General features: G+C 30.9%; 2 protein-coding genes and 1 long non-coding RNA gene across 6 annotated transcripts; 1 reads left to right on the top strand and 2 right to left on the bottom strand.

The window, feature by feature from the left end:
• Positions 1-94833: 94833 nt before the first annotated feature.
• On the bottom strand, positions 94834-116106 carry LOC132752159 (trimethylguanosine synthase-like). The gene is made up of 13 exons (XM_060742450.1): positions 116034-116106; positions 111441-111584; positions 110614-110747; positions 106047-106243; positions 104526-105803; positions 104147-104315; positions 103757-103841; positions 103029-103130; positions 101581-102314; positions 99993-100124; positions 98350-98568; positions 96336-96412; positions 94834-95509 (listed from the first exon to the last, which is right to left on the bottom strand). The coding sequence occupies exons 2-13, from the start codon at positions 111539-111541 to the stop codon at positions 95141-95143; spliced, it is 3597 nt and encodes a 1198-aa protein (XP_060598433.1). The 5' UTR covers positions 111542-111584; positions 116034-116106; the 3' UTR covers positions 94834-95140.
• On the bottom strand, positions 112674-114808 carry LOC132752166 (uncharacterized). The gene is made up of 3 exons (XR_009628774.1): positions 114570-114808; positions 113417-113533; positions 112674-113194 (listed from the first exon to the last, which is right to left on the bottom strand). It is a non-coding gene; the product is annotated as an uncharacterized LOC132752166 (long non-coding RNA).
• Positions 116107-123559: 7453 nt separating the features above from the next.
• Positions 123560-210936, top strand: LOC132752164 (dystrobrevin beta-like). Of its 4 annotated transcripts, none has more exons than XM_060742458.1 (20): positions 123613-123712; positions 146348-146572; positions 150347-150442; positions 151169-151249; positions 153084-153297; positions 159189-159274; positions 160641-160792; positions 161905-162013; positions 165694-165860; positions 166201-166331; positions 168524-168562; positions 177890-177979; positions 178837-178939; positions 195909-195994; positions 197387-197594; positions 201148-201622; positions 202208-202246; positions 202780-203035; positions 204357-204496; positions 206146-206303. In XM_060742458.1, the coding sequence occupies exons 2-20, from the start codon at positions 146488-146490 to the stop codon at positions 206157-206159; spliced, it is 2571 nt and encodes an 856-aa protein (XP_060598441.1). In that variant the 5' UTR covers positions 123613-123712; positions 146348-146487; the 3' UTR covers positions 206160-206303. The 4 variants fall into 4 exon arrangements, with proteins under 4 accessions (XP_060598440.1, XP_060598441.1, XP_060598438.1 ...); XM_060742455.1 differs by having other exon boundaries at positions 123621-123712; positions 204357-204486; positions 206146-210936; XM_060742457.1 differs by lacking the exon at positions 146348-146572 and having other exon boundaries at positions 123560-123712; positions 204357-204486; positions 206146-210936.
• Positions 210937-288358: the final 77422 nt, after the last annotated feature.

Consider the following 288358-nt stretch of genomic DNA (forward strand, 5'->3'; position numbering starts at 1 on the left):
CAATGGAATAAGGTAAAACATGTAAGAAATAATAAAAATTAAAGAGGTTTGTCATTTCTAAGCATATTAAAATATTACATCTTTCATGTGGCTTGCAAATTTGTAAAGCGAAAGCCTTAATCATCAGAATTATGTTTCCTTCAGAATATATTACCATTAACGTTAAGAATGCATTTATAAAGAAATAAATTAATGTAAATTTGTTGCGAAGAGTTTTTCTACTTGAAAACGAAGACAATATTTTCTTGTGAGTGATTGTTTTAAATAATAAGAATGTTGAAGATAGATTAATTTCATGTCTGAAAAGAATATGCGTTCTAATTGATATACATTGTGACATTATGTCAGCAACATTTAAGAAAAAATATTTGGAATTATGCCAAATACTTAAATTGCTTAAATTAGAAAAAAAAGATTTTGAAATTAACAACATGTCTCATTTTTCATTTTTATAAGTTTTATAAGCTATAAGAATTAGCATTTAAAATTATTTGGAATTAGATGTTCCATTTGAAGCATTTGTAGTTGTTAACGTACGTACTCAGGAACTTATAATAGAGGTAAACTTGTTTTTATAATTAACAATGACCTTAATATCTGGGTATTGTTAAATGTAATGAAACATTATCCAAAAAACAAATTTTGAATCAAGTCATAAAACGTGACATAAGAGTTATCAATATATACATGTACTTTTGTATTTTTTATTATTGGAACTGTAAATTTGATTTTCAAGAATTATAAGATTGCATTATTTTTCTGCAATATAGACATACACGTTTCTCACGAAATACGAGGCCCAATTTGAGGTAATTGATATCTATTATCATATTGATTGTATCAACACAATCTGTTATCAAAATTAAATAATACAACTCTGATACGTTGTAATATACTGATGTAGAAAGAAAGAAACCTTGTACAACTATTTATATTGACGTAACTATGAATAAGTAAATACTCGTATATAGCATCTATTTATTTGTTCAAAGTCACGTCTTGTAAAAATGGCTTATAACACAGAAGCATATTGATCGTCTTTGATGGTGTTCAGTTTTTGTTCAGGAGTTTATACATTTATTTACTTATTAAATCACGAGTTAAATAATGAATGATGGAACTTTCATTTCATAAAAAATCATGATTTTAAACAAATAATCTCATCATGTCCTAAAACTAAAATGATTCTTGAACTATGTGATATGTTTGTTGCAAATGGTAATATTTTCAATCTCTGTTTATCTTACCAGTTTGACTTTTGAAAAATTATGTTTTTAATTAAAGAATCTGATAGTGAAAATATACTTTTCTAAATGCAGGCATTATAATTTGCTGGAAGAAGTTTGAAAATTAGTGTACCTAACTGTGTGACATTTTAAAACATTTTCTACACTTTACATTGTTGTATTCTTGTCAAATCTCGAATTATCTTTGCACCGGAAAAATCAATTGTTTAAAATAAAAACATTGTCCACATAAGACGAATTCATTTCTTTGCAATAACAAACGTTGTTTTTGTCGCTATTTTGTCTTTAAGACGTTCATTTTAGAATAAATCTTTTAGAATTTAATTTACAAAAAAAAAGAACTTTTGAAATATCAAGTAAAAATGAAATAATTTATTCACATAATAAAAGTCGTCTGTGCCGTTACATTATTTGAGTCAATTAGTCAATCATTAAAAGCTTTCGTGACTAAGCCAGAGATTTGTGGTTTGTAGTAAAATCAAATTTACAATGATACACATGTGTATCATTGGATGTTTTTATGTTTTTTGTTGTTGTTTTCTTCAAAAGATCAACCTTTATCATTATATTTAAAAGTTATCATTATAAAACATCACGAACGATCGACAAACCGGCCAGCCAACAAAAATATGCCTTCGCTGGATACAAACAAGTAACTTTGCTCTTAGTATTAAACCAGTGAGAGAATGATATTTGTTTTGTTTGGCAAAATGTTTAGTTTTTCTACATTTCACGGTCTTTGTCACGGATAATTGGGTATCAAGGAACTGTCAAAAATGCAAACAATACTGCAAAATTGGAAAAAAATACTATGTGAAGAAATAGCGTTTATAATGAAACATTTAATTGGTACATATTTCGATTTAAGTTTTTTTTTCAAACACAGCGTATGAAAAAATGAAATTTGTCACAAAGTAGGGAAAAGAATTAAAGTATTCCTTTAAAGTCCATATTTCAACAGAACGTATAATCAAATTGATTTGAATAGATTTAAAACATAAGATGGTTTTATCTTCTAAATCATGCGCTTTTGTTGTATTCATGAATGACTAAAACATAAATGATCACTAGGTTTTTCATTTTGTGCAACTATCTTGTACATTGTGGTGTTAAAGAGTAACGAATTGAAGGCGACATCTTTCCTTCGCTTTCTTCAAAGTTTACTTGTAATCAATGTCAGTCCTTTGCTTCATCACTTAAAAGACAAACACAGCTGAAATCCTTTTGGCACATTAAGTGATAAATTGTTTGTGAAAGCAGGCAGAGTCTGTTTGCATTGACGATTTCCAAAAAGCTAAATTTAGATAGATTGATAGAGAGATACCTTAGTAATACATATTGTATGTCTACCATTGTAAGTAGTTCATCCGAATGATTTTAACAAGGCCTTTATTGCACTTTTTATTAATTAAATGAATAATTCTTCTTTACTTCAAGTAGTTGACTTTGAGCCAAATATACGTTTGTGTGCTTATGAAGGTGATTCTTTGAAATAATTTTGATTTAATGTTCTAGCTTTGTTTTTTTGTAAAATATAACAATGCCAATCTAGCCAAAATGCAGAAGTAAATGAACAATAAGAGCTTGGGGCGAAAACAAAAGTTTATTTTGCCTAAATGAATGTCATGTCAAGTTTAAATAAATTAAGATCAACAACAAAGAAACAGAGCCAGCTTATTTGCGGATGTGTTCTTAAAATTACTTCTTTTAAAATGCCTTACAATAGAGAGTAGTGTAACAAGGTCAACATTTACTTAATAATTTGCACTTAAAATTACAATGTATAAAACAATCTGTTTGTTTTAACATTTGTATCAGCATAAATGAAAATTGTAAAATATATCAACCTAAAATCACGTTGGATTTCTGGATGACATTTGGTGTCACAATATATACCCATAACAAAACTGTCTTAAGCCGAGAAGTCCAAAGTGAACATTGAAAACCTACTGTTTTAATCATTGTTTTAATTGTTTTATTTTAAGCCTTTATTATTTGAATGTAAGGTTAACACGTTTTGTAAAATGAACATGAATAAAAGATCGACTATGCACCTTCAATAACCCTATGAAAATTATATCATTTTAAGCTTTTGAACCTACAAGGTTTATACATGATGGTAGGCGGTGTATACTAGGCATTCGTGGCTTTATAGAAAAATAGAAAACGTCCTACTTTCGTTCTTTATAAAATTTGAGTTTGATTTTATATTGCTGATTTCTTCTTGGCCTTGAAACTAATCTGTTGGTCCTTTACCATATTCCATGTAAATTTTCACATTTTTCTTCAATTCTTATAATTCATTCTGTTGAAAAAACATGTATATGTTTTATCTGGTATTAACTTGTTATTTTTGGAGTAATGAATGAAATTGTTTAGAAATATATAGTGTTTAGGGAAAATATACAGAACTTTATAAATGGATGTTTAAGTATATATATATACGTAATACATCCTACCTTTAAGCACTGTCAAAGTGGCTTTTTTCTGTTAATCAAAACTACTTTTCGGTTATTATTAGACATATAAAGTAAACAAAACGATTGTATACAGAATGAAGTAAAGAACATTTATAGATAATGTGACATTATACCCATTTTGTCATTGTCAAGTTGAGCTAAAATTGATATATATATATTGTAAAGGATTGACTGTTATAATGGTGATTGATATTGGAAATTTTTTAGGATACAATATAAATCTGTCTTTTAAAAGAAGGTTACAGGTAAATTCCGATGAATATTTACAGAAATGCCCTTAGGTCAAAATACCGCCACTCATGAAATATTTATTTTCATACATTTCAATGAAAACGGATCTTTTATTTATATAAAAAAAACCTAAATACCCTCTATCTAGTGATATTATGACGAATAAAAAGTTAAATACAAACAATAGCTGAAAAGCTAGGTCTCTTCAAGAATCCATCGAAAACAGATTCTGTGAGGGATTATCCTGTGTCTGCTTTGGTGATGCTAAACCGCTTTTATGGTTAAAGGATTATTTATCTAAGCAGATGCAAAAAACAGAAACCTACACGCTGTTTTATCTTAGGCATCCAACAATAATGCATTTATTGTTGTACCAGTTTTATAGACTTATCTTAAAAGACAACTGTAAATACAAATAAATCACTTTTCACGATGACAAAGATGTCGCCATCGGACTTTGTGTTTTAGTGTTATTATGTTGCCACAGATGCCCAGATTAAGGAAGTAAATGGAGACACTATGAAACCAAAAAGTAATAAAATCCCTTCAGTTTTGGTAAAACAACTAAAAACTTATCTCTCAAAATGCATGATTGTTTACTATTCCAACGAAAGTTACTTGAAGACTGGTGGAGTAAACATTTGCTTTAAGATCACAATGTTCGACCGTGTCAGGAAAGAAATTTTATTTCGCAGCAGTTGTGGGTATTAAGGCATGTTGTTTAAAGGTAGGTTCACCATTGCATATGTGTTCGTCAGTATGGAAATTCAATGCATAGAAGTTACAAACTCTTATATATCCAAAACGGCACATGTTTACCAAATATTCTTTCTAACTGGATTGTTACAATTTAGGTTATGACAACTTTACCAATCGCAATTTTAAATCAGTTGTTATATAAGGTTTCTTTTTTCGTATTCTTAAGTTTACTGTATATCATACTCTAATATAATTGTCCGGTATAAAGCCACACAAATGCAAGTACATAAAGAAATGTTATTACACATGATTGCAGTCTTATGTTGCTTGTTTTACAGGAATCGGGTCACGTTATATATTAAATTAACAAAATTTAATGTATGTAATCTTTATTTTATGTAATTTCTATGTCGGGTTTATGAATGAATAATTTCAGCACTTGCATTTAAAGCTACATTAAATAAATATGTAAAAATATTTTGCCGTCGGCCTAAAATCCAAGCAAACTACAGTTTCATTAACCTTTTTAACGGTATTGTTGAAAATCTCATCAAATACTGATCATAAATTAGGATTTTAAACGGGAAACCCCATGGTTACACTAAAGCTCGTATACGATTTTTAACATGCAAATGAAGACTACACTCAGCTTTTGTATGCGCTACGTCACAGGTTTATAGTTGCTATTCGGAACACAGCAAATATGATATTTTCTTGTACAAACACACTTTAACCGTTTAGCTTCACGGTGCACTAAGCCTGGGGTTCAGAAAAAAAAGCATCTCATCAAAAAGATTAAATTTGTATGAAAACATCCGTTACAATGCGGAAATATACTGTTAAATTAGGACTGCAACTTATAGTCAGGTTTGTTGATTTAATATTGATGTACGGTTGATCCGAGGGCGGAATTTCTCATGCAAACAGAAATAGTACCGACGATTTCGCCACAATGAGGTTGCCCATTTTTATGCTTATTTGGTTGACTGGACACCAAAATAAGATTGGGAGTCGATATGAAACCGAATTTATTAATGAAATGTCGCTATTTCTATTTTTATGAAATTTATTAAATGTAACTTTAATTATGATATTTTCACGTCGTTATTCTGATAAAGTGGATCGTAAAGTAACGCGAAACTGAAACGTTAAATGTTAAAATTACAGGAAACGCATATTTGCTGAAACATGTTTATTTATATATCAACAGTAAATGTCAAATTTTATCCAGAAGATGACAGCGCTTTTTTATCCTTCATCATTCTGTATTGTGATGATAAAAACATGTGCCTTTGCTTCTCAAATGTGCCATATAGTATAAGATTTGTAAACGTTTGAAATGCATGTTCCTGAAAAGCCATCAAGAAGTATAAACAATACAAAACAGATAGGGGTTGCATAGGACTACATTAGGCTAAGAGCAGATTTTAGACAACGGGAGTTGTAGATGTCCAATGAAGCAATACGGATCTTAGGAATCTTACTAGTATAGGTTAAGAGTATCTTCTCATAACACATTGAAACAGGTAAATGGACAAAACTAAGAAATGTACGTTTTGTGTAGTTAAACAATAAAAAGATTCAAACATGCCAAAGGATATTGAATTGTTAACTCTAAAATGTATGTCCACTACGGGTTTTTTTGTAAACTTTGGTAAAGAAAACGCTTTTCGAATAAGAATACTAGAATATCATACACCAGTGCTGTACTGTTTAGGCAATACTACATAATAGATAAGTTCATTATGTTTTTAGTATCATCAATTATGTACGATTACACCCTTTGCCATGTTTCAAATAACTGAACATTTTGTGCCATTCAATACATATGTTTACAAGTTCTTTAGGCAAGTTATTCAAATAGTCATATAGTAATATCTTACAGTTGAAGCATTCTCTTTTTCTTTATCAATTAACGCACTATTTATAGTTTAAACATATATTTATCATGAAAACTTTCTTTCATTGTAAACATTGATATTAATAAAACGATTTGATTTTGTCTTTCATTTGTTTATTTTACAAAAGCAAAATAGGTTTATCAGACAACAACAACAACAACAGGAACTTCAAACAGATTGTTGTAAAGATGGTAATATCTTACATTATAGTAAAGATTTTTGAAATATTATTTCATTTACTGCTTTGAAGTTATCCTTAAATAAGTTTTCGTATTCTTTCATTCTTAACAAGCGTCCTGTAGCGCGACCCTTCACTTTCAGCTTTTATCTTATCAATTCACAAAATATGATAACCAATACATAAGTATAAAAGTCGGTATTATTAAATGTAATTGTTTTGTAATAATATTTAGTTTCACGGATATAGTTTTGGTTTTTAAATGGATCATCAGCTAGCTTGGAACAATGAATGATGTAATCGAGCGCATTCATGTTAGAAATCATGATAGAGGGGGCATCTGGGAGTGCCTTAAATCAATCATTCAGCATCATTAAACACTTCTTTTCGGCTTTTTTAAACACTTATTACTAAGAATTAGTATAGAAAAACGTGTAAAGAATATATGAAAAGAAATTAAACAAAGGACACATATAGTAAGTTTTATTTTAAAATAGATATTTAAATATAAGTCTACTATTTCTCTTTAAGGACAGTATCAAAACATAGTTTCTTAATCTTCAAATAATGCTCATCATTAATGTTAACAAAAAACGTTGAATTAGATTCATGCTTAAATAAGATGATTTACAATCTAGTTTATATCGTGATATCCGAAAAACATCGGCACGCAACACATTTTGAAATACAGGAGAAAAACAGTAACTCATTTAAGATATATTCGAAGGCGTTTCTTGGTAAAACGCACATTCTTTTAACGTCAAATTTGATTAACAGATCTTAGATCTGACTACAAAATCTTTACAACACTATTTGGTGTCAACATAAGAAAAGCCGAAATCGTAAGGATTAAAATTAAAAGCTTTTTCTAATATTTACCAAAAGTATAACTTAAACACGTATCATCGATTCGTTGCTTACCATTTATTTCATAATACTTATTCTAAATACTGTTACGTTACCATAATCTAATTAATGAAAAGTCTTAAAAATGTGTTAAAATGAAGGACTTTAACAATTAATTCTACTCCTTTTGCTCCATTCTTGTATGCATAGATGACGTTGATAAAATGTTTTTTTTAGGGACATTCGTTTAACGTATGTGCATGCTTTGAACAACAGTAAAATATTATTTTGTTAGAAATTTCATTATTTATTGAGAAAAGTATGTAAGAAATAATGAAAATTAAAGAGGTTTGTCATTGTTAAGCATATTAAAATATATCATGTGTCTTCTTTCATAAGGGTTAAAAATTTAAATATGTAAAGCGAAAGCCTTCATCATCACAATTATTTTTCCTATAGAATATATCATCAGTAACATTAAGAATGCATCTTTAAAGAATGTAAAGTTGTCGTGATGAGTTTTTCTTACTTGAAAACTAAGAGAAATAAACATTTCATGCAAAGAAATATTTTCCGGTTAGTGATTGTTTAAAATAATAAGCATGTAAAAGATAAATTGCATGTCTGAAAAGAATATCAATTGATCATGCGTTCTTTTGTTGTATAATGCTTTTTCATACACCTTGTAACCATTATGTCAGCAACATCTAAGACAAATAATTGGAATCGTGCCAAATACTTAAATTCTGTAAATTAGAAAAATATTGTGAAATTGACATGTCTCATTTTCAATTGTAACTATGCTTTTTTAAAGAATGAGCATTTCAAATTTGGAATTTGTAAGATGTTTCATATTATAGCATTTGTAGTTGTTAATGCACTTACTCAGGAATTGACAATAGAGGTAAACTTGTGTCTATGATTAACAATGACCTTAATATCTGGGTATTGTGAAAATGTAATTAAACATTTTCCAAAAAACAAATTTTGAATTAAGTCATAAAATGTGACATAAGAGTTATTAATATATACCTTTGTATTTAATACGGGGAAGTCAAAGACCGGGCCCGCGAAGCGGGTTTCCGGGCTTTGGCTTGCCCGGCTAAAGACTACACGTGAATATTTAAAAGAAAATCAAATAAAAAACAATTAAAAAATATATAGAATTCTATACCTATCAATGAAATTTTCAGTGTCAGTTCTAGTCGGGCGCCGCCATTTACAATGTATGTCAATGATAATAGGCGGGGTATTCCGATAACGGAACAAATCTCAACTTTTCGGATTAGTAATAATCATCGAGTGTTCCGAGTGAAAACGGAAGCGGTGTATGTAATATCGAATGACACCTTTAAAACGGAAAGAATGAAAGGATTTTTTAACGACTTCCCCGTTCATAGGCTTTGCCTAATTTCATATTATTTAAAATTGTACGTTTGATTTTTAAGATTTATAAGATTGCACTATTTTTCTGCAATATAGACATACACACACGTTTCTCATGGAATACGAGTCACAGTTTGAGCAAATTGATATCAATTATCATATTAATACAACTATGATATATGATGCGTAATAACATACTGATGATGAAAGAAAGAAACCTTGTATAAACATTTGGTATTGACGTAACTATGAATAAGTAAATACTCGTCTATAGCATCTCTTTATTTATTCAAAGTCACGTCTTGTAAAAAAGGCTTATCACACAGACGCATATCTCTCATCTTTGATGGTGGTTTTTATTCTTGTGTTTATATATTTATTTACTTATTAAGTAAGGAGTCATACAATGAATGGAAGAACTTTAAATTAGAATAAACAACAGAGGAGAAACAAATCTAGCTTATTTGCGTGTGTACTTAAAATTACTTCTTTAACATGGCCGTATAATAGCGAGTAGTGTAATAAGGTCAACTTTAAACATTATCTAAGTTATTAAATTACACTAGGAATCATAAAACATTATATTTGTTTTAACATCTGTATGACATTTGGTGTCTCCCATAACAAAATCAAGAAACAAAGTGATCCCTCGGAGTATTAATCACAACAAAATTACATGAAAATTGCAGACCCGGTTTGATTGAGTCTGTACATGAGGGATAGTGAAAAAGTGCAACATCCCTCACGCCCACTAGCACCGGCTTGAGCGGTACTCAATTCTCAACACTTAATAATGGACGGTCTTATGTGGAGAAACCAAAAGTTAACCTTTTAAACTAGACTAGTTGTTTTAATTATTGTTTAATTCGTTTTATTTCAATCCTTTATCATTTTAATGTAAGCTAAACACGTTTTATTAAACGAACATGAATAAAAAGATCTAATTTAATTGTACACATCTATTATATACAAGTAAATAAAACCCTCATTGCTCCAAATTTTCTTCTTACAGGAATAAAATGAAAGCAAAAGCAAATTATTATGTATTTCACCGAGGCAATGCACCGTCAATGACCCTATGACAACTAATGTCAGTTTAAGCGTTTGAAACTACAAGGTATATACATGATGGTAGGTGGTGTATACTAGGCATTCATGACTTTAAAGAAAATAATCTTTCTACTGTCCACCTTTAAAAAGTTTCAAGTTTGATTTTATATTGCTTATTTCTTCTTGGCCTTGAAACTTATATTTTGGCCTTTTACCATTTTCCATGTATATTTTCACATTTTTCTTAAATTCTTATAATTTAAAATCATTTTGTTGAGAAAACATGTATGTGTTTTATCTGGTTTAAACTTGTTATTTTTTGAGTAATTGAATAACATATAGGGTTAAGTGAAAATATATAAACTTTATAAATGGATGTTAAAGTAGTATAGCCCTCAGGTCAAAATACCGCCACTCATGAAATAATTATTTTCAACCCACTCAATTAAAATATATCTTTATTTATAAAAAAAAAAAACCTTAATATCCTCTATATATCAAGTGATATTATGACAACAACACAAAAAAGTTATATGCAATAGCTGTTAAGCTAAATCAGATTCTGTGAGGGATTATCCTGTGTCTGGTTTGGTGATACTTAATCGCTTTAATGGTTAAAGAAGTAAATCTCAGAGATTATTTATCAAAGGTCTTTATCTAAGCAGATGCATAAAACAGAAACATGCACTATGTTTTATTTAGGCATCCAACAATAATGCATTTTATTGTTGTACCAGCTTTATAGATTTATCTTAAAAGACAATAGTAAATACAAATAAATTACTTTTCACGCTGGCAAAAATGTCTCCATCGGACTTTGTGTTTTTAGTGTTATTTTGTTGCCACAGAGGCCCAGATTAAGGAAGTAAATGAAGACACTATGAAACCAAGAAGTAATAAAATGCCCGCAGTTTTTGGTAACACAAAGAAAAACTAGATATCCAAATGCATGCTTGATGACTATTCCAATGAAAGTTAATGCTTGATATTTAACTTTTCATACAGATTGATGAAGTAAACATTTGCTTTAAGATCACAATGTTCTACCGTGACAGGAAAGTAGTTTTACTTCGCAGCAGTTATGGGCATTAATGCATGTTGTTTAAAGGTAGGTTCACCATTGCATATGTGTTCGTCAGTATGGAAATTCAATGCATAGAAGTTACAAACTCTTATATATCCAAAACGGCACATGTTTACCAAATATTCTTTCTAACTGGATTGTTACAATTTAGGTTATGACAACTTTACCAATCGCAATTTTAAATCAATTGTTATATAAGGTTTCTTTTTCGTATTTTAAAGTTTACTGTATATGATACTCTATTATAAAAAACAACACGAATGCATTCACAGAAAGAAATGTTATTACACATGGTTGCAGTCTTATGTTGCTTGTTTTACAGGAATCGGGTCACGTTATATATTCAATTAACAAAATTTAATGTATGTAATCTTTATTTTATGTAATTTCCATGTCGGTTTTATGATTGAATAATTTCAGCACTTGCATTTAATTAGGATATTTTCACTTCGTTTATCTGATAAAGAAGATCGTAAAGTAACGCGATACTGAATTGTTTAAGTTAAAATTACAGGAAACGCATATTTGCTGAAACATGTTTATTTATATATCAACAGTAAATGTCAAACTTTATCCAGAAGATGACAGCAGCGTTTTTATCCTTTATCATTCTGTTTTGTGATGATAAACATGTGCCTTAATTAATATGCGCTATTTATACTTCTCAAATGTGCCATATAGTATAAGTTTTGCAAACGTTTGAAATGTATGTTCCTGAAAGCCACCAAGAAGAATAAACGGTATAAGCCAGAAAGGGGTTGCATAGGCCTAAATTAGGCTAGGACCAGATATTAGACAACGTGGATTGAAGATGTCCAATGAAGCATTACAAAAAAGCTCATAATTTTAGAAAGAACTTTGAAAGATTATGCAATTTTCGATAAATATATGTTTATTAATTTTTTTATTCAGACAGTTCGCAATAAATTAAAACACAATGATAGTATTTCAAATTTGAATCAATACACAAATTTTAAACAGTCGACAACATAAAAATATTAATCACTTCTTAATTATGTATAATCTGCCTAGAAGAAACATATAAAGAAGACCCTTTTTTAATTTTTTAAAAAGTATAATTCTTTTACCGAAGTATGATTGATTATATCTATGCCTTAAATGGAGGAAAATAGTTTTAATGGCTGTCATTTAGTCATTGACCATAATCAATATACATTTGAACCATGAATATGAATTCAATATGAGTGACAATAACCAGGTGTATCTTGCAAACATATACTCTCATTCAAGAACGATTTAGTGCTTAAAAATAGCTTTGGAAGCTTACTTAGAAAATCTGTGCTATTCTATTAACAGTACATTTTTCCTCACATATATAAATTATGTAAAACTGTTACACTTGTTTCAAAAGTGCATAGAATTATTGAATTCTGGAAGCATTGTTATTCCAAAGGAGTAGTGTATTTTAATTGTACTTAAATGTGTAACTCAATAACTATTTTGAGAAAAATTATTATTTGCTATGCTACACGACATTTTCCTGATAAAACATTTATGACAAATTGAAAGTCAACTTTAAATACTGTCGTTTCATAGGTTGCTATTCTTTTTTATAGTAATATATAAAAGTAAATAAAATAAAAAAAGAAAATGTGATAATTTAATCCACATATTGCCCTTGTTACTTTACTCAAACGACAGTATTTACCTTATACCATGACAATTTCTGATAAAGTAAAAGTTAATGCAGAAATGCAGAGTACAGAAAAAACATCTTAACAGATTTTTGTAAAGAATGATCTCTTCCAGACCACTGACTTTTTTTTATATTTGCAGAAAGTAACAGAACGGAACTGATTAGTTATCCACATCATCAAATAAATACATACCCATGTCACGTGAAACAAAGGCAGAAGTGGCCTAGTGGTTAAGGTGCCTGTCTCTCAAGACAGGGATCATTGTGTTATATACGACTTCTGCAACTGTTTAAATTATGTTGTGCCAGCTTTCGAATATCTGAAACGGCAGTAAAAGTATTTAATAGCACATTGTAAGTCACCTCATTGTAATTGTTCATTTCGAATATAGTTTCAAAATAGAGAAAATAGGAATCTCTAAAGAAAGCCCAACACGGCAAAATCGAAAATGTTTCAGGCTCGGTTTGATTGAGCCTGTTCATGGACGGTACTGTCAAGTGCAAACTACCGTCCACGCCCACCATAATTATGTTTTATATGTTTTTTCTTTTAATTATGGTTATACAATGTACTAAATCAATATGATGTTCTATTACATAAAAGAGAACATACATTGAAGCTAATAAGGTGTTCGATGAATGAGTATATCGTATAATAACATTACACTAGCACGTACGAAAAATGATATACTATCTATTTCCCGCCGTGATCAATGTCTTTGCGTTGCATATGTCTGCCCTCTTTCCATTAATATTACCTGTAATTGCTAGCATCAATAATTTATAAGTACCAATAGGTTAATTTGCTTGTTTCTGAAGTATATACATGATTTTTTATAGAATAGGAGAAAATAACAGGTCATACAGAGCTTCTATGTATTACCCAAACACTTCCGACTTATCATACCTTCTTTCTGTGGTGTATTACTTGAATATACATATGGTAAAGCTCAAATGTCTGTACATGCGCGTCTTATAGTATCAAATGTGGAAAAGTTCATATATGAATATAGAAATAAGTCCACTAATAAATTAACTCTGTTTTGAAGAGATTTTAAACAGAAACTTTGGGATGTGGGTAAATCTCAATGGAGCTAAAAATTTTATATGTCTGTTTTGTTTTCTTTGAATATTTTTAATATATCTGTCAGGTTATATTTAGAAAGAAAAAGTGTTAAATTTCATTTTATTTTACTAAAAAGGTGTTTTATTACTAACATTTCTAAATTGAATAACAAATATGATAGTTAATAAAAAATATAATTAAAAAGATTATCCAATACTCATCATAGAAAATTTGGGCAAGCTTTGAAATAAGTTTTTTTTTTCATCTATTTGATATTTGTTATATATTAAATCGGGAATGCCCTATGCCAACAAATACTCAAACTTATGTTTGAAGAGGGCTGGGTAGGGTTACATTTTTATTCTTATTCCAAATAATTTAAATTGAAACAATGATTTAACATGATTGTATAGTTTGTTAAATCCATTCCTTTACATATCGTCTTTAAATGAATGCAGTTATCTGGTCCACATATTAGGGGAGAGAACTCGTCCGGTCTTGTTGTTTAAACCACGTGTACTGCGTGACGCCATTATTAATGTGATGTCATCATCGAGACCATGAGCGTTTTCAATCCTTTTCCGCGCGAAATTCAAGCAGGAAGGTCGATATTTTCCTCTTTTTGTCAATCCTTTTTCTCGAGAACAAGCAGCAAGTAAATGCCTCGGCCTTAGAGAAACTGTAAATCGACATGGAAGACGTGAGGGCAGGCAAAATCAGCAACAAGGTCTAGAGGGAGACGATAGCATCAGATTGAAGCCTCCATGCAACCCAATGTAGAGCAGCCGACTTTAGTTCAGTGCATGGCACATAAAAAATCAGGTAATCAAAATGTTTTCGGTAGTATCTGATATGGCTTTGCATGTTAACGCTTGTAAGAAAGAAAGAATATTGAGTGGAGAATTTGTTGATTTAACATGCCTATCCTCCTCTCAAAGTAAATTCTTTAAAGTTGTAAATGGCGTTCTAGTCTTGTCTGATAGTTCTAGATCTATCAAGAAGACATACATGTGTGTATTTTGATCGCTAAACAATTGTTGCATTATGTAAACACAATATGATCTGCATCAAAACTAAATACGATTGGCTGGAAAAATATAACAAATATTTCAGGAAAAAAATTTCACAATATCCAAATTCAAAATAGACAAATACTGATGCTGACGAACCTAAGCTCAAATCCACCAAACAAACAAAATCACTGCTATAAGTTCAACGGTAATGGGTTTTGTTCAAAACCGGGTTGTCAAAATATGATAAACAAGATCAACAAAGAAAGGCGGCGTTCAATGAACGCAACCCCCACATGACCCAGCAACAAGAACCATTGGCAAGGAGCCCAGGCGGACCCCAAAATACTTGCATAAATGTGAAAAATACACCGGGCCACATACTGCTTTGCTTCAGATATCACCTACACCAGTATTTGTAAATGCTTATAATGGCAATTTCAGACAAAATAATTTCAAACACCCCAGATTTGTACACTTCTTACAATTTGAAACTACTAGAGCACCTTTGGGACCTAGGCAACACCCCAATACATTCTTTGCGTCTAGAAAAGTGGCTCAAATGTTATAGTAGGGAGAATGCAAATTTTATTTTATGTACATAAGTCTTGGGTTTTAGCTGCAATACAATGGTCCCCATTGCTAATTTACGGCAAAAACATCTGCAGTTTGCGATTAGATACCCGGAGATTTTAGCAAAAAAGCTGGAAAAGGAAGTACAATTAGGACGATTTTTGGCGCCTTTACAATTAAACCATTTGCAAACTTACATATCGATCCAATCGGGTTAGTTTCCAAAAGTACAGGTGTAATGTGCCTTATAACCCATTTGTCGTTTGAATAAATATCTTAATGGACTATAACTTGGCAGCAATTTCTAGATCATTTTAATGGCGTGTCAATATTCAGGAATCAAAACTGGTCGTCAAATCATGACCTTTATTCAGATGCTGCTGGTACAAGGAATTTAGGCTGTGATGCTTACATATGCAGGGAACGGACATTTTTAATTACCAACGTTTTGGAGTAATGTGATATTTAGAGAAATTACTCTTGTAGTCCCTATTATATTTTCTATTAGCTTTTACTCACACATAGGGATCAAAGTTTTATTTCCTTGTTGATCTTGTTTATCATATTTTAAAGAAAAAAGATTATCATCCATTGTGACAACATGAGTCTTGAGCAGATTCTTAACAAAATATCATCGCGAAATCTGAAAGTCGTGATTCTGCTCCGAAAACCTGTTTTGATTAGGCTTTTTTACATTATACAAATAAACAAACATCGTTTCGATGAAAAATGATATATGTCACACAATAAGTAGATTAAAATTCCGTAGGGTGCAAGCTTGCTTGCCTTTAAATGCTAGCAAAATCCTTCTCTTTATTCCATTTGATTTTCAGAAACTTATCAACATGAAATCATTCGACTGGTAAACATGTTTAAAGTGAGAATACAAACATTTGTTACATGTCGGGATTGGAATCATTTAGAAAATTTATAAGTTCAATGCTAAATCCCAACGTTTGGCCATCCAGTCTAAATGAAAATCGTAGATTATATAGGATGCATGTCACATGGCGAATATGCATATAAAATGGTTAACTGTCGCATCGCTGCCAATAGCTATGTGAACAAAATAAATAATTTTCATGACAATATTAAATTTTTCATAGTAAGAAAAATGTTAGAAGGAATGAACAGATTACAAAAATGTCTAGATCATTTGGGACAACCTCTTAACATTTTACAATCACAGTCATTTAGAATGGGTGAAGGCACATGTATGTTAAAACAAAGGCCAATCGGTATATAAGCAGGCTGGACGATGGAAATCAAATGTATATCAGTCTAACATAAGGGTATAAACTTCATAAAAAAAACTTCATTGTTAAATTTTAGGTCCTCCCGATGTATGGGTTATAGGGTCTTCAATTATCCGAGACGCCTACTATTATGCAATTGAAAACAAGAGTCACAACCTTGGATTGGATCTCTATATAGTTTGGTATTTTATGTCTTAGGTAAGGTATGAAGGTTCACCATTTGGCAAACACCATTCAGCACTTAGCACTGAAATATCAGAAATACCCTGATATGCTTCTCATTCACTGTGGTGGGAATAATATTTGGTAGAGGCTTAAATGAGGCTGAGCTTCTAGCAATACATACATTGAATGCTGTACACCAGTTAGGTATTCAAAATATTTTTTATTTAAAAAACAGCCTGGTCGCATATTCTTCCATGTAAGTTTTACCGTGGTGAACGTAACCACTTTAAGTTGAACAAGGCACGAAGCGCTTCAATACACCAATTCAATCATTTTGTAAAACAATTGGAAGTGATCAGGACATAGTGGAAGCCCAGCCGCTTTTTCGGGATATGGTTCATTTGTCAGAATTATTTCGGTAATGAAATATTCCCCAATGATTTAAAAGAGGGTATTGTCGCTATTTTGCGACAATACAGAGATTGATACCCATAAAATAATAACTGATATCATGGATTATTAACAAGTGTGTATACACAGATGTGAGATAATTGCTGACCGAAATCCAGCACCATCTTTTAATTATGATTATTGTCGACATTGTTATAGACGCCGTTATTATAATAATGCTTGATATGAAGCTAATATGAATAATAATAATGATTATAATGAATGAATGTATTTATAAGACAAAAATCCAGAGCATAATCTGTTTTAACGTGCAGGCGTTTTTCTTGTTTGGAATGTATTTTATAATTCAGTTTAAGCGTTCAATTTAAATCAATTAAATTTTTTGTGATGGAAATCCGATCTAGTTACCGATATCCGGAACAAGTTAAAAGGAATATATATACAAATTGTTTTATAGGATGTGCCATTGATCGCGATACTGCTGGCCTTTTAAAATTATCGGCGTCCTAATTTCGGGGCCACCTCCGATATCCGGAGTACAAGACAAGTTTTATATTTAAAAAATGGGGGGGTGGTCTTTATGTACAATTTTGGCATAAGTGTCGTTGATAATGTGTTACCCCTTGGCAGGGCTTGTTCCTACGACGCAGTCTTGTCCCGGCGCTCTAGCGCACTTATCAAGTAACATATTCATGTGTTTAAAGAAACATTCGGCATTGCACTTGATTGGTACTTATATTACAAACCTTTCTTTTGTCATATTGAAAATCGCGATCATATATATTGAACATATTGATAGTGATTATACTGAACATATTTTGTATAATATATGTTAACTGAATTTATTATGCATGTGCAATGCGTTTTTGTTAACAGTCAGCCATGGCCATGCAACTGCCATCCTTTCAAAAATAGATTACTATTGCTATTATATAAATATTCATTTAAGGTTGTATGAATAAATCTTAATAGAATACCATATATAGATATGTATTTTGTTAGTTTTTTTTCTGAAAGGGTGAACGGATAACTGAATGTTACTATTCGTTTAAAACAATTTAAAACAATAATCAATAGGAAACAATTCATTAGTACGATTATTTAGAGTTTCGTTATTACTAAAGGAAACTCTTTTAGTATATATATGCTTTTATAAAGAAAATATATTTTCTCACATAGACATGAAAAGAGAACGTATATATAAATTTTGTAAGGTTTCCGTATATTTTTAATAAAGAAAACGTTTATTAAGTGTTTAGAACTTTTTACATGGGATCGTTATGATATACTCGTATGATAAATTAAAAGAGGTGCACCAATGTTCATTGAACGCCGTCCTTCCTTGTTGATCTTGTTTTTTTTATATTTTAGTAGCAAGATTCTTGTTGAACATATATTTGTATTATATTTCAAGGTATGTAAATAATTGTATTTATATGTACTCGTATATTTTGTTTACGTCCAAATGCCATGCATTTAACTCATTGCCATTGTCAAAAGAAATGAATTATTATTAGTATGCTATATCTGTATATGCAAATCCGTTTTTAAATATTACTTATTTCAAGTACATATTCCTCATTGAGAAGATTTCTCGAGGGTTTAATTCAATGTATTTAGATTTGAAATGTTGTGCTGGTTGGTAATCACACCAATGGGGGTTACAAACATTCATCAAAAGTTTTTATCTAAGCAGATGCAAAAAAAGAGCTTCACACTGTGTTATTATAGACTAACTGAAAGTTTTTGTACTATTTTTGAAGGATGCAACCTTGTCTTATGTAACTAGATAATTTAGTTTTCATGCTTGCAAAAATACTTACAAACGGGCGATTTGTCTAGTTTCAGATATCTTTTTATCTACATTTTTGACTTACAGTGCAGGCTTTTGTAGATAAATATTGGATTTGTAAAATATTAGAATGCTTATTTTATGTAAAAGATATATAAAGTTATTGGAAATGTATCATTTACTTAACAACTTCTACATCAGCCTACTTTATACGTTTCAAGAAATTTGATAAAATTTCATTTACTTATTTCAATGATCAAAATGCAATAAGATTAATCCGATGCAATATTGAACATATGACCTCTACTCGGCCTCTTCTGTCTTTTTATTCAATGGAACTTTGTCATCTGGTGACAGACAAACCCGTTTGTAATAGCATTTTCATTTGAGCGAATACAAACACAAAAAAAATCGAAGGATCACTGTTCTTATGAAATATTACATGGTTATTACACGTAAAACACCCTTCTCAAACTTACTGATTTTTGTTCAAAATATATCTTCAGTATACGCCTTACAAACCGCTATGTTTAATTGGTAAAGGGTTATTCCTTTGGATACAGAATTAAACTTTTAAACTATTCTACCGTTTACACATGTAAGAGCAAAGTATAGTGACAAAACGTTCACTTTTAAAACTTATACTGTATTAGTCAAGTAATGTATAATAACTAATACGCACTAATTATTTCTTTCAATATTTGAATAGATTGTGTTTTATTCATGTAATAAATCTGAAAAAGATATTATTCCATTAAATTTTCAAACCATACGAATAAAATCTATTTTCAAAGGACATTATTCATGATGAATTATTTTACATTATGTATTTATCCTTAGACATTGTATAAATGTACAAAATATTTCTTTTTAGCAGTATTCTATGATTTTAATATTCTAATTGACATATTTTAAGGTTTTATTTATATTTTGAAATAATTTAACAAGAACTATATTAATTTCAATATTTTATTACTTTAAATAAGTTGTATTTAAGCGATTACATAGTTTGTATTACTTATGCACAATTAAATACCTTTTATTCATTTTATAAAAAAAAATTAATGTATTCCGATAGAGATATATTCTTGTTGTTTTTTTTTCTTCTTTAATTTCTAAAGAAATTTAGTTTAATCATAGATTTTATGACAGGCAGTTATTCATACTTTATTCTATTTTAGTTTAATCATTTTCTTACACGAACGTCTTCCTAGTGTAGTGCTTCATGTAAAATTAATTGTTGTTAAATTTTAATGTTAAGATCAATAAGGGTAGTGCCTCATTCATGCAAAGCAGCCCATGATAAGCTACACACAGGACCACCGGAAGGTGGTCATCAGGGCACCTTAAAATACAGGGAAGGCAACAAAGGCGGAGCAAGGAGAGGTTGTATTGCTTTTAGTTATAAACAACTGAATTAGGAAAATCATAGAAAATAATATTGATACATTTGCAGCTTTATTACACATCTCTGTTAGTCAATTTAATAAAGAAGCTCGAAAAGTAATACACTGCGAAAACAATAATGACATTCTCATTTAACTTGTAGGTATATAACATAAACGAGATTTATCCTTACTTTGACAATTTATTTCTTGATAAATACGATATCTCATGTATGAGTAATGCCTGCTTTGCCACAAACGTCCGGTGGTTCTTTTAGATCTTCCAAGAAACACTCATTACAATATTATGTCTATGAAAATATAAGGTCTATGAGAATATTAAGATTATTTAAGGTCTGAGGGAATATTTCATTAAATTTTGTAGGAAAAGATAGCACAACTAACTCAAAAGATGTCCTCTATCCCATTCTTGTATGGCTATATGTTTCTGTTCTCTCGGAATCGTTATTTGCAATACATTCAGTATCAAAAATGGGTTTCTACTTATGCGGCGAAATTGACGTTAAACATATTACACTTCTATTGTCTCATGACTCATCAAATTCTATATTTTTATTTCAAAGTCGAAAAATATCTTAGATTTTTACGAATGTATTTAAATGAATTTAATACGTATCTTTTTTATCGAACATTTGAATCATTACGAAAAATATACATTTGTATGTAATAAAAATATTTGTTGATTTTCGGTGAATTAATTTAAAACACCTAACAGCAACTCGTATTTTACCTTCAACATTTATTTACGCATTTTCATATATGTATTTTTCCCTTATTTCGATTGGTTTGTTTTATGAATGTTTTAAATTCCGTAATGTGATCAAGAATAAGAAGCGAAGAAAATAAAGCAGAAGATTCAGAGATGGCGTGTGAAATGAAATATATATTTCAAATTTCACGAACATTTGATGATATAACTGTGAACTATACAATAACAACCACACGCTAATTTCTGTTAGCGGTACGGTCTATGTAATTAGCTGTGTACAAAAAACGGTTTCTATAAAATTCCAAAACACGATTTTGATTTACAGTTCGTGTTACTATGTCATTTCTATTGTCATGCAAAGACATTCGTATTTTCTATAAGCGAATCTTTATAAACACGATCTGCTTTACATGTTCATGTTATCACGAAAACGATAGATTTATTGTAATGTTATACATTAATTCCTTCAAGTGAATTACATTGATTTTTATCAACCTGCCAAAAAGGAAAGACATGGATAATTTCTTAAAATCATGAGTTTGCAATTACTTCTTTTGCATCCGATCAATCTAAATGAATAATGTGTAGCAATATTGTAGCTTTTTTCATTCTGCAGAGAAGCCAACGAACTTTCTCAGAAAAGTGCTATGAACATTTACCAAAAATATTTTCTCCGTTCCTTTCTCAATTGTTAACTAATTTCAGAGTCATTTTTATTTCTTTTAAAGGTAACTTAAATATTCAGTATGTATTTAATATGAAATAGTGAAATATAAAACTGAAACAGAACGATTAACTTATGGCTGAAGAGATCTAATACAGAAGCGGAATGCATTTATTGTAACAATTCAAATATCTTGGAATGCTATCTCATTTTTTAAAGATCGTGTGCATGATAAGGTTTGCTTTGTGTGGACGGTAGATTGTAGTTCAAATAGATGTTCATGACCAGGCTCTATCAACGACAGCTAGTAACAATATTAATTGTGTGGTATTTAATTACCTTTTAACTTTTCATTTTGACCATTTTGATTAATAAGACAAAGAGTTCTTAACCATACATGTTTATTAATACGAATCTGCAGGAAATTATTATCTGTATCCTGTTTCTTACTGGAGTTAAAAATGCCCTGATGATATCAGAGTCAAATATATAACAATAAACACACATTAAATGTCTAATGTTCAAGACGTTAACTGTGTGAGTTCTTACAGACATCTTTAATATCAGAGCAGTTGCAATATCTGCTGATTATTAAAAAGTATTTACATTTTTGTTCCAAAAATTAGTTCATCTGAAGTAAGGACGCTGCGTGGCGAATGGGAATACAATTTCAAGAAAATCACTAGCAGGGATGGTTTAGTGATACAATTCACTACAAAAATATACTTATCTTATTTACCTTATACATGCTTGACTGTTATCTATATATTTCATTGATCAAGCAGTTTCTTTCTGTCTTTTATTACAGGGAAAGTAACATTCCAGAAGAACCATGAACTTTCCTTGTAAGAAATAACCGAAAAGTATTTATCATAATGTAACATACAAATTATTATATTTTATCCACCCATTACAACCATTTTCAGGACAAAAAATCAACAAATTTTGCATTTTTTGAATGAAGTGATTATGTCAGTTTAAATATTTAAAACAAAACATCTTTTTTAAAAAAAAACGATATTCTATGTGTTAAAAAGATACGTATCGCATCGAATAGCGTTGTCGGCTGCAAAAAAAAAAATTTGTTCGTGAAGTCTGATCTTTTTTCAACCCCTTAGATATAAAACTTGAATAGATGCAGGGGTTTATGTGTCTGGAAATAGTAATTAAGTAGTTTTTAAACGAGTGCAAGGTTCTGTATATTATGGAATGACAAACATATAGAATTAGTTCTTGGGAGTGGATCATATTGGAAAGCATATAACAACATTTGTTCTTAAAGTTCTCCAATCGTACGATAGTGTTTATTCAGAACATGAAACTTGTATGTTAATGTTCTATTGTATTTATTTATAACGAAAATACATGTTGTGTAATGAATTAAATTTTCTGAATGATTGGTATAAATGCCAACCATTGGCCATGTATTTTCGGAATAAGTAATTATTGGATATAAGACAAAACAAAGAACAACTTCAATCTATAAAAATATGACACCAAAATTAACCTAGTTTATACAGATAAATTTGTGCATCTATTTAAATTTTAGCTCCAATAATTTTGATATACTATAAAATGTTTTCGCATCAACTTGTGATACATATCATATACACCTGGAAATAAGTTAAGCACACCCCGCTTAATTATAATTGGTTGTGATTGAAAGCACTGTCATGAGATGACGACTTAATTGAGCTAAGAAATAATAATGTGATAATTATCGATACCGATTTAGTAATCATAAACCAGTAAATTTATGAAGTAAGTTAATTCTTAACCAAGTTATTGAAGCATAAGCAAATACCAAACATGTGTTTAAAAGTATGGTGTTGGAGTGTTTACAAAACCTTTACTGTGGATATTTTTGGTAAATGTTGACGATTACGTAACCTAAAATGACATTATGTGACCAAATTTTTGATAACGTGTGTAACCGCCATGTGTCCGGATGATAGCCTCAACCTTTCTAATACTACAAATTAGGCGTGTAATGCGCTTGTGTGGTACATTTTGTCATTCTTAGAGCAGAGCTTGTTTAAGCTGTTGCAGGTTGACTGCATGTGGTTCATACCATTCCCCAAATAATATTCAAAATTTCAGTGTTGGTCATATCAAAATTGAGGCAAAATGCCAGGTGTTACTTTACGATAAAAGTCAATGTAGAAAAAATGAAATAAGAATGATTTTGTTCAGTTTCTTCGGGATCATAGATTCTAGCACTTCTAAGTGTTGAAAACTTAGTACCGCTCAAGCCGGTTGCACTTTTCATTATCCTTCATGTACAGAATCAATCAAACCGAGGCAGCAATTTTCATGTAATTTTGCTGTTTTTAATGCTTCCGAAGGATCACTTTTTCCAGTTATTTAATCAGGGGAATGATAAAGTAGGTTACAATAAACATAATTACTGATACAGCTGATAGTAATTTTGATTTCTTAGTGACGATCGTGGATAAATGTCAATTGATGTGTTTAACTGAGGTGCAACAAGTACAATAACAAACATTTGTGTTAAATTTAGATTTTGATTATTCTTTCTTTTTATGTGTGTACTATTTAAATTAAGACAGATAGTTTAAAATTGTTCAATATTATGATCATGCTTAGAAATGTCACAGTGTCTAAAAATGGTGTCCGATTTGAATTATTTATTATCAACACGTTTCCGGGAAGTAATTAATTTACTTAAAGACAGTACTTGGGGAAAAATCTACGCCGCACCTACTTATCTAAATGAAATTAAAGATCTCACATATTTTAACTTGTCGACTTCGGAGTCATTTGAGAAAGAATTCCGTTTCTAAAGACAATAAATAATTATTCCTCATGTGAATTCTTTATATTTACAGTGTAAGCATTTGTATCAACAAAACCCGACTTAGTCTTAGACGTTTGACCTTTACCTTTTATAATTTAGAGATACTGAAATAAATGTCGGTCAATGTATTCTAAGTTCAGATCTTCTCAGGAATTGTTTGATTGTCATATATAAAAAATGTAAAAAGGTCAACAATGTCTTATGTATGACCAAAGCAAAATATCCTAATACCCTTAACTTGGAAATATATTTTTATGCAAATGTTTTGCCGTTTGGCACAAAGTCAATAGGATTATGGTAGGGGAATGACATTTCTGTATGGTATGAAAATATAAAACCTTTATTTTCCAGAACTTGATGACATTATTAGAAATATATCCATGTATATGGTATAGCGAAAACATGAAAATGAAAGGAAAGTAATTGGAAAACAAGCAACCTTACAGATGCATGCTGGAATGTCAAAGTACATTGAATTTCATTTAGTGAACAATAAAATAATTAATAAATAATATAACTGACTTTGATCAAATATGGCGTATTATAAAAACTGTTAAAGTAATGAAGAGGATGATATTGAGTGGTTCTCTTGTTTGCAAATGCAAATAAAATAATAATTTTTTAATCCTGTTGTAGATCATTTATTGGTTGTTGCTGAAAAGAAAATAGTGTAAATACTTTCACATGGATACGTATTTGACAGTTTACTATCTATCATCACTAATAACTGTAAGGCAAGTTATATGTTTTGTACACGAAACGACCAGTATATTTCACTTAGCATCTCCATTCTCTAATATTATATATTAAAAAAGTGACAGAATAATAAAAGTTCTTTAAATCTTCCATTAAGGAAAATTATTACGCAGCCGTGATTGGTTTTATCGATGGAAATGATAAAAATATCTTTTAATTCTATTTTGACCATACTCATTTTAACGGCATCATTTTATATTTATGACAAAAGATCGTTATTGTGGGTGTTAGTTTAAATGAATATATTAGCAAAACAATGTTTTCATACATGTACTGGATGTCACTGACAGATACAGTGTAATAATCAATACTAACAATTAAAAGACAAATTTAACTGCCAATCAAATTAGTAGTTCCTGTCTTAGTTCATTACTTAACATTGCGTTGCCTGTGTGTTAATGTTGTAGACATTTTGTCACATTATTGAGCAAATCTACTTGCTGTCGAAAGTAGCTCGTTGATTTACAACAATAAATTAAACACTTCAAGTTATTGGTGAATTTGAATATATACATCAGAATAAATGACATGTTAAACCACTTCAACAAACTTAAATAATGACCATGCAAGATAATATAAAATAATGACAATGCAAGATAGTATATTTATAGATTTAAACTTGTACGAGTTGCTGAAAAGATAAGCCGGAATGATATAAATATGACCATAAAAACGTTGAAATTATTTCATTATGCCAATTCTATATATTAATATATTTTCATGATTATTAACAGAGAAAACAAATATTAACTGTTATGTTTTCTCGGATACGGTGTTATGTTTTCTCGGATACGGTGTTATGTTTTCTCGGATACGGATTATAGATTAACTAAATAAGCCGAGTGTTGTTCTGAAACATAACTTATCACACTTATTTTTAGTATCTATGATTTTTTTACAAAATCACTCTAATTAACCAACCCTTTGCTGCAAATAACCATGTTTTTATGTTTATTAATACCATTATTAATATAGTTATTATAATGTTTTCAAGACTGAACTTTAAAAATACTTTTATACATGATCAATTGGCGTAGACAAAATATGAGGCATAAGCTTATAAATATATAATATCATGTTTTTTCCATGTTTTCGATTATATAGCATTGTGCTATTCTACTTTACTTGCTACAAGCTGTATAATGCTGTTATTTTTGTTTTATGGAAATAAATTAATAATTAAAATAACTTTTTATACAAAATCATCTGAACAGTTACAGCTTTTTTGATTTTGTTTCATACATTAATATTCTATTTCATTTGTTAATAAGATAATCACCGTCTGAGTTTGGATCATGGAATAAAACTACAATAATTCTCCACAGTCTTCCTAATCTACAATATTATATTACTCTGGAGAAAACCAGCAGGATTAAATACGGCTTTTATAAAAGGAAGCTGTACTAAACAACCTTAAAGGAACGATTTTTATTAAACAAAGATAATTTCTTCAGGAGAGGAAGATGACAATTACCCACGTATTTTCGTAGAGGTAGACTTTTGTAGCTTAAACCAATTCCTGACCTTTTCATAGACAGCTATTAGCAAAAGGAAACAAGGAATGAATGTACTTTTAAACATTTGGAAAAATAGAAATTATTTTAGACATATTGTGCATACATATGGTACAGTATAAGTTACATTATTCCATCAAGAAACTTGCAAAGTTCTGGAATTGAAGGCACATGTAGGGAATGATGAACAAAAATTGTTAAACGTGAAAATTGTAGACTGAAAGAAGTAATGAAACAACTCTTTATTCCGAGTATGAATGGTTTTCGTACATTTCTTTTTTGTTTTCCTAGTTGTTTTTGGTCTGGCTTGCGTTTATATGACAACGACATTTTCTAGTTCTCATTTTCCTTTTTTTCATGCCATGCATTATTTCAGAGTCCACATATTGATATTAAGCCTACATACCAAAGTTCTAAGTTCTTAATATATTTTATTACTCGTACATGAGCCAAGGCAATATGTTCTCTAATGTTGTAAGCTATGTTATTTTAGAATAACTATTTTTTGTGAAGATAGTGTACTATTAGATCCTTACAAAACGACTTCAAGATAAATGCAAGATTAGCAAAAATCCAAATATGTTGTTCAATAACAGTTTTTGACTGTCGTCATATTTTATTACATATCTTTGTTTTTGTTTACAGTGCATATCGTAGAGCCTTATTGCTTCATTAAATTACGTTTTATTACTTCAGAATCCAAAATCTAAGAATATATTTCTTTGTTACAATTAAGTTTACAGTTTTACAGTTCCAACCAGTTTTTATCATTTATATATCTTCTGTTCAGTATTCATGTATTTGATTATTCTTTATATATTGCACGGATGTCTTTGAATGTAATGTGTTCACTTCTTTCAACTTATCGTATTATCCTGAACGATCAATGTTGTTTCATTCCTGAAATCGGATAAAGAATAAAGCTGTTCATTTATTGGGAAATTTTCATGTCGTTATTTTGATAAAAAGGATCGTAAAGTAACACGATACTAACGTTTAACAGTTAAAATTATTATCAAATGTATACATACCAAAGTATTGTGTTTAAACATTTGGCACACTTGTCAAACAAGATGACGGATTTATTTTATGCCTTCAATCTAACCATAATATGATGATCTCTGCAGTGTCTGATAAAAGTGTTCTTCACTAGTTGTTAAATGATGTCTTTCTTTCTGAAAACTTATTTTGTTTGTTTGTATTTTTACGGCACGTCAACACATATCTGGCCATATCGTGCCGAATGCTATAATAGGCTTAAAATGTTATGTAAAACTTTGTAAATGACAATAGAAATGAACCAATTAGATCCTAGAATACAAGTTTATCTCTTTCAAATAATCAATTATGTTTTTTGATGGAATTGTATTAAAAAGTTCTTTGAGTGAATTTACAGAATAAAATCTATTACGGGCCTGTGAAAAATCATGACATTCAAGAAGAAAATGCTTGACAGTAAAATTTTTATTACAACCTACACAGAAAGGGGCATTGTCATTTATAAGGAGATAAGAATGGGTAATTTTAGTGTGTCCAATTCGGCATCGAAGAAGAACTGTTTGATCATGGCGGTTTGACAAAGACAGAGATGGTGACACGTCAAGAGATGGGTTTATATCATGAAGTTTATTAAAGACGGCGTTGTCCCAATTTGCTTTCCATTCAGATTTTGTTTCATTGTTTATAACAGCTACGAACAAATACATGTCCAACATATTTTAATTGAAGCGGAATAAAATGTAGGAGACAATCGATGCACTCGCCTCTATTTAGCTAGAACAATTCAATACATTGTAATATCGATCATTTCCAATTGCCATGAAAAATCATAAAATATGAAAAACAAGATCAACAAGGAAAGGCGGCGTTCAATTAACGCAACCCCCATATAACCCAGCAACAAGAACCAATGGCAAGGAGCCCAGGTGGACCCAAAACATAAAAAGGACAGGGCAACGACACGTTAATCATTAAATGATAAATAATTTGTAACTGATTAGGAATTCAAAGAAAATAATAATAGGCCCACAAAGGGGAAGGGGACAGGAGACCGGGGGAAGGGGGGGGGGGGGTAATCAAAGAAATAAAAACTAGAGGCAATGGGGAAGATACTTACCGTAGACGAGAAAACAACAAGGGACACAAGCAAAAGTGTCACCAAAACAGTATGAAACAACATAGACATACATCTGAGGAATACAGTGGGGCGCCGCCTTGGAACGGTCAGCAGCATAATAATGACTGCTGGGGAGTTTAAACCGGTTAATGGTGCACCAAACCTCGCTCTTAGCCCCACCATGTTCCTATAAACGAGACAGTGTAAATAAAATGAATCCCCGCCAAGTGAAATTCTAACAGTTGTCATGGTTACAAAAGGTTAAATAAGTAAAACACTAAAATGATCATGTAGAAACATATAAAAGTAAACCCAATGACCATGACAAAAGTACTCAATGTCCTAAAGGAAGACAGAGCAACAAGAAAATCACCTACAAGGGCCCGACGAAGCAAGGCAGAAGACGAACATTAAGACAATTCAGTCCCAAAGGGCTTTACGAACTATCCATCATAGAGTCTCCCACTTGGTCCGTCAGATGCAATCAAAAGAGGAAAGCGTAGTGTCCAACTGTAAAAGGGTTGAACACTAAACATGCAGTATGTCTTAAAATAGTAGGGTCATAACCTCTTTTAATAAAACGTTTAATGATTTTAGTAAAAACAGCAGAAAAATTACCATGACCCAAAATCTTACGAAGTTTGTAAACCACATCGCCATAAAAACCAGGCTGGCTAATCCCTTGTCGCAGAAGAGTTTTTAAATCACTATTGAATTTAGAAATTAAATCAAAGTTACGATTGTAAAATTTAGTAAAATATTTCCGTAATTTGTTATAGCGGTAGCCCTGTTTTAGAAGCTTGCTGGTAATAAAAATATTCCGCTCGTTGAAATCCTTTACGTTGTTACAAGCTCTAGCAAATCTAATTAACTGAGAAACATAAACCCCGTAGGATGTTGCATGGGGTACGTCTCCATCCAAATATGGATAATTAACTATACAAAAGTCAAAGTCATCTCTTTTATCATAAATTTTCGTGTGAATAGAATTGTTATTGATAGTAATATGAAGATCCAAAAATGATGTACTAAAATTTCAAGAGTTCGTTTTATTAAGTTGTAGTTCATGCGGATAAATGTCAGACACCATTTGATCAAAATAAGGATTATCTAAATTAAAAATATCATCAAGGTATCTGGAAGTATTATTAAATGCGACTATAACATCTTGTTGTTTCTCTTCAGAGAGACTCAACATAAAGTCTCTTTCATAGCAGTACAAAAACAAATCGGCGACCAGGGGTGCACAATTAGTACCCATAGGAATTCCTATGATCTGTTTAAATAGGGTATTACCAAACCTGACATAAATGTTGTCTAAAAGAAAAGAGAGTGCTCTACAAACTTCGTCACAGGTCCACATAGTATAATGTTTAACAATACCGTTAGTAAAAAAAGCTTTGTTAGAATTACATGCTAGAAAGGTAACTTTTTCCGTGCAAAAGTTTTCTGAATTAGGGGAAATTAGTTTATCATTGATTAATTTATGTGGCAAAGTTTGTATAAAGTGTAGAAAAATCGTATGTACTGACAGTTGAAGCTTGAAAGTTATTATTTTGAATTTATCCAAGATTTCACCAGAATTTTTAATTGACCAAAAGAAGATGTTTGCCTTTGTTTTCATAGACTTTATCACAATATCTAATTACATGTGTTTTAATGGCAGTCAAACAAGACGTCAATAAAATAGAAAGTTTACTTGTAGTGCAAGATGTAGAGTTAGCAATAAATCTGGCTTTGTAAGGTTTTTTATGTAATTTAGGAATCCAATACATAATAGGAAGTTTGAGTTTTTTTTCATTAATTTGGACTTTAAGATTGGAAATATTAGTAATATGATTGTTTACAATGTCTTTTTCGGAGGCAGAGGTTTTAGAATACGCATTAGTGCTATTTAGTTCCTTATGCAAAACGTTAATGTAATGGATTCGTCAAACAATTATAATATTATTAGCCGCCTTGTCCGCTGGCACCAAAAACAAATTTTTGAATGAAAAGCTAGAATATCTTTTTTCAGATGTCTTAAAGTAAAGTCTTGGTTTAGGTGGCAAAAGATGTTCATTTCCACGATAAAAATTAATACGTGAATCAATAATTTTAAAGATGTTACGTTTCCATGTAACTAGAGCATTACTATCCGCATTTTCACGGCGACACCATTTGACCGAAAAATCCTCTATAGATTCAGCAATCTGACCATGACAAGCATTAAAATCAATCTCAGAAGGAATTCTGTATTTAGGTCCTTTCAAGAATAAGTTACGAATTCTTTTGTCTGCAATTATATCAAACATTACCAGTGATTATATGGCCAAAATCTGAATTACAGAATTTAGAAGTATTGCAGTCTCAAGTTGTTGGAGTATTAGACTGAATATCTAAGTCAGAAACCACTTTGTTGTAATAAAATATGAATATTTCTAACAGGTTTCTTATATTTATAGCAAATAATTGGTATCTCGGAGTTTTTGAAGTATAAAGGAACTGAATTAGTGACACGTTTATCACGAAAAATACTTGGTAAATCGATGAAATCGATACCTTTATTAAGAAAGGTTACTTTTAGGAAATGCCTGTTGTGGTCAGAAGTGTTGTCGATATGAGGTCTTAAGACGTGCTGAGTATAACTTTGAATAAGATAAGCTGCTGTATATAAAGGATCTGTTTGAATAACTATATTATCTGCCTCCGCGTCTAAGATTTTCAGAGATGATAATGAAAGGGAAGTAAGACGTGATAACATTGCATGTTTACCAGAGTTTTTTAAGATAACATTTAAGTCAGTGACAGACAGGGTAATTTTAGATTTACGTTTGATGTTGCCATTTCTACGTACTCCGTGAGATCGGGATTTACGTTTACGAATATTCAGAATAGAAAATATATCAATGTTTGGATCTTTAGAGATGTTACCTTGTTGAAAAATATTGTCATTTAGGCCAAGTGGGAAAGGCGTTTGTAAAGTTCTTGATCCATTTTAATTCTGCTAAGTGTCTAACTTTAACTTTAAAACTAGCAGAAGCATCAGAATCGTAAATTATTTGTTCACTGGTTGAATTGAAAACATTTTTAAAATGAATGACCATCTTTACGAAAATGTTGATATAGAAAAGTTGTAAATTTTGTGGCGATTTCTCATTTTTATAAAAATGTTTCACGGAATCGAATTTTAAGAAGAACGTCCTGTCTGACACATACTGTATGTCACACCCAGGGGTGTTTCAAGTTAAAACATAAAAAAAATGAGTTGCCTTTCAGTCAATATCTGTATTCAAAATAATATTAAAAGTTCTCCCATTTACATAAGAGGTTATTGTAGACCCGTGTGATAAAAAGTTACAACATCCGCACCTCTTAAAATTACACTTATTAATAGAGGATACACTCTAGCTCTATGAGGATAATTAGTATGTGTGATATTATATTTCTTAAGAATGGGTAATGTTTTATAGGAGAAAGCCTAATGCGTAAAGATTATTGAAAATATTAGAGTTAATGGATCGTGGAATATAAAATAAAAATTAACAGATGAAAAAGTTTAAAGGCGAAAGAACGACGGATGGTGTTCGTCTAGGTGTACTGTGATTTCCAATCTGTAAAGAAATTAGTAGACGTAGAAATGTACCCGAAGAGGTGAAAGAAAGTGTGTATTGTTTCTATTCAAGTAATTCATAATTATATATAGTAATAAAAATGATTCCGTGTCCAGTGGGGGGCACAATATTAAAGTAACGAGACTAGAGTATTAGTGGCCACAGTGTACACAGAACCTGCAAAAGGGTAAGATTAAGAAAATTTGGGGTATAAAAATATAATAAAGTGGAAATAAATATAAACCATTAGTCTATGAAGGCTGGACATGGAAGGGGGACCCGACCTGAACGCCGAACAATCCGCTTGAGGATGAAATATAAAACATTGATTGGCATGTACGGGGAGACTTTTTAACAGCCGCCACACGGCACAAACAACACGGTTGTGAGCATAAATATGAAAAACAAGATCAACAAGGAAAGGCGGCGTTCAATGAAACGCAACCCCCATATGACAGCAACAAGAACCAATGGCAAGGAGCCCAGGTGGACCCCAAACATAAAAAGGACAGGGCAACGACACGTTAATCATTAAATGATAAATAATTTGTAACTGATTAGGAATTCAAAGAAAATAATAATAGGCCCACAAAGGGGAAGGGGACACTTCTAAAACAGTATTTCAACCAATGAAAAAAAAAACACAACATTAGATTGTTCAAGTTGTGTAAGCGATTTGCATTAAGTAATGTCGTGACATGTTGGTCTTGTCTGTTTTGGAATTTCTACAAACATAATATGATTTTCAATTTAGTTGTATCACAGCTTTTATTTTATCATGCAAACTCTTCTATATAATGAAAGGAAATAATTCTCCACTATCATCACAAAATAGAATGTTAATAAGATGGAAATGCTAAATATCACGACAGTTTAAGATAAGCACTTGTTTATTATGCAAACCATGCAAAACAATTATGCATTAATAATAATATCGCAAATTACATTTCTTTGTTTGAAGTAAAAGTGTTTGTAAAATTCCATCCCAAAAATTTATTTTATTTGCATTGCGTTATGTTAAATGCAAGGTAATTAGAAAAAATGTTTATCTTAATTCGGATCAACAACAAAAAATTAACTTGTTTCCTCTTTAGAAATGTCTATATGTTTTGCTAAACTAAAGCCTGCTATAAACTAGTGATATAACAAGAGTATAAAATACGTGTTATTTATAATTAATCATGTGACAAAAATGTTTTATACTTTCTTATAAGTACTAATTAAATTGCTTTAGATATCTGATTGAAGAAAATATTAAGACATCATGGTGCTATCAGTTAAAATAGGAGAATATATAATCTTACAAACGAAATTCAAAATATGTAACCTTTGTATCGCACTACTTTAGAATGTCGCTGTGCAATCATAATTACATATATAACAATTAAAACACTGTAAATGTCTCATTTCAAGATGTCGACTGCTTGAGTGTTAACAGACATGCAGAATACCAGAAAGCCTTGTAAAAATCTAATGATATAATTGAAATATTTACATGGAAGACATCACAGTTTTATGTTCGTTTTACCATATGCTTCGTAAAAACATATTTATTACAAAACTGGTTTTATTTTAAACATGTACTAACAAAACTTGTTTATTTTCTATAAATCTATTTAGTTTACTTCCTACAGAACATGTTTGTTCATTTGTCGGATTGTTAACGGACTCAAAACCACTCAAATGTAAACATTTCAAATTTCATGTTTGAAAACTTTTGACTACAGTGGAGCTCCTTAAATTATTGTTGACCTACATTACAAAATATGCTTTATTACATACATGAAATTCAATACAACACATGCTATATATGCCTAACATATGTAAATTACTAGTTTGAATTAGCTTAAATAACGCTCTGTTACAAATTTATCGAATGTCTGATTTTGTGTGTGTTCCCTAAATAAACGAACAACTGTAGAATTGTAAAACTAAACATATGAAGTAGGCAAGTGCTAAACACACAAAGTCAATAATGGCTTTTTTCAACTTTTTTGTAATATCAAGCTGATGATTTACTTTGTTCCTAAATGAGCAATTAGTTGCAGATTTGTAAGCAATTTCTCCTGCATTGATCAATTTATTGTATACTTCCGACATTCCGCAAATAAACCAATTTTCTTAGCGTAAACGCCAATAATATAATGTATAAGTTACGATTTATATATATTGATATTAATAAAATCATGCTGTGCTATTCCTATATTTACTAAATAAGGCATAGATTGCCGAAAATGTCCTTTTTACATTTTTCTTTTATTTAAAAGTAATGGAGATATAATAGGTATACGCCTCCAGCTGAACACAAAAACTGTTCTCGAAATGCAAAAAAAAACCCAACAATATTACCCTGACAATCTCTATTTGTAGAAAATGTAAGTTTGTTCGTTTATCATCGTTTTTACGCTTTATGTTTATTATTTTGACTGAAGGACAATATGATAAGACTCTTTGACCGTTTATGCTCAAGTACTGACGTTTGAAATGTTTAAAGTAAAATGAAGAACAATGTCTAAATCATTTGAATATCAGTCCGGCGGTTATTTGTATTGTAATGGAATAAAGCAGATACATCTTAAACCTCAAATGTCGTTCAACACAGACAAATGTAATATAATTCTATTTCGATCAATTCGTAATAGCTCATGCAAGCTATGACCGCCTAAACCACAAAATAATACAACATTGCAGTCTTTCTAACATGTCAATTTAAATATCATATTGCTTGTAATGTTCATATTAACACATGAAATAAAAAATAACCCGAAAAACGTAGGTATTTAGATCGTACTAAGATTACTAAGTATACAGTTGTGTAGTTTGTGATATGAAATCGGAGCAAATGTCTTTCACTCATTAGTCTCTCGTTATTTTTCTAATTCTCAAGAATCTGGAAAAATATCACAGCATGGTTTAATATGGGACCTTATATAATACAGAATTTAAATGGGTTCAGGGGTTCAATTTGAATATACATTAATACAGATAATAGTATCTACATAGATTTGAATTATTCAAAACTGTTTTGACCAAAATAGATCCAAACAGGTTTTTCACTGTGTTTACCATTTTGATTCTTTTGTAATTTAAAGCTTTTCAAATATTAAAAAACTTAATTAAAGACTGAACTAAAGACTAAAACATGTAGGTCGCATTCTATAAATTTCACCCATATACTACATTACTGTAATAGAATATAAATCGACATAACAACTGTCGACCAAGCTTACATTTTGCTCTTTTTTATTATAAACAATATATTTGGACACATAATGATAGAAATAGGGACAACAATTACAAGCGAGATCGAAAATGAACTTGTAGGTGAATTACCGTTAACATGGTACATTCATGTACCTATAATTTGCATTAAGTTACATCACAATATCTTTTACGGCTATGAATTATTATTTAAATTATTCAATATAAGATGTGCTTTTGTATTGAATGACTTTAGATCTTGCATTTTGCATACAATAAAGTCAGATACATTATATTTGGATATTTGATTTGTCTTTGCAAATAGTCATCTTAAAGAAGAAATACATGCTGCATATCTTTTACCATAATCAATTCACTGTTTTATAAACAATTGTTCTAATTTTGAGGATAATTTCGAAAAAGAAAATCAGTCTCATAAAATTTGAGATATTGAAGAGATAGTGTTAGAATCCAGTCGAAAAGAACGAACTCTTAGCTTTCTTAAAAATCAGTTCGGTGCAGATTCTTCTTAGGCCGGTGCTAGTGGATCATATATAAAGACACTGGATACCATCGACAATTACAATATTAAAATCAATACCACCTATTTTCATTTAAAACACAATAGTTTTACAGATATGAAACTTAAATGAAATTTCATTTAGATACTCCAGTAATGAAAATGAAATGGACTTGATTCCGATAAAATAATGAACATTATTTCATCGTTAGCAAAGACTTACTGGATTTCTAAGTCAACAGAATTTTCAACAGTATTTTTCCGTAAAACGTCATGATGCACATAAGGACCACAAAGAAATTAATGGTTAGGAACAAGTGGACAAGAAATTTTTGATTCAGTCAAAAAGGCATTTCAAATAATCTAACATGAAACCTTTACCATTTTTGCACCATGATGGAAGACAACTTTCCAAACACAATTGATAAGCTACTCAACCATCCGGGAAACAATTAAGGTGGAAAACAAGCGACAGATGCTTTATTGAGTAAAAGGACAATTAATTTCAAACAAACCTACATTACCTTTTGACTACGATTATGATCGTCGAAAACAATTAAAAGATATGGAAACAATTATGACATACTCATTTTACTTGAGTACATAGATAGCATTCAACAAGCAATTAATGACTTGTCTACGATATCTCTCAAACAATTAAAGCGAATGCTGTAGTATTTCCACGTACATTTCCGAGTATTTCTATGAAACAACTTTAAAGAAATTGATAACTTTATATATTATTGAAATGTGGTTTTTCTGATTTACTACAATCACGCATGCATGAACACTGTTGTAAATGGGTATACGCAATTGGAAAAGACGGTTTATGAAGGCGATACGAGGAACAATCTTATAGACGTCCAGAGCCGTTGTTAGATAAACAAAAAAAGTTAACAAAAGTACTTGTCACCATGATTTTAGTTCCGTAAAAAATAAGGAAATGTAATTGATGGCGATAGAAAAACTAGATTGAATATACAAACAAACATATCACAAAAGATTGCCTCTACCAAACTTTAGCGTTGCCATATTTAACATGGATATAAACGTATATATTAGAACGTTTGAATTATTACGATACACTTATTTTTGTCTAATTTCCATGGTTATTTAAGGAATATTTGAAATTATCGATAAATATTTTAAAGAATATAAAAAGATTTCCTTTAGTGAAGCAATAGTGTGTTTAAAGCTACTATGCTTATATGTAAAACTATTTGTCTATCAGCTTAAAAAACAAGTATCCTACAGTTTCATTAACTTTTTTAACAGTATCTCATTAATTATTGGTTATTAAATATGATTTTAAAAAGAAAACCTCATGGTAACAATAATACGAATTTTAACATGCAGACGAAGACTATAATCAGCTCGTGTATGCGTTACGTGTTAAACTTAAAAATAATGAAAAGTTTCTATAATTATGTTTTGATAAACAGAAGTTTCTTCATGTTTATTTATAGTACTGTACAGTCCATTTTAAAACTATATAGGTAAATGAAATGTTGCATGTCCTGATTGATTGAACATTTGACTAATTATTATAAAAGTGAGTAAGGAATATCACAATAGTCCCATCGGTAGAGCACAAAGCTAAGAGCAAATCTTCTTCATGACGAAAGGTTTCTATCAACCTGCAAAAAACGGAAATAAACATGGATAATTTCTTAATATCATGAATTTGCAATTACTACCTTTGCATCAGATCAATTTAAATGAATAATGTGGTCTTTATCCAAAGTTGTAGCATTATTCATTCTGCTGAGAAGCCTTGTCTAAGTACGGAGAAATTTCTTTGGACAATGCTATTAACATTTACCAAAAATGTTTTCTCCGTTCCTTTCCCAATTATAAACTAATTTCAAAGTCATTTATATTTCTTTTAAAAGTTACTCAAGTATTCAGTATTTATTTAAAATGAAATAGTGAAATATAAAACTTAACAGAACGGTAAACGAATGGTTGAAGAGATCTAATACAGAAGCGAAAGGCATTTATTGTAGCAATTCAAATATCTTGGAATGCAATGATAATTTTTAAAGAAATCACCACCAATAAAAGACAGATCGTGAATATGATTAAATGATTAGTTATGCTTTGTGTGTAGTCTCCAGTTATAATAGGTGTTTATGACCAGGCTCTATCAACGACAGCTAGTAACAATATTAATTGTGTGGTATTTAATTACCTTTAAACATTTTATTTTGACCATTTTGATAAACAAGACAAAGAGTTCATACATGTTAATTTATACGAATCTGCCATAATGTATATGAAGGAAATTATTATCTGTGCACTGTTTATAACCGGAGTTCAAAATGCCCTGATGATATCAGAGTCAAATATATAACAATAAACACACATTAAATGTCTAATGTTCAAGACTTTAACTGTGTGAGTTCTTACAGACATCTTTATTATCAGAGCAGTTGCAATATCTGCTGATTATTAAGAAGTATTTACTTTTTTTTCGAAAAATTAGTTCATCTGAAGTAAGAACGCTGCGTGGCAGATGGGATTCATCTTCAAGAAAATCACGAGCAGGTAGGGTTGAGTGATAAAATTCACTACAAAAATATACTTATCTTATTTTCTTATACAATGTTTGACTGATATCTATATATGTATTGATCGGGCAGTTTCTTCGTGCATTTTATCACAGAGAAAAGTAACATTCAGAAGAACCATAAACTTTGCTTGTAAGAAATAACTGGAATGTATTTATTACAATGTAACATACAAATGATATATTTTGTCCACCCATTTCAACCATTTTCAGGACAAAAACTGAACAAATGTTGCATTATTTGAGAGAATATGTCAGGTTAAATTTTAAAACAATCATTTTAAAAACGATATTCACTATATTAAAGAGAAACGTATCGCATCCAATAGCGTTGTCGGCTGCAAATATTTTTTTTTGTCTTGAATTCTAATCTTTTTTATAACCCCTGGGATTTGAAACTTGAATAGATGCAGGGTTTATGTGTCTGGAAATAGTGATTAACTAGTAACGTGTCTAACCGCCATGTGCCCGGATGATAGCCTTAACCCTTCTCCTCATACTACCCGTAAGGCGTCTAATGCGATTTTGAGGTAAATCTTCACCATTCTCGTGCCATTCTTGGTGCAGAGCTTATACCAGTTGTTACAGGTTGACTACAGGTGGTTCGTACGATTCCTTAAATTAAATTTAAAATTTCAGTTGTGGTCATGTCAAAATTGAGGCAAAAAATGCCGGATGTGACTTACCGATTAAAGTCAATGTAGAAAAATGAATCAGAAAATGATTTTTTTCTAGTCCTTCGGGATCATTGATTCTAGCACTTTTAAGTGTTGAAAATTGAGTACCGCCCCGGTGCTAGGGGGCGTACGGACTGTTGCTCTTATTCATTACCCTTCATGTACAGACTCAATCAAACCGAGTCTGCAATTTTCATGTAATTTTGCGGTTTTTAATGCTTCCGAGGGATAACTTTTTTCCAGATATTTATTCAGGGAATGATAAAGTAGGTTACAATAAACATAATTACTGATACAGCTGAAAGTAATTTTGATTTCTTAGTGACGTGATACTTCATCGTGGATAAATGTCAATTGATGTGTTCAACTGAAGTGCAACATGTACAATAACAAACATTTTTGTTAAATTTAGATTTTGATTAACCTTTCTTTTTATTGCTGTACTATTGAAATTAAGACAGATTGTTTAAAATTGTTCATGCTCAGATATCTCACAATGTCTACGTGTCTAATTGTCTAAAAATGGTGTCCGATTTGAATTTTTTTTATCAACACTATTCCGGACAGTAATTACTTTACTTAAAGGCAACACTTGGGGGAAAAATCTACTCCGCTCCTTACTTATCTAAATGGAATTAAATATCTCTTTTGTTTTAACCTTGTCGACTTCGGAGTCATTTCAGAAACATTTCCGTCCCTAATGGCAATATATAATTATTTCTCGTGTGAATCCTTTATATGTACAATGTAAACAATTGTATAAACAAAACCCGACTCAGTCTTAGACGTTTGATCTTTTTATTTTGTATTTTAGAGATACTGTATAAATGTCAGTCAATGTATTCTAAGTTCAGATGTTCTCACTAAATTTCTGATTGTCATATACTAGAAATGTAAATAGGTCAACAGTGTCTTATGTATGACCAAAGCAAAATATCATAATACCCTTAACTTGGAAATATATTTTTATGCAAATGTCATGCCGTTTGGCACAAAGTCAATAGGATTATGGTAGGGGAATGACATTTCTGTATGGTATGAAAATATAAAACTTTTATTTTCCAGAACTTGATGACAATATTAGACAATATGTCCATTATATGGTATAGCTGAAACATGAAAGGAAAGTAATTTAAAAAAAAACTTACAGATGCTGGAATGTTAAACTACATTGAATTTCACTTAGTGAGCAAAAACATAAGTTATCTATAAATAATATCACTGACTTAAATCAAAGATGGCGTATAATAAAATTGTTAAAGTAATGAAGAGAGTTGTACTTTTGTTTACAAATACTTGTGTTGAAATACATAACAGTTGTGAATGACGAAACTTTTACGTGCGATTATCAAAGTAAATAATAATTGTCTAATCTTGGTGTAGATTATTTAACTGGCTGTTGCTGAAAGAAAATAGTGTAAAAACTTTCGAATAGATACGTTAATGACATTTTTCTTGCCTAACATCACTAATAACTGTAAAGCAAGTTATGTGTTTTGTACATATAACGACCAGTATATTTCACTTAGCATCGCCATTCTCTAACATTATATATCAAACAGAAAAAAGTGGCAGAATAATAAAAGTTCATCTAATAAGGAAAATAATTACGCAGCCGTGATTAGTTCTATCGATGAAAATGATAAAAATATCTTTTAATTCTGTTTTGAATAAAGAGTAATGATCATACATCTGCTCATTTTAACGGCATCATATTTTATTTATGACAAACAATCTTTATCGTGGATTCTAGTTTAAATAAATATAGATTCAAGATTTCAAGATTTCAAGATTTTATTTTCAAAACACCAGAAGGTCATAGACCCATGTGGCCAACATTTACATACTATATATGGCTACAGCAATTTAACATTTAATAATAATAATTACATATTCAAACATGCATACATACACACATTACACACACACACACATATATATATATATATACACACATATATAAATATATATATATATATATATATATATATAATATATATATATATATATATATATATATATATATATATATATATATATATATAATATATATATATATATATATATATATATATATATATACATAAGTACATGCACGCTCATAAATTTGCATATATACCATCTACACATATGTATACAAATATATATTCGCATATGTATAAGCACTGCTACATGCAACCTCGGTTTTTTTTTTATAACATTGATATGCTCCAACATTTTTTGTAACATAATAGACAGAATAAACATTTTTAATATTCAATACACTTGTATGTGCATATACAGCATAGTGCAGTAAAGTAAGTAGTAGTAAGAAAAATGATTCCATATCTAGTCACAACTTGCTCGAAAACGAAAGTGGAAAGTTGGTGACCAATGGATTTTATTTCAAAAAATTTAAAACATAAATGTAAAATATCAATCGGACATAAAATAAATACGAATTCTTATTCCATTTCCAGTCAAAACTTGCACAAAAGCGAAACTAGCAAGTTGATTGACATATGGATTTACTATAATTTTACATAATGAGATTACATTTTACAAAGCTAAGTGACAAACAATGAAGGCATATAAGAGTCATACTAACAAAATTCACATCATTACATATTGAAAAATCAGTTTAAGAATAGTTATCTCTGTAAAGTTCGTTTGTTCTTAATGTAAATGCTTTTTCTACATATGTACTTAAATTTCTTATGACACGCTTACATTCTGTAGTAATTAATTCAACAAATTTTTGCATATTTGGTCGTCTGTAATAATAGGCTGGTACAAATTGTCTTCTCAAAATCATTATATAAAACACATTCTAAAACAAAATGATATTCGTCTTCTAATTTATCGCAAAAAAGTACATTTCCGTTCATTTACTGGAGTGCTAACAGGTCTAGTCCATCGGCCACTTTCAATAAAAAGTCTATGTGATGATACGCGTAATCGTGATAAACAAACACGGAATTTTTTAACGTTTACCAAATCAAGAATATGGTTGAAATCTGTGGTTTAAAATGTATTTATAAAACAAAGCTCTACTTGAGTTATATATATATATATATAATATATATATATATATATATATATATATATATATATATATATATATATATATATATATAATATAATATATAATATATTAGCAGCAGGGACTGAAATAACACACATGTACTGGATGCCACTGACAGATAGAGTGTAATAATCAATACTAACAATTAAAAGACAAATTGCACTGCCAATCAAATTAGTAGTTCCTGTCTTAGTCCATTACTAAACATTGTGTTGCCTGTGTGATAAAGCTGCAGACATTTTGTCACATTACTGATTAAATCTACTCGCTTAAGAAAGTAGGTCGTTAATTTACAACAACAAAGTAAATACTTAAAGTTATTGATGAAATTGTATATATATATCAACATAAACGACATGTTGAAGTTAAACTATGGGTGTCTCTGTTAGTATTTAAACAGCGACGTGAATATCGTGTTAAACGTTTAACCGACCGTTCAAATTAAATCCTTAGATTTTTCAACATTTCTTTTTGACAAGCCATGCCATTTTGTTCGTATTATGTTGTACTCAAAATGATAACAATATATATCCGAATATGGAGAAAATATTTTCCGCTAGGGTCGTACTATATCCGATCAGATCGGAAAAATACATTAAGTACAACTAAAGTACAAACAATTGTCATTATATTGTTATAAGAAAACTAAGTTAATATTTGGAATAAATCTAATACTTTTTCGCCACTTTGTCACATACTAACATCAGTTACCGGTTATGGAATTTTCTAACCGTTTTTAGCTAAATACCTACCATACCCGTTTAAAAGGATAAACGTGACACCACTAAGTTAAACCACTTCAACAAACTAAAATAATGACTATGCAAGAAAATAGATTAACAAATATAATATTAGTGAAATATGCAGCCAAATATAGCCTGAATGGGATAAATATGAGCATAAAAGGAACTTTGAAAAACCACTTTACGCCAATTCTATATATCATAATCTTTTCATGATATTATAAACAGGCAAAATAAATATTTATTGTAAGTTATTTCGTGTACGAATTATGAATAAGCCAAGTGTTATTCTTAAACATAAGATATAACAATTATTTTTATAACCGACCCTTTGCTACAAATGGCCTGGTTTTATGTTTATAAGTACCATTTAAAAGTTGACAACATTATTGTAATGTTTTCAGGCTGAACTTTAAAAAACCACGCACATCTGAAAAGACAAAAGTTATTTATATACTTTAATACAAGTATGCTATGTTTATTTAGTTACTTGATCTACTATGTTATATTGTTATCAAAAAGAAGAAAGACAAAATTATTGCCAATGCAATTGGCGAAGACAATGCTGCGAAAATGGACTATGGTCTGTAAACTTTTCATGAGCATCAATTGGCGTATACAAAATACAAGGCAAAGGTTTAGAAGTAAATAATATCGTCACGTTTTTTACGAGAAACCATGATTTAGATGATTATGTTTTATTTTTCTGTTCAAAATAATAATTAATTAAATATACTTTAGACAAAATCATCAGAACAGTTACAATTTTGTTGATTTTGTTTTCTTACATTTATATTCCATTTTATTTGTTAATAAGATAATTACATGTTACATTCGAACTGTCTGACTTCAAAATGCAATATAACTACAATAAATTCTCCATAATCCTACCTAATCTACAATTTTATATTACCCTGGAGTAAATCAGCAGGATTAAATACGTCTTTCATATTTCCATAAAAGGAAGCTGTACTGAACAACCTTATAGGAACGAGTTTTATTAAACAAACGTAATTAGTCCTAACATTAATTACAGGAGAGGAAAACGACAGGAACTAACGTGTTTTCGTTAAGAAAGACATTCGTAGCTAAAACCAATTCCTAACATTTTCATATAAAGCTTCTAGCAAAAGAAAAACAAGGAATTTGATGTACATTTGGTGAAACATATTGAACATACATCTAAGTTAAATTCTTTCTGGAAGAACTTGGTTTAAACATATTTTATTTCGAACATTTTGTACAAACAAAATTATCATACAATATTAAATAACAAAATACAATGCTGAAAAAGGATCAGATCCGAAAGCATAAAATGCTTATATAGGCCTTTTCCTAACATAGAATTAATTACTAGAAATAAGACGGGTTTGAAAATGTTTGAAATATTGAATAAGAAGAGAAAAAATTATTAATACTAGTAGATTAAAGAAACGTGAAGAAGTAAAACAGATAAGATAACGACCTACGAAACAAAAACATATCTATATGTGTTTATACCTGAAAGGAGTAGAAACAGGGACTTGAGATAGAAAAGAAACATAACGTAATAAAAAGTGGAAAAGAGAAAGAGGAAAATCTATTCGTTAAGTTAACTGGAGGAGCAGTAGATGTAGCATAGACTATGGAAATCGTTTGCTATCTCGGACATATATTTGAACTGCCTGAAATATACTGATGTTGATGTCGGCACTTAAGTTTGTGTCGCCGTTAAGTAGTGTGTGGAGAGTTACATTACAGTAATCTGAAAGTGTTTGGAAAAGTCTGTCTCTGATAGAAATGTATTGTTTGCATCAAAGAAAAAATGATGGTTAGTTTCTGGAAGTCCACATTGGCATAAAGGTGTGTTTACAATATTTTTTTCTGAAAAGATGGTGGTTAAGAGAACTACACTCTGTTCGTAGACGTGCATGGTATATTTGCCATTTTCTGATACCTGTATAGAAATATTTTGGACACTTTTTAATGTTTCTATTCAATAGACACTTGAAAGAAGATAACGAAGGGGCATTTTGTATATCATCTGGAAGTTCATTCCGTTCTCTGAGAGCTGAGGGGGGAAACGTATTATAGTATAGAGAGGTTCTTGTATGTATCCCTTGTATATCGTTCGAATTTCGTAAATTATAACGCGAGGTTTCACCTACAGAGGGAGGGACAAGACTTAATAGGTAGTCAGGAGATAGTCCATTTTTCATTTTATAAACAAGAATTAATTTATGTTTCTTTCTTCTACTGTCTAAAGATTCCCAAGGGACCTCTCGTTGGAGCTGATGAATGGACACAAGTTTAGTAACACCAGAGACAATTCTTGAAGCTTCATGCTGGATTTTATCGAGTTCATCTTTTTCATATTGAGTACAATTGGTGTAAACAACATCGGCGTATTCTAGAATTGGCCTGATATAAGACAGGTAGATTATTTCTAAAGATTTACGATCAAGTTGAAATTTAAATTTGCGCATGATATGTATACGTTTCCAAGCCCTCTCTTTTACATGATTAATATGAATATGCCATGAACCATTGTCTGAAAAGTGTAAGCCTAGGTGTTTGTGAGATGTCATTGAAGATATTGTCTGGTTCTGCATTGACAGAGGTGGATGGAATAGTTTAGATGTTTTACGTGTGATTAGCATGGTTTCAGATTTGGAAGGATTAAACTTTACTAGCCATTTGTCAGCCCATCAGGAAATCTTGTTAATGTCAGATTGAAGAATATCAGCCGCAGTAACAGGATGGTCAACGATCAAATACAGACTGGTATCGTCGGCAAAAAGATTTACAAAGGACCTTAAGTCAACAACAATGTCATTTATATGGCTAAGAAAAGAAGCGGACCCAGAATCGAGCCTTGAGGTACTCCTGCGTTAATTACTGACCAATCAGATTTTGCGCCAGGAAGGACAATAGATTGGCGCCTATTTGACAGATAGTCCGAAAACCAGTCGAGAAGGGTCCTTGAATACCGGCTCTTTTTAATTTCACCAGGAGACCCTTGTGCCACACTTTATCGAAGGCCTTGCTGATGTCGAAAAGACAATCCTTATCTCAAGACCTTCATCAAGGGCTTTACAGAAGGAGTTGTAAAGAAAGGTTAATTGATTCACAGTTGAGTCGCCAGGTTTGAAACCAGATTGATGGGGAGATATAAAGTCATTATCATGAAGAAAATTATAAATATACATGAAAATAATTCATTCAAAGATTTTTTCCATGCAGCATAAAAGAGACATAGGACGATAGTTATTGGGTAACGATGGATCGCCTTTCTTAAAAATCGGGCAAATAATGGCATCTTTCCAAGTTTGAGGAATCTTACAAGAGCGGAGTGAATGATTAAAAAGTGAACAGAGTGGGTATTTGATTACGGACGACGTTTCATATAAGATCCTATTGCTTATTTCATCAGGCCCAGAAGCTTTATTGGTATTAAGAGTTTTGATTGCATCTTCGACATCTTGAGTTGTAATATATATTGAAGTGAGGGTGTTCTCAGGTTTCTCATAGAAATCGTTCGGAACTTCTTTATAAGAGCTTTCAAGAGAGGACTGATTGCATTTATATGACAACGATATTTTTAGTTCTTATATTATTTTTTTCCATGCATTATTCCAACGTTCAGATTAATATATAGCCTACTATCAAAGTTCTCAATATATTTTATCATTCTAATATGAGTCAAGGCTACATGTTTGTTATGTTTTTTTAGAATAATGATTTTATTGTGAAGACAGATCCCTACAAAACGTTTTCAAGATAAATAAAAGATAAGCAAACATCCAAATATGTTGTTGATTGACAGATTTATGTTAATCTATTTTATTATATCTTTGTTTTTTTTGTTTACAGTGCATATAGCAGAGCATGACTGCTTTATTGAATTACATTTTATTACTTCAGAAACCAAAAAACATTAAATGTATTTCTTTATTTTTATTGTTAGTCGTGTACCAACTAGCTTTTATCATTATATATCGTTAAGTATTTATGTATTTGATTCTATTTACATATTGCACGGATATGGATTTCTTTGTATGTAATGTCTTCATTTCATTCAACTTATCGTATTTTCCTGAACGATATTTTATATGTCGGTCCATTCCTGAAAGCGGATAAAGAAAACAACTTTTCATTTAATTGGGATATTTTCACGTCGTTATTTTGATAAAACGGATCGTAAGGTAACACGATACTAACGCATTGCAGTTAAATTTATTATCAAATGTATAGATTCCAACGTGTTCTGTTAAACATTTTGGCAGTAAATGTCAAGCAATATACTGAAAATGACATGAATATTTTCATGCCTTCAATCAAACAGTAATATAAAGATGAACTTTCTCTGTGGTGTCTGATAAACGTGTACTTCACTAGCCATTAAATGATGTCATACTTTCAGAATACTTATTTTGTTTGAATATTTATAAAAAACATATGAACTAATAGAATGTACATGATCAACATAGTTTAAATAGAAGCGAAATACAAAATTAGGAGACAATCGATGCACTCGCCTTTATTTAGCTAGAAGAATTCAATACATTATGATTTCGATCATTTCTAATTGCCTTACTCTCTTCTAAAACAATATTTCAACCCATAAAACATGTACAATGAAAGAAACAACGCATAAGAGTCAGATTGGCAAATTGTGTTTGCGGTTCGCATGACATGTTTGTCTTGACTGTTTTTGAATTTCTACAAACATAATATGATTTTCATATTGGTTTTATCACTGCATTTATTTTTAAATTATCATTCAAACTTTCCTATAGAACGGAAATGTTAAATATCACGATAGTTTAAGATTCGTTCTTGTTCATTATGCAAACCAGGCAAAACAATTATGCAATAATAATATCGCAAATCACACAAAATTGTGTTTTTACAAGTAAATTTCTTTGTTTGAAGCAAAAGTGTTTGTAAAACCCAATCCCAAAAAATTATTTTATTTGCATTGCATTATTTTAAATTCAAGGTTATTAGAAAAAAATGTTTCTCTTATTTCGGTTCAACAACAAAACTTTACTTACTAAATATTTCAAATGTTTATTTGTTTCCTCTTTAGAAATATCTATATGTTTTGCTAAACTAAAGCATGCTATAAACTAGTTATATAACAAGATTATAAAATACGTGTTCTTTATAATTAATCATGCGACAAAAATGTTTTATACTTTCTCATAAAGTACTAATTAAATTGCTTTAGATGTCTGATTGAAGATCTGTAGAAAATATTAAGACATCATGGCGCTATCAGTTAAAATAGGAGAATATATATTCTTACAAACGAAATTCAAAATATGTAACCTTTGTATCGCACAACTTTAGAATATCGCTGTGCAATCATAATTACATATATAACAATTAAAACATTGTAAATGTCTCATTTCAAGATGTCGACTGCTTGATTGTTTACAGACATGCAGAGTACCAGAAAGCCGTGTAAAAATCTATTGATATAATTGAAATATTTACTTTGAAGACATCACAGTTTTATGTTCTTCTTACCAAATGCTTCGTAAAAACATATTTAATACAAAATTGGTTTTATTTTAAACATGTACTGAAAAAACTTGTTTATTTTCTATAAATCTATTTAGTTTACTTCCTACAGAACATGTTTGTGCATTTGACGGATTGGTAACGGTCGCTTGTCACTCAAATTCACTAAAATGTAAAAATTTCAAATTTTATGTTTTATACAGTGGTAGAGCTCCTTAAATTATTGTTGACCTACATTAGAAAATATGCTTTATTACATACATGTAATTCAATATAACACATGCTATATATGCTTAACATATGTAATTACTAGTTTGAATTAGATTATATATCTTTATATCACTAATAAGCTGCATTGGGAAAGTCATGGAAAGAATTGTATTTAAGCATATATATAACCATTTGCATTGTAATAAATTGATATATCCGTTACAATCAGGGTTTCTTCCAGGCCATTCGACAGTTTATCAACTAATCGACATGTATCATCAAATTTGCGAATCATTTGACAAAATTTAATCTACTTGCATTGTATTTTGTGATATATCAAAAGCGTTCGATAGGGTGTGGCATTCGGGTTTACTTTTCAAACTGAAACAATATGGTATAAATAATGAACTTCTTACATGGATCGAAAATTATTTATCTAATCGTAAACAATCTGTTTTTGTTGGTCCTGAATGTTCGGAAGTGCTAAATATATCAGCGGGTGTCCCACAGGGCTCAGCCCTTGGTCCCCTTTCATTTCTTATATATGTGAACGATATTGCTGAAAATCTTCTAAGCGTTACAAGACTTTTTGCTGACGATAGCTCTTTATCCGTTTCCTCTAGCGATCTAAATTACATTGAAAGTACTCTTAACTCAGACCTTGAAAAAATAAATAAATGGTCTAAACAATGGTTGATTAATTTTAACCAAAATAAAACAGAAGTTATGTTCTTCTCTCAAAATCATAGAATCAAACCCTCGTTAGTTTTTGATAATATATCTCTAGATTTCGTGGATAATCACAAACATTTAGGATTAACTCTTTCTTGCGACTTGAAATGGCTCAAACATATTAATTATATTTCAGCTTCTGCGTCAAAAGTATTAGGCTCTATGCGTGCTTTAAAATTCCAACTTAAAAGATCTACTTTAAACCAGATTTATATATCTTATATGCGTCCGATACTTGAGTATGCATCAATTGTTTGGGATGGGTGTGCTGCATATGAAAAACAATCGCTTGAGCAATTACAATACGAAGCCGCTAGAATTATTACGGGTGCAACTCGGTCAGTATCGATAGATTGCTTGGTCAAAGAAGTCGGATGGGTCTCCATCTCTGATAGGCGAAAAATTCAAAAACTTGTAAATGTTTATAAAGCTAAAAACGGTTTACTACCGGACTATTTATCTTCTTTGTTTCCGCCTACTGTATCAGAAACAACTTCTTATCCTTTGCGAAATAATAACAACTATGTTACTATAGCTAGACGCACTCAATTATATAATGCATCGTTTTTACCATCCTCGTTAGAATTATGGAATAACCTCGACCCAAATATACGAAACTCTCAGACACTCAACATATTTAAATCTAGACTAAAAAATCTTTTTAAAGCACCAACGGTTCCGAAGCATTATTTTTTATGGCCAGAGATACTTATCAATATTGCATACACGTTTAAGAAATAATTGTAGTAATTTAAATAACGATTTATATAATAACCATTTGCGCGAAGACCCTTTTTGTCAATGTGATATTATGATTGAAAATGCCGAGCATTTCTTTTTCAAATGTAATCGTTACGTCGAACAACGAATAATACTATTTCGAGAAACCCGATCTTATCATCCATTAAACATTGATACACTATTGTTCGGTCGTGAAAATTTAGAATACGAAGATAACATTGTCATTTTCGAATCAGTTCAAATATTTATCAAGACGACTCATCGTTTTGACAATATTTGACTTTTCATTTTGTGTTTATTCTAAAATTCGTCATTTATATTAGCTTATTTGTTCTAATTTCACCGTTCTTAAATAACAAATATTCATTACCAATCTTACCCAAAAACCAAACTTCAACTATTTTAACAACTTCAGTGAGATCGGGATGGCAACCTGTGGACGAATCGCTCTTCAAAATCAAAATTGTACATTAAATTTTAATGAATAAATGAATTGTTAAAAAATTAAATACATATTTTAAAGTTTATATGCATGTTAAAAATAATCATTGTTGCCTCAAAGTATTTTCTTCTTTAATATTAATTTCTGGGAAGGGCTTAATCTAATGTTGTAAGAACTTGTTGCCCAACCCATTGGCATTTTTTTGCTGCAACTTATATAATGTTGTTATGTTTTATTTTTCTGTTCAAAATAATAATTAATTAGATATTTTAGACAAAACCATCAGAACAGTTATAGATTTGTTGATTTTGTTTTCTTATATTTATATTCCATTTTATTTGTTAATACGATAATTACTTGTTACATTCGGACTGTCTGACTGCAAAATGCAATATAACTACAATAAATTCTCTATAGTTTTACCAAATCTACAATATAATATTACCCTTGAGAAAAGCAGCAGGATTAAATACGTCTTTCATATTTCCATAATAAGAAGTTGTACTGAACAACCTTATAGGAACGATTTCTATGAAACAAACGTAATTACATTTATTACAGAAGAGAAGAGGAAGACGACAGTAACTAACGTGTTTTCGTAAAGAAATTCCTGACATTTTCATATAAAGCTTCTAGCAAAAGAAAACAAGAAATTAATGTACTTTTAAACATTTTGTGAAACAGAAATTATTTTCAGACATATTGAACATACAATGTACATCTAAGTTAAATTCTTTCTGAAAGAAACTTGAAAAGTTCTGGAATTTGCGGCACGACTTGAGAACGATGAACAAAAATTGTAAACACAAATGTCGGCTCTTTATTCCGATAATGAACGACACTCGTTTTCGTAAATTTTTGTTTCGGTACCTAGTTGTTTTTGGTTTTGTTGCTGTTTCCTGCTTGCGTTTCTATGACAACGATATTTTGTTATTTATGTAGTTCTAATTTATTATATCATTGTCTTTGTTTACAGTGCATATAGCAGAGCCTTACTGCTTTATTGAATTACATTTTATTACTTGAGAAGCCAAAAAACATTAAATAAATTTCTTTATTTTTAATGTTAGTCGATATTAAGTTTACTGTACCAACAAGCTTTCATCAGTATATATCGTTTAGTATTTATGTGTTTTATTATTATTTACATATTGCACGGATATGTATTTCTGTGTATGTAATGTCTTCATTTCATTCAACTTATCGTATTTTCCAGAACGATCTTTTCTGTCGATCTATTCCTGAAAGGGGATAAAGAAAACAACTTTTCATTTAATTGGGATATTTTCATGTCGTTATTTTGATAAAACGGATCGTGAAGTAACACGATAGTAACTCATTGCAGTTACATTTATTATCAAATGTATACATTCCAACGTATTCTGCAGTAAATGTCAAGCAATATACTGAAGATGACGTTAATATTTCCTGCCTACAATCAAACAGTAATATAATGATTAACTTTCTCTGTGGTGTCTGATAAACGTGTACTTCACTACCCGTTAAATGATGTCATACCTTCAGAATACTTATTTTGTTTGAATATTTATAAAAACATATGAACTAATAGAAACTACGTGCCCAACATAGTTTAAATAGAAGCGAAATAGAAAAGTAGGAGACAATCGATGCACTCGCCTTCATTTAGCAAGACGAATTCAATACATTATAATTTCGATCATTTCGAATTGCCTTACTCTCTTCTAAAACTAAATTTCAACCCATAAAACATGTACAATGAAAAAACAATCTATACATTAAAGTCAGATTGTTCAAGTTGTGTAAGCGGTTCGCATTAAGTATTTGTATTGACATATTGGTCTTGTCTGCTTTGGAATTTCTACAAACATAATATGATTTTCAATTTAGATTTATCACAGCATTTATTTTATCATACAAACTCTTCTATAAAATGAAAGGAAATAATTCTCCATTATCATGACAAAATAGAATGTTAATAAGATGGAAATGCTCAATATCACGATAGTTGTTCATTATGCAAACCATGCAAAACAATTATGTAATAATAATAATATCGCAAAGTACATTTCTTTGTTTGAAGGAAAAGTGTTTGTAAAAACCCATCCCAAAGATTTATTTCATTTGCATTGTGTTATGTTAAATGCAATGTAATTAGAAAAAATGTTTCTCTTAAATCGGATCAACAACAAAACAAATAACTTGTTTCCTCTTTAAAAATGTCTATATGTTTAGCTTAACTAAAGCCTGCTATAAACTAGTTATATAACAAGAGTATAAACTATGTGTGTTTTATAATTAATCATGTGACAAAAATGTTTTATACTTTCTCATAAGAACTAATTAAATTGTTTAAGATGTCTGATTGAAGATCTGTAGAAAATATTAAGACATCATGGCAATATCAGTTACAATAGGAGAATATATATTCTTACAAACGAAATTCAAAATATGTAACCTTTGTATCGCACTACCTGAGAATATTGCAGTGCAATCATAATTACATATATAACAATTAAAACACTGTAAATGTCTCATCTCAAGATGTCGACTATTTGAGTGTTTACAGAAGCCTTGTAAAATGAAATGATATACTGGCAGTTGAAATATTTACATGGAAGACATCACAGTTTGATGTTCCTTTGACTATGTGCTTTCTTAAAATTTTATATTTAAGTTTTAACGGACACGACCGTAAATACATTAGCATACGTTCTTGCACTAAAGAAATTTTAACAGAGTTACTAACTATTTTTGTTTACTTTCTATAAATTAATCAAGTTCTATAATGTAATTATTATTTCCCACACACCCTGCAAGGTTGTTTATTTTGTGATTTTCACAGTTTAAATTCTTTTTTTTTTCGTTAAACTGATAACAAAATATCATGTATTCAAGTCTTCATAATATATTGGTTTTATAATTTGTCATTAAAGATATGCATTTTGTTTCTGCATATACATTATCATCTCATTAGTTTAATTTCATAATTTGTTAATGAGTGTTTCAACTATGTATGAAAATGTTTCAAACTTTCAAAAATGACAGGAACAGTATCATTCAATGATTAAAGAAAATATTTTATGTGATTGAAAATTCATTATGACTTTACCAAGTAAGGTGAGCAATAAAATGACATGTTTTAATAGTAATTATATTTGATAGCATGTAATCCATCACTCTTCAGTCCCACCTTTCATAACAAGTAAAATGCAAAAACTGTATTTTCGTTCAATCTAATAATCCAGAAATATTGAATGTTTAGAGACGATTAATAAATGAACGACGAAGTGTGTTTAAAATTCGTATGTCAACGGTGCTTTATTGTCTAAAAACCACAAATATTTAAGCATGTGTTCAACAAAGGCCATGCTGCTTAGGAAAACCACCTAATATTGAAAGAAGTCATTGATAAAAGTACGTAAAAATAATTCGTATTGAGAACATCGATAAAAATTAACACTAAATATTTACGGGAAATAATACATAGACTTACTATTTAAGTCTATAATTATTAATGTTGACTTAGAAAGTGCTTTATTACATACGAGGATATAACTTGATGTGTGCTAAACAGTTGTAAATGGCTTGTTTAAAATATTTCTACATTGTTTTGTGAACAAGTAGCTCTGTAGTCTTATCGAATGTTTCATAAATGAACGACCGACTGTAGATTCGTAAAACTAAACATATGAAATAGATATATGCTAAACACATAAAGTAAAGATTGATTATTGACTATTTTTTACATTATTACATTGATTGGGATAAAAAAAAAACTCACTCTGTTATCAAATAAAACCTATGATATACTGCGTTTCTTAAATGAGCAATTAGTTGCTGAATTGTAAATGGATATGGAAACAATTTCTCCGGCCTTAATCAATTTATTGTATACTTCCGACATACCGCCATAAACCAATTTTCTTAGCGTAAAATGTTATAAGTACATGAGTTACGATATATGTAGTAATATATTCACGCTGTGATGTTCCTATTTATTATTAATCATAGGTTTCCTTCTATCTCATAAATGTCAATATATACAAATTTGAATATCTTCCTACTATTTGTTTTACATCAATACATAAAATGTCCTTTTTACGATTTGTTGTAACTTAAGAGCAATAATATTGTAATGTTATGATATATTCTTTTCCAACTGAACTGAACAACAGTTCTTGAAATGAAAAGATGATATAACCCCTAAAATCTATATTTGCAGGAAAATGTACGTTTATCGTCGATTTTGCACTTTGTGCATATTGATTTTGATAAAGGGACAACACAAATGCATCTTATATGAAACCTTAAAGGTCGTTCAACACAGACAAAGTTTATACAAATCTATTTGAATGAATTTGAAATCGAAGTTCATGTAAGCTATGTCCGTCTAAATTACTAGGGAAAAACAACATGGCCGACTGCTGAGCATGTCAACTCAAATATCACGTTGCTTCACATGCTGGTATCAACATAAAATCATTAAAATAACATCAAAAAACCTTTCGGAATTATAGATCGTACTAAGATTACCAAGTATCCAGTTGAGTGGTTTGAGATATGAAATCGGAGCGAATGTTGTTTTTTTCTCGTTTATTCTTATCTTTTTTTCAATTCACGTGGATCTTGGGGTACAATCATAGCATGATATTATGTTTGTAAAGTCTGGGAACTATGAATAAACATAATTCAAAAATGGTCTCTGAAGCGGAATTTCATTTCAATATATAAAGATAAAAGTATCTACATTTATTTCTATAATTTAAAATACAAAACTTTTATGACCAGTTTGCATCCAAATAGGATTTTCACTATATTTTATAGTGTGCGTTATTTGCCAAATTTAGCTTTTCATTTATTACAGACTTGATTAAAGACTAAAGTAGTTCAATAACTATCTATTCAATCTTGCGTTTTGATACATATTTTCTTATTTCTAAGTGAAACAGTTATAGTTATCTGTATTGTTAATGCATGTTGCATTCTATAAACCCGCCCGTCTGTTACATTAATTTATCAAATAGTAAATAAAGCGACATTGGAAATATCCAAACTGCTTAAATGCCGCTCCTTATTGGTGTAACAAACAATATATTTAGTCACTATGGTGGAAAAAGGAAAAGGAATACAAACACGATAGATAATGAACTCAAAGGTTAAAAAAGTATGCCTTTTATTTGCATTCAGTTATATAAATTAAGTTTTTACCTCTAGGAATAATATTGAAACTGTTCAATGCAATTTTGAACGATTTAGTTCTGGCATATGCACACGGTAAAGAATAAATCCATTTTGAATTTTTATAAGATTTATCGAGGCAAAAAAATCAACACTAAGAGGAATTATATGCTTTTTTTACCATAATGTGTTGGGGAATAATTTTCTTTTCATGAACAATTATTTTTATGTGGGGTATAATTCCATAAAGATTTCAATCTTATAAAATTTATTAAGATTTAAGAGAGATAGTGTCGATATCCTGTGTGGAAGGACGAACGGTTTTTCGCTAGCTCCAATCTAACTTTGTTATCGTATTAAATTAAAGAGCTGTGGGCGTGTTTCTGCGTCTATAAGTTTTAAACAAAGGGGTTTTGTTAACGAAAATAAAAATGAATGCAGGTTATAGTCAGATTAAGCAAGATTTGAAAATTTAGAGGTATGAACGGCTGGCTTAATTTCGTATTTTTTTTGTTTTCATTGCTTCCTTCAGGACTCCGTTTCCAGACTTTATACTCCACAACAGCAGGTGTCAAGATCCTTGTAGTAGCTTTAAAATATGCCCAGTATTTCACTCCAGTGTTGTAATGTTTTTCTGATCCTTCGGGATCATTGAAATTCTAGCACATTTTGTATTGAAAGTTGGAAAAGGCAGTGGGGCGTGGTAGACTTTTCCATCCTTTAGCCCTCATGGACAGACTCATTCAAACCGAGCCTGTAAAATTATTATTTTCATTGCTTCCAAAGTATCACCCCCTTTCCACATTTTAAGTTTGTTTCCAGCTTGGAAAGTAATAAATTTTACACCTTTTAACACAAACGTACGTGTATTTGAAAGGAAACTATTCACAAAGGACAGAAACGTCGGATTTGTATTTAATTATATTTCTTAATCAACGTTAATCAACTTTGACCGTCACTCAACCATAAACATAGGTAAACATCCTACCTGTATTTCACTTATTAACTTCAAAAAGACATACACTGTGAGATATTAATCAATCTTCCTAACGGAGAGACATACATTTAAATGCTAAAGCTTAGCACAGTATACTTTCAGTATGCATATCAGAAAAACATAATCATACGGTGCGATTCAATGTCTATGCCAGAAAGAAATACATTTCATAGAAAAATAAAGAAAATTGGTTTCCCAAGAGTTATCACTATGATAAATACAGGATCGCTTTATCATGTTATTGTAGATCAGAAAGTGTTTTACAGATTTGTTGTATCAAATTCATTTGTAAATATAGACCATGTATTGTAAGAATAAAATCATATACATTGGTGTTTTTGAAACTTTACTCGTGACATATTTGTTTGGAACAACACAGCGAAAAAGAACATGAATTTCTTGTGGATCATATTCAAAAGAATGATAAAAGGAAGAACATTGTAATAGTGGTTATTTTGACAAATCTAAAGTAGTATCTTTCACATTTTTGACCTATCATGCTTGAAACATACATTTACTCCATTATTCTTTAGTTTAACCTTTTACCCCATGAGCATATTGCGACAAAATGGCCGTTTTCATTGAAAAGCCTCCTGTAACAAGTTCAAACTGCTATGAAACTATGAAAAATGCCAAAATTGCCAAAAATTACTATTTTGCATTTTTTCCCATCAAAACTGATTTCAAGGTACTGCAACTTCTCAATGAATTGAGATAGAGTAAAAGGCTTTTCAGCGACGGTTACTAGTTATTCTAAGATCGACCTGAGACCATTTTTAGCCTGTCACATGTCCAAAATTGTCTTGGCGATAAGGGGGACTACCACCCCCTTCAACCCCCCTAAACACAAGGGGGCACATCCCCCCGTCTGGCAACCCCCTAATGTAACATTTGGATGTGGGGCGGCGCCGAAAAAGTGGTCATTTTTTTAAGAATATTTCTCAAACGTAAAACAGTGTTTGGGGCCTAAATAGGGCATTGTTTCACTGTTTGAGGCCTAAAAAAGGGGAACAAAAAGCCGTCAAAACACGTCTATATGAGTGAAAGGTTAAGAGGCATTTCTGTAGCTTTGTGACGACATTCAGTTTTTCCTCAATTTTGTCTTTTCGATTAGAAAAAAATATTGCATGTGATAGATAACACAGCATCTGTGACAAGATGAAATTAAGTATACTTAATCTGAGACTTTTTGATGAACAGAGGTAGAGTACATGTACTTTATACATTCACAATATTTATTATACTGGCACCTTTTTCCAACATGATATCGGATATTCATACGCAAAGTAAAGATAATACAATTAGTAAAATCAATTACATGACAATCAACAGTGAAGAAGTATCGGGGAATATAATTATAGTATGAGGAGGTCACATTGTATTCCCCATACGCCAAAATCTTTCTTGACTTCTTGACGATAACGACTTATAATGACAATTAGCTTTGTGAAAGTCAGTCACTAAGAAAAATGCCATGGCAACAAGTACATTAGACCTACAAACATTTTTTTTGGTTTTCAAAACAAAAAAATTGCTGATTTTTTTTTTTTTTAATTTATTCAGCACACTTCAAATATATGTGTATTTCGCAAAGAAAACTTGTTACCGGTTTGAAATATTTTACATAAAGTAAAACTCAATAAATTAGATTTCAAAATTGTGCTGAAATAACAGACAAATTGTTTTATTTGATATTAGAAATTGCAGGCTTAATGTACAATCGCATCTTCTTGCACTTAACGTCAAACTGTGTATAAAGACCTCGAACACAATAGTAAAAATAAACAAACTAATACGTTTTTCGGTTTGACCTAGGCTAGAAAACTAAACATGTAAAACAAATGTAGTAATTTAATGCTTGGAGTTGTTGACTCCGTTTTTTTTTCAATATACATGATTGTATCAAGTAAATGTAAAGTAAGTAAATTTACGGATATAAAAGTAAACAGTACATTACTTATATGCTTATTAAATATTATGGTTAAAAAAATCAAAAGTAGAAAATGTCTACCTGTTGTCATTTATTCGGATTTGGTTATAAATATTCATGGGCTAGCATTTTTTTTATTGATTATGATCGTCAGACATATTTTCAATGATATTTTTAGCGAAACAGACTTTATTTTTCTTTTGATGTCAAATATATACATTCGTGATACATTATCGAAGATTAAACTCTAAAGCAACTTCAATTCAAGTCCGAGATTATTATAAATAATTGCCAAGGAATACCAATTGGTTAAATGGATTTGTTGTATCAAATTGTTTAGTCAATGTATCAAATACGCAAAGTATAACAAATCTTGCGCTGGCACATTTAAACAAATAATGTTTTAAAAAATATCAAAACATATGTACATGTCGTAGCCAAAAAACATACAGTATTTAAGAAAAATGAAAAAGTATTAAGTATGAAATATATTTCTTTACTACCATTTATAAGTTAATGTTTTATGTCTGCAAAAGTAGAGGTTTAAACATTTTACTGGATTCTAATACTCTTGTCGGTGATACATTATTGTTTGAGCCGGTGCTGAAGTGTGTGAGATATTTTATACATTTTATTATTTTAAATGGAAACACAAATTTGTCCTAAAATTTTGACATTTTCATTTCTATTACTCAGGAGCGATTTTCCTCTGCAATTTTTATATAGATCTCCCTATGCATTTTTATATGAAGAAAACTCGCATATGTTGGGCAGACACGTCACTGACACATAGCAAAATATATGTCGTATTATGTACAACATTTGCAAATTTTCTCTTATTCTTTATATTCTTATAGTAATAATAATATTTTCAACTTAACATTAAAGCATTACTCCAAACGGTTATAGAAATACTTGTTCAACAATTAACTTACGTTTCCATATGTTTATTTTTCTTCGATTTTTTTAAACATGTTTAAAAGTTCGATAAGTTTAAACGTGCTAATTTGTGCATTTATCACTTACGTGTATTTATGCTATAGAGCTATAGGGGTTTCCTTTCTATACTTTATTACTAAGGTCGTTTCGATTAGGAAAACCAGAGTGCAAATTGCTAACTTTCTTGTACATGTGAAGATGCAAGTTTATAGTGAAAATGTTATGTATATTTAAAACAAAAATGCATATATAATTGTTACCATTTTACATACACTTTGAGATAGTGATTACGGAAAGAGTTTCTAAAAAAGTTTTTCAAGCTTCCTACTCAATCCGTACTATTTATTATTTGTCAATTATCATGTAAATGTAATGTTTATAAATAAAATATTGTTTAAACTAAATACTTGTTGTGTTTCACACATATATTTTACAGACCACATACAGTTAGAGCGTTTTTCTCATTTTCAGTAACATCGAATTATAAAATGATAGCTTTGACAACATCGATTCATTATCTAATTACCTATGTTTGTTGATACAATCGTATTAAATGCCCATTATGCCTCATAAATGCTTTTATTTTTATTTTTCAAAAGCTTTTTATTTTTGATGTTCTGTTATATTTTCCATAAGAATTAGCCATCTTTTTTTCTGTTGCTTTTTGGCAAAATATGTACAGTTATAGTGATTTAGTATTTTGTATGGAAGTCAAAATACTATTATTTGTACATTTTACTACTTGTGTGACCAATAATCTCACATTCAGCACTATTTTCGTCATGTGATATGCATCTAGCATGCTCGTCAATCATTACTGAAGCGTTATAAATAAGAAAAATAGTTCTTATTTAGAGCAGTGCTAGGTTTTAATTTCAGTAAAACATCAATTATCATATTTTGAACTAATTCCTAAATATTCCGTAAGATGTAGATTCTAAGCGTCTTTACCTGAAAATTCAGCTAAAAAATACAAAGAAAAAAAGAAACGCAATTTTTTTTCTAATATCAGGTTTGAAGATGTGATCAGAGCAAACGAAAGGGGCAAGTCTGACAAAGCAGGAAGTACGGAAATATCTAATCTTCTTGTATTGAATTATAGATATCGTTACTGGTGCCATCATTTATAAAGCAAACATTTATATCGAACACCATTTGTTTAGAACAGATGTGATGACATTCAGGATTTTTTTCTCGTCTTTTCGTCGAATCTTGTCATACGGAAACGATTGTCTGTGTCAAACAAAACATTTATGTCAGGCTATAAATTATTGAAATTAATCAGAGACTCTTCTTTGCATATTCACATCGTATAATAAAAGATATCAACGTGTTTGTCATCTTATTCTTTATTACGATAGTATATCATGTGTGCCAATTGACAGCAATGCGTAACACGAGCACTTTGTCAAATAATACACTATTAATAGAAGTGTCCTGCATCTGCTATGTTTATATGGTATAACATTACTACTTATATCTTCTTGTACGATCGCATTACTAATACGGATTGAAATTATTCTGAAAATTATTATTTTTAACATTCTTCCCTTTGATTGTCCATTTGTAAAGACATTGTTGTATGAAGTACATATGACTTACTAAACTTTTTATTTTTTGAACAAAAAACTATATACCTATTAATGTACCAAGTGAAAAGTAATATATGGCAAGATTTTATTCTGAACATTACTTACATATGTCACGGACAAGTCGTGTCCGGCGGGTTTATAATTCATAAGATAATCTAAACAGACTCGAGTTATGCTGGACAAAAATTAGAGGACTAAATTAATAGCCTCTTAAATATTTCAAATGAAAATAATCATTATAAAAAGTAGTAAGTCTAAATATAAAGTACTTAAAGATCCTGTATGTAATAGGTGGTCATCTTTTGAACAAAAGTAGAATTTTATTAATAAAGTTTTTACATGCTGATTAACATTTTACATAATAAAACACCAGCTTAAATATTTAAAAAAAAGATATATTATTATAGAATAAACAATAAGTTTAACATTTTCTTCATTTTTGTATGTGTTTTTGTTTTCTTGGACAAACTTAAAGACTAATACAATTAGCCAATGTTCCATTTTTTAAACAATACAATAAATACAATATCAGTGTTTGCTCTCTGATTCCATCAAAATTGTTCGTGACTTAACAAATTTCTGCATAGAAAAATTAATAAAATTCATATTGATTTAACTAAAGATCATAATTAAATATGCAGTGTCTAGCCCCTGTGTCTAGACATTTATAATTAAAAACTAGAATCCCATATCACTACATTATGAGATGGTATATACCCCTATATAATAGGATAGGAAAGAAAAGAAAATATTTAGACACATATTCCCTAGTTGATTGCTAAATGTCACAACAAACAACGAAATTCAATAATAAAGTGTTTTTATTTGGAGCAACTTTGTCAGGAAGGAAAATGTCCTATCAAATTATCTAGTATAATTAAATCAAGTTGAGGCTGAAAGGATTAAAAACTTATATTTTTTCTTCTATGCAGAAAAGTAGACAACATATATTTTCAAACAATACAAAACAATACAGACACAGACACCATTAAGGTTATTATATAATATTTTATTATAACATATTGAAATTTACAGTGAACACATGTACCGAAACAAATGTTTGCCTTAATGCTCATTATATCCTTATGATTAAACCTAACATTTTAATATTGTTGTTCAAATATGGTTTGAATGGTGTTGAATGGTCCACAAGCATATCTTGGAATTAGGAATGTTACAGTCATTTAAATTGCTTTGCATTTGCTTTTAGTCTCTTTTTTCTCTTTTATAAGCTACTTACTTGCTTCAGGTTTGGTGGTTTCTGGGAGACCTGCCATTGTGTCTGGGTTGTAGCAGGAGTTGCGTTCAGTGAACGTTGTCTTGCCTTGTTAATCTTTGTTCTATTTCTTTTTAAAAAGGAATTTGGGTTGGTTCTATTTTTTTAGAAGATGCATTTGGGTTTTCAAATTGATAAACTGTATATGTTTGATTGTCATAGATGCTACAAGAATCCTGTGTCTTTATCTGCATCGAAGTTAAATATTCTCAATATATGTGTCCCTTAAACTGCTGTAGTACAGAACATCTTAACATAACGATTATCAATTACATAATAACAAATAAACACTGCATAAGTAATAATTCAAAACGTTTGGTTTAGTTTCCGGAGATCTTTACAATATCAGAAGGCGATACGACATTTTCGAAAGTTCGAAACATGTTAGGCATAGACAGTTTGATGTTTCTTTGCATTATTCCTTTAATTTTATTTCATATAAAAGTAATTTTTGATAAATCGAATTTTTATATTAACTTTCAGTCAATTGATTCTGTTTTTCATTGGATTCCGTTTTATTATTCTGTTTTATTTATTGTTACTATTATTATTATTATTATTATTATTATTATTATTATTATTATTATTATTATTATTATTGCAAGTAATTATATACATGGATTTCATTTTGAGTGAAAAAAAGTATAGAAATCCATTTTGGTAGTGACTTATTTGTTTTGCCTTTGTCTGTTCCTCATTGATTTTTAACTTTAATGAATAAATATATGTTTTTAACTTTTGCATATAAATCGGAGAAAGAATAGAGCCCATGTTAAAATCGTTTATTGCGAATGTTTCAGTCACAGCATCACAAGGTAATACATCTTTTCAAACAATGCTAGGAAATGAATAATTAGGAAAACAATTTTCCGAGATTGTAAATTCATTATGATGTTGTCAAGATATTCTCAATTCCTGTAGGGAAAGTTAATTACATGTTATGTATTTGATAGTATACAACATTCCTCTCCTCAATTCTATCGCCTTTTTCCTTCCTCATTTCAAATTAATTTACATGTAATCATGGCTTTGACAGTACTGTTACTATGTAAATTAATAAATTTGTATTCTAATAAGAATTTTGCTTTACTTCATCATACGCATTGTTTAAATAAGAATATGAATTATGCTTAAATTCGTTACACTCAAACGAGCATAAATCATTTACATTCTTTAATAATATGCCTTTGAAATAATAAACAACACATAAAGAGTTTAAAGAAGCTAGAGGGAGTATTTGTAAGCCGTCTCCGCTAACCGTTTATTTTCCCAACCAACAAAGACAAAATTCTAGATATCAAGGTACATCAATTCAATCAATTTTTGTTAAGACAAAGAATCCAAAAACGCTTTTACATAACTTATAGAAGCAGATTTATCTGTAAAAATATGCCAAATACTTCGTGTTAAAGTTAAGAAAGATAAAGCGGGATAAAAACACTACTCCAACGTGGGAGGGGGGGGTATTGTTGAAGGATGAATCCAGGCGCAAGACCAGCGGCTCCTTCGAAACTACCTGACATAAAACCTAAATTAAGCGGTGTCATAATGGAAAAAGGAAACGACTTTTAATAAATTATAAATAGGCAAAGGCACAGATAATTTCTCCCTGAAATAAACTCGTTTCATGTATATAATTATATGCAAACAGAATAATAATTCACAGTGAATCAAAACAGAATTAAATGAATATGCATCATTGATTTTTTAAATTCCATGGATAATATTTATTTCGCGTATTAAGACACATTTTTATTTTGCTCCGAGCTGTACATAATCCTGAGAAAGAAAGCAATTGTAAGAAACATTAACAAAACTTTGTATATAATATAGTCGAAAATATTTCAATATTTTCGGAAATTTCACATCTAAACGGCTTGACAAATAAACCTCGAATCTCCGCTTTACTAATTACAAGTAACTCGTGCACTATTGCCGCCAAAAACATAACTTCCAATAACTTCCATATAAGAAAATACTAAGTTACGGTGTATGACTCCGATAATAAATACATAAGTTACAGTGTCAGAAAACAAAATAAATAAAAAGTCATTTAATTTTGAAAGGAAATTTATCTCGTAAAGACTTAAATTTAATGGATACCTCAATTTTGAAGTTTTGTGTTTATCAGAGAAGAAATCAAGAATTATCTTTAAACCAAAAGGCTCCTTTGAAAAAGGTACTCAACAATGATTTTACAAGTTTTTATATTTTATTTACATATTTTTTATTCAGCCAGTTTAACGTTATTACAGAGCATGCTGTTAATTCATTTATATATTCCAATATAAATCATTAGCTTTTAGTATTTGTGATTTAACCTTATTCAGAAGTATTTATTTTGTCTTATATCTTAATAAACAAATTTCTATTCTAAAGTGATACGGATTCTATAGAATATAGCCATATGTCATATGATTGAAAAAAAAAATTACTGGTTTGAAAAAATAAAATAAAAAAGCTAATATAGGTGGTGCATACCTTAAAATATATATACAATGTATATATCTATATACGTCGGTTTCGGCAAGCATGCATAAGTTAACGTAAGATATATCAGTTTTATTCATTTGATTTGTCGACGCATATATTTGATTGTAAGGGAAAATATATGCATGTTATACTAGTATTTAATCATATTAAATGATGACGTGTGGTAAAATAATTCTACAATCATGAACAAATATTCAAATGCGGTGAATACATGCAAACAGATTCTAATCTTAATCGATTTATTTTAGATAGTGTACGTATCTAGATGAACGTTTGCTGATAACGAGAAGACGAAACAGTTTCCCATTCTTCCTATCTTTCTTTGTAAGACACAGTATTGTAGGCGTATTTATACGTTTGTAAATTTGAAAAAAAAGGAAATGGATGATCCCACGGAATCCTTAATCAAAACAAATTTAACGTGATAATTGCAGACTCGGTTTAATGGAGTCTGTACATGAGGGATAATGAAAAAAATGCAACATCCCTCACGCCCAAAGCACCGGCCTAACCAGTACTCACTTCTCAATATTTGAAGTACAATGATCCCGAAGGACCAGAAAAATATAACCACATGGGGCTGCCACACGACACTTTCCACCTGTTATATTTGTTAAAGCAAAAAATACAAAAATACAATTTGAAATCGTCTTACCATAAGTATAATGTTTTTGTTATGACATTATTATGCAGATAACAGTCAGATAACATGTTTTAAGCATGATATAATTGTACTTTTAGCTTTAAAAACTTGATCAGCTTTCCAAACTGGACATTGCCAAATGATCAATGATTCACCTTTCTAACACATCTTGTACTTATATATATAAAGAGCAAGCATCTTCCACCGCAAAATATAGAAAGAATACATTTTTGTTTGTTAATTTAAACCATCATAAATAATTGTCGTTTGCTGATATAGTTTATATAATTTGTCTTCATGCTTGCAAATGTAAATAACACTAGTCTTGTATCATAGACTTTGTCTTAAGCTGCTCAAATATAAACATGTGTAAAACACATTAAACTTGAACAAAGCAAGAACAGTTAGTTATTGTTTATATTGTGATTATATTGTTGATTTAGGTCGAAAATGATGTCTTAAATACCTGTACAAATCAATTAAACTATGATAAGTGTCACCGAGAAGAAAACTGCGTATGTCAGCACCAAATTAGTAAATATGAAAATGAAAACATGTTTCGTTTTCTCTCTAAGTATTCGGTTTTAATCAACAAATAAATGGTTTTGTCATATGTGAACTTCTTAACATCCATATGCCTCTCTTCAGGCGCATTAATTACAACGAATATATCAGACACACATTGAGGAAATTAAAGATATTGGACCATAGAAATAAAAGTACGTTGGTGTGAATGTCCGACATTTATTTTTATTTCCTCGTTGTTATCGATACGCGAGATATAACAGAGCGCACCTGTTACCGACGATAATTACCATCTTCTCTTATTTTGTTTTAAATGTCATTGTACTTAATAAAAAACGAAATTTTATTTTATTGAAGAAAAAGTTGTTTTTATATTTCACTACCAACAAATTTATATATTTTCCGTCCTTTAGATAGAAGGCACAAACATTATTTTTGTAACGGGATTTAAATTGACGGTTTGCTGACAGATTCTCGGCCATGTTTTCTTTTGCGATATCTACGAATTAAACAAGGCAATCATTCCATTTGCTTTAAACTTTTTCTGACAGTTGGGTATATATTGATGAAGACTGAAATCGAATAAAAATTATGGTCGGGCAAATGTTATGTATCTGGGACAACATTCTATTAAAAGATATACATGTACGTGTTTCACTAGATAAACATTGTTCCGGCCTTGTTGAAATATTTTTGATGCTAGTTGTATTGGGAAAATACGTGCATAACAATACATTATAAATTTTAAAAAAGTAATATCTAGCTTTGCTTATTCAAATCTACGTAGTTTTCTTCGTGTTTTCGCAGTTGAGTTGAGTTAAATACAATGTCACTGAAAAAGTTGACAATCTACGTATAATTATAAATCAAAGACTTTTCGCCGACCAGAAGTAGAGTACATGTACTTTATATATTTACGCTGTATACTGGTATTGAGAAACGTCAGGCATCCCGTTTTTTATTATGATGATACAGTACTTGAATATTTGCCATTGGTCTCCTGGAAAATCGTTATAAATATATGCGTTAAAGATATGCGAGCATTTTATTTTTCGTATGTGTGATTCATACGCAATGTTAAGATAGATTGTACAGTCATCACAAAGATAAAATGACATTAAGAGTTATGTTGTATCGAGAAAATATTATTATAACCGTGTGATGAGATTACATTGTATTCCCAATATGTCCCCAACTTTCTTAACAACAACGATTTATAATGACAGTTAGCATTATGGTGGTCAGTCAGGAAAATGCCATATAAAGTACACATGACCTACAAACGTCATATTGGTTTCCACAACTAAAATGGTACTGTAATAAACTTATGTGATGATAATACATCTAAAAATATATTTGTAACATAAGATATACATGTTAATGGCACAGTTAGTCACAGAAATACTCTTGACCATTGTGAATTGTTTTACAAGCAGAAGATATTCATAGCGAATCTCAAGTCAATGTGTTTGTTTTTATATAATACTAACACATTTTATATCTTTTATATGCTTAAATATAACTATTATTAGATATACGAGTAAATATCGGATATTTTTGTCAGACACGTACAATATTTAATAAAGAAAAAGAAAAGAAAATGTGAAAGTTTCATAATTTGTATTTTAACTACCATTTATAAGTTAATGTTAAATGTTTTTAATATTTGCGAAGGCTGAGATTTTAAATAAACATTTTGCCTCAGAAGCGAATAAAAATTGATTTTAGAAAATGTTAGATGCTTATTTCTTTAAAAAAGTACCTCTGATTGTTACATTATTTGTCATAAAGTAGCAAACTGTAAACCAAATAATATTTTGACCTACATACAAAATACTAAATCACCATAACTGTATTTATTCTCAGAATGCAACAAAAGCAATATACGATTCAGGTAATTGACCAATGAGTATCCTTCTTGAAAACTTTAACGGGACACCAAAAAAGCTGTTGAAAAATAACAATAAAAACATAAACAACAATAAACACATTTCTGGGGCATAATTGGCCTTTAGAATTGTTCTGGTCAAAGTCTTTGTATCCGATACTGTGAGCAGAAGATAAAATACAGCCGGTGTTTAATTATAATTATATAGTTCGTGTAACAAAATTGATCGGTAGAAAAACTTTGTGTATGGTGAAATGTTTTTGTCATTGCAACGACGGAAGGTCTAATACCATGGCATTAGAATAGTAAACATTTATATATTTGTTTAATAACGTTAACCTGATTTGAATTTATTTCATTGAATATTTCGTCAAGTCAACCGGATCAGTAGAAAATCTGTGTGAAAGACTGGAAGGTTTTTAATGCTATTGTCAACTAATGAACGTCACGACCCGCTCCTTTATCGGAAAACAATTCCTTTGCGCATCAAAAGTAATCTGAAAGTTTTTGGTGGTGTTTGTTTTGTTGGTTTAATTTTGTTAAAGGGCAGATAACTCAAAAACGAGAACGGTGACCCCAATTTTTTTCCGCTCAAAAAGTTTCTGTTATCACATTCTAACAACATGCCAAGTTTAAAGAAATTCTATTAAACAGTTTTAATTTTGCCTATATGTCTATATAAAAACTCCCGAAAACGTCCTTAAATCTCAAATCAACAGACTCTGTCAAACAGAACAGAAATGTACTTTTCTGTCATGCCATGGAATTTCCTTCATATTCCCACTAGAATCTACAAATTCTAAATATCTATTTACTTTAAGTTGAAAATAGCGTCTGGTTTTATTTGATTATTGTTACACTAATACCACAGTATTACGAAAAATTATTTCATTTTTCCATTATAGGTAGTATTATTGATGCAAGTACAAGTTTGCAACCATATGTTTTTGAAAAAGATTTTTATTTGTGTATTGAAACTATATTTGGGGCTTACAAATTAAAAAATGTATACAGTAATGAAACAAAACATATGCAGCCTTGTGTGATAGACTTCAAAACGTACAGATGTTAATTAAGCAGTAGAGGAAACCGACCAGAAAAGTCATCTTTATGTACATTGACTATATTATATCTTCAATAAGTTCGTTAAGGAGTTGAAACCTAAAACCGAGTTTGTCATACACAGTGCCTCAAAGAAGTTCATTATAACATACAAACCCAATTACCTGCATAAAAATACATGCAGAAGTTATAAATTCATGACTGGTAGATATTTTGTCAAGTTTGCAACTATTTCGCTCGCTTGCACCAGGTATTCAACCACTTCACGTTATACCCCTTGTTAAATGGAAGCATCATGTATGCATTAAACATTATCTCTATGAACCTTTGTCTTAAAAAGGTGTGATGACATTTAAGAGATTGTTCTTTCCTATCTGTCATATCTTGTCATACAGAAAAGATCGTTTGTGTTAAATTACAAAGCAGATTTTTCAGGCTAGAAATAAGAATAATGTGCCAGAAACTCTTCATCAAAGGTAAGTAGAGTTTAGATGTGTGTTTATATTCACATCATATATAAGAAAAAAAAATAACATAGCTTTTGCCATTTTATTTATACCATAGAGTCAGGAGCACTTTCTTTCCAATGTCTTATTTTTGTAATGAAATTATGTTTTATACTTGTTGACATGTAAAGGAGTTATTTATCGGGAATAATGTTATTTTCTTCTTGTGTGATCGCATTACAAACATGGATTTAACTTTCCCTAATATAATTAATTCTGACATTTTAGCCTATGGTTGTCAATTTGTAAAGACCTTGCTATGTAAAGTACATATGACCTACAAAACATTTTGATTTTCATAACAAAAATATGCCTATTAATATACAATTTTGCTTATAATAAAGGTAAGATTTTTAATTTTCTGAATATTACATACATACATGTAGGTCATAGGAAAATTGTGTCCGGTTGAAAATGATTCATTTGAAAATTTTGATAAACTCGAGCTATGTCGAACAAAATGACGTTCTGCAATCGATACAGAGAAAAACAGTCTCTTTCTGAAAGCCTTTTAGCAACAAAATATTGTCATACATGTAACTCTTTTGGGACATTATTTCTTTTAATTTATATGTTCTAACTAAACTTCTTTATAAAGGACTAAGAATGTATATATAGAATTGAACCCACATGTAATGAATTTAGCATGGTAATACTCATATTGTTAATATTACTGTAGATTAATTTTATTGATGATAAATGATTAACATGATAAGAAACACGGTCTTAAACATATATATATTTTCAAATCTGTTGTTTCTTTTCAAAATCCCATTTGCCTCAGAAATGCTATCATTTTTATTTCAAAAAATCTATTCAGTTTCCAAAACTACTCAATTGCCATATAGATGAACTATCTTTGCTTCTTTACCTTTGTTTGCAATTGTTATAATAGTGGTTAATTTGTATTTTGTATGCTTTGCATAATACTACATTGTTTACATTTTGCTAAATATTACTTCATTCAGCGATACTATCTTAAACTGTTAAATATTTAACATTATTAAAACATTATTTATTCATGTTTGACATTTCTAGGGAATTTAATGAATGTAGATTTCTGAGGTATCATGTGCCTTTAAAATGTCCTTGAATAAATAAAGACCGATACATTACGTCAATGTTCCATTTTTATGTATAAAAAGTCTGTTAGATCTCAGGTTACGTTTGATTACAATTATTTGTGATTTCAGGCGAGTATTATAAACTTATAAACAACTTTTTGAATAGAAATTAAATATAAATATTGATTAACAAATCTAAATATTGTAATAATATATTATTGTTCACATAATTATTTATATGCAGTGTCAATCCCCTGTGTCTAGACATTAATAATTAGACATGAGAACCCCATATGGCTATAATCTGTCAGTAAATTTCGTAAACATATTATATGGTAAATACTCGTATATCATGGGATAGGAGAGAAAGAAAAATATTAAGACACACATTTCCTAGTTGATTGATAAATGTCTCAACAAATAACGAAAGTCAATGATAAATTATGACCAATAAGAGCGAATTTAAGAGGAAGGTCAATGTCCTATCAAATAAAGTACAATGTAATCAGGATGAGACAGGCGCGTACTCTCTTGAAAAGATAAACGTACTGAATTATGTATCTTTTGACCATAGCCAAAGACAGCGCCTTTTTTCCTAATAACTAAGCAATTTTTTTAATCAAACACGTGAAAGTTCTACCTTGTTTTTGTCGATTTCAACGCATTGTTATATATCGGCGTCTTCGGATTCTTTCATTTGAGAAGGCTATCAAGCTAGCTTATGGAACGTCGGTGGTTCTACTCAGACGTCCGTTTGTGCCTGAAATAATGCACAGAGGGGCACCGGAGGTCTTCTTTCACCAGTAAAACTGGAAAGTGGACTTATACTGTATTGGTGAGACGTAAAGCCCAACCAAACGACAAAGCAAACATTGGTTGCAGTCTTAATTTCTTTATCAAATATCTATATGCTAAATAAAGAGAACAATGGGTAGTTAAGTGTTTTCAAATGCTCTATGGGGTACTTTACAAAATATGAAAACCCTTTCAGATTTGGTAATGACGTACATAATAAAAGATCTTATTTAACCTGACAATGTTAGGTTATTGTTTTCTATTATTATTATTATTAAATAGAAAAGATTGCACGCATATTTAGGAATTTCGTTTTTCTGCATTTATTAGTTTGTTTCAGCTTGTACATAGACGATACCGGAAAGTGTAAGCTTCCTTCCACGTTCCTAGCACCAACTTAGACAGAATTCAACATTTAACAGGAAATTGTTTTGTTTTTTTTTAATTTTGAAACATCCACATATTGTGCTCATGCAGCAGTTATAATGGAACCTTCAATGTGACTGTAAATCATATTAACGAAAATAGAGTTCCACACATAGCAAAAAATGATACTTTATTTGCAGTGATTTTCGGTAAAATTCTTAAACCCATGCATAAGCAATAGATCTTTTTCAAAAATTGTAGATATTTAATATCGTACCTAGACTACCAAGAATCTAGTTGAGTGATTTAAGGTATAAAATAGAAGCCACCGTTTTTCTCTCTCGATAATTCTCCTTTTTTATTTACATAAATCTAAGAACACCACAGCATGGTAGGCTAAATACATTTTAAATAGGAGCCAGACTTTCATAGCGTAAAACCCTTCAGGCATATAAATATTTATGTAATGCGTTAATGATATTACCCTGAAGTAGTTTTACACTGATTTGTTTTATTAAATCCTTTATGCTAGTTCCCATAAAAAAGCTATGATAAATAATATTTATTGGCATGACACTTTTGACAATGTCAATATCTTATGTTTTAGGCATTCAGTTATCTATATATCTTTTTGGTTTCGGCTCCTCGTGTTAAGTTAGCCAAATTATCTTGCCTTTATCGACGCCATATAACTTAAATTCTGTTGGTTCGCTGTAAAACCAAAGGAAACAAATATCGCTTCATGTTATCTAGTATTCTTATGTAAGTTTATTGTCATTCTTCTTGGTTGCATATTTAACGGGAAAATAGCTGTAATGAATTAATATATAAATTTTATTATTTCATCTTATCCATGATTTACACTGATTACCAACTTCAAATGTATCGTAATAATTAGTAATAGAAATGCTTATGTCCGAATCATTGTAAGTTAAAATATTTTGGATGTATTTAATAAACATGGCATGCATTTAGTAACCGATTTCCTTGACGTCAGTTCGTGGGAAATCATCGGTATGTTAATCACTTATAATTTAGAAAACAAACGAAGATTTTATATCAATATTAATACAATTAATATGATATAGTTTAAAACAAAATGTATCATACAGTAATAAATTTATGATATAAATCTATGTTACTTATAACACTCTTTGGTGACCTTGTTTCCAATCTTTACGTGTTTTCAGTACAAATATGTCAGCAATGACATAAGGAAAGCCAATATAGTATAACACCCTAAGGATAGACGAGCATTTCCATGTGGATTATTTTCGTTTTGTTTTTCACGTTGATAATAGGGTTATGTCACGAAATTGCTATTTCTTCACCGTACATTGACACAATTTTGTTTTACAAATTAGCGACAGGTTTGGTTTAAGATAGATATTTGGTATTTTGTAAGTAACATGACATTCCTTTTGAGATTTTGCTGTATTATTTTTTTTTCTTTGTGTGGACTTTGACAAAGATGCTTAAACTAATGCAATTTATCTTATATATAGCTTCGTACACAATCGAAGTAAAATAAATTTTGTATAACCTAATTGTACGTTTTCACTTTGAATTAATCTGCTTGTATAAGCTTCAGAATAAGAGAGATCTTGACCAGAAATAAAGTAAATTGTTTTGTAAATAAATACGAACGGTTCATTAAATTTATCTTTATAGGAAATAAATGAGGGATTAAATAATGTACACTATTATTGGATATTAGTAATTGTTTTTTATCGGTTTGTTTTATCAAATTATTTTGTCTATATAGCAATTACGTAGAAAAGTAGAAAATATCGTAAATCAGATAAAATGTAGTGGAATAAAGTAGGAAAGCAATAAATCAACTTACATTAATTTATTTTGAAACCCTAACCATGACGTATCTGAACAAGAATCACATTTTAAGAAATGTGGGTGGTGGTGGGTGTTTATACTTTGTTTTGGTTTGTCCGATTCATTTTCCCCCTGCTAATTCATGTCTAAAAGAAACGATATATTTGTTTAAAATAACAAGGCACAGGAAATAGAGACATTCATACAGTGTTTGCCATTATATTTTTGTAACAATATCATATCATCGATCCCCTAGATCATTGTTAAAATGTATAGGAACACCGATTTTGTACATGTCTTTTTTAACTTATGAAGGTCAATTAATTAGTAATGTAATGAAATCATTCAATAAAAAGTGATGCTACTGTATTGGGGTTAATAATTGTACAGCGTGTTTGAGTTGTATCCCCAATACGGCAATAGCAATATTAATCATTCTCGACGAAACTAAAATATAGCCTTATAATGGTAAAACTAGAAAACATAAATCACATATGGCCTTTTGTTTACCACAATTAAAGATATTCCTTTCATGAATATAGTTGATTATAATGTTAAGACTATAGAATTATTCAGACTTTTCCATATAAACGGCACAATTTGTAAATGAAAACTTGTGTAAGATAGGAAATGTCTTACATACATATATTACTCCTAGTTAAACTCAATTCAATATCAGACAGAATGATATTTAGTATAAGTAGACGAATTGTTTAGAGCATTTTAGGTCTCAAAATGTCTTGAAACATTTAGATCTTATTAAGGCATTTCGCAAAAGCATCTTGAACAAATGTTCGAAAATCTATATTATTGAATTAAACAAATAAGGTTAAACGTGTTTACATAAAAATTATTATCAAACGTTACATTTTTAAATATTTTAAATAAATGTCAAGCTGCGATTTAAAGACATAATTCTGTATTCATATGACTATGTAATGCCATAAAGATATTTCCATAAAGATAGTGCATAGAAATCTTTGTATATTCTAAGAAAGAAAAAAAACGACGTTAAGATATGTTTACAGTTACTGTAGTTGTTTGATAAATACCTCAACAAACAACGAAATTCAATGGTAAATTGTTTTCAATAAGAGCGAATTTGTCAAGGAGGTCAGTGGTCTCACATGTTATTGAGATATTAGATGATTCCTGAATGTTAAACTGTGTTCATCTGCTTACAACGATGAACAACGCCCTTTTCTAATCAGAACAGCTAAATGAAAATACGTGTATTAAAAAAACTTCATATTTAATTCTTTTATATAAATTTTTACCACCTTATTGATTCAAAGCCAATGTGTATAAGCCTGCTTGAAATAGAAATTGAAATTTAATAGGTCCTTAACATCATATGCAAGAAAGATAGCTTCATGAAAATTTCTTCATTTAACAGGAATAATGAAAATGATAAGAATTGGATGATGGGGACGGACGTGAACTGAAGAATGTAAACGAGCTCAAATTCAGATGCAGGATGCAGATATTTCGAATACAAACTCGGTGATACTAATGTTTGTGGCTTAAATGTTTCAGAAACTATATTCCATTAAATTAAATTATAAAGTTTTTATTCTGTCAAAATTTCAATATATCTAACTTAAGCATGTGACAAGAAATATTATCTTGGGACAGTATTTGTTTGCTGTTATTATTTGTGTTTTGCATATTTGTAATTTTGTTATAGCCTTACATTCTTATCTTATATGGTCATTGGCCGTCTTATTACGAAACAAAATTTATTTTAAATTACAAATGTTATTGGTTTAGGAATATTTTGCGACATGGGAATAAAATAATTCCTTGTGTTTTGCCCCATTTTTTTATCAGATTAACATATAAATATATGTCTGTGGTTGTAATCATTGCGTGATAAATGACTTGGTAATTTCTTTTGAATATTTGTTATATATTATTTGTAGCCGGAAAAAAAAGTGTTTAGATGTACACGTATATGTATTTATTTCGCACCTTATAAAATATCACCAGTGCATTTCCACGTGATGTTCCAAAGAAAATATCATTGGATTCAGTCTTCATTTTAGTCTCCTTTCTATTTCCAGAGTTCAAACCAACCATATCAAATAAAAATCATTCTCCATATAGCCTCGATTTCATTTTCAGCGTACAAAATATCTATATCAAATGCAAGTCATACTATATCTAGCCTCATTTCCATTTTCAGGGTCAATAATCTATATTAAGTTCTTATTATACTTGAAGTTACAATGTTTTGTCAAAGTGTCTAAAATGTGAAATAAAGGTCATTATTCTTTGTTGAGAACAATACTGTTTCTTCTGGACTCGTACACATCTGCACAAACTATATCAGACTCGGCTAGCGTCTCGTCTTATTGGATCTGACAGCTATGTACTCGTCCAATATAATTCATTATTGAATTCAACAATGTATAATAATAATAAATGTCCCGATATTATGGCGTCATAATTATATGCATCAGGAGTTTAGAATACACTCTGTTATTTCTGCTCGATATTCACAGTTGCTTCCAAATCGGTTCATTTATATGTGTAACAATAGTCTCGACACGAAGAATAGAAATCCCTTCATCGCAAGGAATTTATATGAAATGACGATTATAATGGTATGTAAGATCATCTTTCTAATGCAATGCTTCTAATTCAAAATTTGCTCATAGCTATCGTTAGATACCAATAATTCTTAAGAAAGTAATCGCCGAATTGATAATAGTCTGCCATCAAGTCAGTTGTAATAACGTTGTGTTCAAAGGTTTATAATGATGTGTATATTACTGCTTATATGAAAACAGGCAACCAAACAAAACCTACACGTAATGCAAAGGTCGCATGTTTTTACATCTATTTGTGAACACTGTAGAAACACAACGTGATTATTGTGACCACCACAAATACCCCTATCCGTCCCTCTTTCCTCTTTCATTCCCTCCGACCTTTACCCTTTTAACTATTGACAAATTGTTTGTTTCACACGATAGATATATGGACAAGGATTAAACACACTATTCAATGGTATCGCATAGTTTAAGAAACGCTTGTTGTTGTTGTGTTTTTCATAGAATTTAATTTGTTATAATTCTAGCTGTTAAATAAATCGAACATGTCGTGGCGTATTGATGTTTTATGACAGGAATTTATTGGACATTAATCAGAAATATTAATAACTTCCCTAAATTATGCATCAAACAAAATTTAATGTTTGTTTTCTTTTCCACCATAAAGTAATATTTGAGATTAAATAATTCAAATAATAAGCTATAAACTTGTTTACACAGAATTGTTCAGAAAATAAACTATCGTATCAGGATTTTATTATAATTAAAAGCATATTAAGCATCACAAATGAATGATTTTTTTCAGGCAGAGGCTGTCTTATTTCAGCTTGACCTCCTATGAAATACACAGAGAGGAACCAAATAAAATTAGTTTTTTCAATTTATTTTAAGACCCTCACAAGCGACACAAGACTGCCAAGACATAAATGGATAAAATTCGAAGTGCGTTATCGGACAAATATTCAAATGACCTACGACGCAATTTAGAATCGTCTGTCACCAGGGAAATGTCGAAAAATAATAATTTTGCTACAACTATAAGTTATTAATAGCAAATAGACTATACAGAACATGTATCATGTTATTAAAAAGATGAAAAAATAAATGACCACGCTAACAGTCTTTTTCAGGAAACAATAATGTATTCACATTGTAAGTTAGGTTGTAAAGTAAATTCGGGGTCAAAATCCGAACTAACTTCTGAAATAGTGTAAGCAAATTTAGGTTTTAATGTTTTAAGCCAAAGTTCGTATTGTTTTTCATGATAAATAACAATCTATGCCAACTAATAACTAATACAAAACTGACTTAGAAATGACGCGAAATATTTAAACTTGGCTTACCACGGCTGAGTACTGATACTTTTTGTTTCTTTTGTTAAGGGGCAAACATATGTGAGGATTTTATGTTTCCAGACAACATTGCATTATTCATTTTAGGGCCGATTATCACTTTCATGCCTGTAAATGACGTGTATTTATGACTTTAATACACCTTATGGATCTTATAGTAGCACTTTTTCTTTTTTCAATTTCTTTGATATTCCTGTTTCTGTACTTTAACTTATACAAAGTTACTTCCCTTACGTGTAAGGACAACAATTGTCGTATGCGTTTCTTTAAACTTCAGAGAAAAGTTCTCAACATAAAATGAAGCGATCCGTGCTTAAACCCTTCTTTCACTTTACTTTCAAGTTTTAAGTACGTGGAGAGTCAATATTGTAACAATCAACATTTTTAACATATTCATATCACAATATCATGGTTCGAAAACAGTATCAAACAGAATGAATATACTACATGTATTTCAGTAAACATGCGAATCATTTTCAAGGTATAAATAGAGAAGTCTAATGTTTAACAATAACAAACAAGATAGGGTATATAATAGAAATTCTAGGTTACTTGAATAATCTCAATTTTATTAAGTGCGAATGGCAGATGAGGGGTTATAACAAAAATAGCTTTACATAGTAGATTTACTTCCCTTTTGTTAAAGTTACCTAATATTCAAGTGTGTTTTCTATGCAAAGTGGATTGCATATAATTTATAATGTACTTTAGAGAAAAGTTTTCAGATCGGCGGGAACTGGTGGTCTCCGCCTACTCTATCGTGGAGTAGGGAGTCTAGGCTTAAGAATTATTTATTCAGGCATAACATCTATGCCACTTCTGTCATATAGAAAGAAGGTAAATGGACCAATCTCGAAATGTATGTCAAGTACAGATGGTAACGCTAATGTTATTGACACAAACAATTTGTCATGTAATTTGGATTCAAATGAATAAATAGTGTTCGAGAAGTGTATGTAATAGAAATAGGTTTTCATATAACCCCCAGCAGTTTACTGTTAGAAAGGATAATACAAATCTAATCAACTGTACAGGAGATATAATTATAGGATTAGTAAATAAGATTTTAAGGCATTTTGTAAATGAACCAATTGCGTAAGTGTAGATATTTATTCTGTTTGACATTAAAAATGGTCTATATCTCCGATGCAAATAACACAATTTCTTCTATCATGGTAGCTTTAGTACATCTTAGCAATAATAAATCAGTTTTATTACGTAACTAGGAAACGTCGTTTTTTTCTTGCAAACATTAGTTTGCTATTTTGGCTGATTTGTGCCATGTCATATTTTCGCTCCGAAGGGCGTCAGACGACTTTGTCGTATTTTCGTGTTTCCGTCTGGCAGCATACGGGGAGAAAATACAACTAAGTAGTGACTGTCGTATTATTGTATTTTCGCCGTGCACCTCTGTTTATTTAGTTACTTCCCAAGCTGGATACATGTTTTACCTCAGTAAAATCGATCTTGAAAATGTTGACGAAACCATTTTAAACAAACTCTTTTTTTCTTTCAGTGAATTGTGTAAAGCAAAAATTATACACTTTACTTCTAAAACACAAATTTGTAATTTTATGCTTTCAGTACGACATGGGAAATATATCAGACATAGAATATATTGATATAATATAAATGGGATAATCAAGGTGTGATTAAAGTTTTAAATCAAACAGTTTCATTACTGACTCTTACGATAGGAAGTTTTGTTATATGACGTAAAGTCAGACGTTTTGAATGTAATAACATCAATCATACAAGCAATTTCACACATATCATAATCAAATACATTGGTAAACAATCATGTCAATAAAATATAGTATTTTACATATTTATTACCTGTAGATTTATGATGAAAAGAACTGTTTGGCAACAACAAATATAAGTTACAATTTTACAAGAAATGATTGATAAATCAGGAATGGGATGACTAGATTTTAGTCAAAGTTTCATTTTTATCAAAATACTAGATTAAACAACACGATATTATTGCAAATATTTGAAGTAAAGCCATTCCCAAAGAATTTATGAATTCTAATTCGAAGTGTGTCGGAATATTATTATAATTAATGTGATCACCCTTGAATTATTTGATGACGTGATAAAAGTACGTTACAAACAACTTCATAAACTATAATATGTAAAACCAATTTAAATAAAAATTTTGTCAGCAAAGTTATGTACTTCATAACAAGCTATATTTAATACTAATTTTCTTACTGCAACGATGATTATAAACAAGACGTTGCCGCCAAATCGGCCTAAGCAGAGATAGCTTACATCACATGTGCACTTTTTGAAAAGATAAAGTAAATTAAGGTATTGCTGTATAAGCAAAAATACAAAATCAGAGAAATATAAACACTTGAATATACTTTACCCAGCACCATGGAAAATAACAGTAAGATTAAACTTTAAGTGTAGTTTTTGTATTTTCTGATCGTAAGATCAGTAAATACATAGCTAACATCCACGGTCTAACACAAAATTTCCTAACAGTCCTAACAACGCAAAGTAGTTCTCACTCAAAACTGCTTAAAAACCAGCAATTTAAAAGAAAGAATAATTTTTAATGTATGCATTTAACGAATTACAGTGCATTAAAAGTTTAGATTAGTCAATAGAAATATGTGGTTACAATCACAAATTTCGCGGATGAATATCTTTTTTACCCAATGAAAAATTTTCGGCTATTTCCGTAAAGTTTCGGACTATCATGAATATCATTTTAATCAATGAAAATGCTATTTTTAGCTATGCCGATTACCGAATACTCCAGAGCGTAGTACACAAATAAATCTGACTGTCGAGTAGTGGAATATATACATGTCGGACTGTTTTGGCGAGAAGATTTTCTATAAATTATTTTCATCAGTGTTAAACAACACGTTTATCGTGAACAAAATACCTCGAAATTCATAAGGATTACAAACACGAAATGGAAATTCTCAATTTAGAATTACATAATGTATTCGTTTTTATTCAAGGTTCATATGTTAGGTTTATATGTACATTGTAAATAATTCATTAAAGTACCAGACATGATTATCACTTAATTTCTAGCTATTTCTTCATCATCTATGTCACTGTCTTTCGTATCGGAACAAGATATATGGACCAATTACATCGAAATGTATGTCACGTAGAGAACATAATGTTAATAACCATACGTAATTATCAACGTTAATGTTATTGGCAAAAACAATATGTACTGTATTATGAACTTAAAACATGCCTGGGTATTGTATGTAATGCCATGTAATGTAATGTGATAAGTTTTCCAATGTTCATCCAGTAGTAAACTAAGAGGCGTTAGAGAGGAGACGGTACAATTTCTAATCCATTGTACTGGAGAAATAATATTGTCATATATTTTAAGTAGATTTGTTCAAAAGCCACTCGTGAAAGTTCAAACAATAACTCATTTAATGTATTAAATGTAGAATGCAGAACTTCCTGCTTCAGTGAGGAAAGGTGTTTACAATGGGCGTGGATTCAAACTTCAAAGGAATGAATCATAAGTTTTTATTTTTCGTCTTCTTAATCTTCTTTTTGTCTTCTTTTTTGTCTGATCAGGTTAAAGTTTCTTTAAAAGAATTAAGAATTAAGAACAAAGTTCTGGCACTACTTTTACAGGACTGTATTTGTAAAATGAGATAACGTGTACGAACATGTATAATACTAAACAGCATTGTTTAATTCACACTTAATTTACTCTAAGTGATTAAGAATGAACATTTATCTGATGAATGATATTATTTTGTTCTAGAACATTTTATTATCTGCTACATAAATGTATGTAATATCGGATCATGTATCTCACACTTTCCGACTCACCAACCATGTATAAATCTTTCGTGGTTTGTTGATTTATCTAAACACTACACCCGTAATTATTCACATTATAACAGAACTTCCATTATAGACCAATTCACTTTAAAACGGATGAACATTTCATATTTATCATTACTGTACAACGCCATGTGTGTTTTAATATTTTGAAATCTGACATAATATGTCAAGTTATCATGTTTTCATTAATTTGAGCAAGCAAGTCTATTAACAGATGAAATAGTCCCTTACAGTCATACAAAATAAAAATATTATGGTGCTCAATGCAGAGTATAGTTGTCCAATACTTTACTTTGATACTAAGATATGCTGGCGTTTGCACTACTTATTCAGGTGCTATGTTTTCTGTAGAAAAAAATATTCTGATTGCATTGATATGTGTAGAAACTACTTTTACAAATGAGAATGAAATTTTCATAACCATCGTTGGAAAGATGAAGCTTTTTTTATTCCAAAGTAAAAGATATGTTTAAAGAAAAGTACAACCATATATTTTAATATCATTATTCGTGTGTAGAAATTGTTTTTTTTTTAAAGAAATCTATAAAACTAGTTGAAAACCGATTGTAACAAAGCATTCTGTGCATTTGTTGATGGTTTTATTTTAACTCATTTGATATACTGAAAGAAAAGATAAAGATCATAAATCCGTTGCCTCTATTTAATACATTAGCTTACCCAACTGGATATTTGGTTTGTTTCAGCAAACTATTTAATTACGGAAGCGTATCAGGGCCTACAGTTGGTGAGATGTTTTGCGCTAAGTCGACTTATTTTTATTCGCATTGATAAGATGTTTTGGCATTTCTCAATAAAATTTACTGACAAAGATGAGAAGCTTTAAGGCATTGCAACTGAATTTTTCTCGATATGTTTGAAATGTTTGTCTCTTCGACAAAAATCCTGTCGAAACTTCTTGATTTCACGACTTTGCTGAAATATTAAGTAAGACGCAAAGACGTTACTCGCATTGACAAATAGCTCACGTAATTCAACAAAGTTTTTTTGCAATGATTAGAAACTTCTACGTATTACTTATTAATCATAATGTTTTCATGGAATGTTTTATGTATTACGTATTAATCATAACGTCTTCATGGAATGTTTTTGGTCAAAACGAGAAGAAACAAGTTGACATGACGTGAAAGTTTTAGAAAAGTGGAGGCCCTGATAAGCTTCCGTAATTTAATAGATGACAGTTTGAAACAAGAAGTATCTTTCACAAAAGATATTCGGCCAAAGTAAAACTTGTTAACTTGCATATGTCAAAGTCATATAAAAATGTTAGCATGGCTTGCATAACAATGACGTAATAATTTCCTGTCGGGTTATTAATCTTGAAACATTGAACACTTTAAGATGTATGTGTTTGAAAACAAACCTGCCGTGTTTCGGTAAAGGTGCCCTCACACATAAACCACGACCTTACTGCGACCTGAAAACTAGTAAAATAGCATTTTTCTTTCGAAAATCGTTGGTTTTCTTTCAAATTTCTCTCGCAGACGGTCCGGGGCTCTGCAGTCTTGTGTTCAGTACGTTTTCTCTATGTCCTCAATACGACCCTTCTACGTCCATGGCGTTTCCACTGCGACTGTATTGCGTCCCCAAGGTGACCCCACGGCGATCATCGGCGACCCAGCTGCGACTGTGCTATGTTCTTTGCGGCCTTACGGCGACTCTACGACGACTATTGCGTTTGTCCGGCGACTGTCCTGCGACTGTACGACGACCCTACTACGTTCTTGCTACGTCTATAAAAACAATACTTTTTTTACCAGAAAATTTCATTCTGAGTCTGACCTTCAACGAGTGAAGACGTATATTTAATTAGTAGTATTAAGTTAAATCATCCATATTATTCCAAAGATGAGAGGCGGACGAGGCAAAAGAGCGAGGGTCTCTAAAGTGCTACAAGTTGACCAGTCGCCGCTTTAGATATGCAGTTTGGTAGTGGTTCACAGTGTGTAGAAATAGCGTCGCCAAAGGTTTCCGAGCAATTTCTTGTAATTTCATCGGTGACTCTACGGTGTCCTTAGTACGAGTGTACTACGTCTATTGCGTTCTTATTGCGTCCTTACTACGATGCTGCTGCGACTATGGCGACTCCACTGCGATCCCACGGCGACCTAACCAGGACTCAGCAAGAACGCAGTGTTTCTGCGACTGTTTTGTGCATGTTCAAAATAGTCGCCGACGGTCTGCGACCTTGTGCGTCCTTGGGTTCCTCGCTACGACCTCGCTGCGTCCCTGCTGCGTCCATGGCGACTGTGCTGCGTCCTGGGTCGTAGCAAGGTCGCAGTAAGGACGCAGTAAGGTCGCGAGGTATGTGTGAGGGCAGTATAAGTGAACTCAATTTCTAACACCAACAGCTACACAGTCAGTAAGGCAATTACTTTCATAAATACTTGATTAATATTCAAAAATATGTAAAAGTTATAAACATTATATCAATTGAACACATCAATAATCATATTATATATTAGACACTTATTGAACATCATAAACTAAGGGTACCTGATAATTATTGATATTATTCTCATTATTTTGGACAAAATTTAAAAATTAGATCTTGTGTGAAATAATAATAATAAAGTAAGTTCTTACGTAAAAAAACTGTTCACTAGAAAATGTAATGAGATCTGAATGCAAGAAGTTTTGTTAAATAGGACTAAAATATCTGAGCAATTTAACTAGAAAGTTAAAGAACTGTATTTTTATTTTAGAACTATCCTTTACATTTTATTTCAAAATAGCAAGAACTATTCTTTATATTTTAGTTTAGAACTATCCATAACATTTTATTTTAAATTAGCCAATGAGATTCCCATATTTTATTTTTCTGTTCTGAATTAACAACACTTAATTGAATTTTTTATATATGTATATAATTATTCTTCTAAAACAATTTCCAAACGTTCAAGAGTATGTTAAATAAATATTGCAAATGTTTTTCGCATTATAAGTAATCATTAAAATCTATGCATTTATTTCTTATTGAAAAATGTGGCTTACACTTTATCGAAAATATATTTAATTACGTCCCTTTATTTACATGTTATGTAAATTCTGTAACATCTTAAAAAATTTAGAACTTAAAATATTGATAAATTTTCATTTGAGTATCAGACTAATGATACAAAACCATAGAAAAATTTGAGTTACAGGACAGGATTTATAAACAAATTAACTACTGTTTGAGCAACAGAAGATAAGTTGTAGATTAAACCATGATTTTGATTCACCCGGTGAATTACTCCCCGTTAATTGATGTTGCAAGTCATCAAAATTTATAACCAATACAAACCTAATCTCAGTTAGTCACTGTAGGGACATGTAAGTATAAAACAGTAATGAGACATTACATGTAGATACAGAAACAGTTAATCTTTTGTGCCTTGATATTTAACATAACAACTGAATATTTATTACGTCAAAACTAATTATGTGCGTTTTTAAAATTGCGTATGTATCTTACTACTACATTTTGCTAATCGTCTGGAAATCAACATGAAAGCTGATAATCTTAAGGTTCCACTTACTGAGTTAGAAGTGTACATATATTTTGTAATACTTCTTGAGCTTAAGCAATGTCCATCGTGAGATAAAATATGTTAAGATCATTTTAAGCCGATGCTAGGAGTCGTGGATGATAGCTTACACGTAAGTATCGTACATGGATAGGCTCACTCAAACTAAGCCTTCCACACTTTCAATTTTGCTGTCTGGGCGTTCTTTTGGGGATTTTGTTTTTCTCTATCTTATAATTAATTTGTTAAACACTGAGCCAATTATAGATTTTTGTAAAGATGTCTATGGTCAATTAAAGTTTTATAATAAGTACAACAGTGACCTTATAAAACCGTTGTTATATTGCAAGAATCATGACAACTAAGGCACCTCTGTATTTTAATTATTAAATTATTGTTTGTCAAATAAATAAATTCCTGCTTTGACTTTTATCTTATATAACGAATAAATGTATTTCAATAGTTTTAAAATGGGAAATGCTTAAGTACAAAAGAAAATTTTGATATATAAATTTGAAAATGTTATGTTTTTATGTTACAAGTCCAACCTAACCTGATAGATGAGATATAAATCGAAAATATAACCTTGAGGCAATAATCTGTTGCCACATGGTTTCAAAGAAATCCGAGAACACACATTACAAACGGTTGTTACTGGCACAGATATTTTCCAGAGTATTTTGCAGGTCTGCAAGAACTCAAAGAGTAAATGCCTTGACATTGGACATTTATAGTCTGTTTATTGTCATATATATATGATTATATCATCATTAAGATATTCTGAACTACCACAATATATAGGTCATAGAAAGTAAGAAGTTTCCGTCATCCACAGGATATCTAAACTTACTATAATTGTATACTTTTATATACCACTGTACATAATGGAACTGTATGTCCGTCCGTCTGTCCGTTCGTCTGTCCGTTCGTCACAATTTTTGTCCGGAATACTCCTAAGAAACAACTGGTGAAATTTCATTCAAACTTTATAGGAATGATCAGTACCAAATCTAATTGTGCATATCGTCAGCATTTTGGTTCAATGTCATGGCTCTTTATTTTTTTTTAAAAGTTCGGACTACTTCTTTTGTACTGCTAATGCAATTTGGGGAACTTTTTATGACTAACCGGTACTTCAAGTACTTTACGAGTTTTATTGTTGAATGACGTTTGGATAAGTTATTGTCCCTGAGTAAAAAGCGCTTTGGCCTGTTAACGAATATTGTGCCTCCTGCTGCACAGTAGCTGCAACATATGGGGAACAAACTGTCCAATCACCACCCCTCAATACATATCTGCTATCATTGTATAACTTTTAATAGTTCTTAAGTTACTAGAAATTGTAACGAAATGGGTATAAAAGGCATATTTAATACAAATATTACAGATATCTCTTGTGTCATAACACACTTCTCCAAATCCCTCCAGAGGCGTGCACGTCGCGGAGAAGGCACACGGCAGGTCAAGGTCAAGTCATCTCAAGTACCAGAGGTGACTGGTTGACCTGTCGTGACTAACTCTGTGAGGGTGGCGCTAACAAGAGCCGTTTTATGTCAACCGCCTGTTTGCAGCCGTCACGGAACTTGATGCTTTTCCGGTATTGTATTTCCTCCATCGAACGAAGTACAGGACTTAGGAAGATCGGCATGAAAAAGACGTCCCCGATGAGACTTCTAGAGTGAACCGGCATGGACGCTGAGATTTCGGACATATGGAATTTCCGGCGCCGAGCTAAAATAAACTTAATTGAAGGAGAAGAAGTGTCATAACACAGGTTTTGCAAACTGTTAAGACCGGGAATAGGCAAGGTTACATAAATGTTACAAAATGTTTCAGCAGTGGTCCTTGATTATAAGAATTAACGATTATAACTAATTCATTTATTATTATATAAAATTCATTTGTTATTATAGAACAACAGAACAGAACAAATATTTTATTTGACTTAAGCATTACAAGCCCATCGTCGTTAACAATGAAAAAAGAACATATATATTGGTATGACATGGAACATTTTACATATAATACATGAATTATTATTTCCTTAAACACATATATCGTGAGAATGTAACAAGGAAAAAATATTTTTTATATATACTCAAAAGTTACATGGAAAAATAATTAACAAAAAAAAGGAATGATTTCAGATTGAGAACGAAATTTATATTATTACAATAGTGAATCCCTTAATTTGAAAGCTTTAAAACAATATAGAGCCAAATTTTTTATGATCTTCTTATTACTACTTTGCATTAATGATATATACTTAATTATATTTGTGTGGGTATAATAATACCTGGGTATATAGAGCCTTCTTAAATCGACATAAGCTGTACATTTTAAAACAAAGTGAAATTCGTCCTCTAGGTCGTTTAAATTACATAGTGTACATTTTCGTTCATCGCGCGGAATATTGTAGTGTCGGCCGACTTCAATGTTAAGTTTATGTGAAGAGAGACGTAATTTAGCCAGTGCGTTTCTAAATTTTGTATTTTCTAATAGTCTGATATAATTTGACTGCTCAAACGTATCTTTTATCTCCCGGAAAATATTTAAGGAACTTGACATCTGCAACCCCGTTCTCCAATTACTTATGTATATATCTCTAAGCCTACAACGTAAGACTGGAACAAATACATTTATTTTAACGGATTCAGGATATAACCAGACTTCACTTAGACCAGAAGACTGAAGGATATCGCGTATATATGAGACCCAATTTTTTATTGATTCGTTTAGCTCTAGACTTTTGATTTGATCTTGTAAAACCGCCTTAAGTATGCAATTTTCAGACTTGACGGTATTAATCATCAGAAAATATTTAACCATTTTAACATGTCTTTCTATATAGAGTGGAAATCTACCTAACTCACTATAGAGAGCTAGAGTATGTGTAGATTGCTTAACATTTAGTATCCATTTACAAAATTTCTTATGTACTCTTTCTACAACCTCTGGATTTATATAACCCCATACCTCTGCGCCATAATTTAAAACAGAAAGTACATACGAGTCAAAAAGATTAAACAATATATTTATTGGAACTTTCATACTACGAACAATAGCCCACAAAGAATGTAGAGATCGCAACCCTTTCCCGGCTAATGTGTTTGCTGCTTGCATAAAAGACCCTCCACTGGAGAATACAACCCCTAGGTAATTAAAAGACTTGACTATTTCAATATCTATGTTAACTGTAAGGTTCCATTTACAACAATAAGAATATAAACGATCTAGTGATTTCTGTAACCCAGTACTTGTTTCAGAGACGATTACCGCGTCATCAGCGAAAAGGAGCAAATATATCGCAATTTGATCAATATTTATTCCAGCGTCAATATTTTCCTGTAATTGCATTTCTATATCATTTAAAAATAAAGAGAAGCAAATCGGCGAAGTTATTTCACCTTGGAACAAACCTAAATTACTATTGAAAAAATCAGATAGGCTCCCTAAAAGTTTTATACAAAGTTTCACTTCGCTGTACATTGATCTTAATACCGACAGGAATTTACCATTTATTCCTAGTTTTATAAATTTATACCATAGCCTACTTCTCTCGATAGAGTCATAAACTTTTTTATAATCTACAAAACAACAGTACAGTTTATTTTTGTTCAGAAGTTGCTTTTGAATTAATGCGTTTAAAATAAAAACAAGATATACAGTACTATATTTATTCCTGAAGCCAAATTGGGCATCAGTTATATAATTTATTGTGTTACTATTACAGTAATTGGACCCCTTTGAAAATATGATTTTAGCTTAATGGACAATTCTAGCGTTAGATAGAACATACTTCTAAATTATATTTATATTTTTGTTGCATTTTTGTATGTTTATATGAATGTTGATATATGTGACAATATAGTTTGTGTTTATGTATATTTCCCTGAATAAATCAAAAATTCGATACCAAGCGTTACTGATGGTACATGTATAGTAAGTAAGTAAGTAAATTTTATTAGAGTGACAGTGTTATGTACAATATAGGAAAAATACATATAACAAATAACAACACCCGGTCACGTTGGTCCTATAAGTCACTTTAAACTATTTACAATTCGTTAAACGATATATAATTTATTTCTTGATATTTTTAACAATTCTAAGGATAGTCCAGATATTAGTTCAACAAATAAATTGTCAATATGTAATAATATCAATTTATTTATAAAGATATAACTTTCTTCTATTCATACTTTGCAGCACTAACATATTGATTTTGTATCACATAATTTAGTTTAATATTGTATTTTATTTATATGTATTGCTAGAACATGGATGTTTAGTATATAATTATGTAACTTGGTGCCACTTTTTCAACAAATTCAAAGCAGTTCAATAAAGCGCGTAAATATTTTGCACTTAAAAATTTGTATTTGACATTTTGTACCTGTGTATATTCAAAACGATTTTGTTACGAGGTGGTATCCTTTGTTTCGACAATATATTATTTTAATGCAATCACGTATCAATGAAAGGTACGCTTCGTGATCGATCACCTGCTTAGAATGCGGGAGTTATTTGATTGCTGCGTTCCTCGGGACGTTTACCAGACTTTTTGTTATTCCCATTCCGCTTAAGTTGAAATAAATCTGGTTTATAAACGTAAAATTCTGCTGTCTGAAAAGATTGAAATGTAATATAATGAGGCAATTGACTAAACTTGACAGGTTTTATCAAACTACCATTGCTGAAACAGGCAACAAAATCTTTGCAATTGATATAATTATATGCCATCATATTGTAATACGGTTGAAAGTATCAACATGTGTTGTCATCTTCAAGATAAAATTTGACATTAACTGATAAAATTATAAAAAGTGTGCCTGAACACACAAGAGTAACAATGGAGGAAACGATTAATTGCATCTAAATCAAATGGTTTCAAGCCATTTTTATGCAATTGCGTACCTTATGTTTTCCATGATAATTATTTACATACAAAGGTTACTTGAAATTGAAAGACATGATCATCCAATCATTTTTTTTCAAATTGAACGATGCCGTATTCAAAATATCCTATATTGAACATGAATGTGTATGACATTTTCAATGTAACTTCGGGGAAAAACAGTATTAACAACGTAAGTGTGCGGCGAAAGGCACGTGATTGAATTTTCTTATGAGGAACGCATTGCATAATGTACTAGTTGCCGAATACAGTAACACATGTTGACATCTTCAAGATAAAATTTGACGTTAACTGCTAAAATGATAAAAAGTTTGCTTCATCACATTTTATATGTTGTTATCAGAAATGCCTAGGTTTGTATGATAGATGCATTTTTTTCAAGCTGTTTTATAAAAAGCAAATCATACTGTGGAAGCGAATTATCAGTCTATAGTACAATAGGGACACGATGGCTTTGTATCGCTCATATGAGATAGTAGTTAGCTCTTTATTTATATACAAAAACATAACCCCTACCTTTAGTACATTTTGGCGAATCGAAACTATTTGTAAATCTTGACAGTCAGTTATTGTTCCGATACGATAATGTGAGAGTGACGTTGCATTTTTTGGTGTTCACAAAAGTTTACAATCTTTGTCTGAATAGGTAAAACAGATTTTTTAAGAAGCCAATAGTACCATATAAAAAATAGAATTTTAAATGTCTCGATGGCAAAGTTGGTGAAGTCATTGGGATGCAATACAACTTTAATATTTTCACACGAGTTCGAACCTAACAAGTTGTATATTTTTTCTCTCTTTTTTTTTTGTTTCCCTGTTTTGTTTTTCAGTTGTGTCTTCTTATAGTGCAGCATCATATCAACTAATCTTCTTCGAAATCCAATCAACCATTGTAAATTCGAAAAATGTGCATGGACAATAGCACTTTTTTCGTGCATTAACATCTGCAGAATTACGAGGAGGCAGGGCGAGGAACTTGAAAAGTCAGAGCGCTTCTATAGATGTACATGCATAAAAAGGCGCATAACATAAAGTATACGTCTGAATCTGTAAAGCCGCGTTTCCGATGTCTGTATTTCGTATAAAGAAACTATTGCCCTTGTCATGCTTCCCACGTAATAGTGCGATGTCACTTGCCAGTGGTCATTTTTACATTGGGCCCAGTGGCGCATGTGCACGAGAGCATGTTTTCCTCTCTGATTATGTATACCTGCGTGCGCAACATTTATGCAAGCATCAGAATTAAAGTTTTCATCTAAAGTAAGAAATTATTGATAAATACATACCAGCATGTAAACTAATCTATCTAGTTCATTGTCAAGTAATACCCCCCAAAAAACTAGTGAAAATATCTTAACTGGTATAAAGTATATTGTCAGGCTGTCTGGCATAACTCAGCATGCATTTTCAAAGGTTGCATCTGCTAAGATAAAAACTCACGATAGAAATTAAGATGGATTTTTTGTTACCCACATCCCGTTTGTTTCATATCACACACGTATACAAAATCATACCACAAAGAGATTTGAAATGTACGTGTAAAAGTATTTGATCAAACTAATTTAAAGTTATCAGAACAACGTAGAATTACATTAACAATAATATTTAATATTTCAAATTTTACAAAACAAAGTTTGTCTGTTTGTTTGTTTGTTGTTGCTGTAGATGTTGGTTGTGCTGTCTGTTGTTTTTGTCATTTTTTATTAATTTTTGTTTACATTGCGCGTATTCAATAGAAATAAAATATTTTTAATCATTACATAATGCAGCCCAGTTTAACAGGGAAAACACAAATTAACATTTTGGGACTCATTTCTAATTAGTTAAGTTCACAAAACATTTAAATAAATTAAAATTAAATGCAGTTAGGAACTAAACAATAACCGCCTCCGTGGTCGATGGGTTAGAGTCGATGACTTCTAATCCAGTTACCTCTCTGGCGTGGGTTCGATCCCCGGGAGATGCTTTGGTAGTTTAGCACGGAAAATAGGTAGTCTAGTACTGGTGTTACTCTCCAGGAACGATGGTTAGGAAAATTCCCCCCTATATGACTGAAATACTGTTAGGAAAGGCGTAAAATGAAACAAACAAACAAAGGAACTAAACAAACGTGCTGATTTGAATGTCATGAAAACTATAACTGCCTACCTTGATTTCATACATTTGTTGTTAGAGTACCGTAAAGTGATGTTTTAATAAACAGAGAGGAATAAAACCGCCATAAATAAAACTTGGTATTTGTTGTCAATTACTTTGAAACAAAATTCACGTTGGAGGAGTGTACAAAACTAATTTAAGGTTTAAAGTTTGTTAAATACCTGACGTAAATACAAAAAACGTGTGTTTTCAAATAGTTTTCAGTATAATAAAATAAATTTTAAGTATTTTGGGATTGGTCCCATTGTTACAAACATGAAAGTCCATCGTGATAAAATAAAGAAATGATGTATGAGGATGTATGATCACGTGGTATGTTGATAAGGTTAGTCACTGTTAATTTTGTTGTTTGTCGATATCACTTTTTATATTTCTATTTCTTTACTTTGATTTGGCCCTTGTTCCACGTGTTAATGGTCTATTAAAAAAGGACACTGCGTTTCGTCATACAATATAAATCGCATTATAACAATTATGTAAAATGGGCATATTTGGCGGTTCGTCTAATATAACGTATGATTTCCCACTTTTGTATTCTCGTGCAATTTTAGTTATTAAAAAATCTTAAATATGCCCCGTCGAGCAGTTGCCATTTTAATAACTTCTATCCCATAGAATTGCAGAAACGGCGTGGAATTGTGCTAACGTTAATTTGTTTACTATTATGAGGTCATCATACATTTTTGAGTACAATACTTATTCAATTGGATGAGAACACAGATATCAAATCTGTATTGGAGGAGGTCCTAGCCTGAAAGCAGTTGATATGCTTGTTCGCTACAAAATTATTTTCAGGGTCTCCGGGCCAACTATGCAATTAATGGAAAAAATGCACTGCTGGCCGTGTATCTTAGCTGGAGCATGGGCTGTATTAAAATGCAGCAAAGGGCCCAAAAACCAAGAGTAACCTTCGAACTTAAGGGACCGCCATCAACCATGTCTTACTATTACCCAAACGATAGACCCTGTGATAATATATCCCGTCAATGTGACAATACTGACCATGGAAAGGACAAAAGATCCTCATTTATATAAGTTTTGTAAAATTTATGCTACACAACCATTTCTATACCTTAGCAGTTACAGTTTGGCATGATATATGCTGTGGAATGTATGGCGATAATAAAAAATTCTAAAAGTAATTTCGATACGTTTTCAATGGAATCATGATCTGTATTATTACAGTACTTGTTTTACCCTCAAGTGTGAGAACTTGACGATAGTAATACATAAATAGATCAAGAGAAAATACCGTTTATTATACTAAAATAAGAAAATGATTCATTCAAATTATATTTACAGCAAAACAAACTTCAACAATAAAACATTTATAGCCGGTTTAAATTTGATATATTTATTTACTTTTAGACTGGTTTATGTACGTTAAAACATATCTTAGGTCTTTGCACTAGGGACGACCTATAAGAAACATTAAGAGAATAGGCATGACGTGTTTAGAATAATTCCGGTCCAAGAATGATACATCAGTTAGTTATGAATGGAGAAATGGTAGATTAATCTTATCGCAGCACTCCTTGACACTGACATCATCGAGTTCGATCAACGATTAAAATCCCATCTTGCAACATTAAAAAAGATATTAGCTGTTAAATATAGTTTGAATATGCATTGAAATGACTTATACTAGCGTGGTGCTAAAAACTACTTGTCAAGATGATTTGTCACTTAACATAATCTATGTCCATTAAATGGCCTTATGCAACAGTCATGAATGAAGATGACTACTTGACATAAGATTCAGGTGAATAAATTCCAAGAAGCTACGTTTGTAAAGTTCTTCGGTATAAATGCTTTCATAGCTTTCATACTCATATGCAAGATTCTTCCTTAATCAATTTGTAAATTAATTTGGCAATACTTCAGTATTAAAACTTCCGTTAGTTCTGATTTGCAAATTTTATCAGGCATAGCAATCAGTGTCTTGAAAGTTTGATTGTTAGTTCAATATTCAACAACTTGTAAAATAATTTAGTTTAGAATGCTGTTTATAGGCAACAGGCCTTATTAGGAGAAAACATAATTATATAGACGATTTGTCAATGATGAATGTTTCAATAAGCATTTTGTTTTTCACATATAATTTTTAAAGTCTCATAATCCAAGGACGACATAAACTTGTCAAGTGACTTTAATCTAAACAATTGTAATTAATTTTAACATGAAATGACAATCTACTTTCTCATACAAAATTCATTTGAAAACTTTGTATCATCGCTTAAATCGCTGAAATGTTTATTGATACACAAAGATGAATGTTTTACTAATGTATTTTTCTTTCTTTACAGATTTTGTATAGAACTGACCATCAGGTATAAAGGTCAACTTTAAGACAGAAATCTTCGGAAGTTTCTTGGTATCACACAAAATTAGGGATAAAAAAAGAGACACAAATTAAAATTTGTCATTACTATCTTTGTATTAAAACAGTACGCCTTCATGCATACATAAACGCATATATAGAATTGAATGTTCATAACTTAATGGTAAGTAAAAAATTACTATACTGCAATATTTTCCATTGATGATTCTGACAATAATCTTCCATCAATTTTTAATTAATATTCATCAAACTTTAGCATATTCATGTTTGCTGGTTTTATTACAGTCCGTTTCTACAGTGTACATATTCCAATCCTTAGGCATAGTCTTACTTTACAGCATCCAACAATTTTACTACATCTTACACATTAACATCATTTCCACCATCATCAACATTTGACTCTGTCTTCCTTTTCACTTCCAAATCATTTTCATTCTGAACAGCATCTACAATGGCAGAATCGTTCATAGACTTTCCTTCTACTTCTAAAACACCTACTGTTTTTACAATATTACTACTTGTTTCATTATCAACCATTTTTGTGTCCACGATTTCATTATCTAAATATTGTAAGTTCTCTTGGCTGTCAGGTTCAGCATCAACTACCCCATCCTCCTCTTCACCATCTAGCACTAACTCCCCGTAATAAGCTGTGATTGTTTTCAGTTTTTTATTAAGAAAGTTCTGCTCCATCTCCATTTTACCACCTGGCCCTGCTATACTTGTTAACTAGAAAAAGACAAGAATAAGTAATAAGTATTCATTATAGGGATATGTGTAAACATGTTTTACAAATCAAATTATATAACATTTTAGATACACCCAGCCCAATGGGCATATAAGTCACCTAAAAATAAATCAACTAAAATAACTTGGTAATTCTGATTCTTGTTTGTCTTTGGTAAAGTACCATATAGTTACAGTTATTCAATAAATCTGCTAACGAATGTTCCCCGATTGCTGTGCCAGTACTTGCATGTTTATGCTACAATGTATTTATGATGCTGCATGTTTGTAACGTTTTTTTCATCAGTTAACTCTGCCATTTTAATAATCTGCAAGTATTACTACTGTGTATAGAATCTGTATATTGTTGCTTCAATCAACAGACAGGAATTTGCTCTTTTAAAAGAATCACAACAAGTTAATTTTATCTTCACAACATGCTGTTCCCCATTTTAGACAGATAAAGAGCAAGTCATATTTTAACAATCAGAGCTATTTCATTGTTTTTTATAACTTATGTCTAAAAATAGCAACAATAATACACTTTTACCATGAACTTAATTTGTAAATCTAATATTTGAAATAACTTTAATTATTTTTACTGTTTTTCAGTGAAAAGCATGCACTAGACTCTTGTGATTCATCAGCAGGGAAGATATTTAAAATGTTGCACCAATTATCTTTAATATGATGCAGGCATAGTTTTATAAATCAGTTAAGAGCCACAAGAATGACATACAATCATAAAATATCTCCCTATCTGATGACAGAATAGAAACAGGTCTATTAAATTGTTTATGACTACAATGAAACAAGTGAGGGATCTTACCTGATCTATATTGGTATTTCTGGGAACAAACAATGCTATATTGTTTGTTATTGACCTGGTTGCACGCACAATCTCAAATGTGAAGCACTGTTAAGGAATTATATTGGCATGTAATAAATGTTCTACTTAATATTGTTATGTTTTAGTGTAATTTGTTTGGCTTGAGGTAAATGGAAATGTAGACAAAGAATTGTGATAAACATCTATGTCTTTTATTTGTAACAACATATTTTAATGCTGTTTCATGCAGAAATCCTATAAGCTGATGAGAAAAAGAAGATGCAATAAAGAGGTCTAAGAATGCATGTACATGTATAAAACTTATATAATGCTGCATTGTCCTTGTTTGGGTTTAGCAAGATATATAAAATGTATTTAAGTCACAAGTCACTATTAGTAGGTAGTTATCTAGGAAGTGTTCCTGGATTCAGACACTGACCTATTTCTCACACAGACATATAAAGTTTCTCCCAACAAATTCTTCTGAATTAGCCACAAGGAAATATAGCATTAGAAACACTATTTCCAACAAAAGTTTCGAAGAAAACTAAAAATCACAAATGTAACAATTAAGTTACATAGCATAACAAACATATTAACCAAGTTACGACAATTCAAGCAAAATTTAAAGAAAGTCATAACTGTCCAAGGTCATTTACAGGTCAAGGTCATTTTTGCAAAAAATTCAACATGTGGGTTTGGTTACAAGTGTAAATTTCTGTCCAAATATGATTCAAATACAAAACAAAAAACAAAAGTCATGGTCATTATATGCAAATTCAACAGTTTGACCTTGAATGTCAAGGTCAAATAAAGTTATTAAAGGGCCAAATCAAATTCAGTTCAGAATTTTTTAAAGGTCTTGTAGAAAAGGTTCTTGTGTCTAAATATGAAGACAATCCTTTTACTGGTCACAATGTGAAAGCCAATTAAAGCAAAAAAAAAGTGAAGAAAAATTCAATAATCTAACCTTTAAAGTCAAGACCATTTATGAGTCAATGTCAAATTCAGTTTACTCTACATAGAGGTCTTGCCCTAAATGTAAATAAAAAGTTTTATATCCAAGTATGCAGACAATTCAATTAGAAATAAAAGAAAATATGATAAAAGTAATATATTTTTAAACAGAAAGAGCAGCATCAACATCATCGTGACTGCAGAAATAGCTCAATTTTTCTCTTGAATAAAGTCAAGCTAAAAATTACTGTATAGATTAAACCTTTGACCTCACATTGCATGAGACTGATGGCTTCAACGAAATGTATTATTCTAAGGAATTTCCTTCCCATTTTTTTTTAAAGTTTTTGTTTAAACTTAATACAATGAGCCTACTTGAATGATATGATAGTGTGCATTTTTAGAACATTTTTTTCATGAAATTAAATTGATTGCCTTATCAAAATAAATTCTCAACAAATCAAACCAGTTTAGAAATTGTAAGATGAAATACAAACTAAAGGAGGTAAATACAATAGTTCTCTTGTACCTAAAACATACCAATTTAGAGTGCTAATTATTGCTTATTCATGCTACAGTGTTATGTAATGCAGATGTCAGGTGGTGTGCTTAACATCTGTTATTATTCTAGAAATAAATAAAGCTGTTGTTTCAACATATGCAATATTATGATAATCTTAAAAAAACAAAGTGCAGAAACATTATTTCAAATATATGTTTATCACCATTTAATAAATATTCTCAAGCAGCTGTGGACAATGTTAACTTCTTTTCAAAGGGAGAGAATCATATTTTTACATTCATTGCAATATAGATAGCAGAGTACTTGCTCCTGAATTGCTTAAAGTTGTTTATGTTTGTTTATTTTTGTTTGTTTGATTGGGTTTTTTTCATCACACCAACACATTACAGGTTATATGGTGATGTTCCAGCTTTATTGGTGGAGGAAGACCTCAGGTGCCCTTCCGTGCATTATTTCAGGTCCCAAGTTGATTATGCATTTAATCTAAAACAGTTAACCATATGTGAGTCTCCAAATGAACAAAATTAAAAGGATATGTATTTAAGGCCATCATGGTTTCAAGGTCAAACACCTCAGCACTGATATACTCTGGTCCGCCCCAGGGAGGACTTAAGAAGACAACATCAGCATGTAGGTGTGGTGCTAATTCCATGTAGTTACCAACAATAAATTCTATCCTATCCTCTACACCATACACCCTGGCATTGTGGCGAGCAAGTTCAACCTTCACTGGATCTATATCTATAGCAATCACTGAAACACAATTGAAATATAATATCTAAAAATCTAAATCATTTAAAATGAATAAATTTCGAACAGAGGCACTAAAAACATAATGTGCCAAACGTAAATGATCTGGATTCAGGTTATACAATACATTGGTCATAAAGGTCCCTCTTGTTTAATATTCAGAGTGGTTTAATATCACTCTATGTAGGCAGCAAGACTATACTTGCCACAATGCTAAAACTGGTGACTCATACTATAATACATTTTAAAAACTGTTACCATCACACTATTTACATATTCCTTTGGTCATTTCTTAAATTAATTTATACAAAAAAATGTCTCTTATTTATGACACATAGAAATTTCAAAGTGACATTATTCTCATTTTTTTTTTTTTTTTTTTTTGTCAAATTGTGCTGAATTAGCATTACATTTAGAAATATTGACTATTTTAATGTTTAATAATCAATAATTGATAATGACAATGTTGTTTAAAATAATTTAAACAACCAAATAAATAAAAAAGACTGTCCCACTCTTTTCATTTACTGGACGTAACCAATAAATTCCAAGGGGTATTCATAGAAATTTCCTTTGCTTATGTGGGTAACTTCTTATTGATGCATATTATTAAATTAATGTTTATGTTTTGGTCAAGATTTGTTTGTTTTAAATGAAAATAACAAATTTATATAATACTATCAAATTAGGTACATTGACAGGTTTCTTATTTCAATTCAAGCGATTATTCTGTCATTTGTATACAGTCTTTTTAAGTTTATTAAGTTATTATATTGAACAGATTTTCACCACCCAAAAAGAAAGTAAATTATAGCTGTTAAAATAAGCTTTATAAAGTAAACTTCAAAACAAGAAATACATGTATATTATAAATAAAATATTTGAAATTGTAAAGATACAGGACAGGAATTTTTGTAATAATGAGCCGCGTCACAACAAAACCAACATAGTGAGTTTGCGACCAGCATGGATCCAGACCAGCCTGCGCATCCGTGCAGTCTGATCAGGATCCATGCTGTTCGCTATCAGTTTCTCTACTTGTAATAGGGTTGGTAAGTGAACAGCATGGATCCTGATCAGACTGGGCGGATGCGCAGGCTGGTCTGGATCCATGCTGATCGCAAACCCATTTTGTTGGTTTTGTCATGGCACGGCTTTTATTATATTGTCACTCAAAATAATAATTATAAAATACAAATTTGAGATGTCACATGGTCATTATTACACATAACATACATTTAGATAAAGAATCAAATCAGAGAAATACTTTTTTAAAATGTCTTGATAGGGGATTAATAAAACAAAGTAATTAGATATTTATAAGAGCATTTCTAACTGCCAAACTTTCTATAACATAAATACATGTATAATAACTGACATATACTTTTCGTGCCTGTACATGTTAATACATGTACAATGTAGATTACCTCTTTCACAAGTGAAGGCAAACTGTATAGTATTTCCTCCTACACCACAGAAAGCATCAATAACAACATCACATCTACATCTGTCGGCAATATGCTCACCTATCTTCTCTGGTGTCACAGAAAACCAGCCTTCTATAAATAGATATACTAAACTTTTAACAAAATTTATCCTTTAAACCGGTATTAATCTAACCTTATTTTCACCTATAACTGTACTGTGTTTCTAATGTAAAACAATTAATGTGTACTATTTCAATAACTGAAAATTAAAGAAAAATTATGTTTTTATTCAGCTAACAGAAAATAAATTGGTAGATGCCAATTACACTTATAAGATCATTCTAAAAAGAATAAACACATAATAAGAAAGTAAAAACAGACAAATAAACTAGTCAAATATTTCTAATAGAATTTTAAAATTCATTTTTAAAAACAAATGTACAGTCGAACTTTGTTCGCTCGAACTCGGAGGGCCTGTGCAAATTTGTTCGAGAGATCGGTAGTTCGAGCCAACCGAGGTCGAACTATTATTACGTTGATCATATGTCTAAAGGTTTTCTAGCATACATCGGTCGAATGATAAATACGTAAATATAATTGTTTGTTAGTACATCTGTTTGTTCATCGAATATGTCATATTCAGAATTATTATCCCAGTGTTTTCAATTAAGTATTAACGGTACGTTGTGTTAATCTATATTCATGCATATTGTAATTGGTTGAGTTCGATTGAGCAATCAGACCAAACTTGTTGAACAATGTTCAAAATATATTTATATGTTTATAATAGGATGTATTTAATTAAAAAAATAAATTAATGAAATATTTAAGAAAAAGTTTTACAGCAGCATTTATTTGTAGTCATTTACTAAAATAAACACACGGACACGTATCAATCTATTAAAAGATAACACTGTTACATGAACTACGGTTGTAATTAAAGCTGTCCAGGTAAACGTCATTCTGTATTGACTTTTGCATATTTCACTTATTTCACGAGTTATTTTCTTTTTATCGTTACCATAAACGGCAAATCAACAATATTATCATAACAAACAAATCGGTTACAACACCTCTTATTTTGTATCAATTAACCTTAAAAACCTTTGTCACGATCACGAGGTGTTAAAAACATGTGTCGCCGACTGTCATTTATTTAGGACATGTCGACTTGTCTTTTTGTGTTCGACCGAAAAGGTGTGATTTTCACTATATATCTGCCCAAGGGACCAGAGATCAGGTTCGAGAGTTCGAGCGATCGGTGTTCGAGCGATCCGAGGTAGAACAATATATATTATATAGGAATTTTGCCGGGACTGGGCGATGAGTTCGAGCGAAGGGAGGTATTCGAGCGATCCGAGTTCGAGCGAACAAAGTTTAACTGTATAACAAAACACATTACTTGTTTTTTTATTAATATAGTTCACATGTATTTTATTAATATCTTCAAACTCTTAAGTATCAATTTAAATCTTAATATTCAAGAAATAAGCTTATGTATCATATGTTCTAACAAATCAGTAATCATCTGAGATCATATATCATCTGAGATCTATATATATTAAGCAAAGCTTACATGTACACTTACCTCTATCTAGTTTAACTCCTTCATCAAACTTGGAGAAGAGCCTGTATCGCTGACCCCAGTATTTCCTTAGTTGTGGATCTTCAGCCACCTCTACTGGCATTGGTAAACCTCTCTGTCTCTTCTTCTTTTTCCGTGAATTCTGTTTCTTCTGAGTAGAACTTATATTTACCTTATCCTCAGAATCATTCCAAATGTCAAGGTCATATTCCACAGCCTCTCTTTCAAAATTTGTGACATGTTCAGAATTTTCATATTGGTCATTGTCAACTCCTGTAAACTGGAATGTATCTGGAGCAGCTTCATCAGTACAATCGTTTAAAGCATTGATGTCATCTTTCATGAAATTAAAAGATGTTCCTTTCTCTACATGCATTGACCAAGTATTTAAGTTTGATGCTTGGATATTTGTTTGTTCAGTTACATTTTTTATATCATCTGAATGTATAGCTGTTTTATCCTTATTGTCAACACCCGAGATATCCTTAGAATTCATAATTTCCATTACTTCTTGGTCAAAGTCATCGGTTTCATCAACAGGGTCATTGTTCAGTTTGCCCAAGAAGTTTTTCACTTTGTTCAAAGTTCTACATGGTTTGACTGTCATTTCATTTCCATCTGTATCAAACCTCGTGTGCACACCTTTACCCATGTTTAAGTTCTTTGATACTTTATGGATATTCCTAGTTTTGTATTTTACTTTTCCTCCCTGAATCTTCGGTTTCTTCTCATTTGAACTGAAATTGATCAGAGGGATTATGTTAAATTGTATACAATATACAATACAAATATAGTATAAAGAAAGTAAATGCATTTATATACATACCATCTTATATAAGCTGAAACATGTTTCTTTGATAATGATAAGCTATAAGCTTACCAATTTTAAGAGTATAAAGCTACATTTATTGAAAAAAAAAATTATAAAATATATAAGTAGTAAAATTATGTTGTTGGTAAAATCTCCAAAGAGCTGTAACATTGAATGTCTCTTCTATTTAAAACACATGAAAAATGTAATTCTATGTCAACAGAATAAAATATGCAGGAACAAAATATTATTCTGCTACTTTATAAAGGATTTTAACTGTTCAGCTATGATTTTATGCATGTGTCATTCATATACAAACATATTTCTTTCCTACAGGTATTTGGAGTTGTTCTCTTTTAAAATTCAAACAGCCGAGGGGGAGCTGTAGCCTAACGGTTAAAACTAGTCTGCATCTAAACCCAGGAATCATGGGTTCAAGCCTTTATTGGGTCTTGACCATGTTTCTTCATATGACACCAGTACTGGTTGGTTCCAAAAGTGATTAATGTAAGTTGGAAGAACTTGTTTCGCAATCGAGCTTAAATGTATATGTTTAAACCAAAATTCAAACAAAAATTGTAAAATGCAGGTAAACATATAGCTTTATATACTTTAAGAAATAATAAGAAATTTGACTTACCAACCCTCCTCATCTGGTAGTGAGTAACCAAGCATGGACAATGCAGCTCTAGCATCTGATACCTCATTACTAATACTAGGCTCTGTAGCATCAACCTCATGACTATATAAAATTGACAGTAAATGAACATTTAAGACCTTACAAAATCATTGGTTTCAGTTGAAATCATACTCAAAATAGCAGCAAAATACCCCAAAATTCTGTAACATTTTATTCTGTTAACATACAGTATTCATGTATATTAAATATAAGAGACATTCTCTGTTACAAACCTTAATTTTGAAAACTAACCATAAGATTATGAAAACTACATAATTTTACTGGTTTTTAAAATTCCATAAAAGTATTTCATTAAATATAGCTTTATACCAATTCTGATTTTTTTTTACAATTTCCTTATACCTGTGATTCTCCTGAATAGAATGTGGAAATTACCTGATTTTTAAAATGTTCAGCAAATAGAAACACAAATTACAATCAAGTACAGTCAAACCTGTATTAAATACACCCTCTGAATAAAGATCACCCTGTGAATAAAAACCACTCTTTTACAAACCTTTATAAATTAAAGATAACAATGTTACCTACAAATAAAGATCACTCATATATACAGGTCATGTTCAGTCTCTCTTGTTGATGGCGTTTATTCACAGGTTTGATTGTAATATCTGGTTTGCTGATAATTTAGAAAATCTAAATAAATACACAGATATGTTGGTGTATATTACCTGTGAGGAAGTTGTGTAGGTCTGTCCTCTGGTGGGTCGTCCCCATCTCCTCCAGAACCTCTTAGCCGTGTAGTAAGAAATGAACCTATAAAGTAATATGCATGTGTATAACAAAATATTCTCAGTAATATTTCTGATCAAATAGAAAATTGACAAACACATGTGACAATGATAACATCATACTCCACAACCACCAACTATGATAAAATAGTAATTAATGATGCAAGAAACTTCAGATTCTCTGTCATAAACCTTAAATATGATCAGAATGATCAATAGTACATTAAATAGTTTTTTTTTAAATATGCCTTTTATTATAATTATATCACTTTTGCTTAATGTTTTGGATTTAAAATAGAATAGAATAGATTAAGAAAATTAAATATTAACCTAAAGCTAAATTATGTCTACGACTTCCATTCCTGTGACCTGACTCATTTCCTTGTTGCTGGTTCCTTCTTTCTTTCTCCTTCCTTTTCTTTCTGCTCCCATCAACTGGTTCCCCCTCATCAGTAGCATTAAAGCTTCCATTAGTAGATATTTCATGTGATTTTGGGGCTCATTACCCGTTTTTAAAAACTGGGCAAAAACTCCCCTTCCCGAATTTTTTATTCCCAAAACATTTCCCTTTTTTTCACTTTTTTCTAAATTTTATTTAAGTTTTTGGGCTTTCTTTTTTATTTTTTAACATTCTTCCAAAATTAGTTTTTCCCCAGTGATTTTCAAAGGGTGTAACTATTTTAAAATTTATGGGTTTTAACTTATTAACAAGATTTTCCACAGCAGTGCCATCTTCATTTTGTATAACATAAACCACTTCACTATCTCCTTCTCTTCCATTATCAACAACATAAACAGTATTTTCTGCACCATTGTTTATTTCATCTGTATCATTTGTACATTCAACAGAATATTCCTTGTTTTCATTTGATTTCTGTGAAGTTAATTCAAGATCTGTTATCTGACTTTGAGCATCTAAGTTGTCCAATCCTTCAACAATTTCAAGTTCACCATTTTCATTTACTACAGCTATACCCTCAAACACACCTTCACAGTTTTCAGACAATTCTTTATCATTTGGTGCTATCTTATTAAACTTGTCAGCAAACTCATTATAATAATACCAATAGCTCTCAGTGTAATGTTCATTCCAAAGATCTTCCCATGCCTTACTAAAATCCTCTTCAGTAAGGTTTTCTTCATTAGTCTGTTTATCAGAAGAATCTGTTTGATCATCATGTATTTCAGATTTTTCATGAGCGTTTGTTTGAGAGTGGTGGCTGGAATATGAATGCATCATGTTAACCATTTCAGTTCTCTCATTTGCTAAGTTATCTACATCAGATTGTGTATCACAGTTTTCTATATCTTCTACATTTGAAGCTGAGCCCTCAGTCCTTTTCTGTAGTGTGGAAATTATTTCTTCACCGCTGATACATTTGAAATTTGGAGAAAGGTATTGCATAGGTGAACATGGATTCATGTACTCCTGAACTGGGCTTTCCTTACTTAAATCTGTTTCAGGCACTTTAGAACTCGCACTATCAGTTTGGTTATCTAAGATACTTTGGGCTGTCTTTAAATCAGGACATTCAGATTTTTCTACTACCTCCTTTGATTGAGGATATATACTATCAATTTCTTTGTTTACATCTGCACCAACACTGTCAGTTTCAGTTTGAATCTCAACTTCAGCTATAGCTGGCACAGCTTGCAGCTTCTCAAAGTCTATTTGATCTGGATATTTGGCAACCCAGCCTTCCCAAACCAAATATTCTCCATATTTACCCCAATAGTCCTGCCATACAGTTTCTACATCAACACCAGCTAGGTTTAGATTTACTCCATTCCTAGATCTACTATCTGTCAACTGACTCTTGACTGACATCAAAGTATCATTTATAGTGCTCTCATCTAATTCAATTCTGTTAGAACAATTTTCTACATTCACTATCTTTTGTCCATCTTGTGCTTTTTCTTCACATTTCTGTTTGTTACGCTGTCTTTGTTTTTGTTTTTTCTTCTTGTGACCATGATTTTTATTGCCCTATTAATGTATCAAAATATCGTATTTTAGGATACATAAAATACAGGAAACTGCTTTTTTACAATTTATTCAATTTATCATCAATTTCATCTTCGCATTGATGAGTACAAAGATATATCACTGATTCTGACCATTTTAATAAAGGGTATTACATCAAATTTCTGCCATAAAGACTAACAATCCGTTGATATGTAGAGTTAAGTAAACTGTAAACAATCGGACATTTTTATTATTCTAACTTACTTTTTTCTTCTTTCCTGTATTTCCAAAGTGAAACTCTACAGGTAGACCCATCTTTTTCATCATTTCTAACTCTGCTAGCTGATCTACGGTTATTTCAGGTTCTTCTTCTTCCTCTACACTTTCTTTAAATCTCTCAGTGTTTGTAATATCTGGCACCTCCGCTGCTACTTCATGATGAGCTTTGTAACCTTGATTATCTGATAAACCAAACAAAAACTTCAATCACATACAGGTATGTCAACCACATCATAACATAATATAGAGGGCCATGATGGGCCTGAAATCGCTCACCTGTATATAGGCCCCTGGGCCAAGGCCAATTTTAAAGCAGGGGCTTTTATTTGAACAAACTTGGTAGACACCTGATAAATATCTAAGCTCTAGCTCTTTAGGGTTTTTGATAAGATGATTTTTTAAGTTTTTACTATATACATATAGGGAAAAACAATGACCCCCCCACCCCCTTGGAGGGGCCAATTTTAACCCAAGGGCCCTTATTTGAACAAACTTGGTAGACACTCACTAGAAGATGTTCATGCTAAACATCTTAGCTCTAGCTCTTTGGGGTTTTTAAAAGAATATTTTCTTAGTTTTTACTATATACATAAAGTGAAAAACAATGACCCCCCTGGGGGCGGGGCCAAATTTTTACCCCAGAGCTTTTATTTGAACAAACTTGGTAGACACCCACTAGAAGATGTTTCATGCTTCATATCTAAGCTCTAGCTATTTTGGTTGTTTAAAAGAGGATTTTTTAAGATTTACTATATAAAAATAAGGAATATCAATGACCCCCTGGGGCGGGGCCAATTTTTACCCCAGGGATTTGATATGAACAAACTAAGAAGACACACACTAGAAGCTGTTTCATGCTAAATATCTAAGCTTTAGCTATTTTGGCTTTTTATAAGAAGATTTTTTTATGTTTTTGCTATATACATTTAGGGGAAAACAATGACCCCCTTGGAGTGGCCAATTTCAACCCAAGGGCTTTTATTTGAACAAACTTGGTAGACACTCACTAGAAGATATTTCATGCATAGTATCTAAACTCTAGCTCTTTGGGTTTTTTATAAGAAGATCTTTTAAGTTTTTAATATACACATATAAGGAATATCAATGACCCCAGGGGCGGGGCCAATTTTAACCCAAGGGGTTTTATTTGAACAAATTTGGTAGACACCAACTAGAAGATGTTTCATGCTTAATATCTAAGCTCAAGCTATTTTGGCTTTTAAAAGAGGATTTTTTTAAGTTTTTACTATATACAAATAAGGAAAATCAATGGCATTTATTTGAACAAACTTGGTAGACACTGAATAGATGATGTTTCATGCCAAATATTTAAGCTCTTGCTCTTTCAGTTTTCTTAAAGAATATATTTTAATTTTTTTCTTTCAGTTGCCATGGCAACCAGAGTTCTGCTTGGAATTAAATTCTTTGAACAATTTTTGAAGTTGACTGCCAAAGGGACATTCATGTGAAGTTTGGATGAAATTGGTTTAGCGGTTTATGAAGAGATGTCGTTTAAAGTGAAAGTTCACAGACGGATGCCGGACAAAAAGCTATTACAAAAGCTCACCATGTCACTTTGTGACAGTTGAGCCAAAAAAAAATACCCTTGTAAAGCAAACTTTAATCACTTTCTATTCTAATTAATTTATCAATTTAGATGACATACAAGGAAACATTGTGATGGCTGCAGGAAAATTTCGACACACAATCCTGATTTGTGTAGCTTATATTTAATTTAACACACTTGGCTTTTCATCATCTAATTAAAGGCAGATTTGCCCTCAGAATAATCTGTTCCTTCTTAAGAGATGCTAACAATCTGTTTATAACATTTAAATATTGGTTTTAGAGCATATTCAACACATTAGATGCTTATCACCTGAATGAAGAAGTGCTGAATGTGAAATTTGCCAAAACAGTAGCAAAATGTAAACAAAGTAATATTTTGACTTACATACAAAATACTTAATCACTTTAAATGAACTAATTGCCAAAAAGCAATACAAGAAAAGATGGTTCGGGTAACACGCCATTAAGAATAAGTAACTTTTTTTTATCTTTAGCAGGGCACTGGAAATAAAAAGCTTTTGAGAAATAAGAAAAGCATTTCTGGTGTATAACTTGCCTTTTACTATAATGTATTTAACAAGTATTCATCTAGGTGCAAATTAAAGAATAGAAACCAAATTACAACTCAAGTTTAACATCAGGTAAATACATGTACATGCAGAAATTCATGAAACTGTCTTTAGGAAATCAATTATTGCAACATGAAATAGCCATCACTGTATTTGAAGTTACATAAGTTAAGAATTAGCCATCACTGTATTTTAAGTTACATAAGTTAAGAGTTAGCCATCACTGTATATTAAGTTACTTAAGTTAAGAGTTAGCCATCACTGTATATTAAGTTACATAAGTTAAGAGTTAGCCATCACTGTATATTAAGTTACATAAGTTAAGAATTAGCCATCACTGTATTTAAAGTTACATAAGTAAAGAATTAGCCATCACTGTATATGAAATTACTTAAGTTAAGAATTAGCCATCACTGTATATTAAATTACTTAAGTTAAGAGTTAGCCAGCACTGTATTTTAAGTTACATAAGTAAAGAATTAGACATCACTGTATTTTAAGTTACATAAGTTAAGAATTAGCCATCACTGTATACAAAGTTACTTAAGTTAAGAGTTAGCCATCACTGTATATTAAATTATTTAAGTTAAGAGTTAGCCATCACTGTATACAAAGTTACTTAAGTTAAGAGTTAGCCATCACTGTATATTAAATTACTTAAGTTAAGAGTTAGCCATCACTGTATTTTAAGTTACATAAGTAAAGAATTAGCCATCACTGTATATTATATTACTTAAGTTAAGAGTTAGCCATCACTGTATATTAAGTTACATAAGTTAAGAGTTAGCCATCACTGTATTTTAAGTTACATCAGTAAAGAACTAGCCATCACTGTATTTTAAGTTACATAAGTTAAGAATTAGCCATCACTGTATTTTAAGTTACGTAAGTTAAGAGTTAGCCATCACTGTATATTAAATTAATTAAGTTAAGAGTTACCCATCACTGTATATTAAGTTACTTAAGTTAAGAGTTAGCTATTACTGTATATTAAGTTACATAAGTTAAGAGATAGCCATCACTGTATTTTAAGTTACATAAGTATCACTGTATTTTAAGTTACATAAGTTAAGAATTAGCCATCACTGTATATTAAATTACTTAAGTTAAGAGTTAGCCATCACTGTATATTAAGTTACTTAAGTTAAGAGTTAGCCATCACTGTATTTTAAGTTACATAAGTTAAGAATTAGCTGTCACTGTATTTTAAGTTACATAAGTAAAGAATTAGCCATCAATGTATTTTAAGTTACATAAGTTAAGAATTAGCCATCACTGTATATTAAATCAATTAAGTTAAGAGTTACCCATCACTGTATATTAAGTTACTTAAGTTAAGAGTTAGCCATCACTGTATTTTAAGTTACTTAAGTTAAGAGTTAGCCATCACTGTATATTAAGTTACTTAAGTTAAGAGTTAGCTATTACTGTATATTAAGTTACATAAGTTAAGAGATCAGTGTCTATTCTAGGAATTGAAAAATAGGGGTGATTTTCCCCCCTCTATTTCAAAAAAGGGGGCGATTTTCAAAATCAAAGGGTGCCAATATAAACTGCCAGTGTTAAATCGTCTGCATTACTAATAAAGTTTCCCAAACATCACAAGGTATCACAAGGTATTAAGTTTACACTGAGGCGTTCAACCGATGAAATATTTAAAACGATAATATTTATTTAAGGCAGCAGAAGTTGTCCCCCCTTAATTTTTAAACGAAAACAAATTATTACAGAACTGCCGCGATTGATTATAAAGGGATTGGCAATACAAATAATCGAACTATCTTTCACGTCTAGATCGTAGCCAAGCTAGGAATTGCCTCATTTTTCCTGATTATTAACTACACTAAAATGGCGCCCAACTGTCAGACCGAGCACACTAGTTCCGGTTGATACGGAACATTTCGTTAATTTCCGTCAACTCACGTAACCAGTACCATACGGTACTAAATTATTATAATAAGCTTACAGTGACCTCCCTTCGGTTTTCGGTGTAAATGTAAACAAAACAACCAAATATAATGCGGGATGGAAGTTTTACGGTTTTATTAACTATTTTTATAGATGCGCGATTTTCACGCACATGATTTTGAATTGTGCGCGATCTGTTAAATACTAGCGTGAATCGCGCAATCGCGCGTCCTAGAATAGACACTGAGAGATAGCCATCGCTGTATTTTAAGTTACATAAGTATCACTGTATGTATACATAAGTTAAGAATTAGCCATCACTGTATATTAAATTACTTAAGTTAAGAGTTAGCCATCACTGTATATTAAGTTACTTAAGTTAAGAGTTAGCCATCACTGTATTTTAAGTTACTTAAATTAAGAATGAGCCGCCACTATATTTAAAGTTACTTAAGTTAAGAATTTGCCATCACTGTATATTAAGTTACTTAAGTTAAGAGTTATACCTGCAGGATAATCCTGTATTTCTGTTATCTCAGTGTTTTCTATGCTATCCTCATCAGGTATATCTTCTTCATTCTCCCCATCATCTACATCACAAGGATCTTTTTCTAGTCCCAGTTTGTACAGAAAAGCATCTCTGTAAAATTGTAAGAATTTTCTAAGATCAATACCTACAAAAAGGGTGCTTCACCACAGAACAAGAAAATGTAAATATGGTTTTTATATATTTTTTTCTGAACTTTTAAAGTTGCATATCACAGATGAGCCTAAAATGTCAAGAAATCATTTTTGAGAAAAAACTAAGATGTTAAGAAATTTTGAAAAGTACATGTATTCACAATTCAATCAAAAAATTTCATATTAAATACAATAAATGACTGATTTTGCAGTATTTATAACCATATTTCGTCTTCATGACTAACACATACTTTGATCTTGATTTATTAATTTAGATAGATTGAAAGTGTTGTTTACAATGTGTAAAGTATTTCTTTGTTCACTATGCCACTTGACAATGTTTTTTAATACATTTTTAACATTTCATGAAAATAAGCATGAATATGGTGGCATGCTGCTTTAACTTAATATCAAAATATTGTTGACTATATTTCTCTGCCTTAAATAATGCAAGGGGATGAGTACTTGAGGTCTTCCACAACAATCAAAGTAGGAAAGTGGTCATTAATAAAGGCCTTGACAGTTATTATACAATGTAGGAAACAAAAACTCAGACATTTCTGACTATGATTTAATGTTTAGCCAAACAAAGTATTTTTTATCTAAACCTAACAACACTCTTAGAATGTGTCATAAAAACAGAATAACATACCCTATGAAAGCTCTTGTACAGTGACATTTCACTGTATTGTCAGCATCATTGTCAGACAAATTTAGCTGTAATTCTGCCAAATGATTCCATCTATAGCACATCTTTGCCCAGGATTAATACTGTGTGAAGTTATTATCAATTTAACTGAAAATATGTAATATAAACAACTGTATCATTTTTTAAAAGTCATTCTTATTAATCAAAATAAATTTATTTATCAATCAGATGTGAACATGTATATCAAGATTGATAGATTCTGTAAAAATTAATCTAACAAAAAGGTAACTTTATTATAATACATCTTAACAAAAAGGTTAACCTGGGATAAAAATGTAAGTTGAAAATGTGGCATAAATTTGCATAAAGTAAATTTAGTATTATCTGCCCTTTTGAACTAGCATCTTTTTATGACAAAATTTTTTAAAAAAAAATTTTATTGAACTTTTTCCAAAAACGATTTTTATGATTTAAAAAAAAAGTTTTAAATTCAATTTTAAGCCAGTCCAAAAAAAATTTAGCCCTATTTACTTAAAGCTTAAAATTTTGTGACATTTTGGGGAGTATTTTGGTATTTTTTGTGGCCCATTATCTGCCCATTTTTAAATGGTTCTAAAATAAACCCAATCAAAAATAATTTGACGCCAAAGGGTAGATTTTGAGATATTTTTTGTTTCAGAAGGGGAATTTTTGCCCACACACAAAATTGCACATTAAACCCTTTCGCACTCAAAATTTGTTGGGCTGACAAAACATGTATGCCAAGTTTAAAGTGAATAGCTTTTATACTTTAAGTTTATCTATCTATCTTACATTAATGTCAAAACCCTGGCAGGGACATAGACATGAGAAAATCAACCTGAATGAAAAGGTTAACCAACATCCCAGCAAACAAAAGACGTTGTACCAACGTTGTACTGACGTTAGACCCTGACGTTGGGTAAACGTTGGCAGAAGGTTGGATTTGAAAGTTTTTTAGACGTCAGAATCCCGACGTCTATACAACGTCATAAAATGACCCTTATCCAACCTTATCTGACCATAATCCAACCTTTTCTGACCATAATCCAACCTTTTCTGACCATAATCCAACCTTTTCTGACCATTATCCAACCTTTTCTGACCATTAATCTGACCATAATCCAACCTTATCTGACCATGATTTAACCTCATTTCAAACTTTTGGAATATGATTTTTTTTCATTTTAAGTTTCATTAGTAGGGTAAACAAAATAAGCATTCTTATAATTTTAACAATTTATTTGCAATACGAATCACATGTACAAAACAATAAATGCGGTACTATAACAAATGTAACATTAACATAATGTATTATGAAACTATTAAACTTGACAGTATGTACGTAAATAACGCTTCATATATTAAATAATCATGTTTTAGATATACAAAATTCTTCATAAACATTAACACTGACATTTTTTATGGTTAACATTCATGCATGTTTTTCTTATATCACCAAGGCTTATTTCCGACTGAACCGATCAACCTGAGGTTGGGATTTTCCGATCATCTATCCAACTCACTGATTGTATATTTTTCTTTGTACTTTTTATCTGAATGTTAAATGGAACAATATTGTGAATATTTTGATATTACTACAAATAGCAATGTTCATATATCTTAATTAGCATTCTTCTTTCGTCCACCTACACTATGGCAATCTGGGGCATACTTTAAAGTATATCATAATCTGAACCTTTACCGTCTCCAACCTGAGATATCATCATTCACACTATCTGAAATTTAAAAATAAATCAAATAATCACTTACAATTACAAGAAATAAATCACTTTTACATATTACAAATAAATGAAATTCTAACAAAACTCTCCAACTACTTTAACAAACGAGGCTTATTTTTTTTTACTTTAGTTTAAACCATGTAGTTTCATGTACCTATATATCATTTGATTTTGATAAAAATGGCTTCGTGATCAATGTAATATTTTGAATTATACCTGTCACAAAATCTTGTGTGTTTTTCTTCTTCTTTTCCTTTTAATAATTTTCATCTTCCTCCTCTGAACTTTCGACAGTTGTTGAATTATCATAATTTTCACAATCTCTGATATTCACTGAAAGACAAAACAATATTATGATTATCAAAGCACGTTTACGAAAAAACCTGATAAAATGTTCAATTAATTATTTTCATTAAGTATGACCTGAAAATTTAGTAAGAAATTACAATTTTTGCCTGCGCAAAATTTAAAATGAAAATGATTTTTTTATATTTATCATAATTTATATAAATGCTACAACATCAAAGAAATTCACATGTTACTGTCATTTTTATAGATATAATCTCTGCCCAACATGATTCGATCTTCTAAGAGTATAAAGGACAGACTGGCTGAGGGTACAAACGTTTTATGATATGAGCATATAACTTGTTTCACTATATTTGATAAGCAGGCTAATTAACAAACTACTATTTTTATTGATTTATAACCTTGATAATGTGTTTACTGACTGATACTATCTTGTCTTATTACATTAATGAAAAGATAAGTAGTCGAAAACAATGTGGTTTCAGATATATCTTACCAAAGATGTATCATTTACATGTATAAAATGCGAATAATCATTATCATAATATAAGAAACATGTGGTATGCTCATGGGTAAAATACTTCAATTTTACAACATGTAGTTAAACAACTACATAGACATCAAAATCAAACTGTGCTTGAGACCCTACAGTTATCTGATACATGTGTAAATGAATGGCCCTCATATAAGGGAAATTCATGTTGATAAGAAATAAGAGGAAATTTTATATGCCAGCATTTGAATAATAGAGTCTAATTAACGTACTGCCTTTAACCTTTTATCACTGTTTATTGATTTCAATTGCTAGTATATTTTATACCATTGATTATGCAAAACAATAATTTGGCAATGGCGATATAGTGTGGGAAAAATAATCCGATAATACAAAGTGTTCTAAAGCAAATAATAAAGTGCTCTAACGAGGGAACCAAAATATTTATCTCGCGAAATCATGTGACTTTATGTTTTACCAGTCAAACTTTACAATGATCAATTAACCGCCGAATCCATGCAAACATGCGGTAAATAAGCATTAAAACAATATATCACGTTTGCCTACCTTCTTCTATTTGTTTGGAATATACAAGCTTGTCTGTCAACCCGTCGTTTTTTGTCCGCCAATACATTTGAATTTCAAATCCGATAAGACTCCAATTCGAATTTACTAGATTATTTACCACTATAAAATGTAGCCCACAAAAATGATTACAACTTCATTGTTAATTATTTAAACACTTCTTTGACTAATTCGAGAAGATAAGTTATTATTAAAAAGAAATAGAGCAAATATATATTATACTGATCGATCTGCGGCTACCCGTTTACCGAGCGCCACCTATCGAATATCGTACGGTAGCCACCCACGTGACATTGTTGTTGTTTTGATTAGACAAATAAATTTATAATGTTCCCTTTCTAAAGAAACTTAAAATTCTCACTGTTTATGATAATATTTATATATATTGGTTTTATAAATTAAATTTACCAATTGTCAGATTACCGACCAAAATCCGACGTCGAGTCGACGTCAAAATGAAACGTTTGTTAGACGTCGGGGTTTCAACGTTGGTTTGACGTTGTGTGAAGGTCGCCGACGTCGCGACCAATTTTCAACGTTGATCCAACGTTGTGTCAACATCGGGTGTTTGCTGGGATTGATGTCAACGCCTACAAGAAGGTCATGACAACGTGGAGCTTATAAAAATGAACAGAAAATTTTTATCTGACTTCCCTAGTCAAAATATATTGATATGCCAAAGTTTCATTCTGAGATATTTTCTTTCTGGGTATTGAGATATTGCCCAAACACAAAATAGCACAATATTGTGCAGAACAATTAGTTGGACTACTGACTTCCCCCATTTATAGCCTTTGCCTATGCAGTGATTACAGGTGTAGGCCATTTCTAACAGCCTTGCTGTTGGGTTAACCCTTTAGCAACGTGGTAGAGTGTCCGCCTTGTAATTGAGAGGTCAGCAGTTCAAAACCGGGTCACCACCTGAGGATTTTTCCAGATTGCAATACCTACCCTCAGGTTACTGTTACCATGATGTTATGCATGGTTGGGTTACTTAACACAAATACAACATATTAAACAAACAGAATGTTTGTCTCCTTGTTATTATTTCTCACTGACCTCAGACAAATATTTAAAGGGTTCAAGCCAGCCATAATTTCAAGAAAGGAGAGAAGGGACAAGTTTCTCCATTCTTACAAATTACGAGATTTTTCAACAAGACATGGAGGGATAAAATTTAAAGTATTAAAATCGTATTGATATTCAGAAATGTAAATCGATATTGACTTAAATGTTATTCCGTCAATATGAAATATGACCACGAACTATATGGCACGAATCAAAATACATCGCGAAATCTAGTGACAAAATGCTTAAACATACAGGACAATGAGGATATTCTAACTTGTTGTACTCAAAGCTAATATCTGAAATATAAACTAAGTTAATTTTCTGATTTCGATCCATTTAACAAAACATTTCATGAATAAAGTAAAATGTTCGTACTAAGTTCGCAAAATTAATCAAAACTACTTGGACGCTTGCTTTTGGATTTTCATCCGGTCGTATACCACTAAAATATATTGTGGATATGAATTACGGACAGGGCGGACAGTGAGACAAGGCGGACCATACCAGGGCGGACCGTATGTTTGGACCTTAATTATCAGGATCCATGCTGTTCGCTATTAGTTTCTCTACTTGTTATACAGTTTGTAAGCGAACAGCATGGATCCTGATCAGACTGTGCGGATGCGCAGGCTGGTCTGGATCCATGCTGGTCGCAAACCCATCATGTTGGTTTTGCCATGACGCGGCTCATTTCATGACCGAACATAACGTTGTAATTTATCATTATAAAATGATGTGTACATGATGTACATGTATATCTTTTCTCCACTTAACAAACTGGACGACGAAGGTACGTAACTTACATTTAATATATACATATAAATTTTTATGTTTTCATCCTTTCATGCTATTTTCTGTGGTTGGTAGTATTAATCGGGTTTCTTTTTTCCCCTGCAAATCAGCAAGTACAGACCTTTGGTCAATGTACATGTAAATGAAATTTATAAGGGCAAACACCGAAAAACAATTTCAAATATGCAAATATAAACATGGTGAAAATTCATTTTTTTCTGAGAAGCATGTAAATTAACAAGAGTTTCTGTACTTATTTTCAGAGGTACATTTAGTATAGCATTTTTATGTTGATATATACACTGATTCGAAGATATATGCAAAGATATCAGCAGGGCTCGCGCTGGCAGGAGCCAATGAGCAAATTGGCTCCAAAATAATTAAATTGGCTCAAGAAAATCCCAATTGGCTCAGACCTACGAAAAGTATGACTTTGGAATCTCCAGTCTAAATTTAGCATTTTCTATTTTAAGAATGGAAAAGTACACATCTGGTTTTCCTTCTCAGGGCTGGGAATCAAAACTGCGTCGTATCCTACAAAATGTAAACAAACGCCGCCATCTTGGAACGAAAAACGTATGTTTATGTTTATAACTTTTATTGTTGGAAATGACTGAAAACAAGATATATGTATTAACACGCTACACTATTTTCCGCTTCGTTCGGTATATGTTGCTTGCACAACTGTTTTGTAAAACAAAAGTTATAGCGAACTTGCAACTCGAAGCGGGGCATAATTTTTATGAAAATGTGTGGATACGACGCAGTTCATATTGCTTTATCTATCGTTTTTTTCCTTCAAATAAATTATATATTTGTTTCAGAGTTAACCATAACCTTCGAAATATAATTTTGCATCATTTACTAAAATTTCATTAAAAAGAAATGTTTATTTTCCAAGAAAATAATGATTTTTACGAAATGATACGACGCAGTTGAAAATAAAATATGATACGACGCAGTTGTATTTTTGGCAGTCTTTTAAACAGGGATAATTTTGGCAATACATTTCTATTTTATGGAATAATCACTTGCGCTAGATAAAAAACCCAGATCATTTGCGGTGTATAGCAATGTTCTGTTGCTTTTGATTATTTAGAATACAATGTGTCATGTCCATTATACCATTTAATTTGAAAGTTTACATTGCGGAAGCGACTTTTCAGTTAAACATGAACATGTTACCTTGTTGATCATAATATCTGAAATAATTCCTTATATTTTCCTGTATGTTCAATATTATCCCTAATTCTTTTCGCAAAAACAATGTAGAAATCTTTGTGCTTTATTTCAGGCAAAATGTTGTACCTGCAGAGAACCATCGACATTTTGAAACTTGCTTGATAGGTTTTCCACACGAAAGAATAAAAAGTCCCTGGTGGTTTTCGAATTCATAGCAGTTCAGTTCAAGTGATTTGAATTCAGTAAACATAAACGCTTCGGCCTCGGTCGGTTTTTTCAACAAAATTTGTTAACGTCAGCTGTACAAATAAGCAGTTTTTTATTAACTTCTGGCGTGAAGTTTTAAGATTATAAATATTTGAATTAATTATAAAGAGAATAAAATTTAAATTTCTTATTTCGGTATGACTAGCAGAGAAATTTTCAATGTAAACAGGGGGTAATCCTCTGTGAAGTCATTTTCTGAAAACTTTTGTTTAAGTTTTCAGGCAATTCATTATCATATAAAAATCACACTTGAGTATGAAGGTATGTTAAGATGTCATGTCTCTAGTCTGTTGAAAATTCGATACGATAATCTGACCTAAATTTTCTGTTCAATATTGTGAAAACTTAATAATGCTTCAATACTGTTGAAAGATCATGTCTGCCTATACATGTATCTGCATCAAATTTATCGGTGCATAGCGTGAAATACCTTTGCAAAACGGACACCATTTATACAAAATAATTTGTAGTTGTATCATATGTAACTCGATTTTGAAAATTTAAAGTTTTTTGACGGAGAAGAATGATAATTATAAGTGCAAATATAGAAAATACATTCCGTAGACCTTTCCTCATCGGCGATAAAGAAACGCAATACGACAAAATCAGGGCACTGAACATAAAATGACTAAACGGAACGCATAACCTACTTGCAAAAATACGTATATTGTAGCTTAACCATTTATAATATAATTTTAACAATTTAATGTTCAGTTTCAAATAATAAAGCTCATCTATTCTCATCGATTATTAAGAAAATGAAGACAATAAAATCGGCACGTAAAAGACATACGTAATAACGGAATTGACGGAAATTATTGCTAATTACAAGTAACAAAGGAAGGCATGCAATTTGCGCATTCCCGATAGCGAGAGACCTTTTCAAAATTTGTAATTCTTTCTCTTTTGTTTTTTGTCATTCCTGATTAATACAGGGTCCAGGAGAGGTTACACTGGAATATTGAATTTTGTATCAAAAATAGTAATCACTCACATTTCAAACTCACGGGAACAAGTTTATAAGCATGCTAAGGCAACACTTGAACACGTTGTCATATGGGTGTGCGATCACGTGTTTTAATGTCTCGTATTGCATTTGATACAGCTTTTCGGAATTTGTAGATGCTTATGATTAATACTAAAATGCGATCGAAAAATGCAGCCTTGATAGAATTGTATTACATTTCCATTTTTATGAAACCAATGAGTGACCTCTGCTTTTGACTTACGTTGTAAACAAGAAATGTTGTTGGACGTTATTAGCATATACCTAGCACATAATTAAAATAGTTTAACCAATATTCAGCCTGCAATGAAAATACAACTGCGTCGTATCATATTTTATTTTCAACTGCGTCGTATCATTTCGTAAAAATAATTATTTTCTTGGAAAATAAACATCTCTTTTAAATGAAAGTTTAGTAAATGATGTAAAGTTATGTTTTGAAGTTTATGGTGAACTCTGAAAACGAGTATATAATTGATTTGAAGGAAAAAACGATGGATAAAGCAATATGAACTGCGTCGTATCCACACATTTTCATAAAAATTCTCCCCCGCTTCGATTTGCAAGTTCGCTATAACTTTTGTTTTACAAAACAGTTGTGCAAGCAACATATACCGAACGAAGCGGAAAATAGTGTAGCGTGTTAATACATATATCTTGTTTTCAGTCATTTCCAACAAAAACAGTTATAAACAAAAACATACTTTTTTCGCTCCAAGATGGCGGCGTTTGTTTACATTTTGTAGGATACGACGCAGTTTTGATTCCCAGCCCTGCTTCTACAACTTCCGTTTTACAAAACACAGCGACACAGTCTACTTTTTGTGGGTCATTGACTGATTTACATTTGTAACTTCCGTTCCGAACGAAATGTTGATATGAACAGTAACACAGTCTAATACACTGACCCTCAGGGTATGTTTACATGTTTATCAGCTGATAAATACGACACTAATTGGTGTGAAAAATACCTGCAGCTATAAAAAATATTATGTCTTGTTGGAATATTATAGCCATAATTTCATGAAATTTAACTGCATGCTCTTGGTTGACTTGTGTTGAAGTCTCCTCAATTTGATTCTTTGACAAGTTAGTTTATATTAGAATTGGTTTTTATGTGCTCTGCCTTAATTAAGATGATATCTGTTTAGTGAATTAGTATACATCAATTATTTCTTCGTTTTCATTGACAACGGAGTCAATTATCACTGAAAATACCTAAAATGAGATTTTTTGCTTCGTAGATTTATCCATCTTTTCTGATCACATTCGTGATTTAATTTTGGAAGCAGTTAATCCAAAAAATGTGTTTTTAAACATTTTAAAACGGTACCTGTACCATTTTATCTGCTATTCGCGTAACCTGACAATTATCGATAACGCTCCGCCCCCTATTGAGGCATCAATGAGGGAAATCGGTAGTTCCATATATGCGTGAATTACCGGTCCATATACTGGTCCATACTACTCGTAATTCATGTATCGTACAAATACCGAATATCGTCTACCTTTTATTTAGCCTTTTTTATAAAATAAGAAATTGTCGGCCAATGTACGTAACATAATGTATGAAACATAAATAATTAAGCATAGCGGCAAATCGCACGACCACGGGGTTGATTAAAAATATAGTTGCTAAAATATCCATAATGTGTGAAAATAATTTGTCTGTCCCGTTAATCTGATAGATATTACATTGAGTTTATGGACTTTTGTACGGATTCAATTAAGGGCTTGCTTTACATTCAACCTCGTTTTCTAACAATGTCAAGTAAAACAACAACAAAAACAGACAACATTTTTTATGTGAACGCCTATATATGACTTGTGGTAAGGTGTCCCTGACAAATTTCTAAACCATTTTAGGTTGTCTAAGGGTGATTATTTCTCTATGAATCAATAAAAAAAGATAATAAAATATATTATCAGTGAATGCTTTGAATAAATTGTTCGCCAGTAAATCGAACACAGTACTAATAAACCTGGGACAAAGTATGGAATTTATTGTATTTCCCAGTAGAAACTGGATCTCTATGCCGTGCTTAGATGCATAGATGATATTCATGATAATAGAAGTCAAGAAGGTCAGATCATAATGATCGAGTGATACCTTTTATTTCTATTAAAATATGTGAAGCATTTATATCAATAATGAATTTGGAGGAAAAAATATATAATATCCCGTTCTTATTTGTACATCTACCGTTGACTTTAAAAGACCGTCAGAAGCTCAGTTTTTTTGTTATTTTAACGGAATTTCATAAACGAATACACAGAGTGACACTGGTATAATATAATAATAATGCTGATGATAATAATAATAAACTTCAAAAGTGAAACAATTAAATACCCCGCTAGCGGTGCGCAAATACGTTCCATTTCCCCCACCGAGTGCCTCAAATTTTACCGAAAGTCACGTGACATGTGCGACCGATACCAGACGGACGGTAAATCACGTTAAGATTTGAAGAAATTTCTGTTATAAACTGATATTAAACAGCAACTTTTTAATTGGTCAGGTGTCACTGGGTCATAAAATGTTGTTAGAGTATGTTACCGCAACTTATGACCCTCTCTGGTGCGATATTTGTGTATTATGCAATTATTTAGCGTGAAACGTAGGGGTCCGAGAGAGAACAGCCGATTTATGAAACTTCGTTTGATGCGGGTCGGACTAACTTTGAATCGGCATAACTTTTTTAATAATCAAGCAATTAACATGCGGTTTAAAGCACATGAAACGGAATTCATTTACGGAGGGAACCGTGTCAGGGATTTTTGTTTGCTCAATCAGCGACTTAATTATCTTTAATTACGTAATATATATTCATACTTTATTTTTGTCTCATTCGTATACATACATTTCTATACATATTTACACATATTCACATAAAATATGCATACGACCATTCTATTTAAGAATATTAAGAGACATTATATCAATGATAAACATATTCAAGACCTATACAGTTAGTCTAAGACTAAAATCAAATAGTAAAATTACAATGTATTTAAACAAAATATTAAAAGTAAGGTAACCATCGCTAATCGAAAAATAAAAACTGCTAAGAAATTGAGAATTGTAAATCGGAGCCCTATCGCGCCTATAAAAACGTTTTAAAAGATCGATTATCATTCAAGATAAGATCTTGCATGACCTGATTAGCAAGGATTACCTTAACCTAGGTAAAATACATTATCATGTTTAAAGCAAATATAATGGCATTATTTACAAGAGAATAAAAGACGACGTTGTAGAATGTTAAAACAGGTTTTGGCACAATAACGTATCATTTCAGTTGTAGTGAACAGAAATATTAATATGTATGGTGAAAAAAGTCGCATAAAATGTTTGACGTTACGTAATATTTTTTCAGAAAAGATAGAAAAAATTTGAGACACGATTCCCCAGATGTTATAAGTATGTTTATTTTCCAAAAGTTTGATGACAAAAAAATAAAAAATGACTTTGATATGACGATTTAAAATTAGGATTTTTATTAAAAATCAATCATTTACAAAGGCATTTTTTTTCAAATATGTTTTTTTTTATGATGATCAACGACATTTAATGCACAAAGATTAAATAAATAACAATTATTACTAAAATAAATTGGTTTAAATGACATTTATGCGAGTACCACGGAAAGTGTCTGTTGTCGCCTTAAATCAATAATCTAAATTCCTCTTTACAGCTAAAATGTTATGAATGGTATACAATGTATATAAAAAATATTACAATTAAGTTAATTGTTTCAAGTTTATATTAAAATTAGCGCAAATTGAAAACATGTTTTATATATGAGTTTTTTCTCTCAAACCATTCCCATATTAGCTTACACATATAATTGTATATGGGTCAATATCTATAATATTAAATATACACATATAATTGTATATGGGTCAATATCTATAATATTAAATATAAAGTTAGATTAATCCACAATCTGCCTTATGTCGTGTCAGAGACAAAGTTATCTATGTCTCTGGTCGTGTGCACATGATTAATACATACATATGTAGATCTAACTAGTATTAGATGGATGTTTACATTCTTTTCAATATGAAAATGCTTATATATATACGACATGTTTAGGATGATAATGATGCCGAAATATATATAATAGAAAATTAAATAGCAATATTTAATTTGAAAATATACATGGTCCGCCTCGTCTCGAGTCACGGTCCGCTCTGTCCCAAAATATGGTCCGCCCTGTCCAAATATACGGTCCGCGCTGGTACGGTCCGCCCTGCCCCACGGTCCGCATTGACGTACGTCCGTGGATATATGGTACTAAATTATCATTGTCAAAGCTTCATCGGTTATGACAATCAATCCATTGCAAGTTGGCTTCATGCATTAGTCTTTCTATGATACTGTAGGCCTTGAGTGTATTAGAAATTCATGTTGGTTTGACATATGCCTACGATTTTGTTTCTGAAAACTCAATTAAACTACTATCAATAAATATTTTTGAAATTATTAAATCTACGACCGGCTCCTCTATTTTGACTTCTGTTTATAAACACATTTATAAATTTATTGTTGACCTAGAAGGAATGGTAGAATAAACATGTTCAAATGTCAAAACTTATATTATGGAGAAATTCACACAATTTAGTGTCATTTGACCCAAGAGAGAGTTTCAGAATCCAATAGGCGCTTGGAATTGAACTTTTGATTGGTCGTTTCAGTTTCACTGACCTTTGACATGACATATGTACATAATTAGAAATGTTATGTGAAAGTGACAGGGGAAGTGATATATATTGTTTTGTCGTGACATGGGTACATACAGGCCAGGTATCAAGTTTTATTAATCACATTACATACCTGTCACAATAATTTTTCCTTTAAAGCTTCAAGAAGGAGTAATTTATCGATGTTCAACTGAAAACAGATGAACAGGCATATTGCAATGTATTGACATTATTGTAATAATTTCTTGTCATCTTCTCAATAATATATTTGGTAATCTGGTAATGTTGTCTAATAATAATTACTATTATTAGCATAGTTAGAAATTGAAGATAGATGTTACCTAAAATGAAATTAGTGATGGCAAAGTTATTACATGTATCTTGATTCTTACAAAATTCATATGATATCTAATTATCCTTCACTCAATTTAATCTCAGGAACTTGAAATTCTATCAATATTAACGATAATATGCAAAATATAGCCCCATATGATATAAAAAAGCACAGTATATAAGGGGTATTTTTGGATATTATCATTAATATTGGTTATTTGATAGAATTTCATGTTCCTGTGATTTAATTGCCAGATTTCTGTAAACAGGACTTGTCTATTTTGGAACCTTTAAGGTTTCATGTTAGTTCACTGGGTTTGGGATCAAAATATTACATAAGTTGAGCATTAAAAGATGCTATTATGATTGTGTTTTGCTTTACAATTTGTGTCAGACTGCACAGTATTATAAGTTTGAAGGCTTGCCCGAGTCCTATATTGGTGGCAGTCAAGCAAATTTCTAGCAATAATCAACAGATGAACATATTATTACATAGTCCTTGATTCTATGTAGTTTATCTCTAATTAAATGTCATTATTGATTTATTCTCTGGCACACCAAGATTGTTTTGATGTCACTTGGACAAAACTAATTAATTGGACTTGGCTGTACAGTGGTAGAGTGTTACAAGTTCTTTGCAAGTTATTATTTATAAAAACATATGACTTTGAGAAATAGGTTTTAGCTCAGGAGTGACCCATGCAACAATAGAAATGTGAAAAAAGATAGATTTTATGTTCTATACATATACTAAGCATATTCATGTTTTGATTTAAGATTGTTTTAAAATGTGCCACAGTAAAGTACATACTACATGAAGTACTGAAAGTTAACTGTAACCTTCGAATTATTATAAGATTTGAGTTTTTATTGCTACATAGTACAATGTCACGTAATGCAGTTGTTCAGAGTCAGTTTGATTCATATCAATTTAGAATGTAGCAGTATTTTATTTATGAGAAAGTTCTTGAAGGATATTGCTAATATGATATTTTGAAGGTGAAAATTTACAAAATTCTTTCATTTGTTTTAACATAATCCCAATCTTTAAAATGATTTTTAATGTTAATAGAATGAGGATGGTTGTAAGCTGCTTTAATCAAGAATCTATGGTTTTTTTGTCAAAAGATTAGGAAATATGCAATCAGACATGGGCTTGTATTTGCTGTAGATGCAATTTTTCTTGGAATATTTACATTTTGGAGTGTTTTATTGATACTATATGCTATGTTACAGACAGACTGACTAGTGTATCACGTAATCAAAAGGGATTTTCAATTTTTCATGATTTTTTCCAAACATTTATTTGAAATTATAATATATACATTCAATGTTTATTAATGATATCTGATGAAAATGAAAAAGAAACTTTGTGAAATGATGTATTGTTATTGTGTCTAGTGTAAGACAGATTCGAAGACCTTTAAGATTAGATATATTCAGTAAATTCAGTCTGGAGAATTCCATAATACAATAACAATGCTTGTGTAAAAGAAGACTTGTTTCACAAGTTTCAGGACTATTATTTCTAAATTTCCTTGATGTTTGTCATGTTTCCTTGAAAACATAAGATGATCATATCCTATATTTTAAAATCATTACATTATATTTGTCTGCTGTAACATTTATGTTCTCTGCCCTCACTTATATTGGTATTTACAGATCTTTTTAATATAATTTAGGTCTATTTTCTTACCTGCAACACTGGTACAGAATATGCCAATTCTAGAGTACATTAAAGAAACTGCTGAACACATATTGTATAAAAGAAAAATCTCTTTTGCTTACTTTTGTTTTTAAGTTCTTATAGGAGATTCCCTTTTGAACAAAATTATTATTTCAAAGAAGATCAGTAACAACATTAATATAGACTGATAATTGGGAATTTTATGCTTAATCTTAGTAAATAAATATACATGTATAAGGGGGAAAAAGGCCTACCATATATTATGTTTTATTTTCTGAAATAAATCAATATAAGCTGTAGATAAATGATAGAGTAATATTGCCAGAATATAAGTTGAGTTCTGTATTCTAGTCAATGTTTTCATTATTAAGAAATACTTTTTTTATTTAAATATCTTTAAAGGCACATAATGCCTCATAAACAAATAATTTTCTCCTTCTTTTGAAAGGGTATGCTTAATATTATATCGTTAAAATGGTTTTAGAGAATGTTAAATGTTTATTACCTAAAGAATGTAGTGTTAAATGTGAAATTATCAGTCATAAAATAGCAAAATGTAAACATAGAAGTATTTTGATGTCTATACAGAATACATGTACTAATCACTATAACTGTTCTAACTGCAAAAAAAAGCAGCGACAGAAGATTCAGGTACTGAGCCAATTTGGCCATTGAATGAGTATCTTTTTTGAAACTATAAAAGTTCAACAAAAATTAAAAAAGAACTTTTGAGAAATAAAAATAAAAAATTTATGGGGAATCATGGGCCTTGAATTGATAATTAATTATGCTGAAATTTATGTATAACATGACTGTTCATGCTTGTGTTAATTTTCTGTGATGTTCCATCATTTACATGCTCATGTAAACTACAGCTTCTCGTTCATTCCAGCATTGTCTGTGATCAGTTTTAGTGTCATAAATTGTTGATCAGCTGTGAAATGATTACTCCTTTCTGACCACTACCTAAGCAAATATTTATTGATTTCTACAAGAAGAAAACCTTGGCTCATTGCTTCTTATTCGAGCAAGATATTATAACTAATATATATTATTGCTGGGTGATATTGTATTGATTTTGACAAAAGGCAGTTTGCACTTTTATAATTAAAAAATATTGAAAATTGAAAAGTAAACAGTAATGTCATGATATTGTATATAAGCAAAATGAAATAACAAGTACATTTTTTACTCAGTCAGAAATGTTGTTTGCAACAATTGGCAAAACAAATGAAAGTTTTTTTTCATGAATATTAAATCAAAAATTATTTTGAGCAATATCATGCAGTCTTTAATACGGCACTATCAGGAAATTACTGTGCCAGGTGCTTCCACCTTATACTACATGTATCACACAAAATATATTGTAAGTGCTTTAGGACATGTACATGGGACATGATGATATCATATAATTCAAGTGACTGCATGAACATCCATTCATGTCTGACAACAGTATGACTAGATCTCAGCTGACGATTGATCAATATTTAGTACATTTACTATTTTGAACTTTAAGTATGATGACATAAATGCATTGTTTCTGGCAGAACCAAAGGAATAATTGTCTGGACATGTACACCATACATTAAATTTCGAGATAAAAAGCTAAAATTATTTATGTACACATGTACATGTACTCAATAAAATGAGTTTATTTACAGACTCCTGTAATATGGCATGAGTTACTGAGTTACGCTCATATGTATGTCAGGATCATTAATATTGAAATTTTCTCTGTATATTTAGTGAACATATACTCTCTATTATTATTGAAATTGCCATACATGCAAAACTGTTCAGTTGTTTATGCGGAGAGAATTTTGTAGGCCACAGGAAATTAGAATCCTTTAATTTCAGTTAGAAATACATTCTTGATTAAATAATTACAGTGGTGGTGTAATATTGCATGTTTTATTCCCGTCTTATACCTGGAATTTCTGATTTCTTACTTGATTAAAATTGAGTACAGAACTGTTCTGCACAGTTCTCAGTGACACTAACCAAGCGTGCATTCCAATAAATATTTAGTTTTTGCATGTCTGTGTTTCAATTGTCAATGTTCTTGGATTGATGGATGAATCATAGCAATGGCTCATTTAACTGTTATATTATTATAGAGTCTGCCTACAGTTTGTAAGATTCCCTGTGGACAATGATTTTATAATGATAATTTCTATAAGCTGTTATGAGATAGACTGACTGTGAGAATTACATGTTTCACACCAAAATTTGTATGCCTGTAAAGGCAGACATTTAACTCTTCACCAATATAATCATGATTCATTTGATTTTGCATGAAGTCTTAGACAGTAAGGTTTGTCACTGATTAAAAATGGTACAGTTTCATTTTAAGTGGAACCAATGAAAATTTAGGTGTTCGGTGCGTTGATTGGTCACTACCCCCGCGCCCCCCTCACCCACTCTACAACCCTCCTACCTCTCAAAACCGTGTAAAATTTAGCATTTTTCATTTGAAACATGTTTTAATATTTGGTGCATGCTTTTAATTCAATTACCTTCATTTCCCACAAAAATATATATATATATATATAATATATATTCACTTTGTAGAGTGAGTGAGGGGGGCCCTGGGGTAGTGACCAATCAACGCGCCGAACACCTATGTTCTGCATTATAACTGAAATTAATTATGCAAGAGCCATAACTAAGCATGATTTTGTTGAATTTAACCCCAATTGATCTTAAAATATTCCTTGTTTAGATCTATCTTCACAATAGTTTTCAGGTTCAGGTTCATTAACTACATGAATTTACATTGAATTGTACCGCCTTTGTGAGCTATCTGCTTTGTTTCTGTTCACTCTCAAATTGAGTACATTCATCTGAACAGCTGATGTTTTAATTGCATCCATGGTTGACTCACCTCTTGGAGACATTGGGATATTTTATGGATTTAAATAAGATACAGGGATTATGCATATAGGTAAACACATACATTGTAGTTTCCATTTAAAGCACCAATAAACCTTTAAGTCTCTCATCTGAACAACTGATTATTTTGTAGATACATGATGTAGAGTAGCTTGGTTTCAAACTTGGGACCCAGGTTATTTCTTATAGTGATCAGGCATATAATATGACCACTCTATCACATATTAAATATTGGGGTCTATTTAGTTTCAAGTTATTAGATATTACTTTTTGGACATCTGAGTTATTTAGGTTAAAACAAATACAAATGAAAAGTAAATACTTAAAAAAATCTCTATTCATATCTTCCAGAATCTATAATTGAATTATGCGCAACATTTGCATTGGTTCTTACATTGCATGAATGTTGTTTCAAGATATATATCAAAAGTCAGACCGTGCAGTTGTTGTGGTTATAGATAAAGATTTCAGCATAAAGAAATAGAGGGGAAATAATAATAATAACTCGTTCAAAAATAGACAGACTTTCATGTTAACTGCTGCCACATGTGAGATAATAAAATACAAGAATATATAATTATGGGGCGTATACTGGCCGAGGGGTTATGCTCTTTGACATCAAACCACTTGCTTCTTACTGCTTATAAGGTTTGAGCCAAGCCAGCGTCTTCAAGTTTTTTCATGTAAAAAAGGTATCCAGCTTTAATAGTAGGTGGTTCTACTCAGATGCTCGATTGTCCCCATTTCTCCACCAGTAAAGCTGGAAAGTCACCATAATTATGAACTTTACTGTATTCAGGTGTTATGTGAAAGCTAAACAATATATATAAAAAAAAGATAATATTATTAACAATGGACAATTTCAAAAAAAGAGCAAGTGCTTGGCAAAAAGTACAATCAATACAAAAACAACTTGAATTTCAGTTATGAAGACATTGACGTATCTAAAAACAAGTGGGATCAAGTGAGAAATGATTTAAACTTCCTTTTTCCCTTAATATGTTTTCATATACAGTGTGACTGACATTTATAGTTTGAAATATTGAGAAATTTTAATGAAATTTTATGATGTGTTATAATATACAAAGAGGTCTTTCTTGGTACAGAGATATCAGAATTATTATAGTTTTAATAATTTGTGAGTTAGGTCACATGTACTTTATGACCTGCTTTATATTATTAAATTTGATATGTGAATTTCATTTCCTAAAATAAATTTTAATAATGATCTCATTTAAATTTAGACAAAATTTGTTACGATTATAATTATTTGCATCTGATATTTTCTTTTGCATCATACAACGTAAACGTTAAAATTTTAATAACAGAATATTAATTTTGAAATATTGCATCAACTGTTACTATAAAAATTTAATAATATAGAAAATGATATGTATATATTTATGAAATGTCATTTTAATACTGTAACGAAAAAAAAGCTTGAAAAAAATTTGATATTTTCTAAAATTGTAAGATCGAGTTTCAGTTTTTATGATATGACATTTATATTAATTGTCATAGTATAACTGTATTGATTATATTCTAGAAATATTTGAGCTTACCCTGCTTGCAAGTTGGCAACAATAAATTATACCTACGTGACCAGCACATGCCAAAATAAGCAGGTATTTCATTACATTCAGGTCATTTTTCAGTCAGTACTTATTTTAAAATTTTCCCTAAAAATGATGAATTGTTTTGTCCAGATTGAAATAAGAAAAAGTCCATTTAAGATAATATTGCATGGTAAGGGTGAAAGAGGTTTTTATTATACATGTTATGGTTTATTGCATTTTGAGGAATTCTAACTTCAGTTTGCAATTGAACTAAAAATATAATTATTTGTAATAAGTATATAGAATATTGAGAATTAATGTACAAGTATTTGAACCGAATGATGTTTTGTATATTTTGAGAAATTTCAGTGTGCAAACAAATTTATTACATACGTATAATGTTTCAGCTAGAAATTATGGAGGAAATTGTTAGTAACTGTCAAAAGCTTGAAAAATCAATTTGCACCAAGTGCATGCAACATGATATTTCTCTTGTGGGCCTGTGAATTTCAAGATATCTGTAAATAATTCAAATTGACAATTTTCAACTGTGTAAATAGACGAGACTAGAGTTCTAAATGGTGGCATTGTTCAGAAAGTTTACTTTTGCTAGTGTATTAATTTTTATTATTGACCAATCTTTCATATTCACTCTTTGAAAACTTTAAATGAACCTGTCCAATACATCGTTTCTTTTGCAGAATTGATATATTTGTTTATTTGTTTTAAAAGTGTTAATATCTAATAAGGTATTGAACAGGAAACTCTATTTTTAGTACAGCTGGGTATAGGTCTATTATATCAAACAACTTAAACAAATAATTGTTCAAATAAAAACAATTGACACTATAAAAAGTTTTTTAAAAACATGGGACCTGTGTATAAAAAAAAAACTGCTTTTCCGGGGATCAACTAGTTTGGGGGAAAAAATCAAAAAAGGGTGGGGAACCCCAAAGTAAAAAAAAAAAATTTTTTACTTTTTTTTTTATTTAAATTTATATGCCCCAATTTGAATTTTTGGGCCATTAATGTAATTAAAAATTTAATTAAAAAAAGGGGTTCACTTTTAGCCTGAAAATTAAAAACAAAACAAATTTGGGGATTTTTTACACTTTGGTTAGGTTTTGGCCCTTTCAGGGGTTGGTTCTTCAAAGCTATGAAAAGGGAAAACAGGGGTCCCTAAAACAAAAAAATATTGAGAGCATACATTTTAATTTTTTTTTGAGAGCTTTAAAAAGGGGGTCAAAGGTTTGAGGTTTTTGGGTTTTGAATTTAACCCTCATTTTTCAAAGTTCTGAATGTAAAATTTACCCTTTAAAAAATGTTGAAACTTAAATAAAAATCCCCAGGGTGATAATTTTTAGTTTAAAAAAATTTTAAAGTGGGTTTAAAAGGCCCCCAGGTGGGGCTGGGTTTAAAAAAAAAAATCAAATTTAAACCCAAAGATAAAATATAATTTAAAAACCACTTTAATTTGCGCCCCTTTTTATTTAAAAAAGTTCAAAGGCGGGTTTAAAATCCCAATTTAATTGCTAAAACAAAGTTAAAGAAACCCGGATTATTTAACAAAAATTTAAAAATTTTGATTAAAATAATTAAAAAATATAAAAAATTTTGGAATTATTTTTTTACATATTTTAAAACAAAAAACTTAAAGATCCTTAAAAAAATCCCCTTTACAATTTTTTTGTAAAAACATTAAAAATTTTCTTTTAAAAATATAAATGTTTAAAAAATAATGTGCCTTTTAAAATAAATTTTATAAATTTTAAAATTTAAAAGCTAAAAATTTTTTAAAGCATAGATGATTTTATTTTTTGTTGTAAAAACTTTTTCAACAAAAAAATTTTGAACCCAAATTAAAAAAAAGAAAAGGGAAAACAGGAACAAACAGACTAAAAAGAATATTGAACCTAACGGGAAACCCGGGTAAACATGAGGGATGCTCACCAAAAGGGCCGTTTCCGAGGGGGGTTTAGGGGTACCTCCCCCCCGGGGCCAAAGGGAGGGCCCCCAGGATTTTACTCACAAATATCCCACAGGAGGAAAGGGGCCCGGCCCCCCAAAACCTTAAAACAAAATATTCTTGAAAAATTAAAACCCCCTTTTGGAAAATTTACTGTGTTTTCAGTTTTTTAGATTGACCTTTGGTAGGGGGAATTCCATTTGCTTAGGAGCTGATGTCCGAAAAACTCCTTTCACCAAATTTCAGTTTAGTTTTTTGGTTGCCACTAATCGTACAGGTGGATTTGAAGAGCGCAGATTTCGGGAAGTGGAATAAACTTGAATCATTTCCTGCATATAATGATGGGAGATTGTTGTTTTCAGTTGCACTTGAAAGTATGTAATAAGATCTTGTAATTCACTCTATATTCGATTGGCAGCCAATGAAGATCTTCACCACTGGTGTAATATGATCTTTTCCTAGATGTACGTTTAATCCACACGGGCTGAAAGTATTTTGAACAAGTTGAAGTTTTTTTCATTGGTTTTGTTGAGGTATACCATATAGAAGAGCATTTGCAATAATCCAGTCTTGATGTCACGAGAGAGTTTAACGAGTAGTTTTTGTAGCTTCTTCGTTTGAATATATTTTTTCGAATACGTTTCCTATCTTTAAACTTATTTTGGGCATACGGAAAAATCTGCACACGGACTAACATATGGGTTCCCTATTAAACCCTTTTTTTCAAGGGGAAAACCCAAAAAACCTTACACTTGTGGAAATTTTTTTTGATTTCAGCTTTCCAATTGACAGGGTTAAAATTTTTCCCCGACTGTATTTTTACCCGACCAAAAAAACTATAAGTTTTGTTTTGTCCCCGAATTTCCCGTTTTAGGAAAAGTTGGGTGTTCATCCAGAATGTTAAAATTTTTTTTTAAGCGTTTTTAGACAAAAAATCAAATACAAGTTCAATTTTGGGGTTTTGTCCAAAAAGGTTTTGGAAAAAAAAATGTATATTTTAGGGAAAGTCAGCCCTAGAAGTACATTGGCAGAACCCCTGTTTTCGAAAAAATTTCGCCGGGCAGGTTTTTTGGAAAAATTTTTTTTAAAATTTTTTTTCCTAAAAACGAAACCCCGAGGGGGCAAATGTATGTTTATATTTCACCGGGGTTTAGATAGTTCTCCAAACAATACCCAAAAAGTTTGTAGCGGGCCCCCTGAGGAAAAAGATCTACACCAACCCAGCATTTTTCCAGTTTAAAAAACCCAAAATTTACATTTTGAGTTGAAATTTAAAAAAGAGTGTTGTGGTCAATCGTTTTCAAAGGGCCAAACAGAAAAAATCCCAGATTACTAAAATTGTAACTTTGCCTTTTTTCAAAAGGGTTGGGGAAAAGTTCCTTTTTGCACTTTGTTAAATGCAGTTTTTTGGAAAGAAAAATTTCCTGTAGCAGAATTTTTTTTGGGTTTATGTAGAAAAGTTAGTGTTGAGAAAAAAAATATCAAACTGACAGTCCCGCGCAAAATTCTAAAGTTTTTAATTCATATGTTTCATTTTGCAACTGGTCTAAAGTTTTTTCAATAATTTCTTGATCCAAATTGTCTTTCTTTAATAGTGGTCTGATTGTCGAAGTCTTATTGTGTGGAGGTACGTCGGCGGTGTTAAAATGATAAGTTGAAACCATGTGCGTTAGATATGGTGATACTTCAAGTTTTGCATTCTTTTAGGAGCCAAGTCGGTATCGGATCTAGTTCACATGATTTAGTAGATTGACTTTGATATGAGCTTAAGAACTTGCTCTTCTGTAATAACTTCAAATTCACTGAATGTTTCTTTAGGCTTTTGTATTTGAGTTGAATTAGATTCATTTGTTGTATTACATTCATTTTTAGATGCTATGTCAGATCTGATTTTTTCAATTTTGTTTTCAAAGAAAATCACTAAAATCTTGAGCTAGTTTCTTTAGCAGAAGTGTGTGATGGGAGCTTAACTTCAGGTTTGTTTCCGAGGAGATGATTTGTTACTTTTGAAAATTTGTTTTTTGATCATTACCACACGATTTTATTTTGTCTTTGTTAATATGTTCACGAGATCTTTCAATTACATCATTTACAACTAAGCACTAAAACTTTCTGTATATTTCATGATCTACAGTTAATTTTGATTCCTGCCATTTTCTTTCAAGTTTACGTTTAATGTGTTTCTCGTCATGTATTTCTTGATTGAACCACGGGCATTGGGTCTGAGAACAATTGTTTTTTGTTTTCTCAGGTGCATGTTTGTCTAACAAAGATGAAAGGACAGTTGTGATATTTCTCTGATTGCTTCTCCATGCTGTCTGGTTTAGGACCAAAAAGTTCAGATGATCTAATATCTGCTTTGAATCTTCAAAATGTTTATATCACGAGATTTCTGTATGTGACTGTTTTACGAATAGGTGGTGGTTTCGAAAACATTAACTTTCATTAGATAGCAAAATGGTCACGTGTTACTTTTCCGTTTGAAAGTTTTAAATCCAGGATCAGTTATTTTAAATATCAAATACTACATTTTCATTTTCTCTTGTTATGACTACATCTAAAATGTTGTCCAGCTACATGTGTCGGTTCATTGACTAACTGTTTTTAAATCCAAATGTGTTTCAGGATGGATAAGAAATTCTGCGCATCACGATTATCAAGTTTTATCAATGTGAAATTTTTGTATCTCCTAGAAACACTCGTGGTTTTGTCAGTTTTCAGCATATTTCGACAGAAAAATCAGGAAACTCATTGTTCAAGAATTTTGAAGTACTTAGGCCATTCGTTTTGGATGGAGAGGTCTATAATATTACAACAAGGCGGGTTGAAAAGTCACGAACACTAATGATAACAGTCCATGAATTCGAATTTTTCAAAGTCCCATCTTTACTTGACGAGTCAATTTTTGATTTTTATTGAGGTCTTGTGAAGGAAAAAGGGAACACCCACCTTTTTCTCAGTTTTATTACGTTGTTTTTAAAAATCCTTTGGGAAAAAAAAAATGGATGGGTTGGGTGCCTTTGGGGGTTTTTCCCGCAGGGTTTGGTTGGTTGGGGTTTCTACCAAAAACATGTTTTTTTCTGCAAATAGGATTTAGAAGTCAAAAGGGCCCCAAACATTTTCTATGTAAAAATTTAAAGTTAAAAAAGAAAAAAAAGAAAGTTTTTTACTTGACAAAACTACTTTATAGCTAAAACCAATTTATTGGGAAAATGATGGACAAAATTTTAGAGATTTGTTTCCCGACCTTAAAAAAATTTTTTTTTTGGGAAAATTTTGTCATAAACTCAAATAATAGGATATTTTTTCTGAAGACAATAGCATTCTAAGACTGTTTAGGTCTCTTAGTAAAATCTAGAAATGTGTTTGTCTGACAAGTTTTTCATTGTCAACCATTTACACATGTACTTTGTTTTATGGTAGGTTATTTTTCTTTTCAGCATACAACTGTAAAAAAATGAACTTTTTTGTGTATAATTTTATACAATTTTCAGTGAAGTTTATCAAGATATTTTTTGTTTTTATTAATAATTGCGCTGTACAAAAAAAAAATGTTTGTCTTTTACCCCTCAAAAAAATAAATGTGTTGCCTTTTCTGTGAGACTGAAGAATAAGACTGTGAGAATTAGCCCTTCTGTATATGTAATTGGTAGAGTTAAACTCGGAAAATATGTTTCTTGGGGCAAAATACCGCCCAAAGAAAAATTGGATAATTTTTGGAAATTTTTTTAACCCAAATTTTAAACTATTTAAAGATTACTTGGGGGTTTTTTTAAGATTTTTAATTTTTATTTACTTGAAAACAATAGCAAGTTTACCAGGACTTGTGATTATGTTTTGTGTGTGCATAATTACTTCTGAAAATGCAAAATGCACAAGAATTTGATTATGTTTGAAACATATAACTTCACCAACAGAAACTTAATTGACAGTTTGCAAGTTTGTGAGAAAAGTGGTTAGAGGTCGTCAATCTGTTTTGTCTGTCTAAAAGCCCTGAAGAGTTTCAATTATTCATAACTGTTTTATTGTTATTGGATGGTTGAATCTGTCAGTGCTGGAATTATGCCAAATTGAGAGTTTTCTGTTTGTCCTTATAACCAAATTATTCTGACCAGGTTATTTATGGTCCAGTAGTAAAACAATTCTGGTGCTGAGACTTTATGTAAATTTGTGTGTTTATGTTTTTGTGAGACGATTTTATAATTATGATTTGCTCAAAGTTTTTTCGTTACTGTTCCTAAATACATCAAATGGAATTGTAAGTTTTTTAATCTAGATAAAACTGTCAATGATTTAAATGGAAAAATTTTAAAAGAAGTTCTGTCTGAATAGCAAACAATGCGCCCGTCGCGTTATAATCAAGTGTGATTGCGCCGACGTACATGTAGCCCATGATCAGACAGACACCGAACATATGTGCCAGCTGATCTTGGTCTGCACTCGGCGGGTCCCGTGGGTAAAGTCAGTTGCCATTCAAGCAGCCTAAAAGATTTAAGAATTCTAGAAATTATTTTGAAAGTGTCAATGAAATTCAAGGAAATATTATTGTGCTCTATTTAAATACTTCTGTTTGCATAATGCATTTGGGGTGTGCATGTTGACATACTGGAAATGTAATTATGAATGCCTCTGAAACATCCATATAACACTTATTCTCTTACAAGAGCCTGCACAAAGGAAAGAAAAGATAATAATTGATTTTTATCAAATATTAGTAACACACACAAAAAAAAATAACAACAATTTGCATATTGAAAAAAATATAAGTAAATACGCCCAACAAAATTATACTCTACCAGCACATAATAATTTGTTATTGTATTTTTAATTTGTTTAACATTTTACGACCATAAAATTTTAGTTCCATGGAAACTTAAATATAATATTTCCTGTATCTTAATTCTCCTTAGATAATTTGCAATGTCTGTTTTTCAATTCTACGGAATTAAGCAGGAAATTCATTTCAGCATAATGAGGTCATTGACCTCTGGGAATTTCTGCCTTCTTGCAGGTTTTTTTAAGGCGGATAATCTTGATTGACTAGAATTCAGACTAGAATTTTATAACATTCTGCAGTTTTCTCACGTTTTATGACGGCTATATTGAATGAATGTAAACAGTATACTGCATCAGAAAACCAACGTCTTTTATATGGTTTTGTAAAACTATGGTAAATATGTAAGTATTTTTGCATCATTTAACTCATCTGATGTGTAGCCCTCCATAAGCCTACTCAACTGTACATCAAGCCTACTCAACTGTGCATTGATGTAACATGACTTTGTTGTCATTGAAGATTTCCACTGAAAAATGTTTTTTTTCATATTATAATTGTGGGTTCCACGACTTTTGGAACTATCAATGATTTTTTAGTGATCTATTACATGTATTACACCCTTTTGTGAGTGAAATATTAATCCCCTTTTACGTGTGATATCATCACTTATATTTCATAATCAATATAATTTGTTATGGATTTTGATTGAATTATTCCCCTTTGTCAACTCAAAACAATGCTACATCATTTGTTTGCTAATATCAAGTACTGAGAGTGTACATTGTATAATATGTTCAAATGAGCTTTATGATTGACAATGTTTTTTTCTTGGAATTATATTTCAGAAATGTCTAGAAATTTCAGAAATTGTGTAGTTCTGACTGTTTGCAAGTGTAATGATATATATTTCAATAAGTGAATGAAGTTGGGGTGGTGGTGTGTTGGTAGTTTTCACTCCGGATCAGGGCAGTTACAGCCACATTGAATTTACCAGAGCACAGTTCAGCCACCTCATTGTTCCTGGGCAGGTTGTCATTGACAAGCAGTTTACCAGTACTTGTTGCCTTCACTTCCACAAGGTATTAAAACTTCTGTACATGCCAGACCAGACGTACAGTGTGAATGACGTTAGAAAAGATTTCATGATCAATCAAAACGAAAATGATCTGTGCCATCCGGGAATCAAACCCGGGTCACCCTATTTACAGTCCCAAAGCTGAAGTATATTCCAAGAAACCTTGAAGGAAGTCTATAATGATGGAATCAAAATCAGATAAAGTCATGTAATGTTTAAGTCTATTTAGAATGAGACAGGAATGTATTTGATTTGTGAATCTGATACTTAATTTAGTATCATAACATTCATTATATTAGGCAGGTGAATGAATCAAGTCAATATTTAAGAAGTTTGTAATTATTTAAGCTTTTACAAACATGTTATTTGTCTGTCTGGAAAAAGTCAATGTTGATTTAGTGTCATGATCTGATTGAAGTAATATGGTGAAATGGAAGGACAAATTCTAGTCTAGTGTTAGGTAATTTGCCTTCTTATAGTCAGTTTGCAAGTTTTATAAATGACTGTGTTCTTTGTGTATATTTTGTTTAATCTCACACTACAAATTCCTGAGCATTTAATTTCTAATATGTGTTTTTCCAAGTTAAACTGTATAATGGTTCAATAGTAGAGTTGCATTTAGAGGTTTTTATTACCAAATAACTGTCCTGTAAATGCAGCAAAAAGGTTAAGCTACTAAACTAAATGTAGATAGATTTTTCAAAGGAGTATTTAAGTAAAAATCCAAATGTTGATACAGTGTAGTAGACTATTTTAAATTAACAGTTTATTTTTTATTGTCTCTTGAATGTAAGAAGTAAGTTCATCTTGTATTGCACAGGTACGTTAAAGTCCAGGCATTTTTCTTTCTATCAAAATAGGGAAGCTGCCCCCAAAGGTAATTCTTTAAATCAAACAGTTTTCTCCTGAAATTCAATTCATTTCAACAGATTTTTATTCCCGTTTTGCAAAAATATTGTGTTGTTTAGAGAAGGGCATGGAAAAAACACACACAAAAACAAATTTCAAGGTCACTGGAGAAGAAAAACAGATTTAAGGCTTATAATGAAAAAAGGTCTGAAAATTATTCAGGTTATGTAGTACATGCTCATTGCTTTTATAGAAAGATAAAGGTTACTAAATGGATTTATATATCAACTCATAAACCACAGGAAGGATTTTGATGAAACCAATTCTGACTACCATTATGCTTGTTTAATGATATTAATTTACTTGCCAACTTAAGTTATATTTTTTTATAAGAACAATTTTACCATGATTATCTCATGTTATCAGTGGTTAAAATTGGGAAGAACACATTGTTTTAACAAGATCATTTGAATTATATAACCCTGTTGTTAAGTCTTAAAATGTACCGGTACTGAGACTGCCATGGGATCTTTCAGGGATGTTCCCACTGTACTGAAAAATAAGTTTATACTTTGTATTTATGACTGGTGACATTATTCTGCATTATTTTGTACATTTAGATTATATTTGATTATCTGCTTTGAAGGTTATATAAAATTCCTGCCCTTCATGCAGTGTTTCCAAATATACCCATATGAAGGTATGTGTTCCCTGTTTAGTTATGTATTGTATAATTTATTAATGTCAGACTTACTGAGAGTGTAAAACCTCGCACACACTTATATTTTTGTACTAGTTAGACCACTGCCACATTGATGAGCATGCAGCTTGCGAAAGACAAAGTATTTGATATTTTGTTTCCTTTTACCTTATACAGTATAACAAGAACAAATTTATGATGTATCTTTGACATATATCAGACAGTTTTTGTATAGACAACACTGGCAGCAATCATTGTAAACTTCAAAATCAGCCACTCTGGGACACATGACAATTGTAAATGTCTTATAAGGAATCTGGTTATAGCAGTCTTTATTACCAATAGGATAGTAATTGGCAGGTCTATAACTCTGTTCGATCAATAGCTAAGTTTAACAAAATGTCAAACAGCTAATAGAAATTCCCTGTAGGAAAAGTTCTATCCATTTGATGTTAATAATTTCTCATAGATAATCCCATCTTGATATGATAGCCAAAAAATGGAGACAAAATGCTGATTGATTTAGTATCCCTTTGTAGATTACATTACAATATCTGTTTATCGAAACATTTCATTTAGTTTTTCTTTTTTATTTGGCTTTGAAGTAGAGTGTTAAAGAGTCATGCAGATATAAAATAGTTTAGTTGTGTTGTTATTGTTTGCAGAAATATTGGAACTTATGTAATTCTTTCTCGTTTAAAGTTATAGGATATTTGTTTTTGAGTCAGTCATGGATTAGTATTATGAATATCTCATGGAGATGGGATATGATTTTAAATGTTTGTTTGAGTGTCCCTGCTTTTACAGTTACCATTTGTTCGAACACTTTGTTCCAGATTTTGAATATTTCATGCTTAAGGGGCATCATTTTCAGCACTAGACACATTTTCACCATTTGACTGAAAAGCACCTAGAAAAAAAATTTATGGATCCCAATGCATGTTAACCTGCAGATATATCTAGAAAACTAGCAGTGTCCAGGGCATTTTCTCAGGCCATTTAAGCCTTTTGATTTTGGGTAAAATTATTGTTAATATTGCAAATTTGGTAGTAGAAGTTTGATTTTTTGGAAAAACTGCATGATTAAAAAGGAAATTTCTATTGGGAAGAAGCCTTATAAAGGCCTTTGTTATATGTGGACAAGGTGAAAACCATTGTTGTATATTGACTAAAACCTTTGGCTTGGAGGATAAAAACTGTTTACTGAGTTCTGTCTCAGAATTTTCATTGGTCAATGTACATTCTATGGCAGTCTCTGACCAATCAAATACCTGAGATATAAGTGAATGTAGAAATACATTAAATTTTATAACCTGATTGTCTAATTTAGTACCTTAGTACCTTACTCTTATAGTAATACTTAGTGTGATAAGTTGGAAAAAGTGGCCAACCGAATTTTTGTAAATTATTCATCGATATTACAAAATAATGTCATGATATATTTTCTCAGAAAAGAAATTGTTATCATTTGTTGTATCTAATGTTTTATTGTACCTGTTAACTTGAAACAGAACTGATAATATTTGAATAATTCAGAAATTCCAGGGTTAAATAATTAGTTTATTTCAGCCTGAAACTCTATGGTTTCTTTGAGTTGATTTGGCATCCATGGTTTAAACATAATTACTGTTATATTGGTGGAGGGGGGGTGTAGTATTTGGAAACATTTAATATAATTTACCTGAGATGTATGGGTAAGTCAGCATAGATATTAACAGAATGCTGTTTCTATTAATTATATGTTGACCTAATAATATAAAACATACCATGTATCATTCACCTGCCTAGGAAATTGAATTCATATAACTTGGTAGCATTAAGGCTTAGAGGCTGTATGTTCAGAAACTGTCTATAGTATTATACATGTATGAGTGTAACATGCTAGAAAAAAGACAACTTAAGTACATGTACAGTTATTTTGATTACCAAACATTGTGTATATTGTACTACAGACCAGTGACTGCTTATTTTGATGTTTTTAGATAGGAGAGATTGACTGCAGTTGTCTTTTATTTATCAATAATCTGCTTGAATGGAAAGTAATTAACCTTTAACACCAGTATTGAGTCAGGCTATTGGTCTGCATACAGTATCTGTCGACCAACTTAAATATATTTACATCTTGACATAATAAAAATTTGAAAAAGATGGACATCTACACTTAAGAATTCAGCAGGTTGCTTGCTTAAAAAGGATTCTTAGGTTGATTTTTGTATGTTTGTAATAATGGAATGAATGTTTTCTATTAAATGTACCTGATGATGACAAAACTATGCATGAAGGGGTAATTTTGGGGGCTCCCATCACTAGCTTAAGTAATATTGTTAGAAAGTAAACTTTGAGATATTGACCTCAGAAGACTTGGTGTAAGTTAAAATCCAGTTGTATTAGTCTAAAAATGATGTTGATGATTACACTCAGGATAGATGAATCATTATACTGTTTGTCTTAATTATGGAAGATTTTTAAGCCTTTGATTTAAATTTTTGTCAATTAGTCACAGGGAACCCACATGTAATTTTGACACAGACACATGATTTCCATGGTTACTCATTTGTTGCCGTCCTGTAATAATTCTAAGGTTGTTTTTTTTTTTAAGATTCATTGTAAAGATGTTTAATTGATGTGCCTTTGTTTTCCCTAGAGGTATATGTTTCTACAAATTTCATTGTATTCATGCTGTGAGCAATGCTGACTTCCATTCAATCATGATAGAACTATTCAAGGAGTTTCTAATTAACCAAGAACTTTTCTCAAGTTTGAGTTGATTTTTTGTAGTGATAAAACCTTCAGTGTATTTGCTGCCTACTTGCTGCAAGGTTTTTTCAGAGATAATTTTTATATGCCTCAAACACACCTGCTTTTCTGATTCATTATTAACTGCATGAAGCATTGCCTTGAAATCTTTAAAACAATTTAGAGCAAAAGTGATGTAAGATTGAAAGTGTAAATAGCAAGTTTTATACCTTATGCATGGCAGCACTTTTAAACCATGTGAGCAGTCTGTTTATTGACATTTTTAAAGCCACCAATTTTTACAGCCCTTCCAGCCTGCATTGATGACATTATTTGAGCATTTCTGACCAGGCATTATACTGTTGCTAGGTCAGTAATTAGTCCCCTACCGGTTTACCGGAGGGGACTTTAGGTTTACCCTCCGTCCGTCTGTCCGTCCGTCCGTCAGTCCGGCCGTCTGTCCGTCCGTCAGTCCGTCCGTCCACAAAACTGGATCCCGCGATAATGCAAAAAGTACTGAAAATATTTTAATGAAACTTGATATATGGATAGATGGCAGTATGGAGATTATGCACGTCTTTTTTCTTTTCTTCCTATGTTGAAAATTCTGGTTGCTATGGCAACAAATAGACTGAAAATATGGCAAATTTTACACATAATCTGGATCCCGCGATAACGCAAAAAGTACTGAAAATATTTTTATGAAAACTTGATATATGGATAGATGACAGTATGGAGATTATGCACGTCTTTTTCTTTTCTTCCTATGTTGAAAATTCTGGTTGCTATGGCAACAAATAGACTGAAAATATGGCAAATTTTACACATAACCTGGATCCAGTGATAACACAAAAAGTACTGAAAATATGTTTATGAAACTTGACATACTGGTAGATGGCAGTATGGAAATTATGCACATCCTTTTTTTACATCCTATGTTGAAAAATTCTGGTTGCTATGGCAACAAATAGACTGAATTTCAAGATTTCTGATTCTAGTTTTTACGTTTTTTCACTGTAGGTTCTTTATTTCTTAAATCATTTACTTCAAACTTAAATTTTATGTTTCTGGTCATCAACCACATCATTTGTGACAAGGTTAACAACTCTAGCACAAAAATATCAGAATTACCTCCCTTGAACTTAAAATTTTCATTAAAATTTTTTTTAATAACTTCTTTTTCTGAATGTATCTACTTCAAACTTCATATAAATGTTTCTTATTGTCACTCAACATTTGTGAGTGTTTCAATACTCTAGCAAGACTATTAGGGAGAATTATGCCCCTTTTGAACTTAGACTTTTTTTTGAGAAATTGGTAATTTTTACTCCAACTTCTTCAATCATGATAGGATTTTAAAAATGTTATATTTTGATAACAGGGATGTTTAAAAAATAACTTTAGAGTGTCCTTCAGTCCGTCTGTCTGTACATAAAAACTGTTTCCTGTGATCACTTTAAAGAACTTTTTCAACAAATTTACTTAAAATAGGAACCTAAGTGAATGGCCAATGGCCCTTCAGAATGTTGCTTGGGCTCTTACCGGTAGGGGACTTATGGATTGCTTGCAATACTATGATAATTGCTTGTTTTATTTTGATATGGAAATTTCCTTTTATTTTTCTAATGAACTATTCCATATTAAAAGCATGGCAATATCTATGGTCAGCAGCTAGTTAAGGAATAATATCAGTCACCTATATAAGCAAGTATTACATGGAATTGTTAGAGCCAGTCCAGTTCATAGTTGTCCATGCAGTCTAACCCTAGACACTATAAATTAATGCTTAATTGTGAAACTCAGCTTATTTATAATTGCAGTTTACAAAAGTAAGTTTACAATTCAAAGAAGGGCTGGACCATTAATGATACATGTAGTGGACAAACAAAATAACTCAAGTATTTTATTAACTGCACATTTGATAAGGAAGCAGATTGACCAATTTTTAGCTCAACTATACGAAGTATATGGAGAGCTGTCCTACTCGCCCCGGCGTCGGCGTCCGCGTCCAGATTTCAGATTAAAGTTTTGGTGCAGTAAAATATTTTTCACTATAACTTTGTCATTTCTTAAGGTATCAACTTCAAACTTCAAATATATGTTCCTTATCATCAACCACATCTTATGTGACAAGGTTCATAGCTCTTGAAGCAATATTTTCAGATTTATCTCCCCTTGAACTTAGAATTTTCCTCAAAAAATATTATTTTTTACTATTACTTTTTTATTTCTTAAGGGATCAACCTCATACTTCAAATATATGTACCTTATCATCATCCCCATCTTATGTGACAAGCTTCATAACTCTAGCACCAATATTTTTAGATTTATCTCCCCTTGAACTTAGAATTTTCCTTAAAAATATTATTTTTTACTGTAACTTATTTATTTCTAAAGGGATCAACTTCATACTTCAAATATATGTAACTTATCATCATCCACATCTTATGTGACAAGGTTCATAACTCTAGCACTAATATTGCAAGAATTATCTTCCCATAAACTTAGATTTTTTTACTAGAAAAATGTTATTTTTTACTATAACTTTTTTAGTTTTAAAGGTATCTACCTCAATTTTCAAATACTTATTCCTTATCATCAATTACATTTTATGTGATAATGTTCATACCTCTTGAAGCAATATTTACAGATTTATCTCCCTTTGAACTTAGGATTTTCTTTAAGAAATATTATAACTTCTTTACTTTTTAAGGTATCTACTCCAGACTTCAAATATATATTTCTTAATTATCATTACACACATGTTGTGTGACAAGGTTCTGACTCTAGCATGACTATTTCTAGAATTATTCCTCTTGATCTTGGAATTTATGTTAACAAATGATATTTTTTTACTATAACTTAATACATAATTATACATAATTGGTCTTTCTTTCATAGTTTTGTCCTCTTTACTGCATCCAGTATTTTATTAGTCGAGCTTGGCTGTCTCCTGTGACAGCTCTTGTTGGTAATGATACCCATTTTGGTAATGATGTATAATTTGAAAAAAAGAGTATATTAAGTATAATATATAAGTCGTTAATTTCAAGAAGTAACATTATGTAATCTTAACTATAGACAGGTACTCCTGATTAGACTGCAAATTGCTCCAAAGTTGTACTAGTCATGCACTGTGACTAATTTATTTGTTTTATTCTGGTCTTTTAAAGTTTTTTATATTGTAGAAGTCTACAGCTAGTTGGTATATAATAAATGTGAATTTGCGACAATCTGTTTTGATAATTACTAATTATCAACAGACCAACAGTTACTAATCCTAAGTTCCTGTGTTCTTAATTTATCAAATGTAAGTCCGTTGAAAATACTTTTATACCCTCCCCCCAAACCCCCAACACTTAAATTTGTTGTTGGGAGAATCAAGGGGGTTGTTACAGGTCCAAAGCAAAACTGGAATCACTTTGACACTTTCTGTCAATCAATCTGTCTCTACTGCTTCCCCCCTGTAAATCCTATACCATAAGATGGATTAACTTGGCTTAAATTTCCCCTCAGAAAGGCAATGGAGCAAAACCTGTGCTGCCTCAAGATCACATTTGAAATTTCATGGCCACCTCTACTCCATAAATCTATTATACAGGATTAACCCTTGAAAGATTTTCTTCAAACTTGGCAAAAATGTTGCCAACAACAAACATATGTGCAGAATCCATACTGCTGCTGTGTCAGCTCAAGGTCAAGGTCATCGTTGAGGGGTTAAATGACAGGTATTTTATGTCTAATCCATAAATCCTGTACCTTTTTAGTGATTTTCTTCAAACTTGGCTCAAATGTTTATCTCAACAAGGTGTTGTGCATAACCTATATTGCCACAGTTTTGTTAGCTCAAGGTTAAGATCACCCTTGAAGGTCAAATAAACAATTTTGTGTCAGCAAGCATCATAAATTGTATACTCCTCGAAGGACTTTCTTCAAAGTTATCTTAAATGTTAACTTTAAAAAAAATATTTAATTGACCTACATAATCGTAATCTGTGTCATAGTTGAGAGTATTTGTCACTCATGTGACAGCTATAAAAAAATTAATGATATTGAAGTTAAAAACTAATTTACATTTTTTAAATGATTGATTGTATGAATTGATAATGCAAATTATTTTGATGTGTTACATGTGTTGTTTGTTATATTACATGCTTGCGGATACAGAACATCTCAGATGAGTTTGACCTCTTAGACATTTAGAGAAAAAAAAACCATCTTGCAGAGCATTTCAAATTAAATTACTAGACTGTCTAATAAAAAGTGATCAGGTGGATAGAAAATAGATATATACATATATATAGAAAATGTTGAACACAGAAAATCTGGCTCAGAACCAGCTGAAATTTGCCAATGTCATACAAAATATTAATAGAGAGTTACAGGAAAAAGGTACAGTAGTGTTCAGTAGTAGATATATTTTAATTTTGAATGTTTTAAGGTTACCGTATATCTTTTAATTGTTTTCCCCACCAACTGAATGCATTTAGACGATCCTCTATCAGCACACCCGACCAACTTTATAGGGGCGTCCATGGCCGAGAGGTTAAGGTCGCTGACTTCAAACCACTTGCCCCTCGACTCTGTGAGAATAAAAAAAACATACACTTATGCAGTTAGATAATTTCCTTAGTCTTTTGCCTAAAATTTGGATGTTATAACTGGTACAATTAGGAGCAATACGGTAATTAATATTCATTGTTGTTGTAGAATTATCAGTCGGGGGATCAATTATCTGTAATGTAGTTAATTGCATGTTTACCATTTCATACTGGAACCAATTTATTTTTAATTTATTTAATTGCTAATAGTTTGAAATATAAATATCATTAATCTCAAGCAAGAATATTTTAAACAGAATATTTTATGCTTCATTATGCATTTTTGTATACTTTAAACAAATCTATAATCAATCAAAATCATCAGTAATACACGATATAGATTTGTTGATTTGTTTAAAGTTAGATAACATTTCTTATAGGAAATATATAATGGTGAACATATATTCTGTGATAATCTGTAATTAATCATTCAAAATTGATTTTATACACTGTTGAAAGCAAATGATAAGATAATATATTACACTAAGGTTGATTGATTGAAACAATTAACTGAGTATTCAGAATATATTCCCATATGTCTTTCCTTCATTTTCTGAGAGAAATTTTGTTTAAGTCCGTATGAAATGGACCATTTTCTGATATTTTTTTCTAAAAATATATGATGCATAACAAGAATAATTTAAATGATTTTTTTAATGTTCTTTATGGAATTTTGACTGTCTCATTGATATCTGAACAAATTTGAATATTCAGACAGAAAGAAGTTGTGAGATGAAAATTATAAGCTGTTATTTTCACTTAAGTGACCATCTTGTAATAAATGAAATTTCCTTGTTTGTTATAGATTTTGGGTTTTTCAATTAAGATATTCTGTGTTTATTATTTTCTTGTTTGAATGTTGTATATTTATTAATGAAAACTGTTTTGGTTGGGTTTTGATGTCCCACCAACACTGAACATTTCATAAACTGGCTCTCACGGACCAGTATAGCTTCCTAAAATGAAAGAATCCAAAGTCCCTGGCAGGATTTGAACCTACAGCGTTTAGAGGCAAGCGGTATAAAGACAACAACCTTAACCACTTGGCCACTGAAGCCCTGTCATTGAGCACCATTAAATATTTAGGCCTTAATGAATAAGTTTTTTTCCCAATTAATTTTTTATGAAAGAAAGCCATTTTTTATTAGAAACTGGATACTTTATAAGGAAGCATTTCAAGAAAGATAGAAAGTTAGCTTTGAAGGCAAGTTCAGATAAACTAATAGATCAATTCAATGGCATAAGTGTTTGTCTTTATGTGGACAATATTCAAATTACTAATAAGATCTTGACCTTTTTAATCTGACCTTGACCTCAAAGGCCAAATTGTCAAGGGTTAATTGTGTTGCTGCATGGCGTTTTGTGAGCATAATTATGTGAGTATATGTTGCTTAAAGTAACAATAATGTCAAGTAACAATGTAATACTGTGTAGAAAATATATAACGAGCATGGCTTAGTAAATGTTGTACCTCTTTGTAAATTATTGCATTATCTTTGCACAAAACATAAAGTTTACTTTGTCTGTAACGTATCTTATTTCCTCCAAAACATTCTAGAAAATAGGAAATATATGACCGTCCTCCTCAGAAACATCTGGGAAAATTGTAGACTTGAATTTTGTTGTGATGAAATATTAATAGCATAATATGTGTATTATATAGATTTTGTAATTGATTTGTAACATTAAATTGGAGTGGGTCTGATAATATGTTGTTGTTTTGCTTATCTGATATATACAGAGGGAGTTTTTAAGAGTTTTATAACCAGGTGTGTGATCAGTATTATACTGTTAGACAGGAGAGCTCTGTTAGACAGGAGAGCTGTTTGAAATTGTCTCAGTGTCAGGAGGAAAACAGAACAGCCAAATACTTAAACTCAATGAAAATATGCCAGAATGTGTGCTGGAAATAAAAGAGCAGATTTTAATGATTAATATTATGCTGTTATGGTGATTATTTCTTGATTTTAATATGATAGCAAATGAAATTTCAGTCATATCAGAAAATTGTATTTTTAGCTCATCTGAGCACATATTATTTCACTTGAACAGTTTTCAATTGACCATTAAAAACAACATTCTTCTATGACCCCCCAAAAAAGTTTGTTAAATATTAAGGCATAATTGCATGTACATGACCTTACCCTGTAGAAGCATAAAAGTTACACAGTTGCAGTATTTTGATGTAAAATTTATATTGGACTATACAAACTGCTAAACAAATCATATTAGAAACAGCAGTATTTTCTATAGAATTGGTATGAAAGTAGAACATCTTTTGAAGAGTCATTTTCTCCATTTAGTAACAATTGTCTATGGTACCTAGGTAGTGAAATGTTGCAAGTGTATTAGATTTTATTTCTTTTTTTTTACTGTACATTTTTAACTTTTTTATATAGTCAAATGTGCATGTCTACACGTTGTAGCTTTGAAGTAATTTTTTCAATTTTTGCATAAATAGTGGAAACAATAAGCTTTAATATACTTTTCCATCTCGGCTATCATCTTATGATATAATCATTATGTATAGGGAGTTCATGCATCTGTATTCAAGGCTTTCTCCAACAGTACAGCTGGAAAGTCTGTGCTCATTAACCCATTGCTTCATGAGCATTTTGTGAAAAATGGCTGTTTTCATTGAAAAGTCTCCCGTTACAAGTTCAAATTGCTATAATACTATAAAAACTGCTTCAACACTAATCAAACTTGGCACAAATGTTGACTGGACCATTGTCCTTGCAACAACATGCTCAGGCTTAAATTTTCTGTTACCATGGCAACGAGGGGACATCTCAAAATTGCCAAAAATCACTATTTTGCGTTGATTTTTTCCATCAAAATTGATTTCAAAGTGCTGCAACTTCTCAATGGATTGAGATAGAGTCAAATGCTTTTCAGCGTTGGTTACACGTTACCTTATGATCAATCTGGGGTCATTTACAGCCTCTCACAAGTCCAAAATTTTCTTGGCGATGAGGGGGACTCCGCCCCCCTTCAAACCCCCCCAAACAGAAGGGGGCACATCCCCCTTCTGGCAACCCCCTGATGTATCTTTTGGTTGGGGGGCCGCGCCGAAAAAAGGGTCACTTTTTTTAACAACATTTCTCAAACAAAAACAAGTGTTTGGGGCCTAAATAAGGCATTTTTTCATCATTTGAGACAACAAAAAGGGGGGGGGGGGGTGAAAAAGGCGTTAAAAGGCGTGTATATGAAGTAATGGGTTAACATCTCCAAGCCTGCAGAGCTCAGAGTCCAGAATTTACTTTGTCCCAGGGTTGTTGGAGATGTTAATGAGCACAATATATTATTGTGTTTCATAATTGGTTTTTCATTCAAACAAATCCGATTTGTCGTATTTTTGATGTACTAGTGCAGTGGCATTTTAAACTACTAGGGCCATTATTGCAGTATGCTATAATAACATGGTGCCCTGAGACAGGCATATAAAAAACATACCGCAAATGTTTTTTTGATTATATCAGTTAATGCATGTTTTTTACTCCGTGCAGTTTTTATGCAAAAATTACTAGTACTATAAGATAATTATATATTTGTTTTTTTACAGGATTTGTGAGAGATGGGGGCGTGGACTCGGGCCTGGAAGACATGAGTCCTACACAGCAAAAACTGATAGGAAACAGGCAGCTTATAACAGATATGAGTAAGTTTACAGATATGAATAAGTTAACAGAGGTAATGGATATGAGTAAGTTAACATACATGTTCCTTGACATATAGGTTTTAAGTCTCAGTCAAACATTAATCTCAGTTTTCTGTCCTATATCAGACAAAGTGATAAGAAGATTAGCTTGCCTTTCTGTTGTACAAGAATTATTGGTCCTTGATTTGTAATAAGATATTATTCCTGCAAATTAAAATTTATGTGTGAAATATTACATTAACATGAGCTATGGCTTTTATGTCGGTCTACAGTTCATCCTAAGTATTGTATGATAGAGAGCCCTATATGGGTCACATCTACATTACCTATTATAACTCTGATACTTGCTTGTTTAGGAAACAGCCATGAAATGGACATCAATAAGTTTATAGCCTTCATTGATATCATCCTAACAAGCTAAATACATTTATTTCAACTAAATGCTTGTCCTTATTTAGTTTAAAAAGGAGATATTCAACTTTATATTTTAACTGTTAACACAATTTGCTACAAAAACTTCCTTTTCATATAATCATATTATACTTACCATAATGAGTAACATCCGGATATGTAATGCAGCAAAAAAATTGAATTGCTAGACAAAAATGCCATTAAATACAACCCATTAAATGTGCCAGATTTGATCATTACAGATAGTATAGATGTGAAACACAGGCACTGTCTGGGTATACTTAATAAGCTTTATTTGTTTTTGTATTTTTTCAGGAGCTCAGAACTTTGATGTGATCAGGTTTGCCACATATCGAACAGCATGCAAACTGAGATATATACAGAAGAAAACAAATTGTAAGATAAAAAGTTCCTTGGGTACATCCATAGTACTTGTTGTTTCATCATCAATCTCTTTGCTATTAAGTTTTGTGACATCTTAATGTTTGACTGTTGTCATTGCATTGAGATGATGTTGATGTTAACATTGTAAAGGTCATATACATGTAGTGACTTTCTAGCTGTACTGTTGGAGAAAGCCTTAAAGATATAAGCAGATATCTGTTCTCAACTGCCCCTCTTGATGCCTGAATATAGATATGGTAAATATACTGAACCAAAAAAGAAACTTTCACTTAGATGTACACACTTATATACATGTAGTAGCTTGTAAAACTCGTTTTGTTTGCAAAATCGGTCAGCTAATCCCCATATAAAAGCCCGATATGTTTATTCAACGTAAAATTCGAGTTTCAAAAGGATTGAAAAACTGTACTAACATATCTACATTCAAACTTGGAGAAAGTTTCTTTTTTGTTTCAGTATATTTGCAAAAGTTTGGGAGTGGGAGGGGTGTCCACTCTGGTATCACTTCTTATTTCCTGACATCCTAGACTTGAGCTGAGTCAGAGAAAGTCTGTTTTAATGTCAGTACCTTAACTAGATGTAGCTCCATTGAAGTAGAATATTGAGTTACCAATCCAGTTAAAGTAGTTGTTTTAAATTACACTTCAGAGGGATTGCTTTTTCATTTCTGAAAAGATTTCTAGACAAAGGAAAGGTCAGAACACCAGAATTAGAATGATTATTCAAAATAGAAAATTGGCATGCAAGAAGACTGTAATCACAGTGATAATCGCTGAAAAGATGCAATGTCTAAATTACATGACAATTAGTCAGTTGATAAGATTTCTTTAGAAGTTGAGCAGTTTCCACTTAAGCATTTTATTATATCATATGAAATGTTTTGAGATCAAAGAAAGTGAAGCATGAATTTATAGTGTTCTATGAATTTTATAGCTAAGCCAACAAAGAGTTAAATATTCTCATATCACTTTTAGTCAAATAATTTACATCAGCTGTAAGTTCATGTGTGAAATGTGCTTAAAATAACATACCTTTTTCATTTTTTTATGCCATTACAAAGCTTTGATAGTTTTGTTTTGTAGTTTCAAAAATACATTGTATTATTATATGATGAAAGGCAACTTTTCCTATAAAAGCACATGTAATTGTGTGTGGTTACTTTTTTGTGAAGTTAATTCTCTTAATCTAAAATACCATTAGCCATAATCATGTGCACAAGCATTTTTTTAAATAGCTTCCAAAGCGCTCATTGTTAGTTTTTTGGTCTCTGTCTGACGAAACCTGATTGTATTTCATGGCCACAATTGCTTTCAAGTAATGTTTCCTACATTTAACAAATGTAGTTATGAAATTTAAACAAAGGGGCATCTGAAGCCCTTGTTTGAGTTCAGGTTTTGTTACCCAAACAATGAATGCAGTACAATTTCAGGGCATAGTCACGACTCTTTGAGTTCAGGTTTTGTTACCCAGATGAAGGAAGTATCTTAAGAGCATAGAGAAACTCTTGTTTGAGTCCCAAATGAAGGCAGTGTTTTGAGGGCATACAAAAACTCTTTCAGTTAAGGTTTTGTTACTCTAAGATTAAAGAAGTATATTGTGGGCTATCATGAAATCTTGTATACAGGTTTTGCTACCAAGGTATACAAAGTATATAGACTATATATCAACTTTTATTTGAGTTCAGGTTTTGTTTCCCACTGAAAATGGTAGATACAACATTTATGTGTCTTGGAAACTTTATGTACTACACAGAAGTTTTTCACTAGATATACCTTATTGTGTTGTCATAAGTTCCAAATTAACCAGTATGTTTTCTGTATTACAGTGGAGATGGTAGATATTTGGAACATAATAGAATGTTTCCGGGAGAATGGACTGAACACGCTGGAATCTGACACGGAGCTGAATGCCTCGAGGGTGGAGGCTATATTAACAAGCCTGTATACATCACTAAATAAACGTGTACCAACAACCAGACAAGTGGACGTGAAACTCTGTGTTAACATGCTCTTGAATTGGCTGATTAGTGCATATGATGGGTAATGATTTAATAACATTTATATTGAAAATCTGAGTTATATGAAAACATGACTGCTATGTTTAAGATAATTAAGTTGATAGCATACAGCTATGTAATACATGTAACATGTAACAAAAATATAAGGAAAATAAGATAACAGGTATGAATATAACCAAAAAAAACCCACTAAAATTGATTTGATTTTATTATATGATAAATTATCTGAACAATAACTTGCTCATTTAACCCATTACTTCATATACACGCCTTTTAACGCCTTTTTCACCCCCCCCCCCCTTTCTGTTGTCTCAAATGATGAAAAAATGCCTTATTTAGGCCGCAAACACTTGTTTTTGTTTGAGAAATGTTGTTAAAAAAAGTGACCTCTTTTTCGGCGCGGCCCCCCAACCAAAAGATACACCAGGGGGTTGCCAGAAGGGGGATGTGCCCCCTTCTGTTTGGGGGGTTTGAAGGGGGGCGGAGTCCCCCTCATCGCCAAGAAAATTTTGGACTTGTGAGAGGCTGTAAATGACCCCAGATTGATCATAAGGTAACATGTAACCAACGCTGAAAAGCATTTGACTCTATCTCAATCCATTGAGAAGTTGCAGCACTTTGAAATCAATTTTGATGGAAAAAATCAACGCAAAATAGTGATTTTTGGCAATTTTGAGATGTCCCCTCGTTGCCATGGTAACATAAAATTTAAGCCTGAGCATGTTGTTGCAAGGGCAATGGTCCAGTCAACATTTGTGCCAAGTTTGATTAGTGTTGAAGCAGTTTTTATAGTATTATAGCAATTTGAACTTGTAACGGGAGACTTTTCAATGAAAACAGCCATTTTTCACAAAATGCTCATGAAGTAATGGGTTAATGAAAAAAATAAAAAAATCTACAAAACAACAATTTTTCATCAAATTTATACAACAGGCAATGCTTAAACATGAAAAAACGCGATTTAGGGTAATTTCAAGTATTTTCATCATTTTCTGTTAACCCATTACTTCATATACACGCCTTTTAACGCCTTTTTCACCCCCCCCCCTTTCTGTTGTCTCAAATGATGAAAAAATGCCTTATTTAGGCCGCAAACACTTGTTTTTGTTTGAGAAATGTTGTTAAAAAAAGTGACCTCTTTTTCGGCGCGGCCCCCCAACCAAAAGATACACCAGGGCGTTGCCAGAAGGGGGATGTGCCCCCTTCTGTTTGGGGGGTTTGAAGGGGGGCTGAGTCCCCCTCATCGCCAAGAAAATTTTGGACTTGTGAGAGGCTGTAAATGACCCCAGATTGATCATAAGGTAACATGTAACCAACGCTGAAAAGCATTTGACTCTATCTCAATCCATTGAGAAGTTGCAGCACTTTGAAATCAATTTTGATGGAAAAAATCAACGCAAAATAGTGATTTTTGGCAATTTTGAGATGTCCCCTCGTTGCCATGGTAACATAAAATTTAAGCCTGAGCATGTTGTTGCAAGGGCAATGGTCCAGTCAACATTTGTGCCAAGTTTGATAAGTGTTGAAGCAGTTTTTATAGTATTATAGCAATTTGAACTTGTAACGGGAGACTTTTCAATGAAAACAGCCATTTTTCACAAAATGCTCATGAAGTAATGGGTTAAAATATATATCCATTCCATTCATTGATTTTCCTTATATGTGTATAGCAAAAACTTAAAAAATCTTCTTTGAAAAAAACCAAATAGCTAGAGTTTAGATATTAAGCATGAGACATCTTCTAGTGAGTGTCTACAAAGTTTGTTCAAATAAAAGCCCTGGGGTCAAAATTGGCCCGCCCCGGGGGTCATTGATTTTCCTTATATGTGTATAGCAAAAACTTAAAAATCTTCTTTGAAAAAAACCAAATAGCTACTGTTTAACTATTAAGCATGAAACATCTTCTACTAAGTGTCTACAAAGTTTGTTCAAATAAAAGCCCTGGGGTCAAAACTGGCCCCGTCCCAGGGGTGTCATTGTTTTTAACTATATGTGTATAGTAAAAACTTAAAAAATCTTCTTTTAAAAAACCCAATGAGCTAGAGCTTAGATGTTAAGCATGAAACATCTTCTTATAGGTGTGTACCAAGTTTGTTCAAATAAAAGCCCTTGGGTTAAAATTAGCCCTGCTAGGGGGGGGGGGGGAGGTCATTGTTTTTCATTATATGTGTATAGTAAAAACTTAACATCATGAAACATCTTCTAATGGGTGTCTTCCAAGTTTGTTCAAATAAAAGCCCTGGGGTTTAAACTGGCCTCGCTCCGGGGGGCCTATATACAGGTGAGCGATCTCAGGGCCATCATGGCCCTCTTGTTGTGATATGTTAAAAATTATAAGAATTTAAGATAACACATTCTACTAGTTGCAACTGTAATATTATGCCTTCATAACAACATCATATTTAAATGATATGTCAAATTCTTTTTAAATAATGTTCATTATAGTGCTTAAAGAGTTTAATATTGGTTTAACTAGGAAAGAATGTGAGATATGCTAGGATTAATATTTCTTTTATAAAAAATAGTATGTAAAAAGTTATTCAGTTGTGTAAACAATGTTATATGTTCATCAGGAGGCATGTCCATAAGATAAACTATAAAGGGAGGGATGACCTAATGGTTAAGGTGACTGCCTCTCAACTAAAGGATGATTGTGGGTTTGAACCCTTTGTGGTACTCAACTTAGATTTTTGGTTTGAACCCACACATCCAAAAATTGTTAGATTACTAGTTTTACGCATAAACCAATCAAACAAGCCACCACTGATTTAAATGGTTAGGTCATCCATGCCTGTACAGTAGCATTATAGTTAGTCCTTGCTGAGAGTATTTCAATTATTTTCATTGATGTATTAATTTATTTACAGATGGTTTTTTCGGTCACAGTTATCCCACAAAGCTAATAAATTTCACTGTGTGATATAAGAATATAGTGTGGTGTTGTGATTTATAAATTTCACAGAATGATTTTATATATCAGTGTGAAAATAAGTCATCAATAGTACAATATTGAGAAAAATAAATCAATTTACAAAATATTGGCTACAAATTCTGAATTACTATAGTTGTAAAGTCATTTTTATCCTATTTCAGGTGTCACATACTTTTATTTGTATTTTATATTTTTCTCAGTTATTTGTACTTCATGGTGTAATGACTCCATTTGCTAGTTTATGAGGTCAGATTTATAAACATCATATTAGATTGGGGTATGGCGGGCGGATGGGCGGATGGGCGGCTGGGCGGATGGGCGGATGGGCGGGCGGGCGTCAAACGAAATTGTGTCCGCTCTGTAACTCTTCAACCCTTTGAAGAATTTTGATGAAACTTCAGACAAATGTTTACCACATCAAGATGACGTGCAGAACGCATGTTCCGCATGGCTGGCTCCAAGGTCAAGGTCACAGTGACATTAACATTGAAAATCCTGTTTACATGATTTTAACTTGATTTGGCAGTCAAAGGTCATATCATCTTTGGAGGTAATTTAAAAAAGATATGATATATTATTTCATGTCTACTTTGTAACTTGAAAATTTTAAAAAATTTGAACTTTTTGAAGAATTTTAGAGCAAGCGTATATTTCTATATGATGTTGACCTTGAATTGACTTCATCCTGAAGATCTCATTGAATCCATCTCAGAATTTAGCGCAATTTTTAATGAAAGTCGTTTTCACATGTTACTATACATGTGAATGCTATGTTTGAATAATGTTATTTTAACCAGGTTTTCCGAAGGAAAAAACTGGTTATTAGATTGAGGTATGTCGGCGGGCGGGCGGGCGGACGGGCGTAAACAATTTCTTCTGTGCGCAACTCCTCCTACATTTCTCAACGGATTTTGACCAAACTTTCACAGAACCTTTGTCATTAAGTGCCCTGGCGCATATTGTCGGGGTTTTGTGATTGGATAATATTTGACCTAATTATAGCCCTTTGTTTTTTTTCTTATATAGAATATATAGTGAACAATTTCTTCTGTGCGCAATTCCTCCTATATTTTTGAACGGATTTTGACCAAACTTTCACAGAAGCTTTGTCATGAAGTGCCCTGGCACATATTGTCGGGGTTTTGTGATTGGATAATTTTTTACCTAATTATGGCCCTTTGTTTTTTTTCCTTATAAAGAATATATAGTGAACAATTTCTTCTGTGAGCAACTCCTCCTACATTTCTCAACGGATTTTGACCAAACTTTCACAGAAGCTTTGTCATCAAGTGCCCTGGCACATATTGTCGGGGTTTTGTAATTGGATCATTTTTTACCTAATTATGGCCCTTTGTTTTTTCCTTATACAGAATATATAGTGAACAATTCCTTCTGTGCGCAGCTCCTCCTTCATTTCTCTACGGATTTTGACTAAACTTTCACAGAAGCTTTGTCATTAAGTGCCCTGGGGCATATTGTCGTTTTTTTTTAATTTGATAAAAATAGGCATAATTATGGACCTTTGTTTATTTTCCTTATATAGAATATATAGTGAACAATTTCTTCTGTGCGCAACTCCTCCTACATTTTTCTACGAATTTTGACCAAACTTTCACAGAAGCTTTGTCATCAAGTGCCCTGGCGCATATTGTCGGGGTTATGTGATTGTATAATATTTGACCTCATTATGGCCCTTTGTTTTTTTCCTTATACAGAATATATGGTGAACAATTTCTTCTGTGCGCAATTCCTCCTACATTATTCGTGATTTACATTGCACATAGTTACATTGTTTGTTGCTTGTAATTGTATTTCAACTACAACATATTTATCTACAATGGTGATAATTGAAAACCTGGTTTCATGGCATTGCCATGTTTCTTGTTAATAGTAGTTTAATAAATATCAAGGCAGATTTTTATTTTGATACAAAGTATACGTCTTTTTAATGTATACTTGTAGAGCCATAAAGAAAACACTAAGTGTCAAAGTTTCACTGTTGAACATATATTTAATTTTGGTTTCAATATAAAAAAAATCAATGGCATTAATTTATTCTAATTTTAGTTTCACTTCAAAGAAGATTTATTATATATTTCATTACATCCAGTGTGTACATTTTGGTTAAAATCAATTTCTTCCCGTTTATAATGTTTTTTTATTTCATTATTTTGACACCAATATCATTTATAAGATTTCAGATATAAAGATTGGCTTTAAATTTGAGTGTTTGGTCATCATATTTTGGTATGGGCGAGTAGTTTAAAGGAAAATTTTATGAGAACTTTGTCTGGCAGATGTATTATAGACTGTGTTAGTGTCTGGTATATTTGCTGCAAGCCTTCTTGATATGTTCTAAGTTAATTATAAATGTCTAATTTGATGTTACTTCAGAGGTAATTAAGGCCATAGTCAGTCTCTTCTGCTAAAAATAGAAAATTTAAATTGATTTATCCTTGATTTCTTAAATGTGGAATCATGTTTTTGAAGAGGAGGCAAAAGGCTGTCAGTTCCAAGGTCAGCTTGTGAAATAACATGGCTTTGACATCAGTGGCTCATATATTTGTATTCATATCGTTGTTTTTAAAAAATCATACCTTATATCCCTTACAATAATTGTTGACATACATTTATATTTCACTATGTTTTGTTATATATTTCATTACACAATATTTTGTTATATTTTTCATTACACTATATTTTAAAATATTTTATTACACAATATATTATTATATATTTCATTACAAAATTTTTTATTATATATTTCATTACACTATGTTTTAAAATATTCTATTACACAATATATTATTATATATTTCATTACAAAATATTTCATTATATATTTCATTACACAATATTTTGCTATATATTACATTACACAATATTTTGTTATATTGTAACACCATGTTTTCCTTATAGATATTTCATAACAATTTGTTATATATTACATAACTTTTCAATATTTTTGTTATATATTTCAGGTCAGGATATGGAAGGATCAAGGTGTTTTCTCTGAAGGTAGCATTGTCACATCTGTGTTCAGGAAAACTCATTGATAAATTAAGATGTAAGTTGAGATTTCACTTAACTTACAAGTTTCTATTACCGAGGAATATTCCAATATTTCAGATATTTTCCAAATGAAGTTTTTTCTTGTATTACTTGTTATGAAAAATGAACTTTTACAAGTGAAATAAATATTTCTAAGCAATGAAAATATGAATATTTCTTGTGACACATTAAATGATAGACACTTAATATTCATATGTATTAGATACTTATTAGAATACGTCAAAAAATTTCCAAAATTTGTAAGTAGTTTTGTGTTAAATATTCAAAAAGTTTTTAATGAAAGCCAAACAAAATACTCTGCATTTGAATTAATGACATGGTGTTTCTGTTACTTATTAATTAATGGCTTATTGATCAACTTGGTGAACTGATAAACTTGGATTATCTGGTTTTTGTCAATTAACTTTGATAAATGATCCAGTTAAACCGTCTGCCATTATTATCATTACATTAATGGAAATATGAATTTATCAACAATATATATCTCATTAATATGAAAATGATATGCAAGGTTTATGAATTATTCTTAGTGTCTGCTAGGATAATTTCTCTACAGTTTCAGATAACAAATTATAAACCTGGCCTGAAATAATTCATTTCACTTACAAATGTACCATTAATGGAAACCATTTATATATCACATGCCTCAATTAATATACAACTGGGTCCATTGAAAAAAATATATTGAAACTGAAAGTTTCAAGTTTCAACACCAATAGTAACAAATCATTCTCCCAAGCATGTATTTAAGCTCTACTTTTTGAAGAAAAATTGGATCTATAATGTCATGACCCTCTTGTCAGCATTGGCGTTAGCATTGGTTAATCTATTAGTTAAGGTCCATTTCCTGAGAAACTGTTAAAGCTATTCACTTCAAACTGAATATATTTATTATAATAAAAGTATGCCCTTTCAAAAACACATGCTCAAATAATTCGGGAAAGTGGTGTGCTCTGTCCATGGACAGGTCTTGTGTAATTGCTTGTATAGATAAATGTTGAAAATGGCGATGTAATGATAGCATACAACTATATATATCTAGATTTATATACATGTATATTAGTTGTTAATGTCTGGCAAGTTTTGTCAAGTAGAGCAATCAGTTTTATGAAACTGGGATGTTATGAACATGAGTACAATCCACTTACATATTGGTTACTCCATTTTATATTTTCAACTACCAAGTTAAAGTGTGTTATATACAAAGGTTGAAAATACTAAAAAAACTGTTTAGTTCAAGTAAAGAATGTGGGTTCACTCTTTCAGTTACTGCCTGTTAGACAGAACTAGCATGACTAAGTGCTGTTGAAATTTAACATTGAAATATTTGTTTATTTGATGAGTTGATTTATGTATTTCAGATATATTTACCCAGATATCAGACTCGAGTGGACTGTTAGTAAGACAAAAGTTTGAGCAGTACTTGCAGGCTGTGCTGGCATTACCTACGGCAGTGTTTGAGGGACCGTCCTTTGGTTACAACGAAACTGCAGTTAGAGCATGCTTTGATATGGTAAATAACCTCTTCTTCTTCCTGTAAACAAGTACCCTGTAACAGATTTAAGGAATCTTTTGACACTCGCTTTGAGTCACTAAACCATCAGTACTGTCAGTTGGCTATTAGAATTTAAGCGCTTCATTTTATCATCACTGCTGAACGTATATAGAATGATTTATTTATTCTGAAAAGTTAGGCCAATTGAAAAGAAAAAAATATTTTTAAAGGGAAAAAATAAGACAATGCTTGAATATAAATAGTTTTCATACTAGTAATACTGGCCACATGGGTTCAAACCTCATCAGGGGCAAGTCATTTCCTTGAGCAAGAAACATTACACTCACTGCACTCTACTGGTTGATTCCAGGAATGAAGTGTATCTATAAGCTAATAACTACTAAATTTCTTTATAACCAAATTTGTCCTTTTCAACATTTAAGTGATTTCTCGTGTAGTGACTAATGTCAGTTAACTCTTAGACTGGAATTGCTTATCTCTTTTGTATTTGAAATTACCAAACAGAGACCAAAACTTTTATCTGCTGAATATGGTAGATAAGCATAGCTTTTTGTGATTGAGATAATGCATTCAGTGGTTTCAAAAATCTGCTTCAGATATTCAAGCTAGATATTTGACCTTTATATTGCCCTTTATAATGTCAATGTACCTTATTGCCGATATTTAAATTACTTAATAATTTTGAAATCCCCAAGTCTAATGTCATTTATCTTTGCAATATAACAGAATGTCTAGAGATTAAATAATTATGTTGTTTTGAAACATTATAGCACCTTAAGCATTCTTTCTTTGCAATTCTTTTTGGATTGCTTGTTTGTTTTCAAACCAATGTCAAGTCTTATTTTAGAGACCTAGATCTGCACTTTAAGTCATTTCAATATACTGCTTCCTGGGTGTCATAATCAGTAATCTCACTAGTGTGGATTGTGAAAATCAGAAAAGAATCTAACCAAAAGTGGGATTCGAATCCATGACCTTTAATAAAGGAGTCTGATGCTTTACTCCTACACCAGTCTTTTTCATTTATCCTAAATAAAATATTTTAAACATCAATAGAATAGTTTCAATAGTTAGAATATGTTCCTATCTTATTATGTTTTGTATTTCAGAGAAGTGGCGTGAATATAAACAACTTTCTTAATGTACTTGTGTCTGACCCTGGTCCCCAGTGTCTTATGTGGATGCCAATTTTACATAGGATGATTCAAGTAGAAAACGGTAAATTATAGTTTAACTATTTTCAGAGCTAGTAATGGCAGCTGTAAGCATGTGTCATCTATATATAGCCAGGCTAGAGTACATATCTGTACAGTCTGATGTGAATAAATCATTAAACTTGAACTTGCTGGCAAAAAAGTGATTAGGAAAACTAATTAGATCTAAAAGTGCTGAGCACAGGTGATTATATTGTTTCATCCGAATAGCCTTTAATTTGATCATTTTGAGGATATAACCTGTAGTGTATATATATATATTATTTTGATTCTAACAACAAAAATATGACAATAAAAGTAGAGAGTAATATAATTATTTTATCACCTGAAGCAAATCATATGTTACTGTAAAGAAATATTTTAAAATCTTAAATCTTGTGTTGTTTTCTTGGCTAATGCTTAAGTATTCTACAAGATTTACTTGAGAAATGTTGCAGACTGTATTGGAATAAAATTTAGTGAGATAAATCTACACTAAAGTAAATCTACAGCTGGTCAATAATTTGCAATGAAAATCACTAACCACGTTACAATTTATTGAAGAGCAAGATGTCTAATGTTCATTGAAAATATAATATTTAAATGTACAATTTATCTGCCTCAACTTCAAGGAATGTTATTAAAATATCAAAGGATTGACACATGCAGATTGACTTCTGCAAGTTTGGATTTATATGATTTTATATATTCATTTAGATTATTTTCTTGCAAAATTGAAGTAATGGACAGAGTTCAAGAGTACTGCAATGAATAGATTATGTCTCTTGTTAGCTCGACTTTTTTTTTTTTGAAAAAAAAAGTAGAGGTATTGTTATAGTCAGGTCGGCGTTGCCGTCTCCGTTGCCGTTGCCGTTGCCGTCCGAAAACTTGTACCTGGATCATAACTTTTTTATTTCTTGGTGTATTGTCTTCATACTTGGCCACAACAACCCTTGGGACAAGACCTTTCAGTAGACCACACTAACCTTGACCTTCATCCATAAATGACCTTGACCTTCAAGGTTAAAAGTCCAATTTTTGCTTGTTCATGCTGTTATTGGCTGTTACTTTGTTATTTTTGAATGGATTGTCTTCAAACTTGAACATAGTAATCTTCAAGGATATCCCTTAAAAATAACCAGTCAGACCTTGACATTCACTCATCAATGACCTTGACTTTGAAGGTCAAATTATTGAAATTTTCATTTTTTTGGCTATTATTGGCTGTAACTTTGTTATTTTTGAATGGATTGTCTTCAAACTTGAACATAATAATCTTCAAAGATAACTGTTAAAAATATACCGAATGACCTTGACCTTCACTCATGAATGACATTGCCTTTGAAGGTCAAATTATTGAAATTTTCATTGTTTTGGCAGTAACTGACTGTAACTTTGCTATTTTTGAAGGGATAAACTTCATATTATAACAGAACATTCTTAAGGACCAGACCTTGTTGTTTATCAAACCCAAATTTGCTTGGGCTCTTTAATGACCTTGACCTTGAAGGTTATATTACTGAATTTTCTCAGATTGTGCATTTATTGGTGTGTGTGTATGTATAGTATATGTATTATATATATATATATATATATATATATATATATATATATATATATATATAAATGTGTGTGTGTATATATATACATATATGCAGGTATATATATATATATAAATATATATATATATATATATATGCATGTATATATATATCTATACATATATAGATATATATATATATATCAAATATATATCAAATATATATATATATATATATAGATATATATACATGTATATAATTGCATCATGTTTTTCTATTTTTAGAAATTGCGTCATTTTTTCTATTTTTAGAATTTGCGTCATTGTTGCTATTTTTAGAATTTGCGTCATTTTTTTCTATTTTTAGAAATTGCGTCATTGTTGCTATTTTTAGAAATTGCGTCATTTTTTGTTCTATTTTTAGAAATTGCGTCATTTTTTTCTATTTTTAGAAATTGCTTCATTTTTTTTCTATTTTTAGAAATTGCGTCATGTTTTTCTATTTTTAGAAATTGCTTCATTTTTTTTCTATTTTTAGAAATTGCGTCATGTTTTTCTATTTTTAGAAATTGCGTCATTTTTTCTATTTTTAGAAATTGCGTCATTGTTGCTATTTTTAGAATTTGCGTCATTTTTTTCTATTTTTAGAAATTGCGTCATTGTTGCTATTTTTAGAAATTGCGTCATTTTTTTCTATTTTTAGAAATTGCGTCATTTTTGTTCTATTTTTAGAAATTGCGTCATTGTTTCTATTTTTAGAAATTGCGTCATTTTTTCTATTTTTAGAAATTGCGTCATGTTTTTCTATTTGTGTCATTGTTGCTATTTTTAGAAATTGCGTCATTTTTTTCTATTTTTAGAAATTGCGTCATTTTTTCTATTTTTAGAAATTGCGTCATTTTTTTTTCTATTTTTAGAATTTGCGTCATTGTTTCTATTTTTAGAAATTGCGTCATTTTTTCTATTTTTAGAAATTGCGTCATTTTTTCTATTTTTAGAAATTGCGTCATTGTTGCTATTTTTAGAAATTGCGTCATTGTTGCTATTTTTAGAAATTGCGTCATTGTTGCTATTTTTAGAAATTGCGTACTGTTGCTATTTTTAGAAATATGCTTAATGTTTCTATTCATATATATACAAAATATATAAACAAAACTAATGTGACAAGACAGACCAACTAAATTTATAAAAAGGAAACATCAACATATGTTCAAACCTTTCTATGTTTGCATTTAGAAAAAGTAAAAAGTCGAGCGTTGCCCCCGCCCGGCGGTGGCTCTTGTTTTTGCTAATGGCACAGATGTTTATTTCACTGAGAAGTAAAATCTCAGTAAAGCAAGCTGTTTGTTGACAACATTTATTGACATGTTGAATGGCAAAGTTAAACACAAGGGAAGCAACTACCTATCATTAACGTGCCTTTTATTCTAATAAGAACTGTATTATAGATACAAAAATGGAATCTTTTAGGTCTGCTGTAATTACCGCAGAGAAGATTAATAATAAAAATTCAACAACATTTCTTGGCTGTACTGTGCACAACAAATTCTATTTTGTTTTACTAAGAATATGATTTTATGTATGGCCTGGATTCGTCAACTAATTATATGAATGAAAATTTCTCTGTAAGGCAGAGAAATACTTTTATAGGGAAATTTGTAGATATTTGTGAAGTCAGCATTTTATTAAGACAATACAGGTACAAAATGTGGGGATGCTGATGTTATAAGATTACTACTGAATAGATTGAATCAAAATACAGCTTTGATCTTCACATGATAAATCCCCTGTGTGTTAACATTGCCTTACCAATTGATCTAGCTTGCATGTTTTCATACCAGGCATTATTTAAATAATCATGGGTTTACCTGAATTTTTAATTCCCTTACAAGGCATGAATGATCTAGTGTTGTTGTTTTGTTTTTTCAAAAAAAAAGTGGATAAGAAGGTTTTGAATCTTTCTACAACTGGTCTCATAGGCTTTACCTGAATAATTCAAAGCAAAAAAAAATTGAAACAGAATAAGAATGCTTTCCACGGTACATTGTATAGTTAAACATGCAGTGCAGGGCAAGCATGGCCTAGAGGTACAAAGTGCATTTACTATTTCCGATAATTTAGGTTTTGTTTTTTTTTTTCATTTTATTGTTACTGTATAATTTCAGTGTTTCACCCTGTACAATGTGATGGCTGCCACAGGGAGTCATTTATGGGTTTCCGGTACAGATGTCAGCGCTGTCACAATTACCAGCTGTGCCAGGACTGTTTTTGGCGTGGACGCACCTCTGGCAACCATAGTCATGACCACCAGATGAAAGAATATCTCTCCTATGTAATTTTTTCATCCCAGTTCTTACATCTGTAAACATAAAATTTGAATTTCTTAAATGAATTTTGGTCATTTTTCACAATTAGAATTTCACTCTGGAAAAATGGAGTGAGCGAACGATCTGAAATTTTGAACACAAATTATCGGTCCAGACCTACATCAAATTGAACATTAATCTCGAAAACTTATTTCCAGTCTCATCATATTAAAAAACCTCAGTGCAATCCCATTAAAGTATTACTGACAAGAAGAGTATGTTCCTGAAAATTAAATGAAAAATTCTGTGTTCAGTTTTGACAAGTACAATAACTTGTATAATTTAGATAATTTACCAATGTTTCAGAAATCTCCGGCAAAGCAAATAGGTCATTCCATAAAGAAGTCATTCCACTGTGTTCCGAGTAAATCACTGGATGAGAAACCTCCGAGTTTCCCTGAACTACCTGAAAAAACAGTTGACCTGTCATATATAGTGTAAGTAGCATCTCAGAAAATTTATTCCACAATATGTAATTTATATGCCTACATGGCAAGGGAGGTAATTCATGTACAACTTTCAAAGATTTTTTTTTTAGTTTCTTTGCCTTAGATCTAAAATTATGAATAATTAGGATAGCTTTAGACAATAGATTATCTTTATTTACATGTATTTAGTCTTAGGGTCTTCACTTTTGTATTTATTTCCTAAAAAATATTCAAGTTTTTCTAGCATAGCACTTAAAAAAAGTTGATTTTGGAATTCATATTTTCACTTTTGTTTGCATTTTACAATATTCTGTACAGTCAACTATCGTTATCTCGACATCGCTTTTCTCGATATTTCGTTATCTCGATGAAATTTTTAAAGTCCCGATTTTCTTCCTTCTTTATCTATATTGGAAATATTTGTTTATCTTGATATTTCTATTTCGATATTTTCAGTATCTCGATGTAAAATTTCAGCCCCAACAGTTATTTTCACACTATTATCCTTTGTTTATCTCGACGAATAGTTTTCTTTCGTCTGTTCCCTTCAGACCTGTGAAAAACACAATCTAGACGATAATTGCTAATAGCGCGTGTCATAATGACGATTATGTTTGTAACAAGTTAAGCTGTTTTTATAAAAGTTAATCTATTTAGCGTGTTGATTGACTTATGTCCAAAATGAGTGAATTTTACATTCTTTTTTTAAATATTCGAACACTGTATCAATTCATTATGACTTTAAATTTAAATGAAATAGTGAAAGTATAGAAACGCTTTCGTTGCAATATTGTTTCACAACATCACCACCAAATCAATCAGCGGTCGAACAATCTCGAGAAAGACCCGATAAATAACCCGGGAGGATATCCGAATCAACCATATCCGATATCCGATTCACTATATTGGTGTAAAACTGAGTAAACCTCATTATGTGTTTTTATCACAGACACCCGTATGTCCGCTGGTAAACATCCGCCAATGTATCTTTGTTAAATATTGACTAGGCCTATGAAAACAAGACATAGGGATATTATAGTTTATTTGACATAAGGTATGCACATGTCTTTTGTAAAAATCAGTCTCGCTTTGTTCTTACCCTAATATGTTTATCTCGACATTTCGTTATCTCGATATCTTTTGGACAGTCCCAATGACTTCGAGATAACGAGAGTCGACTGTATTTAAATTTATTTATATAGAAGAGTTTGAACAATGTTTCTTTGATAACTGATGTATTGATATTTGGCTGATTTAAATTTCACAAAAATGAGATATAGTAGTTAAAGACCAATTTATATGGCAACTTTATTTTCCAAAATTGATACATTGCTGATCAGTGTAAGTTTTTGATAAAATTCAAACTTAATGCTCATGCATAGTATCTGGACAATAAATGTTCATTAATAATTCCTTTGAAAATTATTCCAGTATTAATTCTTTGGACATAAAATGAGAAGTTTTGTAAACTGTGAAATGTATTTACTTTACTTGCCACATTCTCCAGTTTACCATTACCTTCAATTTACAGTTATCACTTATATTATTTCTATACTTTTTTTTTTTAGAAATTCACAGTATTGTTTCTTACACATTAGAAGTTTGAACTTTTCATGCACTTTAAATAGGATTCATTAGATTTTACATTGCAGTTATAGGCTATGACATAGTGTACATATAATGTACATGTATATCTGCACTGTTACTATATGTTACCTTTTGTTACCAGTGATCTATCATAAACATGTATAATATATATCTTGACCATGATAATTTAACAGCAAATATTTCTGTGAATAAAAATGTTTTTATAAAAAAGTCATCTTTGTGGTTAAATGAAGTTAATTTTTAAATAGGATAAGACATATTTTATCATTTAAAGTATGAATTAAGTAAGCCTTTACAAAATATGCATAAACAATAAAAAAAAAAAAGATTCTTTTGAAAGAGAGAAAGGCAGTTTTATCATTTGGTTGTTATTTCTTTTTTACCTAACATAAAGATAAAGTAATACTTCACTGATATAAAAAAGGAGGTAAAAGAAATGTGCTTAAATACTGAATATGTAAAAAAAAAATTAGGCAAAGGAATTGTGTGTAAATACATTATACGAAAATGATCACTGTTGTAACATGGGTAAACAAAAACTGTCACTTTTTTACTTTATAATTTACTATTGTAGTACTGCTTTGTTTTTCCAGTCGAGAACCTTCGGATGAGTGCCTTCCATTGTTAGTCATGTATGTTCTCCTTTATAGCATGTTTTTGACCAAATCAACAATACCTCACTCTGTAAAAGTTCTTGTTTGTTTTGCTGGTATTGTACACAGAACAAAATGATACTGTTCATAAAGTAGATTAAAAAATGTTGTTATATTAGACTAGGATGATATAAAATCTACTCCTGTTCCATAAAGATATCTATAAAGGTAAATATGAAGTATAAATAAATATAGAAAATTGAGAACTTTGCAATGTTTGGTTGAGGTGTCTTTTACAGAATAAATTTAGTTCAGTGAGAAATAATACCTTCTATACAAGAGGCAGCATATATACTTTTATATGTGACCTGTTTGTCACTGCTAATGTTGTATCTTGGTGTCACCCACAAGGACTTTGGATTCTTTCATGTGAGGAAGCTATCCAGTTGGTGATTCTACTCCGGTGCCCGTTCATACCTGAAATAATGAACGGACGTGCACCTGAGGTCTTCCTCCACAGTAAAGCTGGAATGTCGCCATATGACCCATACTGTGTCAGTGTGACGTAAAACCTAATCAAACAAACAAACAAACATCTTGGTGTCACAGAGTGAGAAAAATAAGCTGCATATTCCTAGGAATACCTTTCTGCAATTTTTACAAACAGTTCAACTACCTGTCTTTCTACATATTTTCTGCCATATTTGTGAATAGTTCTATAAATGTGACATTAGTGATTAATAATTATAAGAGAGAAAAAAGGGTAAGGGCTTGCTAATTATAAAATATTTGTATAATTTGTTACTAAGGTCTTCTTCTTTCTATTGGTTCCTTACACGATAAGTTGTATTTGGTATTCCAGCATTGCTATGCAAGAACTTTTACAGGGTCAGTTAAACATAAAGAGTTGAAGAATGAAAGATATATAGTTTTGCCTAATAATAAAGGTGAAGAGCATGAGTTAGATGTAACATGAATGTTGGAAACTTTAACAGATATGTTTTGTATTGTTATATTAAAGTATCTTCTCAACTTTAATCGGGAACTGATTTCTTGTAATTGGCTTGTAGAGATTAATTGGTTATTATTTTCATCAATGATCTATCCCATCTGTTGAATATCAAGAATTTTACAAACAAATATCAATCAATGGGACTAATTGTTAGGAAATCTAGCAGGTATATTTTCCATAAGATTTAAGTTTTTGTCAATGTTACATTATACTTGTTGCCATGGTAACTTGTTGGAGACACACAGAATATGGCATTTATTTAAAGCAATATGACTCATATGAGTGGTAAATTGCCTTCGTTACACTATTTTTGTTACAAATATTCATATCCAGAATAATCCAAAGAAATGGTGGTGGTTGAGCGTGGAGGGTGGTGGGGAGAATTCATTTGTAAAAAGTACAATGCAGCCTCTTAAAATGTTGATTTGGACAGAGATTATTTGAGTATTGTTTTATTTTATAATTTGCATGTGTTTGTTAGATAATAAGTTTAATAGACCTGAAATGTTTTTTTTGTTTTTTTTAATAAGGTCTAACCATGTTAGAATATACTTGTATATTAGAGAATTAGTGTATTATATTTTGTCCTAAAGTTCAAATAGTTAATATGCTGTAGTTATTAGTGATATATATAAATGTTGTTTTGATATTTTAGTAATTGTAAATCTTCAGTTAATCAATTGCATGAAAGGTTAATCATACATTATTTTGATGGTTTATACTTCAATATTGGTTGTAAGTTTAACCATTTCACTGCCATAGGGATGGCTTATGCCGTCCCTGTTATTTTCGGCGTATTTGCCATATGGACGGCTTTAGCCGTTTCTATAATAATAATAGTAAAAGTAATAAATTAATAATAATAATAATAGTAATAGTAATAAAAATTAATAATAATAATAATAAAAATAATAATAAATATAAAGAAAATTATACCATCGACAATAATTATTATTATACTCACAGATTTGGAAACATATATAATTATTATAATACTAATAACAAATAATAATAATTATATTAATTAATAATATAGTAATTTTCTTAGGAAACCCTCTGGCAAATAGGTGATCAATAAAACAATAACCCTCTGGCAACGAAAGGGTTAACATCAAATAATACATCTGCTTCAGTTGTATGATCGGTTATTTTCACTATTAGATATGGTCATTGTAATAGAGCTGTATCTGTATTTTTGAAGTAAATAAGGTTATAAGGTTAATGATAGACTTGTATCAGTTTAAACTTTATTTATTCAATAGTTTCCTCGTGGCTGAGGGGTTGGTTGCCTAGCATAAGAATTGCAGCCAATGTTTATCCTTATGTGAATTTAAGAGGCCACTAAATGGGTTCAAATTTCTGGAGTGTATGCATCTTAGCTCCAGCAGGTGAGGTGGTTTTGACCCATGGTGTTGCTTTAAGTTTGTAACACCCAAGGTTATCCAAAATCATTTTTCCTGTTTTGGCACAGTATGACCTAAATTGTGTTGGTGTGCCGTAAAACAAAAAAAAACAAAAAACAACAACAAAAAATTAATATTGTACATATAGGAGTAAGTAAAGCACCAAGCACCAATCATATGACTACATTTGTAATTTTGTCATTTAATTCTATGCAATTCCATATGTTCAAGGGTGATTTTAATTTTCAATATTTTCTGCCTAAATTTCTATAAAGTTATGATATTTTTTCATAGGAAGATAATGTAGATGCATCAAAGTAAGGCTATATGTTTATATATTACCCTGAAATTACCTTTACTAGCCTTTCTGTTCATTAATATCTGGTTACCTGAATATATATACTAATTATACATAACAGTTTGTGACCTATTTGATTTTATGGTTGTCTTATGATAGCCATTGTTATTAATATTCATTAACACCCCAAAAAAATCTTTCAGTGTGTTCAAGCTAATAAAATTCCTGTTGTTCCTTTTATCTTGTTCGGAATGTTGTTAAAACAAGTTTAAATTGTACAGTTAACATGTTGAGTTTGACTATTTAAAGAATTAATGGGGCTATGCTTCAACTCACTTGTACATCAGTGTTGATGTCCGTATATCAGCAAAACACTTTGGACTTTTTAAATGCAATCTCATGTACATCTTATTATCTTACAAACCCAATTACAAGTAGAGAAACTGATAGCGAACAGCATGGATCCTGATCAGACTGCGCGAATGCGCAGCCTGGTCTGGATCCGTGCTGGTCGCAAACGCATTATGTTGGTTTTGTCATGACGCGGCTCATAATGTCAAGTGTTTGAAATCACAATTCCAAATCACTAACTGTAGCCTTGTGATTTACTAATTTAAAGCCCTTTGTAAATTTATTGGTTAAAGACATGCACGCATGATCAATTTACAAAACTATTGAAGGTATTGAATTTAAACTCCATGTTTGTCTTTAATATACTTATAGGTTTTACTTTCAATGCCTGTAACTGTTGAACTTAGAAAAACATACTTGGTTGACATCTTTCCCTTTTTGAATTCCTAGATTATCTAGACTCTTGTTTTATTATCCAGCAATGAGTAATGTTAAACATGGTATCCTTAGCTCCTGGCAGCGCTTGTTTTTTATAGTCAACAGTCAGATATATTTTTCAAGCTCAAGTTTATATATAGATGGAAGAGGTCATACAAAAAAGTATGAGATATTTTGTATAAAATAATGTAATTTGCTCTGTCGGTCTGGTTAATGATTAGTCTGTTGAGTACTAAGCAGATCTTTTCACAGACAGTGTTACAGCAGATTTAAACCTGTCAAAGAAAAACCTACTATAGTCTGTCCCATTAAAAATGGAAATGAACTTTTGCCTGATATGAATTAACAAAACGACGTTGAATAAAAAAATAAAACGTTTTTGTAAACTAAAAAAGTCACCCTCGAGATTTTTCAGGATTTTACTCTAAAGTGTCTACTTTTCATGTGAAAGCAAATTTTGATTTCTCTATGGTAAATCTCTGTTGTTTATTTTCCATAGCCATTGCCGAAGTACTCTTCATTTGAAGATGAACGGGAGAAAGCACGTGTCATGTTTCTAAAATATACATGAGGTTCTCGGGGTTGTTTCATGATTATTTTACAAAGCTGGATCTACAAGATGTAACAGTTTAGTTGCAATGCATGATGGAAAACTTTAAAAAATGAAAAATAAACAACAAGAAAACCGAGTCATATGGAGTTGATCTAGAAATTGCACTTAATTTTAAGCTGAATAGAATCCCTATGAACTTTATAAACGTCAAGACAAATTCGCATTCTGAAGATTCCTTCATTGCCAGTTTCTATCCAGTTCCGTAGATCCCATTTTTTACTTCAAAAATCCTGAATGGCATGACTCCTACACTTTTGATGATCCAGATTTTTTAAACTGGTAATCCGTCTCATTATTAAAACATTGTTCAATTTGTAGCTTTATCTGGGTTTAAGCAAATGAAATATGTAAATGAAACACATCATAATTCAGCATGTTCCAAATCCATAATTCAAGAACGGCCCATCAATTTTAGGTGTCAACATCACAATGCTTATGGATTCCTGGAAAAATAACTTTATTACGTCAACAACAATTTACGAAATATAATTATGACTTAACAAAAATGCCTCGCGCTTTTTATGGATGATTTCAGTTGCGGCATTGATAGGGGGCGGTTAGGCATATGTAACCTTTAAGCGTTGAGATAAATTTGTCTTGATGGCATTTAAAATAATTTTTGTATACCCAGATTTTGCAACTTAACCTTCAATTCATATATTAATAATATAAAACTTTTGATAACATTTAAAAATAATTTTAAACACACTTAATGACATGAATCTACAACAGTACAATATATACTTCTTTCATTAGTTACATATAACATTCGTTTTAATTTTATGTTTTTAAACTATTTTACATATTTATCAGAAATGATTCACCTACATATGATCTCGTTATTCAAGACTTCTGTAACTCCTACTCTTTTAGCTTCAAAATATACAATACGCGGTATTTTTTCTCCCGCGAAAAATATGCTAGATCTATTGTTTTTTCACTGAATATTTTCAAATTGTAGAAAGGCTAAAATTATTGAGAACGTCACTCGATGTTTCTCTTTGACTCGACCTACCCTTCAAATTAACAAAATAATTATATGTAACACTTTGAGTCTACAAATAAAACACTTATTGTCGCTTATTGAAACTTACTCTTAATAATATCAAATCACCGCCGGTATTTCTGGACATTTTGTTGAATTGTGAGACGGGGAGTTAAATCTGTATTTACGAGCTTAAAGTGTATAATATGCCTACGTTTGATTGCTTAAACTAGAAAACATAATATTATGTTCTTATAATTTACATTTTATTGAGAACGTCACTTGGTGTTTCTCTTTGACTCGACCTACCCTTCATATTAACAAAATAATTATATGTAACACTTTGAGTCTACAAATATTTTCAAATTGTAGAAAGGCTAAAATTATTGAGAACGTCACTCGATGTTTCTCTTTGACTCGACCTACCCTTCAAATTAACAAAATAATTATATGTAACACTTTGAGTCTACAAATAAAACACTTATTGTCGCTTATTGAAACTTACTCTTAATAATATCAAATCACCGCCGGTATTTCTGGACATTTTGTTGAATTGTGAGACGGGGAGTTAAATCTGTATTTACGAGCTTAAAGTGTATAATATGCCTACGTTTGATTGCTTAAACTAGAAAGCATAATATTATGTTCTTATAATTTACATTTTATTGAGAACGTCACTTGGTGTTTCTCTTTGACTCGACCTACCCTTCATATTAACAAAATAATTATATGTAACACTTTGAGTCTACAAATATTTTCAAATTTTAGGAAGGCTAAAATTATTGAGAACGTCACTCGATGTTTCTCTTTGACTCGACCTACCCTTCAAATTAACAAAATAATTATATGTAACACTTTGAGTCTACAAATAAAACACTTATTGTCGCTTATTGAAACTTACTCTTAATAATATCAAATCACCGCCGGTATTTCTGGACATTTTGTTGAATTGTGAGACGGGGAGTTAAATCTGTATTTACGAGCTTAAAGTGTATATGCCTACGTTTGATTGCTTAAACTAGAAAGCATAATATTATGTTCTTATAATTTACATTTTCCTCGAACGCAAGTCTGTGTTCTCTCGTTAGCGAGGGAGTTAGTTAAAGATGAGTTAAAGAAGATACTGTGGTAACAAGCAAACCAATGCTGAACATAAAGTGAATCAGTTTTCCTTTCTTTATATTTTTTAAAGATTTGCATGATAATGTCGTATTTGTTGGCAATTTCTTGTGAAAGTTGAAACCTACGGAAAGTTTTAGCGCAATCGTGATATCGCAGCCGAAATAAGAAGGGTACCATATTTTTTTATCCCTTCGAACCTGGTCAATTTATTTATTTTTGAATAGACGTGATACACACTTATGGACAGAATTCAGACAACTACAGAATTATGTAAATTAAACATTAATTAGCGAAGAACCATTTTTTATAGTCTTCTAGCTAGTGTTCCCGCTCCCCTACGACGCGTTGCGGTATTCAAGATACGCGCTTGATTGAAAAGCTATCTAATGTTCTTTTTCTCTTAAAAAATATAAAATACGACAGTATATCATGGTAATTAATTAAATCTTTGTGTGTTAGAATATATAAAGCTTACTGATATTTTCACTTCAAATGATTTTGATTATTTTAAATAATGGTTTGCTAGTAAAATTGCCTTTTTGACACCAACTTTGTTGTCATTTTCATTTTAATGATAACATTTAGCTATTCATCAGTAAGTAAATAATAATAATAATTTTTTATAATTACCGTGTACATTTCATGGTAATTGTGAGACAAACCCTAAATGACGTCTGTATGGGCGCCGCCATTTTGAAATGGACGTCACGTCAGGTTACAACGTAAGTCAACGGGAAAAATATAATTTTGACCATATTACTGACTTTTTGAAAAAAATGAAAAACATGCCTAGAGATATTGACGTCAGGGTTAACATGACATTAATTTAAATGATTTTACTATTATATTAAATAAAAAATGGAATGTTCAAATTTGATGGGACAGACTATAATAATATGTCTTTTTACAAAAATTAATTTTCTTTATAATTTCTATCATAACCTTACTTTGGGTGTTAAATCTCATGTCCCTTATCTTAAGATGCACTGGGTGAACTTGTTGTGTACTGGTCACATGGATAGTTCCTGTCAAGGTTTTCATATAACCAGAACTAAATAATTAACTTGTTCACATTTCTGATCAATGTTCTTGTCCTCTCCAGTCAATATGAGAAAACATACAAATGTTATTATAAATGATGTTTTCTTCTATAATATGGTGTGTCTGTTATTATAGGGAATACAGATATCTTTCGCCAGCTAACTTTGGTTCATATTGAAGGTATCCTGTGTAATATATTTGAATAAAAGACTAAGAATATTCCAAGTTGAACTTAAGACAGGATTGATGTTTCATGAATATGGAAATCTTTGTCTGTCTGACATGACAGAATGACAAGACACGACAAAACATTGTCTAACGTGCTTTATATCTAAGGTAGCTCACTCTATACAAGTCAGTTTAAAGACTAAGTAATTATAAATATATGACAGAAATTTGGTGTTGACACTTTATTTACTAAATGAAAGTTGAATTTATTTAATTAGATATTTTAAAAACCTAAGTCACTGTTTTAAAATCTTTCAAGGAAACTGTTAAAATTTGTTTTTTAAGATCCTTTATCTTAGTCTAGAGGCAATTAATTTAATTACAATTCATCAAAAGTGGCATTTTTGCAAAAACATGTCCAGATTTTCTCATTTCTTTCTCTTAAATTAGGTATTGTATTTTTTTTCTTTAGAAATGTAGAAAAGGAGTTAAGTTTTTATTAGTCTCAACAGCTGAACAGCTGATCCACATGTTGTCCTTAGGGATGATGGGAAAAGGATAGAAAATTAGTCATGAAAATCATTGAAAATATGGAATAGATTTTTATGGAACAGGCTGGCTAAAATTCTTTAAATGTTAGCAAATAATGTTCAAATCCTGAAAATAATTTAGTAATACAAATTAACAAAGATTAATCATTACATGAGTTTTCAATAAAATTGTATTAATATAAATATGCAACAGTAGGAACACATAATGTTTTAATAGGTTTGAATTCATATTTTAAAGGCTATTAAGCAGATATTTTGCAAAACAGGAGCTTGTGGTATTAAGTTGACCATACTTAGAAAAATGCCAAAAAATCAGTATGCTGTGGAATTGTAGCAAATTTTATTGAGGGTCCTAAGTTGGAAACAATTTTATACATTTCATAAGCCTTAGAATTACATGTAGTAGTACAGGACTGTATTTCTCATGTCATAACTCATGTAAAAAATGTGATTTAACAGAATTCATAAATATACCGTGAACTAAAAAAATTCAATGGTATAATTTTTCTTGAAATTATGAAAATATGTTGTTATTTAATACTGATATTAGAAATTTAATAAGCATTTTTTGTTTTGGTGATTTAAAAGCTCATATGTTATCTTGAGTTTCAATGGTTTTATTAATGTGTTATTATGTTGCTAAGGGATTTTGAAATTTATTAGGTAAATTACTTTTTTGTAGACATTGTATTATTTTGAATTTTAATGGTTTTGTATAGAAGTTTTATTATGTTGCTAAGTGATGAAAAAAAAAATTCTTGGCTATTAGACAGGTGCCAGCTTACTGTTAAGGTATTAAATCCATTAATGACTTCTATTTGGCCAATTTTGTCAGATTTGCTAACTAATATTTATCCTTTACTAGTACATATATAATTATATTTTAAGCAGTGTGCCTCCAGTTGGTGCTAATTTTCATGAAAATTTTGAAAATCTTTTTAAAAGAACATTTAAACTTATTTTCATGAAAAGTCTGAAAATCTATTTAAAAGTAAATTATTGTGTAAAGAGAACAAAAAAAAAGATTAATTTACACATTGCAAATGAAACTTGCATTCCACATAAATTACCAAAATGAGGTCAAAATATGTAAAAATAGGCCTTACTAGTCATTTAAGTCACACAGCAGAAATATAGTAATAAATACAGCAAAATCAGATTCATCATAATATTATAATAATATTATATTGTCATATTGATGTTATATATTTTTACTTTATTTCATATTCATTTTAATATTTTCTCATTGGAAGCAAATAATTCTTTACATTTTGTGTATGATTATTGTTTTACCTCAGTTTTTATTTTATATGCAATAAGCTATCTGGCATATATCTATAGATTAATATTTATGATATATTAATTGATATATTTCTGACTTCAGACCGGCAACACCTAGCACTGTACGGAATGGTTTCCGTGATGTATCCCCAGATCTCAGCTCCATAGGCAGTAGTCCACTGATTCACAGAAGGTTTGTTTATACCCTACTGGCTTTTATCGCCAGTTTTCCAACATCTGCTGATGTATAGTGTTCTGTTTTAAAGAAATAAAAGGCTTTGTCATTACTAAACTCCAAAGCTGTATGGTTTTCTTAATATGGCCATGTTTTTTTTGTGGTGTTTGATTTAAATCACACACACACTGTAAAGTTTAAATGGTGACTTTCCAGTTTTACTGGTGGAGGAAGACTTGAGGTACCCTTTAATGTTTGAACAGGCACCTGAGTAGAACCATAAACATTATTTAAGCTAGCTGGATGGCTTCCTCATATGAAATAAACTGAAGTCCCTGACAGGATTTAAACCCATTTTGGTGATAGGCAAGTGATTTGAAGACAACAACTGTAACCAGTAGGCAACATATGCCCAACAAGAATAAATGTAATGGTCCAGGGCTTACTGCAAAAGACTTGTTTTTTGAAATTATATGATGGGTGAATGTCAGCAGTTGGGTTGGTGGATGGGCTTTGGTCATAGACAATTTCTTGTGGGAGTAACTTCTTTTACATTTCTCAATAGATTTCAACCAGACTTTCACAGTTACATTGTCACAAAGTGCCCTGGTGCATATTAGAAACTGAACCTGAAATTGACCATGACCTTTATTTGAACTTGGCCTTCAATGTCAAATTATCAAATTTTACAAAAATTGGTTATATAACTTTGTTAATTATAGGCAATTTTTTTTTACATTCTTGGAAAAAAGAACACTTATGACCTAATTGAAATGTTGATTAATGTAAACTGACCTTGACCTTAAAATCACTTTGATCATCAATGCCAAATTATTTAATTTCAAATTATGTTAATGTGTTTATATATATTTCAGTCCTGGAAAACAGAGCATTGGGATCAGATCACAGTCTACAGATGATGAACACAGACTAATAGCTAGATATGCTGCCCGGCTTGCAGCGGACGTCAAAAATGCTGTAAGTTTATAATATTATGATATTTTACAATGCTAGCTGTGATAGTAACTTGCCTATGATGCCAATATAAAACCAATGGCCATAAAATTTTACCAAACTCCATGCTGATACATGTTCTTCAAACTATGTACTTTTGTTGAAATATTCCATGAAATGTATTTGAATTTTTTTATGAAGAAGAGGAAGAAGAAGAAATTTTTTGATTAACTGATACATTTACATGTACATAAGTGTTGATGTAGCCCAGTCAGCTTGTGTTATTCGGTTCATGCTTAATTATGAGACGAAAGACTCAACTTCTGTAGATATCTAAGATATTTATACCATATATTTACAAAGAAATGATATAAACATAACTACATAACTAATTTATTGTTAGTAATGGTTTTTGAAATGATTGAAATATATTTGGACAATGATAGTAATAACAGTGCTAAAATGATCAACTTGTTTAAGTAATTGTATGTACAAGTTTTTACCTCAGAAAATTTATTCAGATATGACTGAAAGCCTCAAAAAGGTAATTTGATACCATGTATACCTTTCGTTAGCTCGACTATACGAAGTATATGGAGAGCTGTCCTACTCGTCCCGGCGTCGGCGTCCGCGTCCAGATTTTAGATTAAAGTTTTGGTGCAGTAAAATATTTTTCACTATAACTTTGTCATTTCTTAAGGTATCAACTTCAAACTTCAAATATATGTTCCTTATCATCAACCACATCATATGTGACAAGGTTCATAACTCTAGCACCAATATTTTCAGATTTATCTCCCCTTTAACTTAGAATTTTCCTTAAAAAATACTATTTTTTACTGTTACTTCCTTATTTCTTAAGGGATCAACCTCATACTTCAAATATATGTACCTTATCATCATCCCCATCTTATGTGACAAGGTTCATAACTCTAGCACCAATAGTTTCAGATTTATCTCCCCTTGAACTTAGAATTTTCCTCAAAAAGTACTATTTCTTACTGTTTCTTCTTTATTTCTTAAGGGATCAACCTCATACTTCAAATGTATTTACGTTATCATCATCCCCATCTTATGTGACAAGGTTCATAACTCTAGCACCAATATTCTCAGATTTATCTCCCTTTGAACTTAGAATTTTCCATAAAAGATATTTTTTTTACTGTTATTTATTTATTTCTAAAGGGATCAACTTCATACTTCAAATATGTTTACGTTATCATCATCCACATCTTATGTGACAAGGTTCATAACTCTAGCACCAATATTGCAAGAATTATCTCCCCATAAACTTAGATATTTTTACTAGAAAAATGTTATTTTTTATTATAACTTTTTTATTTTTAAAGGTATCTACCTCAAATTTCAAATACTTATTCCTTATCAACAATTACATTTTATGTGACATTGTTCATAACTCTTGATGCAATATTTACAGATTTATTTCTCTTTGTACTTAGGACTTTCTTTAAGAAATATAATAACTTCTTTTCTTTTTAAGGTATCTACTTCAAACTTCAAATATATATTTCTTAACATTACACAAATGTTGTGTGACAAGGTCCATAACTCTAGCATGACTATTTCTAGAATTATCCCCCTTGATCTTGGAATTTATGTTAACAAATATTATTTTTTTACTATAACTTAATACATAATTATACATAATTGATTTTTCTTTCATAGTTTTGTCCTCCTTACTGTGTCCAGTATTTTATTAGTCGAGCTTCGCTGTCTCCTGTGACAGCTCTTGTTTTTTAATCCTAACTAATTTTTCACTCTACTGACAGCAAGCACTTTAAATGCCAATTATTACAATACAGGCTTCCCTACAGTCATAATTTCTTTATTGTTGCCATATTGATTTGTTTGGGGGGAAGTTTTCATTAAGTTATGTTTACCTAACTTGTACACATTGTAAAGTAATTTTGTTCACAGACATACTTGTTCAAGAAAGCGAATTAAAGAACTTGTTGAGAGTCATTGGAAATGAAATAAATTGATTAGAGTGGAAGTTTTTCTGTATATATTTTCTGTTTTTATTAACTTCACGTATTGTTATATCTACAATGTCAAGCATTGTGGGGAAACTGTAGAAATCAGTATTAATGGTTTTTCACAATGACAGAATTGTTAAAAATGTAATAAAACGTGTCTACTAACTTTAATTTCAGACAAATCTTAAAGGTTAGCTGAGGATTCAGATATTGTAGCATTTTCTTGATATTTCTTAATGATTATAGGACAAATAGATCAAAAGCAAACAATTTCAAATATCAATACATGTTTCGCTTTATTAGTTTTGTCAGGAAAATTATAGGAAAATTTACCTCTTTGTTAGAATTATATCATAAATTAAAAAACTAAAAAGATTTTGAGGGAAAATTTAACAGAAGGTAGGAATATAAAACAATTGCCTTATAGGCGAATATAGGTCTAATTTTGGTCACTAAAATGTCTAAAACATTGCAAATGGTGATGCAGTACTTAATGTTGTTCTGTTGTAATCAACAGAATCACTGTATCATTTACATCAAGCCTGTATGAGTTATGTGACAAAAGGCACCTTTTACTTCCAATTACTGTATCATATATTGCAAGCTTATACAATTCAACTGTATCATTTTCTGCGATCACAGGAAGTAGATTGGTATTACTACTTACAGTGATCACAGGTACAGGTAAAAGAATGAATAGTGTAGATTTTGTAGTGATAAATGATCAATGAAAACAACAATGATATGTGTGATATTTTTGGGAAAAAAAACAGTAAAATAAAGCTTGTTCAATCACTTGTTTATTAATTTTAGAGCTAAAATTTCACCACGTTAAAAAATGTCCATTTATTCTCATATTTCAAAAGCCAGGATGAGAAATTTATTTATTGATGCCTATTGAGACAGGTACAGAATGGTGTAGGTTTACACTGTGACAGATGAGATTACTATACCATACCATATCAGAGGGATGCGGGCAGTATAATTCCTCTCTCATTTATCTGCAATCATAATCTCTTTAAGTGTTATCTATAAATTGTTTAAAATGGGGCAAAAATCTTGCAGAATTCTAGTGCACTGCAATTTATGATTTCACACATGCTAGCATTTTGAAGTTTTGCATTAACTATGATGCAGGAAGTCAGTTGTTAAAATCTTGATCATGTGTCATTGTTTTATCTAGGAATTTAGATTTTAGAGAGCTTTAACTTGATGAAATAAATCTGTTTTATATGCTTATATAAAGAGGTTTGTTTGATTGATGTAAACAGAGAATATTGTTTGTATTTATGATGTTTTGAGATCATAACTAGCAGTCTATCATGACTATGGTTTAAGTCTGTGGGAGGACAAGGTCAATAGAAACTGAAGAGGTGTGGTAAGAAGAGGGATTTCATATTTAGAAAGGAGGGCAAGAAAGGTTTGGGGGATAGAAATATCTCGAATATAGTTATAATAGTGTTTTGTTGATTGAAGGCAATGAGGTAACCATAATGCTTAAGAGTCTATTGTTCATCATACACTGGGTCAGCAATGGTCTTCTGTGAAAGTTATAATCATATTTGCTTCATTTACTGTGGAACATCTTTGTGTACAAGAATATATTGCAATTAGCTGACATTTTACCAAATGATAAATATTATTGGCTCATATTAATGCTCCAGAGCCTTTAATAATTTCTCTTTTTTCAACAAAAATAGATTGGTAGACTTACACTGTAACATCTAATATAAATGGTCCTCTGACATGTTTGCTTTGATAAAAATTATATTTGCCTATATTTGCCTACCTTAAATTTGGCTGATTGAGTGTAAAAATTAAAATATTATTAAAACACCTTTTTCATGAATTACCAATGCTTAGTCTGTAACTGTTTATTATCATAAAGTAAACAAAGGTAGTATGTCACCAATTCTTTTGAGTTTATTTGAAGCAGAAAAAGGTTGCTGTTTTCCGCCATCCTGAGTATTCACCTGACCAAATTGACCCTTGTTCTCTTTGCAAAGCTAAAAATTACCTTTCATGTAAAAAAAACTTGATCAATGCAAACACCTTGGTTTTGCAATAATCCATTGTCCTCACAATATACAAATACTTTCAAAGATTGGATCTGGAGACTGTAACTTTGTATATCTGTTGGACTCATGAACACTTTGATGGAACAAAAAATTAAATTCAGTAAAACCTTAGATGAAGAATGAATTTTACATGCTAAGATACATTCATATTTAAACACTCCTCATTTCCATCATATCACGTTATATAATGTGCCCAAGTTAAGACAGTTTTAGAAATTGTTCCAGATTTTTTCAATATTTTAGCTCCAATCAAAATAATATCTGGATAGTTTTGTAACTTAATTGTCAGATAGCTGCAGTTATTAAATCAGATCTGTATAATCTGGCATTTTATGAATGACACAGAGCAGTGCGCTAAAAATCGAAGAAACTTCGGATTTTAGAATTTTCTTAAGATTCTGTAGAATCTAATAAGAGTAATAATATCTCCTAGTTTTTCTGTTAAATTAAAAAATACTTTTGGAAAGCAATTTCACAATGTATTTTTAGCTCACCTGTCACAAAGTGACAGGGTGAGCTTTTGTGATCGCTTTTCGTCCGGCGTCCGTCCGTCGTCCGTCCGTCCGTCCGTAAACTTTTGCTTTAAATGACATCTCCTCATAAACCACTGAGCCAATTTCATCCAAACTTCACAGGAATGTTCCTTTGGTAGTCACCTTTAAAAATTGTTTGAAGAATTTAATTCCATGCAGAACTCTGGTTGCCATGGCAACCAAAAGAAAAAACTTTAAATATCTTCTTTTAAAAAACCATAAGAGCTAGAGCTTAGATATTTGGCATGAAACATCTTCTAGTGAGTGTCTACCAAGTTTGTTCAAATAAAAGCCCTGGGGTCAAAATTGGCCCCTCCCCTGGGGGTCATTGATTTTCCCTATATGCATATAGTAAAAACTTAAAAAATCTTCTTTTAAAGAACCGTAAGAGCTAAAGCTTAGATATTTGGCATGAAACATCTTCTAGTGAATGTCTACCAAGTTTGTTCAAATAAAAGCCCTGGGGTCAAAATTGGCCCCGACCCAGGGGGTCATTGATTTTCCCTATATGCATATAGTAAAAACTTAAAAAATCTTCTTTTAAAGAACCCAAAGAGCTAGAGCTAAGATATTAAGCATGAAACATCTTCTAGTGAGTGTCTACCAAGTTTGTTCAAATTAAAGCCCTGGGGTCAAAATTGGCCCCGCCCCGGGGGGTCATTGATTTTCCCTATATGCATATAGTAAAAACTTAAAAAATCTTCTTTTAAAGAACCATAAGAGCTAGAGCTAAGATATTTGGCATGAAACATCTTCTAGTGAGTGTCTACCAAGTTTGTTCAAATAAAAGCCCTGGGGTCAAAATTGGCCCCGCCCCAGGGGGTCATTGATTTTCCCTATATGCATATAGTAAAAACTTAAAAAATCTTCTTTTAAAGAACCATAAGAGCTAGAGCTAAGATATTTAGCATGAAACATCTTCTAGTGAGTGTCTACCAAGTTTGTTCAAATAAAAGCCCTGGGGTCAAAATTGGCCCCGCCCCAGGGGGTCATTGATTTTCCCTATATGCATATAGTAAAAACTTAAAAAATCTTCTTTTAAAGAACTCAAAGAGCTAGAGCTAAGATATTTAGCATGAAACATGTTCTAATGGGTGTCTACCAAGTATGTTCAAATGAAAGCCCTGGGGTCAAAACTGGCCCCGCCCGGGGGGGGGGGTCATTGATTTTCCTTATATGTGTATATAGCAAAAACTTAAAAATCTTCTTTGGAAAAACCCAAATAGCTAGAGTTTAGATATTAAGCATGAAACATCTTTAAGTAAATATCTACAAAGTTTGTTAAAATAAAAGCCCGGGGGTCAAAACTGTCCCTGCCCCAGGGGTGACATTGTTTTTAACTATATGTGTATAGTAAAAACTTTAAAAATCTTCTTTTAAAAAAGCCAATGAGCTAGAACTTAGATGTTTAGCATGAAACATCTTCTTATGGGTGTCTACCAAGTCTGTTCAAATAAACAAATAAAAGCCCTTGGGTAAAAATTGGCCTGGGGGTGGGGGGTCTATATACAGGTGAGCGACCTCAGGGCCATCATGGCCCTCTTGTTTGTCCAAATTTACTGTTCAGTTGATGTTGAATAAAAGTGTGTTCTTTGTCTCATTGAAGATCAATGCATTGGCTGTAAAGAAGATTAAATTGAATAGACTAGTTGTTGAATGGTAAAGTAATAATAGAGCATACATTTAGCAAGCTAATTGTATGTAGAGAAAAAATATATGTGATATTATTTAGTATTATGTGGCTCGCTATGGTGTGCATTGAATAATGATAAACAGATTGGACATTGTGGCTTACACCACCTGGAAGGTTGAGTATGTCCTACTTTTTCTTTATGCAGGAGTTGACCTTAGATTATAAAGTAAAAGGAATATTTTGCAAAATGTATTATATACCATACCCTTGACTGTAAACTTGGTATTTCAGTTTGACACTACACACATTATGTAACCTAGCGCTATATACACATAAATTATGCTTTAGTAAAATAGGTTTTACTGAAACATCAAAGATCTTTTTCATGATGATTACAATGTGTTTGAACAAATTGCTAACAAGTACTGCCTTTCTTTATATGATCTTTGTTTTAAAGAGTAATGTCCCTGCTTGTGCTATACCATATTCATGAGGGCCATCAGGGCATTTTCAACCTATCATCATTAGGGCCGAAATAAGGCCCATTCCCAATTCAAAATACCCTTTGTACATGTATTAATTTTACAATATCTGTTTATTCTTGATTACCCGTTAAATCTTGAATATGACTGACTATAAGTAACTGACCTACCAAAATAAATCAACAATGAAATACATGTACTCCAATGTGTTAATTATATTATTGTCTAGGAAAACTAGAATTAAGGACTGCCTGCACAATGAGTTTGTGAGTGCTAGTTTGAGGTATTATATTAGATAGACTTGTGGCGATGACATCTGTCTGTGACACTACCTTAATTACAATCTCATATTACTAGACAATAATTAGATAAACTTAATACAGACAGTTCCTTTTTTACTGAGGAAGCATTTTTTCATACAAGATTATTCTTCTTGTGGTTGTGAATGTTTGCATTATGTAGTTGAAGGAAATCATAATGTTTTTCCTTGTGTCTCCTGAACATTTTCGCAAAAATATGAATTTGCAATGGTGACCAGGCATTTGTTCAATTTTTAAGTTTTTTGAAAGACTCTTTATTATGCATAATGTCTAAAACATTTAAATGAAAATAAACAAGAAAGAAATTGTACTAGAAAGAATTTTGCTAAATATAAAATTACATGTTAACATTGTTTGGCATAACTTAGATTTTGTCAATAATAAACATTTCAAAAATACATATGCCACCCTTATGGATGGGGGACGGAGGATGTGGGGGGACATAAACAAAAACAGTTATGATCCTTGGTGCCCCCACCCACACCCAGATAAGATGAATAAATTAACACCTCATTGGCTGAGTTGTTTTATAAAATCTAGTATTAAAGGTGGGGAAAAAGCTGAAAACTTAAAAGAGATGAATTACATTACAATCAGAATTTTATTGCAGTTAGAATTTTTTTAGGTATCAGAATGATTGGTTGTAAATGTTGGCTATTGTATGAAAATGGTTGATTCATTAAGACTCTTGTAATAAACAAGCAATGCAACTGCTATTACATTGCTTTAGCTTGCTAACAATGGCTAAAAGAACAATAATGGTGATGTTATTTGTGGACACAATTACAGGTTTACTGTGCTGTTATTCTGATAGAACTCATTATTTTGTGAGATGGAACAATCTAGCTGGTGTTAGTGTGATGAAATATATAGACGAAAGGTTTATTTATAGGATATTAATATGCTTTGTTTCAAATAAGCATTTTTCATATGACAGTTCGGATAGAAAGACAGCATATTGGGAGAAACCATATAACTGTTTATTAACAAGTGGCTGAGTTATTGTTTGTAGTATGTGTATGATGGAGAAAATTGCTTCCCTCTACAAAATGACATTTTCATGTCCGGTCACAGAAGGATTTGAAGCTTACTTCACAATGTAGTCTGGAGTTATTCCGTGGAAATAGTGTTAAAGAGACAGTATTTGTGTAATTTTACATTTATAGTGGATTAATGCATAGAAATTTTATATTATACAATATCAGATTAGGGAAAAAAAAAGAACACATCAAATTTGTTAACATGAGAAAAGTTATATAAAATATTACAGGTATATCATAATATGTTAAAGTTAAGCACATTAAAGGGCTATATATTATCACCTGAACTTCCAGCAGAAATGTTAAACATGGCATGAAATGCTCAACAAAATTTACAAATTTCAACCATAGATAGTTAGTACATAAAATTATTACATTATAGTTACCGGGTACATTATAATATAAAGGAAGATTAGCTCAATAAAATATTATGTCATATCTGGTCTTTAAGCATTGAACAAATTTACAATTTTTGATTTGCCAGATTTGAACCTGTGTATAATAATTATGTAAGGTAGATTATTCTTAATGATGTACTTTATCATACAAATATTTCCTCCTTATCAAGATCATTAATTTGAAAATCTGTAATTAATGAAGGCATCTGTTTATTTATCTTTCAATTTGAAAAAAAAATGTAACATAAAACAAGATGCAGGAAGAAAATATTTTCTAGAATTTCCAAAGAAAGATTGTCACTTGTTGTTTCATGATATCTTGATATACTTAAGATTACTGAATTGCTCACCTGAGTTTAATGTACATTATGTTAAACATTTAAGATCATGTTTTATATGATTGTACAAATGTATACATTTAATAATTTTAGTTTTCCAATCTTCTAACAGTATATGCCTGTCAGTATCTTGTGTTCTTTATCAGAAATGCTGTGTTGTATATTACTATTTGTTTTAAATATGTGAAAGATGGATTTATACAAGAACTACAAAAATTATTTGTATTTTTTAAAGCTTAAATCAATTATGATGCACACACATTCAGCAGGGAGCTGCAAGGTGTTTGTTTAGGCTGTCATTGGAAGTGCATATTTCATGCTATCAATTTAGTTAATTACGGTATTGAGATTATTCAATACAGGACTAATCTGTTTCATAAATTTTGTGTTTAGGTGTCCAGGATACTTATGCAAATTTTGACAAAATGAAACCTGTGACAGCAATAAATATTCTATCTGGTGAATTGACTCTACAAATTGACTCAGGCAGTTGTGTCCCTCTGTTGCCATAAAACAGGAATACTATATACTGTCATGTTGTATTGGAATTAGTATAGGAACAATCAGCGTGAAACAACACAGTACATTACTTTGTCAATATCATACAGTAGTTGAAGCCTGTTGTCAGTTGTACATGAAATATTTATGCTTTAATACCACATGGGGACATGAAAGATTACAAAAGTCTTTTGATGGAAATAATTGAAATAAATGTGATTTACTGTGTGGATAAAAAGTCTTGTGTATACCATTGTAATCATCGTGCTGTAATTAATTTCTTGAGAAAAACTGATGATTTAGATGTTATTGAATGAAAAAAAATATGTTAAGGAATCGGAGAAACTTAAATGGCAAAGTTAGATGATATTCATGGAGATATAATTGATTAAGATAAAAATGTTGTGAAATTTTAGCTTAAATATTATCAGAGTTTATAAATTAATTTATTTTGCTGTGTTATTCATACCTTTTTTTTTTTAAAATTCTCTGGAAGTCTTTAAAGTGAAGAGTTTAGATAGAATGTAGAATGATTTACACTCTTGCATATTTATTGCCATGTTCTGTGTTAATTGTAAGGAGCAGCTGTTAGTGGAGGGAAATACATGATAAATGTGACAATATCACATGTATTGAATGTTGTAACAAATTCTAGATTTTATACAGTCTCACTTAATAAGACAATATTAAAGAGATAAATTTTCGGATTCTATATATAATTATTTTATAAATGATTATATATATTAATATGATGTTTTGATATAGCACAATTGTAGATTGATTCAAAAAATTGTAAATAAATTCATAAATAATGAATATGATTTGAAGGCATTCTGATTAAGCCATTGAGTGGTTTAGGTGTTGATGACAGTTTAAAATCAGCAGTACAGGTTCCCAGCTCTCTTCATGACCAGTCACTTAATATTGGAATGACTAATTTTAGCATTTGGAAATTATAATTTGAAATAACATATTAACTTTAGAGGATTACATACTGCAACCTCTGCACAGAGCAGTCCTATGTAGAGATGAATAACCACTTTACAACAATAGTTTCAATTTTTTCCAACATGAGACTTCCAGCACTTTTAAAGTATTGAAATTTGAGTACCATTAGCTCAAGCTCAGGTGCTGGGGGCGTGAGGGAGGTTGCATTTTTCATTATCCCTCATATACAGACTCAATCAAACCAAGTCTGCAATTTTCTTACAATTTTGGTGTGATTTATGCTTTCTAGAGATCACCTTTTTCCAGATTTTCATATTATAGATTTCAGCTCTGCAGAACAACAACTGTCAGCAGTAAGCAAATCTTTGTGCCATAGAGGTCATGTTGCTCTGCTGAGTTTGCTCTGTAGTTCAAAATGAAAAGTGACACGGAGGAGTTAAGGGTGGGGTCATGGGAGGTGGGTGGTTTTATCCTTGCCAGACCTCTGGCAGTACATCTTCATTTTCCTGTAAATATATATTCATGGCTGAACAATTAGCATGGAAATTTCATACTTGCTTATTAAACTTAAACTTTAAAAGTACATAGTTGCCTCAAAGCCGTCTGAGACTCTTTTTTGTAACCATGTGTTTCTTAAGTTTTGTAATCAAATTAATATGACATTGACAGTTTTCTATTTCTGTTAAAGCTTTCTTTTAAATAAATGGGATATATGTCCTCTTTTTTTTAAGCAATTTAAGTAATGTTGCTGAAACCTTATGTCACTAAGAGCATTCCATATATAGGGCCTGTAAACATTAAAACTGAATACATGTATAATTTTTTAAAACAAAACAAATTTAAATGATATAAAGTTTGAATTTACTGAAACTAAACATTAGACAAGATTTATCATAATATGGTATAAAACTATGTCAAACTGTGCCACTCAGATCAGGATAAAATAATGTATCAGATCTGGATTTACAGTGCTCTAGATTTAGCACATGGGAAGTTTAAATTTCAAGATAGAAATCTGATCTGTATCAATGTCAAATTAAGAAAGATTCAAGCAAGAAAAAAGGTGTTGAGATGGTTACAGTTGTGCAGGTTCTAATATATGAGAGTTATGACATTTTGTACGAGGATATAATTATTGTGCAGGCAATTTGATAATGTCATTTTCTTTGGGAGCTAGATGATGGTGATAAGTAACTTGTGAATTATTTAATTTTTGACATAATATTCTTTTGTCAAATTAAAAAGATATGTAGGAGGATTAAAGATTAGATTTATGACATTTCCTTTTTTTAGAGAAATATTGTTTTAACTTAGATAATTTTAGAATTGCGGCTTTTTGTGTCTTTAGTGTACATTATGAGTTGATGATGATACTTTATTTGGAGGATATTATGTGTGCAAATATTCCAAGATTATAAAGAAATGTTAAACAGAAATAATGTATATTGGTTAATTATAATGACACAGGCTTATATCGCGTAATTTTTAAACTTTTGTGTTAGTATTTAAGATATACCATGTATGAAATTTCAGTTTTTAGGAATTTTTAATTTGATATTAATATCGAAAATATTTGCAGTCTAAACCTGCTGATTTTCGATTTCCAAGCTCTTGACGTGAAAGGTAGTGGAGCGTCAGTAAGGATATGATTTTAATGGGATTGTTTAATTTCTTGTCTATTGTCCGTTTTCTTTTCTTTTTTGAATAGTCCAACATTTTGTGTAACTGGTATATTTTGTGTATATTATTGTGTTTATGTACATACTTGGTCATATTTCAAAACACGAAAATTTCATGTTATTCAAGAGGCTACCTATAGGGTTTTGCAAGTAAGAAAAAGATAACTGCTAAAACATTAAAATTATACATTTCTAGCAGAAAAATAGATTATTTCTAATTTTGTGATAGATAACATGATATTTGATAGTAAAAGTAGTAATTTAAGTAAGATATAAGCCTCAAACTGACCAATAAGTAAAATACTGAATTCCCTTCGGCGCTACACGCCTCATGAAATTCAATATTTTACATATTGGACAGTTTTCGGCTTATATCTACTACATATATTGTGTTATATAGGTAACTAAATTCAGATGACATAATTATTTATAAAGGAAATATTTCAGTATATAATATTATATAATTATATATTGGATAAATGACATTGCATATGGGAAATGTGCCGGTTAAATAAATTGGATTTACAGCATTGTGCTATTTGTGCAGCAGGGTTATATTGGATTGATGACATTGTATAGAGGATATATGCAGGCATAAATTGGATTTATGACACTATTATTGTGACACTTTGACATGGAATATTATTGTGATTGTGATAGATGTATGAGGGTATGTATCACTAATTCTACTCAATTATTAATTTTTATTATTGTAATTAATCAGACTATTCTAAGCTTGCAGATGTTCTCGCTTCTTAAATGTTCTCTGCAAGTATTTTAATGGCACCAAATCGTTTAAATGATCAGAAATCAATAGAAAGGATGAGTGACTCTCTTTAAACATAGTTATTATCATGTAGATATATATTTATGATTTGAGTTTATCAATACGTTGACATTGCTAATGTCATGCACACTTTGGATTTTCCTATTTAAAAGTTTTGTTATTTTTGGGAAACCTGCCAATTGGTCATCATTGCAATGAAACCAAAAACTAACAAACATTATAGAGAATGAATGAGATACCCTTGTCAAATTTCATTGGTGTTTAATTAGATATTTTTTGTTTTGTTTGTTAAATGTAAGTCATGTGACTTATCGGGTCTTAATGCATTTTTTATGGGATGCTTATTTTATAATATATTACCTTACTGATTGCTTTACTTGATTATATAGCATAGTTTATTTTGTATAGAACCAAGTCATCTTGTTAATTTATACTGTCTGCAGACCTGAAACACTATGATACTGTTACGGTAGCTTTACAATTAAATCAAATCTTGACATTGAAGTATATATAATATATCTAATGAAATATTTTGATAAAATTTAAAAATGATAAAATTATTTTGTTTCCATTATGGTATAGAGTTGTATCTTAGAATGATTCAATTTTAGTGCTGTCATTAATTTACAACATGGTAAAGTTGAAATTGGTATTATCAGACTTAAATCATTCACAATAGCCATCTTGTGCATCATCTGACCTCATGGCCATTTAATTTACTGAAATATTCTACATTTAATGGGTTTTAAGTGTTCCTGAAACCACTAAAATGAACAAAAGATCAAGTCAAAATTTATAGTAGAATTTGACCATCATATTACGTCAGGTGTAAATACACAGAAACATGAAAAAACCTGCTTAAATCTCATTTGTAAAATTTTTACCTTTACATAATTATACTATGTTGAAATGTATAATTTTATTTGCATTTTCAGTATAAGCAAACAATGCAAATTAATTCAAATATCATTACTGTTATTTGAAAATTATTTTGGTCTCGCAGGTCAGGCACTACACTGCAATATTTAATTAAACATGTTTACATTCACTAATTACGGTCTTTGGCAAGTTTCAATCATCTCTTCGAGTATATATGAATGTGAAACAAACCTTCCTGAATAAACATACTGTCAGCTTACCCCAGGAGAATTCAAATTATTGAATATTTTCATTATTTACATTGTTGTAAATATCCTAGATATATTGATTTTAAAATCCCAGATATGTAATTAATTAATTAATCTATCACCAAAAACGACAAATAAACAAATATCATATGTATATTGATTGTGATAATTAAGAATACAAACATACAAGGTAATACAGTCTTACATATATTGAAACAAAGTCTTTAAGTTCTAAAATAATAGTTTAATAGAACTATTTATAGAGGGTGTGTTTGTGACCCAAAGTGGTTTAGATCTTTGACTTCAATCCCTGTGACTCTCAATGCTGTAGATACAAGCTGTGCAAGCTCCTTCGGATTCTTTCATAGAGAAAGTTATCAATCTTACAGAACGTCGGTGGTTCTACTCAGGTGCCTGTTTGTGCCTTAAATAATGCACAAAAGAGCACCTCTAAGTCATGCAGGAAAGTTGCTTTATGACCTATACTGTGTTGATACGACGTAAAAACCCAACCAAAAGCAAAAAAGACAAGAACTAGATGTTTTAGCTCATCTGAGCTGTTACGGCTGAAGTTAAGCTATTAGGACCGATGCACATATCCATTGTATGTCGTCATCTGTAATCTGTTTTCTTTGTTAACATTGTATTGGTCACATTTTTGCCTCAATTGTCACGAAACTTAGTCAGAATGTTTGTCCTATTAATTTTCTTAAACAAGTTTGAATATCAGTCATCTTAGATAAAAGAACTAGGTCTCAACATGACCTCAAATAGAAAAATCTTGTTAACACTGTTTCAATCCAAATTTTAAGGGTCCAAATTTCCTTCTCAGAAATGTTGTTTAACCATGTTAAGACTTAATTATCTGAGATTAATTGCAATGGAAAAATTATGCTTTGCCTGGTGAACGAATCAGTGACCCCTGGATTTCTTAACTGATGCTCTCGACAGCTGACACATCATGATTGCTGCAATGATAAAACATGGCAAAACCATCTTAAAACATAGGAAAAATTAGATTTAACAACCATAATTAACATTTAATGGTCAAGTTGTGCAGGAAACAGGAATTTACAACATTTTTGCAATTCATGATGGGATATTAAATAAAAATCTCAACAGTTCTTAAGAGTCCTAACGAAAATTCATTATAAGAACTATGAAAAATTTTGCAATGTTTTATTATGACAATACATTGATGAAACAACCCCACCTTATTAAATATAAGAAATTGGTTTAACATTCTAGAAGAAAGTATACCCTAAATCTTTAATTTTCACAGATTTATTTGAGAAGAAAAATTCTTGCGATGTTAATTAATTATATCAAACTTTTGAAGAAAACTAATATTTTCTGAATTATTCATTAATTGTTCCTGAAATATAGTTTAAAAAAGAATTGTAGAAAGTTTTAGAACACTTAAAGAATCATAAACTGTTCCTTAATTGGTCTAAAATATATTCAATACCTTCAGTAGAACATTATATTTTTAAACCAAAATGTTCTTGAACTTCTCTTAGTAGGTTGTTCTTAACAGTTGTAGAGTGTTTTGGAACATTCAAAATTTTCATGAACCTTTCCTAAAATGTTCAAGGAATACTTGAGACAGATAATTAAAAAAGTGTAAAGGATTTTCAAAAATTCAGATAACTCAGTTCCTTAAATTGTCCTCTTGCAAAAATAATAAGACATTTAGTATGATATTAATGCTCTAAAAAGAACAACAACAAAGAGCTGTTCTTGAACTGTTTCAAATGTTCTATAATAGAACAATTCGTTTTAAATCATACGATCTATGTTTTGCATGAGATTATTTATAAACATGGTCTCAAATGACTGTTTGCTGACATGCCATCCAGATATTGACTGATCACCATGCCTGTAGTTATACTAAGAAATAATCAACAACAACAACAATTATATAACAACAAGATTCTTGCTTACCTAGCAATGATTTAAACTAATTTATATAATAATAATAATGTAATTTAATGGAAATTATACCAGAAAATTTTCATAAGTTCGATATAATTATTACTGGAAAGTTTAATTGCACTGTAAATTTATTACAAGTTAAGTAAAATTAGACCAAATTAGTCAAGTAAAATAATGCCAATCATGGAAAATTCCTGAAATCATAAGAAACATGTTGGTTTTTAAAAGTCTATGTTCCTTTAATATTCATACCCGTAGTTTTCCAGTGTCCGGTATCCGGAGCAGTGACAATCTTCACAGTGAATCATGGTATATTGTGTGGGTAAGAGGGAAGATTATCTTAAAACTTAATACTGGAATATTTAACAATAAATTGTCTCGAAAAATATCGAAAAATTGTCAAATTTCTGTGAAATATTATAGAATTGTTCTTTGAGGCAGATGTGCATTTAATTGCAACTAGATTTTATCACTGCAGTATTTTTGCTGGAAAATGATTGTTTAGTGTCACTTTATTTTCCCTCTATATTTTTGAAATATGATTTGATGCTATAATATGATATGCATGCTGCAATATTCATCAAAAGATATCAGACTAAAGTTCCATGGAGACATATTAATTTCAATGATTCTGAGACAGATTTGTTCTGCAATGAAACTTGCTGAGAAAATTGATGGTAGAAGATGCTTGTATGTCCTTATAGCTCAACCATTTTATGTTAAAAGACAGTCCTCAAATTGTTGATTCAGTCACCTTTATTTAGCTTATTAACCTTAAAGATTTTCACACATACAGATGAGAATGTCAAAGAAAAATACTGATCTAGAATTTATTTTGTTGGATTATGCAAAGAATGGTTGGACTTATATGTGTTAATCTTTTAAGCCACCCGACAGTGCGAGACTTTTGTTTTGCATGTCAGTTCTAACAACTGAATCACTTAACACAATCATGTCATTATATAGGGTCATAATTGTAGATCACTGATGACCATGATCTATGACTGAAGCATATAGCACTATTCACAGTAGCACTGACAATCTGAATGTGCATCACATCATTTTTCTTCAGGTGGATAATAGCATACATTATTCAGTATCTGCATATTGACAGGCTTTGTGTGACAGATTTTTAGAAAGAAAAAAAACACTGGTTCTAAAATTTCCTAAATATTATCAAGTATCTGTTTATATTTGCAGGCGCGAAGCCCACAGGAAATGAATTTTACACTGGATACAAACAAGGCACAGAGAGAACTTATTGCTCAACTTGAACAAAAAAATAGGTATGTATTTTTATCAACTTTTTGACTATGACTATGATCATGATCTTTCTGTCACTTTGTGGCAAGTTTGAAATCAGATTTAAGACATTAAATTTACTTTAAAAATTTAAATTAATAATACTACTACAACATAAAGAAAATTAGTGCAAAGTTTCTTTTTTGATGGATCTATTTCTTGAAACACGCCCTCATTGAAAAAAACATTTTGATAAAAATACTTAACATTAATGTTTTGTGCATATTTTTTATGTTTAAGTCTGTAAAGAACTTTGGGGTATATTGCTGGTCAGCTTTTGGTTACAGAAATTATTTGCTGCATGCATTGCAAATATTTTGTATTGTATAAGATATTATATATATATCATGCAGTGATCTGATTCTATAATTTATTCCTACCAGATCAATATTATCTGTCATTATCTAGATGACAGTCATTAATAATTTGATCCCCATTATATTACCTTATGTCCAGTATGATGGTGGCATTATATAATGATTCAGGCCAAGTTGTCTTGGATAATGGTCAAATTATCACATATTGTTGTACATAATTATCACATATTGTACATAGTTATCATATATTATACATAATCATCACCATATTGTTGTCAGTATTTCTGTGTGGAACAGATGTAATGGAGTAATAGATTGTCTGTTATAGGGATATAATCAATTTTGGTTTATGTTACATACATGTATATTTATAACAAAAATGATTCTTTGTGGCAAATTAGTGAAAGTTCTTTATCTCATGCTGTCCTAAATGTCTTAAATGGACTTGTCCTTCTTTCAGCCTGGACAAAACCATTCATCATTTTAGTATTGACTGAATAGCAAAAGTATGCAGTTAGACTTTGTCAATATGCAAGTCATCTTCAAAACTTGAGAATGTAATATGATTTGGAAATAGAAAACAGCTTAAAGTCATAACACCTGAAGAATAAAGATGAAATAAAATGGGAGAAAAAAGAAATAACCTGTTGATACTAATTAAATGAACAATAATTTGTTTGCCATCTTTTTCTCTTTTGAAATCCATTTTTTTCTTTTCTTTTTTAATTCATTATTTACACATTATGTATTTAAAATGTAAACATGTTTTGGACACACTATTCATTACAAAAAGCTATTGAGGCATATAGAATATTTTTATTTATCTGACAATTTTGAAATCGGATAACAAAGAAAATAAAGTAGCTTGACTTACATCAATACAGAATCTGTTAATTTTCATCCACATCATTTTCTAGAGGTGTGCTAGTGATTTTATTGATTGCCAATTATAGTAATATGATAAGTTGTTATATTTTTGTTGATATTGACAAAACCTATTATTTGTTTATGTCAAGGTACAGTGTTTTCACAGGTATTATGTTTAATGTTTTATTGTAGAGAAATTATGAGAGAGATACAGAGGCTACGTATGGAACAGGAAGCGAACGCTAAAACCACCGCAAACGCCCAGTATAACCCTACGTTAATGGCGGAGTTACGATTGTTGAGGCAACGAAAGGATGAACTAGAAAATAGAATGACTGCATTACAAGACAGTCGTAAAGATTTGGTGATGCAGCTTGAAGCTCTGATGAAGTTATTGAAGGTTTGTATAGTTTTTATGTTAATTAGTTAAAAGGCCCATTAAGCCCAAAAAATGCTATAACTATATTATAGTTTCTATTTTACTAAAACTTTTTTTATTTTTTTGTAAAATTCATGACAAATGTATTTCTAATATTCACATGCATATTGGTTTAAAGACTTTGCATTTGTTAAATATATTTTTGAAACAACTATCACTGCCAATGTCACTTTTCAAACTCTGACAAAAGGTAAGATTGAAATTAAAATCAAGATAATTGATACATTTAAAAAAAGGGTTGAGAAAAATTATCCATTTTATTTTTGTAGTAGGTTTTATATATTGTTGATAGCTTAGCTTTTTAAAGACACATATATTCTCAGCTTAGATTGTTTAAAGACACATATATTCTCAAAAACATATTTTCATTACAAAAATAAGAACAAAACATTTAGAGATTGTTTTAGACCTTAAATGATACAGAATAGACAAATTTCTTTTTTCTAATACTTATTACTTTGTCTTTAAATTAGTGTCTAAAATCAGACTGATTAAATTTTCAAATTTCACCACTGAGAGTTTTTGAAGTCTCTGGTACTGTTTGGTATTTTTGTTTTATAGTCTGTCTGCAATACTTTACAAACATTCTGAGTAGATTTTGTAAGCACAACGATGAGTATTATACTAATAGTTGTATTATAAGCTACTAACATATGACATTTTGGATGTATTTTCCTCATGGTTGTATTCATAGTCAATTCTTACATAAATCTGTAGCGTATACTTTACTATACTATTTTCTTAGGAAAAACACTGAGTGAGACAAAAAAAACAAAAAAAAACGGACCCACACTCCCCCCACCCCCCACCTACCCCTCCCACAATTTGGTGCTGCTGAGAATGAATGTGCCTTTAATATTCAGATAATAGGTTATTTATGGCCATACATATTACATTGAATACCTGATACAGGTTTCCTGTGACAACATTGTTCAGACAATACTATATAAACACTATCATTAAATTATAGAAATGTCCTCATTAATCAAAACAATAAAAAATATATCTGTGCATATTTCTGTCATTTTTACAGTAATACATTAGCTATTTTATTACAAGTTTTGGGATCAGGTTATTTTATATGTTCATAATTGGCATGTTTAAAATTATTGATTCAATAAGACATTATGAATAACAACAAACAGTGTTACAGCACTTGTAAGGTAATTGTGAGATAAATGATATTTTATTGATGAGATATCAATACTGGTAATCATTTAATATGAACAAAAACAAAATCAACTGGTGATGTGAACAAAAAACAAAATCAATTGGTGAGTAAATGATAAATACATATATACAATTATTGGATATCGAGAAAAGGTTTTCGGAAATGCAGAATATAAAAAATGTTTAACTTTTATACGTTTATTTCTGTAAGCACTTTCAATGCTTTTACATATCTTGAGACAGTAACGTTTAATAATATTATTATTGGATAAATAGATTTTACCAAAATATATAATATTAGATTTTACCATTGGAAGTACATCATTCTATTTTTGTAAAATATTCATGAATTGTCAGTTATGACATCAATGGATTATCACATAAATTGACCACATTAAATGAAATGTTAGATCAAACCAAAGTACTGGATTTCATAAATTTTTTTCTAAAGTGCTACAAATTGCATAGATTTTATGAAAGTCTATATTAACTATATGATTTGATGTATTTACCAAAACTACTAAATTTTTGACTTATATTATGAGACAAGGTATTGTTTAAATTGTGATGAAATATTGATCTGACTGAAGAGGATTGACATGTTCACTAAATACGACAATTAAAGCCCTTCCTATATACTCTACAATTACAGGAGAATATGGGAGTATCTAGTTTCATGATAGCAAAATTGATTGTTCAAAAGCAATGTTGTAATGTCAGTGTTTTGTTTTAATAATTTCATGTACATACATCCCTTCCTAAATAAGTATGATAGTCTTTCAGGGATATCATTGTTAGGATTTTTACAATTTAATAAGTTTTCAAGGACTATCATAGTCAAAGTAGCTAATTTGATGAAGGATACTTGATGAGACTGACATTTGCATATTAAATTTAACACATTCATCATTTTACCTGGACTAACCAATGATAGTTTGTAAATAACACATACATGTACGGTTTGTGAATAACAGTGAAATTATCATCGTTACTCAAGGTGTTGGCCGAGGGAAACTGTATGTTTACAAGTGATGATATCTTTGCTGTTACAAACCTATTTGTTATTTATTTTATTATCCTGAACAAATACTTTATTGGGACACTGTTTCTATAGGTTTTTATTTTTTTATTGAAAAAGTACTGTTACTTTTGTAACAGTACAAAATTTTTAGTCACATAGTACACTTGAATTAACATCGGCCTTACAGAAATAGTGAGGGGTGATAATATCATATATTATTATAAGATATCTGACTGTGATGCCAATGAGGCTCAAACCCATACTGTCTTGGTTGCAACACTTTAGCTATTTGCTGAGACTGTTAATATGATAGCATATACAGTAAGCAGTATAAAGAACCTCAGGTCAGACTGAAGTAGAAGGTTTATCTTGCTGGTAATGTAGACCTTCCATTTATCATGGTAAGCACACACATACACACATAGATATAGATTTAATGTACATGACCATATTAGAATTATTCCTGTCCTAGATTCTTTTTTCCCTGGAATGTTATATCTTGTTTGACTAGATAATTGACCTGGTCACGTGAAGTTTAAATTAGCTATGCAGACATTCAGTGGAATTAGATAACCATACATTGTTCCAGTTTAATGAGAATTTTATTCATTCTTGTGTCACAATCTATTGTATGAGCATTTATACCAGACTTATGTGGTAACACAGAGAATTGAGTAATAGAACTGATTTAAAGATGACAAGTTAAATTAAAGATAATAAAATAGGCAAAATTTATAATTCATGAATTGTTTAAAAAAAATGCAGGTACATCAAAAAAGACATAATAGACTGTCAGATAATTATACATACTATGGGGGGGTCCTTTTTTTTAAGCCCTTTCCCATGTAATAAATAGAGAAATACTGTTCTGTGTGCAACCCCTCCTACATTTCTCACTGGATTTTCTACCAGTAACTCCATCTAGTGTCGTGGCAGGCATCTTTAATACGCCCATAAATTAGAAAATTTTCTATTTAGTACACATTTAGGCCTCTGAAATTTCTAAAATATTTCAACCAGCTTTTATTTACAGAACACTTGATGTTGTGGCAGTTTCTATCACTTGTTGTTTGATGTTTCAAACTTTGATTCTTTAAAATTCATGAAATTTGCAGGAGTCTAAAATATTTAAAATGATGTGATAAATGGAACTTTACTGTACAAATGTTATAGTATAATGGGGAAATTCAATACTATCATTATGTAGAGTAAAGATTGATAGATTGTTTATTTTAATGGTTGAATATTTATAAGGTATGTTGAATTTAGATTAAATATATAATTTGTCTCTTGTTACTGAATAAGGTATTTTTTTTTTTTCAGAACCAGCCTACCTCTCCCAGACTGACTCCTCCGGACAGTTATCATAGTTACAGTGCCTCCTCGCCTTCTTTCTCCACCCTTAACTCCACCCAGGGGCGGTCTAGTGTCGCGGCAGGCACCCCTAATACGCCCAGTGATTACACAAATAGCTTACAGTACCAGCATGGACGGTCAAGTGTGCCGCTCATGTCACAGACAGGCTACTATTCAGACTCTAGTATAAGCACAAATGGCTACAGTCACGGGCGACTCAGTGCACCTATTGTGAGCCCGTCTAATGAAAAGCCTAACACAGTGCCAAACACCCCAGGATTTGAGTCAACTACGCTGTCGGGCTTAGAAGGTGATGTTCAGCTGGCATTTAGTCAGCCATCAAGTTCAGGACATAATGTTCGAAACCTACGGAATGATTTATTATCAGCGGCGGACAATATAACAGGAGCGATGTCCTCACTGGTGAAGGAACTTAATTCAGGTAAATTACAAGCTAGTGAAAACAATGTATGAAATGACATGACTTAAGTTTCAAATGTTCTAGAAGAATATATGCATATATTTCAAGGTATGGTAATCCTTTTTGGTGTCATTATTTTCCATAAACATAAAATTTGGTAAAAACAGATAACTTTTGGAATGATTTGGTTTTGATGTATTCTTGAAGTTCATGGGGTTTTAAAATTTCTTCTATCTTTATCACCATTCAATACAATTGAAAAGGATCTGTATTGTCAAATTTTCTGGCAACATGTTTGGAAAGAATATTCTGAAGAGTTACATTGTTTTAGGATAAACAGTATGACAAGCATGCCATATCTTAGTATAGAAGAATACAGCAAAGTTATATCCCTTTTATAAGATCTGCCTTGTACTAATACTTAAGTATGTGTATGTATAAACACAATTATAAAAAAAAGTCTGGAAGTTAAACAAAGTTCATTCAAATTGTATGTGTAACTACATGGAACTGTAAACATTTTTTAAAAACTGATAAAATAGCACTTAAACTAACAAAGCTCACAGTTAAGTTACAATCATAATTTCTTTATATGATAAATTTCAGATCAGAGTGGTAGTGAAGATGATGAGGACAACATAAATGGTAGGAAATATCTTTGTTTAATATTTCTATAACCATCCATGTATACTTTTTATAATTTTATCATTTGAATATCAATTCTCAGTCATATCCTTAGTGGCAAAAAACAACAAAATTAAGATAAGTGTGAAATTTCTGTCAGTTATCACACTATTTTAGACTTAGTATGAATTCATTTATATAAATGCAAGGTTAGTAAGTTTCTGAACTGTATATACTTATAATAATACTAATAATAATAAACTCTTTATTTAACGAAGGTACCTCATTAAGGCAATACTTAAGTTACTTCCTTTTAGACCTCTATAGTTTGAATTTAAATTGCGGAAATTCATGTAGGATCAAACATTTACAATATTGGCAAAACTCATGTCTTAAGTTATGAGGTATCATGACTCACATAATAATTTACAAAACAAAATTCTTCAAAGACAATTCATTTTCACTTATACCATATGGTAAATTTGTTAAAAAACTACCTATTGGGAATCTTTTATACAAAACTCTATCATTATAACATATCTTTATACATAAAGGTGACCTAGAGATAGCTGAGAACTACATGATGCAAACTAGAGAGGACCTGGAGTCCTGGCAGAAAGAAGTTCAAAAACGTTTAGATCAGGAAACTAAATTTGTGACAGAGCTGAGATCTAAACAACCAAACAGTGGAACCAACAGTAATCCACGCAGTGGATATAACAGTGGAAATAGAAGTGGATATAGTAGTGGTAGCAGGAGTGGATACAGTAGTGGTAGCAGTTACAGTGAGGAGGAGGAAAGTAAAAACAGGTAAATGATTAACCTTTTGAATGATAGAGACAAAACTGAATGTTTTTGCCACCAATTTAGTATTACATAACTCTACTGTTGGCTGCTGATATTTTAAGCATAGTATCAAAACCCATCACAGTAACAATGGACTTCTCCAAATTAAAAGCAGAGCAATTAGATTATGAACATTTAGCATTGTATAGGTAAAGGTTCATTGTTTAGTTGATAGGGATTGAAGCACAAATATTGAAAATTAGTTGGCCCTGCTTTCTCTTTTGTGTAGCAAGAGTTAAGTTATATTTCACAAATATGGGTTTCTGGTGTAGCTCAAATCAGAATTCAGACTCCTAATTCTCATGCCCTCTGTTATGTATGATATGCTTTTTTTACAGGCTCAGACTTGCATATATTTTAGCACTATCATGGTATATAGGATTTTACAGTAACTTGTTGACATATATATTCACAAAATGCATAGTCACAAGTGAAAATATAACAGCTGGTGTTCATGAGTAAAACATAAATCAGTCTTATGAGCAAAACAAACAAGTTTTCTATGAACATTCATGCATTTTGAGAAATGTTAAGCAATTAAATTTTTTTTCAAAGTAATGTTGTGCGCTATCCTTTATGATGTTATAAATCATGATGTCACAAATTCTCAAATTTTGTTACATTAAAAAAATTTAAAATGCTTTGTGCAAATATTTATCTGATTCTGAATCTCATAATTATGCACATTTTGCTTACGATGATGTGTATTTCTGATGAAATTTTCTTTCATAATATTATATGAGATATATTTTAAAGCAGCATGCAATTTTGAAAATGTATTTGAATGTATAATATTGTGAAATAACCAATAGGCAGCAATTAACACATTATCAATGACACAACCCACGTAAATTACCATAAAGTGGTCAAAATATGCATAAATAGCCCTTACTGCGTTAGTAACGCAGTAGAATGCATTAGTAACGCAGTGGAAATACTGTTTTAAATACTGAAAAATCAGCCATTAATCGCACATAACATGTAAAATATTACTTGAATGTTGAATCATTTTACTTTTCCTAAACTCTTAGTACATATTTCTCAAGTTTGATTTTATTGAAATATTTTTACTCATCTGGAGGCATGCAGCTTTAATTTATATTCGAATATAGTTTAGCTACAATGAAAATATTTTTCAAAAATTTAACTGGGAAGTTATGAAAATATAACTTCACTATCTATGGAAAATCATGTAATCAAACCTATTTTTGCTGTGTTACTTTTAACCCAACTCGCAAATGATATTAAAACAATATAATAAAGTTTGAATGTTCTTCATTAACAGATATTTGCGGCATGTATTTCCACGTGTAGACTATACAACAGATGACGGGGAGTCGTATGTGAGAACAGACGATGAAAGTTACACTAGAACAGATGATGAAGATGCTGAACTTTATGATAATCATCCGAAGGTATCTGCTGGTATCAGGAATTATTTTACTTAGTTAAATATTCTTACAAATAGTTCATGATAAAAAATATATAAATTTACCATTGTCTTGGTTTAAACAGCAATTATTTCAGTTTGATTGTGTAAAAAGCTATAAGCTTATAGATACACATTTATTCCTGGGACCAACTAGAACTGAGCTATGAGTGTAAAGTTTCTTGCTCAAGGAAACAACGACTTGCCTCTGATGGGGTTTTAACCCAAAGGACTGGCGATCACTATATTACTAGTCTGATGCTATAACCACTCCGCAATGCCGCACTTAAACCATTGTCTATGGTAACAGATTAAACTTTATCCAGTTATATTTTTGTTATACACTTATCCTACTTTGAATTTTAAAAGAAAACTCTTATGTTATGCATTTGTATACAACAATTGTAGTGCAGTGTGTTTAAACAGCATAACATTGGAGACTCTTAGAGTACTTACTAAGAGCTTACTTCCACAACCAAATATTGTGTAAATATATCTTACACATGTGAACTTTTTTTGATGATCAATTGGGAGATTTTTCTTCAAAAAGAGGGAGATTTTAGAATTTGCAATAAACAATGAAGGAAGTTCTGACATCAAAAATAGGGAGATTTTTCTAATTTGTGAAAATACCCCTTATTTTAAGAAAAAAACTTGAAAAGGTGGGAGTCTCCAGCTAATAGTGGGAGAGTTCACATGTATGATATCCATTGTTTGTAAGTAAATGTTTAAAAAATATTTATACTGGTCGGAGAGATAACTCCGACGCATAGATAACCCCGACACTTGATAAATATAATTGTTTTAGCTTTGTTTTTTAACAAATAAGCACATGATCACCTAACAGTATAGGAACAGGACAAAATGTGATGATTTGTTATAATTTGGTAGACTTTTTAATGTTTTTCAAATAACCTAAACTTTTTGTAGGCAAAAACTGCTTCAAAACGTTCTTTTTACTAAATTACAGTAAGGTAGTTAGAAATGTATTGACCACAGGCCGCTGACTTGGGAAAGATTTTTGAAAAATTGTTTAAATATTTACAAAAAATAGATAAACCATAGAAGATGTAAAAATAAATTATTGATGCTGATTTTCCAGTCATTTTTTACTTAAAAATTTAAGTGTCGACTTTATCTACTGTTGTGGGGTAAAACGACCATGTTTTGTATACCTCATTCAAGACCTTAAAGAAGTACCAGATTCCATTTTCATACATAGTTTTTGTGGTGTAATGTAAAGTCTTTGAACTGAACTTTGTTTAGGTGGTTCAATATTTAAAATATACTGGAAGGTAATTTAAATATTGCAAAAAATATGTGATTTAGTGTCGGAGTTATCTCTCCAACCAGTATATGACACCTGAATGAAAATTTTTAAATGGCATTGAATACAATTTGGCCAAATTCTGTGTCGGTTGACTTTTAGCATTGTTGATACTGGATTATAATTAGCAATGCCAACTTGAAATGGTTACACCCTCAGCTTTGTTGGTTTGATTCCTTCTTGTGATAAAAGAAATTGTTGACATTTCCATATGGCATTCAGTTGTTGTCATAACTGTTGAAATAAAGCAAGGGGAGAATGTTAAACATGATATTCTACAAGGTGTTAATGTTAAACATGATATTTTGTTATATACAGGAGCTACCAAATGAGATGACGTCAAGTCGTCACTCGACAGAGGAAGAAGGATATATACAATCTGATGCTGAATCTTACATACGGACAGACGATGAAGATGGTACAAATACTGACACAGATTGGGAGGAATCAATGAAAAGATGGATAAATAGATGAAAATACACACAATCACTTGATGGGCAAGGGGCAAATATTAGCTTAATGATTATAGATAAACTGTTAATTTAGATCTGTATAGTTCTAATCTGTCAATGAACAAATCTGTATTTATGTATATAGGTATTATACAAAATGCACAAAAACTCTGTCTTATTGACTCGATTTGATCAAGTTTATAGTCTGATATAAATATGAACAAATATAACTATTGTTAATTTATTTTGTTGCATGGAATACCTTTTATAAATAAGTTATTTGTAGTATGATAGAAAACTGTTGTTAACTGATGCTGAAAACATTAAGATAAGTAATTTATACCATATGTCAAGGCTTCAACTTGCCTCCCACACAATTGCCTGAACTCAAAATGCCTGAACTAAAACATCATGTTATGACATTCTAATAACTAACTTTGAAATATGTGACATTGTTGTTGTTGTCAAAGAACACAAAGCTCTAAAAACAAAAGGCAAAAACGGACAACATATTGCTTAGAAAATTTCATTGAGCTGAGATTGTTGTGTGCATTACTTAAGTTACCACTGGTCAGGTCACTAAGTTTTTCAAATTTACGTAAATTTTAGCAAAATTAAAAATGTTAATAGTTTAATATTTTAGACTGATAAGATATAATTGTGATATGAAGTTAGTTATCTAGAAATAGATGTAACTGTGTAATGAAACCCTGATGGTTATGTGAAGATTTTCATTTACTGTTTACTGTATACATGCAGCTACTTTAAAGTGGAACAAACTAATACACTCTTAAAGTAAGTTAAACGGAAATTGAGGACTTTTAAAAACATTTTAGATAGCAGAAAACGAAATGACCTGATTGTTTATCACAAAAAAACGATATCATGCTATTTGCTTATCTTGTTACATAGCAAATTTTCAATTTTTTGTAAAAACTGTTTTCTCTATATTATGCATGATTTACTAGAGAAAAGATAACTCTGTATTGATAGAAGCTGATGAAAAGCAAAATTTGTCTCCCTTTGATTATTTTCAGCCAGCCATAGACAAATATGAAAAAATTAATTTGAACATAACAAAATGTAAAATCAGCAGAAAACTGATCAAAAAAACGCTTTTGATACAAGTATGTTCAAAATGGAACTGCTTTAAAAACAATTTATTAAATTCAAAGTTCTATGTAGCTTTTATTAATTGTCAATATTATAAACCTACAAATCATTGTATTATTTGTTTTGATTTAATCATATTTTCTTCAGTTTGTTTTTTGTTATTTTGTGCTAACTCAGAAATGAGTCCACCATTTTCAATCATTTACTGCATTCGTTTTCATTTTCCTATTTTATTGTGTAGTTTTTCTTAGTACACTGATCCCACACAAGAAAATTTTTTTTTAGGTTTTCAACCGTATTTTGTGAAATATATGAAAACCTGTTACATTCTGTCAAACACATATAGCATTCAATTAACTACTTTGCTGATTTATTATTACACTTTTAATCTAGTATATAATATATCTTCATTTACTAGTAAAATGTTCTCTTTGGGGTTGCATCCATGGTTTTCTTTCAGTCCTTCTTCTTAGCTCAATAAGGAGGCATTGGATCTGTAATCCTGTGGTTGTTAATCTGGTTCTCAGACAGGACAAAATTTCTCTTTGAAAATTGATTTAGGACATTGAGTCAAATGGTAATTTGATTCTAACAGCTAATTCTTAGGTCATGTTGAATTAGTAGGCGGTCTCTTGCAGAGAAATCAGTTGGTTATTACCGGTTAGTTATCCAGGAAAGTTGGTTAAAAGATGGATTAACTGCCGAGATATAACCAGCAAGAGCACCACATACAGTGTAAACGCACATCTGTGAAGGACAGCAACTATAAATAACCAATTATTTACAAAATTCTTTGTTAAAAAGGGCCAAAACTCCAAAAATATGGCTTTCAGAATCATGCCCCTTGCCTAACAAATGCACATTGTCATAATAAGCAAGTATTCGATAACTTGTAAAGTATTCAAATTATGAGCTACATTAAAGTTTTTGCACGATGACAACAATGTTGACACAGCAATAAATTAAGCTCAACTTTTTCTAGAAAACAGGCAAGCTAAAATTGTGTCAAAATTGGCGTTTAAACCAATCAAACAATAATACATTTTTGTTTTTGTGTTTCAGTGAAATTAATTTTTTCTTGTATTGGATTGCATGAAAAATGAAGCTTGTTTCCTATTTGATCAGATTTCTTATTTGTCATTATTAATGCCATATTAATTCATGAAGATAATTGTACAAAATTTATTTACCCATACAATTACCTTTTAGTCTATACTTATACCTCAAACTGTGTTTGCCATTTCACTTTTTAACATGCATTTAGCTAATTAACTTGTTAGTATTATTCACCACAATCAAGAAAAGCTATTTTATATTGTATTAAAATATTGTTTAAAACCTAGTCAGTTATGGAGATAATCTGCAATGTTCATTTATATAATTATCATTTAACATTTGCTCCTACATTAATATCCATGCAATTGGCACAAACTCCATGGTGTCAAGATCTTCTATATTTATTTAATGTTTCTACATTTGACTACAAACTGAGCATTTAAAAGTTCATACTGCTTAAGTCATTGACCTTTAACCCCTGTTTTCATTGTGTCACTATAGAATATAATAAGCACTGGCTTTTTACATGTTTTCATTTTACACTGGAAAAAAATGTAATTGAAAATGTCCTTACCTCTATATGTTACACATGACCCTCTGCTAAATGTAATTTTATTGTGAACACTTTATAATGTTTCATAAATATCACTTGCCTCGATGAAACTAAACAGTGTTTGCCTTACAGGATGTTTAAGTTGTTTATTATTATAACTGACCACTAGACTTGTTGATCATGATTTGTTACGTTAAATTATGTTTCATACCATAAAAAGACTTTTTATTTTATGCTTTTTTTATTGTGTTCATAGTTTTACACAAATAATCAGATTTTTGTTTACAAAATTTGTTCTGTATTATTTCTATATTTTTATATAGGACTTAAAAATCTACATACATGTACATGTATTACGTTTAAAGTAATTTCTGTTCACATTATTAGCTAGTTTTATCACAGGCATATTACTTACCTATCATAGTCTGGTTGACAATGGCTACCAGATGTTAGACATTTTAAGATAGACTGTTCCACCGTTCAGTTTTGCCATGTTTTTAAGGTAATTATTTGCCCTGTAACACCACTAATCTGTCCCCACAGCAATAATGTAACAAAAGGTTGTTTAGAGTACATATACATTGCCTTCAGTCCAATGATTTAGATTCTTCAAAACAACTTTAATGGGATAATGTTTTGATTATGAATCATGATATATGTTTACTTACACAGTTGCCATGGCAACCATATTCTTTCATGATGTTATATTGAAAGATTATCATTAATACTATATCTTTTTAAGGATGTTTTTATCTGCTTTATTTTTGAATTCACCAGAGATGTAGATGACTATATAGTTATCTAAGTCTCTGAATTCATTTATTGTAAGTTGCTTTAGTACCATAGCTGTAATTTAAAGAATAGAAAATATTAGGATAAGGATGTTCTTAGTTTTTAGGATAGGAAATTGTTCTGTAGTTCTCTTTGTTGTCACATTTTGGCAATAACATATCCCACACAGAAAATGTTTCCATCTAGTTTAATAATTCACATGTGATAAATAGATATTTTTCAATATTGCACATATTGCTGGTTGATATCATTATATATTACACAAGTAAAAAGTACTAAGTGTTAATTATTTCGAACACCAAAATTATTACAGGCATGTAAAAATAATACTTAAATGTTGTTCGTTAAGTACTCCTATACCACTGTATAGAAATATCAACATTACTGTTATGAATTGACTCTAAGTTATATTATTGATCAAATGATTACATGATATTTTATAATTTTCAGTTTTTGTATCAGTCATGAGATTTTAAGCCTGAATAGTCTGATTAGTAACATTAGACATGTGACATGTTTTACTGCACACCAGATGTATTGTCTGTATATTGATCTTATCATCATTTATTTACCCACCATTGGCTACAACTCTAACGGCTTAATAAAATTAAAACAATATTGTAATTGGTGTATGCATTTATAACTTGTAGTCAAGAAAATGTGTAAACTAATGAAAATGTTACTTTACACGAATCAGTTTAGTTGGTGTATACTAATGAATTTTATGTTCATAATATGTAGTCAAGAAAATGTGTAAACTAATGATAAATTTACTTTACACAAACCAGTAATAAAGAAATCATAAGTGGCTTTGTTAATGAAACATTGTGTAACATTCAAATGTGATATAAAATTATATATTTAAAAACGTTTAGTCATACAGTGTAGATGTTTGGACTTCATTTGTAGGTTTTCATAACAAGAATAATGTTAGATGCAGACATAGTAATAGTTTACCGTCGGAGAAGTGTCAGATATATATGTGACATATAATGCTATTGGTTGTGACAGTTGACGTAATATAACTCTACATTGATCTTTCTATGCTGTTATATATGTTACACTCTATTTTACACGTGTGTGTTCTATCTCTTGTTGTTAATGCATTCATAGACAATGTTAATAAAAATGATATTTAGCTGATATACTTGCTTTTTAATCTTTATCACTACCAACTGTGGTGTAGCAACTGTTTATAGGTATTGAGTATTTACAGTATCAATAGATAATTATGGATTCGTTTTTTAGCTCGACTATTCTAGGAAAAGGAAGAGCTATAGTACTCACCCAGGTGTCAGTTTCGGCATCACACTTTTGTTTGCGTGCAAGTTGGTATCTCAAAAACTACTTTAGGAATTGGTTGGAACTTCACACGCTTATTTGAGAGCATAATAGGGTTCACTGAGTCTGTCAAAGGCATATAACTGTAATATGGATTTTGACAGAATTATGACCCTTTTGACCTTGGAAAAAAATCTACATTATCCAGCAGGGTCTCGTGCCACATTGAAGGTTCCATTATAACCGCCTTATGAACACATCTGTGGATGTTTCTAAATTCAAAATTTCACCATTTTCAACTTATGATTTTGCTAGGGGCGTGGACGGTAGTTACTAGTTTGCATTTGTTTTAATTTTGCCTTTTTGGGTATCGACAGCTCTTGATGCATTTATACTGTCATGGTCGTGCTCAATGAAACAGTCACGTTGCTTTGAAATACCTTACTTTCCAGAACTTATAAGTAACACCGTCATCGTTAAGTTCAATTTTAGCCATTAGTTAAGGAGTAACAACCTGTCGCAGGTTATATCTATTACTATCTCAAAAGAAAACATCTCCGACAGGACCGTGACGGCGTTGAAAAAGTGATGTTAGCCACTTGGAGGCTGCATTTGTATGTTTTCTTTACCTAAAATATCACATAAATGACAGACTAAATATATGTTCCCAATCTGATCTACATCCTTAAGCTGTTACAGGAATCATACCTGATACAGATAAATAACAAGAATTATTTAAGTGAAAATCGGCACAAAAGTAAGATAGATATTTACTGTTATTTACCATTGAACTGTACAAAACTGAATATACGAGGGATGTTCGAAATGTATTGCTTATTTCTATCTGGAGACTTCAAATTTCAAGTTAACTCAATAGTGTTCATTTCATGCCCTCGAAGTACTCCCGAGGCTAGAAATGCAAAGTTTCAGCCGATGTATCCACTTCTTGAAAGCGTCACTGTACGCTGATTTGGGCACAGTAATAAGGTACTGATAAATGGCAGATCCAAGTGCCTGTCGGGACTTGTATTTCAGCCCAGCAAGGAAGGATTTCAATTTCGTAAGCAAAAAGAAATCACATGGGGCAAGGACTGGAGAATACGGGGCTGAGGCAAAACAGTTACTTTTTCTTTTTTCAAAAACGCCGAAACTATTGCGGAGGTATGAGCGGGGGCATTGTCATGTAGAAGCCGGATATGCTTAAAACCAGTGACAGGGCGTCGTTTCTTATAATACTTTTTCAGTTTCTTAAGTACTACGTTTTTGTAGTACTTCCAAGTGATACTTTTGCCCTTTTTCACCTGCACTTTAATTGCGACTCCTTCACCAGAGAAGAAAATTGCATACAAAACCTTTGCACTTAAAGATCGTTTGGCAATTATTGGGCGTTTGTTGTGTTTAGTGGCCCTGATTTTGTTGCTAACCTTTCTGACAGGCTCAAAATAATGGACCCAAGTTTCATCAACTGTGACGACATTGGCAAACTGTTTTTTGTCATATTTTGGAAACATTTGAAGCAGTTTTTTGGCAACCTTAACCCGTTGCCTCTTTTGCTCATCTGTCAACAGATGTGGCACCCATCTAGCATAAATCTTTCTGACTTTCAAATGCTTCTTCAAAATAAAGTGAACCGTTGATAGTGATATGCCTACCTTTCGTGCAATATCACGAGCTGTAAATCTGGCATCTCCTTCAAAGAAATCCTTTATTTTAGAAACGATTTTGTTACGAGATGCAGATTTTGGCCTACCTGATTTTGGTGCATTTTTGATGCTCTCTACATCAGACTCAAATTTCTTTTTCCATCGCCTTACTGTGTCATAAGACAAACAAGAAGGCCCATAAGCAGTAGAGAGTTCAGTCATCAAATGCTTTAAAGAGCAACCCAGTTTTGAGCGAGCTTTGATGTAAGCCCGTATTTTATCTTTTTTGTCGACGCTTCTACCATCCATTTTTACTTCATTACTACATAGGTCAATGACTGCGTGTATTTAAATGGCAAATTGTATGTCTTACACTTAGTCTAACATGTTCATTTAAACACCGTTGTACCCAATATAGGTATGTATGTATAGGATATCGACCGAGTACGAGGTCTTTCTGTTTAGAAAAGACCTGGTCACGAATTTCATGTGACACCGAGAGCGCGTAGCGCTCGAGGTGTTTCATGAAATTCGTGACCAGGTCTTTCCTAAACAGGAAGATCGATGTAAGAGGTGGATATCCAACTTACACACCGTTAACACTATATTGGCTTGAGCAATGGCTGATCCGAAGCATTTGATGAAATGCACAAATATTATCTTTAACACAACGCATATACAGGTAAGCTTTTATCAACGTTCTGCTTAAATACAATATATATTTTGCAATTAAATTTGCTTTCACTTTAAAATAAAAAAAAATCTAAATGTGCAATTTGTCAATAATAAAGTGAATAGATCTGTAATAGAAGGTACGTTAAAGAATGAATGATTATGTTGAAAGTATTTCGTATCAGACAATGCAGATTCTAGGACATTTGCCCCCGGGCAGTTGCCCCCCGGACGTTTGTCCCCTTTTTTGCCGTTGTGACTTGTGACTTGTCATCTCGTGTATAGATTTTTTTTGTATGCTAATGGAAACATTTTAATTTTATTTATTTATGGATGCTTTTTTGACTTTCATAAATTTGCGCGAGAGTTTTTGTGTATTTAAGCACAATGAAATTTCGACAATAGGCGATGAATTGTGGTAGCAAACATTTCAACAATAAATATTTTTAGAACAGGGAGGGAGAGCGGCAAATGTCCGTCCCTTCCAAATATATGAGGGGGCAAATGACCACCACTGCAAAAAGGGAGCAAACTTTCGATTGGGCAACTGTCCGGTAATGTGTGGATACCCAGCAGACCTCGAAAGACTTACATATGTATATTGTTGGAAAGTGTGAGATACTATTTTTTATATAGCAGATTATATAAATGTTCTAGAATAAAATATGATCGTTCATCATAAAATGTTTTAACTAAATCACTAATAACTTTATTTACATTTTAAAATTGTAATGAGTATGCTGTGATTTCTGCTACATAGTTTCATAGATATGAACTTGAAGCATCCATTTTGTTATATTATGAACTTAATGACAAAATTACTATTACTTTAAAAAAATGACGCGATAAAATAAATGTTAATTGTTTCCTAACTTTGATATGCTATCCATTATTTTTATTGAAAGATTTAATATAGGGATGCTGGAAAGATTGCTTAGTTAAAAGGGTTTTAATTTTTGATTGCATTTTATGTTTTCTTTGTCTGCGCATAGGCAGGTCTATTTTTTCACGTGCATTTCATGACCGGGTCTGTCTGACTATAACATACCTGTGCACGTGCAAAGATATACCTCATAACGGACTTTCTTTTGTTTAAACAGGTCTATCCGAAAAATATAGACCTGTCACAAACAATATAGGAGGTGTGTAATGGTTTTTATCGTGTCCCACGTGGATCACGAGATAGAGGACAATAAGCAATTCTTTTCGAACAGCCCTCGTACATCTATATTTGAACTCGTATACTCAAGGGACAGGACGTGAAGTGGTTGCACACTTGATTTAAGCGAGAAAATTGGTTGCAAACTTGAGAAAATGGCTACTGATTCATAAATTTTTACACAATTTTGCACATATTTTCTTCAGGTAAGTGTGTTTGTATGTTATTTTGAAATTCTTTAATATGCCTATCCTTAAAGCAATGTTTATTGCACACTCGGTTTAAGGTCTCAGCTTCCTAGTTTCTGATATGATGAAGTTATTTAAGATATAAACTAGTTATGTACATATTTTGAGATTTGACAAGTAACTGTCAAGGGTGATTTTCCTTGATGCTACTGGGAAACTATGAATGGTGAACGAGTCTAATTATATTTCTTAAGGCTGTGTTCCAGTCAAAGTAATGCGTAAAAACAGTTCATTCTACGTCAAATTTATATTTCGGAAGTACATCGTTTGGTGCTGCCTCATATTTGAACGATTGTTGTAGTCGATTAAGTTAACGCACAGTGTTCTTTGATATTTGTTTAGTAACAAATGGTGTTTTACCTCTTTAATAAGCATAATTCCAAACGACAAAAAGTTCTCTTCACATGACAAGGACGTTTTTGTTCGATTTTCTTTCACGGCTTATTATTATTGAGGCTCAAACACATGCCCCCGGGTCTTCTCTTCTGTTGATAATATCGTACATTGTATATATTTAAAGGAAAATAAAACCCGAGTATCATAGGTTTTGCCATTTTTAACGAGTTCGATCATGGGAGATTATATGTTACCTATAAAAATCATCGCTTGGTTATCTAGCTTTCATGTTAACAGCTGCTAGATTGACCATAGTTTTTACTACTGTGAACCAGTGAGAAATGACCAGTAATTTCTACTTGGTCTGAGTGTGCTGTAAATGAGGAAAACGTTGCAACAACTGCTTAAGAAAGCATTAAACGTCCTCGCGAACTTGGAACCTATTTTGAACGTTTAGAACAGGATAGAAACGTGATGTAAACTTGTACAGTCAGACATTGTTATATTGTTTTATTGTATTTAGATGGAATGACGACGTACTAAGAACGTAATGCGACCGATTGTGAAAAGGATGAACGAGCTATAAAAGGACAGATCTGTGTAAACTCTTACTTTTAGTCTTATCCCAAGCTCATCACCTTATTTCTCATAGGTTACTAGGACGTGCCTTGCTTGAGACAGGAGTATAAAGGGACACAAACAATCTATCTCCGTTGTACCACGGTTATCAAATTTGCTTCCCCTTCAGTGCCAAAGAAACGTCATTAAGTATTCTACTGATATCAGACAAACTGTATTTGTTAAATGAACGGAAATATTCAATCGCTTGCTGATCCGTTTACACAACGTATGTGTACATATCTACATATCTGCATGTTGCATTTCTGAACATGTCTGCACATTTAGAATGTTAATTAATATCAAATTTATTATCATGATTGTATTTTTATTTATAAAGTCTTATTCCATATAAATATGTCAATACCTCCCCCATCTGTTCAAATATGTGTTTAAACACGAGGGATACATCATGTTCCAGTTATTCATATATTACATAAAAATTGTCATTTGATATGTTCTAAGCTGCTGCATATGAGCAAATAGTTAAATGATATAGAAAATCGGACATAATTTATGTTCAACATGTTCGATACAGAACAAAAACAAGATGTGATATACGAGTATATTTTGTATTGCTATCCATTAGAAACATGGAGTGAGGTGTGAAAAGAAACATTTCTGAAACTTTCCATAATTCATAATTCAACGTATATAAGATACTTGTTAGATAAAGAACTATTTATATGTGAGCTCTTTTTTTCTTTTAATAGTTTACAAAAACAATGTGAACCCACCATTTGAACATGTCAGCACAGATAAAAAAATATTAAAAAATGGGTCAAAGACAGAAAAGGCCGGGTTGCATTTGTACACCAAATATCACGAGGCCGCACCGCGCACCAGCACTGTTACGAACAAAATTTACCATTGACCATTATGTTGAAAATTTAACTTAGTGGGTAAACTGGAAGTGGATAGCTACACACCTGAAATCGAATCCCACGGTATAGGACCATGTGTCAATGCTGTATGCCAAATATCAAGAGGCTGTGGTATGTAGTTGCTGAGAAAACTGTTACGATTTTTTTTCCCGCCCGCCTTCCCGCCCGCCGCCCGACATTCACCATATATAACCCGGTTTTGGACCAGTGCAACCTGACCAAAAATAGACAAACTGGAGAAGTGAGGCAAAATATATTGATTTTAACTTTTATATAGCATCACATGTTAAATCGTACATTTTCAATATGAATTTAAAAAAAAACAAAAACAAAAAACAAACAAACAAAAAACAACGCATTATAGAATATTGATGATACTGTTACCAACACAAGCCAGCATTTTCTGTATTTCATTATATGTTATTTATTATTTTTATAATATATTTATATATTCTTAATCTACATAGGTCAAAACCCTAATACTTTTATGTGAGAGAAAAGAAAAGGAGAATTCGTGCAACATGTGAATTATCAATTATAGATAATGGCTTTTGTCCTTATATATCTTCATCAATGAAAGAGAAAGGCAAGGTAGATTCAATCAATTTATTATAATGAGTTTTTCTTATGTGAGTTGAAGTCATTGTATGTTAATTTGTTAAGATGTTGGCGTCGTAATATAATTGTCAAGAATGAACGAGATTATATTTCCTTCTTCAAAAAACTACTGTATGGTCGTTTACAAGAAAAAACCTAAGAAAACCCCATTTTGAGTCTTTTGAGTCTTGAAAAAAGAACTGTTCATGATAGATGCGATAATATGTTTAAGAGTTATAACAGACAATTCGCATACAATACTTTTGTGTACTTTTCTTTTTCAAGTGACTGATATATGCAGGAATAAGAATTTCTGCAACCAGATGATTAAAATTATAACTGTTATAAAATATGTAGCAGAAGAATTTAACTTGCTCAGAATGCACAACATCATACTTGCTTATTCGTGCATATACATAAGATTTTGTAATTTAGGAAGCTTAGTTTCTTTGTGTGATTATATCATTCGAAAAAAAGCTTATTAAAGGCCCGTAATGCCTCAGAAATGCTATCATCTTTATTTATCAAGAACTGTTTATTTTGTTACAGTTTCCAAAACCATGCTCATTTGCTTATATATACATTAACTATCTTTTGCATCTTCAGTTCTGTTGGCATTTCTAAAGATTTAAAAAATATGGATTTCTGAGGTAAGATGTGCCTTTAACAGGTGTGTCAAAAAGTTATATCCAAAAAATGTTACCCATCACAATATTGTCGTTGACCTACCAATTAATTTCTCGTATATATTCATATATTCCCCTAATGTGTTGTAAATTTGACAGGAACACATGTGTGACTTGATAAATTTTATTGGATAATATGAATCATAATGCTACCAGCAATCTGATGTCAACCAAACCTGACCAGCGAATGCCAAATATCTAAAATGTTAATGATTTTATATCATTTTCATACATGCACAGGGCTGATATCTGTGTAAATGTTATTTTAGTAACATATTGACTCCCAGTAAATATATGGGCTTTCGAATATTACAAACAGAGTTCCCGTAAAAGGCGTTTATAAACGGAGAGGAAAGTCAAAATAACATCAATATTAAATTGAAAGTTTTATTTTCCCGAAATTGTTTTTTTAATTGCACCGAGGACAACTTTTTGATTAAAAAAAGACACTACCTCTAATCAATAAAGATACAAACATAGATTTAGTCAAAATAACATCAATATTAAATTGAAAGTTTTATTTTCCCCAAATTTTGTTTTTTAATTGCACCGAGGACTACTTTTTAATAATGAAAAAAAAAGACACCGCCTCTTAACAATAAAGAAAAGTACTTTAACAGCCAGAAACAAATGAATTTGTAATACAACATATCTATTGAGTACACAAATATTTGCAATGGATTTGCTGATTATTATTGCAATATTTTCCATTCTTTAAAATGAAATAAAACTTTTTCTGATATACTTTCTCAAATACATCAAAATGTAAGACAGAGAAACAGAGGTCAAGACAAGCCAGATTATTCAAAGGAAACATTAACACGTTGAAATGACTTGAATACCAACAAGCCAATTTTTAATGCCATAAGGAATTCATGCCTTTTTGATTTACGACAATGAATAAAATATTTCATAAAAACTTGAAACATCTGCAGCGCGAAATGTTACTTTTTTAATAAATCGATTTCATTTACTAAGACAATGATTTATTACAAAATGTGAAGATGCTTTCCTGTCTAAAGATTTTTAATTTCTTCCATGATATTTTGAAGACGTGGTAAAAGAAGCAATGTGTTTCTTTTTATTGCGTTACAAATATCTCAAAGGAAACTATTTGACTTTTAATTCTATATTTTAGATGTCCAATTTTTTTGGAAATAGTTTTTATGAAGGTTTCCGCCAGACAATTTGACTTTGAAATTTATTTTTCGATAAGATAAAAATTCATTGGCATGCAAGTTAACCTTTAAAAATACATTCCAAGCTTAAGTTGTGGTAAGAATGTGCGCGCTTTAGTTGTTGTATACATATCAGATGAACTTTCCACACAATATCTGTATAAAGACTGTATAGATTTTGCAATTTTGTTGCAATTACCTCATTTGTGAGTAGAGTTAACTTATGCGCTGGTCGCTGCTAAAATTGTTGAAAATGACAGTTTCTTTGTAACTTTAATCAAGGTTATGATAACTGATATGCTTATATTAATCATAACACAGATCATTTTTACTTAGGTTACATCCCATTAATTTCCTGTACCTTTGAATGGTATATTGATTTAATTTCAAAAAGCTTCAGGGCACTTATCCTAATTCGTTATGTCTTCTTACTCGCTTAAATCTCAATGTGATGTTTCCTTAATTGAATATATTATATGGCATGCCTAAATTGATAATGTCATTGCATTCATTTTTCCTGTTTATAATCTTAGACTTTTCATGTTCCACGTAAGACATCCGTTAATGCTAATGGATTTTGTAGTAAGAGGTATTAATTAAAGAAGAGACAAGACAAGATAAAATCAATCCTAATTGACTTCCGTCTCCATTCGTCGGAAATGGACAGTCGTTTATTAATTAATATAGCAGGAAAGAAAGACAAACATATCTATGAAATATTCCATAAATATGTTTTTTTCACCCATTTCAAGAAACTGACCAAAATTATAATAATATAAAGGTTTTATCTTATCAATATCATTGGCATAGACAATTGGTAACTCTTTACAACTATAAAATACATTGTTTGCTTCGTGTATTCTATCTTCCAATGCTTGCATGCATGCATAAAAAATAAATAATAAAAAAGCGTATATCCCAAGTACATGAAGTAATCTCTGAGTCTCTCAAAGTGTTTGCTGAACATAGGAAAACATTTACTCTGCAACTGCAAATATTTACAATGAGAATTCGTGGTTCTATTTTCGTCTACATATGACAGATCGTAACCTCTTTCATTCTATACCTTCTCTTCTGAAAAGCAGAAGACTGAATCGAACAAATTAAAACTGTATTTTATTTTAAGGGAAGCAATTTCTGTTTTATGTGTATATCTCGTATAAAATATTTTATTGCATAACATACCTTCAAAACAAGCAAACAAATTATACAATTATCAAATTATAGAAATTTATTACATGCTTTTCGGTGGTTTATAGAAATATATCAGTGATTTAAAACTGGTAATTTCCCTGTTTGAAACAGTGAAATTACCACTTTGATAATTTCACTGTTTTGAATTTAAGCCCCTTACGTTGTTTCAGTGAAATACCAGCGTGCACAGTACTGGGTACCAACTTAATGACGTGACGTCGTAAATGACGTCACGTTGTATTATTATTTGGCGCGCTTTTCATTTAGTTTTAGGTTAAATGTCTTTTTAAAACGTTTCTTTGCATATAATAAAAAGAAAATTTGTTTAGTTTAGTGTAAGATTGAAATATATTTCAACTTGTGAACACCAAAAGTTCATATTTCACTCGTGGCTGCGCCACTCGTGAAATATACCTTTTGGTGCTCACACGGTGAAATATATTCCGATCTTACACTGAACTAAACAAATATCCTCTATGTCAACTCAGCTATAAGACTGATAATGTGTCTGGTTCAGACTCAATCAAACTGAATTTGCAGTTTTCATGTTCTTTTTTTTTGTGTAATTAATGATTCCGAGGGATCACCATTTTCCCAGACTTTATACTTCACAACAGCAGGCGTCAATTGCCGTTTGGCAGATGTAAAAAGTTGCCCTGTACTTCACTTCGGTGTTGTTATATTTTCCTGGTCGTTCGGAATCATTGATTCTTGAACATTGGGTACCGTTCAAGCCGGTGCTAGGGGGTGTGAGGAATGTTACACTTTTTCATCATCCCTCATGTACAAATTCGATCAAACCGTGTCTGCAGTTTTCATGTAATTTTGTTGTGATTAATGCTTCCAATGCATCACCTTTTTCTCCAGATTTTTTTATACTTCACAACTGCGGGTGTCATGTGTTGTTCAGTGTTGTTATATTTTTTATTACATGTTTTTCGGTGGTTTATAGAAATATATCAGTAATATAAAACTGGTAATTTCACTGTTTGAATGAAACAGTGAAATTACCACTTTGATAATTTCACTGTTTTGAATTTAAGCCCCTTACGTTGTTTCAGTAAAATTCCAACGTGCACAGTACTGGGTACCAACTTAATGACGTGACGTCGTAAATGACGTCACGTTGTATTATTATTTGGCGCGCTTTTCATTCAGTATTAGATTTAATGTCTTTTTAAAACGTTTATTTGCATATAATAAAAAGAAAATTTGTTTAGTTTAGTGTAAGATCGAAATATATTTCACCTTGTGAACACCAAAAGTTCATATTTCACTCGTGGCTGCGCCACTCGTGAAATATACCTTTTGGTGCTCACTCGGTGAAATATATTCCGATCTTACACTGAACTAAACAAATATCCTCTATATGGTCCTCCGAGGTCAATGATTCCAGCACTTTAAGCATTGAAAATGGATTATTCTTTCATTTTGCATTGAATTATCTCTTGTTAACATAATTTCATAAATTACATTAATATATTTGCACAACAAGCCTAAATATAGAGTAGACAAATAAATTGTATTTCGATAATATAAACAAATACATTTTACAACTTGACAATTAATACCACCATGCATATGCGAATATTATATGATAATTCGATTATTGTTTAAGTCTTACATATATTTCTTTCAAATTTTGAGTAAAATTGATATTTTTTATTAAAAGTGTGGATAATTTATTCTGCAATAAAAAATGATCTCTTGTGTTTGTCTTTCTCTGTTTATAATCTGTTTGGTGCAAATGTTAAATAGATAATGTCTTCATTTGAAATGATATCATTGGCAGTCTCATTTGTGCATTACTAAGTAATTGAGATATGCAAAAATGAACATTTTTTAGTAAAAACAAGTTAGAAAAGATACTGCCAAACTAGAGAGAAAAATGCATAATTGCATTAAGTACCTGTATCGCAACAAATTTATTACTTATATCGAAATAGAAATAAGTGAATGTATTTGTTTTATTATTTTTGGAAATAATTGAGTTACACATTCTGACAGAGACTAATATCAAGCGCAGTATTGCAGCTGCAAAAAGTTGCCCAAACTTCATCTCAAGTTTAAACATTCTGGTATACTCCTACATCAATTGTTTATGTGTTCAAGAGTTAATACTAAATTAGCCGGTGCTAGAAGATGTGGGATTCATATTGCAGATTTTATTATCTTTCATGAAAAGACTCAATCGATCTGTGCCCTTTGATTTTTGTTTTCATTGCTGTAGTGGGATCTCTCCTTTTACAGAATTTCCTGTCTATATACTATCATGATATATACGTTCGTCTGTAACAAAGTAGGACAGTGGACCATTTATCATGGACAGTTTGACAAGCACGTAACCGAATCTTTTTAATGGGAAAACAAATTACAAAATGGATTACTCCCCTATTGGATTCTCACAGATGCCTTATTAATAAGTGTTATTTATTACTCTACACTCGATTTGTATATTTAGTGTTGTTCAACCAACAGCCAAATAATATTCTTTCGCTTACATTTCCATCGGTTTCTATGATATACATTCATTGAACAATATATGGACATTTTCGCTATTCAAGTGTAAGAACAATGTTAAATGTAATATATTAACAGGAAATTTACCATCCGGGTATCAGATCATGGTTTTAATTGAATAGCAATCAATCAATCAATCAATCAATCAATCAATCAGTCATGAGGTCGTTAAGACTGTACTAAAAAGACATATATTACTGTCACAATCACAGTGACTATACAATACATCTACTTTATTGACTAAGTGAATCAATATAACACAAGCCATTCCTCTAAGAAAAAGTGTTGCATAATCAACATATTGGACAAAACATTGAGAAAAGCAAGAGTGTTACATGAAAACAATCTGCCAATGAATGGTGATCTGGCTTTGATTTTCGTTTTACTGTTGACAACACAAGTATGATAGTAAGTCTAGACACATTCATTAGATTTTTTATTTTATGGTTCATCTGTGTGGAATAATACGAAGTTATTTACCACACTTCTGTGAACTATTTACAAGATCCTTTTCCTGAAAAACGCCTTTTATATATGATACTGTCTGGCAACTATCATGACATTAATGCTTCAGCGGAAAGTTTTATTGCAATGATGCTGTTGTTTCATCATGTGTGAAGAAAGCGATGACATTTGTTAGATTAAGGGATTGGTGGGTAACATAATTCCGTTTATTTTGCGATATATTTATACCGGTTACATTTTGGAAGTATGGGCCTCACATCTGAACAATTTCGTAAAAGATCATAACAAGTTCAGAACGAATATTCCACCATGTATATCCAGTTACGCAGAAATGTGCAAATAAGGCAGATATTGTGCAAAAGTAACGCTGATTTTTTCAATTCTGTCTCCGACACGACAACCACGGAAAGTAAATGAACCAATACTTTTTATAGCACATCAAATTTGAAAAAATCAATTGCTGCGACATCATAATTTAATTAATTAATTTAAACCTCATCAAAAATATTTTCATGGAAGTGTTCAATTTTCAAGATCACCCGCGAAAATGTTGACTAGACTAGCATATGGATGGCGTCTATATCTTTAAATACAATAATGTATGTAGTCATATTCGATGTACCTGAGACATATACCAAACTGCTCGTGTAATATTACACTTAATTAGCAAAAGAAATGTGACTTATACCTGTTTTCTTCTGGTGTTGCATGACACAAGTAGTTTGGCAAATGTCTACGGCATAACGAACACGAAGAGAATAACGTTTTAAATGCTGTAATGTTCTTTTTAATTTCGTCAAAAAAACAAAAACAAACAAAATCCCTAAAGAAGGTCCAACATAGCAAAATTGTAAATATTGCAGACTCGGTTTGATTGCGCCTGTTCATGGACGGTACTGGAAAGTGCAAGTTACCGTCCACGTCCCCCCCCCAGCACCGGCTTTAGCAGAAAGTTTGAATTTAGAAACATCCTCAGATGTGTTCATGCGGCGGTTATCATGGAACATCCAATGTGACAATTTCATACCATTCAATGAAAAGCAGCTCATGGTCCCTAAGTAAAAGTAAGCGTGCGCCCTAAACGAGAAAACAATGGGCGGAACTAAGCAAAATAAAATTTTGGAAGTGGATCAGAGGTTATGAAGCCTGCATATCACAGACAAGTACGGAAGCCCATTGAGGCCGTTTTGAGTTAGAAGGCAACAATTCGAACTTAGATGTTAGATCTTAGAACTTAGGTCTTTGTTTGTAGAACTGGAGGTTCTGTAAAGGCGGAAAAAGCCAAATTAACTGCAAGATACACATGAAGATGTCTGTGAGGTAAACTTCTAATTATATTTCTTTAATTTCATATTTTGCTTTTAAGAACTGCAGAGATATAGCTATTATGTTAAAAGACTAGGTGATTATATCTGTATACATGTAACTTAAAAAGGCGTGGTGAAAAGCAACCAATTTAAATAGGAGGCAAAGGTGGCTATTTAGCCCATTGTAGCTATTTTTATGAGGCATTTATAAACAATTTATGCTCAGATAATTATAATTCCTTTTTTATTTGTAATGTAGCTGAATGATTCTCGTTTTAGTGGGCAAAGATGAGAGAGACTACATAAATGATTTAAACTTGAGTAATATATGAAATTTCCAAAAAATTGTAAATTGATATACCTAAAAGTAAAGATACATATCAAACTCTAAATGTGAATAATTTGAATTCGCCGTTTTGAGAAAACTTACTTTCACCATTAATTATAACATTTGACATCTATGATAAATGGGAGTTTAATTACATGAATCTTGTGCATGTCTATTTTGACATTTTGAGAGAAAAGATAATTTCAGTATTAATTTTTACATTTTACATAAGGCAAATGAAATTAATGAAACCTTAGGATGTCGGAAGAAAATTGTTTATTCTAATTTTGCAAATTTGATTTAAGAAATAGCATTAAGCATTAACATCATATTTATGTTTCTGCTGTAAAATACAATTTGCTTAGATATTGTATATATATATTGTTGCCAGACCTTCGACCCACGCAACATTAAATATTTAGGATGTTATAAACTATCTAAGCTCTTTTGCGAAAACTATTTGCGTGGCTGCAAATAATACTGTGAACTTATATGTATATTTACACTGTCTGTTAGATTTTGCACATTAAGCCTCACAGGGACTTGCATGGTTATTGATCAACTTTCAAATCTATTTAGATGTCTAGAATAAATAATGCATTTTTTTTCACATTGATTACAAGTCCTGCTTTGGCCTATATACAATAAAGTAAAAAGGGAAGCGTTGTTTATAGGTAGACGGATAAAAGATGTAAATATTACATGCCTATTTATAGTTTATTTTCAGATAAATACATAAACTATATTCTGAATAAAAAATAAGTCTATATTTTTTATTACCATATCCTAGAGTAACATTTTGATAATATTTGTCATAAAAATTGAGTATGTGTAGTTAGAACTAACTTGTATCAAAACGGTTTGGATATATTTGGGAAATGCAATGTGTGGGATCAGCCAATTTTATTTCTATCAGTATATGTCAATAGATTAAAAGACTAATATGTTCAAAATTGGATGTCAAAATGTTCATTAAATGTGAAATTGATGGATTAAATTCATTTTAAAAAAGATTATTTACCTGCAAAATATGTTTATTGTCTGGATATTAAAAAATTTAGAAGTGTTTTAGCAACTTTTCGATCTTCATCTCATTTATCAATGGAAACTGGACGATATAGTTGTATTGAACGTGATCATAGATATTGCCCATTTTGTGAATGTGTACAAGAAAATGGGTACCATTTTGTACTTATTTGTCCACTTTACTCTAATATAAGACATACGTACATCAGTGATTATTTCTGGAAATATCCTTCATATATAAAATATTATAATCTGATGTCAACTCAAGATATTGATACAATTAAGAAATTAGCAACTTTTCTATATATAGCGCTTAGAGAACGTGATCAATTTTTGTCTATGTTTAGATAATTAACTAGTATTTATACTTTTTCTTTGATAAATGTAGCGCTTAAAGAACACGATTATTTTTGTCTATGTTTAGATAATTAGTACCAATTCTATTTCTATGATAATTGTTGACATTTTGTTTTACATATTTCTATAATGTCTTAACCATGTCTGATTTGTAGCATCCACAGATGTATATTTTGTATTATAAATCTTTATATGTGTATGGGCCGGTGGCCTTATAACTCAATAAAGTTTGAAAGAGTAATTATTTTTACGCCCTTAAGAAATGTAATGGGTACATCCTTTCTTATTGAGGTTGTTAAATAAAATATTATAGATAGAAACTAAAGTTTGTTATCTATTCCTCCGAACCTATTTTATTACTGCCATTGGTTCACACTAAGTTGATTATCGTAGCTTAGGCAACAGACCAAGGAGGCATCTATCTTTATGGCAATATAAAATGACGCCTTTCTATTGGCTTACTATTTCAAGGCTTTTTCGCAGTAAAGTAACATGAACAGCGAAACAAAATTACAATTTAACAACACCATGAAAAGTTAAAATTATTTATTTTATGCTTTTCAGTGGATTACTGATTTATCCGTGAAAATTATATTTGGTAATTTCACAGTGAAAATTATCAAAATATAATTTCACTCTTTTCAATGACGAAACTACTTTTTGTAAGATTTTCCCCATGTGGTACCTCAATTTTATTTTTGCTGACAATTCTGACAATGTCAGACTGTTTTAAGAAAAAGCAAAACTGAAATTGATAAATAACTTAAATGTCAAAAGTAATAAAAAGAAGAAAACTTACTTCTATTCATTCAAATTCATGAAATTTCAATCACCAAATTTCGTTTTTTTGTTTCATTTTGACAGTCTCAAAAATACATTCCTTCCCCATGCAAAACTGCTCTTGATGACATTTGGGCATATTAAAGTATCCTACGAGCAATAACTGCCGTATGCTTTATGAAAAATTGAAAGCATTGACAGCCATAACTCGAAGAATAAGTTAAATCAACCCAGCGTTCTTGAGCAGGTTTCCAAGTTTTCCATTTCCTAGCTCCTTTTCTGAATGTTTTCACATCTGTCAACACTTATTTTTTGTCTGTTACAATCCTCAAATAAGTTTTCTTTCTTTTAAAAATGTGTATGACTAACAAATCAAAATTATATCCCTCTGAATCTTACACAATTATTTTCCTCCCATGAAATACAAAACTTTAAAAAATGGCTGCCGCTTACAATTTACAAAGCCAGGTCTAATATAAATTCACACTAAGTAACAGAAATATGGATGGATGGTTGGACTTTTTCTCCTACAAGAATTGTTTGTTTTTATTATCAAAACAAGCGATCATTCATATTTTTTAATTAAAATTAATAAATATCACCGTCATTTAATGTTGATTGGCGGACTTATTTCTCAGCTCAAGACTTCTTTTTTTTAATGAGAAATTCCGAATAAATGGGGCTCTCAATGGGGGAAACAGTTTTAATATTAACGTTAAAATTATGGAAATTTCGTTTTAACTTGTTTTTAAGCATAAAATAAAAAGAAAATTTGTCTGTTTGTTGTGTAAGATGTAATTTTATTTCATCTCGTGAACTTTAAAAACAGTATTCTCACTCGTGGCTTCGCCACTCGTGAGAATACTGTTTTTAAAGCCCACTCGATGAAATAAAATTTCATCTTACACACAAACAAACAAATATCCTCTATTTCATTATACTATTTTATCTTTTATTAATGAGATCTTATTGAACATTATTACAATGATTGCACAAAACAGTTATCACCCCTCCTGACAACTTTGACTTTGATGCAATACGTAAGATGAACCCAAAGTTTACAGTTACTGCATTAAAACCATATTACAAATATAACAGAAGAGCCTTAAGTTTGTTTATGTAGATAGCTATAAGTGTATATAGACACATCTTACGAATTCACAGTTATGATCTTTCATATCTTCGTTTCGTTCTTCAAATTGGTTTAAATATGTAACGAAATAATCAAATATTTAGATTTAAATGCTAAATTTCTTTTTACGTTTAAAGATTAAATCTATTAATGACAATCATATTCTTGTTTATAAATTAAAAGAAATTTTAGAGAAAGATTCTTTGACTTAACGACAGTGTTTCACAAATTACATGTTGTTGTCGAATATAAAAAGTAATCAAGTGATATATATATGCGTCATGTCATAAGCACTCATATTAAATTCGAGATTTTACGTTGATAAAATGTTGTTGTAGAAATAGTAAGTTATAGGTATAAGCTTCATAAAACAAAATAACTGCAGGTGAAATGTTTTGCTTACAATTCTACTACAACGTAATCCTTCTTGTACACACAAGAAGAACAATGGCACCAGTCCAAAACAATATTTGATTTACTCGTCTTTTAGTGCTGCAAGATAGAAGAAAATGGCACTGAAAATACCAGTAGCAAGCCTTTAACGATAATTTGTAAGACCTAATAAATAGTACTAAACCAATTTATTTGGTTTTATTGTTTTATAGTTCACAACCCTAAAATTTTAGAAAGTAAAATAATTTTTGCATTATTATTCGATTATCCTAATGGATATGCACTATTTACATCGTATATAATAACGAAAGGTCTCTTCTAATAAATTAAATATTATTAAATTAAATTGATATATATTGCAGTTTGAATTTATTTTACAATACACAACGACAGAAGTAAAAACAAGAAACAAACAAAAACAACAAACAAACGCTAAACACTTCTTTAAATAAAGGTACGAGTTAACATGTGACAAAACTACTATCATATATGAGTGCGTTACTGAAGATGTATTTAAAAATTACCTAAAAATTTTATTTAGAACGTCAGTAGTTACTGCCAATTTGTAGAAAATGATAACTTTTTGTAACTTAAATAAAAATAATCATAGGATTACATATCATTTTAACTTAGGTTATATTCTATAACTTTTTGGTGAGCTACGCACCTTTTAATGGTAAATTGTATATTTTTTGAAAAGCTTCCTTGGCACTATTTACATTCATTTTTTGTCGTCTAACTCCTGAATTGAATATATTTTTATGTCAAATCTGAATTGATAATGCAATGCCATTCAGTTTACTTGCTTTTAATCAAAGATTTATTATGTTCCACGCAAGACATAAATTATTGCTAATGGATTTTGTAGTAAGAGGTATTAATTAAAGAAGAGACAAGACAAGATAAAACCAAGCCTAATTGACATCAGTTTCCTTGCGCCGAAAAAGGACAGTCGTTTATTATTTAATATAGCAGATTCTGTTGTAATGAAAGACAGACATAAATATATATAAATTATAAGCATTTCATAGATAAAAGAAAACTTAATAATAAGATCAAAGTTTGATTTTCTTTCAAGATTATTGCCATAGAATATTGCTAAACTCTTTATCAGCATCAAATAACATGGCGTGCTTATTACTTTCAATCGACTCATCTCTGTATTAAAAAAAAGAAGAAAAAACCAACAAAATATTGATATTGGTATTATGCAAAATGCAGTGTTTTATTGCTTAAAATACATGTTTCTAAATATATTTACCTTGCTGCTCGAACTCGTATCGGACCTATTAATACATTGCTATAAGAAATAATAATGGAGTTGTAATGGTCTGTTAAGTCTGACCTTAAGAGCAATGCTAAACTTTTAATAATCAAGTGGAAGTGTGTTTGTTTGTCTTTTTTTTCCATTCTACAAGATGCGTCTTAAATAGTACAGGTTAATCAATAGTAATATTACCAACAACAAGAATTAGTCTATTTAGTATTTTCAATAATTTAAGTAATAAAGTCAAATTTACTTTTGATCTTTGTTAGGAGTGATGATTAAAGCTCTTCATAAATTTAAATTTTTAGTTAAAGTACAATAATAATTGTTTGAATTATTTGTACAGTGTATGCATTCTGCATCCTATACATTTGTCACACTTTGATATTTTCTATGTTGAGTAGCTGACATATTTTACATATAAGCTCGTAATCATTGTGACATTGTTAATTTTGTAATATCATTTTATGTACTTGAAACAACGAGGTACTCCATTTGTATAAGTTGGAAAATAAACTTTTCTTTTTCTTCTTCTTCTTCTTCCTCTTCATGTTTTCATGATTATATTATGTATTTTCATCAATAAATCTTAATATAGTAAATATGAATGAATATTGTTTGAGATATATGCTAACAATTAATAAATAAATGCAAAAATAGGATTTTGTCGATTTATTCTACGAAATATCTCCAGAGAATATGTCAGTAGTTATATTTCAAATATTTACATATTTTTGTAAGACATTGTATTAGATAAAGTTAAGCATGAAAGATTGATAGATTATAATCCATCAGTTGTTTACCTATTATCATTACAGAGTGCGTTATAAAGAAAAGACTATACCCGTTGCAAAAATGAAGAAGTTATAACTAAAGCTTCGAATGTAGATCCACTTAGAAATATTGGATCTGACAACACATTTGATTTTAAAACCAGATGTATATTTTGTGCTTCGTCTGCAACATTTTCTTCATCAAGGAAAAGATCACATGATGAATGTCCTGTTCGAAATTTAGATTTTCAAAATAAAATATTGGAAAACTTTCTTGAGGGAAATGATGAATGGGCAAATGAAGTGCAGTAAAGATTGACCCACGTTATAGATTTACCAGCAGCTGACGCGATATACCATCAGACACGTAGTGTAAATTTCAGGACTGGAAAAAGTATCCCTAGGGCTTTTAACAAAGTTATAGATATGATTGAAAGTTGTGAAAATGCAAGCTTTACCGTCACGGAATTAGTGAACAAAATGACAGATATATGTGGAGAGAAGTCTTATTCAATCAAACACATGAAGAAGAAAATAATGGATCACTTTGAAGAAGCGGTTATTGTCAGTAACATTGGAGGAAGGAATGATATTGTGACACTAAGACACAGTGTTTCTTCTATTGTTCAAAACTTTTATCAGAAATCAAGAGAATTATCTGATGATGAAAAGAAACAACAAATCATTAATGCTGCTGCTTAATTAATTAAAACTGATATCAATAACTTAGATAATCAAAAAGAAAGTTATCCTTTATTCAGTGACATTTCATCACAAGAAAAAAACCTTGAATACTTACCAAACAGTTTAAAACATTTCCTTGAAAAATTGTTATCTGATAAAAATGGTGTAAAAATTGCATCAATTGGATAAAGTATAATACAATCTTGTCGACCAAAATATTTATCTGCTCCATTACAAGTTGGACTTGGTTTTCAGTTGCTCCACCATTTTGGGTCCAGGTTCTTGGTAGATACATTGAATAGCCTTGTTTTTTTTTGCTCATACTATGAAGTCCAGAAGTACGAAGCAAATGCTGCCGCTGTATTATCAGCAAAAATACCATGCCAAGATAAAGGCTCGCTTTTTTGCAGTTTATTGCTGACAATGTAGACCAGAATTTTAACACTCTGGATGGACGTAGTGTGTTCCATGGAATGGGAATCATAGCCACTTCCACTCCAGACTTTGCAACTTACTGTACGTGTCCCTAGAAAAGACGTGTCAATGAATGATATATCAACACTTGGAAGAGTTGACATTAAGTATTTTGTGCAATCAGAGTCACAGGGAGAGGCCTACTGGAAGCAAACAAGACCAAACTGGTCAGGGTTTATGCAGACATTTGAAAAGCCTGGTGAATCATTCCCGAAGAAGTCAACAATAACTTTTATGCCTACGATAGATTTAAGTCCAGGCGATGCTACATGTATCTATTCAACTCTTCATTTCGTCGTCTGTGAACAATCTCAAAATTACAGAAAAACACAAGTGTTAACATTTGATCAGACACTTTATCAAAGATCACTTAATAGCATCTACTGCCAAAGACCTTCAAGCCCGTTAAAGAAAATAGTTTTGCGCTTAGGGGCGTTACATACAGAAATGAGTTTTCTGGGCTGTGTAGGATATATTATGACCAGATCTGGCCTACAGGACGTGCTCGACAGTGAATTATTTAAGACTCATGAGGAGTGTGTTACTTATTAATCTTGTCTTTTCACCTATCAATGTAGTAAATATGAGTCTGATTTTTTTTTAAATTATCTAAAACTGTTTGTTATCTAAAAACGTTTTTAAAGATATATCGGTGTTAAAACAAAGTGGGTGGGGTAATGTTTTATATGTTGTTTTTGTATAAAAATAAGATACTTTATTTACCTATTTAGAGAATAAAAATACTAAGGATTGGCACTTTAACATAGTTTTATGTTTAAAGTCAAACATATGTTTAATTTCTCATGAATAAAATGTATTTTAATGGTATAAGCAGTCCAGGTTTACGCAAGTTTATTCTAACACTACGCTTGATCAAAACTAGTTTTTAACCAAAACGACAGGAGCAACATGCTGGGACTTTTTATTAGAGAAAGTACACTTATTGTGCCTTCATATGAACACAAAATAAAAACTGTTGCAATTAGTTCTATGTTAAGCATATTTTTTGGCTAAACTGACTGGCCTATTAAGTTAATAGAGGCTATTATTTCCACATAGGTTCATAAGAAATGTTTAACATAGAAAGAGAACCATCGGAGATAGATACCAAGTTTGGTGGTTAATTAAGCTAGTTGTGTAATTTGTTTTGCCGAATCACATGGCAAACCAATCTAGACATATCACACATCTTCAAACATCTAAAAGTGTTTGATTAACACAAAATAATCCTTCAACGTAATATGTTGCAATGGGAATTTACCTATCGATTATATTTGATTGACGTTAAACTATTTAAGTATACAAACGATTGATAGTAACATTTAATTCTTTGCCTTCCCTTTTATCATGTAAATTTTGATCTATTTGAACCAATGACAAGAGACTGAAACAAACACATTAAAACACTGTACCGAGAATTGTTAAATGAAAGCAATTTCCGTGTTATGCGGAAATAATTCTATAATGCAAAGTCAATAATGAGTCGGATAAATATTGCTCGTATAAAACATTTTGATTGCATACCAGACTTTCCAAAACAATGCAACAATTTTTAAATTATCAAATTAAAGAAATATTAAAGATTTAAAACTAATTATGTACGTTGTTTAATCGCCCTAATCTAGAGTTATTTTATATAAATCTTGTGTTGAACAACGAGCTGAAGAATATTTTTGCCTACCTACATGTAAGTTAAGTTTTGTTGAAGCAAATGTCGCGTCGAAACAATTTTCACTAAATTGTTGAACCACTAGCGTTTTAGCCACCAAGATCTTCTTTTTTGTTTTATAACAATATAACAGGGAAATGCATTTAACTGTACCGTCTGCTGTGTAAACATAAAATGTAAACTGATATTAACGGACTTTTCTTTAAAAATTATTGATCAACCACTTCAGAATAATTATAAAACATGTGTAAAAGTGGTACTTTACAAGGATTTTTTGTCGCATTTAGATCTACTTCATGTAGTCACAAAAATAATGTACGTGCTTGACTTATAAATTCATTCAAATGCAAAAGACTATTTGTAGTAAGTAGCAGGTTCCATAATATATGCAGTTCAACTTAAATTGTCATGAATCCATATAAAACTACATTATTCACTTTGATGTTACATGTATATTTAATATTTCATTCTGCAGAAACAGGATATTATTTTCGTTTGTCTTTTTTGTTCTTTATTTATTGTAAATAATAAAGATAATGTCATCATTTAAAATGATATTATGGACAATGTCATGTTTGTGTATGTAACTGAGCAAGGCAAGACAAATCCCATTTTATACTGAAAAACAAATGTTAGAAAATATATAATCAATATAGGAAAGGAAATGCGTTTTAAAAGTGTACCAAATATGATAAACAAGATCAACAAGGAAAACAATGAACGCAACCACCATATGACCCAGCAACAAGAACCAGTGGCAAGGAGCCCAGGCGGACCCCAAACAAAAACAGGAAACAAATTTATTGCTCGGAAAATCAATGTCATCACAGAAAACTATAGAAAACAAGTAAATGTACTATTTTGGTTATTGAAAATAATTGAGTCAAACATTCTGACAGTAGTTATATTAAGTGTAATATTTAAGCTTAAAATTAGCTCGAACTTCATCTAAGTGATGTTATATCATTCTGTTATACATCAGTTTATATGTGTTCAAGACTTAAAACTATTTTAAGATGGTGCTAGGAAGTGTAATTCATATTGCAGATTTTATTACCTTGCATGAAAAGACTCAATCGATCTCTGTCTTTTGAATTTGTTTTTATTGCTCTAGAGGGAGTTTCCCTTTCACAGAATTCTCTGTCTATATAATATCAAGATATACGTATATGTATATCTGTAACTAAGAAGGTCAGTGAGCAATTTATCATGTATAGTTTGACAAGTACGCAACCGAATCTTTTATTCGGTCTTTAAATAGGAAAACAAATTACAAAATGAATTATTTCCCTATTGAATTCCCACAGATGACAGATAAGAAAGGGTTCCTGCCGATTGATATTCTTTTGCGTCGGATTCATTGATATAGACTTTCCAAAATATGATCAATGATCTTGACATGTTCGCTAATCAAGTGTAGAACCATGTTTAATGTACACTTTTCAAAAGGGAGTCTGTCATTTAGATATCAGATCATGACCTTTATTGCAAGGAAGCAATCGACCAATCAATCAGTCAGTCATTAGGACTCTAAGCCTGAAACAAAAGACATATATTATTTTCATATTGACCAAGTGTATACACTACATCTAGTTTAGTGGTTAAGTAAATCCATATACACGTATCCATTTATATTGCAAGAATTGTCAGTGTTGCATAATCAACACATAGGATAAAAAATGAGAAAATAAAAACTGTTATATACAAATAAGCTACCTAAACTTGGTTTTCTTGTTACACTGATAGTACGTTTAGACACATTCATTGCATTTTATTTTATGGTTCTTCAGTTCGGAATTTTACCACATGCATAAGTAATATAATCCAAATTCGAGTTCTTTTATATCTAGAAAAATTTCTTTTCACTATTTATTAAAATATTTAATATAACAATTTAAAATCTAATGGTATATATAACAATTTAAAATCTAATGATATAAAAGTTATGCATGCCGAATAAAAAAATAGTTTATATTTTTGAAGTGTATGTATTTCTGTTGTAAATTTCATTTTTTATTTGTTTGGGTTGTCAGACCAAACAAATAATGGTAGCGAAATTTCAGAGCCTAATGCTGTTAATTGCAAATGCCTAAAGTAGTCCACTTTTTTGAAGCGGTTACTTCCCTTTATATGTACACTAACGCCGAAAAAGTCAGGGGAGATCAATGCGTAAAGATTGTCAAATGACAGGCGCATCAATTTTCAAGCAAAGTAGTTTCCGAATGGTCGAAGATTTCTTATATTGTTTCATTCTTTATAGATATACATGCTTACAGTAAGCTCCATGATTATTTACATCTGTGTTAAACAACAGGTTTAGCGTGTTACAAACCCTAATTTAGAATAATACGGTTTTCTTCAGGCCGTTAACATAAAACTTCACCGTGGCCGAGAGGTTTGCACGCTCGCTTATGAATCGAGAGGTCTGGAGTTCAAATCCCAGTTGAGGCAACTTTAAAAAAAAAATTAAGTCAAATAAACATTGAATTGACTATCAGTGTTGCAATTAGTCTTATAGCCAATTTACTACAGTTAAAACACTGGATAGCATTGGTGGCACTATACAAAAACAAATTGGTTTATTATCTCACAACCTTCACCTTTCTGACATTCTGAGAACCAAACAAATTCAGCGCCTTCTGTGCTTTGATTTAGATATCGTTGTTGCCATACTTTCATCCTATGCTGTAGACATATGTACCATATGTTAAGGATAGTCTAACCTATTTCATTTCTAGAAAAACTATTTGCGTGATTTCAAATAGTACTGTGAACTTATATCTACGTTTGCACACAAACTCTGACACTGTCTATTAGATTTTGCACAGTAAACTTCACAGGGACTTGGTCATTGATTAGCTTTTTAAATCTAGCTAGATGTCTAGAATAAATAATGTATTTTCATTTCATATTGAAGACACGTCCCTTTTTGACCTCGCTACAATAGAGTGTTGGTTAAAACTGGACGATTTTAAGATGTATAAATATTGCATGAATATTTATAGGTTATGTGCTGATGAACAAAGACATAAATTATGTTTTTAATCAAATGTCATGGCAATATAATTCGACGACACCGTCTTATTTTCCCCTTGTGGCTGAGGGGTTGTCTTTAAATGTTGTGAGAAAGAATTGCAGCCACCATTTATCCCTACGTAATCATAAGTATTGGCTAAATGGGTCCTTATGATTGGAGTCTATGCATCACTTAGCTCCAACAGGTGAGGCGATTTTGACAGAGCACCTTTCCTGTTCCAGCACCATATGACCTAATTTGTGTTTCTGTGCCGTAAAACTAAACAAAACAAAAACCGTGATATTTCAAAAGAATTATTTCAACGTCAAGCCATATTTTCTATTTAAAAGTTTTTTGTGATGACATTTAGTTATTCCTGTCTATACTTGTCTAGAATGAATTGTACTTTGCATTAGTGCATGGAAATACTTGTTCAACTGTATATCTTAGTTTGTTCAATATAATTATGACAATCTGATTAATAGGTTAATAGTCTAAATTTTGATAGCATTAATAACAAATCTTTGCCAAGTCAGTAAAATAGTATGTCTGAATTTTATTCAGACTTTGTTGGTCTTTCATATATTTTACCGGACACTTTTACCATTGTACTTTCAATTTAAAATATTTTATACTATATTGCTAATAACTACCATCAGTGCACTGTTTTTATATAAGTTAAGACTATGAGATACGGAGGAAAAAAACTCTTAAATTTTTTATTGAATTGAAATAGATTTCTAAATTGATTTAAAAAAATTGAAATATCATTTAAAATTAGTATGACATTTTTTTTTCGTTTTTAACGTAGTCAACATATAAACAAGCGAGGTTTTACGCACGCGTAAAATGGCTGCGAAGGAATGGTCATCTGGGCAAGGCATATCATTAAAAGAGCCGAATTATTAATAAAAATTAAAGGAGAAGCTTTCATTACGTCCGTACTAACAGCACTCGTTTTATACTTTAACAGGACGGATACGTTTCAGTTGTAATGTGCCAGGAATCCGACACCATGTGTATTATTATAATATAGACAGTGTTACTCGTCAATTTGTTGGCAAATTGCCAACATTAAAACATATCATTTGAGCATAAACATAGTATATAAGATATTAAATGCATCAGATCCGTGACCAAATCTAACCAAAATAAAACAGCACACGTGTGACCTCGCTTTACTATACTTAAGGCGGCTATTTAAGTTTCCGAAACTAGATAACTATGTCCGCACAATACTACCCCAATCATCTCAAAAGACAAATATAAAACCAAAAGATTAATTTCTTCAAAACGAACCTGTTTCCTAGTTTCTAAAAGTCAACAAATAAATATATTGAAAAGTTAAGATGTTTTATGACAGTGTAATCCAACAGCTCTTACACCGATGCGTTTTGTCCAAATGCGATACAGTTCGCAGCCGAGTGAGTGTTTGGCCTAAGCCAATTTCCTATTTTTTCTCTTGTGGCTTTACACTTGATTGCAAATGTTGTGAATTTTAATCTAAATTTGCACACATAATCTGCCATTGTCTATAAAAATTGCACTTTAAACTCGACTGGAATATCGAAATAGATTTTCTTGAATTCCGGTATATGAAATTTAAGTTTATAAAGCAGAGTTGGGATATCGCTCTTTGAGCTAACTGCAATTAAATATTTACTAAGCCAATATCACAAATATAAATACCATATATAATTAAGATTAAAAGCATGAAACATTAAATTCATTAAATTCTGCAAAGAAAGCTTTTGTCACAACAGACTGATATTTCTAAAATAAGCTCTTGAACAAGATGTAATTAGTCATGTTAAAATATAACACAAGTTTCTGTAAGAAAATAATCGTCTGTTATCTGTGTAATCTGCCAACTGTCAGAACTATTTTGCTGTCCAGGACATACAGTGCCAGGATAAGAACAGACATGATAAAGCATATTTCACCGAGGTGAACAAATTGATTTAGTTACACAGATATAACAATAACCAATCATTGCAAGATTTGATATTATTCATAGAAAAATTGGCATGCATATATCTTTTACTTATCAATGCTTTTACTGTAATAGTCAATGGAGTTCATGCCTAAGAGTTTCACACAGTATTTTATAATGAGTGCGATCGTTGCCAAAATTCCAGAGTTCTTTTTGAAAATTAATTACTTTTGAAAATGCGAACGTGTATGCCTAGTATTTGCACTTTATCCGTGCACTGCAAATAAAATGCCTTTAACCCAAATTTTCAATTGAAGGTTCCCGCTTTTAAATAACAAGTTTATATATAGATCTTAATAACTGACATAAAATTAACAAAAACAAACATAAACACATTTACAAGCTCGTAACTTCCTTTGCATATAACTCATTAGCAAGTTTGCACACTTATAGATATCTATTTGTACCTAAGACAAGTCAAAACATATACAACTAAAATGTAAAACTCGAATCCAGAAAATAGAGTTTAAGAGTTTACACAGTAACATATTTGATAAGACAAAAGTAGATTCTACTTTTGTCTAATTAAACATGTTATTGCGTAAACGTTTTCTTGTAGGTATATCATTTATTGAGATAAATCATTTAATATTAAAACACACCGGGATCACTGCCAATTATGTCAATAACTAAACATCTCTATATCTAAGAAGCGGTTTATACATGATTACATTGTAAATATAAGCCTCTAAAGCTGTTGCTTAATCTTTGGCATTTTTTATGGAACATTTTGTCTATATTTTGAGCGTACAATATCTTTATGTTCCTTAGTTAATGGAGATAGCCATAAGTGTATATAGAAAGTGCAAATCTTTTATATTTTCGTTTCTATCTTCAAATCACTTAAAGATATATAACGAAATAATAATAAATAAAAAACGTTGAGCTCTTCTTTATACGAAGGCTCGTGTCCACATGTAACAAAAATGGTGTTACATGAGTGTGCTGCTTGATATGTATTAATTTGTGATACATGTATTATCTAACATCTGTATATTTTACGCCCAATTCCTCTGAGAATATAACGATATCCGTCCGTAGACAATTCGTCTCAGGCTTACAATTTGACTGTGAACGTCATTAGTTAGGCTTTTTGCATGCTAGTAACCCATACAGACCAAAATAATAAAGAAAACGGAATCCGTAAAGAATGCCCAGAACGACAAAATTGAAAATGTTTCAGAGTCGGTTTGACTGAGCTTGTTCATGGTTTGTCAAGTTTATCAAGTTCACTTTGTGGTAGAGTTATGATCGTTTTAATTGTTAAATGTTTGTGATATGACAATTTCATACAAAAATTAAAACGTTATAGATTTTAGTTAATATAATGAGTTACGAATGCAGGTAACTAAAACACAATAGACGGCAAGTTCAATTTTAGTTACAATTACCTGATTTGCGTTGAGAGCTATACGCCCATTATTGCCCAATTGTATAAAATGACACCTTATTTGTAACTTAAATTAAAGTAATCATCATAACAGATATTCTTAAAATAACACAGATCATCTTACTTAGGTTACATTCCATAATACACCTTTTCATGTATAGGATATCGACCGAGTACGAGGTCTTTCTGTTTAGAAAAGACCTGGTCACGAATTTCATGTGACACGAGAGCGCGTAGCGCTCGAGGTGTTTCATGAAATTCGTGACCAGGTCTTTCCTAAACAGGAAGATCGATGTAAGAGGTGGATATCCAACTTACACACCGTTAACACTATATTGGCTTGAGCAATGGCTGATCCGAAGCATTTGATGAAATGCACAAATATTATCTTTAACACAACGCATATACAGGTAAGCTTTTATCAACGTTCTGCTTAAATACAATATATATTTTGCAATTAAATTTGCTTTCACTTTAAAATAAAAAAAATCTAAATGTGCAATTTGTCAATAATAAAGTGAATAGATCTGTAATAGAAGGTACGTTAAAGAATGAATGATTAAGTTGAAAGTATTTCGTATTAGACAATGCAGATTCTAGGACATTTGCCCCCGGGCAGTTGCCCCCCGGACGTTTGCCCCCTTTTTTGCCGTTGTGACTTGTGACTTGTCATCTCGTGTATAGATTTTTTTTGTATGCCAATGGAAACATTTTAATTTTATTTATTTATGGATGCTCTTTTGACTTTCATAAATTTGCGCGAGAGTTTTTGTGTATTTAAGCACAATGAAATTTCGACAATAGGCGATGAATTGTGGTAGCAAAAATTTCAACAATAAATATTTTTAGAACAGGGAGGGAGAGCGGCAAATGTCCGTCCCTTCCAAAGATATGAGGGGGCAAATGACCACCACTGCAAAAAGGGAGCAAACTTTCGTTTGGGCAACTGTCCGGTAATGTGTGGATACCCAGCAGACCTCGAAAGACTTACATATGTATATTGTTGGAAAGTGTGAGATACTATTTTTTATATAGCAGATTATATAAATGTTATAGAATAAAATATGATCGTTCATCATAAAATGTTTTAACTAAATCACTAATAACTTTATTTACATTTTAAAATTGTAATGAGTATGCTGTGATTTCTGCTACATAGTTTCATAGATATGAACTTGAAGCATCCATTTTGTTATATTATGAACTTAATGACAAAATTACTATTACTTTAAAAAATGACGCGATAAAATAAATGTCAATTGTTTCCTAACTTTGATATGCTATTCATTATTTTTATTGAAAGATTTAATATAGGGATGCTGGAATGATTGCTTAGTTAAAAGGGTTTTAATTTTTGATTGCATTTTATGTTTTCTTTGTCTGCGCATAGGCAGGTCTATTTTTTCACGTGCATTTCATGACCGGGTCTGTCTGACTATAACATACCTGTGCACGTGCAAAAGATAGACCTCATAACGGACTTTCTTTTGTTTAAACAGGTCTATCAGAAAAATGTAGACCTGTCACAAACAATAGAGGAGGTGTGTAAGGTAACTTAAATACTTTTGAAAAAAATTCATAGGGACTATCCACATTCTTTTGTCTTCTTACTCTTTTATTGAATATATTCTGAATTGATAATATCACTCATAAGTTTACCTGCTTGCAATCTAAGACTTGGAAATTTCCAAGTAACACATACATTATTGGATGTTGTAGTAAGAGGTATTAAGGAAGCAAGGCAAGATAAGATCAATCCTAGATGACCTCAGTTTCTTGTCGCCGAAAATGGACAGTCGTTTATTAATAGAAAAATATATTGTAAAGAAAGACAGATATAAATAGCTGTACTTTATACGGTAGTAATAATAATGTCAAAGTTTGATTGTTTTACATATTGACATAGAAAATTCTTTTTCAGCCTCAAAAGACATGATGTGCTTTTTATATTCAATCAACGTTTGACAAAAAGAAAATATTGATATTAATATCGTGCAAAACGGGTTATAGTTTCCGTACAGAATTAGCGATAACGCAAGATAGGAAGCATAACGTTTAAGATACATGCTTTCATGAACAAAATCTCTTATCTTGATCTAGTAATGATAAATTAATAAAAATTGTTTGAATATATATGTTAATATTACATAAATAAAATACAGGAAGGTTTACCTATTTTTTCTACGAAAACATCTTCAGAGAATATTTAATTATAAGTAGCTATGTTTCAATCTTTCATACTTTTGTTAGACATAGCATTACAGACAGAACGATAATTTATTTTCCATTAGTGTTCCAATTCTATTCTTATCCTGAACTAGAAACACAACTTATTCGGTTTTTGTTAAAATAATCGAAAATTTGAATTTAAACAATACAAAAAAATCTAAATCTGTTGATATTTTATCATTGCAGAATGCGTAAGTCAATAGAGACTATTATCTCGAGTAGTAATATTTGATAAAAAAACTAAAAAAAACAACTTATTATTGCTTTTATTTTGTACCATAAACTGCAATCAGATGCAATAAAGACCCATCAATGTATATAATTACAAGGACTTAAGTGGACGATCAAATTAGTTGACATGATAAGATGTACAATCACAAGGCAAACCAATTCAGATAAAATAGTATACGTCTTTAAATCTCTAAAAATATTTGATTAACACAAAAGAACCAACTTATTGTTCAACTTAAAATACTTGCAATTGGAATTCATCTATTGATTATATTTGGTGACGTTAATTTTTTTCCGATTGCAAATTTTATAATTCATTGTCTTACCTTCTATAAAGTAAATTTCGACGTATTTGCACCAATGACAGGATGCACATTAAAACACTGTAACGAGAACTCTAAAATGGTTTATGTGGAAATAATTCAATAATGCAAATTCAATAATGACTTAAACTTTAACCATAAGGTGGTAGGATATATTTAACATGTATAAAACATTTTAATTGCATCACAGACTTTCCAAAACAAAGGCAACAATCTACACAATTTTCAAATTATAGAAATGTCAAATTAGCTCTAAATCTGATTACGTGACTTGTTTAATCATCATTGTAATCCCAGTTGTTTTAAATATATATGAAACATTTCCACGTCTATGGCGTTTAGCAGGCAGTATTGTAGTCAATTAGTTTATATGGCATGTTATGTTTTTGTATTCTACTTTTGTTTTGTTCAGATCAAAGTCAAAGAAAGAAAGATGCATCATTTAAATACAAAATAAAAAGAATTAATTATTAATTTATTTTGTATTGAATTATCTCATGATTGCTTACACAATTTCATTAATTTCATCAATGTTAGATCAACCTTTATTAAGAAGGATACGTAAACCGTATTACGAAAATTTCGAAAATTTTAACAAATACCTATCATTGTAATGACGTTTTTTTTAAGCGTTTGCGATGAACAGCGATTCTCCTGAGTTCAGGTTTGATGTACCAAATGTCATGTCGGAACAATGTTTACCAAGTCGATGAACTACTAGCGTTTTAACCGCCAATAACATAATTATTTTGTTTTTGATAACAATACAAAAGATAAATGCAATGTGCAGTGTTATCTGCTGTTTGAACTTGAAAATATATATACTTACATATACAGACTTTTTAAACACATGTGTGACAATGTGTGAAGCGGTATTTTTACGTAGAATTTACTTGATGTAGTAACTATGATATTGTTTGTGCTTTTTACAACAGAGAATCGGTATCAGATCATTATCTTTGTTGCAAAGGAAGCGAACCAATCGACCCATGAACCAGTCACTCATTAAGTCGTTAAGGGTGTACAAAACATATAAAGTTTTATCACATTGACCAAAACAAAATAATACATTAAGTTTATTGATTAAGTGAACTAATATATTCATAGATATTCTTAGAATGTTCAGTGTTGCATGATCAAAACATTAGATAAAACATTGAACAAGTCAGGAGTGTTACATGACAATAAAATGCCAATGAATGCTGATATGAGCCGCGTCATGACAAAACCAACATAATGAGTTTGCGACCAGCATGGATCCAGACCAGCCTGCGCATCCGCGCAGTCTGATCAGGATCCATGCTGTTCGTTTACGAACCATATAACAAGACGAGAAACTGATAGCGAACAGCATGGATCCTGATCAGACTGCGAGGATGCGCAGGCTTGGGTGGATCCATGCTGGTCGCAAACCCATTATGTTGGTTTTGTCGTGACGCGGCTCATATAGTTTTGGCGGTCTTGTTACGGTTGAAAAATGATGCTGATAGTCTAGACACATTCATTTTTTTTATTTTGTGGTTCATCAATGTGGGATTATACGAAGTTATTTAACTCAGTTGCGTGAAATATTTACACTATTTTTTTCTAAACAATACTTTTTTTATACTTGATATTGTCTGGGCAGATATAACGACATTGATATTTCATGGACATGCTTTACGCAATGCGATCTTTCTTTGATCAAAAGCAAGCTATTACATTTGTTGATTATTTAAAAAACTAATGGGTAATTCTTTTTAATTTGGTAGTCATATAACATTTGAAGGACATTATAATAAATATCTTGAATTAGAGATTATCTAGTTAGTATGAACAACACATCCGAACAATTAGCTAAATAAACCTAAACAAGTTCATAACTTAAAAATGATGACCATACTTGCTTCATGATAATTAACGTTCATTTTAGAAAAGTCTTATTTACCATCTTGTGTATACTTGCCGTAAGTTCACATCATTTTGTTAGATATCGTTGTTGCCAAATTTAATTTTCGACCCATGCAATAGACATAACTATATATTAAGGATGTCCTAACCTATTCCATTTCGAAAAACGTATTTGCGTGACTGAACATATAACTGTGAACTTATATCTACATCTGCACACCAAATCTGACACTGTCTGTTAGATTTTGCACTGTAAGCCTCACAGGGACTTGGTTATTGATTAGCTTTCAAAACAAGTTAGAAAAAAAATGTATTTTTTTCACATTGATGACACGTCCGTCTTTGATATATCTACAATAAATTGTTTAGCTATCAATAGATGGATAATATATTGCATGCATATATTTAAGTTATTTTCTAATTAAAAAACAGATTTTTTATAAAACGCAAAGTCAGTTATACGAGTGTTCTTTTTATAATTTAAGAATCATTATGATCATTAATTGAAATAAATCCTCTCTGGTAATGATACAAAAGAATAGTGACAATGAAACAAAGTTGGCGAAATGGAAATTTTGTAGCAAGTCTGTTTATATATCACTTTATCTGAATATAATTATTAATAATCATGCTTTCATACTTAACATTATTATCATTATACATAATATTTCTTTTCATTTCATGGTCAAAATTATGATGACTAGTGTTAAAATCAAAAAGAAAAATGGTTTTTCGACTTTTAGAATAAAAATTAATAAACGATATTTAGAATGACAACTAAGCAAACAAAATAACGGTATTGCCATTCATTATGAAACGTCAAAATATCATACTTCTGGCGGGCAAATCGAATTGCAGGTAATATTATAAAATATAATTACTGCTTGACAAAGCAAAATTATTCCATCGAATTTGTAAAACAATTCATCGTTAATCTAGCACAGCACAATTTGCAAAACATCACATATTTCAAAGGAATAGTGTTAAGAGAAGGTAATGTTTTCCTGAACACGATTCGTACTTGTCACAAACACCTTAGCTATAACGAAGATGTGTTTTCCTATGACATGACGAGCCCGTATATACATAAAAGTTATGCATAAATTCAAGTTCCATACACAAACCTGTGTTTCATTTGTAAATTTTAGGGAATATATGGTGAAAAAAGCCCTACTGACACGAATTTTGGAGTACCGCTCATCACTAAATTAATTCACCGCATTTTTATTCCGTTAGCTCGATAGTTCTGGCCTGGTTCTTTTTGCACCACACTTAAAATTAAGTAACTTATTATATGAAAAATGTTGTTTTGATGGAAGACTGTTCACTTGCTGTTTTATCAATAATATTATTTAATGTTATATTAGCATTAACCCCACATGGAATCCTTCTTCGACCGACGTTACTGGAAAAAAAGAACAAGGTGATTTAAGGACGAATAATGCAGTGACATCCACATCTTATTATTGACAAAGTTGTGCGGTGCCTGAAAGTACACACGTGTTGACATGAAAATCATATCAAATACATACATATAAAAACAGGTCATTAAGGCAGTGTAACTTTTTCAAACGATGATAATGTACATATTTATGTTGTATTTCGATCAGTCAATCATGAACTATACGGACTAGCAAGTCATTATGTTTCGTAATCAAAGCAATAATTTCCACAGTGTTCCCAACTGTTTCTTACTATCTTGACTTAGGTAATGAAGCAGTTTGAATGTAGTAAAGAGTTATAAGCTTCAAATCAAGTGACACATTCGATGGAATGAAAGATTTGATTATTTTTTGGGCAAGTATCATCTGTTTTCTTATCGTATGCATGCGTGTCATCCATTTTGTGTGACATAAAAATACGCAGTCTCGGTCAGATGAAAGATACGCGGAAAAGTCACTTAATTGATTTAGAATAATTGACATCCCATTTAGTATGACGAAATATAAGTAAGTGTTCAGCCTAATGACATTACCCATTTCTTTTAAGGCTATATGCGTGACGGCAAATGTTGTGAATTTTAATCTAAATTTGGACACATAATCTATCACTGTCTATTAAAGTTTGCACTTTAAACTGGAAGAATTCCAGTAAATGTCTGAAAGAAATAATTAAGTTTACAAAGCACCGATTGGATATCGTTCTTTGACCTAACCCTATTTAATAGCGAATTACTACAGAACAACAATAAAAGTTATTTTCAGTCGAGGTTTTAACATTCTATTATTTTTCTTCTAAATGAACGCAAATGTTTGTTTATGAAATATTGAATATACAAAATGAAAAATAAATATTGACATCTTCAAAGACAATTCCATACAAATATAGTTTTCTACTTCTGAAATAAAGTTCTTATTTAGTGTACAGCAAAAAGGAACATTTAATTATCAGTTCGCGTACTTGTTACATTTGTATAAATATAGACATGTTTTTTTAATCCGTTTGTTTGTGTACAATTTTCTAGTCAATAACCTAATTCGACCGAGAGAAAAGGCTTGATATATTCCATTGTAGCGAATTCGTATACATTCGGAAATTGAAATCAACATCCAATAAAAGTGTCACATTGTTACAGGTTATTTGACTTCCTTTTACCGTCACAAAAATAGAAATAATCATGGTCTGTGTTCTATTTTTGAACTGATCTGATAACTGTTGCTCGGATCACGTCTATGGTATCATGTATACGTCTTTAAAATATCAGTTTTAATGAAAAATAGCAAAAACGGAATGTGCACAATGGAGCCGGGTCTTGTGTTCCACACATTCGCTCTCTTCTTGATCTTTGTTTTTATACATCTCTGCATAATAAAAATAATCATAATAATAATTCAACTTAATGCATCGTTAAGTAATGATGAACATTAATCTTTGTTATCCAAATATAGGCAAGTTTTTCAAAATACAAGTCTGGTCTGAAAGCTTCTTTATTAAGATAATATGCCTTGTCTGTTTTTCAAATATCATATACGCGGAATGTTCATGGTTTCTTATGCATTAAATGTAAAGTTAGTTTCTTTAACAAGGAATTTGTGTGAAAATTATGTCATGAAATATATTAAACCAATTAATGTATCCTTAAATGAGCCGCGCCATGACAAAAGCAACATAGTGCGTTTGCGACCAGCTTGGATCCAGACCAGCCTGCGCATCCGCGCATTCTGATCAGGACCCATGCTGTTCGCTGTCAGTTTCTCTACTTGTAATATGGTTTGTAAGCGGACAGCATGGATCCTGATCAGACTGCGCGGATGCACAGGCTGGTCTGGATTCATGCTGGTCGCAAACGCACAATGTTGGTTTTGTCATAGCACGGCTCAAATCCTGTTTTAGTGAAATTCTTTCATTTACTTTGACTTTGTCTTTCTCATGATACATTAGAATTGACCTTGTATTTCAGGGAAAATCTAACAAATATGTCTGTAATAAATGATCGTCCATTGTTGTCAGTGTAATTTGCCAACTGTCCAAACAATTTACGTACCCATGACATAAATGATCAGCTTAAGAACAAACATGATAAGTCATTTTTTGCCGAGAAGAACAAATTCATTAATAAGTTATTCATATATTACACATCGGAATAATTGCTTGATTTGATATTATTCATGGAAACAGAAACATTTATAAGAGTCCCATCAATATTTTAGACATGAATACTGACCCACCAATACATCGTTTCTGTACAAACTTTTCAGAATAGTGATAAAGGCACAGAAACGAATAAATTCTTCATTCTTTAAAATGGGCAAACATGAGTTTTGTGATAGATAAATAATGTTTTAGAGCATTTAAGATGCTCAATTTCTGAAGAAGTAGTGTTGAATGAGCAATTATTTGTCATGAAAAAAAGAAAAATACTACTAAACAAAGTAGTATTTTGACTTCCATACATACTAGTTGCCAAAAAGCAACAGAAGCTAATTACTTAATTTGTTCGATCGACCGAACAAATTTTCTTTTCATTTCATCAAACTTGTTAAATGAAATGAAATTTAAAATAAACATTTTGTTCGATCGATCGAACAAAAATGTTCAAACACTGTATTGGAAAATTTCTCTCTCAAACTGTACTAAACAAATTAACATTTTGTTCGATCGATCGATCGAACAAGGAAATAAGATGTTTGCCCTTTTTGTTCGATCAATCGAACAAAATGATCAAAGAAATAAGGTGTTTGCCCTTGTCACGGTTCAGAAAACTGTTCACTATTTAGGGGAGAAGATGTGTAAGCGGCCTGATAGCTCTGTCGGTAGATACGCGGAACGGTATTCCGAAGGTCCCGGGATCGAGTCCCGGTCAGGCTGCACATTTTTCTCACCCTGTGACATTTGGCGCCCAACGTGGGGCCGTGACTGATAAAGCTCAGAGATTAACTTACATTGCTCTGTAACTCTGTGAAATTCGAGGACGAATTTCAATATAGCAGGGGAGTATGTCACGGTTCAGAACTGTTCACTATATAGGGGAGAAGATGTGTAAGCGGCCGGATAGCTCAGTCGGTAGAGCCGCGGAACGGTATTCCGAAGGTCCCGGGTTCGAGTCCCGGTCAGGCTGCACATTTTTCTCACCCTGTGACACCCTTTTTGTTAGATCGATCGAACAAAATATCACAAAAAGGGCAAACATCTTGTTTCTTTGTTCGATCGATCGTTCAAAATTTCTTTTCATTTCCAAAACTGGTTAAATAAATGAAAAATTTAAAATAAACATTTTGTTCGATCGATCGAACAAAACTGTTCAAACACTGTATTAGAAAATTTCTCTCTCAAACTGTACAAAAAATATATATTTTGTTCAATCGATGGAACAAAAAGGGCAAACATCTTACTCCTTCGTTTGATTGATCGAACAAAATTTCTTTTCATTACCAAACTGGTTAAATCAAATGAAAATAAAATTTTAAAATAAAGATTTTGTTCGATTGATCGAACACAACTGTTCAAACATTGTATTGGAAAATTTCTCACTCAATCTGAATTTTAAAAACATCATCATTTTGTTCGATCGATCAAACAAATTTATATTTTGTTCAATCGATCGAACAAAAAGGGCAAACATCTTGTTTCTTTGTTCGATCGATCGAACAAAATTTCTTTTCATTTCCAAAACTGGTTAAATAAATTAAAAATTTCAAATAAATGTTTTGTTCGATCGATCGAGCAAATATGTTCAAACACTGTATTGAAAAACTTCTCTCTCAATATGTACTAAAAAAAACAAAAACATTTTGTCCGATCGATCGAACAAATATATATTTTTTTCGATTTATTGAACAAAAAGGGCAAACATCTTACTTCTTTGTTCGGTTGATCGAACAAAATTACTTTTTATTTCAAAAACTGGTTAAATAAATGAAAAAATTAAAATAAACATTTTGTTCGATCAATCGATCAATCGATCAAATATGTTTAAACACTGTATTGGAAAATTTCTCTCTCAAACTGTACTCTTAAAAAAAAATATTTGGTGCGATCGAACGAACAAATATGGCAAACTTATTATTACTTTGCTCGATTGACCGAACAAAATTTCTTTTCATTACCAAACCTTGTTTAAATCAGATGAAATTTTAAGCAAACATTTTGTTCGATCGATCGAACAAGTTTAAAATGTTCAAACATTGTATATCAAATATAACTTTTTTTACGTTACAGATTTAATATTTAATCTCTTAGTTGATGTCGAAGGGCTAATTTCAAATGGCTTTTACACTTACTATTCTAATAACGTATGTTATATGAATCTCAGTCTGGACAAAACAACAAATCTTTTATAGGGAAATTTTAACATTTTTATATGCTGACTAAATAACGAATAGTGCAGTTACATAAACTATCTTATTAATAGTTGGAGAAAAAAAGACGAAAACAAACAAACAAAAATAAGGTTAAGAACAAATAATTTTACAGGAGGTACAAACATTTTGAAAAAATCTGAAGAACTAAGTACCTGTTCATGTGTGATATTTTGAATGAACATTGTATACAGAGTTGCCAAAGCAGAGACAGTGTTTCTGTGGCCCATATATTTGCAGGTATTTTTGCCAGAGGGACGACATGTGTGTGTGTGTGGTATCTTATCACCTTTTTGGGCGGGGGAACTTGGAACACAACAGATTTGGGTTTTAATGGAATGATATGCAACTTGATTTTAACTGCCTGACTTTTGTATCTTATAAACGTCATTGGTTTTAAAGGCCCATTATACCTCATAAATGGTTCTATTTCATAATTTCCATAAGATTACTCATTCCCCAATTATCTTAACCATCTTTTTCATCTGTTGCTCTTTGGCAATGAGTACAGTAATAGTGATTTAGTATTTTTGTATGAAAGTTAGAATCCTTTTTTGTTTACAATATTCGCTAGGTTTATGGCAAATTATTTCACATTTATCTCCACTTTCTTTTCAGGTTACAAGCATCTTACATGCTCTTAAACCATTATTTAAATGTTATACAATTCATACTTGCCCTTTCTTTTTTTGTTTTTAAAAGTAATAGAAAGAGCATCGAAACACGAGTCTTTCTGATTTGTACGAGGGGGCGTAGCCCCCGAGTCCCCCGAGTATTAATCAGATTGCTGAGTGTTTGGATGTTCTTTCTCTTTTGTGTCATAGTCAAACATAAAACAACGTTCCCTATTGTCACAATATGAAACCCCAGAAAAAAGTTGAACATCTGAATATGATATTTCTATTGTTTTCCCTTTCTCTGCCGTCACTATAAGTTAGCCCTAGCAAAAAAATTTCTTATAACTGTAAGTAAGTGACCAATGCCTTGTTGTTTTTTTATCTTTTTTTTTTTGGGGGGGGGGGGGGGGGGCGGGGGGTGATGAATACATGAATGATTAGATGATAAAATGAGATGAGATTTTTTTGGTAAGTATCATCATACTTGACGTTGAGAAATCAAGGTCAAAATGTAGATTTGATACTTGTTTTCGTGGTTTTATGTATTTTTTTGTTCAAGGCAGATCATATTCATCATGGTCTGGTTGTTAACATAATATTATTATGATGAATTATCAAAAAAGTGTAAATTTAAACTATAATGTATAAAAAACAGTTTAGATAGTATGTATAGTGAGAATGTCCAAAAATCTACTTAATGATCTAGGTGCGCTTTCTGACTAACCAGATTTTAAAAAGAAAAATGAATGAAACTTAGAAAGTATAACAAATTAGTGATTGAAATGTACACACATGGTATGATAAGAAATGTATCTTTAAAGGTTTGGAGTTTTTTTTAAACGGTAAGTAAAAGACCAATGCCTTGTTTCTTGGGTTTTTTGATGAATACATGAATGATTGGATGATAAAATGAGATTTTTTTTGGTAAGTACCACCATACTTGACTTTAATTAAATGTAGAGTTGATACTGGTTTTCATGGTTTTATGTATTTTTTTTGTTCTAGGCAAATGATATTCATCACGGTCAGGTTGTTATAAAGATTTATAAACAAATATGTTATTTTTAATTAAGGAAGGTTAATGTAAACTTTGTAACGTTAATCATTTAGATAATTTAATATATCGACATTGTATTGCTTCTGAAAATAGTGCTAAAATATAACTAGTGTGTTGAAATTTCACAGAATTAGGTCAACTGAAAATTAAACATGACTAAGAGCGAAATGGTATTAGCATGTTTTCCAAAAGAAGGAGTTTAAAAATGAAGAAAGTAAAGACAAACTGAAAATAAATGCATGTCTGAATAGACTGTCAATTTGTATAAAGTATCACAAAACGAAAGGTTGAAAAGGTGAGAAAATATGTAAAACAAGTTTAACATTATAATTGAAAAATGAGAAGGGGAAAAGGGGTTAAGTTGCTTTAATTTTGTAGTCTATTTAAAGAAAACGTTCTATCACGTGACAATAGCAAAATGTATGTGGCCAACTAGTTATAGGGAGTGTCGGCCGGGCTAAAATCTAGTGAGAGCTGCCGACCTTGAGGGCGTTCTTATTGCCCTCGTCGACAGACTCTGAGGAGGAGGAAACAGCCAGTGAGCTTCTTGCTCTGGTTGACATCCGGCTAATACTGGCTCTTTGAGACGACATGCGGCTCCTATTTCGTTCAGCGTCTGCCTGTCTATGGCTGATAGTTAGTCGGACTCTTTCCTGAAACTGGTGTTCGGCTTCGTTTTTTCGCTGCTTGCACTCAGTTCTAAAATATATCAAAGAAAATTGTGTCTATTGAATGTTTATCAATGTCTTTGGGCAATGTAAATTATATAAATGTGGTGTGATGTAACTTATATAGTATCTGGTGTGATGTTAATGATACAGTATCTGTTGTGATGTAAATGATATGTATCTGGTGTGATATACATGATATATATTTGGCGCAATGTAAATAATAAAGTGCCTGGTGTGATGTAAATAATGAAGTATCTGGTTTGATGTAAATGATATAGTATCTGGTGTGATGTAAATGATATAGTATCTGGTGTGATGTAAATGATATAGTAGCTGGTGTGATGTAAATGATACAGTACAATGTGGCCATACCACGTGACTTTTCGGGTACGGAGCACGCCGATTTTTTACCCGATTCAGGTATGTTTTTTTATTTACTCAACCGATTTTGATCAAATAAGGCACAGAGTACCTGTTATTATATCAACTTTCAACGGTATATCAAAAACTCTGAAAACCCCTGAATGGTTTTGAGAACATTCGAGTACAGTTTTCTTGTCATAGCCGGGGCCGAGGAGAACGGTACACACTCATTTGACATAACAAACGATTTCTAGCAAGCCATATGTTTTTTGTCACTATTTCATAGAAAAATACATGTTAAATCTGATAGATTTACTATGTCCAATGAATCGAGAGTGAATGCAGTGATGTTTTAGCTTATTTTCATAAAGTAATGTTGAAATGGTACGGAACACTGTTAATTCAAAAGATATGGTACACACAAAATTTCTGTATTGAAATTATTCTATAGTAAAATATATGAAAATTTAATTCTAATTATAATGTGAATGATTTTTTTCATATTAATTTATTAAATTTATTTAAACGAGAATTCTAGGACGTGTTTTGGAATGTATCATAATAATTATGCTTACAGCTTGATGTAAACAAGATTATTCAAAAATAAAAGGACATTTTGAGAGTACGTCGCGCACCATTTTTTTAGGCGCCGTCCCCCATCCGAATGGTACATCAGGGGGTTGCCAGAAGGAGGATGTGACCCCTTCTGTTTGAAGGGTTTAAAAGGGGCGGAAGTCCCCCTCGTCGCCAAAAATTTATGGACATGTGACAGGCTAAAAATGGGTTGATCTTAGGGTAACTGGTAACCAACGCTGAAAAGCCTTTTACTCTATCTCAATCCATTGAGAGGTTGCAGCACTTTGAAATAAGTGTTGATGCTTATTCCTTTTTCTTCAGTTCAGTTAGATAAAAAAATATATTGGCCAGTTTTCTAACCGCGTTGAAAATCCTGTCAGGCTTCCGCCATTTATTGCACAATTCTGCGTTACGTTTTGCACGAATCATGTGTTATTTTCACATTCTGGCGTTACTGGATATACACGGTGTACTCTTAAAATGTTCTTTTACTGTTTACATCACAGGGACTCGGCACAGTATTTGGATAGTGTAAAAAAGTAATTATAGAAAAACAGATATACTGTATATATAATATATAGAGGATATATATGAGTATATAATATAATATATAATATATTTGAATTTGTTTTATCGATTTATTGCGGGTTGGTACAATGGCATGGTTTGGAATTGCGTTTTTACACGTATAAAATCGAGTGGGGACTGGTTGCCCTAGCAAAAATACGGTATTCCATCCGAAATACCGGTTTGTTTTTCAAAAACAGTTTAAGTGGGGACAATAATGATATTGTCAACGTCTGGTGATGTCATTTTGATATATAGCTTTATATGATTAACGTAAGCTTGACTTATCCTGGACTAGTAACAATCGGCTGATTTGTAATTTCAACCCCTTGTCTATATATGATATATACAGTATATATTTTTTTCTATAATTACTTTTTTTACACTATCCAAACACTGTGCTCGAGTCCCTGTGGTTTACATCAAAGCTGTAAGCATAGTGATACATTGCAAAACAGAAGCTGTAAGCATAATGATACATTGTAAAACAGGTCCAAGGGTTCTCATGTAATTTAATAGAATATACAACTATGAAAGAAATCATTTAGCGCTGAATGTGAAGAGTTTTCAATGTTAACAAAGTAGTATTGAGGCTTTCATTCACTTTATTTTTTGCAAATTGCCAAAATGCATCAGAAGCAAAACATAAAATGGTTAAAATGTTAGCCAATGAGTGAATTTTTGGGAAATATTGCACGTCACATAAAATAAAAAGCTTTTGAGAAATGAAAATGAGCATTTCTGAGGTATAATGGACCTATAATGCGATGAGAGTCCCAGTGCTGTGTACTATTGCTTAGGTATATTTTTAAAAACTAACATTGAAAATGATATTCAATTTTTGACAAAATCTTGTAATAATAATAATATGTTGTTGTTGTTATTGTTGTTGTTGTTGTTGTTAACTTTATCAAACCTCAGCCCGCTAGAGGCACTTTATTCTACCCACGTGACCAGTGCAGAGGACACAGGAATGACACATAAGAACATTTATAATTTTGAGACAACAAACGGTGCAAAATTTGATGCAAAAGTGGCCTTTTTACTCAATATGTTCACCAGCTTTGTGATATATAGACAGTACTGACACGCTCGTAATGGGTTATCGTAATGCTTTGGACATTATTTGATAATAATTATCACGATTAAAACGATATATAACTCTTTATGAGCAAAGATCAACAATAAAAACCTTAACTTGAACATAAACATAGTTGATAAGGCATTAAAGGCTTCAGACATGTACATTACCAAATACAACCAAAATGAAAACAGTATACATGTGACCTCACTTTACTACATTGAAAGGCGGCTATTATAGTTTTGGAAGTCAGAACTATGTCAACAGCATTCCTTATTTGTTTAGCTTTTGACAATTTTTCATCTACCAAATATGTCTTCATTCCAAAGATTGACAGATATGATTTAAATGGTAATTTTAGGACCACTTTTTTGTTTGTTTTTATTTTAGATTTGCCATTAAAAGTCGACAAATGATTAGTTGACATAGCTATTTATTTCATGCTTTCTAGTGTTTTACTGTAATATATCAAATAATTCCCTTCAACCACCATATTTCCGAAATAAAGACACGCAAATAAAATAAATTACTAAACTTGTAATTTGTATGTAGCACTTGGGCAACCGGCTGAACCGGTACAATATATTCACATTAACATAATTCATAATTAATGAATACATTATTAAATTTGACTATAAGATTTATATACCGTATATGAGACATGATCTTATATCAAAATCCACTGAATACTCTTATGAAATACAATAAGATATTACTCTAAAAAATACGTTTGTGTTTAGCCGGCTGCCCAAAGCTGAATGAGCGAAATACACTTGCTTATTCAAGCACGTGAACTTCGTGCATCATAATACTGGCGACACCTATCGGAAATATATATCGGACAAAGGGAAATTAATTTTCTACTTATTCTTTACATTCAAACTTAGAAAATTACATTAATATTCTGATAAAATATAATTTTCATGTTAGGCGGATTATATCTGAATGCGGATGAAAAGAAAATCATAACTACATATTATGTCAATACGATTTGATAAAATTTATATATATTTCTCTGATATTTACTGGCTGAAAAAAATATATATCTAGATTGATGAAAAGCGCGTTTGTTTGCCTATAACGGAAACCTTTGTTGATTAATTCATATTTCTTCTGAAAACATTCATAATCATAATTCCGCGTATCCAATTTATCATTTTCTATTAAGTCTTGCAGTTAAAGTCTTTATATAAGGTCCTGATACATATTAAGTCTAGACTCTTATTAAATGTCTGAAATATTTTATACAAATATGCATATATATCAACGACACTATGTGATATATATAGTTACCAAAGAAAGAATTAGTTTCCATACGGAACCGTTTAAACACATGGCGCATATCATGTTTTAATTATGCGTGCCGTTGTTTTTTTTTGCCAAGCAACACAAAAATACATTGATAGTGCTTAATATGAAAGGGAAATGTACTTCTAATCCTTTACAAATGATTAAAAACTCTTTTAAATATTGGAAAGCACAAACAATTCAGTTGGTTTATTGCACCAATAAAAAGTATTTATACTTGCCGAAACAGCTCTTGTAAATTCATTGTAAGTCATACTTGAGTTATGCTTTGGTGTAAACATATTTATTTCTTACAAATAACATTTTGAAGAGATTTACACAACATACAAAAAAATAACAAAGATGGTTGATATTAAAGCTCGAAACTTATTGAAATTATCTCCACAATATAGATATGATTCACGAAGGGACGACATTTTCAAAATGATGTTAATTTCAATTTTAGATAAAAGATAATTCAATATCCTTACAACACATTTTTTGGAAAGTCAACCCAAAGCAAAGCACGCTGATTATGATGACAATAAGGTGAGCAAAGAAACCCTGTATTAGCACTTCCTAGTGTACTGCAATATCTTTCAGTGTATTTGGAATGGGAAATGCAATTACTGTTTATAGATTGGCTGTCTAACCAAATGTAGTAAATTTATTCCTTTTCATTTAATATATAAACAATTCTAATGTTACATGTAGAAGTTCCACTTTCTGCTAACTTACTTTGTTTTCATCATTTTCATAACTTATAGATTTGAACTATATTCGAATTCATCAAAAGGATGAAGCAGGCATGTCAATAAACAAAAGAGAGAAGATGTCCTTATTAGACCGACAGTGACACACTCAATTTATATAAAGATAATAATTGTAAATATATCCATAACTTGAGTTTGTATCTTTACATGATGAATCTACATATTAACAGAAACGGCTTATTTCTATCTATTTTTGCGTCAAACTTACATATGCGAAATTGCGATTTAAGGCTATATGTTGCGTGAATTTGAAACCTTTATCCTGACTGTCTTGTTAGACATGGCAGCATTGTATTATCTATCTGAACAAATTTGTTTTATTTATTAAGTATGGCCTACTCTGAAAGCTTTTAAGTAGTTTTCTCCATTAGCACGATGCAATTCACTATCAAATATGTCATTATATACACTTTTAGTGTGTACTATGTACACATATACAATAAAGTATGTCCTGGGCGGACTATAACAGATAAAAAAGATAATGCACAGCTGTAATTAATAACACTTCCTTATATACACTTTTATTGACTTAATAATGCTTAAATTTAGTACGACAATGTATTTTTTTGCTTTTGTAATAGTGCATGCTGTTGCAATTTTACCTGTCTGACTGCATACTTCTATATGAACAAGGTTGGCAGTATACGACAATCGTCAAAGCAACGATGTAAAATGAAGAACTGGTATTGTAGTGTTTTATAAAACATGTTTTTCACTGTGCTTAGACATCATTAAACAAACTAAGTATGTTTCTTATTGTTGACTAGATATAAAATTTAAACAAAGAAAAGTGGGAACAATACTACAAACGTACTTTACAGACTTACCTTCCGTACATAGTCAACAAATATGTCAAGTTTGAAACAGATACCTGTAAAGTTTTTATATACATGTAGAAAAAGGCATATATTCTAAATACAAAAAATAAGTTCTTATTATTTGTCCCTAAGATATGCAGTTCATATTAGAAAAAGTACTCAAGTTTAAAGGAATATCTTCGATACTTTTTTAGGAATGTACATTAACAAAATGGTTAATATCAAGACTAAAATTATAGCTTGCCATTAAGAAATAACGTATCATAAGCTGAAACAAATAAAAAAAAATAGACAACAAAACTAATTACAGGATTATCTGCCATTTCCAAATAACATTCTTTAAGTACTATAAACATGTAGCAGAGCCTTGTTACCGCCGTAAACAGTTACAATCTAGCTACACCGACAGCCGTTGTTTCGTTCCTTATATTCTATTATATTCCAGTATATACTTTACCGTATATACTTTTTTCACGTCACATTTTTTTTATCTTTGGTCACAACACTGAATTTATTCGCAAGAAATTTTCAGTACCCCAGTTACTTTCAGTTTTGTGTTATTTATAATTTATCTTTTTTGTGTATTTCCACCGCAAATCATGTTATATGGATCAAACCAGATTGTTGTAAGATATTTATACTGATGAAGATGAACGATCTTTCATTGTTCTTTAAAAACCAATCGGTATAACTACGATAAATAAGGTTTTGCTCCCCTACCTGGCATGAAACAATCACACTCATCTGGCGTATACTGATTATCTTTTTAATTCCTTTAAGGTAGAAAGACATGTAGAATCAATAAACATAGATAAACAGTGTGGTATTCAATTTGTTTTTAAATCTTTTATAATACATTTTTTCAATATCTTTGTCTTCTTCGAGAGACGTTTGAACCATTCTGCTGTGTTATACCTTATATTTATTATGAGCTTTATCTGTTTTATTTTATAAAAACTTTTTTCCAAGCTTAAGCAGATCGATTTATGTACAGAAGAGATATCTAGTGATATCAAAATATTTTGCAAAAGTAAAAGTAATTAACGTTCTTTCATTTTCGTCAGTATCGTTTATCATTTATCAAAACAATTTGTGAATTTGGGACACAAAACGTAAAGTTCAATGCCTTTTTATGAAAAACATGATAAATCATGTTTTGTCAAGAACAGAAAATTTATAATAATACAATTTCCAATCTTCTGTTTTCTTGTTTTGATATCATTCATTTTACCTGTTTGTATACTTCTGAACTCAGTTGTAAACATATTGGATAGGTCAATTGTCAAAGCACAGATTGAAATGAGCAGTTTTTATTGAAGCGTTTTTATAATACATGTATTTAACTGTACATTGACATTATTAAACAAGCTTCATAATTTTCTTATTGTTGAATATATATGGAATATAAACAAAGAAAAGGGGACCAAACTCCGCAGAGTTACCTTCCGTAGATTGTCAACAAATATGGCAAGTTTAAAAAAACAAATACCTTTTAATATATATATAACTATATAACTCAATAAAAGTCTTTTCTATAAGGATTATTTATCACTAAGGTATGCATTTGAAATTAGAAAAAAGTTAAGAGGAATACCTATGATAAGTTTTGAGAAATGAACATTAACAAAACGGTTATTAAGAAACTGGAATTAACAGAAGGGGACAAAATAAATGACATAAATGAATTAAAATAAAATGAATACCAGTCATTTAGAAATAACATAATTAAGCAGAAAACAAGTAGGAAAAGAGGACACAATTTTGCAAAAATAATTATATGATTTTCTGATCTCTTCAGTCTTATATGACAATAAACATGTATACCAACTTTGATGTGAGAAGCTCTTACAGTTTCTGAGAAAATTGGACTTTAAAGAAAACGATAACAAACACAGACGCCGGAGCTGGCCCCGAGGGGGTCATGACAATAGCTACACGAAAAGTGTAGCTAAAAACAAACACATAAGATACACTAATGATATTTTGGTTTTTAAACTTTTGCAGATTATGTTTATCTTAGAGTCATCTCAATATGTATACGATATTCAAAACTTGTATTAAAAGTTGTATTAAATTGAAAATTAAAATGCTTCTCACCGTTAAATGTATATTCTGACAAACGCAAACAGCCGATTATCCAAAATATCCTCGCACATTTTTTTGGCGATCTACAAAATGTATTTTCTGTATATGAAATGAAAGAAACTTCCAACCATATCAATAACACGAATCGTTTCGTCTATGCCCCATAAATAGTATTAAAAATACGAAAGATGCCAATGTGCATAATAGCGACAAATACAACAATATGTGCATTGTTTTATATATGCATTAATTTATCAGTACAGGAACAATTTGTAAAATGATATTTTATAAAACTATGAAAACCAGTACTTTTGTTTTCATAAATATGTTTTTTTTTTTGTTATATGCTTACAACGTATCCTGATGGATCTCTCCTAGTAATGTTGTCTGACGGCGTAGCCTTTTCACAATTAACGTTTGTTTCGCAAAGACTTCAGCAGTAAAAGACAGTGTCAACAAAACTAAACACCGTCTGACATCTACGGCAATCAAAGATTATGATTATGATTATGATGTTAAAATTTAATATAAATTCAGTAGTAGAAAGAGAGTTGCAGTATTTAATGTTATCTTACATCATTCAGTACAAATGTAAAGACGCATGTCAGATAGGGAGATACAAATGAACATTTCTATTCCAATGTAATCTTTATCTCATAAACTATTTTTACGCTTTGCATTTATTAAATATTTATATTAACAACACTTTGAATTTATTTGCAAAATTTTGAACTCCCAATTTATAATTTATGCCATTGGGTATTTTCACAACTTAACAAGCTATGTGGAACAATCAACGTTCCACCATAAAACCGATCGATATACTTCGATAAATGAGTATTGTATTTTCCTTTCCTTTCCTCCCACTGTCTGTAATAGGAAAGCATGACATGAAACAATCAACCACACCAGACGTATACTAGTTATCTTTTTAATTCATTTAAGGAAGACAAAGATGTAGGATAAATAACCATACATGTACATCGTGGTATACACTTTGTCTTTAAATCATGTAAAAAAATTTGTCATCATCATCTGTGTCTATTTCAGGAGAAGTTTGAATTGCCCTTATCTTTATAAGCTAGCTTGAATTGCCCTTATCTTTATAAGCTAGCTTGAATTGCCCTTATCTTTATAAGCTAGCTTGAATTGCCCTTATCTTTATAAGCTAGGTTATATTTGTTGTGAATTTTTTACTTTTTGTATTTTGTTATAATTGCAATTTTTACAAATCAGTACCGTGAAATAAAACTATTGTATGAAATATAAAACATGGAACGCTTTCCATTGTAAAATATAAAAAGCTTTTACCAAAGAGATTGATTTATGTGCAGAAGATATCTAATAATATTAAAATATATAACAAGTTCTGTCCGTATCGTTTATCATCTCTCAAAACAATTTGTGAAATTGGGACAAATAACGTCAAGTTAAAAGCCGTTTTACGAAAAAAGAAAGAAAAAAACAACAAAAACATGATACATCAATCTAACAAAGAAAAGAACTTTGACAAATCATTTATCTTACCGTTTATACTTTTCTGTTTTCTTAGTTTAATACCATGCATGTAAACAGGAAATAATTTGTTTATCTATGATAATGTCGTGTACGTTTTTAATCTGTCTTAGAGTTGAAAAGGAATCAGTAAACGACTATAATTTATGTTGTTCATATTAATTTAAATGAATGTGCAAGTTTTAGAAGTATGATACGGCTCGATTTACTAATTCATTACAACTTTAACCTGCCAAAAAATTATAAGTATTATTGTTTAATGAAAATTGTAAACAGAAAAAAACCAATATTATTAATTTTAATATTGGTTAAATATATAATAATTTGGTATTTATATGTCATTTATTAAACAATAACAAGAAAAAAAATCAACATTTGTTATGGAATGAAATGATTTTTTTAAATGATACAACGACATTGCAGTTTTAACACCAGTGTTATAGATAACCTTTTTACTTGCAGATAAAAATCTTGGCCGTTTTATACATTGCTTATTTTATTATTAATTGAACAAATGTGTATATGACATTAATTCATATTGTTTCTAGGCTGAAAGATTCCATCTGCTGAGTGGATATCATTTCTGGAAAAAAAACACAATCAAGTGAAATGGATCAACTTTCACAGCAATATGAACAGAAATAGGCGACCAGTGTAGGAGCACATTTGTCTCGGAGCACATTTGTCTTACGTAAGACCGATGCGGTCGCATTTGTCCCACATGAGACAAATGGGACCTCAAATGTCTACCCCAAAAAACTCATTTGTGTGACAAATGTGCTCCGATCAAGTTTTTTAAGGGACAAGAAAGCACATTTGTCTCATGTGTTTTTAAGGGACAAGAAAGCACATTTGTCTCATGTCATTTTTTATGAATTATTTGTGCAATATTTCCCCACGGCAGAAATTCTTTTTTAGAATCGAGGTTCGCCGTTTTACCTCAAGTGTAATCATCAATATGTTTGCTTATGCTTTCTTTATAAAAACCTACAGTGAACTATTAATTGTAATATAAGAAATTGATTGACTAAACCTGAAGGCGTACACTGAAACATACTAAATCCCGTTCACGATGGTACAATGGTGACAGCGCGATGTCAACTGTCCTGATATTGATTGGAACACTTTAACAGTCAATAGAAACGCCCAGGATAAGGATATACAACAAGCCCTCCTTGATGTTACTACAGACTTTAATTTAACTCAGGTACATGATAAACCTACCCGGGAAAATAACTTACTAGACCTTATATTCACATCAAATGCCACACTCATAAAATCTACGACAAATGCTCCGGGGATCTCTGACCACGCCATTGTAGTAGCTGACTCTGACACTAAGCTTTTTATATAAAACAAAAGCCTCGGAAATGTTTTATCTATTCTAAAGCGAACTGGGAAGAAATAAAATCGGACTGTAAAAACATCTCATCAAATATAGCCTCCCTGGCTAACAAAGGTTCAGAAGTGGAAGAACTTATTTAAGATTTATTTAAGTCAAACTTGAAGAAGACAATAAACAAGAACATTCCATCTCGTGTAAAGAAATCGAACAATTCATCTCCTTGGTTGACCAGAAAACTAAAAAAAATGTTGAAACGGAAAGCCAGACTTTTTAAGAAAGCCAAGTCAACAAGAAATTGGGCCTTATATAAAGACTTTCAAAAGCATTGTAAAAGAGAATTGAGAAGAGCAGAATGGAACCATGTGAATGACGTAATAAATGAAGGACTTAAAACAAATAACACAAAACCATTTTGGCGTTATGTGAAAGCAAGAAAAGAAGATAACGTTGGTGTTGCTCCCCTCAAAGATAAAGGCCACTTAAATTGTGATAGTAAAACGAAAGCAGAACTTCTAGTAAAACAATTTGAATCAGTATTTACCAAGGAAGATAAAAATGTGAACTTACCTGAAATTCCTACTCGTATTGAAGAAACATTACCAAACCTAAATATATCAACAGGTGGCGTTTTTAAACTTCTTAAGAACTTAGATCTATCTAAAGCAGTCGGACCTGATGAATTACCAACAAAAGTTCTTCAATATTGTGCAGAAGAACTAGCACCAGCAATCTCAACTATATTTCAAACATCTACCGACTCGGGAAATCTACCCTCCGATTGGAGAAACGCCTTCGTTTCACCGGTCTTCAAAAAAGGGGACAGACACCTCCCAGAAAACTATCGACCTGTATCATTAACTTGTATTCTTTCCAAACTACTGGAACACATTATTTGTCGGCACATCTTGAATCAGCTGGATAAATACAAAGCACTTACGTCATTGAATCACGGATTCCGAAGCGGCTCCTCATGTGAATCACAACTAATTGTCACCACTCATGATCTTTTATCCATGTACGATAATAACGCACAAGTAGACACCATCATTTTGGACTTTTGTAAAGCTTTCGATACTGTTCCCCACAAAAAGCTTCTTCATAAACTTCACTCTTATGGCATCAGAGGAAACTTACATACTTGGATCGCCAACTTCTTGATGCAGCGCAAGATGAGTGTAGTCGTAGAAGGCGAACAATCATCGTCGGTAAATGTGGGTTCTGGAGTCCCACAGGGTACAGTGCTCGGACCATTGCTCTTCTTACTACATATTAACGATCTTCCGGACCATGTAAAATCACAAGTGAGGTTGTTTGCTGATGATTGTTATCTATATCGCCAGATCAAGTCCCAAAAAGACCATCTCCAACTTCAAAAAGACCTAGACAATCTCCAAACCTGGGCAACTACATGGGGGATGAAATTTAACTCAAAAAAATGTTACCTGCTGAGTTCGAAGTCAAAATCGATGCATTTCTACAACATTGATAACAACATACTTCAACAAGTTCAAGTCAATCCTTACCTTGGTATCACTTTCTCGGATGACATGAAATGGTCAACGCATATTAGTAACATCTGTAAAAGAGCTAACTCATCTATTGGATTCTTAAGAAGGAACTTACGCCATTGTCCTAAACCATGCCGCAAAAATGCCTACCTAGCCCTAGTCCGCTCCAAATTAGAATACGGATGCACTATCTTGGACCCTTATACCAAAAACGAAATTGATAAACTTGAACGTATACAAAGGCAAGCCGCTTGATTTATTACCAATAACTATACTTCTAGGGATCCAGGATGTGTTACATCAATGCTGGAACAATTGGAATTACCAAGCCTCCAAGAGCGCAGAAGACTACACCGGCTTACTTTCATGTATAAGGTAGTGGAAGGGCAAGTACCGGCAATTAACATACGGGAATACCTAACTCCTCAGGGCACTAGACGATCTGTAAGAGCTAAATCATATAAAGACCATATAAGTGATAATATTGTGGAAAAATCTGTGTGTAATAATCAAAAGTGTTACAAACCAGTATATGTAAAAACAGAAAACTACAAAAATTCTTTCTTCATCAGAACAGTGTTAGACTGGAATAAATTAAGTGACTCTCAAGTGTGTTCATCAACAGTTCAACAATTTAAAAACTCTATAAAACTTTGTGACTAGGGCGCACTCCCTTCACCGTCGTGTTAAAGCCAGATTTTGGTCTCTACGACGTACCCTCACAGATACAGATACAGAATACATTTATGTCAATGATATAAGTATTTAATTACCTCCCTTTAAATACAACAAGAAGAAAAAGATAACTTATATAGATTTTGTTGGACAATTTGTCATTTTTTTTGTCATTTTTTTTATATCTCTACATACTTTTATGTGAAAACATTTTAACAAATCAACATTTTGTAAAGGATATAGCACCGATGTGAAATTGTTTTTTTTTTAATTAATACTAATAAATACTTATAGATTCAATACAATACGCTTCAATATAATAAAACATGTTAACAAATCCTTACAGCATGTTTTTCTTTTGTGATATTGTATTGCAACTCATAATGTATCACTCGTAAAAATGACAATAGAGGATAATTGTATCATGGCATAACCTTTAGACACATAAATGACAGACACACGGCAAGAAATGTAAGTGAAGTAGTGTTGACAGTTCCTCAAAATCAAACTTTGACAAAGTATACTTTACATTTATAACGACAAAATATAATAACTTTCACCTTTGGAATAACCTTTGTTTCAGTAAGAACTAAAAGTGCGTGTGTAGCATTTCATTTCAATCAGTTTTTTAGAGATATGTGATTTAAGTTCAAGCATATTTGAATATTTGTTGACCGTGCATATTCTAACATAAACACTTACGGCGCATATACCTCGAATTATATCAGTATATAATGGATTTAGACAGAACATTGTTTGTCCTCCTATATGAAAAGTCACTTAAATATTTTCAAATACTTTTATCTAACTGCTGTACGCTAAGGCATTTGTTATTCAATCTTCTAACGTAATTCAGACATAAGTGTCTCGTCTACATTAAGAGGCAATAATTCAGCATAAACCGGCTATAAATTGAGTCTGTATATCTTATCAAGATTTAAGAAAATGATAGTTGATAGACAAATTGTTTTATTTTGCTATAAATATGAAAATGTTCCTCTTTTAAAACCTTGACTGTCAATTAACTCGGTTGTTTGTTTGTTAGTCTGGCTGTTTGTTAAATATATATGTAATTTGTATTTCCTTAAACGATCAAAACATATCATTGTTCTTTACGGTAAATTAAATGTGAACTTTAATGTTAACTAATGTTAAGTGACGAATTTGTTCGGTTATCAGCAATTCGAAACTCTTTTAAAATAGTTGTCACAAAATGGAATATCAGTTGTACCTATTTCATATCAAACTGACTTTTAGAGTCATTTCAACACCTTCAGATTTCTCTTGTAGGAGTTCAATATCTTTGCAGATTTATCAAAACTTTTCATACACTGTTTTTTTAATTTTTTATCCTTTGATTAAAGTGATTAAAGAAAAATATAAATATCAGTTTCAAATAAAGTTAAGAAAACGTTTTGAATGTACATGTACATTAAGATAGTAATTACGTATTTCTTACAAGTACGTAAGTTATGATTACCATCAGGTTGAATTAGGCAAACAAGAAATCAATGTATATCTCTGTTTGGCATGTTTTTCAGACAGTTTAGAGATTTGAGCCGCGTCACGACAAAACCAACATAGTGTGTTTGCGACCAGCAAGATCCAGACCAGCCTGAGCATCCGCGCAGTCTGATCAGGATCCATGCTGTTCGCTCACCAACTCTATTACAAGTAGAGAAACTGATAGCGAACAGCATGGATCCTGATCAGACTGCGCGGATGCGCAGGCTGGTCTGGATCCATGCTGGTCGCAAACGCACTATGTTGGTTTTGTCATGACGCGGCTTATTTGTTAACACTATGGTCCTGATGTTGTCTTGCTAAACAATCATTGATTTATCCTATTTTATAGATTAAGTAGAAGTAATAGTAAAGTACGTATTCAATGTTGTCCGATGACGTGAGATGTTTCCAAAGAATTGCACCACTACAGAGAACTATAAAATTAAAAAAAAAAACGCTCGGGTTATAAAATTATCAATTCCAATTCATTCTTAAAGTTTTCGTTTTGCAATGGTTGGGCATTTACACCGTGCATGCCTGACCGGGACTCATAGGAACATTTTATTCCCTTTAAAATCATTGTCATAAAATTTTGTCAGCTGGTTATTAATTATAATGTTATAAATTTGAAATATGAAATAACCTTTAATATGGTAAAATTATTCGTTTACAAAAAAGTAAAAACTGTAATAAATCTAAAATATGACATAATATTTAATATGATACAACTGTTCGTTTAAAAGTCGGAAATACATGTATGAGTAGTTTGTTTCAGACTAATAATTAAATTGCTTTATGTCCTGTTTGTGCATAATGCGTGATGATAAATGATGTGAGTTTTAATCTCATTTTTCAAACATAATTAGATCTGATCACTGTAGATGCTTGAGTGGGATTTCGAAATAGATTTTCCTTTAAATTCTAGTATATGTCTGACAGAAATAATTATATAACAGTGAAGGGGTATCCTTAAAACACCAAGGAAAGAAAACAGTAAACCTATGAACTTACTCTTGTTCTGATGTTCTAACAAACACAAATATATGTTAATATGATAATACAAATGCATAGCAATATCGACTTCTTTAATTGATAATATAGAATAACAAAGTTGTATGTTTCTTCAATAGATACCTTGTAAAAAAGTGCGGCTTTACACATATAAATTACTCCACTTTCTATCGCAGGTACAATAAATGGATATCAAAGTCATGTCTTCTGTTTATGTACCGATCTGATAGCTCTGTCCGATGCACATGCCCTTCGACATTATGGGTGACACGTATTGTAGTTTGAAAACTTGATTCACATATTGTAATAATGTTGACTTTGGAGGATTATAAATAAAAAAAATATCTCGTGTTTCGATGCTCTTTCTGTTTCTTTCTATAACATGATTCATTATGTTTCGCCGAGAACACCAAATTGATCAATTTGTTATATTTCCGATAATAATCTTTTCTTTTCATTTTTGACAATATTCATGGAAACTGCCGCATTCGTTAGGTTTTTCTTTTATTTTTTCGGCATGAATGCTGACTCAAGTAAATAGTTTCAGTACAAGTTAGGTATACCCAGAACAAGATCAAGCGGCACATTTTTGCCATCCTTTCATGATCAAATCATGATCCATTCCGTCAGAGGAATAGAAAAAAATCAAAAAATGCATTATAAAGGACAACGGCATTCTCGTTATCCGGACAATATGTTTGTTTTAGCGACTACAGATATGTTCAACAAACAAACAAACAAAACCCGTTGTGTATGACACTCAAGTTTTGTTTTTCTTATATAGCAAAACGTGATTCTTTTTAGGCGATACGTCTATCAAATAATTTTTTGTTCTTGGTGAGACATACAGACGCATTTTATAGTCTATTTTATGCTGAATAATTGTATCGAAATTAATATGAGACACTTATGTCTGCATAATCTAAGAAGACTGAATAATAAATGCATTAGCGTAAAGCAGTTGAATGATGTATCTGAAAAAATAAGTGACTTTTCATATCGAAAGGCAATAAACGGGTTTGTGTAAATCCATTATTCCACATGCAATTCAAGTCATATGTACTGCAAGTGGTAAAGTTAAGAATGTGCATATTCAACACTCATTACATATAAAAAAGCGAAGAAATTCAATGGTTTTTTTTTAAGAATTAAATTTAGAACAGAACAGAACAACATGTCAAGTGTGTCACAATAAAAGTTACTTTTAACTTTTTAATTGTTGAACATCTTTTATTGATAATTTCCTCTGATGTTTAAACTAGCAGGTTTTGTGATATCTATTATAATTTCATCGACTAAACAATGAGTTAGTTTATTTTCAATCGCAATTATAATAGTTTATTAATTGAATTAGATATGAATATAACTGGAAAAAAATCAGTTATTTGATTCAAATAAAGTTGCTAGTGTAAGGAATTTTAATCTTTGTAGAGATGGCGCGTAAATAAAATTCAAAACTTATCAAATGATATAGCTAATTAAGCAATTTCATAATTTATTTGTGTTTAGGCCAGGTGGCATAATTTTAGTAACACTTGATAAATAAGCTAACTATTTTTGAATAATTGTTTGGTACCAAGACGGCGAGCCTATGGAATTGTATTTCATCGACAGTATTCACTATACTACTGTTCAAGCCAGATAAATAAATAAATAAATAAATAAATAAATAAATAAATAAATAAATAAATAAATAAATAAATAAATAAATAAATAATAAATAAATAAATAAATAAATAAATAAATAAATAAATTTATATTATTTGGTGTATAACAATCAGCCTCTTTGTCTTACTTAACATAAAAAGTAAATATACTTACAATGTGTCCTCCTCAACATTTTTTCGAAAATAATATACATTTTGTACATGTTTTGGGTTTTGTTGTTGTTTATTTGTTTCTGTGTTTTGGTTTGGCTACGTCGCACCAACACAGTATTAAATTCTTAAGGTGCGCTCTTCGGGTATTATTTCAGGCACGAATGGGCACTTGGTTAGACCTGCCGACGTCCTGTAAACTGGCTGGACAGCCTCCTCACAAGAAAGAATAAAAAGTCCAAAGCAATTAAATTCACGACGCTGAGGCCAAGTGGTTTGAAGTCACAATCTTAACCATTCGGCCACAGACTCCCTGTACACGTTACAGCACTTTTAATTTTCGGTACAAGAGAAGAAATGTTCAACAAATCAACAATATTATTATCTTTCTGATAACATATTTACTGAGCATTAGAGCATTAAAACGGAAACAATTCGTTTATTAATTGCTATCGCATGATATTTTCCCGTCTAATGTCACTAAGTATCAGTTCGTTCTATTCAGTGGTAATTATGCCATTTGTTTCCTTTTATTTTTTCCAAGGTTATTCATATTTTCGTGTTTCCAATAATCGTTTTAATGCTCAAACATTCAAACAAAACAAATATTTTAACAAAACATCTGAAAATGAAGAGATCTCTCGAGAGTAATCACAACAAAAATATAAAAAGGAAAACTACAAACGCAGTATAACTGAGTCTGGTATTGTGAAGAAAAGTGCAATATCGTATAAAGATGAAAATGTGAATAATAATCGGTATACTTTTAATTACTTTTGCCTGACATTTATTTAGGATTTTAGAGCTTGTTAGCAAAAATGTTTTTCATTGTATTTTTGTTTAAAAACCAGACATTTTTACAACTATTGCATGACGGTTTAATTTCAAAAGCATCCCTTCCCTTTTACAATAATTATCCTCAGTTGCTATGTATTGTCTTCGTAAAGTCAAAATGCACATAAAAATGTACACATTTTATAAATCTCATACAGACAGTTTTCCTCAAGAGACACAACTCTGGCGTTATGAACATAAACTATTTCAAACGACTGATACACATTTTCATAATAAAACTTTAATTTTTGTTCCTTTCCCAATTTAGTCTTAAAACATTTGCTATAGTCTGTCTCGTTATTAATTGCTTCGTATTGAAACTGCATGGTACGGTATTTCTTTAAGATTATGGAAACAAAATGTAGGAATCATTGATAACAATACCATTATGATACATAAGGTACGCTTTCCTTTTTAATGTAAAGACAAATTTGGCAAAACATTAAGTTCAATATATGGTTGCAAAAACCTGATTCATTGTGTTTTGCCGAGAAAAGCAAATTGATCAATTTGTTATATCTCTGATTCTTTATCTTCTCTTTCCTCTTTCTTTGACAATATTCACCGAAACTGACATATTCGTGAGATTTTTCATTCATTTCTTTCCGACATGAATGCTGACTCAAGTCAATTGTGTTTCGATGTAAATTACGTATACACAGAAATGCTATAAGACATGAAACGGTACTTGAAGTTTGAGATGGTGTCAAAGTGTTAACCCCGCAAATGAATATTTCGGACTGAGAACGGTTTGCCATCCTGTAAAATTAACAGGGAAGAACTGAATATTAGTGGGATATTAATTGGCCATTTTCAAATTATAAACTGAAATTAATGAACTTCATTGGCCTTTCGTAAATTAGAATTATAATACAAAGGATCTTTCAAAAACGTATACAAGTCTAAATTATAAATAATCTAAAGAAGTATCGGGAAAAAACGTCGTAGTTACATTTCTAGGATATTTGAGATCTGTGAATTCCCTCCTAATAACAATTTACACTTCTTTTAAAATTTCATTAATTCTTTAGTGAATTGCTTTTTATTCAACATAAGAATTTACTTAGTTATAAATGACATTCTTTAAGTTTTTTTTGTCCATAATATCTACCAATAACGTTAGCGATCGCGGAAACACATGTGCATACCGAAAACAGACTTATCTAGGTGCAAATAGTAAATTATGTTTAGTGTTAATAATATATCATATATTCATTATATCATATGATTATTGATGTGTTCATTTGATATAAATTTCAAATTTCGGTATGTTTTTGCATATTGATAATGTATGAAAACGTGAGTGTAAGGTACACGTTCGGAAACGTTTTGTTAAGAGACATTTTTGCAAGTGTTTCCTACATATGAAATTTAAAGGAACTCCATTGAGGTCCAAAAGCCTAAAACATTTTGAAGTTTGATGTTGCACATGGATCAGCTGGGGCACTTAAAACAGAAACATTTGCAAACGATAATTAAGAAAACTAAAAAAATAAATTGAAAATCGTATTTTTGTGCTATACTCAGCCCAATTTGGGTGAAAAGCGTTGCAAAACGATAAGATTGTTCACGATAATGTTTTTTTTTGGAAAAACGTGGAAAGCTAATGATCTGAAATTTATAACTTATTAGTCTAGACCTACAGAAAATGGAACATTAATCTCGGAAAAATTATTTTCAGTCTCGTTTTTGTCAAGAGAAAACCCAGTGCAAGTCCCCTAAATATGCTTAAACAAAACTCTGAAATAAACATTTGCAAGTAAAACCAGTTTTTGTCTTCGTCCGAGAATCTTTGTTAAAGATAGGTCTTGTTACCAATATGATTAGTACAGACAATATCAAGCGGCATATCCGTGCTGTCTGAATCATGATCAATTCATTGATCAATTCAGTCGTAGAGATAGAAAATGCACATGTCATAATCAGAAGTTATCATTAACATAATAGTTTAATGCACATAATATAAAAAATATAGTTATAATGAGGTAGGTAGTTAAGATGCTCCAGATAAAGGACAATGGCATGCTAGTTATGTGGACGATTTGTATTTATTCAACAAACAAACAAACAAAACACGCAAACAAACAAACATGCTGACTTACTGACTGACTGACTAACTCAATTTGTTTCAAGGTATAAAAATAAGACAATAACAATAAATGCATTTCAATTTCATATTATTATTGTTACTTTTAACGTCATGCATGCAAAGGTTTACAAATAAAACAGATCGGGCAATTTCTGCTTGCTGCTCAAAAATGAAATTTGCAAATCTTGATTCAGAGATATACTCAAATTTTATCATTTAGAGTAATTAACAATTTATTGTTTTTTCTTAATATTTCACCCAACAAGAGAAACCCGAAGTTGTTTAAATGACCCTAAAAGAGTCAGTCTGATATGAAATACTAGTAGGTTACAATTGATATTCCATTTTGTGACAACTATTTTAAAAGGATTCTGAATTGCTGATAACAGAAGAAAATTTGTTTTTGTTTGCTTGGATTTTACGTCTCACACCGACACAGTATAGGTCATATGGCTACGTGCCAGCTTTTCTGATGGACGAAGACCTCAGGTGCCCTTCGGTGCATTATTATTATTTCAGGCAAGGACGGGCACCTGAGTTGATCCACCGACGTTCGTAAGCGAGCTGGATAGCTTATTCACATGAAAGAATCCAAAGTTCCTGTCGGGATTCGAACCCACAGCGGCAAGGGATCACATTTGTCACTTAACATAAGTTAACATTAAAGTTAACAATTAATTTACACTAATGGACAATGTTATGTTTTGATCGTTTTAGGAAATACAAATACATGTTATATTCAATAAACAGCCAGACTAACAAACAAACAACCGAGTTATTTGACAGTCAAGGTTTTTAAAAAGGAACGCATTTTGATATTTATAGCGTAATAAAACAATTTGTCTATCAAATATCATTTACTTAAGTCTTGATAAAATTGTATAGTATGTTTTATACTCAATTATTGCCTCTTAATGTAGACGAGACACTTATGTCTGAATTACGAAGATTGAATAACAAAAGCCTTAGCGTACAGTACAGCAGTTAGATAAAAGTATTTGAAAATATTTAAGTGACTTTTCATATAGGAGTACAAAAAACATTATGTCTAAATCCATTATACTGATACAATTCGAGGCATATGTAACGTTAGTGTTATGTTAGAAACAATATATGAAGAAATGTTTGATGAATCTGCAAAGATATTGGACTTTCGTCAAAGCATTGTTTTATTTGGATCATTTAGAATAAGTTATATATCATTGTTTTACTGGGTAGAATTGATTTCTTAATATTTCACCCTACAAGAGGAACCTAAAGGTGTTGAAATGACACTAAAAAAGTAAGTCTGATATGATATAGGTACAACTGATATTCCATTTTGTGACAACTATTTAAAAGAGTTTCCAATTGCTGATAACCGAACAAATTCGTCACTTTATATTAGTTAACATTAAAGTATTAATAAAATATTAATTTACCGTAAAGGACAATGACATGTTTTGATCGTTTTAGGAAATACAAATACATATATATTTAACAAACAGCCGGACTAACAAACAAACAACTTTGTCATTTTCTTATATCTTGATAAGATATACAGACTCATTTTATAGCCGGTTTTATGCTAAATTATTTCCTCTTAATGTAGACGAGAAACGTATGTGTAATAACGTTAGAAGTCTGAATAACAAATGCCTTATAGCGTACAGCAGTTAGATATAAATATTTGAAAATATTTAAGTGACTTTTCATATAGGAGGACAAACCATGTTCTGTCTAACCCATTAAACTGATACAATTCGACGTATATGTAACGTAAGTGTTTATGTTAGAATATGCATGGTCAACAGTTATTCAAATTGCTTGAAGCTAAATCACAAATCTCTAATAAAACTGGTTGAAATTAAATGCTACACACGCACTTTTAGTTCTGACTGAAACAAAGCGAACGCATGCAATTATTCTTAAGGTGAAAGGTATCAAATTATGTCGTTATAAATGTAAAATATATCTTTATCAAAGTTTGATTTTGATCAAAGGGAACTGTAAATACCACTACATTACATTACTAGCAGCGTGTCTGTCAATTCTGTATCCGCTTTTATAAATTTTGTAGTAGTAATAGAATAGTATGTATTCGATGTTGTCTGATAATTTTAGAAGATGTTTCCAAAGACTTGCACGACTATGTAGATATAACATTAAATAAAAAACCGCTCGGGCTGTAAAATTGTCAATTCCAATTATAAAGGATTTCGTCTTGCAATGGTTGGTCGCATGTATTAATGTAACACACCATGCATGCCTGACCGGAACTCACAGAAACATTTTATTCCCAATGAAATCAGTGTAATAAATTATTGTCAGTTGGTTATTTATGAACTTAAAGAATAATTATAATGTTATAAATTTGAAAAATGGAATAATTTTTAAATTATGGTAAAATTATTTGTTTACAAAAAATTAAATACTGTTATAGATTTGAAATATGGAATAATTTTTAAATAATTATGGTAAAATTATTTGTTTACAAAAAATTAAATACTGTTATAAATTTGAAATATGACATATCATTTAATATGATACAATTGTTTGTTTAAAATTCGAATTTATAAGTAGGTGTTTCAGACTAATTACATTGTTTTAACTTCTGTTTGGGCATAATACGTGATGGGAACTGATATGAGGTTTGGGTTCATAACCTCAGATCCCCTTTCAAAATTCCATTTTATTTAGTTCTGCCCATTGTTTCTCGTTTAGGGCACACGCATTCTTTTACTTGGGGACCATATGCTGCTTTTCATGGAATGGCACTACTGTGTCGCATTGAACGTTCCATGATAATCGTCGTATGAACACATCTGCGGATGTCTTTAAATTCTAAATTTAACCATTTTTCGTGTTTAAATGTTGAATTCTGCTTAAGCCGGTGCTAGGGGGCGTGGACGATAACTTGCACTTTCCAGTACCGTCCATGAACAGGCTCAATCAAACCGAGCCTGCAACATTTTCAATTTTGTCGTGTTTGGCTTTCTTTAGGGATTCTGTATTTCTCTATTTTAATCTAATTTTTTTAAAACATAATTAGTCACTGTCTATCACTCTACATTTAACTCGACTAGAAAAGTGAAATAGATTTTCCTTTAAATGCCAGTAGATGTCTGATGGAAATATTGAATTATATATAACAGTGATGGGATATCCCTCAAACACCAAGCTACTTGAAACAGGAAAGAAAACAGTAAACCTATGAACCGTAACTTAGTCTTGTTCTAATTTTCAAACAAACAAGAATATATGTTAATATGATAATACAAATTCAGAGAAATATGAAGTTCTTTAATTAATCATCTACAATAACATACAATAACAAAGTTATATGTTTCTGCAATAGATGCCTTGTTCATCGTGCGGCTTTACACATATTAATTTCATTTCATACCTAATTGGGCGGAAAAATAACAAGAATTAGGACGAATTAGTTCGTATTTGGGAATAGAAATTAGCGTCTGATAAAAATGTTATATTGTTCAAAATTACTCGACTTTCTATCGCAGGAACAATGAAAAATGGACATTTAATGAAGTGATCTGATAGCTCTGCCCTATGCACATGTTATTCGACATTATGGGTCACACGTATTCCAGTTTGAAAACTAGATTCACATATTGTTATAATTTTGACTTTGGTATATTATACGATAACAAAATGACCCGTGTTTCGATGCTCTTTCTATTTCTTACTATAACATGATTCATTATGTTTTGCCGAGAACAGCAATTGATCAATTTGTTATATTTCCGATAGTAACTTTTTCTTTTCATTTTTGAAAATGGCATATTCGTCAGATTTTTCATTTATTTTTTCGGCATGACTGCTGACTAAAGTAAATAGTTTCAGTACAAGTTACGTATACTCAGTAAGACTATCAAATATGCTACGATAGTTGGAGTTTGAGATGGTTTCATTATATCAAAGTTTTAACCCTTGCCAGCACCGACTGCATTTTTACCCATGCGACATGCAAGATCAAGCGGCATATTTTTTGTCATCCTATCATGTTCAATTCATTATCCATTCAGTCATAAAAATAGAATATATACATTATAAAGGGCAATGGCACGCTCGATTTCTGTACGATTTGTTTGTTTTAAGGGACAACAGATATGTTCAACAAACAAGCAAACAACAGCCATGGTATTTGACAATTTTCTTTATGAAGGAACGCGAATCTTTTTATAGACATTGGATATTAAATATCTTTCTTTTCTTCGTGCTTGATTAGACATACAGACGCATCTTATTGTCTGTTATATGCTGAATTAGTGTATCTTAATGAATATTTGACAGTTACATGTATCTCTGAATAATCTTAGGAGACTGAATAATAAATGCATATAGCATGTAGATGAATAGTGTATCTGAACAAATGTAAGTGACTTTTTATATGGAAGGGCAATAAACCTTATGTCGATGCAATGCAAGACATGTTTTATGCTAGTGGTAATGTTATGAATGTACATGGCCAACCTTCATAACATATAAAGAGGAGAAAATGCAATGGAGTTTTAAAGAATTGAATTTAGATTTTAAGATAAATAAAATGCATATCTTTGTAAACGTCTAGACATTGATCACATTAAACTGCCACTACAACTACCCCAATGATTCTAATCTACGTCATTTAATTTGTTTTGTTTTTTTTTTTTTTTTTTTTTTTTTTTTTTTTTTTTTTTTTTTTTTTTTTTTTTTTTTTTTTTTTTTTTATGAATTTGTTTAGATTTTAGTTAAATCAGAAATGATATCTTTGTACGTCTAGACATTGAACACTTAAATCCATATTTCAACTAACCCCATGATAATTACTCTTAATTTGTTTTCATTGTGAAATTATTTCATTATACATCAAGATAAATTGATGTACGTCTTTTATTATACATATGTATGAACATGTAGATATATTACTTTCGTAAGAACAAAAACATATAATACCTGACCAATGTTCTTAAATTAATATAATTAACAAGTAAAAATTGACTGGAAAAGTCTTGAGTATTAAGATGTCAAAACGCAATATAATTTTAATGTGTTGCCTTTCAAATATATTGTAATTTGAAATGCAGAAAAACAAATACTTGTGCTGAACGGTAGGAATAAACACTACAATATTCTCGAAAACGAGTAATAAAATTTCATGAAAACGCTCAGCCACTATGAGCAAATATTTCAAAATGTTATAACTAATATCATATAACAAAAATAATTCCGATCTGGAAAATGGGTCAAATCTGAGAGCCTAAATATTGATACTGATACTGATTCATATTTTATTCACTTACTATTCGTATTTACAAGACGGCGAGCCGATGGATTTGCATGTCAATGACAATATTCAGTACAATATTATTCAGGCCAGAAATAAATAAATAAATTAATTAATTAATAAATTTATATTATTTTTCTGGTGTATATCAATCAGCCTCTTTATCTTATTAAAAATAAAATGTGAAGATTAACAACAAAGATCAAAGTTCAAGACATTTATATTATAGTCCTTCACATTAGTTTATTCATGCATTCATATTAAATCTAGACAGTATTCAAGGAAGGTATTTACAAAATTTGATAAGAACTAAACAAATAAGAAATACATAGAAAGTTGACGAATCTTGCGTTCCCTTCTTCATATATATCCAATTTACTTTTGTTAAAAGATGTAGTCGTATTTATTATATATTGTATTTATCTAAAAAAAAGAACACTCCTTTAACAGGTCTGAAATGTCTGTATGGAATCGTGTAAAACTTCTAAAATGTAAAACCTACATTCTAACACGACCCGCATTTGTCCCTATTGAACATAGAAGAACCGAAAGTATGTGTTATTATGCTATAAAATCACTGTTTGACGTTCTATATTTAGACATGTGACGTAATCATTATACACGTGACGTAACCACTAAAAATGTGACGCGCTGACAAAAAGTACGGAAAAAGATCAGGCGAAATTTAGCTAAATATCAGGTACGGCAGCATTTAATTGTTGATGTCGTGTTAGAATCGAAATAATATATCCAAATCGGTGATTTTATTGCTTGATAACATCACTGTTTGTCGTTCGGATGCGCATCATTATATCACTCGGGCTACGCCCTCGTGATATAATTCCCCGCATCCGAACTCCAAACAGTGATGTTATTGAGCAATAAAATCACAGTTTGGGATATATTATTTCTTAAATAACAAAGTTATATATCTTATTCATCGTGTAGCAAAGGAGATTCAATTATATTTTCTACATAAAAGATAGAAACAAAGACATGACATGTGAATATGCATCGACCTGGATTTTATTATGGTGTTGTGATTACATGATTTGTGAAAAATATATGTTTAAAGTGACAATATGTCAATCCAAGTGTACATGGGGTTGTACAGATCAAATTAAAGTAACTTAAGATTTTGCCATATTTTTTAATTTGTACAGACTCAATCAAACCGAATCTGCAATTCTCTGGTAATTTTGTTGTGAATAATGCTTCCGAGGGATCACTTTGTTTCCATATTTTTATACTTCACAACAGCAGGTTTCAAGTGCTGTGTGGCAGCTGTAAAAAGTTGCCCCGTACTTCACTTCAGTGTTGTTATATTTTTTGGTCCTTCGGTAACATTGATGCCAGCACTATTAAGTGTTGAGAATTTAGTACCACTCAAGCCGGTGCTAGGGGGCGTGAGAGATGTCGCACTTATTCATTTTCCCTCATGTACATACTCAATCAAACCGAGTCTGCAATTCTCTTCTAATTTTATTGTGAGTAATGCTTCCGAGGGATCACTTTGTTTCCAGATTTTTGTATAGTGTAGTTAATGTGTCATTAATAGCCAACGTGACTCACAGAATAGTCTTTAAAATCCTTCAGAATGTCGTTAACGTTCAATTAAAATGCAAGGGGGATTTTTTATATTTTAGGCAGCTGTTACATTTTATCCTAAACATTTTTCATTATCATAAATATATAGCCAGTTCGGCTCAGATCGACAAGCACAACATGAGATTGTCACAAACAGAATTGATCAGAAGAGTTATTTATTACAGTATAAATTGAAAGTGTCAAAACAATCACTGTGTTGCCTTTTAATGTTGTACACATGTTGTGTATCAAAACGAATAATTTCGTTTGTTTAGCTAGCTAATTACCTAAATGCAGCTAATTCGGTTGCACTCGGAAATTTAAGACTAATAAAAGTGTCACACGGATCAATATCATTCGACTTCCTATCACCAGAACAAAAATAGAAATTGAAGGTCTGTGTTGTATTTATAAACCAACACCGATCTGATAGCTGTTGTCAGAATCACACGACCTTTCATAAAAAAGGACAATTAACGATATTTCTAAATCCATGATAATCACAGATGCAATTCAAGTCATTTGTACTGCAACTATTAATGTTTAAAATGTACATGGTCAATATTCAATACGAACTTATAAACAAAAAAATATATGTGTAATGATATTTGAAAGGATTAAGATTTCAAACCATATCTTGATGGATAAAATGTATATCGTAGTAAATGTTTGACTTGAGCGGTTGGTAAAATTTGTGTCTTTCAAAAAGTTCGTTCAAATAACAGCTGCACTTATTTATTTATTCATTTGCATGATGGATTTTAACATGTCAACAAGTGTGTCACGATTAAGGTTGCCTATCCTTAATGGATAACCAGTTTATATTGATACCTTAACTTTTTGTGATAAATAACAATTTTACCGACGAAACATTAGGTTATTTTATTTTCCATTGCAATAATAATAGTTGGTAACTCAGATAAAGCATGAATATAACTCAAAAGAATTCAGCGTTTTGATTCTACGCAGGTCGCTATTTCTAGGAATTTTAATCTTGGTAATACATGGCGCGTAAATAAAATTCAAAATGTTTAATAAAATACCTATTCAAACATTTTCTCTATATGAGTGTGTTCGGGTTTCGTGTCATCATTAAAGTAGCACTGGAATTAAATTACTATTCATAAATCATTGTGTTTACTTCCAATACGGCGAACAATATAAGTTCATTCAGTATAATGTTATTCAGCTCGGATAAATTAATAATAAAATAAATAAATAATGTTCGTATAATGTTCTGTTTTATATCGATTAACTTCTTTATCTTACTTTACATACAAAATTAAAGATAAATGGTTAAGATCAAAGCTCAAAACACATAGCCCTTTAACGCCATTTTATTTATGCATTCATGCTAGTATCTGAGACCTAAACAAACACCGAATACATAGACAACAAACCAAACTTTCTTACCATTCTTCAACAAATATGTCTCTTTCATTTTTTTAAACACAATGTACGCAGATATAGATATATTTCTATTAATTTTATACTCTATATACTGGTCTTAACACGCCTTGTTTGGAAAAGTGTAAAACATTGACATAAAACTTGGAAAGACCTTTGAGAAAAGATTGATTAAAAAAGTTATTGCTTTAGAGTGAATAAAAGTTGGGTTTGATAATTTTTAAAGGCAAATAATTACCAAATTGTAATTGTTTTACACATTTGTACCTTACTCTGTAAAAGACACGGTTTGTTTTTGTTCGTTGAAATGAAGTTATGTCTCAAAAATAAAACGCCATTCCTTACAATGTGTCGAATAACATGTTTATCACTCCTAAAATAGACATGTGAACGTGACATTTCTCAGCATGCAGGTAGCATAGACGTAAAACCAGATTATTAATTGCGTTTTGTCATACTCACATGGTACATTTGAGGATGAGATTGTCATAAATCCCTAATGACGCATTATGAGAAATGTACGAAACGTTACTTTGATCCGCAATAAATATATATACAATGGACAAAATTGCTTCAAAAGACATCGGTCTTGTTTGTAGTCCAGTATTGGTTTTCTGGAAGACTACCAGACATCAAAGAAGACAGCAAATGCTCCTTAACATTTTGTCCCCAAATAACGTACATGTTTTTTATTGTTTAATTTGCTTGTTTTATGTCGCACTAACACAGTAATGCCATATGGCGCCTTTGCAGCATTACTGTTGGAAGAATTCCTCAGATACCCCTCCGTGTATGATAACAGGCACGAATGGACACTTAAATAGAAAAACCGACGTTCTGTAAGCTGGCTGGATTATTTTCTCACATTAATAAATGAAAAATCTAAAGGATTTCAATCAACAGCGGTGAAGGACAAGTGGTTAGAAAGTACAACCTCAACCACTCGGCCAAGGACTAGCTCCCATAATTATATAATGCCATTTTAATTATTTGGTACAAGAGAAGTGTTCATCAAATCAACAATATTGATTATGAATTTGATAAGCTATTAACGGATATGGTATTAGAACATCAAAAAAGATATTTCGTTTATAATTTGGTATCGCATGATATTTCCCGTATAGTTTTCTTAAGTATCAATTCTTTTCAGTGGTTATTATGTCATTTGTTTGCTTTGCCTTCCAAGGTTTATCATATTTCCGTGTTTTTGAAATCGTCTTAATGTTCAAACATTCAAACAAAACAAATATTTTACAAAACATCTGGAAATGAAGAAGATCCTTCGAGAGCAATGATAATAAAATTATAAAAAATGAAAACTATAAACGCAGTAGAACTGAGTTTGTTATTAAGAGAAATGTGCAATATCGCTAAAGCGTTCTAACGGAAATTTTAACAGAAGCATTCATCTATTATACAGCTTGCTTGCAGACTTCATCACTGTAAAGTACGGAACATTGGATTTTATTTTCTTGCGGATATAAGGAAATAAATTATTGTCATCAAACAGCATTGTCAAGAATCAGTTATCAAATAACTATTTACAGGATAAAGTGCAAACAATCAAAATTCGAGACATTAATTAACATAATTATCATATATCATACATGTAAAATACCTTTAGCTAAGATTTCGCGAAATGGCTTTATGACACACCGTGTTAAATAATGCATACTTATCCGACATTGTTTTGTGTCAATCAAACCGAGTCCGCTTTTTTCATGTAACTTTGTTGTTTTCATTGCTTTAGTTATATCACCCCTTTTCCAGGTTTTAATTTCAAAATTTCAGCACCTAAGATCAGGTAAGGATAAGGGAAAATATTTTTTATTCGCTTAATGAGGACGAGAATTTAAGAGAGTACATTGTTTAAAATGTACAAACAAGTAGTAGAAATACAACGTGTCATAGGATTTAACACGATTTTACATTAACTGAATGAATGTCTTTCAAATTAGATAATTTTCATAATTCGACATGTCATTTCATAAAATGAATGTTGCTGATATTACTTTTATCTTTTAAACAACATTCAAATTACATTGTCATTATCTTGATCAAAACTAGGTTTAGCAATACTCGTATTTTGTGCAACATAATTCATGAATAGTATTATCTTCGTTCATGAATAGTAGTACATTTATGTATGACTTAAAGAATGTCCATGGAATAAACCTCGCACAATATCAAACACTACTTAGACAACACATACTCAAAGATAATAGGCTAGAAAAGATAACAGGCCATATCATCAAACCCACACTGAAACTGAAATAAAGGTTCGTACATATATATCAACAACACTCTAGAACAAGCCTTTCTCTTTCCATATGACATTGATATTTCGAGGATATATAAACGTTTGATGATGTCAAGTAAAGCCGTATTATTGTAGCTTGAAAATGTTATGCTTGATCAGTCACAAATCAAATTAAGTGTTTAAATCTGATATTAAAAAGTAAAAAAAAATGTTCGTAATATATTCTGATTTAAAATCCCATTTGACACAGACATTACACACGGAAATATATATATCAATATACATCAGCAAGTTTATTAAATACTTTTAACACTATAAAAGTACTTTTTCTGTATTTATATATGTGTCTTCCGGTAAAACGTTATTTTTCGTTTACATGTTCTTTATTTGTACAATTTGTTTTATCGTATTTCGTGTTGCATTATTACATTTTTCACATTACAGCTTACATGATCACTTAAAAATATTCGTATGGTTATTTGAAATTTCGTTATTTGGAATAATACTTTGAAATATGAACTAGCCTTATATTACATTTATATGTACATGACAAAAGATCCAATGATAATCCATTTCTAACTTAAATATGATAAACAAGATCAACAAGGAAAGGTGATGTTCAATGAACGCAACCCCCACACGACCCAGCAACAAGAACCAGCGGCAAGGAGCCCAGGAGGACCCCAAACAAAACAGGACAGGGCACAAGGCAGAGAACGGACAGGCTTATCACTGACATGATACGTAAGAAGAAACTTTATTTAAAGCAGACATTTAAATATGCCTTTATAACTAATTTATATACCATTTCAGCACACCACAGTTTATAAAATTTGGACATTTCTGTAAAAAAAATAATAAAAAGGACTTCTCCTTGTAAATGTTTTTTGTAGATTGTTTTTCTGGTAAATATTACAATTTATTGCTAACTCTTTTAGCAGCAGTTTTATTGAAATTAAAAAAAATCTCAAAATAAATCTAAGTGACACTTCTCTGTCATCATAACTACGAAAATCAGTTTTATGATAAAAAGTTGCGACATATGTTTTCAGTGCATAGTAATAATATGAATCATTCTTTGCTAAAGCACATTGTAATTTCCCAAACAGAAATCGATTTATTTTTCCGAGTGTAATCACTCACTTTGTTTTCCAAACCAAATGATAAAAGAGGATATCATAACGTTTCTAATTTCCATGGTGACGTGAAAATGAGACACAATGTCGTATGTAATTTTGTAAGAGAAATGATATCAAAATTTATCTTACAAATATGTTCTTAGCCATTGACCTGTTGAATTTCTTAAAACAAACTTGCCTAGCTTTCATTTTAATTTGTCCGTTATCAATTTTTATCAAGATGAAAATTTGAAACCAGGTTCTTCAGACTGGTTTGGCTCTATACTGGTGACAACAGCTATATTACTTTTGTTTACTAAATTTACTTTTTACATGAATACTTTGTCGTAGATTACATTTAATCGCTAGATGTCCTGTATTGCAGATGGTTGTGTATATGCTCAAGAAAAATTGATAAAACTTTATCGTAGAGAATTATATTTAATCAACAATTATTAATATTTCTCTTTAATCATAGATTACTATTGTTGATAACAATTATATGTAGTATGTTCTCTTTAAACGTAAAAAATGTATAATTTTGATAAAACTTGTCAATTTAACTCGTACTTTCAGAACAAAATCATCGCAATAAAGAATTTGTGTAATAGGGCAAGATAGAAGAAAAGCTGTGATTCAATTTTCTAAATATCTTTATTTATCAAGGTAAAGGTCAGATGAAATTGTTCAAGATATTTGATATAAAACCCTTAATTATTTGTTACACTTTAGTTTTTCTTGAAACTGAATTTGATTAAAAAAATCTAGTTTACTCAGATGTCAATGGGCCAAATAATTAAAAATGCTTAATATAATATGATCTCAATTGCTTGAGCTGTAAGTTTTACTGAATTTTAAAGGATACGAAATTATAAAACATAGTGACAAATTTTACTGAGTTTATTCCATGCAATAGAAGCTTATTAGTTACCAAAAACAAAAAACAACTTTTGCAATCGTATTATTATTAAAAAAAATGTTTGTTATTTCTTTAAAAGAATGTTTCGTGTGTTGCACAAACTAACAGACAATGACCACTGAAATTTCACCTTTAAAGTTCTTCAAAGTTAACAAGGCTAGTTCGAAAATCCTTATCGAACAATTGTATGGGTACATGTACCTTTAGGTTCCAAACTGCATAATCTAACGTTGCATTACTTTTTGAAATTGATTTTAAATTAATTCGAGTAATGAAAAGAACATTTCATTCTGGTAATAAACAAAACTTTGTGATTATTAGTCTAGACGCATAATGTTTAGATGAACATTAAATACTTTTTATTGTTATTTTCAGTGCCGTTGTGTGTTAAAGAATTGAATTATGTTCTTACAATTGTCAAAAAGCAATAACAATTTTGTTATCCCACTGGAATAATAAAAAGTACTTAACTTTACTCGTACCTCAGATTGTCATGACAAACGCTGGGAGAAGCAATCTTTTGTATCTCACTTGGAATATTATTTTGTGAGAATGCAACCATTTTTTCAATTTAGGAATGTAAATAAAATACTTAAACGGAATATAAATGACCCTCAATATGGCAGAAAGATAAAACAAGCAAACCTAGGGTCGTTATTGTTCTATATTTAAACACTGTTGTTAAAATATCCTGGTATATTTTTCAAGAATATGTTTTTATTTGGTATGATGTCCCTATCTTATTTGGCTGTAATAATTATGATTATATCACCCATAGAAAAATGATATTTATATAAAAAAATTAAATTACCTAATTCTGTTCTATCATCTCAGCGAAAACTTCTTTAGATTACATGCTGTATACTTCGTAAGATTTATGTAATCTCCAACAGTGATGAGGTTTTGAGTTGGTTTATACAGAATTTATTTTAGTTCGATTGTGTAGGAAGCTATTAGCTTATAAACACACTTTCGAATCCGTCCCTGGAACCAACCAGTACTGAGCAATGAGTGTAAAGTTTCTTGCTCAAGGAAACAACGACTTGACCCTGTCAGGGTTTGAACCCATGCGACTAGCGATCATAAGATTACTGGTCCGAAGCGTTAACCACTCGACCAGGGTTTGAGTTGTTGAATTCATGTATTTCTTTTTACTAAATTAGTGGTGAGTTCCGTTAAATATTATACAGTACCACTTAGATTAATACCGTTTAGATTTTCATATGGTCTTAAATTATCTCTTTATTCAGGTTGTTACAGTCTGGTTAAAGTTTACTTAAAGTTTGTTTCAGGCTGAAATTATTAAGCTTCTAAAATTGTTTTCTTTAAATCGACTTTTTGACATATTTTTCGTATTCAAAAATATGTACATTTTTACCCAGCTTTCTTTGATGAATAATATCAATCATTTTACTCCTCCTTTTTCATAAAAACGTTTACCCAACTTATCTCTTCATCATTTCATATTTAATTGTCGTTCCCCAGCTGACAAGTAATTTAGCTATATTTTGTAAAACATAGTTCAAGATATAGAATAAAAACCATGGCATTATGAACATAATTAAATGTAGATATGTATGAACAATTCTAAAATATACTAGGATGAATACATTTAGGTAAATTAAATAAAACACAAATAACACCAGTTTCTATCTTCTATTGTTAAAAGTAACATACTAAAAGATTACAAATCTATGGTCAAGTAATTACGATGCCGTACAGACAAGCCTGCCATTAAATTTACTGTCAACCTACAGATAATAGGATTCCTTGTCAATACTAATTTACGTTTCGTTTTTTCTTTGTCTAGTCAACGGAGCTTAGTACTTTCGATAATGAATAGTACATTTATGTATAACTAAAGTATTCTCATCGTATGTAACTCGCACGGGCAAAAAAAGATAACGGGTACAACAGCATGAAACACACACTGAAACTCAACATAATGTACTTATAAATCATAATAATTCTTAAACAAGCCTATTCATTTCCTATGACATTGATATTTTGAAAGTTCGAGGATGTCAACTAAAGCCTTATCATTGTAGAAGCTAAATAACAGATAAGGTTATGTATTAAAACAAATTGTTTGTTTGTTTTGTTTTTGTTTTCATTTGGAATGATATATCCATCAAAAATGAAGTGTTTAAAGCTGATACCAAAAACCTAAAAAAAAACCCACAAAACACGTTTGAAATAAATTTTGATTTAAACCTATTCCGGCAGTTTTAGTGTTAATCCGATATTAATACTTTTTCTGTATTTATATTTGTCCTCCGGTAAAGCCTTATTTTTCGTTTACAAATTATGTTGACATCTATCTCAAGTTTTATTGTCTTCCTTCTAATGGTATACATTTCCCACATCAAAAGTTACATGCTCACTAACTTATCTTACGAATGCAAATTTTAATTTTGGAAATTTCTTTATTCGGTAAAATACCGTAACACAATATAATTAACCTTAATATAATGATAAAAGATCAAATGATAATCTAATTCTAACTAACATAACCATATTTTATATAAGTTACTTTAATATGCCTTTATTATTTATGTACCATTTTGCACACCACATTCATTCGTGGAAGTTATATGTACTTTTCTGTAAAAGAGTTAATTAAAAGGATGTGTCACTCCAAAGGTATTGTTGCACGTAAAATGTAACAATTTATTGCTAAATCTTTTAGCGGTTTTGTCGAAATTTTACACACAAAAAAACTAACAAGCACTTTGTCATCATAATAACCAAGATCAGTTTTCTGATAGATAGTCACGACATGATATGTTTTCAGCGCATAGTAATATAGCAATACCATTGTTTGATAAAGCACATAATTATTTCCGAAATATAGATTTATTTATTTTCTCTGAGTGTAATCAGTCACTTTCTTATCCAAAACAAATGATAAAAGAGGATATCATGGCGTTTCTGATTTCAATGGTGACGGGTAAATGAGACAGAATGTCGTGTGTTGTTTTGTAAGAGAAATGATATCAAAATGTATCTTACAAATATGTTCTAAACCCTTGACCTGTTGAATTCCTTAAAACAAAGTTGCCTAGCTTTCATTTTTGTACTTGTCCGTTACTAGTTTTTTTTAAGAAGAAAATTTGAAGTTTGTCAGCCGCCATGAATAAACAGCATGGTCTGACTTCAAGGTTCTGCAGGCTGGCTTGGCTCTATACTGGTGACAAAAGCTATACCACCTTTGCTTCCGGCAGTGTAAGGGTTAACCTTAAATAATTAAGCGCATTCACTCGCATCCAATT

Source organism: Ruditapes philippinarum, unplaced genomic scaffold, assembly GCF_026571515.1.
Source record: "Ruditapes philippinarum isolate M1 unplaced genomic scaffold, ASM2657151v2 ctg95_1_1_1_1, whole genome shotgun sequence".
Classification (NCBI taxonomy): Eukaryota; Metazoa; Mollusca; class Bivalvia; order Venerida; family Veneridae; genus Ruditapes; species Ruditapes philippinarum.

Excerpts from the sequence above, each read along its gene's own strand:
- LOC132752164 (XM_060742455.1), top strand. The coding sequence starts at position 146,488 with ATGTTGAACACAGAAAATCTGGCTCAGAACCAGCTGAAATTTGCCAAT. Across the intron at positions 159,275-160,640 it reads ACTCATTGATAAATTAAGAT|ATATATTTACCCAGATATCA; the intron begins GTAAGTTGAGAT and ends TATGTATTTCAG. Across the intron at positions 160,793-161,904 it reads TTAGAGCATGCTTTGATATG|AGAAGTGGCGTGAATATAAA; the intron begins GTAAATAACCTC and ends TTTGTATTTCAG.
- LOC132752159 (XM_060742450.1), bottom strand. The coding sequence starts at position 111,541 with ATGTGCTATAGATGGAATCATTTGGCAGAATTACAGCTAAATTTGTCT. Across the intron at positions 110,748-111,440 it reads TGTACAAGAGCTTTCATAGG|AGATGCTTTTCTGTACAAAC; the intron begins GTATGTTATTCT and ends ACAATTTTACAG. Across the intron at positions 96,413-98,349 it reads CATGATGGCCTTAAATACAT|TTGAGATTGTGCGTGCAACC; the intron begins ATCCTTTTAATT and ends AGTGCTTCACAT.